A 288,358-nucleotide genomic window follows, 5' to 3' on the forward strand; every position below is an offset into this window, starting at 1 on the left:
AGTTGAGCACAAACTCTGAAGGGAGAAGCAAGACCAGAAAAATAGAAATGAGCACTTGGGTCAGAAGGCAGGAGGCTGCAGAGCTGGAAAAAATGTGGTGCATAAAATTCCAAAGTAAGGTTCTGAACAAATGCTGAGGTTCCTCTTTTATGTCATGCCCAGCACACCGCATGGGGAAAGTCAAGTGTAACACCTTTCCTTTAAGCTCTGTCCACTTACCCATCACTCCAACTGAGGTTGATGAAGGGCTGAGACGTTTCCAGGTTTGCTCGGCAAAAGGTTGTGATGCTTTGGGGGAGAGAGATTGTGAGACAGTACTGTGGTAGTAGTAGCCCAGGATATCTTGTACTTAAGCCTTCTCTCCCAACACTGGGGGATGAGAGAATATGAGAAGAGCCAGGCAGGGTCCAAGGGAGCTTGGCATAGTGAGGGATGGCAGGAGATAGGTGGTATGTATGGAAAGTGGGTAGGAAGAGCAGAAGGACAGGGCACTAGAGATAGAAGGCAGCAAGTTCAAGATTTTGGAAAGCCAGACTGAACACAGGGGCTAGTTTTTCAGTTTGTGTGAGAATCAGGAGATGATTGTGGCAAGAGGTGTGAGATCAGGTTCTTTGCTTGAACGACCACATCACGTAAGTGGTACATGGAGTGGAGCTTTGTAAGCAGCCCTTGGCCTACTGGGGGGAGCCATACAGATCTCTTGAAGGCAGCACAGAAATCATTTCATCTGTGTCCATTTGTATAGATTGTGGTGCTGAGAGGCATTGGGAGAGGAAGCCCTAATTGCTGTGGCAGGGGGTGATCTGCATAGAGGTAGGAGCAGCTTTATTACAAGAAAACTTTTGAACCCCTATCTCATATTACATACAAACATTAACTCAAGATGGATCAAGGACCTAAATATAAGACTAAAAGCATAAAACTCTTAGAAGAAAACATAGGGGAAAATCTCTGTGACCTTGGATTTGGTAATGATTTCTTAGCTATGACACCAAAAGCACGAGCAACAAAAGAAAAAATAGATGAATTAGACTTTATCAAAATGTAAGACTTTTCAGCATAAATGGACGTTATCAAGGAAGTAAAAAGACAACCTACAGAATAGGGGGAAATGGTTGCAAATCATGTATCTGATAAAGGTTTAATATCCAGAATATATAAAGAATTCCTATAACTCAACAACAAAAAGACAAAAAAAAAATGCAATTTAAAAATGAGCAAAGGAGAGGTCTGGGATGTATTATGTTATGATAATTGGTTAAAGTTGAGAGTGATGATGATTGTACAACTAAGTGAAGATAATGTAAGAAACTGACCGTTTATCTTGGGATAGAATACATATTAAGTAAAGTTAGCAACACACTACTTAATAAATCAAGCCCTCGACTTGAGGCTTGCTCTTGTGAAATTCAGGGCTGTAAATGGGAGGCTGAGCCTTCCTATAATATGACTAAGAGGCACCTCCAGGGAACCTCTTTCGTTGCTCAGATGTGGCGTTTCTCTCTCTAAGCCCAACTCAGCAAATAAATTCATTAACCAACCCCCCCCCCCCACACACACACACAAGGGACACAACTTCCAGGGGAATGAATCTCCCTGGTGACGTGGGACACTATTCCCAGGAATGAGGCTGGCCCTGGCAGTGAGGGATTGAAAATACCTACTTGACCAAAAGGGGGAAAAAAAAGAAAGGTAACAAGCCGAGGTCACAGTGGCTGAGAGATCCCAAATAGAGTTGAGAGGCTATCTGGCAGGTTTCTCTCATGCAAGCTCCAGCTAGACATCACAAATGGCCACAGTATGCCAGGCCCTTATCAAAAGTAGTCCACAAATAACTAGATCCCTACCTGAGATTCTGTAAAAGATACACTCATTACCTTTTATCTTTCAGAAACTTAAATCCACCAGAGTGTTCCTTTACCAGTTCTAACCCAGTGATAGTTGATCTCTTTAAGATCAGCTAACAGATACAGCCCCCTTCTCCAAACTGTTGACACTTCCTTTCAATATGAACAAGTTAGGGTGCTCACTGCCTAGAAAACCCCTGAAGATAGAGAAAGAGATTAAGTGAGAAAAAGGGGTAGCAACAAACAAGATAAGATTTGACAATGGCCTATGAATACTGAAACTTTATATAATTATATATATATATTTGGATGCTGGGGTGTTGGAATGGCTGGAAGGAGGAAAATGACATGGTGGAGCTATAGCTTATAGTATCCTTTGGGATTCGCTTTATAGCTGCTTCTTGAATTGTGCCTTGGAGGTCTTCACCTTTCTGTACATAGCTTGTATTGCATAATAAGGAAAGAACTGAAACTGTGGAACTGTAATCCATAACAATTTTCGTAATTACCCATATGACTGCTTGTTGAGCTGTACATTGAGAGATGATACATGTGTGTATGTATATTTTACAATAATGGAAATGGCTGAAGTTGTGGAACTGTGGCCCATGACTTTCTTTGAAATTTGCTCTCTAACTACTTGTGAAATCATACTTGGAAAGTTCTCACTGTTATGTATATATGTTAAAGTTCACAATTAAAAAAAAAACTAAAAAAAATTGAGCAAAGGACTTGAATAGACATTTCTTCAAAGAAAATATATAAATGACCCATAAACACACAAAAAGATGCTCAATATCATTAGACATTAGGGAACTGCAAATCAAGACCACAATTAAATAACACTTCACATACACTAGGATGGCCATTATTTTGAAAAACAGAAAATAACAAGCGTTGGTGAGGATGAAGAGAAATTGGAACCATTGTACATTGTTGGTGGAAATGTAAAATGGTAAAGTCACTGTGCAAACAATTTGGTGGTTCCTCAAAGAGTTAAACATAGAATTACCATATGACCTAGCAATTCTACTCCTAGGTATATACCCAAAAGAACAAAAAGCAGGGACTCAAACAGGTACTTGTAGCAGCATTATTCATAATACCCAAAGGGTGGAAACAACCCAAGTGTCCATCAACATTTGAATGGGTAAGCAAAATGTGGTATATACATGCAATGGAATATGATTCAGTCATAAAAAGGAATAACGTAAAATTAAAAAAAACCTCAGATGTGGGCTCTCTAAAAAAAAAAAAAGGAATGAAGTTCTGATACACACTATAACATGGATGAACCTTGAAAACATTATGCTGAAGGAAATAAGTCGGACACAAAAGGACAAATATTGTATGATTCCACTTATATAAGATATCTAGAATAAGCAAATTCATAGAGACAGAAAGTTACCAGGGGCTGGGGGGACAGAAGAATGGGGAGATATTTCTTAATGGGTATAGAGTTTCTGTTTGGCGTGATGAAAAAGTTCTGGTAATGGAGGTGATGCTTGCACAACATTGTGAATATAATTAATACCATTGATTTATATACTTAAGAATGGCTAAAATGGGAAATTTTGTCAAATATGTGTTATCATAATAAAAATAAAGGAAAAAAAAACAACCACCTTGGATGCCAGAGGCTATACCCTGAGACCTTGAGGACCTGTTTCAAATGCTTTATTTGGCCTTTGCTGGGTAGCACACAGTTAGATTTGTTCTTAGAGGGTCTTTGAAAAAGGTCTCAAAACTAAGGATGCCCATTGATGTGATGGAGTTGGATAGACTGTGGTGTTCAAATGATGGTGGCCAGCTAGAGCCAAGAGATTGAACACATCTCAAACAAAAGAACATCCATTCTAAATTGCAGGTATCTAAAGAACAGGGGCCAAGTCTTATCCATTTCAGTGTTCTTGGTATTTGGCACAGTTTCTCGTATACAGTAGATGCTTAATAAATGTTTGTTGAACTGGACTGAACATGAGCCAGGAAACTGCCATGACTTCCTGAAATAAACAACTTTTCATAGTCAGGAACTGTTTCTTAAGCCCAATTTAAATTATATGTACTGCAGGAAGAGTTAGTTTCTCCTTCTCCCCTCAAAAGAGCTGAAGACTTGATCACCATCTTTTGTCAAGCAATATATATAACAATAATGACATTAACTACCACTTATTAAGCACCAGTTATTTCCAGGCATTGCACCTGGTACTTTATGCACATTTAGTCCTTGCAACAATCCGCAGGTAAACATTATTATTTCCATTTTATAGTTGAGGACCCTGAAGCTCAGAGGTATTAAGTGTCTTGCTTAAAGTCACACATCAGTAGTGAAGGTAGAACATAAATCCACACAGGTCCCATATTTCTTCTCTGAGAGCCCTTTTATACCTGTTTCTACCTGGGAGCTATCATTCTCATCTTCTAGCATGCTCTTCTTCCAGGGAAAATGCATTTTCTTCATCCTCTCATCCTGGCCCTTATAAACAAACTATCAATAATCTTTTATCTGTCTCTGGCCTTTTCCCACGTTCTCCATGTTCCTTCAGTTTGGCATCAACCCAACATTTAAAATATTGTTCAGTGAAAACAGACACACACACTTTTTGACTTCAACAAAAGAACAGATATCTTTTTCCATTTAAGTTAATATAGAAACTCTTTTGTGCCTAATCACATATCACAAAAGCCAAATTTTTAAAAAGTGAACAAATAGAACAATAATCACCAGCACCCTGGAGAAAACACAGCCATTTGTAGGAAAAGGATAAGGGAAAGGTATCTGAGCACTTGGACTAGTCATCTTCTCAGTGCAAAGCCCAGGTTCTGGCCTTGTACACCCCAGATGAAAAGAGACAACAGAGTTCAGGGGGTGAAGCACAAGAAATACCACGCTGTCGATTTTTAGGCTGACCCCTGCCATCGAAAGCAGAGCAACTCAAAATGAGGCCTGCAGACAAGTACTGGTCTGTGAATTGAATCATTACGAATCTGTGATGAGGTAAGGACAGAAACTAAGTAATTTTATACTGTTGAATTTAATAACAAAATCTTGGACCTGTATTTTGATCACTTACTTCTGCTTGTTTATCCCTTCATTCCTCAAAGTGCCTAACGTGTCCCTGGTACACACTGACCAGCTGGGTGGGAGGAGGGAGAGGCTGCAGGGGAAGGCAGAGGCCAAGAAGCAAAAGGCAGGAACTGTAGTATATCTTTGTTTTTAATTTTATTTTCCAGGAATTACTTTTCACTGTGTTCTTACAAAAGCATTGGTCTTTGACAGGTTGGAAACAAAAAACAAAGCAAAAAGCTACAACTGATCCTTTATCTCAGGTAGTTTGGGAAGCACTGCTCCAGAGGCAGCTACTCATTTTGTGAGTCGATGTAGAAATGGTGGCAGGCAGAGCTGCTAGGCCTTTTGGCCCTGTACTTAGCAGTCTAGCAGTAAAGATTTAAGTGTGGTAGTGTTCCCAGAACAAGTCACTGGTTATAACTTTGGAAGTTCATTTTGTTTGCAGTTATCATATTCCAACCAAGTATATATATCAGTCCATACTGCAGATGTCATCCATCATGAAGGCAAATGCTCACAGACCCAGAAAACTCCCAGAGGGTACTATATAAATGCTGAAGAAGAACGACTAACAGCATATCTTTCTGGTTAGACTACTCTGCAAGTGACTAAAGTACAAAGTGGATTCCACACTGCCCCAGTCTCGGTATTTGGGGGTATGTTATACTCAGCAGTCATGGAAGGTTTTTGGTAATTGCCACTCCCGTTGCTTCTTTCCATGTGGAGAGATAGCAATTGGTATATTACTCCCGGCCTCGTCAGTCCTTCCCTCCTGATTCCTGGGGGAGGTGGAGTGTCTTATCCAGTTAGTGAATTTGGGAGATGAATTAGGCAAGTTTAACCCAGCCTTTCTTTGCTTTTTCTCTGGGAGTCAGGGGCTCTCTAATAGGCTTTACAGGCACAGGCCCCCATGAGTAGAGTCCTGTAGCTCTCCAGCTGTACGTGCTGACTCAGGAGTCCAGTATTAGGAAGCCAATTGTTTCCATGTACCCTAGCCCATTTTCTCCAGTATCAGCTTTATCAGTAATTAGGCTGACGTTTTGATCTCTTTCCTGTTAATACATTTGCACTTCTCAGTTGGTTTAAAAGTTGGGCAGGAAAAGTAGGGACGTTACTTATTGGGCTGCTCTCAAACCTCAACAGATGGTGGTGATACTGCATCATGATCCTGTCTAGTAGGCTATTCTGGCCTAGGTTCTTCACTTGCCCTCCTTCCTTGCAGAAGGTTAATATGTCCTGAATCACTTGGCGACTCCAGTACACTGACATCTAATCTGTTTGTTTCTGCAGACTAGGAGCCAGGCCTTCCTCCTTTGCACTGGGGAAAAAGGGCCATCTTCTGGCTTGGCTGGTGTCCCTTCCTTCTGCACCTCTCTGGGTGGGTATGTTTCTCCCAAAGCTGTGCCCCATCTTTCTAGGTTTATGAAGGATCATTAAACTCATGCATTTGATATGATACGGTAGAGAACAAACACAAAAATCCAAAGGCTCTGGAATCAAAAGGGAAGAATCAGATAAAGGTGAGCCTTTGCTCTTCTAAAAAGTGTCAAAGACAAAGTGTCTTACTAGCCATCTCTGTGGTATAACTATAATTCAGGTAAACAGAAGAAAACTCACGGCCTCTGCAGCCTTCTTATCCCCAAGTTGATTGCCATCTGAAGGCTCACTAGGGCACTTCCTTTGGTTCTGCCCTTGAGTTTAGGGAGGGGGCATTTAAGCTTACAGTCCAGTTCTCTGAGATTTTGTTACAAGTCACTTTTGCTACACTCTTTCCTGACCTGGCATGTACTAGAGAAGTATTTGGCTGATCTGCCTATGAACACTGCCTCCGATCTCCAAGGCTGGAGAGCTGCTTGCTTCTGCTGGTAGGCTTTCAGAATGGTGACTGTCTGTGCCAGCCCCAACTTCAGAGGATTCCTTGTCACCACATTGACATGTTATGCCGCCTCAGCTGAACCCTGTCTATGCCAATAGCTTTGCATTAGTTTCTACCCCCTGAACATGGTATTTTAGTTTCTGTGTTACTTTGTATTACAGATTAAAATTAAGTTACCAAGAAAGACAATGCCTACCCTAGACGTAGTTAAGATCTTTGATTTGTCAGTCAGTGTTTTCTGCTTTTATCATTTGACTTTCCTGGGCCCACCTTTTAATGTATAAAAGTGCATTAATTTATCTCAGACAGAATATATGCTATGTGAAATTAGGTATCCCCTACTTAATAAGCCAAACCCTTGATCTTGAGGCTTGCTCTCATGAAACTTATGGCTGTAAAGGGGAGGTTAAGCCTTCCTATAATTATGCCTAGGAATCACCTCCAGAGAACCTCCTTTTTTGCTCAGATGTGGCCTCTCTCTCTCTAAGCCCAACTCTGCAAATAAATTCATCACCCTCCCCACTATGTGGGACATGACACCCAGGAATGAGCCTGGCCCTGACAACGAAGGATTGAGAATGCCTTCTTGACCAAAAGGGGGAAAAGAAATGTAACAAGATCAAGTTTCAGTGGAGGTTACTCTTATGTAAGCTCCAGCTAGATATTCCAAATGACCACAGTATGCCAGGCCCTAATCAACAGTAGCCCTGAAAATACTAAAGAATACCTAGGCCCCTATATGAGATTCTATACAAGTTTCACTCACTAAGTTTATTTTTCAGAAACTTAAATCCTCTAGAGTGTTCCTATGCCAGTTAAGTACCAAAATCCGGAGACAACAGCCTCTTCAAGAACTTCAACCAGATGCATCCCCTTTTCCCATAATGTCAACATCCCTTTTCAATATAAACAAGTTAGGGTGGTCACTGCCCAGATATCCCAGAAGATTGAGAAAGTGATCAAATGAGGGAGACGGGTAGCAACAGACAAGAGAGGATTTAACAAACGATTGCAAATATAGAATCATATATATATATATATATATATATATATATATATATATATATATATATATATTTGGTTTCTAGGGTACTAGAATAGCTGGAAGAAAAAACTGACATGGTAGAACTGTAACCCATAACATTCTTTGAAATTTGCTCTATAGCTACTTGTTGAATCGTTACTTTGAGAGTTATCACTTTTCTGTATATGTTATATTTCACAATAAAAAATGTAAAAAAAAATGCATTAATTATAAAAGTACAGGCTCCTTAAGTGTCTCCTCCTGAATGCCTCTTTGTTGCTCAGATGTGGCCCTCTCTCTCTAGCTAAGCCAACTTGGCAGATGAAATCACTGCCCTCCTCCCTACATGGGATCTGACACCCAGGGGAGTGAATCTCCCTGTCAATGTGGAATATGACCCCTGGGGAGGAAGCTGGACCTGGCATCCTGGGATGGAGAACATCTTCTTGACCAACAGGGGGATGTGAAATGAAATGAAATAAGTTTCAGTGGCTGAGAGATTCCAAAGGAGCCAAGAGGTCACTCTGGTGGGCACTCTTATGCACAATATAGAGAACCCTTTTTAGATTCTAATGAATTGAAATAGCTAGCAGTAAATACCTGAAACTATCAAACTACAACCCAGAACCCTTGAATCTTGAAGACGATTGTATAAAAATGTAGCTTATGAGGAGTGACAATGTGATTGGGAAAGCCATGTGGATCACACTTCCCTTTGTCCAGTGTATGGATGGATGAGTAGAAAAATGGGCAAAAAGAAAGAAAGAAAGAAAGAAAAAGCACCCAGTGTTCCTTTTTACTTTAATTGTTCTTTTTCACTTTAATTTTTATTCTTATTACTTTTGTGTGTGTGGTAATGAAAGTGTTCAAACATTAATTTTGGTGATGGACACACAACTACATGGTGGTACTATGAACAACTGATTGTATGCTTTTCATGACTCCACGGTATGTGGACATATCTCAATAAAATTGAATTATTAAAAAAAAAAGTACAGTCTCCAGGTTTAGAAAGCCTGTCTCTTTGGAAAATTACTAATCTCATAACAAACTTTGAATCAATTCCCCAAATCAGGATGACCCAAGAGTAACTTTTATATATATAAATATAGTTTAGAAACAATTGCATGACTACAATAAAATTCAATGTAAATGTGCCAAAGAGAAGAAAGTACAAAGGATTTACAAAACTTATATGACATAAGAAAATATTCAACCAAGTAAGAACCAAAGTTTGAGTAGCTCAGCCCTCTTGGGGACCTAGAAAGTGAGGGGTAGCTTAAGACACATCCTTTGGTGTTATGGACAAAGGCAACTGGCAATGGAATTGGAGTCAGTGTAGCCCCGCAGGTGAAAAACAGCAAAGAGGTAATCATTTATTCTCAAAAGTTTCCCTGTGCACAAGACCAGCTTCTGTATGCACTTGAAATGTCTTTTTGAAAGTTAAAGCTAAATGACCATACATTGAAACTTGAGGAATGAGTGGCTGGAAAAAAATCTATGGAGAAAACATCGGCTTGCTTATCCAGAGAATGAGCAGAAGAACTTAATTCTCATTCCAGCATGGAACTGCTGGGCACCCAGCTCCTTTCACTGTGGGTAGAAAACAAATCCCCAAGTTGCTACTGAGCCAAACTTTAAAGGCCAGTCAGGAAATGAGCAGCACTCCAGAATGGGAAAGCCTGATCAGGGTTTTTTCTAAAGTAAACAAAAGATCTGCAAAAGTATTTCCTTGCACTATTTGGCAAGAGAAAGAAGCACCTGGTGAGTGAGTTGGGGAAAGAAAGCACATAAGAAACGGGAGTAAAACAAGGAGGGTTATAATGAAGCTTTGTCTCACTAATCTCTAGGGCCCCAGTATTCTATTAGGAAACAAAGCTGCAAATGAAGAGACACTCAGAAAGCCTGGTTGATTAAGGATACATTCATGGCGAGGATAAACAGAATAAATACTTTTCTGAATCCTGAATTTCACCTTTGATTTGGATTTTTAAAAAGCCTTGAAAAATATCTTTTAGAAAGTCAAAGAGGAATATATGCGTTAAAATAAACGAGGGCTGAGAAGGAAGAAGCATGGGCAATGAGAAAAGCAGTCATCCTTGGAGATAGAAATTTCTTCCTTGCTTCAATGCAGCAGGTGATGCTGGCAATTTCAGCCATTCTCTTTCAGGTGATTTTCAGTGTCAGTTCCAAATGCTGCTTAAGGGGATGCTGTCTCAGCTCACCTGAAGGAGCGGGCATAACTAAGGATGTATGGAGAGCTATCACATTCTTTACACCAAACACTCTGTTCAGCAGGACAGCCTCAGGAGAAAGAAAAGTTACTCTGGGGAGGCAGAAGGTGAGAGAAATGAGGCAGCAATTGCAGAGTGTTGCTTGTGCTAAGTACATAGCATTAAGACACACACACACACACAAACCCAACAATCCTAATGCAATTGACTCAACCACATCTCACAGTTAATTCTAGGGGAAGTCACAGAGTTTTAGCATATTCCCAATGAAAAAGCTTTAAAAACCAAAAGGTGATTGCCCTTCCCCATTGTTTTTGAAACAACCAATATGCAAACTCAAAAGATTAACTGAGAAAAAAAATTAGTTTCTGCCTTTTCTGCAGTGAACGAGGAAGTATCACATAAAGGAACATTGGTTGAAAACATAGCCAAAGAGTTTTTATAAGCATAATGAAATTCATAGTTTTCCTGGCCCAAACCCCATCAGCTCAAGTAGGAGAAATGATGCTTGGGCCATTGTAGGAGGCAATCAATGGCTCTCTTTATTTGGGAGGTAACATTCGATAGAAAAGCATAAATTTTCTGGGGTTCAGGCTCTACTTAGTGCTTACCTGTTGGAAAAAATCAAAGATAAAAGAGGCAGATCCCTGGGATACCAAGGACGGAGCTAACTGGACACTGTTTGAAGTCCATGTGCTCCTGAAGTATTGATTTTTCCTCCTTATGTAATGTTATCTTGTATTTATTCATTCGCCTGCCTCTAGCTATTCCTCACTAAAGGTTAAGTGGTTGTGAAACCACATGCACAGCAGAATCAAACTCAGCTGTTTTAAACTCTTGTCCAAGAATGGTGCTGTGTAGCTTGCCTCTCATGAGCTTCGGGGGTAGCTGAGGGTGGGCTGCCATGACCATTTGGAGGTTTCAATGTGCTCTGTCCCTCTCATGCCAACCCAGCTTGCCAGAGTCAGGGTCACTGCTCTGAGACACTTCTCGATGGGGCTCAAGGGAGCTCTGCAGCCTCCTGGGCCCCTCCTGCAGGTGCATTTGCTCTTTGAATTGGATGCTGTTTTTCTTACCCTCTATAGGGCACTCACACATGGAACTATTATTACTTGTTACTGCATGTTGCTGACTCATGCTCATAGGAAAAAGTAATTTTATCTTCAACACCTCTTCCCTGTCATTTAAGGCATATGTTAATGAAAGACAGTTAGATCTTGGCATCCCTCTCCTCTGTAGCGTTGAGGCCACAGTATAAAATTCATTATAAATGAAGAAGCAACTGTTATTTCACTTCTATTTATATTTATAACTGCACGAAAGCCATCTTGCAGATACCTTTGTGACTCTCAAATCCCAAACCATATTCCAGGAAATGCTCAACATTTCATGCCTGAAATGGCATTAATGTATATAGTGTTTTAAATAAAGATGTTTTCACTCATGTTTTATTATTGACATCTCCCAGATTCATGTATTTTAAATTGCATTAGAGCTGAATCCCTTTGAAGACATTTTTAAGAGCTCTTTCTCTTCCTTGAAGTACAGACTGATCTTTTTTTTCCCTTTAAGTGAGGAGTATGCAAGAGATGAGTGCTCTGCTCCGAGGGATGCCAAGTGGCAGGCTGAGCCTGGAGGGGGTGGGGCGAGAGCAGAACGAAACATATACAGAATGCTGAAAAGAACCGATTGAAAGCTTTTTGCTTTGTCATTCCTCTCTGTTCCTTTCCTTCTTTTCCTTCCCAGTTCTTGACTGTTGACAAGTGCAACTTAATTGTTTCATACAATCACTGGATCGAGAAAGAGCTGAAACCTTGAAAGTTGTCTGAGCCAAATTCCCACCCACTGCGTAATTCTCTGCTGGATTCAGGAGCTCTTTCTTCCCCAGCACCTTTCTGAGCAGCATTTGAGCCTATCAATTCAAAGTGTAGCGAAGAGTAGAGGATTTGGAATCAGACAGATTTGGATTTGAATTCTGGTTCTGGTACTTATTAGCTGTGAAATCCTGGGCGAGTTAACCAACATCTCAGCGCCCCAGTCTCATTTGTTTAAAGGTTATGATAAAAACCAATTTACAGGGCTTTGTGGATTACATGAAGTAATGTGTGTAGTATATAAAACACTTAGCACTCAGAGCTAAATTAAGAGTAGCTAAGTGACTTAAAAGGGACCAGGATCCTTGCTTCCTGTCTGACTCTGAGGTAGTACTTTTTCCACGGCATCTTACTGTGTTTCTCACAATGTCTCACAAGACCACTGAAAGTATCTGGTGCTGGAGTACTGTGTGCTGCCTTGTAGACTGTAAACGCTGTTATTAATAACCATACTTCACATATATTCAGTGCTTTAGAATTTACAATGTGCTTTCACAAGTGGGGGAAATTGCCCACATCAACTTGTAGTCTACTGATGATTCATAGAGGCGGGAAGCAGAAGGAGAAGAGGATTTGAAAGAAGTCTATTAGTGACGCAACTGTGAAGTTATTTGCACTTGTGAGGAGCATAATAAACATTAAAACCAATCAGAAGCAACAATGTGTGATATATTCAGATTTCCGAACTTGGCTTTGATGAGTTGGAAAACTATAGGAATATAACATAAGGATGTTTAGGGCAAGGATTTAATTTCTGTAAAGTTTCAGAATCCAAATAATTTGGATGGTTTTAAGTTTTGCCCCCAGAAGGGCAGAGATTTCCATATGGGTGAATTTTCACGTGGAGACTAGGGTATAGCAACAATGTAGATTACATAATGGTGGAAACCAGGATATGTTCACAATATAGAGACAAAGCATATGGAACCGAGATAAGCAAAGGAAATAAGTTCTCAGAAGTCAACATTAATTGGGTGTTTCAATACGATAAATGTGTCATATTGAATGTAAAACTTTAATAATCAACTGTTATCTTACCTTTCTCACAACCTTCTGAAACATTTCTTCCTGTGTGTGAAAATTTTGCATTTGGACAATGCTCAAAAGTGAACTTTCAGAAACAGAAAAATGGACGGTGCATTTTAAATAAGACATATTTCGTTGTTTTCTGTATAGCAAGATGAAGGAATATACCTTTTTCTCTTGGAAAGAAATTGGTCCTTCTGAAATTCAGCTCCCTCAAGATGAATTTTTAAATATCAAACTCTAACCAAGCTAACCAATTGACCCTAGCTTTATGGCTATGAGGGGGGAATTAGTTTCATGCAGATATGAAATATTTTAAACTAATACCCAAGCAGATATATTTGAAACTCTTTGTGATTTCTTAATATCTATAGGCAAAATTCTAAATCAGTTCTTTCTCTTTTCTATCTCTGCCAAAAGAGAGAAAGACTGACGGGCAAGAATCCACGGGTGGAAATGGCCTCACTGCGCAACCATGTGGAAGGAAATCTACACTGGACAGGGCCCAAAAGAGCCTAGTTTGTAGCTCACAGTCCAAATTTGGTTGATGTATTTTTGAAGTTTCTAAAGGTTAACTTACATGCTGTAATACATTATAGAAAGACACGAAGCTGAGTTTTACTGTGCCAGTCAAGAGGCTGGTTTGAGTCTGCTATTTGGGACTGAGAGAGACAGTACAATTTACATATGTGAGAATGTGAGAATAATTTTACCTTCTGTTGTTTTTCAAACCACCTTGGGCCATGAAGTTTTCAACTGAAGAAGATGTGGTGGGTTTCCATAGCAACATTAACTTATCTTAACTGCCCTTTTTGTATGGAATACGTTCATTACTAGTTTGGCTTTTATAAGTACACTTTAATTATGGAATACAACTGAGTGTCAGGCAAATGTTAACTTTTACATATACTGACTCATACATGTTTAAACAGAAACTTTGATATCGTACTTCTGAGGACTTGCCACCAACTTACTGCAAGTACTTCCTTGCCACTGATCTCTGACCTCACTCCATTTCATTCTATAGACTACTCCTAAATCAATCTTTCTAAATACATTTATAACATGCCATAACTAGGCTAAAACAGAAATAAACCTCAGATAGTTCCAGTCCACAGACTAGAGCCCAACACCTTGGCCTTTTATAAAGGCTGTCTACAAGCTGACCTCCTTCCCATCTTGTCTCCACTATTCCTCATCATGAATGTCCAACTCCATACAAACTTGTCTTCTCACCATCTTCTGAGAATGAAGTCTTCTGGTCAAGGCCCAGCCAGAGACCCACCTCCTCCCAGAAACCTGATTTTTCTCCATTCCCAATTCCTTTTCATAACTGATCTCTCTCGTTTTGAAACTACTATTAGTATTGCTAGCACTGATATATGATGAGTGTTGTTTGTGATGGGGCAGCATCTCTTCCCTCTTCTTTTTTTTTTTTATATATTTTATTTTGAAATAAATTCAGACTTACAGAAACAGTTGCAAAAACAATACAAACCCCATACACAGAACTCCAGCATACCCTGACCCCCCTCCCCAAACCCCGATCCATGAACTTCAACATCCTGTCACACCACCATTTCTTTCTTTCCCTCCCTCCCTATCATCCATCATCTATTGCTCTGTCGTCTAAACATATGACAGCTAGCTGCACACATCCTTGAACAAACAATATAATTCACATACACATTTCCCATGAACAAGAACATTCTTTTATGCCTTCCCATTAAGTGCAGCTAAGAAGTTCAAGAAATTCAACACTGATACAAAGCTTACATTCTATATTTCCCTTTTTTTTTCCTTATGTCCCAACTGTGTCCCTTTGAGCTTCCTCTCCTCCATCCTCAGATCCCATCCAGGATCATCCTTGGCATTTAATTGTCATTATCTATTTAGACTGTCTTTTTTTTTTTTTCCACTTGTGGAAACATAGATACAGCCTAAATCTTCCCATTCCAACCCCTCCCTAGCATTCCATTAGTGAGATTAATCACGTTTAGAATGTTGCAATGCTATCACCTTCCCACCATCCATTACTAGAAATTTCCCTTCACCCCAAACAGCAACCCTACACTCATTTCTTGACTCCCCATTGCCCCTTCCCCCACTTCTCATAACACATACTCCACTTTTCATTTCTATGGTCATATTCTCTGATACTTTCTTTGTGTTTACCGTGGGGCTTAAATTTAACCTCTTAAGTCTATAACAATGTTCTTTTTCTTTGATACCAATTTAACTTCAACAGACACATAAACTATGTTCCTTTACTCCTCCATTCCTCCACCTTAATGTAGTTCTTGTCAAAAATTACATATTTTACATTGAGTCCCAAACCACTGATTTATCATTACAGTTTATGTATTTTAGATCCTGTAGGAAGTAAGTAATGGAGCTACAAATAAAAAATACAGTAGTACTGGTATTTATATTTACCATATGATCTTTACTGGAAATCTTTATTTCTTCATGTAGTTTCAGTCAATTGTTTAGTGTCCTTTCCTTTCAGCCTGCTCAATTTTTAGCACTTCTTATAGGACTGATCTACTGGTGATGAAGTCCCTCAGCTTTTGATTATCCAGGAATGTTTTCATCTATACCCCTCATTTTTACCCTCCAGGTGTTTGTGAATTTTCTAAGTCTCTGATAGTTATTGACTTCTAATTGTATTCCATTGTGGTCAGAGAATGTGCTTTGAATAATTTCAATTTTTTAAAATTTACTGAGGCTTGTTTTATGTCCCAGCATATGGTCTATTCTGGAGAAAGATCCATGATCACTAGAGAAGAATGTGTGTCCTGGTGATTTGGGATGTAATGTTCTATATATGTCTGTTAAATTTCTCTTTCTCTCTCCCTCCTTTCTTTGTTTCTCTGTTGGTAGGGCTCCCTTTAGTATGTGAAGTAGGGCAGGTCTTTTATTAGCAAAATCTCTCAGCATTTGTTTGTCTGTGAAAAATTTAAGCTCTCCCTCAAATTTGAAAGAGAGTTTTGCTGGATAAAGTATTCTTGGTTGGAAATTTTTCTCTGTCAGAATTTTAAATATGTCATGCCACTGCCTTCTCACCTCCATGGTGGTCGCTGAGTAGTCACTACTTAGTCTTATGTTGTTTCCTTCATATGTGGTGAATTGTTTTTCTCTTGTTGCTTTTAGAACTTGCTCCTTCTCTTCAGTATTTGATAGTCTGATCAGAATATGTCTTGGAGTGGGTTTATTTGGATTTATTCTATTCTAAATGTTCGCTCGGCATTTATGCTTTGTGTATTTATATTGTGTAGAAGGTTTGGGAAGTTTTCCCCAACAATTTCTTTTAATACTCTTTCTAGACCTTTACCCTTCTCTTCCCCTTCTGGCAGTGAGTCTTAAATTTGGACGTTTTATTTACTTTATCTTATCCCTGAGATCCATTTCAATTTTTTTGATTTTTTTCCCCATTCTTTCCTTTGTTCTTTCATTTTCTGTTCTGTGGTCCTCGAGGATGCTGTCATTGTTCAACTTCCTCTAATCTTGTAATATGAGTATCTAGTGTCTTTTTAATTTGGTCAACAGTTTTTTTTATTTCCATAAGATCCTCTATTTTTTTTATTTACTCTTGCAATTTCTTCTTTATGCTCTTCTAGGGTCTTCTTTATGTCCTTTGTATCCTGTGCCATGTTCTTCTTCATGTCCTTTATATCCTGTGCCATGCTCTCGTTGTTTGTCTTTAGTTCTTTGATTAATTGCGCCAAGTACTCTGTCTCTTCCGAGCTTTTGATTTGGGTGTTTGGGTTTGTGTTCTCCATATCGTCTGGTTTTATCATATGCTTTAAGATTTTCTGTTGTTTTGGCCTCTTGGCATTTGCTTTACTTGATAGGGTTCTTTCAGGGTCTAAAAAATACCAATCTCTAATTTGTCAGATCTACAGCTTGGTGGTGTACACTTTCTCTAACTAACCAGCAGATGGCGTCTGTGAGTCACCTATTCCCCTCAAGTCAGTTGTCCCCAACTTTGTCTTTGTGGTGTGTGGGGATCTGATTCTTGTGGGGTTCAGTTGGTGCACTGAGTTTGGGTGTGTTGTTGGTGCTGTCCGCCCTGAATGTGGGGCGTGTGTCTGAGTGGTTAGGGAGTCAGGGCAGCTTTAATAATCAAAGCTCCTAGGTGTTCCCAGAGATTTAAGGCTGTTGCAAGAGTCGAAGCCTTCACCTCAGTCTTACCACAGACTGTCTCTGCCACTAACCCACAAGTCCCTGGCAGTAGAGTAGGGTCCCTGGGATTTCCGAGCAGGTCCCCCTTCTCAGCTGTGCTCTTCCAGGCCCCTGCCGAGGGAAGGCTGCACCACGTCACAAGTGTGCGCTGGCCCTCCAGAGAAGCCCTGGGCCGCTGGGCCTTGCAGGGGCATTCCCAGCCTGCTGTAAATATGGTTGAAGGAGGCATGTTAATATCTTCCTCTTTGCACAGCTCCACCTTCCCAGCTCCGGGACAATTAGCTGTGGGTGCACTAAAGGCCACTGTCCACGGCTGATATTGTGGCATGTGTGCGGTGCTGCGGGAAACACTCCTTGTCACACTGGGACACTTGGTGTGGCTCTGGGCTATGGCTCTGGCCCCAGGCAGGAGTGTCCCCAGCCTGCTGGGGAGATGGCTGCAAGGGGCATGGTTTCTTTCTCCTTTTGGCTCCCCTCTGCCCCTCTGGCCCCAAGATAATCAGCAGTGGGTATGGGAAGGGCTATCCTCCACGCCAGACACCAAGGCATTGGGACAGCCCGCTCCTGCTGTGCTTCACTGCACAGTTCTCACTGCTATATTCATAGTCAGTCCCAGGTTTTTTTTTAAAAAGAACTAGTCTGTCTCCAAATGCCAACCCACAGTTTCCTCACACCGCAGCACGGCTGCTGGACTTTCAGCCGGCTTACTCACTCATTTCAGAATGCAGACTCCCAGTTTCACCAAATGCACAGTCTCTGTGGATTTAGCAGACCTTGTTTGGCTGGTGCATCGCTGGAACTGGTGTTCTGGGTCACTTTCTGGCTTTTATCTAGTATTTTTCATGGAGGTGGTTTTTTGCCCTGTCTTACCTAGCTGCCATCTTGGGTTCTCCCTCTTCCCTCTTTTTTTGATAACAGTGTCTTGATTTTCCTTTGATGAACTTTCTTTCCTTCTTTACATTATGGGATGCCATCAATTAAGCTTCCCTGCCTATCAAGCAATAAACACATGACTCAAATGGGACCAACCACATTCTTCCAGGAAATTGAATCTTAAATAAATTAAAAAAGGAAAAACAGATGGAACTGAATTATTCCAATGGTGGTTCTTTTAAGAGATTGCTCATTTATTCCAGATTTCTGTGGGTCACAATCAAAGTTCTCTAGCTGATAAGCTTCCTATTTGAGTACTTGTTTGTATATTATCTTAGATCATGATTTAGAGTATTGGGGTGTGCACATTTTTGCTTTGCCAGCTAGATCTTAATTATGCTCCCTGAAGACAGGGACTGGGTCTTTGTTTATTGAATTATTCCATATAATTCAGCACCATGCCAAGTATTCAGTAAATATTTGTGTAATTAATGAAAAAGCATTAGAACCTCCATTTTTACAAAGTACAATTTGCAAACCAACTTGTATCCTTGAGGCAAGGTGGTAAGCATGTTTTTAATTGCTACAATTTAAGCATTTTCTTGGGTCTGGCAGTTGTATTAAGGAGAGCTTGCAACAACTTGTATATCTAAGAATAGCCTGAAAATAATGTTACCATTGGTCATACTTCCCCAATTTTATGACAGGAAAGAGAAACTAAAATTCTATTTCCGACATTAGTCTCTGAATTAAAATAATAAAAAAAATAGCTTTGGGGAAAAACAAACAACAAAGCAAAAAACAATATACCTTGGTTATGGACTTGTTATGACTTCCCCTGGCAACAAGGCGTGCTTCCTCTCTGGTAGCAGATGACAATGAAGGATAGTTGACTGTTTGTGAACCAATTTATTAAGCTAATGTATAAATAAAACAAGATTTTTTTCCACTTCTAAAAAATGGTGGGTGGTGATGGATCAAAATTATCTGACTTATATCAGTAATTTAATTGAATGCTTAAAAATTTCAGGAACAAAGTTGGTAGATGTAACGAACCCAAACAAGGTTGGGCATATCACATATTCTGAGTTTTGAAATATGGATTACAGTGCACTCTTCCAAATCACTTACACATACTTAAAATGAACAAAAAAGCTCACTCATGAAAAAACAGCAGGATATATAAATTTTCTTTTTTTTTTTTTTTGTCTTTTGAGAAATGAAAGCTTTGCAGAAATCTTTGAATAGTGCAGTCTCCAGTTTTGTACCTTAACATGGTACCTCGTTCAGTGATCAGAAATGAGTGAAAATATCAATTTAGAGCTGTTTTAAGTCAAGTGCAATGGTTTCTGGAATTTGCCTTGAACCCATACACGGTGCATTTTCACTTGTTTTTCTCTATTGACTTGCAAGCGCCGATCAACCAGATTTTGCTTCTCATGTAACCCAGCCTTGTAGAACATATTTTGGACTTCCCCTGTGAGACAAAAACAGCAATCAAAGGTATGACATGTGGCTGGCATGGGGGTGGGGGCAAGGGATTGTCAGAAATCATGGAACATTGATGGAATAATTGACCATCTAAATTTCATTTGTATCAAAAACACTGTGGTGAAAATTGGTGAAGAAAACCTCTAAAACCAAGTGGGTTTCTACTACTTTACATGAATATACCAAGTATACACAGGTTAACTCAGCAGGCAAAGAAGATATACAACACTATCAGTTGCAGCTTTTAACATCTTGAAAAGTACCCCTTTCTGAGTTTTATTGTTTTACAGGGAACTAAAATGGTGCATTACAAAAGTACTCACATAAGTTTGGGTAAAGTCCTCAAATGCAGGATCCCTTTGGTATTGTCAGAAAGCTTTTTAAAAATGGGGAACTAATAAGAGATAAGTAATTTCCTATGGGACTCATAAAGTCAAATGCTCTCCTTTGGCTGTGGCATGTCATCAATTTTTTCATATCTGGGTTAACAGTACCTTCAAAATGAAACCCTTCATTTGGGTTATGAGAGCAAAACAAGCAATTCTTTGAAACAGTTTCAATTGGAAAAAGATTAAAAGGCAAGAAGGCCACGTTCAAGTTTTTAGGTGGAACAGTTACAGGCACCAAAAACTGTGAAAACATCCGATACTTCTATTGAAGACTCATTTTTATAGCTTTTGAATTTCTCCCTGCAAGTAATAACCAAATAGAGTTTTTACAACTAATTTTTTCCTCTCCAGGTAAACATACCTTTTGTAAAGAAATAGGCTCTTGTACCATCTCCACGAACATAAAAATTTTCAGATAAACAATGCCCTAAAAAAATTGTGAAAAGAGAAACTTAGTATTTCTTCTGAAAAAACTTGATATTAAATATAAATAAGGCATTCTTTAAAACATATGAAAATAACTCAAAAACTGAATATAATATTACCCTTTTTAAAACGAAGCTGAGTCATATCATATCTTCCATAGTCTCGAAATAACAGTATTCCCCCTGGTTTCAGTAACTTGGATAGTCGGTTTATAACACCTTGCATCCTTTGAAAACAAAACAAGATACCCTGTTTGCTGAAATCTTGTTTTATATGCCAGATTTAATCTTCTTTAATAAAAAATAAGCTCAATAAGGGCAAAGAAATATAAACCACAAAGATGAGGACAACAAAACCAGAAATGTTTGTAAAGAAGGAAAAAAGGACACCAATTTGCTAAATGACCACATTCAAAAGGCCCAGAGTATCGAGAAATCACCCAAATGACCCAAATTGATCACCCAAATCACCCAAATTGATGTATGTCAAAAGTTGAACTGCAAAATTCCATAGATATTTCCTGATAATTACAGCAAATTACGGAGTTCCAAGGCAGACAAAAACTGAAGGTAGTTCATTTTCCTTGCAAGATTAAACCCATGCCAGAGCCATCCCAAATTGTGTCTAAATCTAAACATGGATCATCTTTCCTCCAAAACTAGCTCCTTCTCCTTTTGACTTCTTTATTTAGTTCAAAGATACTGTGCCGGTTTGAATGTATTATGTCCCCCAGAAAAAGCCATATTCTTTGATGCAATCTAGTGGGGCAGACATTTTAGTGCTGATTAGATTGGAATCCTTTGAGTGTTTCCATGGAGATGTGCCCCATCCAACTGTAGGTGATAACTCTGATGAGATAATTTCCATGGAGGCATGACCCCACCCATTCAGGGTGGGCCTTGATCACGGACGCCATATAAATGAGCTGACAAACAGAAGGAACTCAGTGCAGCTGTGAGTGACATTTTGAAGAGGAGCTACAGCCAAGAGGGACACTTTGAAGAAAGCACAGGAGCTGCAGATGAGAGACATTTTGAAGATGGCCATTGAAAGCAGACTCTTGCTCCAGAGAAGCTAAGAGAGGACAAATACCCCAAGTGCAACTAAGAGTGACATTTTTGAGGAACTGCAGCCTAGAGAGGAACGAACGTCCTGTGAGAAAGCCATTTTGAAACCAGAACTTTGGAGCAGACGCCAGCCACGTGCCTTCCCAGCTAACAGAGGTTTTCCGGACACCACTGGCCATCGTCCAGTGAAGGTACCCGATTGCTGATGTGTTACCTTGGACACTTTATGGCCTTAAGACTGTAACTGTGTAATCAAATAAATGCCTTTTATAAAAGCCAGTCCATTTCTGGTGTTTTGCATTCTGGCAGCATTAGCAAACTAGAACAGGTACCATGATTCACTAAAGGGCAACACCTCAGAGAAATTTTTTGACCCCTTATATTTTTTTCATTTTTACTCTTTTCTACAACCATTTGGTCATTCCATGTCTTCTTTTTATCACAGCATCTTTGTTATTTTCTCTTTATTTTGTTTCCCATTGGTACTTCCCTATTACAATCCCCTATCTCCTCAGGGGTGGAAATGGAATAGTTTCCTAACATGCTTCAATATTTTCCCCTGTCAATTCTTCCTGCATCTTAGTGACCAATTATTCTGCTTAAAATGGTGGTATTGTCAAGTCATTCCCTTGCTCAAAAACTTTCATGATTTTAATCCATGGAAAAAATCTTAACTCCTTAGCTGAGCCCTTAAGATTTCCTACTACTGACCCCAATTAATCTTCCCAGCATATTCCCTACCACTTCCAATTTTAAGCATCTCCTCTAGCTTGGCTCTGAGCAGCCCATACTTTTACTCATGTTTCCTCTCAAAGAATTCTCTACTCCGCACTCTGCCCAATTAAATTCTACTCATACTCCAAGGCCCAGCTTAACACTGGGAAGCCTTTATTTTCTTTCTCAGGATTCTCGTAACATTTACTATGTATTCTACTCATCTGGCTCTCAATCAAGTATGGCCCCTAGTGACTGCTCTTGATTTAGTGTTTATGGTTAAGTGTTCACGGCCTTATGTGTGATCATGGGCCAGGAATGGCAAAGATTTCAGATCGGTATCTGGCACTGGCTACCTACAGAGCCCTATAGAGAGGGACTCAAGGCTCAGCGAGGACAACAGAGTACAAAATCGATTATCAATGTCTGGGCAGAGAATGGTAAATGGCAGCTTGTATGCTAAGTACTTGCTTTCCTTGCTTTATCCAAATCATTTAAAGTCTCTGAGGTTTTTCATACTTTAATAATGAGGGGTTTGGATCAGATAATCTGTAAATTCCTTCCAATGAAAACACTGTTCAGTGGAATAGTGGGGCAAAAGCCAGATTATATCAGGTTTTGAAGGAAGTGGGTAGTGAGAAAATGAAAGCAACTATGAAAACAAGAGCAAAATGAAAGAAAGAGGTGGCATGATTAAGTGAGAAGCTCCTAAAAAACCTGGAACATAAGCACATAAAAGGGAAAAAGACGTGCTTTTTTCCTTGTTTATTTTATTATAGGTTATTTTCACACCGTGTTTATATCCTTAGGCTTTGGCAATTAAAGAAAACCATTAACTTAACCTTAAAATATCACTTTCAGGATGAATGTTTTATGTTTTATCTGCAAGTATTAGTAAAACAAGTATGAAACTAAAATGCAGAAAAACAAAGAGCCACATATTTTAAAATATTTCCACCTCCTTCAGCAAATCCTTTCCTCCCAAATATCCTTTAATGTCCATGGTTGTGGGTAAAGGCAGGGGATGGGGAGCTGCCTTTCTTGATGATCTCATCTTGGTCCATAATACAGTTCCAGAGTCAGTTCCTGAGAACTGCAGGTAGAGGCAGTGGGGGAGATGGATGAGACAAGATAAGAATGGGAAAAAGCCCCTTTTCTCTCTTTATACTACTTGGTCTGACTCCACTTTCCTCACCTATCTCTGGATGGAGGGAGAAGAGAAGGAAAAGAAGAGATAATAAAAGAGCATTTATTAACTGCCTAGTCCACGCTCGGATCTGTGGTAAACACATTACACCTTCTTTGATTACAATGACAAGAACAGTAAGCTCTTCTTTTGTCCCCTCCTATGGCTTCTTCTGTAGCCTTTTTAGGACATTTAAGCTGGAATTCCCAGACTCAAAGTCTAGCTGAGTTGATTGTTGTTCACTGTGCCTGATTTTCCAAGCTGCCAGGAAGACACTTTCCTAGAACTTATCCTAGGGCCGAACCTACTACCACAGTCCTAAATGACCCTAAAGACACCACCTTACCTTTTCACTTACTATTTCATACCTTCTACTCATTTGCCATATTTTTAGATCATTTCCATGAAGGTAAGAAAGTGGCTACTGACATGAGACATCTAAACTTATTTTATAATAGAGTGAACATAATGTACGCAAAAAGCAACCTTCCCAAGACATCTGCTTCCCCTTCTCTTTTACATTCAGTTCAAACCATCAGAAAATACATTATCTAAACTAATTTCTAACATTCTTTTTATCATCTTATTTAGAATTTAAACGTCTCCTATTATGGGTGTTAAATAAGAAACTCTGCTCTTTTCCCCTCTACTTAATCTTTTTAACTATTCATGCATGGAAACAAAATACATAACTGGTATCTTTTTACTATGCCAATAGTCTAAACAGATTAGCAGAAAGAAATAGGTATGGACACTGGGAGGAGAAAGCAGCTTCATGGAACCTGGTATATCTCACCAGGTGCAAATAAATCTTTTTTAGGATCAATAGATTCCAAATAAATTTGGAAATCTAATTTGTTCTTCCACATGTTATCAAAGTGCCCATCTATGAATGATAAGTAAAGTGACCCTGTAGTTGCAAAGAAAGAAGCACCTGGTAACTCACTTTCTTTGGGAAAGGTTCACAATCACCAAACAAAAACAGTTGATGTCAAAACTTTATCTATTACAAGGGGATCAAGAAAATCCAACTTTAGAGAGGCTAAGCCTACCTATAATTGTGCCTAAGAGTCTCCCCCAGAGAACGCCTTTGTTATTCAGATGTGGCCTCTCTCTCTAAGCCCACTCAGCAGGTAAACTCATTGCCCTCCCCTCTATGTGGGAGATGACTCCCAGGTCTGTAAACCTCCCTGGCAACACAGGTCATGACTCCTGGGGATAAACCTGGACCCAGCATTGTGGGATTGAGAAAGCTTTCTTGACCAAAAAGGGGAAGAAAAATGAAACAAAGTAAAGTTTCAGTGGCTGAGAGATTTCAAATGGGGTCGAGCAGTCATTCTGGAGGTTATTCTTATGCATCATAAAGATATTCTTTTTAGTTTTTGGTGTGTTGGAACAGTTAGAAGGAAATACCTGAGACTGTTGAACTGCAACCCATAGCCTTGATTCTTGAAGATGATTGTATAACTATGTAGCTTACATGGTGTGACTGTGTGATTGTGAAAACTATTGTGGTTTGCACTCCCCTTATCCAGTGTATGGACAGATAAGTAGAAAAATGAGAAAAAAAATTAAATGAATAATAGGGAGGGGATGGGGGATGTGATGTTTTGGGTGTTCTTCTTTACTTGTATTTTTATTCTTATTTTAATTAATTAATTTATTTTTTTGAGTAATGAAAGTGTTCAAAAATTGATTGTGGTGATGAATGTACAACTATATGATAGTACTGTGAACAACTGATTGTACACTGTGGATGATTGTAGGGTATGTGACTATATCTCAATAAAACTGAATTGAAAAAAAAGCAAATCCAACTTTAAGAAACCTTATGAAAGCACAAGCCTTGCATCATGTGTGCCTTAATACATATAATGTGGCAAGATTTTAAGAAAGGTGATCTTTTTTTTAAACACTTTTTTATTGTGGAATATAACATAAATGCACAAAAGTGGTAACTTTCAGAGTACAGTTTACCAAGTAATTACAGAACAAATTTCAAAGTATGTTATGGGTTACAGTTTCACAATTTCAGTTATTTCTTCTAGCTGTTCTAATACACTAGAGATTAAAAATATACAATGTTTCAGCAGTCACAATCATTTGCAAAATCCTATCTTCTCTGTTACTTCTCCTTCTCATTCGATAATCCTGTCAATATTTAGGGATATTTGGGCAGTGACCATTCTAACTTCTTCATGTTGAAAAGGGGTGTTGACATTATGGGTAGGGAGATGAAACTGGTTGATGTTCTTAGAGAGACAGATACCTCTGGGTTTCAGGGCTTATCTGGTATAGGAACAATCTGAAAGTTTTAAGTTACTGAAAAATAAACTCAGTGAGTGAAACTTTTATAGAATCTCAGATATAGCCCTGGGTATTCTTTAGAGTTTTCAGGAATACTGTATTGAGGTTTAGCATACTGTGGCAACCTGCAATACCTAGCTGAAGCTTGCATAAGAGTAACCTTCAGAACAGCTTCTCGACTCTATTTGAAATCTCTTGGTCACTGAAACCTTATTTTGTTACATCCCCCCCCCCCCTTTTGGTCAGGAGGGTGTTGCTGATCCCACAATGCCAGGGTCAGGCTCATCCCTGGAAGTCATGTCCTACATAGTGGGGAGGGTAATGAGTTTATTTGTAGAGTTGGACTTCAAAAGAGAGAGGCCACATCTGAGCAACAAAAGAGGTTCTCTGGAAGTGACTCTTAGACATAATTATAGGTAGGCTTAGCTTCCCATTAGAGAAATAAATTCCAAAAGGGCAAGCATCATGAGAAAGGTGATCATTTTAATCACTGGTAATATCTCTTTATGCTTCCTACCTGGAGAAAAGCTATGTTTATAGTTTTAAAACATTGTACAAACATAAAAATTTAAATAATAAATATTTAAATGATGGCACTGGGCCAACCTTAGATCATAAAGGTTCAAGGTTAATCTGGAAAAATCTCCATAACTCCTAATTCCCTAGTGGGCTTCTTTAAAACAAGATTTTTTCAAGCCCATCAAAAGACCTGGATGAAGCCAAACAGATCACACAGCCCATCTCTTCATGGACATTCAGTAAGAGGCTAAATAAAAAAATGTTTGTTTCTGATCACTAAGTAGAATTTCCCTCTTGGGAGTCTATTAGGCTGTTCTGAATTTGTAATTTCCTTGATGCACTGTCACTTTTAATAGGTATGTGTCTTGCCAGACTATGCTCACTTCATTCTGACAGTGACAGAAAGCTCACTAATGAAGTAGTTTGACCAGTTTCTTTCTACAAGTATGAAGAAAGGAAAAACTGCATTTAAAAGGGTGCATATTATACATAATGCAGTTCACTAAATAATAAATTCAAGAATTGTCACTTGCTTTGATAGTTCTGAAAACCACTACTGATGAAGGCACTTTACACATTTGCTTTGCCTTTTCGTCTTCATTTACCTGTCAGGATGAATAGAAGAGAGCACAAAGACAAGGAGAATGACATCCAGGATCCCATCTGGAAAAGGGTAGGGTAAACCATCATCACATACATCATGAACAAAGGCAGAACACTGCGCTGCTCTGTAGGATGCGTGTGACTGTCATGACAAAGGAATAAAAAGCAAAAAAAAAAACTTAGCAGAATTCCAGTATTATTTTTTTAAAAAAATAAAAAGATCAAATTTTTTTACTTCTCCAAAGTGCCTTTTCTCTGTAAATTTAGATATACGTTATTTCCAATGCAGTATTTTGTTAGATTGTTTTGAACAGCCAAAAATAAAGACTAGCATTTGGACTTGATAACAAATGTTCCTCAAAATCCCTCTTTAATTTTCAAAGTGGGGTTTAGGCAGAAAACTTGGAGGCCAGCCCTGTGTTTTTTCAGAGGCACTGAGTTGGGCTTCAACTCACTCTTCCACATCTTTGTCACTGCCTCCTTTGTTTGAAATACAAATACCCAATACTATATGATCAAAGTTAGAGGGCAGTCATGGTTGCACAACTCTGGGAATACACTACAAACCACTGAATTGTACATTTCGAAAGGGTGAAATTTTTGGTATGTGAACTATATCTCAATAAAACCATTATTTTAAAAATTCCATTAGTGAACACACTCAACTCACCTACAAAAATAACATTAGAAGGATACATATTAAAATATAACTGATTCACCCTAGGAATTGTGATTGTAGTTGATTTATCTTCCCCTTTAGGCTTTTATTTTGTATGTTAGAAAATGTCTACAATGAATAATTACAATTCTTATCAACATAAACTAAGTTCCATGTGTTTACCACACATTTTTTGTTTGTAGAATGTCCTTTCCTTCTGCTTTCCCTAAAATTACCTCTTCATTCTAAGAAATACTCACTAGCACTTAGGGATTGGTCAACCAAATATAGTTGCCCACTGTCTTCCTAATAGTCTAGGCTATTTTAGATTTGTATCAGATGCCTACTCAGATTTTAAATTTTTACTATTTATTTATTTATTGCAGTATTTATTAGGTATCTAAGATGCTTAAAACTGATTAGCAATATTTTGGTTTTGTTATATTTTTAGTGTGTTATGTACAAAACTAAACATGTTTTCTTTTAAACTTTATATTTTGAAATACTTTAAAACTTGCTGGATCTTACAAAAATAATATAAACACCATACAGAGAATTCCAGCTTAACCCTTATCCCCGCAGACATCCAGATGCACCAATTTTAACATTTTGCCACATTTGCCATATCATTCTTTCTACCTATCCATCAACCTATCTATCCATCTCTCTAACATCTATCCTATATCTATTTATCAATCCATTTCCTCAATACTTGAGCATAAGTTGTATCATGCTCCTTTAACACTTAATACTGCCATGTAAATTTCCTAAGAACAAGGGTATTCACTTATGTGACCAGCTTAAGTACAGTTATCAGTTCAAGAAACTAACATGGCTATAAAGCTTACAGTCTATATTACATTTTTTCCTATGTCCCAATAATGTGCCTTTAAGCCTTTCCTCCTTCCTTGCTAGATCCCATCTAGGATCATGTATTGCCTTTAATTGTCATTGTTTCTTTATTTGCTCATTCTTTCTTTTTTTTTTAAATTTATTTAATTTTGGGAACATATATTCAGCATAAACTTTCCCATCTCAACCACTCCTACACACACCATTCAGTGGGATAACTCATATTTACACTGTGTGGTACCCTCACCCCCTTCCATTACTGAAATTTACCCATCTCTCCAAACAGAAACCCTATACTCATTAAGCATTAACTCCCCATTCCCCCTGGTCCTTGGCCCTGGCAACCTGCATTCTAATTTCTGTCTCTATGAACTTGTATATTCTTCGATAAGTTACTTTGTAGTTACCATGGGGCTTAAATTTAACATCCTAAATCTATAACAATCTCATTTTCTTAGACACCAACTTAACTTCAATGGTAGACACCAACTCTCTGTCTCCCCATCTCTATGAGGTTCTTGTTACAAATCACATTGTTTATACATTTTGAGTCCAAAGTCACTGATTTATCATTACATTTTATGTATTTGCTTTTTAGATCCTGTAGGAAATAATAGTGTCATTACAAACCAAAAATACTATAGTACTGGCATTTATATTTCCTCTTGTCATTAACCTTACTGGAGATCACTACTTCTTCAATTAGTTCCAATCTATTGTCTATTGTCCTTTCCTTTCAACCTGCAGAATGCTCTTTAGCATCTCTTGTAGGACTGGCCTAGGAGTGATGAACTCCCTCAGCTTTTGTTTATCTGGGAATGTCTTAATCTCTCCCTCATTTTTGAAAGACAGTTTTGCTGGATATAGATTTCTTGGTTGGTAATTTTTGCTTTCAGCACTGTAAATATGTCATTCTACTGCCTTCTTGCCTCCATGGTTTCTGATGAGAAATTGGCACTTAGTCTTATTGAGGCTCCCTTGTATGTGACATGTTGCTTCTCTCTCACAGCTTTCAGAATTCTCTCTTTATCTTTGGCATTCGACAGTTTGATTATATGTCTCAGTTTGAGTCTATTTGGGTTTATCCTGTTTGAAGTTTGTTGAGTGTCTTGGATGTCTATATTTATGTTTTTCATTAAATTGGGGAATTTTCAGCCATTTTTTCTTTGAATATCCTCTCTGCCCCTTTCTTTCTTTATTCTCCCTCTGGGACTCCCACAATGCATACGGTGTGCACAGTGCTTCATGGTGTTCCATAGTTTCCTCAGGCTCCATTCACTTTTCTTCATGCTTTCTTCTTTCTGCTCCTCAGTCTAGATGATTCAATTATTGTATCTTCAAATTCACTGATTCCTTCTTCACCTGCTCCAAACTGCTGTTGAACTGCTCTAAGGAATTTTCAATTTCTGTTACGCTGCTCTTCAGTTCTGTTTAGTTCCTTTTCATAATTTCCAGCCCTCTATCTCTTTATGTTCATCTATCATTTTCCTGAGTTCCTTGTATATATTTCCCTTTAGCTCTTTGAGGACAATTAGGACCATTTTAAAAAAATCTTTGTCAACTATGTCCCAGGTCTGGTCCTTCTCACTGACAGTTTCTATTGCTTTAATTTTCTCCTTTGCCTGGGCCATCACTTCCTGTTTCTTTGTATATTTTGTAGTCTATGTTGAAACCTGGATATTTTGATGTTTTAATATGTTATCATTGGAATGTAGCCCCAGAACCCCAGAGGTGTCAGTTCCTTAAGCTTGTATGTAGCTAGTGTCATGATAGAGCTTTCTTTGAATGCTAGGAGTTAACAACAACAACAACAACAACAAAAAAAAAAAAAAAAAAAAGAAAAAAGAAAACACCTTTCCCAGTTTTGCATATTGACGTGTGCAAGTGGTCTCCTTCAGAGCTTATCCATTTAATGAGGTTAGAGAACAAACAGAGGCCAAAGTGTAGGGGACACACTGATCCTTTCTGTGCATGCATCTTGCCTTGGGCACACATATATAGCCCTAGGCATTACCCAATTTATATGGATATAAATTATCCCTCTTCCCTAGAAAACCATTTCCTCACAGTCTGGGCATTGCCCTATATGTCCTTCACCCAGAAATCCCTTGCCCCAGCATTGACTGCTCTCCCTTAGTGTTCTGCAGGAGTGCTCTTTGAACTGCCTTAAACATGCAGGGGAGATCTGGGATAGTGACTTTCTCAGGCAACAACCAGGCAGATTGAGCAAGTCTTTCAGGCCACCAGACTGCTCCCAGTACGTGCATGAGGGTTACTCTGCTCCCTCTGGAACCGGGACCAGGAATCTGCACTGGGAGAGCAGGCCAGTTCTGTGCTGAACCACTAAGGGGTGGGGAGGGATCAGCCAGGGTGCCAGAGATCCTACCTCTTTAAAGTAGCCTTTTGCTTGATTTGGCACTCGCCTGTTTCTGAAGTCCTTTAACTTTTTTTCTGGAGCCTTGAGAAAGATGTTTCTGCCAGTTTTTGTTGGTTGTTCCAAGTTCACATGGGAGGGGGTGGAGGGCAGAACCCTGAAGCAGATCACTAGGGCCTTGTGTTTTTTTTTAATGTGTACCCACTATGTACTACATTGTGCTTTAGGTTTTACAGATACAAATATGAATAAGATCACCTTATAGGAAATAACTGAAAAATCCAATTTTGAGGAGAAAGAGGATCTACCCATATGAAATTCTTGACTAATTTTAACTGTTCTCCTCTGAATTTAAACAAGTTCTGCTTGGCCTTTATCTGAAATTCAGCAATGATGGCTGAACCACGGTTATTCATGGGCCAGAGTATACTATGAATTTTGTGGGCCAGTACCCTTCTCGACCATTCCCCACATACTGTTGATCATTCTAGGTGTACCATTCCCTTAGATCTATTTTAACTTAAAAACAGTGTCTATTGTTTTACAGTAATATCTTAGGCATCGGTAGATGGTATGATTCCCAGAAATAGCAGAAGTTCAGTTAAAAATAGTCAGAGATAACATTTCACCCAGAAACATTTCAAAAGAATGGGCTCTCTTTAAAGAAAACACAAAACATACCTTTACTAGCTCCACAGCTAGAGAAGCAAAATCACAACAATAGAGGAAGGACTCTGGAGCATTTCTATAAAAATGGAAGAAATATTTAGGTCTACTAGAGTCCAGATGTATTCAAACTACAGAAGAAAGAAACTATAGGTATTACTTGTTAAGAGATACTTCTTTAACAGAATTTGGGTTGACACTGGATTGGCATTTCCTCTTTGTATATGGTTGTTTTTATGTTCCTTCTGAACCAGCACTGTCTTAAAGACATTAATTAGGGTATCTTTCAAACTCCTGTCTGGGTTTTAAGGCCCTCCATTACTTAGACTACCTGCCTTATATCCCTTCACACTCCCATAGGGGAAACCTCCAGGGCCATACATCAGCTCTGTTCCATCTTCCTCCCACCCACCACAGGTATTCTTTCCTCTCTGCTTTTAGCCAGCATATCCTGCAGCTCCTCTTAGCTTAGCCAAGTTCTATCCTTCTAAGAGAATTCTCAGACCCCTGTGTCCCTTGGTGATTCATTCCCCTTTCTGTCTGCATAAGTGTCCCAGTTTGTTTATATTATGTCCCCCAGAAAAAGCCATGCTCTTTAATGCAATTTTATGGGGGCAGATTAATTAATCTTTTTGATTAGAGGGAGACCTCTTGATTGGATGTTTCCATGGAGATTTGACCCTGCCTACTCAGGGTAGGTCTTGATTAGTTTACTGGAGTCCTTTAAAGGGAGCTCTTACAGAGAGCAGGGGGATGAAAATGTCCCAGGATATGCTAAGGCAAGACCCAAATGCTTAGCTAAGAAATGCTGGCCCAGAGTTTGCTAAGAGAGGACAAAACACCCCAAGAGGAGCTGAGAGAGACATTTTGGAGATGTCCATTGAAAGCACCTTGGAGACATTTGGAGTTGCTAAGCTCAGGACACACAGGAGTTGAGAGAGGAGCTGAAACACAACCTGGGACAGACGCCAGCCATGTGCCTTCCCAGCTAACAGAGGTTTTCTGGATGCCATCGGCCATTCTTCAGTGAAGGTATTCTATTGTTGATGCCTTAGTTTGGACACTTTTATGGCCTTAGGACTGTAACCTTGTAACCAAATAAACCCCCTTTATAAAAGCCAGTCCATTTCTGGCATTTGGCATAATGACAGCATTAGCAAACCAGAACAACAGCTCATTTGGCTCTTGGGCCCCTCACAGAGTCTCTGATGCCCTAATGGGACAGAAATGAAGGCACTATCCTCAAGGAAAGAAATGGACATCATGTGCATATATTTTTAACAGCAAGGAAATACAACTTCTAAAAATAATATATTAATTCTTAGTTATAAAATCATTGTTGAATATTTATTGAGCCTCATGCACATGCCAAATATTATAATACAAAGTAGTGAATGAAACTGTCTATTAAAATCATAAGAGTTTGGGTTTTGGAGCCCTAAAGAGATCTATTTGAATCCTGGATTTGCCACTTATTAGCTATGTGAATTTAACTTACTCTCTTTAAGGCTCAGTTGCCTTATTTACAAAATGTAGATAATCCTTGTGTTACATTGCTTAGTACCACATCTGAATCACAGAGAGAGGTCAGTATATTGTTAAACAGTAATGGTAAGTTTAGTACTGGCTCTGGTTGTTTTATAGTCTAGTTGGGGGCATGAATGGTTTTACACAGTTTCTATAGGAGAGAGGATAGGACGGGCACCCTGACTGTACTTCTTAAAACTTTTGGAGGAGGAGGATGACGTTGCCAAGTGGAGAGAAGGGGAGATGGAATAAGGGTTTAGAGGAGGGAGTCACATGCCAGGGATATGAAGCAGATTTGGTCCAGAGAGCCCAAACTGATCTGTGACAGGATATAAAGGCAGGCCATGAAGCACATGATTAGGACTTCTAATTCAATTTAAGAGGCATTTTAAGCATGGAGGACTTGTAAATAAATATTGTATACAAGCACAAATATGCATTTAGCAAAATCTACCCAGGCTCAGATTGCATTCTTAAAAGCTACTTATTGATGAATACTATGTTCACATATGTAACTCATTTATTCTGTGGCATAAGGGATATGCATTTAATTTAAGATCTGTCTAAATAACTTAAAGTATCATAAATAGGATTTAATTATGAAAAGTTGACCAGTATTGAGTCAAAGTTAAAACTTTACACTGGTTGGCTTTTTCTCATTTAACCCATGTAAAAACAGTGCTTTATTTCAGCATATACACTATTATTTCTATGAAATCCATATATCTGTGGCCCAAAATTTGCTGCATGGTCACACATGTTTGAAATGGTTTCAGTTAACACTTGGATGCATATAGCACCAAATGGTATAAAGGCTACAGGTGAGGGCTCTGGAGCCAGGGTGAATAAGATTTGAATCCTGGCTCTACCAGTTAGTATGTGACCTTGGGAGAGTTAGCCTCTCTGTAACTCTGTTTCCTCATCTTTAAAATTCAAATAAATATGGCATTGAAAGTTCTTGTGAAGAGTGAATGAATTGATATAGGTGAAGTTTCTAGCAAGGCACCTGGTTCAGAGTAAGCACCCAATATATGTTAGCTATTATTATTATCGCTGTTGTTATTCTCACTATTAAACAATAGGCAGTTCCTCTGCCTTCCAAGATCTTAAAAACTAACCTGGGAAAAATAAGGTGTTATCACTAAGCAGACAAGAAAGGGAAGGAGCTCCAAGCAGAATGAGCAACATACACAAAGGTCAGAGGTGAGAAAGAAAGTGGCAAGGGTAGAAATCTATTGGAAATGAAGTTGGCAAAGATGATAGAGGAAAGATTATCAAGGGCTAAACTTTGTAGAGAAATTTGGACTTTACCCAGGGGCAATAAGGACCATTTAAAGGATTCTTAGCAGGAACATACATTTGTACTCCAGAAAAGTAATTCCCTTTGTAGCACGAAAGATGAATTAGTGTGGGGGTGTTTGGATATGGCATTGGAAGTAGACTGGAGGCAAGGTGACCACTTGAAGACTGATATAGAAATCCAGGTGAGTAGCAGAGTGGCCTAAAGGAAGAAAATACCAATGGGAAGGGACCTATCAGTGATGCACTCAGATATTTTTACAAGTTGGATAGATAGAACTTAACATTGGAGGAATAGAGCCTAATTAAAATCCATCCCCAGTTCATTACTTTGAGGAAAAGATATTGTCATATTGTCATGAGTATTAAGCCTACAAATTCAGTTGAGGTAAGATCACTAACTTTACAGAAAAAAAAAAAAAAAAGGAGAAGCAGCAACAGGGTGGGGGGTGAGTGAGATAACCTGGTTCTATAAAACTTTCATATAACTCAAAATGCTTTTCTAGAGACTGTCATATCCAACTCATTATGAAAAATGAATGTAGTCTGCCTTTGGGCAGAAGTTGCTAAACACGCACAAGATACTAGAACAGTCTAGTAGCTAAAGGGAAGCATGTGCCATTTGCTATGTGTCTTACCAGCGTGGCAGCATGACTTCTGAGACTGAATTCCCACTTCAGTCAGCTCAAGCTGAAGTCTTGTGACCACTCAGTGACTTTCCAGAGCCTTTCTGTAAAATCAGCTGACTGCCTTGGCCCTTCTCCCAGCAAGCAGGTATAAATATCACTAGAATCTACCACCACACCATCAAGCACTCTCTTGGCAGGGGGTTTAAGAATCAAGCGATCCCTGGAGAATGACATGAACTCTCAATTCCAGAGGTCTAATTATGATAAAATATTCTGAAAATGTAAAACATTAATCCTAATACTCTCCAAAAGTAATAAAATATAATTTCTCAAGAAGAAAAAAAAAAAAGTCTAATTCTCCCTTTGGAAGGCTAATCACTGGGTGCCTTTTAAAGATGAATTAATTATCTCAGGTTATTGAGCTACAGTGATTTATAAAATATGGATATAAGTAAAAGAAAAAAAAAAGGCAGCCAAGAGGAAAGAGTCAGAGAGTAAGGAGACAAGAGCTTGCGATTTCGAGTTGGAGAGAGAAGTAGAGAGGGAAAAATATAACCAGGAAGGAATCAGAGGCATTAATCAGTGAATATATATTGAACTCTATCTATATTAGATTGTGCTAGGCATCTTGGAAAATCCGATTAGGTAAAATATGGTCTCTACCTCGATGAATATAAACAGTACTTGGAAAGACATGACATAAAGACATGACGTGCTAACTAATACTTCCAGGTGAGTCATAGAGCAACACACACTCAATTGCCAACGTAGCATATTTATGTGTACCATAAGTTCAGAGATCACTAGGGTGAAGGAACTCTGGTTATGTGGTGAAAGGGAAAAGGAAATTTTGGCCCAGAAACTAGAAAGGGGAAAGCTGAGAAGACAGACACAAAAAGAGAAAGGCTATTTGAAACCACAAATTTATCAGCATCACTTGTGCCTGGTCACTCTCTGTGGTTATTAGATGATATTAAAGAATTACTATTCATTATGTTGGCTTGTAATGGTTTTGGAGAATGCCCTCATCTTTTGGAGATATATCTTAAGTGTTTAGGGACAAAGTGTCAATGTGTTATTGGTATTATGTTAATACTGTTGAATTGAGATGATAGGTATAAGGGAATTTATTTTACTTTTCTTACCTTTCTGAATGCTTTTAAAAATAAAAAAAAATAGCATCATTGAATAAAAAATATGCATAGAGAAAAGACTGGAAGGAATTACAGCAAAAATTCTATCAGTGACTATGCTAGGATGACGGAGATTAGGTGATTCCCCAACCCTTTTCCTCTAATTTTCCAAGGCTTCTGCAATGTCCTTATGACATTTTATAATGGAAAAACAGTGTGAAAGCTCTTGTGTAAACTTAAAAAGAATAGGACTAGAACTTCACAGATGAGTCATAGATAAAAGCTGTCTGAAAAGTTTGGTAAGGTGTAAGTGGCTTCTTCATCATGGAAATACTAAAGAGTGTAGGTGAGGTGGTCAACAGGAAGGGCGGGCCAAGAGACCATCGCGATCTCTAGCATCTACTTCTGCTTTTTTGAGTCCTAGGGTTAGTTGCTGTTGCCTCCAAATAATTTCAAACCTAGAGATAATCATTTGACATGCCAAGCTTTTATACTGGTGTTGCTCCAGAAGTGATGACAAAATAAAATGAAGGTTAAGCTTTAAATTCCATTTTCTATGTGTAAAATGACACCTAAGTATCTTGGGGGGCAAACAAATCTCTAAAATTTAGCAATTCACAGCTTAGTGGAGGATCAGATCTCTTGCTCTTTTCTTATTCTCTCATCCACACAAACACAAGTTTAAAAGATTACTTCAACCTTCGGTGGACAACCCATGGCTGTGTAAAACTATTTTCAAAGTAATCCCGAGTTCACATGGAATTAGACACTGGAACTAAGATAACTTCAGCTGAAATTTGATTTAATCATTGTTTAAATGGGAAATAAGAACACTACTGGCATATACATGACAACATTATTCCAGAATTTCTCAACATCCTATATATATGAAAAATTCTGTAGGAGAAAACTCAAAAACTCACTGCAAGATGTTCAGAATTGGAAAAACACTATTTCCTGCACCACAGCCAACCTAAAATCAAAAGAATAATTAAAAATGAAAACAAGGTTACATTTTTTCTCACCAATGTCAGGTTTCCTAACAAACAAACAAACAAACAAAAACTAAAAGAAATTTACTGTATCTCTGAGTAGAAAAGGATTTTCTAAACTCTAAGGCAATGAAATAAATCACAAAGAACAATACTGAGAAATTTGACAATGGAAATATTTAAAATTTTTGCACACTGAACTCCAAAATAAACCAAATGAAAATGTGACCAATATGCCGTGAAGAAAACTTTTGCAACAAATATGATAAAGCGCAAAGCTCATAAAATAAAAAACAAAGCAAAACTGATAAATGAGCAAAGGAAATACACGGATGGAACGCAAAAGAAGTACAAATGGCTTCTAAACATTTGAAGAACTCTGGGATCTCTTTAATAGTCAAAGAAATGCAAATTGAAACAAGGTAAAATTTTTGTCTAACAAAGTGGAAAACACTAAAATAAGAATATTCAAGTCAATGGGGATGTGACACACACTGCTGTGGGACTGGAATTGGTATTAGTAAAACAGCAGTTTGTCAATATGTTTAAAGGTAACAAACTTTTTCATAAATTATGAACTAGTAAATCTGACTTAAGACAATAAAAGAAAATACAGCTAAAATCTATACCCAAATACATTTGCAGCAGAAAACCTGAAAACAATTTAAATGCCCAGTAGTGTGGAAATAAGTAAAATTAGAGTACTCTACACAGTAAAATAATATGCAGCCATGAAAAATATTTATAGAGAATTTGGGGAGATATTATATATGATATACCTATTTTTAATATATATTTACTACATACTATATATAAATAAATAATGTGATAAATAACATACTTTAATGTTAAATAAAAGCAAAACTCAAAAATACATGTATAGTATAGCTCAACTACATAAAACAATATATATAAAAGGAGGAAAAAACCCAGTAAAATGAAAGCAACAGTTAAATCTCTTGTTTGTAGGATAGTGGATAATTTCATTTCTCTTATCTACTTATTAACAAATTCTCTGTAATCAATATTTATGCTTTCAGAATCAGAAAGGTTTATTTTTAAAAATAGAATACTAAGTTCTACACCAGATTATAGCAAATAATGCATCTTATTTATATTTCACATAAAAAGGGATAATAACAGAAAGAGATAGAAATTAAGGTAAAAACTTTATTGGTATTTAAAACTGCCATCAAGTTAAAAATTAAACAAATTAAAAAAAATTAAAACGACAAACTTAAAACTTTACTGAGTAAGACCCTTAAATATTCTTTATGCACAAAAGTATACTGAAAACTTATTTAGTCTGATTTGATCATTCTGTCCCTAAAAAATGGAGACCATTAATAAAATACTATGGAATGTATATACTAAAATTATGTTCCTCTTCCTCTCTTTGCCCCTTGAGTACAGTACCTCTAGTATTCTGAAAGTGGCCATGCTACCAGGAAACATTTCGGTCTTCAGAGGTCCTTTTCTATGCTCTTCATAATCTAGGTTGGTAAAATCAGATCCTGCTTTGCCTTGCTTTTGTGACAAACCAGAAGTTTTCTTATTTTGATTTTTTTCTTCAGGCATAGTAGGGCAGTGTATTCTTGAGATACAATTTGCAGCATTAGTTTTCACATGATCCCAAGACACTTCTCTCGCCTTGTCTTCAGTTTTTTGATCAAGTGGAAGAATTTCAGGAAATTCCCTCAGCAGCCAATTACGATCTTTGAAAAACTTATTCTTATGAATCTTGTAAAATGTGTCCCAATATCTACTAGCTTCAGTCTCATACTTCACTAAAATAGAGAAAAAAAAGAGATTTACATTACTATGAATTATATTTACTATTAGTTACTATTTTAATATCTATATATATTTAATAATTATATATTGCTAAGCATATTATATACTTAATTTATCATTAATAACAATTACATTTACTATTGAATAACTAATATTACAATAACTTTTATTTATCTGATGATTTTAAAAAATTTTTATTTATCTGATTTTTTTTAACCTCTTAAAGGCTAAAACTACAGAGGTTTAATTCTCTCAAAATGTGTCAGTGTATGGGGTATCTAGTTCTACCCCCATAAATCTGCTTCAGTCTTAACAGTTTAGCTGATAAGATTTTGTGAGGAACATAATCATTGCAAACAACTTTCTATAGTCTAATCTTGGAATCTTAATAATCATGCTTCTACCAATAACCTGTGTGGTTCTTTATTGTCTTAGAGAAAGAACATCCCATTTTTTGTCTCTACAAGTGCAGTTTCAACACCACAAATGTCTGTGTAAATTACTAATCAGACAGCAAATTGTGGAATTATAAATGACATAATTTTAGAGCTGGAATGGTCTGCTGACACCATCTATTTCAATGCCCTTGTTTTGCATTTGAAGAAAGTTCAGTACAGACAGCTGAACCCACTTGTTCCAGGCCCCAGAGCTGTGGCACAGGAGAGCCAGGACTGAGAATCTAAGGGCCATCCCACAACGCCATTCTCCCCCCACCTCCAGAGACATCTCTTCCCTCCTGACATCTCCCAACATGAAGCCTTAAAGAGAACTTCTGATGCCTCTTAAAATAGATATGTGTTTTGTGATGCTATTACTTAGATTTCCCTGGATCCCCAAGTCAGGGTTAGGCCAACAGTTTCAGGGCTTCAGGAAATTTTGAGTTTTCTGTCTCTTCCTATCTGTACTTTAAATTAATAAAATAGTTAATTTACTCATTCATTCAACAAACATTTGTTGCATGCTATTGTGTACCAGGCCTAATCCCTAGGCCTAATTCCTGGGTCAGGAATACTTTTCACCCAGTGTAGACAGGTCATGTTTAAAGTACTGTCAAAGAATGAAAAAGCCTTTTATTGACATAGAATAATTTCCAAGATTTGATGTCAGGTGAAAAAGCAAGGTGTAGAACAGTGCATATATTATACAATCATTTGTGAAAAAGAAAAAGAACATGTGTTTGCATATACCCACATACATGTATGCATATACACGTTTGCTTGCATATGTACAGAATACTTCTGGAAGGATAATCACATAATGAGTAACAGAGGTTGCCTCTAAGAAGGGGAACTGAGGTGCTGGGAACCAGGGTTTGAGGGAGAATACTCATTTTAATTTTTTTTTTTAATGCTTTGCAGAGGGTGAGAGGTTGTTGCAATGGTCAGAGGTTGTGCTGATGGTGCCCTATCCTTGGCTCAGGGCCTCCCACTTCCCTTCCTCCCCGAGGTTGCTTGAAAGGGACCCTGCTCCTTTGAAGCCCTATCTCGCGCTGTCAAACGGCATCTTCGGTCTGCTCCTGCCTCCTCCTCCCCGCAGTTTCTCTGCCCAAGAGAAGGAGGAGCCAACGACCTGCCTAGACCAGTCATCATACTTGCTGCCAGGCGTGATGACCCCCTCCACGGGCTGCACCTTCTTGTTCTTGGACAGGACGGAGCACAACTTGTAGGAGACCTCGATGCCTTCCACTGGGACATAATCCCCTTTCACGTTCGAGATTTGCAGGAAGATGCAGGGGGCCACCGCCGGCCGGCGTAATGAAGCCATGGCCCTGGGATCGGCAAAGCATTTGCAGACGCCCCTGGAGACCTGGCCTTGCGAGGCCTGCACCGTTACCGACAAGGCCCTTGTGCAGAAAGTGGGCGGCTGGTTGGGGACCACGTTGCTCAGCACGGGGGATGGTGAGTGCTCGCGGGTCTGTGGGGCATCCAGCAGCCTAGTGGCTGCGTGGGTGGGGGGCTGTGGTGGTGGGAGAGGAGGCTCAGGTGACAGGGCTGACCTTGCCTGATCAGCTCAGCTGGGTCAGCTGCTTGGCTCCAACTGGGAGAGCAGAGCTGGAGAGCCTAACTTGAATTTTGACTGATGTGAATTCACTATCCAGTCAAAAAATAAATTAAACGAAAATAAAGGACTCTTTTTCCCTCATGATTTTAAAGAAGCCCTTAGCCTCAGAACCAGTAGTTGCCTGCATTTAGGTTTATCTTTGTTCATAAAGCCCTGTCTGAACCTCTTAATGTTTTCCTTTTCTTCTTTCCATTTTTATCTTTATGGCCTTGTACCATGGATCTCCACCCATCTGGCCACAAGACTTCCTTCCCATCAAGGCTGAATGGTATCTGGCAGCAGGACTGCTATAAAGACAGAAACTCCCAACTGTATTTCAGGGCTGAGAAAGTGGATCTCTGTAACAAAAGAATTACATTATGTTGAAGTCCAAAACACATGTTCACATCTGCACTAATAGAAGGAAGCCTATTTATGGTTCATCTAAAAGTGTTGTAAATTTATCTTTAATATAGTTCTATATCTACTATTAAAAACAGGAGTGTACCTGATACACTGTGTATGAAATAAAACAACATTCTGAAAATGTGATTAAGAGGAACTAGAAAACTGTTAAATTTTCCCAGGGCCTTCACATGCCTTTTGTCTTCTTCCTTTACCTTAAAACCTCTCTCTGTAGCTCTCTTTGAAACTCACTTCAGGCTGGTAAAATATTCTCAGCCTAATAAAAGGCAGCTGTCTAAGAAAATCTATAAATAGTCAGATCTCTAGTATTTGAGTTTCCAGTACTAAGTTTCTTATGAAGTGAGTTTGAACCGTAAGTATCAGTAACTAGAATGTATTACTACACCTTGATTAATTCATGGGAATATTCCCTAAGGAATTAACAAGGAAGGGACAGGTAAGGAGTAACTTGGAAAAAAAAGATGTTCACAGCAGTATTATTTATAATAGGAAAAAGTGGGAAAGAGCTCAAATGCCCAACATAGGGATGACTAAGTAAACTAAAGCATATCAAAACAGGGTAACCTTATCTAGCAATTAAAAATTAAAGGATAATAATGTTAAGAGAAAACAGTCATCATGTAGAATGGTATATAGGCTGGTTACAATTCTGTAAAATATATTTTATATTCATTCATAATAATCAGATGAAAAACTGGAACCATCAAATTTAATGGTAACAATTTAATGATTATTAGGTAGTTCTTTCTTTTGCAAAATTTTGCCTACATCTTACACAAAGATAAAGAATCTTAACTGAATTCTTCATTCAACTTGCCTAGTTTCTTCATCTGATAAGGGGTTTAACTAGAACATTTCTAAAGCCTTTTAAACTCTAAAAATTCTATGTACTTTCCTATTTTTTTAAAATTTTATTTTGAAATAAATTGAAACTTACAGGAACAGTTGCAAAAAAAATACAGACCCCATATATAGAACTCCAGCATACCCCAACCCCCTCCCCTGCTACCCCAATCCACCAATTTTAACATCTGTCACACCATCATTTCTTTCTTTCCCTCCCTCTCTCCCTCCATCCCTCCCTCCCTATCATCCATCATCTATTGCTCTGTCCCCTGAACATGAGAGCAAGCTGCACACATCTTTGAACAAACAATATAATTCACATATACCTTTCCCATGGACAAGAACATTCTTTTATGCAATCCCATTAAGCGCAGCTAAGAAGTTCAAGAAATTCAACATTGATACAAAGCTTACATTCTATATTTCCTTTTTGTTTTTTTTCTTATGTCCCACCTGCGTCCCTTTGAGCCTCCTCTCCTCCATCCTCAGATCCCAACCAGGATCATCCTTGGCATTTAATTGTCATCTATTTAGACATTATTTTCAATTGTGGAAACATATATACAGCCTAAATCTTCCCATTCCAACCCCTCCCTAGCATTCCATTAGTGGGATTAATCACATTTAGAATGTTGTAATGCTCTTTCCCACCATCCATTACTAGAAATTTCCCTTCACCCCTATCTCTATGGTCATATTCTCTGATACTTTCATTATGTTTACCGTGGGGCTTAAATTTAACATCTTAAATCTACAGCAATCTTGTTTTTCTTTGATACCAACTTAACTTCAACAGGACATATAAACTATGTTCCTATACTCCATCATTCTCCCACCTTTATGTAGTTCTTGTCAAAAATTACATATTTTACATTGAGTCCAAAACCACTGATTTATCATTACAGTTTAGGGATTTTAGATCCTGTAGGAAGTAAATAGGGGAGTTACAAATCAAAAATATGGTAGTATTGGTATTTATATTTACCATGTGATCTTTACTGGAAATCTTTATTTCTTCATGTAGTTTCAGTCAATTGTTTAGTGTCCCTTCCTTTCTGCCTGCTCAACTCCCTTTAGCATTTCTTATAGGACTGATCAACTGGTGATGAAGTCCCTCAGCTTTTGATTACCTGGGAATGTTTTCATCTCTCCCTCATTTTTATCCTCTGGGTGTTTGTGAATTCTCCAAGTCTCTGATGGTTATTGACTTCTATTTGTATTCCATTGTGGTCAGAGAATGTGCTTTAAACAAATTCATTTTTTTTTTTTTTTAAATTTATTGAGGCTTGTTTTATGTCCCAGCGTAAGGTCCATTCTGGAGAAAGGTCCATGATCACTAAAGAATAATGTGTGTCCCAGTGACCTGGGATGTAATGTTCTATATATATCTGTTAAAATTCTCTATATCTCTCTCTCCTTTCTTTGTTTCTCTGTTGGTAGGGCTCCCTTTAGTATGTGAAGTAGGGTAGGTCTTTTATTAGCAAAATTTCTCAGCATTTGTTTGTCTGTGAAAAATTTAAGCTCTGCCTCAAATTTGAAGGTGAGTTTTGCTGGATAAAGTATTCTTGGTTGGAAATTTTTCTCTCTCAGAATTTTAAATATGTCATGCCACTGCCTTCTCACCTCCATGGTGGCCACTGAGTAGTCACTACTTAGTCTTATGTTGTTTCCTTTGTATGTGGTGAATTTCTTTTCTCTTGCTGCTTTCAGAATTTGCTCCTTGTCTTCAGTATTTGACAGTCTGATCAGAATATGTCTTGGAGTGGGTTTATTTGGATTTATTCTATTTGGAGTTCGCTGGGCATTTATGCTTTGTGTATTTATATTATGTAGAAGGTTTGGGAAATTTTTCCCAACAATTTCTTTGAATACTCTTTCTAGACCTTTACCCTTCTCTTCCCCTTCTGGGACACCAATGATTCTTAAATTCAGACGTTTTATTTTATCTATCATATCCCTGAGATCTGTTTCGATTTTTTTGTTTTTTTTCCCCATTCTTTCTTTTATTCTTTCATTTTCCGTTCTGTGGTCTTTGAGGAGGCTGAGTTGTTGTTCAGCTTCCTCTAATCTTGTATTATAAGTGTCCAGAGTCTTTTTGATTTGGCTAACAGTTTCTTTTATTTCCATAAGATCTTCTATTTTTTTATTTACTCTTGCAATTTCTTCTTTATGCTCTTCTAGGGTCTTCTTTATGTCCTTTATATCCTGTGCCATGCTCTTCTTCATGTCCTTTATATCCTGTGCCATGCTCTCATTGTCTGTCTTTAGATCTTTGATTAATTGCGCCAAGTACTGTGTGTCTTCTGATCTTTTGATTTGGGTGTTTGGGTTTGGGTTCTCCATATTGTCTGTTTTTATCATATGCTTTAAGATTTTCTGTTGTTTTTGGCCTCTTGGCATTTGCTTTACTTGATCTCTAATTTGTCAGAATTACAGCTTGGTGGTGTACACTTTCTCTACCTAACCAGCAGATGGTGTCCGTGAGTCACCTATTCCCCTCAAGTCAGTTCTCCCCAACTTTGTCTTTGTGGTGTGTGGGGATCTGATTCTTGTGGGGTTCAATTGGTGCACTAAATTTGGGTGTGTTGTTGGTGCTGTCTGCCCTGAATGTGGGGCATGTGTCTGAGCAGTTAGGGAGTCAGGGCAGCTTTAATAATCAAATCTCCCAGGTGTTCCCGGAGATTTAATGCTGTTGCAAGAGACTAAGCCTTCATTTCAGTCTTGCCACAGATTGTCTCTGCTGCTGACCCACAAGTCCTTGGTATTGGCGTAGGGTCCCTGGGATTTCTGAGCGAGTCCCCCTTCCCAGACGTGCTCTTCCAGGACCTCTGCTGAAGGAAGGCCGTGCCATGTCACAAGTGTGTGCCAGCTGCCAGGGAAGCCCTGGGTCGCCGGGCCTTGCAGGGGCGTTCCCAGCCCGCTTCAAAGATGGTTGAATGGGACACATTAACTTCTCCTTTTTCGCACAGCTCTGCCCTCCCAGCTCTGGGACAATGAGCTGTGAGTGCACTAAAGGCCACTGTCCACGGCTGATATTGTGGCGTGTGCGTGGTGCTGTGGGAAAGACTCCTCGTCACACTTGGTGTCTTGACGCGGCTCTGGGCTGTGGGTCCGGCCCTGGGTAGAAGTGTCCCCAGCCTGTTGGGGAGATGGTTGCAAGGGGCACGTTTTTTTTTTTCCTTTGACTCCCCTCTGCTCCCCTGGTCCCGAGATTCAGCAGGTGTGGGAAGGTGTATCCTCCAGCCAGACCCTGAGGTGTTGGCCCAGCCCGCTCCTGCTGTGCTTCACTGTGCAGATCTCCCTGTTGTATCCGCAGCTGCTCCCAGGCTTTTTTTTTTTTTTAAAGAACTAGTCCATCTCCAAAGGAAAGCCCACTGTTTCCCCACACCTCAGGGCAGCCACTGGACTTTCAGCCAGCTCACTGACTCGTTTCAGAATGCAGACTCCCAGTTTCACCAAATGCACAGTCCCTGTGTATTTAGTAGACTTTGTCTGGCTGGTATATCACTGGAACTGGTGTTCTGGGTCACTTTCTGGTTTTAATCTAGTATTTTTTATGGAGGTGTTTTTTTGCCCTGTCTCACCTAGCCACCATCTTAGGTTCTCTCTGTACTTTCCTATTAAACCCCATGAATTTATGTAGAACATTAAATATTATCAGTTCTATAAACTACAAAATCTTAGATCAGACTGCTATTTTAAACATGGGCTTATGCTACTGTTTTAATTTCTACAGTTTATAAAGAAAATGAATCTAGTGAGGTGACTGCTATCTGATTCAAATGCCAAATATATGAAGCAACTTAATTCAACCCTAACCTACCTAATCTTTAAAAATGACCTGATTGCTATTAGAAGACAATGGTCAAAATCTGTTAATATAAACACTTTCAAGACCCCCCCTTTCAAGTGTCTCCTACTCAGGAATTAGGAGAAAAAAATTAAACAACTACATAAATCATTATACCAGTAACAACAACATTAAAAATAACAACATTTATTGTTTATTATGTGCCAGGCACTATGTCAAATACTTTACTTGGATTTTTTTTTTTTCACTTAATCCTAACAATATCTCTGAGATAGGCATATTGTTATTCTAATTTACAGATAAAGTAATTAAAGATCAGGGGGATAAAAAATTTTCCCAATTTTCCCTGGCTCTGCTTCTTACAGCTGGGCTGTAACAAGCAGAGCTCGGCCCTGAACCAAATCTGTTGGACTCTAAAGCCCTTGCCCTCAACCATTATACTATACTGCCTTCCTAACACAAGGTCAGTATTAACCCCCTCCAAGATATCTCTGAAAATAATCTGTTTTTCTGATTTTGTATTTTTATCTCAATTACAAAGCATCAAGTTGAAATTAGAACTCCAGTGTGATTTCTAATCAGTATAAGCAAATTGTAAATCTAATGCCTAATGGAGTTAACCTTCATTAAAACACATCAGAAATATAGAATTAATTAAACCTCATTCTTAGAATTATATAAAATATAAACTATACAAGGTTATATGATGAAATGATGATGAGTAATGGAAGCATAAACTGTTCCCAAGAATAGACAGGTTTGTAGGACTGAGACAGAACCAACAGAACCAAGAAGTAGCACCCAGGATGGACTGAGTAAAGGCTGAAGGGCTGGAATTTTTTTGCTACTTAAGGTTGTGCTTTCAGCACTATCTCCAATCAATGCTAGTAACTCCATAGGTTCAGCTTTTAAGACCCCAGAGGAGCTCAGTTAAACTCATCATAATTATGATTATGTGACAACAAACACTTTCAGTGTATGATTTAATTTCCTGAACTGCAAGAGCCTCTATGATAACAGAGGAATTGGAAGAGTTAATTCTCTGACCATGAGTGAAAAATTTGGTCCCAACTTACTGTTAACTCACCACAAGTTCAGATCAACAATGATGAAAGAATATAGTATGGAGAAACCTGTCCTTCATCTTGTCTAACTGACCTTCTAAAACAGATCTATTAATGATAAATTTTTCTTGGAGGAACATTTTTTTCCTTTTCCTTTACTAGGTTACAAAGTGTATATGCCAGTGGCAGGAAAAGAGATGCAGTGATCTGTTTAACCACAGCCCGATGAAACAACTTCTCAATTATTCACTTATTAAATTCAGAACTGCTGAGGGGAAGAAGGACTGTAACACACTAACCATATTTAAGTATTCAGAATTCACCCTGAGTCACACTGAATATCACAATTAAGAAATTGAATTAAACCATTTATGTATCTCTGACATATATGATATGATTAATATGAATTATGAAAATTTATTCTAAGTTGCTATGTAACCAAAAGCAATTTAAAGTTATTTTTGCACATCAATTACGCAAATACCTGAACTTTCAAAGTTGGAAATTTCCACGTGCCACTGATAAAGTTCCTTGTCTAATAAAGGAGGACTCTAAAAGTTTTGAAATTAAAAGTATATTTCTGAGAGCACTGCATGCAGTTTTGAGCAACCAAAGCAGACTTATAAGCAAGTACCCTAAATTTATCAGCATATACTTTAAGTTTCTCTTTTTCTCTTCAGGTGGTAAGGTATTAAGAAGGTAAGATATAGTTGAGATTCACTATTCTGCTTGACATAATGACATAACTCATCCTAGGTAGGTAGTTATTTACAAGGGTATTTTAAACTAAAAATAGCAGCTGCTTTTGTTATTAGGTTTTAAAAACCCATTACATTTGCTAAATAACCAGCTGAGATATAACACACTGGAGATGTTTTCAGGAAATTATAAAATATAATCATGTTAACTAAAAAACTGCCAAATGTATCTTTCTCATTTCTCTGAATTAACCTATTTTTAAAAGATATTTGGGCTATAATAAAATTTAAAAGAAATGACCAAAAGGAAATGTAGGATTAAAAATTGTTAATCTGGTTAACCTAATTGAAAGAAATATTGCTAATGAGCACCTGGAGGCTATACATTTTCATCAGAGAAATGAAATGTCAATCGTTCCTTGGCAAAAGACTATATTATCTGTGACAGATAAGTTCTTATTCTCAGAAACAGGAGTGTATTTCCCAACTTCAGTTCTCATCAACAGCTGAGACAATAGGTGGGAAATGGGAAATGGGAGTGACAGGAGAAATGATATAGAGACCGAAAGAAAGGTGGAGAATTGGCCAGTGCCAGAGAACAACCAGTATTTCCTCCCAGTGGCATTAAATTAAGTGAGATAAAAATCAATAGGCAGTGCTTTAGCTGTACAATAATCTGCATATGGAATACTTTGTGTAGGAGAAAGCTGGCTCTTTCAAAGTTAGGTCACTGATAAATAAGAAGAGATGGTGATTAATAGAGAACCATATCAAAGCTTCCTTGGTGGTCTTGTAGTTTGGGAGCAGAGCTTTTAAATGGATCTATTCACCTTGACCCATATTCATCAGAGGCATCAAGTACCAAATCATAAGCCTTGTCTATGGCTTCTGCAGCCTAGTAGGTCTATGATCCTTAGCAGAGATTGGATTGAGTAGCTGGGTAGGTCTTTACTCTCACTGTAATGTCCCATCACTCATCATAGTTTCTCAGAACAAAAGTTTTCTTTCTTTGCTACCCTCCCAGCAGCCTCAGCACTGCTGCTCTGTTCCACCGTGGTTAAATGTGATGAAACAATCACCCCCATCGTGCTTTCCTCTCCCTGTATTGGTTCCCTGACACATGTGAACTCCACCGAACTAAGTAATGTTAAGGGTGGGGTGCAGAGAGGACCCGGTAGAAACCTCTACCACTTTGAGTCATTTAAAAATGCAATCTTTTGTTCTGTGTCTCCACAGCAGCCAGAAAACCTGCTCAGAAAGAGACTGGGACATGCTAATAAGAACATCAAATGCTTCAAAGCAGTATCATCATTCCTGCTTTTCCTGCTTCTAAAGAAAGAGGCCAGTCACCACCTTGCTATTTCAGTCACACTGTGATTCTGTGGAAACTGTCATTTTCCTTTACTGTAGTTTCCAAGGCCTTAAAATAACCTTCTCATTAGCTACGCTCAAGTTCATTGTTAACATAAATAGGCCAAAACAGGCAGCCATGTACAGAGCACTGTAGGAACATTATCAGCACTGCTCATCTATTCATGTTCTAAACAGAAATATTCAAAAGAGGGTGAAAAAAATCTTTGGTTTCTCATATTATCAGGACATATATGATGGATAATTTTTAACCTCTGGAAATGAATTAAGATGACTGGTAACTTTTAAATTCAGTTTAGGCTTGACTCTGTTACATCCAGGTGGCCACTAGCGGAACCTTGAGTAATGTGGAAAATATGTCTGTGCAGCTGCTGGCAAAGAAGCAGTTATACTTCCTCAGAAACAGTGTGACAGAGTTCCTGCAAAGGAATGTGACATTGGCTGATTTGCGAGTAAGAGAACTGCCACTGGTATGCACCCTCAAATCCAACCCCAATGCTCCCTAGCCACATCTCATGCTAGGACTGCATGGCCGGAGCTCATAAAAATAGAATGGTTCCACTGTGGATCAGGTGCTCTTCTTTCCTGTCCATCCTTTGGGACACATCAATGCTTAAATGAAGGAGAACTAGCTCTAAAGAATAGCAACTGATGCCAGAGGATAAGACAGGTCATCATTGCCCTCTTCATGGCTAATGAGGGCTGGCTTATTATATCAGCTCAGTTTCCACAGCTACCTTTTCTGAAAACTTCAGCCTCAGACTAAAATCACTAGAATAGTAGTTACCTACCAGTGGGATTAATGATTTTCACAATGCTTGGCTTCCACAGAGGAATGCAAACCTCTCTCCCCGGGGAGTTTCAGGACAGCTGATCAATCTAGAATCAAGATTCTATCTCAGAGTTGGCAAACTTTTTCTGTAAAGGGCCAAATAGTAAATATTTTGGTCTTTGTGGGTCATATGGTATCTGTTGCAACTATTAAATTCTGTGGTCATAGCTTGAAAGCAGCCATAGACAATAAACAAATGAGTGTGTTTGTGCCCAATAAAACTTTATTTATAAAAACAAGCAGTGAGCAGGATTTGACCCATGGGCCATAGCTTGCCAACCCCTGATCTATCTAATGGTTGCATCAGTGTTTCTAAAAGACCGACAGAAATGATGATGATAACCAAGTTGTTCTGGCAAAATTAATCTATGGCATTAGAAGCCAGAAAGGTGATTGCTCGTTGCAGGGGCTGAAGGGGAAATTGTTGTAACTGGGAAGGAGCATGAGAGAGCTTCTGGTTACATGCTAGTATTGTGTTTCTGAATGTAGGTGCTAGTTACATAGGTGTATTAGCTTTGTGAAAATTCATTTATGATGCCTGCAAATATGTATGTGATACTTCAATAAACTTGAAAAACAAAAAAAGAACCAATCTATTCTAAAGGAGAAGTCATTTTAAGAAAAACAAGATGGAAAATCCTATCTAGAGAGAGTATAGGGATTAAGCAAGGTATCTATAGGTTCCTGGCTTTATGGTGAGAAGGACATAGGCAAATTTTTTTAAAAGCAATTTTTGAAGGTCAGCAAGGCCTTACTTCAGTTAAAGTCTAAAGATCAAAGGCCTCCAGGAAAAGGGCCTAAATCTTCAATGAAACTTTATGTTTATCCTAAAAGACCAGCAACATTTTGATATGAATTTACCTTCTTCACTCAGTTTTTTAATTTGTTGACATTTTCTAGCAAGTAAATGCACAATAGCATACTGAAAAAAAAGCATAGCAAGACGAGAACTTTAAAGTTATATTTTCATATTTTGTTTGAAATGCTGTGTGTGTGTGTGTATGTCTGTCTGTCTCCCAGACAAAGCAGTAATACAACTACCAAAAGACCAATTATCGGGTGAAGACATAATTTATTTCATTAACCTTGGTCCCACTACACTGAAGAACTGGGCATTCTCTCGAATGGAACACATGAATTGGTACAGGAGGAAGCTAAGAACTCTCAAAAGTAATGACAGAGTAAGAGGGAAATAAAGTGTGAACTGAATCAGTGGAAGGTGAAACAGAAAAGCGCGGCTCCAGGAGCTAACATGTAGTGGGCTACCTTGTTCTTCTGGGAGGACTCGCACAGCTGAGTTTTCCTCTACTTTTTTTCTGGCTGCTGCGTCTTCTTCTTTTGACCATTGCATGTGATCCCTACCAAAAAATAAAATATCATAAAACATGTTTTATAATTGAAAAAGGCAGAAAAAGGGAGACAAGAGGGCACATCTTTCACTCTCGATTAGTCAAAGACAAATGGCACCAACTAATTCCATGTCAAATGAATATTTTTTGTCAGATGTTCCTTCTGATAGTGCTGGAACAGCCCTGGAACTCCTACAGATCTTCTTTATAGATATGATGCATGATTATTTGGGTGCTGGTACAGTTTGCTGTTTTATACTGTAAGTCAAAATTTATTTACCTTTTTTGTTACTTTATGAATAGGACATTCTTTAATTTTTTTAATGATCCCTTTATAAATCCTTGTATTCTAAAACTCTGCTATCAAAGAGATTTGAGTTTTAAAATATTTTGTACATGCCTATATTTGTCCTTTTATTAAAAAGTAACTTTGGATTTATTTTTCATATTAGCTACTTTAATTTCTGTAAATGGATTCATTTTCATTTAAATAATAGACTACTTTATGTGGCATAAAAGAAGGGTCATCTCTCCAAGATTTGGCACTTACTATAGGTATTTTTAGTTTCAGAATTTATTCTCCTCATATGCACAGATATTATTTTCTGTTGCAAAATATCTTTCTTGGAATAGAATCAGCATCTTTACACAAAAAAGGGTGTTTTGTTTTTACAAAGTTTACATTTCTTTTGTTGTATTAGATAAAGTTATAAATGAATGAAGCAATTCCCTGGAATAAACCATTTTTTTCTAAACAATAAAAAAATCAAATACCCTAAATTCAAGTTCCATCTAGACTATTGACAACTATAAGGAAAAAACCTAGCACTATTATCATATAATATTTGAAGTCATCTCATTGATGAGAAAGGGATATGTTATAAAATCCTCAGCGGTGCATCATTATGGTGATTGACAAACCAAACATTTAGCACAATCATAATTACTATAAAAGTAATTACTACCATTCATTATTAACGTGCCAGGCACTGTGCTAAAGTATACTACATACGTATATGTCTTACTTAATCCTTTCAAAAACAATTTGAGGGGGAATAATCATGCTCATTTTATATACAAAGAAACAAATTTAGTAACTTGCTCAAGGTCTCATAGCTGATAAGTGGCAAAACCAGAATTCACACTCAGGTTTGTCTCACTTTAAAGGCCAGCCTCTCAACCAGAGTTGTTATTATTACTGTACTAAGGCAGTAAGGGACACCAAGAGATTTAAGATGTAATCCTTGCTCTCCATGGGTATATATTCTAGTAAAACAGGAAGACGAATAAAAAGTAAATGATAATATAGTATACATGGTTTGCACCTGGTAAGTGGTTGTACAGTTAATTAATAGCAGCTGGGGAAATTAAGAAGGCTTAATGGAGGAGGTAAGTTTGGCCTCCGGTGAAGGGGACAGAAGGTGGGACAATTACAGATGTCTTTATAAAGCTGGGACTATGCACACAGCTTGGTTCTCTTGGGTAACCACAAATGAAGCTGGGAGCTGGGTAATGGTCAGATTTCAGAGGATCTCAAATGTGGAGCTGCACAGTTTATTAATGTGCAGGACACAATAAAGTGCAGGGACTGGAGGAAGGGAGACCAACTAGAGGTCACTGCAGTGGTCTAGGAATAATGAGTCTCATGATGGAGGTGACTGCGGGGGAAGTGGCGGGAAGACATCCTGAAGGAATTGTGGTTATAACCTGGAGATTAACTAGATGTTGGGGAGAGCGATTAAGAGTCAGAAATGATCCTGGGGTTTTTAAAACTGAGTTCTTGAGAAAGTGGGGCTAACAATGACAGAATAAGGAGCTGGTTTGAGTGGAATGATGATAAATGTGGTACTATTTTAAATCATGTTTAGGCCATCAGATATGACAGGGTATACCCCCAAGTGATCTGGCTATAGAAACACCACCGAAAAGTGAGGAACTGTTTCCTTTTAAGAAGGATCAAAACTAATATACTGAAGTCCCCAGGAAAAGCAAATGATTATTTTTAACTCAGAGTTTCACAGACATAAATTTAACCACCAATATTTCAGATAAAGCCTAATCATTTACAACCCAAATAATTATTACACAGCTTTGCCACTTGCTTTAAAAGTGACTGAGATTAAAATAGATTTTTGTTTTTACTTTATTTTAACATATGTACGCAATCCCGTATAATTTGGGGCTGGCAATTATACTTTATATGCCATCTATATAAATATAGAGAGAATACTATTACATGACAGCTTTGACATTAAAGGCAACAAGACATTTACTAAAAAAAACCAGTATTATTAAAGCTGGGCACAAGTTTCTCATTTACAATCTTCTACAACATACAGGAAAGAAAACAAAAGAATTCATTTCCCTGTAAAGAATCAAGCTGTGAGACAATGAGAGTATAAGTGCTCTTCAGCTTTAAGCATTTGTTTTAAACTGTTAGTTTAACTTGCTTCTTCCTGAGTATTTAATAGAGTTTAGTTTTTTCTTAAATTGCTCTAACTTCCTTACACTGTTCTTTATGTTGCTTCATTTTCTTAATGGCAAAGTGAAGGGAATATTATACCCTAAGCTCCTGCAGAACAGAGTTTTCCACTGTATGGCTACAGAATCCCCACAGAAACCTATAAAATGCTCCCATTGTATTTATGGAGACTTCCTCCAGGTCTGTGGCTTTACAGCAGTTTTTTATATTAGAAGAGTCTGATTCATATATACCCAAACCCAATAGCCAGCAATAAGGATCATTTATATTTTTGTAAGCAATAAATACAACTACAATAACTTTGAAGCATGAAGAAAAATAAATAAACTGAAAAATAATCAGGCACTTCACAACAACAACAAAAACCCAAGGAAAAAAAAATTGCTCATATTGTGTGACCCATGAATTGTACTTTTGTGGATTTCTCATAATGAAGTACTCAAAAGAACAGAGAAGTTAAATGTACAAAGATATTTGCTGAAACACTAGCCAAAATACTGGAAACAACTTCAGTGATGGGGAGTAAAAAAATTATATTAACTCAAAGGAATATTATGTAGATATTTACAATGATATATATAAAAGCTATGAAACATGGAAAGGTATATGAGATAACATGAAGTTAAAAAAATCACAAAATTGTTTATTGTAATTATGCATATAATTATATATAAAATTATATATATTTGGGTGAAGATTCTAAACAGTGAAATGAAAACTATTATGCTAGAATGGTGGAATAAGAGAGAATTGTTTTAAAATCCCCTTAACTGTTAGTAAAGCTGTTTCAACTACAGATCATTTTTTAAAAACCTATATTTACACACAAACTATATTGTATGCTTAAGACATATGATGGTCATTAAAACTTTAGTCCTCATCATTGAGGACTAAAACCTAGCAATAAAAAGGAAGATATGTTTTCTTTTAAAAAATTAAAAAAAGAGAATTGAGCAGAAGATACAAAATATACTTAATATTTTTCCTGAAAATTTGAATTTGAGAAAAAGAAATCTCAAACATAAAAGATAGGATTTTTGAGTAAGACAAATCTTCACAATCGTTTGTGATACTAGTCTCATAAGTTTTTGGTAGTCATCTGTCCTGTGACCTCAGTTCATATACACATATTTTTAAAATTTCCTATTCTATCTCTATGGTACAACTAAATGATAATTCCTTGCTTTGGCTTTAAGTTGATAGAACCAACAGTCTAAATAACTGTGCATTTGGTTGGGTTTGGAAAAGTTAAAACACACATCAAGTGCTCCATCTTGGGTATTTACATTTTTGAGGGTCCTACGTATAGAAAATTCTGCTAAATGTGGTGCTGCTTCCTGATATAATTTTTAATAATCCAAAACACCCAGAAAAAACTATGTGGATAGAATGTTTTCCAGTCTTTGTCATTAAAGTGTATGTAAAGGTCTCACTACACAACACAATTTAAAGACAAATTTGACAAAGGTATTAGGTGCAAGTGAATCAAAAATAAAATATTCTTAGATAAAAGGAAGAAATAGAGTTTATTAGTTTTCACCTAAAACTATTTACTCAATAATTCTTAATTCTATAACAAATTCATATTTATTACATAGTTCCATTAAGATAAAAAAAGGCAAAAAGTCTCTCCCAGAGAGCCTCTTTGTTGCTCAGATGTGGCTCTCTCTTTAAGCCCACTAGGCAGGTGAACTCACTGCCCTCCCCACTATGTGGGACATGACTCCCAGGGGTGTGAATCCTTCTGGCAATGCAGGATATGACTCCTGGGGATGAGCCTGGACCCAGCACTGTGGGATTGAGAAAATCTTCTTGACCAAAAGGGGGAAGAGAGATGAAACAAAATGAGGTTTCAGTGGCTGAGAGATTTCAAATGGAGTCAAGAAGTCACTCTGGAGGGTATTCTTATGTGCTATATAGATATCACTTTTAGTTTTGAGTGTATTGGAATGGCTAGAGGGAAATACCTGAAGCTGTCGAACTGCAATCCAGTGACCCTGACTCTTGAAGATGATTGTATAACTATGCAGCTTGCAGTGTGACTGTGTGATTGTGAAAACCTTGGGGTTCACACTCCCTTTATCCAGTGTATGGACAGATGAGTGGAAAAATGGGAGAAAAATTAGATGAAGAATAGGGTGGGATGGAGGGGATGGAAGGTTTTGGGTGTTCTTTTTGCTTTTATTTTTATTTTGGAGTAAGGAAAAGTTTCAAAAATTGATTCTGGTGATGAATGCTGTGAATAATTGATTACACACTGTGGATGACTATAGGGTGTGTGAATATATCGCCATAAAACTATATTAAAAAAAAGTAAATGAACAATGGGGGGGAGGGGAATGGGATTTTTGAATGTTCTTTTTTATTTTAATTTTTATTTTATTTTTTAGAGTAATGAAAATGTTCAGAGATTGTGGTGATGAATGCGTAACTATATGATGATACTGTGAACAACTGATTGTACACTTTGGATGATTGTATGTTATGTGAATATTCTCAATAAAATTGCATTAAAAAAGATAAAGGAAAAATTTTAAAAGAATTTTACTTATTTAAATATCTTAATACATTAACAGTTTTTATGTTTTGAATTTCCCTTCCTGTATTGTGCACACACACAAATATCTGTATATTTAGCTACAAAGCCTTAATTATGATTTTTTTAAATTCAGTTTTATTGAGATATATTCACATACCATACAATCATCCATGGTGTGCAATCAACTGTTCACAGTACCATCTTATAGTTGTACATTCATCACCCCAATCTATTTTTGAACATTTTCCTTACACCAGAAAGAATCAGAATAAGAGTGAAAAATAAAAAAAGAACACCCAAATCACCACCACCCCCATCCCACCCTATTTTTCTTTTAGGTTTTGTCCCCATTTTTCTACTCATCCATCCATACACTGGATAAAGGGAGTGTGATCCACAAGGTTTTCCCAATCGTAGTGTCACCCCTTGTAAGCTACATTGTTATACAATCGTCTTCAAGAGTCAAGGCAGAAGAAGCTAAGATGGCGGGTAGGCGAGACAGGGCAAAAAAACACCTCCGTGAAAAATACTAGGTAAAAACCAGAAGGTGACCCGGAATACCAGTTTCAACGATGCACCAGCTGGACAAGGTCTGCTAGAACCACAGGGGCCGTACACGTGATGAAACCAGGAGTCTGCATTCCAAAATGAGTGAGTAAGCCGGCTGAAAGACCCGTGGCCACACTGCGGTGTGGGGAAGCTGGGGGTTGGCGTTTGGAGATGGACTGGTTAAAAAAAAAAAAAAAAAAAAAAGGAAAAACCCAGGAGCGGCTGCAGTTGTGACAGTGGGAACCGCGCAGTGAAGCACGGCAGGAGCGGGCTGAGCCGGCCTCTCAGTGTCTGGCGTGGAGGATAGCCTGCTGCAGATTCCCTCACGCGGAGGGGAGAGCCAAAAGGAGAAAGAAACCCCGCTGCTTGCAGCTGGCTCCCTGGCAGGCCGGAGACACTCTTGCCCAGGGCTGTGCCGACAGCACAGAGCCGCGCCAGTTGTCCCAGAGCTGGGAAGGAGGAACTGTGTGTGTGGGGGGGGGTTGAGACGCCCCGTTCAGCCATCTTTGCATCAGGCTGAGAGCACCCCTGCACAGCCCGGCAGCCCAGGGCTTCCCTGGAGGGATGGCACGCACTTGTGACATAGCAGAGCCTTCCCTCAGCAGAGGTCCTGGAAGATCACAGCTGAGAAGGGGGCCCTCTCGGAAAACCCAGGGATGCTATGTCAATGCTGGTGGTTTGTGGGTCAGTGACAGAGAGGGTCTGAGGCAGAACTGAAATGAAGGCTTAGACTCTTGCAACAGCCTTGAATCTCTGGGAACACCTGGGAGGTTTGAATATTAAAGCTGCCCTGCCTCCCTAGCCACCCGGACACATGCCCCACATTTAGGGCGGACGGCTCCAGCAACACACCCAAACTGAGAGTTCACCAACTGAACCCCGTAAGAATCATTTCCCCTCATGCCACAAGGACAAAGTTGAAAAGAACTGACTTGAGGGGTATAGGTGACTCACAGACGCCATCTGCTGGTTAGTTAGAGAAAGGGTACGCCACCAACTTGTATTTCTGAAAAATTAGATGGGTATTTTTTTTACAACTTGAAAGAACCCTATCAAGCAAAACAAATGCCAAGAGGCCAAAAACAACAGAAAATCTTAATGCATATGATAAAACCAGACAATATAGAGAACCCCATCCCAAACACCCAAATCAAAATATCAGAAGAGACACAGTACTTGGCACAATTAATCAAAGAACTACAATCAAGGAACGAAAACATGGCAAAGGATATAAAGGACATGAGGAAGAACATGGCACAGGATATAAGGGACATAAAGAAGACCCTAGAAAAGCATAAAGAAGACATTGCAAGACTAAATAAAAAAATAGAAGATCTTATGGAAATAAAAGAAACTGTTGGCCAAATTAAAAAGACTCTGGATACTCAATATAAGATTAGAGGAAGTTGAACAATGACTCAGTGTCCTAGAAGTCCACAGAACAGAAAATGAAAGAACAAAAGAAAGAATGGAGAAAAAAATTGAAAAAATCGAAATGGATCTCAGGGATATGATAGATAAAATAAAACGTTCAAACTTAAGACTCAATGGTGTCCCAGAAGGGGAAGAGAAGGGTAAAGGTCTAGAAAGAGTACTCAAAGAAATTGTTGGGGAAAACTTCCCAAACCTTCTACACAATATAAATACACAAAGCATAAATGCCCAGCGAACTCCAAATAGAATAAATCCAAATAAACCCACTCCGAGACATATTCTGATCAGACTCTCAAATACTGAAGAGAAGCAAGTTCTGAAAGCAGCAAGAGAAAAGCAATTCACCACATACAAAGGAAACAACATAAGACTAAGTTGTGACTACTCAGCGGCCACCATGGAGGTGAGAAGACAGTGAGTGGCATGACATATTTAAAATTCTAAGAGAGAAAAACTTCCAACCAAGAATACTGTATCCAGTAAAACTCACCTTCAAATTTGAGGCAGAGCTTAAATTTTTCACAGACAAACAAATGCTGAGAGAGTTTGCCAATAAAAGACCTGCCCTACTTCAGATACTAAAGGGAGGCCTACCTAGAGAAACAAAGAAAGGAGAAAAAGATACAGAGAATTTTAGCAGACATATATAGAACCTTACATCCCACATCACCAGGATACTCATTTTTCTCTAGTGATCACGGATCTTTCTTCAGAATGGACCATATGCTGGGACATAAAACAAGCCTCAATAAATTAAAAAAAAAATTTGAATATATTCAAAGCACATTCTCTGACCACAATGGACTACAAACAGGAGTCAATAATTTTTCAATTGTAACTCCACTATTTACTTCCTACATGATATAAAATACACAAACTCTAATGACAAAGCAGTGGTTTTGAACTCAATGTAAAATATGTAATTTTTGACAAGAACTATATGAAGGTGGGGGAATGGAGGAGTATAGGAACATAGTTTATGTGTCCTATTGAAGTTAAGTTGGTATCAAAAGAAAAACAAGATTGTTGTGGATTTAAGAGGTTAATTTTAAGCCCCGCAATAAACCCAAAGAAATTATCAGCGAATATGACCACAGAGATGAAAAGTAGAGTATGGGTTAAGAGAAATGGGGGAAGGGGCAATGGGGAGTTAAGAAATGAGTATAGGGTTGCTGTTTGAGGTGAAGGTAAATTTCTAGTAATGGATGGTGGGAAAGAGATAGCATTACAACATTCTAAATGTGATTAATCCTCCTGATGGAATGCTAGGGAGGGGGTGGAATGGGAAGATTTAGGCTGTATATATGTTTCCACAATTGAGTAAAAAAAAAAAAAAAAAAGACAGTCTAAATAGATGACAATTGAATGCCAAAGATGACCCTGGATGGGATCTGAGGATGGAGGAGAGGAGGCTCAAAGGAACACAGTTGAGACATAAGGAAAAAAAAAAAAAAGGAACTATAGAATGTAAGCTTTGTATCAATGTTGAATCTCTTTTACTTCTTAGCTGTGCTTAATGGGATTGCATAAAAGAATGTTCTTGTTTGTGGGAATTGTATATGTGAATTATAGTGCTTGTTCAAGGATGTGTGCAGCTAGCTCTCATATGTTCAGAAGACAGAGCAATAGATGATGGATGATAGGGAGGGAAAGAAATAGCGGAGTGACTGCATGTTAAAGTTGGTGGATTAGGGTATCAGGGGAAGGGGGTCAAGGTATGCTGGAGTTCTGTGTATGGGGTTTGTATTGTTTTTGCAACTGTTCCTATAACTTTGAATTTATTTCCAAATTTAAAAAAATTTTTTTAAAAATTTAAAAAAAATTAAAAAAAAAAAAAGAGTCAAGGCAACTGGGTTGGAGTTTGGTAGTTTCAGGCACTTACTTCTAGCTATTCCAATACATAAATCCTAAAAAATGTTATCTGTATAGTGCATAAGAATGTCCACTGGAGTGACCTCTTGACTCCATTTGAAATCTCTCAGCCACTGAAGCTTTATTTTGTTTCATTTCGCATCCCCCTTTTGGTCACGAAGATGTTCTCAATCCCACGATGCCAGGTCCAGATTCATCCCCAGGAGTCATATCCTGTGTTGCCAGGGAGATTTACACCCCTGGGAGTCAGGTCCCATGTAGGCGGGAGGGCAGCGAGATCACCCGCAAAGGTGGCTTAGTTAGAGAGAGAGGGCCACATCTGAGCAACAAAGAGGCACTCAGGGGGAGACTCCTAGGCACAATTATAAGCAGGATTAGCTCTCCTTGCAGCAACAAGGTTCATAGGGGCCAGCCCCAAGACAGAGGGCTCAGCACATCAAGCCATCAGTCCCCAATGTTTGTGAGAACATCAGCAACAATCCAGGTGAGGAAGTCCAACACCTCTGCATCCTCCCCCAGCTCTTCAGGGGGGCCCCAAATATATACATAATTATGATTTTAAACTGCTATATAGGACTTGTGATTCTGGCCATGTGGTAGATTGAATTGTGTACCCCAGTTTGCACATGTTCTTTGGTCCACATTCTGCTGGGTCTGAACCTATTGTAAATAAGATTTCATCAAGATTTTATTTCAGTTAAGGTATGGCCCAACTGAATCAAGTTTGGCTTTGACTGGATTACTAAAATCCTTTATAAGCAGAATGAAATTCAGACACACAGAGAGAAAGCCACTGGGAGAAGCCAGAAGCTGGAAGGCAACAGAACCTGGAAGAGAAAGGAGAAGATGCCACCATGTGCATTGCCATATGACAGAGAAGCCAAGGACCATGGACTGCTGCAGCCAGTCCAAAATGCCAGTCTTTGGGGAGAAAGCATTGCCTTGCTAATGCCTTAATTTGGACTTCTCCTAGGCTCAAAACTATGAGACAATAAATTCCCATTGTTTAAGTCAACCCATTGTATGGTATTTGTTTTGGCAGCTAGGAAACTAAAACAGACCATGACTGAAGAATTGGTAATGGGCTTACCCTCCTGCTATAAACAATTACAAAACTGAATAAAATAAATGGAGCAATTGCTTTCAGACATTGAACTATACTCCAGGTAGTGCAGGACTGTGGCCCTTGAGAGAAGAGAAATGCAAAAGGTTGAGTCACCACATTCACCCTGGCTTTCTGTATGGCGACAGTTCTAGACTGTGGTGCAGAAAGGTGGACCCCAATCAGACAATGGCTGAGTTGAGGAGGCAGAGATCAGAGTTCAGAGTTGCTGTGGTGGTGAGAGTTTGCAGCAGAATACTGAAGGAGCTGGACAGAGGAGATGACCCCTGAAGTCTGCAGAAGAGTTCCCCTAGGGTTTTTACAGCTGAGCACTGTTGTTCATCCACATGGCAAGATTCCACATAGCCTAGCAGAGAGATTGGATTCTGGGATTGGGGTGGGGGTGGGGCAGAGTGCTAACTGGAGATAGGCAGTGTAGTGCTGGGAGACATTGGAATTCTAAGCCAGAGTGGAAAGACCTCTCTGAATGCCTTGGAGTATTCAGTTAAGACCCTGGAAATGCCAGATCACAGGAATAAGGACTACACTAGACTCAGGATAATATTAAAAAAAAAAAAAAAAGCCTAAAATCTAACCTGACAGGACCCAGAAGATCTGGCAGTAATTTGATTTAATTTAATTAATTTTAAATTACTTAAAAATCTTAATACCTTTAAAGGAAGACAATATAACCTCAAACTAGATATAAGATTTCATCCATAACGTCCACCATAGAATAAAAAACTATTAGATATGTGAAAAAGTAGGGAATAAGTAACCCCTAATCAATAACAAAAATGTGATCAATAAATAAAGACTTTGAGGAGGCCCAAATGTTGGAAATAGTATACAAGGACTTTAAAACAGCTTTTGGAACTATGTTTGAGGATTTAAAGGAAAAGATGGAAAGAATGAATGGACAGGGGATATCTCAGCAAAGAAATAAAAATATATTTTTTTAAAAAAAGGAAATTCTAGAGCTAACACATATATAATACTTGAAACAAAAAAAATCATTGAGTAGGCTTAACAGCTTATGAACACTGCAGAAGATAGGTCAGCAAACTCAGGGGCAGGTAAGTAGAAATTAATGTAAACTGAAGGACAATGAAAAAAACATGGAAAAAAAAGGTACGATCCTCAGTAACCCGTAGGATAATACTTATTGGTCTAACAAACATACAATTGAAGCCTCAGAAATAGAGAGAGAGAATGGGTAAGAAAAAAAAACCTGAAGAAATATGATTAAAAGTTTTACAAATTTGATTAAAAAAAAAAAAAAAAAAAAGCAACCCACAGGACCAGGAAGCACAGCAATCTAGGCTCGATAAATACAGAGAAAGATGCTAAGAACCAAAGATAAAGAAAAATCTTAAAAAGTAGATAATCTTAAAAGCAATGCAAACAATAGCTAACTTCTCATCAAAATAATGGAGGATGGAAGAAAAAATAATGACATTTTTAAGGTGCTGAAAAAAAAAATCTGTCAACCTAGAATTTCCATACATTGAAAAAAATTTAGCAGTTAATAAAAATGAGAGAGATCCATGTATACTAATATTAAGTTGCAGAAAAGTATCTACAGCCTCATCTCCTTTTTGTTAAGGAATTCTTATACATGTGCTATGTGTGTGAGTGTGTGTGTGTGTGTGTGTGTGCGTGCTTATCTTTGTTTTTGTATACATACAGAAAAGTCTGGAAAGGTCAACATCATACTGACAGCAGTGGTTATCTCCAGGGATGGGAATGCAGTTGAGAGAGAAGGTAGTAATGCAATTTTATATTATATATACATTGGTATTATTCAAATTTTAATGATTAAAAAATGTTCCCCTTACACACCAACACCCACCTTGGCACCTATCTGATAAATTATTTATTCTTTAATGCTGATTATAATTGGTCATCTTTTCAATAGTGCTTTGAGTTCTATCAAATTGTCTCCATCTTTGTGTCCCCAAATCACAGCCCTGCGCCTGATATATATAGATTCTCAATAAATGTTTAATGAAGGAAGTGGGTATTGGTTTGTAAAATAAAAAAAATCCAATTTCACTTAAGAATGTTATCAATGCAGTAAAAATTATTAATTTTATAGAATCTTAACCTTGAATAATAAATATTTTTAATATTCTGTGTGACAAAATGGAAGCATGCATAAAGCACTTCTGCGTAATGAAATATTATGATGGATGGAGGAAATGCACTTGTGTGATTGTTTGGATTGTGAACTGAACTAGCTGCTTTTTTGATGGAATTATATTTTTACTCAAAAAAGCAATTGCAGACAAACTATAGCTATTCAGTCTTGAGTATTTGGCATATATTTTCTCAAAAGTAACTGAAATGAGCATATCACTTTAAGGAAAACAAATGGCAGTACTTGTTGTCAAAGATAACTTTTGTGCTTTCAAGCATATATGAGAATTTTGGAAAACTTGTGTCCACGACCATGAGTTTGACAACTTCCCAATACTTAAAAACCTTTCTGATGAGATTAGTGGTGATATTAATGAATGTGACTTTCAAATATTGTATAACAAAATAAATCATGAAACCAGTCTTTTCCAAATTATCCATCCAAGGTGCTAACCAAAAAGATTGTATTCATTGACAGTGCTATCAGGACTGGATGTTATCTTAAATTTCTTTTCCTAATTTAATAGGAAAGGAAAGGTCCTTTGATTTTTAAAATTTAAAAAGGTCCCTTGATTTTTAAAATTTGTATATCTTTTACTGTGATACAGGTTGAATATTTTCTCACATGTACTTCCTCCTAGATCAAGTTTCCATCTACATCTGTTGCTTGCTTATCCACATATCAAAAGATTTTAATGCTTTTCTAACAATATAACTAATATTCTAAATGTTAACCTTGATGTATAACAATGGAAAATCATTTAACTTTCCTTTCTCTGTTTTTGTATTAGTAAAATAAGAGTAATAGTTCTCAACACCATGTGCAATTAAGATTAAGCACTCTGAAATTATAATTATCCTGTTTCATCAAATCTCAGATGCCATTACTTTCTGTACCAGTAAGAAAGAAAAATCACTTCCAATTATAATTGTAAGATGCCATCAATTATAAGAAGTGTCATGATTTCAGAGATGTTAATTGGTTAAAAAAAAAAAGAGTCTCAGAAATGGATGAAATATAGTTGTTATAGGTATACCAGCTAAGAAATAACTAACGTCAATTAAATCTTTTTTTTTTTCCTACTATTGATGCTAATTTATACTTCTGACTCCTGGCTATCCACATCTCATTTTGGCTATAATTAATATTTCAGCTGATTGTTTTTATTAGTAAATCAGTTTCTTACTTAGGACTGAATGACCTAGAAAAGACAAGCATAGAAAGAGCCAATGCCTTCCCATTTCTGTATACAATGGAATGGAGGTCACAGCTGCTGCAGAAACCAATACCCACTTCCATCATTAAACATTTATTGAGAATCTATATATATCAGGTACAGGGCTGTGATTTGGAGACACAAAGATGGATATGATTTGGTAGAACTCAAAGCACTATTGAGAAGATGAGCAGTTGTAATCAGCATTGAAGAATAAATAATTTATCAGATGGATGGCAAGGTGGGTGTTGGTGTGTAAGGGGAACATTTTTTAATCATTAAAATTCGAACAATACCAATGTATATAAAATATAAAGTTTCATTTCTACCTTATCTCTCATCCACATTCCCATCCCTGGAGATAACCACTGTTGTCAGCATGATGTTGACCTTTTCAGACTTTTCTCTATCTATACAAAAACAAAGATATCTATCAATCTACACACACACACACACATACACACACACACATAGCACATGTGTAAGAATTCCTTAACAAAGAGGAGATGATACTATAGGTACTTTTCTGCAACTTGCTCTCTTGAATTAATGACCTATTTTGGCTATCATGTGATATTAGTATACATAGATTTCTCTCATTTTTATTAACTGCTACATTATTTTCCAATGTACGGAAAATATTTTTAACAGTTTTACTGAGGTACAATTGACATATAGTAAACATCACATATTTAAAGTATACAATTTGAGAAGTTTTAACTCATGAAACCATCACCACAATCAAGATAATGAACATATCCATCACCCCCAAGTTTCCTTGTGCTCCCTAGTTATCCCTCCCTCCCACTCCTCTCTTTTCTCCTACCTCACTAGCAACCACTGATGCTTTCTATCTTTATAGATTGGTTTACATTTTCTAGTACAGTACAGTAGAGTACAGCTTCACTCAACATAATTTATTTTGAAATATACCCATGTTATAATGGGTACCAATAGTTCATTTTTATTATTGTTGAGTAGTATTCCATATTATAGATATACCATGATTTGCTTATGTATTCACCTGTTGATGGACATTTGAGTGGTTTCCAGTTTTTGGCTAATACATTAAAGGTGCAATTATCAAGTATAAATATTTTATGAACATATACTTTCTTTTCTCTTGGGCAAACACCTAGGAATCAAATGGCTAATCAAATAATAGATAAATGTTAAATTTTTAAGAAATTGTCAAACTAATTTCCAAAGTGGTTGAACCATTTTATATTCCCACCAGCAGTGTATGATCCAGTTTTTTCTACATCCTTGCCAACACTTGGTATGGTCAGTATTTTGAATTCTAGTTATTCTGATAGGTGTGTAGTGGTATCTCGTTGTGATTTTAATTTGCCAGTTTCCCTAATGACTAAGGATGTTGAGCATCTTTTCATGTGCTTATTTATCATCTGTGTATCTTCCATGGTGAAATGTCTTTTCAAATCTTCTACTCAGAGTTATTGGGTTGTTTATTCCCTTATTATTGAATTTTGAGAGCTTTTTATATAGTCTGATTAGAGTCCTTTATCAGCATTAAAAAAGAACCATTCATACATGCAACAAAAGGGACAGATCTCAAAATAATTATGCTGAGGGAAAGAGACCAGACAAAGAGAGTACATACTTGTATGAATCCATTTATATAAAATACTAGAAAATGCAAACTAACCCATAGTGTATGCTATATCATATCTCCCTCTTTCCTTCTTTCTGTTGTTTTGCAGGTAAATTCTCCTTGACATTTCACCTTACTCTAAAACATATTTCTTTCCTCTAAGCTCCAGCTTGAAGGCTAGGTGTTACATATTTTCTCCATTTTTCTGTAGCCTGAGGATATCAGAGGGGGACAACTCCACTGGGAGGGAGGCAATGTTTTTCAAACTAAAATTCATGACCCTTTAGTGAGTCATGAAATCAATTCAGTTAATCCAACCAACATTTTAAAAGAAAAGAAAAACAGAATAGAATAGAACAAATGGAAAATATCAGTGTACATCTAACATGGTAAAAATGGTGCAGGAAAGTTTTGTTCCTGTTTTATATATGTGTATATATTATGTATAAACTGTATTTCTCACTGTGGATCATGACAAAAAGATTGAAAGTCACCGGCCTCACTGATTTAGTCACATGTTAATATAAGTGCTCACTATTTCCTTATAAATTTCAGGGATTCCCAGAAAAGTTCCTACACACTTAAACTAGGAACAGCCATGGAAGGAAGAATGACTATTCTATGTAACTGTGTAAGTAGCTTAATATAGTCAGATCTTGAGGCCATGTCTCAAAAGCATTCCAAGTATGGTTTCCTGTCAGTACCCAGAAAATTGATAAATGTATTAAGTATAACTAAAAACCTATAGGTAGATATAAGAGAAATACTCAGAATCTGGAAGGCAAATCTTCCTCAGGATGTTAAAAACTGAACAAAAAGCATTATTTTTTTCTCAAAAAAAATAAAAAAAAAAGGTCACATATAGAGTAAATTGTCCTTACTCACTAGAGGTTAAAGGGCAAAATGAATTTCTGACCAACAACTCTCAGAGAAAACTAACATGTACTTTTCTAGAAATATCTTAAGAAAATCAGAATAAGCAGGAGAGGAAACATTATGCTTAAATATAAAGGAGAAAAAAAGGAAGGGAGACTTTGGAACAGTACTTTGGACTTGAAGGAAGGGGACAGCAAACCAGTCTTCCGTTAATGTACAAACTTTCTCTCTAGAGAAAGGGAGGGGGAGGTGAAGTGAAGCAATTACCTTCTTCTTCCCTTGGAGGACATTATTGTACTGTTGTTATTACAGTATGGAAGAGGCTGTTATTACAGCCTTGGGAGAAAGCTCACCAGAGGTGTCTTGAGATAGTGCGGAAAACCCTTGGGGGGTACGCTATGGAGGAGAATGGCTATTCTGGACTAGATCAAGTTTTTTCAAACTAAGATCAACAGAACCCTAAAGATCTTCTAGGTTGCTAGACTGAGGGAGGAACAGTGAGAAGGAAGAGGGAGCTTGAGCTGTTGATGCCATAGGCCTCTATGCCCACTTCATTCAGAGCAGATTTGTTTTTAGCTTTTAAATATTGCAATTCCAAGTAAGACTTCACTTGGAAAAAAGTTCTGCTGCTAAAGAAAAGTTTGAAAACCACTAAACTAGATCAAGGGTTCCTAATCCTGGATGCTCAGCAGAATAATTAAAAGAGGTTTTTCAAATGACAAATTCTTGGGCCATACCTCAAGACCTAGTGAAACATAACTTCCTAATGGATTCTTGTACAGCCAGCCCAAAGTTAGTCCACAGCTTCCCTGAGAGTCTGTGACAAACCAGAACTTAAATCCACAGGCAGGAATCTTGGGCAAAAAAAGCAGATAGTAGCAGATGGAAAAGGAAACACAGAAAGCTAAATCACTAATATCTACTGAAGAAGAAAAAAATGTAAAACAGGAGCTTTTCTAGGACTGGAAGCTTCTCTGGAAATTTAATTGCCTGGCAAAAGGGCCCATTTTAATCTTAAAGTCTGCAGTAAGTGTCCATGTTGATGATGGTAGTCGAAATGGTTTAATTAAAAAATCATGTGAGCCACACACGTAATTTAAAATTGTCTAGTAGCCAGATTTTAAAAAGTGAAAAGACAGAGGTGAAATTAATTTTAATATTCTATTTAACCCAATGCCCAAAATATTATCATGTCAATAGGTAACAGTATAAGAATCATTAATGAGATATTTCACATTATTTCTTGTACTAAGTGTTCAAAATCTCAGTTCAGACTAAGCACATTCTAAGTGCTCAGTAGCCACATGTAGTTAGTGGCCACCATATTGTACAGTGCAAGTATAATTAATAAAAGATAAATGTATTTCCTTTAAACATTAATATTTTGTTGCAATAAAAACATAAAAAAAAACCTGAATCACTTCCCCAGCCCTAGAGACTCTGCTCCAGGGTCAGATAACAATTTTGTCTGCAAATATCATAACCAAGCTCACATCTTCAGCCCTGATCCCTCTCTTCCTACAGCCATGCCTGTGTTCTGAACATTTTTCCCTGAATGTGCTACTCTCAAGGCCTACCTAAAATGTCTACAACTAAATTTTCCATCTTTCTTCCAAAATCAATTCACCTTGATTTTCCTAATTCTGTCTTTTACCTAGGATCAAAACCTCAGAATCAAATTCTTCCTTCTCCTTTATTCTGCATAAACACCAAGTTCTATCTATTCTTCACTGGCCTTTCCTGTCTCTGGTTTTCCCTACCCATCTGTCCAGCATACTGTTAATAAATACATATACTTTATATACTATGTATAATGTCATTTCTCTTCAGTGCCTCTGTAATGCCTAATACTTTAGCTTTAAATTCAGGACAGTGTACAATCTTGACTCCCTCATCCCTAGCCTATAACATGCCAATGTAATCTTTCACCAATCTTCTAGAAGATCTTTATTTAGTCATGCTATCTTCTTTACTGTCCCCTGAAAATACCTACTCCCTTATCTCTTTACGTTTTGTTATGACCCCCCACCCCCCACCCAGTTTTACTTATGCAATCATTATTCAACACTTATGTGCCAGGCACTGTGCTAGTACTAGAAACAGAATAAATAAGATAGAAAGAGTCCCTGATCTCATTTTTTGCCGCCTTAAGAAATCTTCCTGGCTATGCCCAAACAGAGGTGGTTTTCATCTCTAAGTTGTTCTTACAGCGCATATAGTCTATAACACTCACGGGGCCCTTAAAATTTGCTGCCTTGTATTTCTAATTATCATCCTTTTCTATAAATATCTATCTGTATTCTCAAATACAGTGTAAGTTCCCTGAAAGCATGGACTAGGGTTATAACAATGTTTTTTCCCTATACTGAGTATACATTTGCTGAGTATACATTTACATACATTTTCTCTATACTGAGTATACATTTACAAGTGATAAGTACTTGTAAAAGAAGGAAAGACCTGTGGGCAGGAGGCAGGCCCCTCCTAGATAAGAGGTCACTCTAGTGATGTGTGGGCAAATCAGGATCAGAAGTGAGTGGGATCTACAGACGAAAGGATAAATAAAATGTGACATATCCACATAATGGAATAGAATTCAGCCATAAAAAGTAATGAAGCCGCAGCAATCCCACTACTAGGTATATACCCAAAAGAACTGAAAGCAGGGACTCAAACAGATATTTGCACACCAATGTTCATAGCAGCATTATTCATAATTGCCAAAAGATGGGAGTGTGTCCATCAACCAATGAAGGAATAAATAAAATGTGGTATATGCAAACAATGGAATATTATCTAGCTGTAAAAAGGAATGAAGTCCTGATACCTGCGACAATATGGATGAACCTTGAAGACATCATGTTGAGTGAAATAAGCCAGACACAAAAGGACAAATATTGTATGATTTCACTGTTTTGAAACAATAAGAGTAAGCTAACTCACAGAGTCAGAATCTAGAATATAGGTTATCAGGGGATGGGATGGGGATAGGGAATGGGAAGTTAAGGCTTAAAATGTACAGGGTTCCTCTTTGGAATGATGGAAATATTTGGTAATGGATAGTGATAACAGTAGCATAATAGGTTAACAGAATTAACACCACTGAAATATATATCTGAATATGATTAAAAGGGGACGTGTTAGATTGTATACATAGTAACAATAAAATTTTTTTAAAAAATCCATGGAACTACACTACACAAACAGGGAACCCTAAGTTAAACCATGGACTCAATTGTTACAGATGTTCCGCACCAATGCAAGGTATTGGTGTTGGGGTAGTGTATGGGAATCCTGTATTTTATGCATGATTGTTCTATAAACCCAAAACTTTTCTAAAAAAAAAAAAAGGGCTGAAGTACTGATGCATGCTACAACATGGATGAACCTTGAAAACATTATGTTAAGTGAAAGAATTCAGACACAAAAGGACAAATATTGAATGATTCCACTTATAATGCTAAATTAAAGGTTATCCCTTGGGGAATAGAGGGACCAGGAGTTATTGTTTAAAGGGTGTGCCAGTTTGGATATATTATGTCCCCCCCAAAGCCATATTCTTTAATGCAGTCTTTGTGGGGACAGATGTATTAGTGTTGATTAGGTTGTAATCTTTTGATTGTCTCTGTGGAGATGTGATTCAATCAACTGTGGGTGAAATGTTTGATTAAATTATTTCCATGGAGATATGGACCCCACCCATTCAGGGTGGGTCTTGATTTAATCACTGGAGTCCTATAAAAGAGCTCACAAACAGAAGGATCTCAGAGCAGCTGAGAGGGGACATTTTGGAGAGAAGCTAAGAGCTGACAGATGCTGATGCTTGAAGATGGTTGGAGATGCAGACAGAAGGATGTTTGGAGATGCTAAGCTAAGAGATGAAGCCCAGAGATTGCCCCGGAGAAGCTAAGAGAGGACCCCCAGATGCTTAGAAAGGAATGTCCTGGTAGAAAGAAGCAAGGATGCAAAGTTGCTGAGAGAGAGGAACCAAGACAGATGCCCAGAGACATTTTGGAGAAAGCCAATTTGAAACACAACCCGGCAACAAAGGACGAGCAGACGCCAGCCATGTGTCTTCCCAGCTGAAAGAGGTGTTCGGACCCTATAGGCCATTCTTCAGTGAAGGTATCCTCTTGCTGATACCTTAGTTTGGACACTTTTATGGCCATAGGACTGTAAATTTGTAATCGAATAAACCCCCTTTATAAAAGCCAATCCATTTCTGGTATTCTGCATAATGGCAGCATTAGCAAACTGGAACAAAGGGTAAGAAGTTTCTGTTTTGAATGATGAAAAAGTTTTAATAATGGAAGGTGATGGTAGCACAACATTGTAAAAGTGATACCACTGACCTGTACACTTGAAAATGGCAAATATTCTGTTATATATGTTACCACAATAAAAAACATCTCAAAAAAAAAAAAAAAAAAATAGAAGTGAGCAGGAGGGCCTGCAAGAAACCAACACTGCTAAAACACATTGGGAAATTTCACTTTTCCAATTCCATTTGCAAAGAAATTTGGAGTCGGCAAAAACTTAAGTCAGGATCATTTGCCCTGGATTTTGAACTTCTTCAAGGTAAGTTAGTTAATCAGCTTTAAAAATCCTTTCCTGGCACTAAACGAAAATAATACCACTGGTAATGTTTAATATACATATATAACATAGAACCTAAAAAGGTAACTCACCACATATTGTGTTCAAAAACTTTGGCTGGGTCAGTTAAAATCCTTGATCCCAGAGGAGCTATTGGGTGATAACCACTCTGGTATCTGTGTGGCACTTTTCCTATCCTTAGGCAGGAAACGGAATTTCTCCAAATCACATTCATCCTAATCAGTACCTGGGAAGTTACAAATATTAATTAGTTGACATAGATTAAACAGTGATTGTTTATATAATGGCCAAAAACTGGTCCAAAACCTGAGAGAAGACATAAAAACTGAAATTTTAAAAATCAGAGATGGGCATCATGGCTTCATTTCCCAAAAGCATTTTCAGGTCAAGAAAGGGAAAGGCATATTTAGAGGGTGTAACATTGGCTGACATTCTTTATAAGCCACAGCCTTGACCAATTTTGCTGTGTTGGGTATTAGTTTAGTTAATTTTTAGCACAAGGCCAAAGCATGTAAGCCCAGTATCTGGATTCTGTGTATTAAAAACAGTAAAAAAAAATTATTATTTTGTTTTGTAATTCTAGGCAAACATATTTCTAGGGAATATTTTCTGACCACTAGACCAAAAATACAAGTATAGTAGCAGAATAAGAAACAAACCTATTAAATCTCACTCCCCAGGCTGAGCCGACTAATATGAAAATTAATCAAATACCCTATTAAGATATGATCCCAACAATCCTGTATACATATATTCTTAAGAATAGTAATATCGTTGCAGAATAGATTTCCTGCATGCTTAAATCCTAGCTCAATAGGAGAATCACTAGTTGATTAGCACAAATCCATCTCCATTGGTAGAAGAACAACTTAAACATTTAAAGAGTATGTCATCTTAACGATGTACTGGTAAATGTTGTTTAAAATCTTTATAGAAATGTACCAGAAAGTTCTAAAAAGCTTACATTTTTCCCCCAATAAAAATTCATTGTAATAGTGCTTGGCATTTTACCCACATTCAGTTGTTCATCACAGCATTCAGCCAAATGCAATAAGCAGTTCTGTAGAAACAGATGCTAAAAGGTGTACACAGTATGCGTTAGAAACTATCGGCATAAAAAGGACATGGATTTTACACCCTTTACTACCTTACTGAAAGTCAGTGGGATATAAGATTCCAAAACAAACTAAAGAATGTCAAAAGCATTTCATTGTGCTTTTAAACATAAAATTCAAGACTTTCTTTTTTGGGGAAAAAAAGATTTTTAGTTATACACATCAAAAAGACTGTAAATATGGCTAACAGTGTTGAGAAATGAAGCACTCAATAGCTAATGCAGATGATCCTTTTTCCTGTTTTTCATTCTCCACTTAATCCAAACCCTGGTGGAGGCAAAAGAAATGAAATGCTCTGCCTCCCCATACCTTTCGCCTGACGTGCCTTTGTTCTTTTCTCCTGCCAGTGTTCCACATAAGACTAACAAAACCCTACCTGCACAATTATTCTTAGAGCTCTCTTTCTGCATTGAGAAAATTTTGATTCAAAAATTTTCTGTATGCTGAAGTGTAGAAACTGATTACACCTAGAGAGGTAATTCATATGTGCAAATGTGTACAATGATGTAAATGTTTTCAACCCAGAGAAGCCAGATCAAATGAGATTTCAATCCTTCAAATAACCACGTGACATATATCTATAACTACCCATATACACACAAGGAAGAGAGGGGAAAAAAGGCAAGAGTTTCTCCTATAATAAATGATTGAGAACCTCTCAGCAGTTGGAGACAAAAAGTCATAACCACACTGAGTATTAAGCAATTCAGGAGAACGTCAGAAAAGCGTGCTGTGCAAGCTGCAAGCTCCAAGAGAGAGCAAGGTATGGCCAGGGCTTGCATATTTGGCAATTTCCAGTTCAGGCAGAGGTTCCTCTATTAACCATACACATAACTTTCTCTACTTCATTTATTTATTATCTGTAAGTAACACATAGACTTGCATTACTATTTATCTTTTTATTATATAAATATATAATAAATTTGTATAATAAATAAATGTAATATAAATAAGTAAACTATAAAATTACAAAAATCCCTTCTCAACTAAATTGCCAGCTTCTAGGGGCAGCACCGAGCTGCTCATGAAATAATTAGCTTATTGACTGTAAACAACAATGATACTTGTTTGACATAAATTTAATTAGAAGGAAGTTACTTCATACTTTCCAGGGTGGCTTTTTGTTTCCTTGCAGTATGGAAGAAGTAAGTGACAGAAGAGTGTGACCTTAAACAGGTAACTATCCTGTAACTGCCTACAAGGATTAACATATATGTGCTTTATGTTATGACTACCATTTAGCTTAATGTTTACTACATCGTGGTTCCATTTTGTGATGGAAAAAGGAGACAAGGGCAGGGCCAGCCCTAAAGTCCCTTTGTGTCCCTTTCTTAACTCTCTTTCAGCAGACTCTAATTTGAATACAAGTGTCACTGAGATGTTATTTGCATAATGAAACTGGGTGGATAAGTAGTATTTTTGTGTGAAAATAATGTAAAGAGGTATAGCTAAAAATACTCAATTCACCCAAAAGAAGGCAGGGATGGAAGAACAGAGGTGTGAAAAACAGACATGCAAATAGAAAACAAATACCAAGATGGTATATTTAAACCCAACCAAATCAATATGTAAAGGGACTCTAATTAAAAGGCATAGATTACCAGTTTGTATTTAAAAAGCACCATCAAACAATCTACTGTCTATAAGAGAAGCACTGTAAATATAAACACACATGTTAAAATTTTAAAACTTTTATAACTTTTTTGTATGTATAAAAAAGCTGACAGAGCAATCTTAATAGTAGACAAAGTAGACTTCAAGAAAAAGATGATTAGTGAGATAAAGGTCATTTAATAATGGTTAAAAGTCAATTCATCAAGAAGTTATAACAATCCTAAATGTGCATGTACCTAATAACAGAACTTCAAAATACATGAAGCAAAAATGGACAGAACTAAAAGGAGCAATAAACAAATTCACAGTAATACTTGCAGATTTTAACGTGTCTTTCTCAGTAATAAGTAGAACAACAATCAACAATGAATTATAAAAAAATCAATAAGGATATAGAATACCATCAACAACTTGACCTAACTAACATTTAAAGGACACTATACTTAACAGCAGAATACACATCCTTTTCACTTGAATGGAACATTCACCAAGACAGACCATATTCTGGGCTATGAAACAAATCTCAATAAATTGCAAATGATTGAAATCATACCGAGTATTGCTTTCTGACGGTAACAATGTTAAATGTTAGTATTTTTTGAGAAACTGGTTCATCATCATTAAATGTCCCTCTTTATCTCTGTAATAGTCTTTTTCTTGAAGTCGACTTTGTCTACTATAAACATAGTCCCACCCATACTGTCTTACACAGTATGGTGTATAGTATATCTTTTTTTACTTTAATCTATTTGTGTCTTTATATTTACAATGTTTCCCTTGTAGACAGCATATTGTTAGTTCTTGCTTTTTTTATCCAAACTGACAATAACAATAATTATCTAGGAAAAAAAACAAATATTTAGAAATCAAGTAACACACTTATAAATAACCTATAAGTCAAAGATTAAATCTTTTTTTTTTTTTTTTTTTATAAAGGGGGTTTATTTGGTTACACAGTTAACAGTCTTAAGGCCATAAAGTGTCCAAGGTAACACACTCTCAGCTTCTCCGGAGCAAGAGTCTGCTTTCAATGGCCGTCTTCAAACTGTCTCTCTTCTGTAGCTCCTGTGCTTTCTTCAAAGTGTCTCTCTTGGCTGCACCTCCTCTTCAAAATGTCACTCACTGCTGCAGCTGCACTGAGTTCCCTCTGTCCGTCAGCTCATTTATATGGCTCCACTGATCAAGGCCCACCCTAAATGGGTGGGGCCATGCCTCCATGGAAATATCTCATCAGAGGTGTCACCTACAGTTGGGTGGGGTGCATTTCCATGCAAATCTAATCAGCGCCAAAACATCTGCCCCACAAGACTGCATCAAAGAATATGACTTCTTCTGGGGGACATAATACATTCAAATCGACACACTCCCCATTATTCCCTTTCCCCACCCCCTGGTAACCACAATTTTGCTTTCAACATCTAAGAATTTATTTATTCTAAGTATTTCATATGAGGGAAATCATATAATATTTGTCCTTTGTGTCTGGCTTATTTCACTCAACATGATATCTTCAAGGTTGATCCATGTTATAGCATGTACAAACACTTCACTTCTTTTTATGGCTGAATAATAAATTTTCCATTATATACGGATATACTACATTTTGTTTATTCATTCATGTGTTGATGGACACAGGCTTGCTTCCACCTTTTGGCTATCATGAATAATGTTGTGATGAACATTGGTGTACAATTATCTGTCTGGGTCCCTGCTTTCAGTTGTTTTGGAATTGGAATCGCCAGATCATACAGTAATTCTGTGTTTAACTTTCTGAAGAACTGCCAAAATGTTTTCCAAGTGGCTGCACCATTTTACATCCCCACCAACAATGTACAGAGGGTTCCTATTTCTCTGCCTCCTTGCTAACACTTTTATTTTCGTTTTTTTTCTTAATAGCCATCCTAATGAGTGTTAAGTGGTATCTCATTATAGTACTAATTTTCATTTATTTAATGGCTAATAATGTAGACATGTTTTTGTAACCTATTGACCCTTTGAATATCTTCTTTGCAGAAATGTCTATTCAAATCCTTGGTCCATTTTTTAATTGGGTTCATTTGCTTTTTGTTGTTGAGTTGTAGGAGTTCTTTTTTATATTCTGGATATTAATCCCTTATCAGATATTTGGTTTCCAAATATTTTCTCCCATTTTGTAAGATATCTTTTCACTTTCTTGAAATGTCCTTTGATGTACAAACATTTTTAACTTTGATGGAGTCAATTTTATCTATTTTTTTCTTTGGTTGCTCATGCTTTTGGTGTAAAATTTAAAATCCATTGCCTACTATAAGGTCCTGAAGATATTTCCCTATGTTTTCTTGTAAGAGTTTGATAGTATTAGCCCTCATATTAAGGTCATTGGTCCATTTTGAATTAAATTTTTGTATATGGTTAAAGGTAGGGATCCACATTCATTCTTTTGCATGTGGATTTCCAATTGTCCCAGAACCATTTGTTGAAAAGACTATTCTTTCTCCATTGAATGGAGTTGGCACTCTTGTCAAAAATCAACTGGCCATAGAGGTATGGATTTATCTCTGGACTCTGAACTTCATTCCGTTGGTCTATATGTCTATGATTATTCCAGTACCACAGTATTTGTTTTTTTTTTTTTTTAATCTTCATTTTATTGAGATATATTCACATACCATGCAGTCACACAAAACAAATCGTACATTTGATTGTTCACAGTACCATTACGTAGTTGTACATTCATCACCCAAATCAATCCCTGACACCTTCATTAGCACACACACAAAAATAACAAGAATAATAATTAAAGTGAAAAAGAGCAACTGAAGTAAAAAAGAACACTGGGTACCTTTGTCTGTTTGTTTGTTTGTTTCCTTCCCCTATTTTTCTACTCATCCATCCATAAACTAGACAAAGGGGAGTGTGGTCCTTACGGTTTTCCCAATCCCATTGTCACCCCTCATAAGCTACATTTTTATACAATTGTCTTCAAGATTCATGGGTTCTGGGTTGTAGTTTGATAGTTTCAGGTATCTACCACCAGCTACCCCAATTCTTTAGAACCTAAAAAGGGTTGTCTAAATTGTGCGTAAGAGTGCCCACCAGAGTGACCTCTCGGCTCCTTTTGGAATCTCTCTGCTACTGAAGCTTATTTCATTTCCAAAGATTAAATCTTAAAGAAAATTAAAAAATAGAATTGAAGTTGAAGTGAATGATAATGAAATCTCAAAAGACCAAAATTTGTGGAATGCAGATAAAGCAGTGTTTAGAGGTAAATTTATATCTTTAAATTCCTGTAGTAGAATGGAAGAAAGAGCTCAAATCAGTGATCTCAGCTGCTATTTTAAGAAGCTAGAAAAGAGCTAATTAAATCTGAGGTAAGAAGGAAATATTAAAAATAAAACCAGAAATCAATGAAATAGAAAACGGACAAAACAGGGAAAATCAGTCAAAAGCCGTATCTTTGAAAGATTAATAAAACTGATAAAACCCCTAGCAAGACTGATCTCAAACATTTGCACTACAGAAATTTCCAGGAACGAGAACAAAGAAGGATATCACCACATACCCTACCGGCATTGAAAACCTAGTAAAGGGATATTATTACCAATTTTATTGCCCATAAATTCAACAACTTCAATGAATAGGCACATTCCTTGAAAAACACAGCATACCAAAGCAACACAAGAAGAAAAAAAAATCGAAATAGCCCTGAATCTATTAAATAAGTTCAATGTGTAATTAAAAACAAAACACATTTTAAAAACCTTCCCACAAAGAAAACTTCAGGCCCAGATGGCTTCATAATGAAAACCAAATATTTAAGGAAAAAATAACACCAATCTTAGAGGAACACTTTCAGAAAACATAGAAGAAAAGAATATTTCTTTCCTTCTTTTTTCCCAATTATACCATTTATTGATAGAAGTATACTGGAAAATAATCACAACAAGAGAACAATCTTTTGAATATGATGGTTTAGTTTACTAAGCGAAACATTTCTTTGAAACATAACATACAAAAGATTGTCAAATATTTCATTATAGAAGCCCTGGAATTTGCATAGATACATCTCTGCGACGATTTTCCCAAGTTTCCCTCCATGTCACATTAAACAATTGTGTGTGTCTGTGCATTTAATACCTGTATTTTGGAATGATGAGCCATATTTTAGCTGGGCTTCTTGGAATAGGTTTGCTCATGATAAAATATATGAAAGAAAAGGATTATTTTTGGTCAATGGGTGAGCATTTATCCTTTGCTATAAATGAAGATGATAATTCAAATTCTGAATATAGAATGGTCTGTTCAATATCACATTTTTTCTGTAAAGTTTCTTTTTGGTCCTTGGTGGCTTAATTTCTTCCCTCTGATTTTCAGGAAAAGACAAAGGTACAGGGTGAAATTGGTATTGGAAACCTTGGTGGCAGACATCATGCTGAGATCATTTTTACCAACTGTGTTTTTTGGGCAGCAATAGGCTTGGTTGAGAGTTCTTGGCATGGATTTAAAATGGAGCTCTTGGGATTTTTAAAGTTTTTATAAGGTGCAAGAAATTGTTTTGTGATGGATGAACTTTTTAGAGATAGTGGTCTAGTATTCCATTTGTACTTTCCAGCATGGTTCAAATTCCATTTTGAAGCATTTTGTTCAATCTTGCAAGAACCAGAATTGCTTTTTCTTTTTTCTTGACTTTTAGCTACATAAGATGTCTGAAGACTGAAAGAATGAGAAAGTTTTGACTTCACTTTGGGTATAGCTTTGAAGGATAAGAGTCGTTCATTAACTGCTAGAGAGAAGAAGCTGGTTTGTAGTCTTGGCCTCTCTTTTTGTATAGTCGCATGTTGTATTCTTTCCATTTCCAGTAAACGAGTTACCAAGTGTCCAATAGAGCTTTCTGGGGGCTCCACTGTTGCTTTCCAATTTTCAGATTTTGAGAGGGCTAATTTGTGCAAGTCCAGAGTATTAAAGGGTGGTGGGAGAAAATCAGGATATGGAAATACTTCACTTGGCTCCTCTGTGAAAGATTCTTCAACATTTTCTATTGTTTCTGGCTTTAAGTTCAGGTCCATCTTTTTAAAATAGCTGAGTAAAATATCATTTGTTTTTTCATTTTCTGAAAAATCACTTTCATCTGTTAAATTTTCTTCCACACTGCTGTTTCCATATTTCAAATTCCAATTTGGAGCAGAAAAAGTTTCATCACTGTTGTTTTCTATAGCTGAAACTGAATTAATATGAGGATCATTTCTGCCTTTAAAAAAGTCTCCATCAGCATAGGGCCAGCAGAGACCTAATGGCATCTCTTGTTGTAGTTCAGGGTAGGTACAGACTTGCTTCTCAACTGAAGTGTCTATTAGTAAGCGGTTCTGAGTGAAGAGCTTTATGGGCTTATTGGTTACATTAAAGTCAGTTTCCACTGAAGATTTTTTGAAATCTCTGTTCTCCATGGTGCTTTCTTCATTAAAAGGATAAGTCCATAACTGAAATATCCCTTGTTTATTATTCTGGGTTCTTTTGTAAGCCAGCTCTGACAAATTAAGTTCTATCAGTTGCTCTAGTGGAATTTCCAAATGGTTCTATAAAGCAGCAGAAGTCTTGTTAATTTTCCCACCTGCTTGCTGCACTATCCCTTCCAGGCAGGAGGTTTTCATTTCCAGGAACAGGTACTTCTGAATCCAAATTCCAGTGCGGTAAGTTATCATGGGAGTGTCTGACATAGGTAGGGTGGTACCGCAGTTCCCACTATTTCTTCTTCCCATTTTGTTGTAGCTGTTCCTCTGTCTCCTTAAAATCCTGCTGTATACCAAGCCCAGAGATGGAAGAAGTTGGGAGGAGGTTGCTGAGCAGGTGGTGCTGCCCTAGGTGTGTGTCACTGAAGGTGTGTGTCATGGAAGGGGCCCCCGCGTCCTGCCCGACGTCGTCTGCGAGGGCGCTAGTGCGCCGAGGCCCGGGCGCCTCCGCGCCCTGGACCGCTGGCTTGAGAGGCGCCGCTTCAGACCCGGCCTTCCCAGAACGGGAGGAGGGCAGCGGGCGCCGGCCGGCGGGGAGCGCGGGGCGCGCAGGGCGCGGGTGGGCCCAGGAACGTCAACCTGGGCTGGGCTGCAGCTCCGCGGGCGTCCCCAGCGGCTCGGTCGCCTGGCAACTACAATCGGGCAGGGGTGCGCTTGGTGGCCTCGCGTTCCACCAGGGCCGGGGGTAGGCGGGGGCCGAGGACCGTCGCTAACGGCCCAGGTCCGCAGCTGCTCTGCGCTCGCCGCGCTGCGGGGCCCGCGGGCCCGCCAACGCCGCCCTGGGCCAGTGTCGGGCCTCGCGTCGCGTCCCTGCGCCTCGCCGGACCCTACTCGGCCATTGGGGTGGAAGCCATCCCAGGGCTCAGGATGGCCGACGTCTCCGCGGACCGAGAGTACACTTCTTAATTTGTTTTATGAGGTCAGCATAACCCTGATAAATAGTATATTTGTGTGAAATAAAAGTTTGAATTTTGGCCACATGTAACATTGCAGCTTTACCATAGACTTAGTGTCTCCAGTTATAGTTTCAAATTATCAAGTGTTTGTCAGGAGTGTAACTTGAGGAAAGGGGAAGAGTTTTCCACGTGTAGCTTGGTGGGCTCCAATTGCTATGAATGATAGTTTGGGTTACTCCAGTTCAGAGCACAGAAGTATGAAAAAGGCAACAATAATCTCCACAAATCTTGGCTGGGTACTTGACAGAGTTTTTATTTATAGGTGTGAGAACCTGAAAGTGTTGGTGGTCCTGACCACTCAATTTAACTCAAACTAATTACGCCATATCAAATTCTTGTCCATATACTCAAGTGGCATTTCTTGTACTTTGCCTGCAGGTTTTCACTTTCAGCTCACCTAGTTATCATGGTGGTTCTTCCTCAAGTCCTGTTAAGGTCACAGTGAAATAGAATGAGCATGACTTTAGTACCATGGCTCTGAGATCTCATCATCAAGATCCAGTCATGAATAGTCAACCAGCAAAAGCACTCACTGAGGAACAGAAGGAACTGAAGCTCATACAAATATCCGACTGACATTGCCATTATCAGTAGCATTTATTATGCTACCATGCACAGAGAGGTATGCCATGACATGCTGACAGACTTCTTGCCAGCTCTAGGTATAGGGAGGCATGGGCCTATTTTAGAATGCAAGGATAAGAACAAATGAATAAAATGACTTGGGTTCAGCACATGACGAGTCTAGGAAAAGATGACCTTAATATCAATTTTCTGGGCCTACCAACATTATATTATGCTTAGTAGCAAAACAAGAGGCCTCAGTACAGAAGGAAGACCTGTGGGAGAGAGATTTCTGCTCCATCTCCATATTTTGGCTAGATGCTTTGCTTTCCACTAAAATGGAGCCCTTTCCACAATGATTCACATATCTGCTTTCCTATACCAAGAAACTATAACACTCTACCAGAATAAGTAACTGTATACATGCGAATATTTCATCTTACACACAAGAAAAACACATTCCTTAAATAACCAAATTTTATTTTGGTAGAGCATTAGTTTTAAGTAGATTATACAAAGGGGGATTTTAGTTAAAGGAAACACTCCATACAATATTTTGCAAAATGTAATAAATATTTTGCAAAATGTAATAAATATTTTAGGAAGTAAAGCACCAACTGCAATTTATCTTTCCAGTAAATCTCAATTTTAAAAAAAGTTACATATTTATCAAGTGGGAAGCCTTGTTCTAAGCACTTTACATGTATTGTATTATTTAACCTCCAATTCCCAATGAAGAGATTTTCATTCCCATTTTACAGAGGAACAATCCATACAGGGACATCTAACTAATAACTGAGGGGGCTGCATTTTGAACTCAGTCTAACTTGAGAGCCTGTGCTCTACTTTTTTTTTTTTTTTTTAATTTATTTAAACAACTTTAAACCATACAATTCACCCATCTGTGCTCTACTTTTGTACACTACATATACAGGAAGGATCACAATCCTCATTCTCCATTCTTTACCCTTCATCTCTCTCAACAATATCTCTTCTCTTGGGCCTTAATCAAATAGCAAGCAATGCCCTTGGAAGGCACAGTCCCCAGATTTAGAAGAGTATAGTCATTCCCTTCCCAGTATTCAAATCTCAAAACACAAAGGGTTCTCGCATTACTGAAACAACATAACATTTAATACTCAATTCTTCTACTTTCACACAGCTATGGAGGAGTAGAGGCAAAGGACTTATTTCCCTTGCTTTTTAAGCTTGATACTTAGATTGCTTTTCTCACATCTTAATACTACTAGAGTAGCATCAAAGAATCGGAGCAAATAGTACTGAAGTTTGTGTGAATCTTAGCTGGCTCACAGCAAAAAATCTTTGTAAGGCTCCCCACGAATGATTCCCAGTTGTCTTAGCTCACTGAAAGCCCAGGGAAAGAATCTACTGTTAATCATACACTAAATGCATACCCACCATTTAAAAGTTAACTCCTTTTCACTGTTTCTGGGTTTCTGAGCATCCTTTAAATAAATAAATTAGTGAGGCACTCATTCTTTTCTCCTTGTAACTGTTTAGCTTTTCTTCTCAGCTGGGAGGCTGGCACAAAGGTTTTATTCAGAGGAGAAAACATGATCCAGATAAAACTGCACTAAATATTACCTAAGAGGCTAGCATTAATGAGAGCAAATTAAAGTGCTATTGTTGTTACTGTTTTGGATAGTGAAAGCCTACAGGTAAGAAACACTTAAGTATCAACTACACTGCAGTGAAAACTGAAGCTTCAATTAACCCTGGCAATTTCAGAGAACTCCAGAGGGTGACCATCTAAGAGGCAAACAGTTCAGGCAGCTCACATCTTGTTTTAATCTTTCTTTGGATGATTATAATTTCAGGGTATAAATAAGGTTATTAGCAAGAACAGAACAACAACAATAATTACAGTAAGTATTTGCAGAGCATTTTGATCACACTATGACGTCAAGTCTCTCTGCAGCTTCAAAATGGGAATCTCATGCTTAGTATTTGCTCTCCATGATCACCCTCAAACGTGGGGTACACGATGTACTTACTGACAAGAAAAGAGGCCACTGGGACTCAGAGGTTATTTCTTCAAGGGATTCCACATTAGGCTGTCTCAAAGCTACCTTAATCCAAAATACATGAAAGGTATATACTATTCTAATTACTATGGAAGTTGTCTTCAAAAACATTATGCTGGACCCAAATGAAATCTGTTTTAACCCACTACCTGATATTTCACATTTGTCTGTGTAATTTTGGAAGTGTTAATAGATCTTAAAACCAAATTTGATGAGTTACTAAGTATATTAAGTTACACTCAAACTTTGTCTTATCAGTCCTTACAAGTTCTTCTAGTACAATTCTCACCCTGGATGAGATTAATGGAGTTCTGCTCTTAATGATACTTCTGTTTTCCTATTTAGTACAGAGGTTTCTAGGTACACTAGATGGCAGGAGATCCCTGTACCTATATGAAAGGTTTTACTCAATCATGTTTGGACTAATGTAGCAGTAAGGCTGCTGTGACAGAAGTGGAATATTATTGAAAAATTCAAGTCATAAATGGATGTTATATATGAAAATATCAGGAAATAAAAGTATACAAATGAATGTATTTTCATGAAATACATGGGATTCCATGAATGAACATGGTATTCAGATAAGCTGAGGTATTAGTAATATGTCAGTTCTATTTTCAGAAACTACAATTAGTTATAACTTGCAAAAAGGCAAGGCAAACTGTACCATGGACTATCAAGTAATATATTGATTACCACACCATAGGAGATACAACACAATGAGAAAATGGTCCAGAGAATGAAAAGTAAAATTAATGGGAATGGTATAATTTTCATATGAGAACAATTAATTCAAAGTTTCAAGAGAGCAATAAAGAATTATTTAGGATTATGAACAGGGTGGCAAGAGTATGTTAATTCCTCATAAAGTATATCTGTGCTTTCTAACTGTAACAGTCAGACGCTGCTCCCACTGGGGTCATTTCACTTTTCTACTTGTTTTGAAGAGGCTTCTTGGCTTGATCTTCTGTACTTTCAGACTTGATCCAACTGGAAACAGATCCTGATTTCCTAGTGGCTTTTTAGATAGTGCAGTAATTTGGTGATTATTTAGAGTTCCAGTGTCTTGTTTTTATTCAACAGATTAATCTCCCTAAAAATTCACTTTCCCACCTTCCCTGGCAGCTGGAGGAGCCATGCGACCATGGTTCAGGCTGATAGAACACAAGCAGAAACCTGCTAAAGTCTTTGCTTCCTTACAGAAGTAAAGGTGCCAAAGGATAGAGTGCTGGCACCAACTCATGCTCATGTAGAGGAGGAAAAGAAATGGATTATTGATGCCATCATTGAATGACAGTTATCATCTACCTCTGACTTTTTGATAGATGAGAAAAAGAAATCTTACATATTTTAGGTTTTTTGTTATTTTCATTCAAGAGGATTCTAACATATAATATCCATTATTGTTAAATTGCTGGGAATCCAGAGACAAATCCATTTGGTTCCTGCTCTCAAGAACTTTACCATCTACTGAAGGAGAATGAGAGGTAAACAAAGAGTCCTGATTCAATATGTAGTAAAGTATAAGGTGCTATTAGAGCACAGCGGAATGAATGATTAATTCTGTTGATGGCTAGGAAAAGCTTTATGGTTGAAGTGATATCTGTGCTGGGCCCAGAAGAAAGACTGGGAATATTCCGGGGAGATAAGAGTGAAAGCCAGGGCATCTCAGAGGGATTAGCACAAATCAAGGCACAGATGTGGAAAACAATATGCGAATACAAAGAATAAAAAATAATTTGGAAAAAAAGGTGCTGACCTAATTAATTTTGGAAATGAGTGGAGTCTCAAATACTAAAGGCAATAGGAACTGTAACAAGCACTGTGCTCTAGTTGATAAGAGTTGTTTCCCATAGGGTTATGGGTTAACAATTCTGAAACCACAATATAAATATACTGGAATTAAACAATTAATAAATGGAATAGTGGATGGTGGGAGCCAGGTGTCTTATTCTTGGAGTGGGAGGTTATAGAAAGGTGAGGCGAGAAGACTAAAATGATCCACATGGTAATGGGTTAAAAATGGAGACACCAGTATGAACTCATGTTTACTTAATATAAACACACACGATTACAGATAGAAATATTTATACATACGTGTATATACAAGGGTTAGTGTAAACACATATATTTCCTTGCTCTGGCAGAGAGAGCCTAGAAGCAACGACACCCTAATAGCAACACGCACACCTAACACTCAGATCTTGGTTTCTAATACTATTCTCTAATAAATAAATCTGGGCTCTTTACAGAAATGGATGATTCCAGGACTGGGGTCAGGAAATATACAAGATGAACTTAGAGCATCTCATAGTGCTAGAAAGTAAGGAAATGCTAAAAACAAACAAGCACAATGATGGGGGTATATCAAAGGGACATAAGAGCCCAGTAATAGGGTTTCCAGTGACCAACACTGGAACAATTTGAGCAAAGAAAATAAAGTAGTATTGGATTATAACCCAAAGTATAAAATAATTATACATGAGCCCATACTGATTAAGTGACTGAATAAATTAATAAATGGATGAGAAGAGAGAAATCTACCATTACAAGAATTAAGTAATTTATGTAGATACTTCCCACTCCTTAAAGTGACTTCCATTCAAAAAGTGCAGCATGGAAACGGGAAAAAGCGTTAACTCTAGAGTGGAGAAATCTGACAATACTACCTCAGCCAGATGATCAAGGTTAAAATCAACAGTGATAAATCATGTTGATAGTATGTATCCTGATAGCACGTGATGAGAATGGCACTTCACCTCTGTAGTCTTTCTCCCAAAACCCAAGTTTAATCATAAGAAAAACATCAGACAAACCTCAACTGAGGGACATTCTATGAATACCTGACCAATACTCCTCCAAACTGTCAAGGTCATCAAAAATAAGGGAAGTCAGAGAAACTGCCACAGCCACGAGAAGCCTTAAAGAGTCATGAGGACTAAACACAATGTGGTATACTGGATGGGATACAGGAATAGAAAAAGGTCATTAGGTACAAACTAAGGAAATCTGAATAAAGTATGAACTTTTACTAATAATATATCAATGTTGGTTCATTAATTGTGAAAAATGTACCATACTAATGTAAAATGTTAATAATAGGGGAACTCTGTATAGGGTATATGGGAACTCTCTATACTATCTTTGCAATTTTTCTGTAAATCCAAAACTATATTTATTAAAAAAGGTAATTTTGTATGCCTAGAGCCTATAATGTGAGGGGTCTCGGGGGGTGGTGGTGTTGGTGATTATAAGGCTGGAAAGGTAGGCTGGGGTCAGATGGTGAGGAATCCTTATTTATATACCAAATTAAGGAGTATGAATATTTTCTTATGGGTAATGCCAACACCTGAAGAGTTTTAAACAGGTGAGCACCTTGGCAGATTTGTATTTTGAAAAATCATTGGACCTTATAGCAGACCAGTGAAAACCAAAGCTCTGGGATCAATGTATCTGTAGCTTTTTAAATCTTGACATATGATCCCGCTATAAAAAATGGATTAGAAGAGGAAGAGGTCCAAGGCTACCACAATAAAAGTTTAAGTCAGAAATGGTGAAAGCCAAAGAAGACAGTGGCCAGGAGAATAAAGGAGGAGACAAATTCAAGACACACTTCAGAGGCAGAATCAATGAATTTTTTTTCTTTTTTTTTTTTTTTGTAATGACTAGATAAATGTGAAAGTAGAATGAAGCCAAATACAAGCTAAGGTTTCTGGCTAGAGTAGCAGGGTAAACGATGAGAGTTTTCAAGATAGAGTTCAGAAAGAAGGTGAATAATGGTGGGACAGAGGAGGAAGGGAAGATACTGGGTGGTTTGCACAAGACAGATTTTAAGAAATACATTCCTTAATGTGATGCATTAAGAAATACATTCAAATGGATATCGATGGATATCACCAATAAGTAGTCGGAAACAGTGTTCAAGTGAGTGCCTGGTGTTAGAGATAGAGATTTGGGAATCAACTCTCTGGTTTAAAGATGGTAGTTAGAAGTCATGAGAAATTGACCAAGAAAAAAATAAATGGAACAGATGGAACCTGTGGTACTACTGACATTTAGGAGGCAACTAGAGGAAGAGGAACTGGTTTATGGAATTAAATCCTAAAGAATATAAAAAGATGAGAGGCTAAAATAAATAATTCGTTTTGGAAATCCAGGAAAGCAACCATGGCCCTAATCAGAGTGATTTGAATCCTGGTTCTGCCAGCAGAGTGCGGAGAGTTGAGGAATAAATAGGGCAGTGGGGAAACTGAGGTAGTGAGCATAGACAATTCTGACAGGGAGTGGAGAAGAAAAGAGAGAAGTTGGGCTGTATCATCAGGAATCAGCTGGGTCAAAGAAAGGTAGTTGTCAAGCTGCAAAGAATCTGAGTATCTTTGTAAAATGAGAGACAACACAGTGTTGTAAAAAAACAAAAACAAAAACCCTGAAGATTCTGTAAAGAAGAGGGAATTACTGATAAAGCCAATTTCTAGAAGTGGGAGGAAGAGAGGGAGATAAGTACATGAGAATATTTTAGCCATGTCAAGTGTTAAGAACAATCTCATTCTCTGAAACACGTCAGGATGGATAAGAATAGGTGAGTTATAGTGGAGGGGAGGATGGTCAAGAGTCCTTTCCCATGTGCACTTCTTTATGAAGTAAGAGGCTGCAAGGGAGGGAACTTGAGGACAAGGGAAAGGGAAATTATGGGAAGGGAAACTAACAATATTTGAGTAAAGGAATGTCAAATAAACAGCCCATCAGAAGTGGCAGCTGAAATTAGTGATCATTTATTGGTTTCTTCCCCAGCACTCACTCCCCACTTCCAATGGCTCATGGACTTGGGATCTATGAGTTCCCAGAGAAGCCAGGGGGACCCACATAACCCGCACCATCCCAATCAGCACATTCCAAACCTCTGGGCACAATGACTGATTTGGAGGGGAGCATGTGACTAAATCTATCCAACAGAGTACATCTTAGGTCTATCACTAGAGATGTGGGGACAAAGGTGATTTAATGTACTTGTTATACATGAAAGTGGAAGCAAATAGCCCTTCAAGCTACTGAAAGCCATCCTGAAGTCATGAGTGGGCCTGGCCTTATGATGGCACAGTACAACTTTAAGATGAAGCTGACTCTGAGGAAGGAAAATTGGGATAAAAGATAAAAGATATAAGAAAGATAACAAGAAGCTAGACTCCATAGTTAGAAGATAAAAAGAAACTAGGTCCCATCATCAAGCAGTTGGATTAAGTTTCATTTGAAGCCTGTCTCATCCTGGATTTTTCAGTTATTAATTCAATATACTCTCTTTACTGTGTGTGGATACAGTATGTCCCCACAAAAGCCAAATTTTAATCCAATCTTGTGGGATATTTGGATTAGGTTGTTTCCATGGAGATGTGACTCACCCAACTGTAGGTGATACTTTAGATTAGATTATTTCCATCAAGGTGTGGCCCCACCCATTCAGCGTGGGTCTTGATTAGTTTACTATAGTCCATTAAAAAGAGCCAGACCAGACCCAGACACTTGCTGATGCTCTGAGATGCATGCCCAGGGTTTGCTCCACAGAAAGCTGAGAGGACAAAACACATTGAGAGCAGCTGAGACATTTTGGAGAGAAACTAAGAGCTGACACTGATGCTGACCCTTGGAGATGTTTGGAGATGTTTGGAGATGCTAGCCCAGAGTTTGCTCCAGAGAAGCTAAGAGAGACAAGCCATTTTTTTTTAGAGAAAGCCATTTTGAAACCAGAACCCCAGAACAAAGGATTAGCAGATAACAGCCACATGCCTTCCCAGTTAACAGGTTTTCTGGATGCCATCAGCCATTCTTCAGGGGAGGTATCCTCTTTTGATGCCTTAATTTGGACACTTTTATGGCTTTAGAACCTTAAATTTTTACCCAAATAAATCCCTTTATAAAAGCCAATCCATTTGTGGTATTTTGCATGACAGCTCTACCAAACCAGAATGCTGTGTAAGACAATCTGAGTTGAATTTTCTGTTATCTTTAACCAAAAGTAACCTAATAGTTATGTATGAGTTCTGTTACCACCTGCAGTCTGAGGGCAAAATATTTGGTTTGACCTAAATTGGACCTGTCCAGACTGGCAGAAGAGAAAATAGTGGTGATTTCAGGTGGTGGAATTCAGGGAGAATAAAACTGACAACCATGAGATTGATTGGTTAATAAAATACACACAAAGAGGTGGAGAGTGGAAAGAGTAGGAGGGGTGGAGGTGGCTGAGATACTTGATGTGGATGAAGTCTGGGTTAATTGAAACAACGGCAGGGGAAGAGAGACAGTAGGACTGGTTAGTAATTAGGTCTTCCAAGTTTGTTAACCCATGTCACCTAGTAACAAAAACACTAATACTGTAACAATGAGAAGGATATGTGGCTTTAAATAAGGCTCTTACAGGATGGCTAGAACCACAAGACCACAAATACCTATGAAAGAGAAACACTTTAGCTTTGACAAAGAGCTAAAACATGGACTCCCAACTACCACCTCATTTTAATCTTCGGAAGGTCATACAATGGATCCCAATCCCTTGCACTTCAGGGTTTTAAAACAGGGTTTTTCCAAGTAACGTCCTTGGCAATTTTTTTTTTTACTGTGCTTTTATGATGATGACAATCTAAAAGTAAAATAAATAGGAGCACACTTGTAACTGCTCCCTGATTTCAGTGCCTGTGTTTGCTTTTACGATCATGTTGGCAACAAGCAGCACAGATATAACATATAAATGATGCCTCTGGAGTACACAACATATTGTAAAAAGATTCTGCAGTAGTCTGCATAGAGAAAAGTGGCAAAGGATCGAGAGGATACATAGCATACAATGGCACAGATGGGTTAAACTCAAAAAGAACCTGTGAGTGGTGGTCAGCACCTTGTTCATAATGAGAGCTGCAATTTAGTGTCAGTTAAACATCAGCTGTCACATTCTAATACTGTTATTTTGAATTTTATTGGCTTTGGGGTTGTATATGCACTTATTTTGATTTTGTAGTTCAATAAGAGCTCTGTGCACAGGAGATTATACCTTGGTTTGTGTTTGAAACAATTCAGTGAAATTATTTTTGGTCATCCCAGAGGTCTGTATGTTTTTTTCCCTTTAAACAGAATTTTAACATTTAGCATTTAAAATACTTTTCAAGATTGGGAAATACAGTATTAGAAGATTCTGTTCTAGAGAGTTCTACCCTTACTCCTCCCTCATAGTAGAAATACCCCAAGAAGGGCAGAATCATCTCAATACTCCTTGGTAGGCAATTCAGGGTAGAGGCAAAGGATTTGGACTCAATTGAATCCAGTCTTTGCCACGTATCTCTGGCTGATGTTTAACCTTGGTAATCTTAATTTCCTCAATAAAATGTTAATAAAAATATTTCAAATTATAGGTCTCTTAAAGGAGATGATTATGTAATAAATATGTAACAGTGCTGGCCACATGGTATGTACTTAGTAAATGTTAGCTGACAATACTATTATCATTAATCCAGTCTCTTCTTACAAATTCCAGAGGGCTTCATGAATGCCACAGGATCAAGCCTTCTACTGAGATGCTTCTTAGTGTAAATAGCATGCTATTTAAATAATCCCAGGTTCCCAAGAAAGTGAAAGACTAATTTACCAATGAAGTGGATTGTATAGTAGAAAGAACACTGAACAAAGAACAGAACAAATCTCAAGTTCAAGTCCTGGTTCAGCCACTTAATTACATGGATTTTTTGGGAAAGTCACTTTGCCTAAGTGTATAGGTTCATTTGTAAAATGGAGACAATTCCCAAGTTACAAGCTCTTACAAAGAACATTATAAACTACACAGTGCTTCACAAATGTAAAGCAAATTATTATTTAGTAAATTCCAGAAACACTTCTAAAGGGTACCCCTTAAAGCTTGAGAAGGATAAAAAAAAAAGTCACACAATGAAATTAATAAATAATTAGAACACCATCTCATCCCTCACCAAAGAAAAAAGAAGGGTACAATCATTCCTAATCAGACACATAATAAACAGTATACCAAGAAACTATATAAACTAAAAAATCAATACATTTAAGAGTGATTTAGAAAACTCCATGAATGATGATGCCACAGCAAGTTGCTTAAGAAGAACTGAGAATATTAATTATTAGTCATAATCTCCAAGGACCGTATCCTGTAGAGAAATCTTAATAATCTTCAATTTATAAATAGTCTTCCTTCTAGGATCATTTGTCAATTTTTAAGAGCTCAGAACCACATTTTCTATAGGAACAACATTTGAAATGGTGATTAAGATACCAGACTAGTCTACACATGCTTTTTAAATCCATAATGTGGATGAAAAGAAATGTGTTTGTTTATTTTAAATGGTCTTAGAAAACTGGCAAATTCCATTTTCCCAAACAGCTCAAACACTGCCAATCCACACTGCCTGGGGCAACTTGAATCTTATTTAATACAAAAATGATCTGATTAAATAATGATTCTTTTAAAACAACAAAACACATGACAAAACCTGTCACCCATCTCTTTGCCACAAGACAGCCTAAGGTTTGTCTATAAAGAAATGTTGTTCAGCTATAAAATGGAACTTGTGCACTAAAGTAAGTGTTGGCCCTTCAAGTAAGTCACTTTAAGAGACTACTGTTTACTCCAATAATAGCAAAGCATTTTTGAAATTCCATTTTCAGATAATGTCCTCAGAGCAAGCTACAGATTCTTTTTATAAACTCAATGGTGACAACCCCTTTATTTTAGGATTATATCCTTTGTTTCTAGAGTAAGTTGTTCTTGTTGCCATAAATGAATAGACTCCCAACATCACCAGCTTGGAAGGACAGTCATTCAGATGTAGCTTCTGGTATGTTCTGTTGTCCTTAGAACAGTCTTAAACAGTCATACCTCATAAATCAAGTTAACACAGTACACACTGTAATACCATAAATGATAGTATCCTTAGTGATATCCTTTATTTAAAATCCAAAATTATCTGGAAATATGAATTAAATGTTTTTAAAAAATGTTTTGTCTTGCCATTAAAATATCTATAGCAAAAAGAAAATATCCCAGGGAGAGGGATCCCTCTCATGATCACAACAAAAAACAGTATGAACTATCTAGGAACAAACTTAGCCAGAAATGTGCAGGACCACTACAAAGAACACTATACAACTCTACAGAAGGACATGGAAGACAATTTTAATAAAGAAGAAGACATAACATGGGCTCCTGGACCTGGAGATGCAATAATGTAAACTTACAAATTCTCACCAAAATCATCTATAAATGTAAAGAAATTCCAGTCAAAATTCCAAAAATATTTTGGGGAACCTGAACAAATAATTTTAAAGATGATGTGGAAGAATGAACATGCAGGAAATACTAGGAAATTATTGGGAGGAAAATGAGTGCTGTTGGTTGTGGTGGGGTAGGGACAGGGACTGGGTTTGTGTTTGTCTTTCCACATATTACAACACACTACAAACCAAGAGTAATTAAAATGCCATGGCTTAGGTGTCAGAATATACAGTCAAAACAATGAAACAGAATAGGAAGTCCACAAAGTAGCCAAAAAAACACACAAAAAAACCAAAAAAAAACTATATATCTATATATCTATATCTATATATCTATATGAATTCTGTTTGCAATAAAGTTAGATTTCACTCAATGGGTTAAGGTTTGCCTGTTCAATGGATGGTATTAAGAAAATGGACTACCATTTGGAAAAAATAAAAAGTTACATCCTTATACATCATTTTACACCAAAATGAATTCCAGATGAATTAAACTTTTAAATGTAAAAAATTATACCACAATAGGTCTAGAAAACATGTGGGTAAATGTTTAGTAAAAAGTGGGGTAGAAAGGACTCCTTTAAACATAATACTAAAGTGATAAACTGAAAAAAATGAGTAACAGATTGCTTATATAAAAATATATGGGAAATATGCTATTAAAGACTTGTGGAAATATCTACAAAATATTACAATGCATTAATATTAATATATAAGGAATGCCTAGAAAATAATTAGAAATGATTTCAATAGAAAATGGGCTAATGTCATGAATAAGCATTCACAAAGCAAATGCAAATGATCACTAAATATCTGAAAATGTTCACCACACTAATAATAAGAGAAATGTCTTTTGGGAATGCTTTTGACTGCAAATAATGGAACCTGGCTTAAAAAATAAGGAAATTTATTCTTCTCATAACTGGAAGTCAGAGGTTGGGAAAGTTCCAGGCCTGGTCTCATCTGCAATTCTATAATGTCATCAGGGACCCAGGTTCCCACCATTTCTACATCCTGCTTTTCGCAGCATCACCTTCATCCTAAGGCTGGTTCCCTGTGTCAGTCACAAAATGGCTGCAGCAGTTCCTGGCATTGCACTGCCATGGCAACATCCAGAGGAAGAACAGGACTATCTCTTTCCTATGTCTCTTTTTAGCAATGAAGAAACATTCTCAGAAGCTCCCAGCAGACTTGCTCTCATACTTCACTGGGCAGAATTGGGTAACAAACTACTCCCAAACCTATCTTTGGTGAGGGGATGGGACACTATAATTACCTTAGAAAAGAGGTTCTCAGAGTATGATGCATGGATTCCTGGGAACCTTTTAGATCCTTTCAAAGGCCTGATAGAGGTAAGAATTATTTTAATAATAATACTAACATGCTATTTGCCTTTTTCACTGTTGATATTTGCACTGATGGTTGACAAGCAACAGTGGGTACAATTGCTGGCACATTAGTCTGAATCAAGGTGGTCATTGTCTTCTTCACCACCATGCACTCACAGGGGAAAATAAAAGGAAAAAGAAAAAGCCAGATTCACTTAAGCATAATCTTGATGAAGCAGTAAAAATTGTTTTCATGGTACACCATTTTTACTTTGGCATTTTCTCAAAAATAAACAAAATAAGACTATCAGGAAAACAACTGACATTATTTGTAGCCACTGATAAAATTCAAGCTTTTAAGCAAAAATTAGAAGTTTGGGAAACCTGTACCCACTACTGTGAACTTAACAGCTTCTCCCTGTTGCCTTTCTAATCGCCGGTGTATCTGTGTGAGATCAGATTTTCTTCATATACATAAACCAGAACAACATATCACAGCAGACTTAGTGCAGAAACAGATACGAGAATCCGGCACCTTCTTTGAAGCTACACATTGGAAATTTGCAAAACTGTAGAACAATGCCACTCTACTCACTATTTTCTTTTGGAAATACTTTAATAAAAATTTGGTAATTTATGGTAATATGCATGGATCTATTATTTTTTTAAGTTGTTTTGTAAATATTTAAAATTTTTGTTAGGTTTAATTCCTAATATGGTAAAGATCAATAGATATGAACTACATAAACAAAAGCTCTTTGGCGAGTCTCTTTAATTTTTAAAGAGTGTCAAAGGGTCCTGAAACTAAAAGGTAGGAGAACTAATGCCTTAGATTAATTATCTGGGGTGACATGGATCTTGGAAAGTCCACCAATTTTAAAACAACAGTGAGATAATTTTCTCACTACCATTTTGGCAAAGGTGTGCAGAAATAGGCATGCTCACAAACTGTGAGGCTAGATTGAGCTGAGACCGTTCCTGAGGGAGGTTTGGCAACACATTAAAATTTTTAAAGAAAAAATGTGATGGAAAATTCTATTACTAGGAATATATCCTAAGAATATGATCAAAAGAATAATGATTTGTCACAGTCTTGTTTATACATTATTCTGAAAAACTACAGACCATCTAAAGAGTCATCTTTAGAGGACTAAGTAAATTACTGTACACATCCATATAAAGGAAAATTATGTAGCCACTTACAGGTGTTGATAAACAAGGCCTAAATTTATTGATATGGAAAGATGTCCATGATTTATTGAGTGGGAAAAAAGTACAAAATAGTACCTAAAAAAGAAATAGCGATGTGACAGCATGTTAAAGTTGGTGGACTGAGCTATCAGGGGAGGGGGGTCAGGGTATGATGGAATTCTGTGTATGGGGCTAGTATTGTTTTTGCAACTGTTCATATAACTTTGAATTTATTTCAAAATAAAAAAAAAAAAACACCCAAAATAGTACCTAAAGTATGATCTCAATTTTTAAAATATTTATATATACCAACAAATATACATCTGCATAGAAAAAGTCCAGAGGAATTTACAGAAGTTATTTCTGATTGAAAGGATCACAGGAGAACCTATATTTTCTTCCTAATATGTCTCACAATGTTCTTTTCTCTTTTTTTTCTTTTTAAGTAAACTCGAATTAGTAAGAAACAGAAAAGATAAAAATAGTTTTAAAATCACTAAGTATATTTAGACAACCCTTTTTAGGTTCTAAAGAATTGGGGTAGCTGGTGGTGGATACCTGAAACTATCAAACTACAACCCAGAACCCATGAATCTCGAAGACAGTTGTATAAAAATGTAGCTTATGAGGGGTGACAATGGGATTGGGAAAGCCATAAGGACCACACTCCACTTTGTCTAGTTTATGGATGGATGAGTAGAAAAATAGGGGAAGGAAACAGACAAAGGTACCCAGTGTTCTTTTTTACTTCACTTGCTCTTTTTCACTCTAATTATTATTCTTGTTATTTTTGTGTGTGTGCTAATGAAGGTGTCAGGGATTGATTTAGGTGATGAATGTACAACTATGTAATGGTACTGTAAACAATCGAAAGTACGATTTGTTTTGTATGACTGCGTGGTATGTGAATCTATCTCAATAAAATGAAGACAAAAAAAATAAAAAAAAATAAAATCACTAAGTATACAAATTCCATATAATATGCTAGGGTAGGAAGGAAAAAAAAAAACAGTCTGGGCAGTAAATGACAGTAATACTAGAAAGATTTCAAAATTTTTCTTGTTGCCATTCATTTACACGGAGGAAAGTATGCTGTTGAATATGCAAAAGTCTACTAACCAGACCCAGACAGGACATTGTAGTTGGCTGGAGTCCGGACCCAAACACCACAAGACCAAAGAAGTCTTTTTTAGTCTACTTAAAAGACCCAATTTTTTAGACCAGATTAAGAAGACTGTGGATGCTAAGGAAGGTGAGACAAAGAACCCTGAAAGAAAAAGAAATTATTAGAAAAGGAAGAGTCACAGGAGGAAGTAGGAAATAAACCCACAATAGGCTGCCAAATTCCAGTTATCCAGAAACTTCCAATTCACTAATTATGGCAAGTACATATATGTTGCTGTTTGCCATTATGGCCGCTCTCCTTTTCCATTTGGTAACTGTTTCTGATGTGCCAGAATCTTTTCATTTATGATACTTGTTAATCATCAGCCACAAACACAGATGGCACCAATCAGATCTGCCCAGCTTTGCATCCGCAGCTAGTTTCTGGGAAAGCTCGTGCACCCTCTGCTGGTCAGCACCACATCAGGACAAGAGCAACTGCCATCAAAGGAGAACTTCCCAAATCAGAGGGACACAGTTTATGTTATCTACATAGCTAATTTCAGTGAAGAATTTGGGAACCATTTCTTCAAACTGCCATGTGAAAGGGACAATTCCAGAAACAATGCTTTCCTTTGTTGCTTCTAAGAAAAATAATATAAAACTTAAATGTGGGCAGAATATATTCGATCAAAAGCATTTTAAATTCAAATGGTTCCATTTTATTACTTAAAAATAATTAAGTAAAGGTGTTCAGATGACTGCACACTTACATGACTATAAAGCTCCATTAGAATTTTACTACTGTTGAAAACTTGAAAATCACTGTAACAACTAAGATTGGTAAGGTTTTACAACTTACTAAGGGCTTTCACAATCATTTTCACACCTGATGCCTCAGAACAATACTATAATAGAGGAAGTCAGGACAAGCATTTTTTGTTATCACTATTTTACAGATGCGGGAGCCAAATGAAGCTCAAAGAGGTTACAGGAGTCACCTTGATGACACACCTAGAGCTCAGACTCCAAAGAGGCCTCCTGACTCCAAATTCTATGTTTTATTCAGTTCACTGGTCTACCTCAGTTGTTGATCTTATATGGAGTTTTTTTAGAGTTGGTATGCATTTTAGGCACAGATAAAATACCTTTAAAAATGTTTCTACATTTTAGCTGTTAAACCCTAAATCTCAGAGGCTTGCACAATGTGGCAGTCCTAAAATAACATGTCCAAAATAACATCAGTTTAACAGAGGGAAGTGGAAATCGTAAAGAGGCTACTGAAGACCAAATGCAGTTAACTTTAAAATTTCATTGTACATTATTTGGTACATTCATCACATTAATGAACCAACAGTATTACATTTATTATCAACTGAAGCCTACACCTTCTTCAGATTTCCTTAGTTTTAACCTAATGTCCTTTCTCTGTTCCTGTAGTCCATCTAGGGTACCATATTACATTTAGTCCTCATGTTTCCCTAAGGCTCCCCATGGTTCTGACAGTTTCTCAGACTTCCCTTGTTTTTGATGACCTTGACAGTTTTGAGGAGTACTGGTCAGGTATCCATAGAATGCTCCTCATCTGGGGTTCGTCTGATGTTTTCTCATGATTAGACTGGGGTTATGAGTTTTGGGGAGGAAGACCACAGAGGTCAAATGCCATTCTCATCACATGAAATCAAAGGTACATACTATCAACATGACTTATCATTTGCTGATGTTGACCTAGATCACCTAGCTGAGGGAGTGGTTTGTCAGGTTTCTTCACTGTAGTTATTTTGTTTTCCCCCTTTCCATACAGCACTTTTGGAAGGAAGTCACTGTGCACAGTTCAAACCTGAGTAGAGAATTTTGTCTATGAGGGCATAGTATCTATACAAATTATTTGGAATTCTCCTGCATTTATTTTCTTATTCAATCATTTATATCACTATGGACTCCCAGGTATTTATTCTATACTTTAGGGTAATTATTTTTTAGGGCAGTGAAACTATTCTATATGATACACAACACTTTGTAATTTTCCTTGTGTGAGAATGGCATGAGAATTTTACCTTTTGACCCCTACTATGATGCATTTTCACTGTACAACTCAGTTTCCTTGTTTCCTGCAAGATGTGTGTGCAGCTGTGAGTAGAGACAAGAGGCAGTACAGAAGACAGCAATGGTGGTGAGTGATCATTTAAACCATATGCCTTCATAATTTGGAAGTTCATAATCCAATACTACTTTATTTTCTTGCTCAAATTATTCTAGATTTGGTCATCAGGAGCTCTTTCAGTTGGCTCTTATATCCCTCTGATATATCCCAATCATTGTGTGTGTGGTTTTTTGTTGTTGTTATTGTTGTTTTTTGAGCACTTCCTCACTTTCTAGCATTACAAGAAACTCCCGGCTCATCTTGTATATTTCTCACCCCAGCCCTAGAATCAGCCATTTCTCCAAAGAGTGGAGAATGGCCTGGGTGTTGGATGTGCTCCTTACTACTGGGATGTCCTTGCTTCTAGGCCCTCTCATCTGGAAGAGCAAAGAAATTTATGCATGTATTCTAACTCAAGTACATATCTATAAAATGTTTCTATGTGTATCAATCTGTATTTTTATTAAGCTAAAGAAGTTCACACTGATGTCTCAAACTCTAATCCAGTAGCATATGGATCATTCTAGCCTTCCACTCTTGCTTGTCTATAACCTCCCACTATAACAGTAAGAAATCTGGGTCCCATTATCTGCCATCCATTTATTAATTGTTCAATTCTAGTATACATGTATAGTGGTTTCAGAATTGTTAACCCATATTCCCATGGGAACAACTCAACCAACTAGAGTACAATGCTTATGTGCAGTTCCTTTGGCCTTTACTCAGACTCCACTCATTTCCAAAGTTGTTTCATGCAATGGTAATCATTAGATTTTTTTTTTTTTTTTTTTGGTCACAGTTTGCATTCCATCCTAGGATCCCCTCACATCCTAAATATTTTATTTCCACTGGCATACTTTAAGGTTCACCCTTTGTGCTATACATTTGTATGGGCTTTGAAAATTACAAAGTGTCATGTATCATATAGAATAGTTTCACTGCCCTAAAAAATCCTGTGCTTCACCTAATCAACATTCTCCCTCAACCTCCTGATGCATTTTCCTAACAGGGAATGTACTTTATTTTCATTGCTTCTAATCCTTTCCCCTTACAATTTGCAAAACGTGTTCACATTCATAAACTCATGTGATTCTCACTTCAATCCTAAGTTTCCACTTAGCCAATGACTGAACCAAATTCAGAGAGAATAAGTGATTTGGTCAGGATCTCACTAAGTGGTGATGCTAGCATGAGAATTTTACCTTTTGATCCCTACTATGATGCATTTTCACTGTACAAGTCAGTTTCCTTGTTTCCTGCAAAGGGGTATGTGTGCAGCTGTGAGTAGAGACAAGAGGAAGTACAGAAGACAGCAATGGTGGTGAGTGATCATTTAAACCATATGCCTTCATAAATCTAACAGAAGCTTTTATACCAAAAATACTAGAAAGTGGTATTCCAATTCTGATAATTTGGTGAAACTAACATTCAAAAAATCTTTTTGCTATAAAATGCCCCATAAGGCAAAAGAAATTCATTTTTTAAATATCTTGTTAAAACCATTGCTGGGCCAACAAGAAAGAGAGAAAAACTCTCAAGAGACCAAAAATTAGCAAAAGTCCAGAAAGCTGAGTGAGCACTGAAACCAACAGCTGCCCCAAACCTACAATGTATAAAAGACAAAACACTTCACAAGGGCTTATCTAAATAAACTCAAGTTTGGTTTGACACTAGAAATTACAGGTATGTAATTCACCACTTTCTCAGATTGAAGGGGGAAAAATCATATGATTACTTCAGCAGATACAGAGAGAAGATTTGATAAAATTCAATACCCATTCATGATTAAAAACCAAATAAACAAAACTTTTAGCAAATGTGGAATGAATGAAGAGAATTTCGTTAATCTAATAAAGAGTAGTTGTCAAAAACCTACAATGTCATCCTTAACGGTGAAACATTAGGCATACTCCCTTTACAGATACGAATAAGACAAGGGTGTCCACTATCACTGGTTCTATTCAATTTTGCACTGGAGGTCCTAGCCAGCACAGTAAGAAAAGAAAGGGAAACAAAAGAGAAAAAGGTTGAGAAGGAGGTACCAAAACTGCCACAGTTTGCCGAGGATATGATTATCTACATAGGAAAACCCCAAAACGTACAAATGATAGTGGTTACCATTAAAAAGAAAGTTTGGCAAGGTTTCTGAATAATGTACAAAAAGAGTCAATTGCAGTTTTATATACTAGAAGAAAACAGAAAATCTAATTTAAAAATATGTCATTTATAACACCGACCAAAAATATATTTAGGAAGTAGCAAAATATGCAAATCCTTTAAGGAGAACATTATAAACTTCCTGGAAAGATATTAAAGGATCCAAATAAATGGAGAGATGTCATCTTCATAGATAGGATAATTTGGTATGGCAAAGAGATCAGTTCTGTTCAAATTGATCTAAAGATTTAATGTTATCCCAATCAGAATCTGAATAAGGTTTTTTTGTGTGGAAATTAAAGTGATTTTTAAACATACATGGAAGTGCAAATGGCCAAAAAGAAGCAAGACACTCCTGAAGAAAAGGAGTAAGGTGGAGGACTTGACTTCCTAGCTATCAAGCCTTAGAATAAAACTGTAGTGGTCTGGTATTCACCTGGGGATGGAAAAATGGAAGAATGAAAAAGAAAACAGAGCCTAGAAATGGATCCAAACATGTATCACAATGACATCACAATGAGATACAATTTTATACTCACTAGACTGGCAAAATTAAAAAGTCTGACAACTGACAGACATTTGTCAGACAACAAATACAGGCAAGGATATGACTGGGAGGGAAGACTTACATGCTGGTGGTGAGAGTATAAATTGATGCAATTACATAATAAGTCAATATGGTATTACCTAAAAAAGTTGAAGATAAATATATTCTAACCCAGTAATTCAACTCCTAGGTATAAAACTTGGGGTAACTCTTTGTGAACTTGATGAAGTCCAATTTATCTATTTTTTTCTTTTGCTGCTCATGCTTTTTGTATGTGTTTGTTTGAATGAATAAAATACTTTAATAAGAAAGAGAAATAGTTTGCAAACTACAATCAATCCCTTTAATTTAAATCTTTTGGAACTTTGTACATGCATGAATATACTACATGTTCAGACAGATATCACTGTAATATACACAGAAAAAAGGAAACATTTTTAGTTAAAAGCCTCAATAATTTCAAAATAAATTTCCAAAAGTGACTCTCACCTGGACTACTACAACTGCCTGCTAATCAGTCTCTTATTTCACTCTTGTTCCTAATGCTATACCCAACTATCACTCTAATGATTTTTCCGTCATATTACCATCACCCCCAGACTCTGGCCCCTGCCTACGTCTAGCACCTGGTTTTGCTCCTCTTTTCCCAGATGCTCCACTCAAAGAACTCTATCGTAATGTTCTGTAACACTCATGTTTATAATGCTAACGTGTACATTTAATCAAACCCAGGCATCATTTCTTTGGCATCACATCATGAGTATTTCCCTATTTCTAATTTGTTAGGGGGAATTTGGGGATGTCTATTTGTTGCTCTGTTTCACTATGATTTTACTTGATTCTCCTCTTTTCCTCATCCTTAATATCTACTCCATCAGAAGTCCTGTCAACTCTACTTCCAAAATATATTCTGAATCTGTTCACTTTTCTCCATCTTTCCTGCTACCACCTTAGTCCAAAACACTATCATCTCTCACCCAGACCAATACAATAGCCACCTCTCCTTGCTTCCATTCTTGCTCCTCTACAGTACGTTCTCCCCCCTATAGCCCTGATGATCTTATTATAACACAAATTAGATCATGATACCCCTCTTCTTCAAAGTCTCCTGTGGCTTTCCATCACAACAGAATAAAATCCAAAATTCTTTACCATGGCCTGTAAGCTGGACATGATTTGGACCTAGCCTATCTCTCCAACTTCATCTCTCTCATGCTCATTTAAGAGTCACATTGACCTTTTGGCAGTTTCAGAATACGCTAAGCAGGTTACTGCCTTGGAGACTTTGCACTCCCAACTCAGATCTTTGCAGATAGGCTCCTTTTCAACATTCAGGGTTCAGCTCAAAAGTCCACACCTGGAGAGGGATGGCCTGGCCACCCTGGCTAAATAAAGCAGGGCTCTCAACCACTCCCCAGCACATCACACTGTTTTATGTTCTTCAGAACACTTATCACTATGTGAAAGTCTTTTTTAAAAATGTATTTTATTGCCTGTCTCCCTCCACACATATTGGTCTGTCCTGTTCACTGCTATATACCCTATGCCAAAATAGTTTCCAGCACACTGTAGGTGAACAATGATTACATATTGGATGAATGATCGATCCCCTGTGGCCTTGGTTCAAATTTCTTTAATATCACTGAACAAATGTTTGAGTATTTTATATATTTAACAGCTATTCTATGTTTCTTTAAACAAAGTATATGAAAAAAATATGTTTTATTAACTTCTGAACTCATATTTCCTCTTCCTTTTCTTTAAAAATATCATGGCTAGGCTGGTTAAATATGCTGCAAACATTCACAGACACAGAAATCAATAATAATACTTAAAAGAACCAATATTTGCTCTATGCCCAACTAAGAGAATTAATTTTCAAATCCTAAGCTGGCACTGGAGATATCTATTTATGCCACTTCACTTCAACAAATGGTAATTATCTACTTTATACATAGAATTGTTGGGGATTTAAAATTTTAAAGTTATTTCTTCATATTAATATTGTGGTTTCCTACTGAATTAAAGAATAAGGGGGACTAAATCTGCATCTGTGCTAAAAGTACTTAGCTGCTGGTAATAAATCCTATACAAATAAACTGTTTATTCACTCAACACACATGTTGGGTTTCTGCCAGACTAGTTGGGGGGACAAATGACAGTTCTAATACAGTGCCACAACCAATGTAGGCAGAGTCACATGGAAGAAAAGAGAAGGTGACTGTTCTGGTTTGCTAATGCTGCCGGAACGCAAAACACCAGAAATGGATTGGCTTTTATAAAAGGGGGTTTATTTGGTTACACAGTTACAGTCTTAAGGCCATAAGATGTCCAAGGCAATGCACCAACAATCGGGTACCTTCACTGGAAGATGGCCAATGGCATCCAGAAAACCTCTGCCAGCTGGGAAGGCACGAGGCCAGCAACTGCTCCAAGTTCTGGTTTCAAAATGGCTTTCTCCCAGGATGTTCCTCTCTAGGCTTCAGCTCCTCAAAAATGTCACTCTTAGTTGCTTCTGGGGTGTTTGTCCTCTCTTAGCTTCTCTGGAGCAAAAGTCTGCTTTCAAAGGCCATCTCCAAAATGTCTCTGTTAGCTGAAGCTTCTCTCTCAGTTCCAGAGCATTCTTCAAGCTGCACTGAGTTCCTTCTGTTTGTCAGCTCATTTATTTGGCTCCAGTAATTTAATTCAGACTCACTCTGAATGGGCGGGCCAACACCTCCATGGAAATTATCCAATCAGAGTCATCACCCACAGCTGGGTGGGGCGCATCTCCTTGGAAACACTCAAAGAATTACAATCTAATTAACACTGATAGGTCTGCCCACACAAGATTACATCAAAGATAATGGCATTTAGGGGGACATAATACAATCAAACTGGCACATTCCACCCCCTGGACCCCAACATGACGTTATCTTTCCATACACAAAATACATTCATCCCATCACAATATCACAAAAACTTAAATCATTTCAGTAACAATAGTTAAATATAAGATCTCATTAAATCAGTTAGAGGTGTGGTCTGTCCAAAAGCAAAATTCCCCTGTAACTGTGGACCTGTAAACTTAGAACAAGTTATGTGCTTCCAATATACAAAGGAGGGACATTCATAGGATAAAGATTCCCGTTGCCATAAGGAGAAACTGAAAGGAAAACAGGGTTCACAGGACCAAGACAGTTCCTAAAACCTGCAGGACAAACTCCATTAGATTTCAAAGTCTGAGAGTCATTTACAGAATGACGTTACATCTTCAGGGCTTGAGACAGCAGGAGTCTAACCCTTCCTAAGGGCCTTTTTGGCAGCCCTTTCCTCTCCAAACACTGGGGTGAGTTCTCCAACATATCCACACATTGGGGAGACCACCTTCTTGGCCCTACTCTCCTCAAACATCGGGGCAGCACCTGGATTCCCTTCCATCTCCAGGGAACAAACTCAATCCCTTCAGAACAGTGGGGTGGCAGCCAGGCTCTCCCCAATTTCCTGGGAATGTGTTCCCTTTTTGGGATCTGGGGTGGCAAAACTCTTCCAGAGCATCGAGGCAGAATGCCCAACCTCAACCTCCAGGGCAAACTCACCCTTTCCATACATGTGGGCCACTCTGCTCTCCCAGCCCAAGGCCTCTTGATTCCAGACCTCAACCTCCATGGCTCTGCCTTTGAAGAAATTTTTCCTTCAGTTTGTTCCTTGTCTGTCTCCTCCAGTCCAGACCGGCAGCAGCTCTGTCTATAAAGATCTCGCAAAAATTCTGTTGGCTTCACATGAAGCACACAGGGGTCAAAGCCGTCAGACAATAGGACTTTCCACAAATCCTTTCTGCTTAACTCCTTTTCCAATCTTGGCTTGTACTGAAATGGTGGCTGGGTTCCATGTTTGGTTACATCCTCATGTTGAGCTGTAGCTTCTGGGATTCCACCCCATGGAAGCCCATAATTTTCTAAGCCATCAGCTTCTGGTTTCTTTGAACCCAAGAGTTCAGTTCTAAGTTTATCTCTCTCTGCTCGCATTTTACTATAAGCTGCAAGGAGAAGCCAGGGTACACCCTCCATACATAGTCTGGAGATCTCCTCAGCTAAGTATTCCAGATTGTCGCTTTCAAATTCTTCCTTCCTTCTGACACCAGGACTCAATTTTGCCAAATTCTCTGCCACTTTAAAACAAGGATCACCTTTCTTCCAGTTTGCAACAACACATTCATCATTTCTGTTCAAGGCCTCGTCAGAAGTATCTTTAGAGTCCATATTTCCACAAACAGTCTCTTCAGAGCAGTTTAGGCCTTTTCTATCAAGCTCCTCACAGTTCTTCCAGAATCTTCCCCTTATCCATTTAAAAAGCCGTTCCAACATGTTTGGTATTTGCAAACTCAGCAGCACCAGCACCCCACTCCTGGTACCAAAATCTGTTCTAGTTTGCTAATGCTGCCGGAATGGAAAACACCAGAAATGGATTGGCTTTTATGAAGGGGGTATATTTGGTTACACAGTTACAGTCTTAAGGCCATAAAGTGTCCAAGGTAACACATCAACAACTGGGTACCTTCACTGGCGGATGGCCCATGGCATCTGGAAACCCTCTGTTAGCTGGGAAGGCACGTGGCTGGCATCTGCTCCAAGTCCTGGTTTCAAAATGGCTTTCTCCCAGGACATTCCTCTCCAGGCTGCAGTTCCTCAAAAATGTCACTCTTAGTTGCACTTGGGATATTTGTCCTCTCTCAGCTTCTCCAGAGCAAGAGTCTGCTTTCAATAGTCATCTTCAAACTGTTTCTCATCTGCGGCTCCTGAGAAAATTCTTTGAATTTTATTGCTTATATAGCTTTTTTTTCCTGAATATTTGGATGTTATAGCTATGTAAATATACAACAAAAGTGGTTTTCCCCCCGTTTTATATTTGATCATATTCAACATAATGAAAATATTTTAAGTTAACAAAGGAGGATCCTGAGTACCTATTCAGTTTTGAGAAATAATATTCAATATTACTATGGATGACTGGGAGCCACTGAAAGATATTAATAGAAAAATGACAAATATGTGTTCAAAAAAACAAAAAAAAACCACTCTGGCAGCAGTGGAGGGAGAGGGTGAGGACTCAGAATTCAAAGGACCCAAGTAAGGAAGAAAGAGCAGTTAGGAAGATACTAATATAATAATCTGATAAAATGGTGAGGCTTTAAACCACTCAAGTGAAATAAAGATGCCACCTATAAGAAAACCCAAAAGACTTGGTTGTGGGTGAGGGAAAGGAGGGCATCTAGGAAGACTCTCCCTTGGGTTACCAGGTTGTGAGATAAAGACTACAGGAACACAAGCAAGTGGGGGTGAGGGGAAGAAGAAAAGTGAGGTATGATGATTTCAATTCAGTACTGATTTGAATTTCATTTCAACCAAAGAAAATCCAGTTAGTTTTTCTGGGTACCAGTTTTTTCAGTGCAGCTGCATTCATAAATTACCAAATCAACTATTCTAGCATTCTCTAAAAATATATAAATCACTCCACAGTATGTTGTAAATAAGTCATGAAAATTCAGCAAAAAAGCAGACCCAGAAGGAAATTCAGCAAAGTTAAAAAGTGAGATGACAATTTTTTTCCTAAACACTTAAACTGTGACTCAAAGCACTCACCCAGTACTGTACTTTTTGTTCTGCTAGTCGGATGCCATCACTCAAACTTTCATTGAGCACCATGACAAGAGGTAGCATGCCAAGTCCACGTGGGAGACGCAAAGACACTACCCTCAAGGGTCTTACAGCAAAACAATAGCCACATCTGGGGCGAGACCACTGCAAATTTAGCGTACTGGGAATTTTGAACCCACGGGCTGGACTGGTTAACAAAGTGTAAGTTATCTTTTACTTAGGCAGTATAATAATTTAAACATTTAGTATTTTAATTCCCTATATGCAAAAAACGGAGGCGAAAGAAAGGAAAATGCAGTGATTATCGCAAAACCAGCCTATGTCTCAGCAGGCCACTAAAGGGAGAGGAAGTGGGGAGAATGGTGGTGGAGGAGCTCTGGGAAGGAGTAATTCAATCCTAGAGTGGTAGGAAAGGCTGACTTTCCCACCACTAACTCAATATAAAAGCAATGTTTATAGACTCAAAACGTATAACCGTCAACTTTATCCACATCGTCCAAGGTGCGGCTCAAGGGAGGGCCGCAGAGCGTACCTTTAGCACCGAGAACAATCTGGGGGTCGCACTCGACACAGCGCCCCTCCTGTCACCGGGCCACGACCTCCTTGAGTGAGTATCGGGGGATGAGGTCGTGAGGAGGGCCCTGGGCGTTGAGGGGCAGACCGCTGAGAGCACAGAGCGCACAGGAAATAGGAACAGGAGACCATAGCACTGTGCCCCTAAACCCCAGCCCAGCGCCCCGCATGCAGACCCGGAAAGACACCCAGAGGAGTGCAACAGCGCAGCCTCAGTTCAGCCGGAGGAGGTGGGGCTAAGAGGCCTAGAGGGGTGTAGGAGGCGGGGCCGGAGCGACACCTCGCTCCTCGCCGCTTGGTGGGAATTGTAGTTTGGCGAAAACGCTAGGCTTCTTCAGCGGCACTGGGAACTACATTTCCCGGTGAAGGTGCGGCTCTCGCAGACCGAGGAATACGGAGGGCGTCGCATTGTCCGCAACGGGGTCTGGAGCTGGCGAGGGTTTGAAGCCGCAGGAGGGGGAGGCCAGGAAGGGGGTGCCTTTTCCATCTCTCTTTGCTCTCGGGCCGCCGCCGTGCTGCAGACGCGGGGTCGGCACCGGCTGTTTTTTTTCCTCGCCCCGCCGCCGTGCATTCCCCGTCCGCTCCCGGTGTCAGCTTTTCCTGGGCCTGGCGAGAAACTGGGGGTTCGAGGTTCTGAGTAGCGGCCACTGCCCCGCGTGGGAGTAAGAGGCGCGGCCCCCTCCAGCCCCGCCCGCGCCTCCATGGGCCGGACCCGGAAGCCCAATGTGTGCCGCCAGCTGAGCCGCCGGGCGCTGGGTTTCTTCTCGCGCGACGCGGGCGTGGTGCAGAGGACGAACCTGGGCATCCTGCGGGTGCTTGTGTGCCAGGTGACTGCAGACCCGCAGCGGGAAGAGGGGCAGCGGAGCGCCTGGCTATCCCTACTTCTTTGGAGTGCAGTTTTTAGGCACTGAAGCTTTCTTTAATAGGGTCACATGTGGTGGGGAGAGGGATACTCGCGTTGAACCTGGGGATTAGTAAATAGCTATTTATAGGGCTGGCACATGCTTTTACTTTTAAGCTTATATCTTTCTTCAAACAATTTTTAAAAGTTATCGCCCCGCTAAAAGCAAAATGTGAGGGCAGGGTGAGGAAGAATTGAAAATACTGCACGTGAAATTACTTTGTAAACTGCAAATTTATTCAACTTAAAATTGAGTCCTTTCCTAAATCGTAAATCATTGTGTTTTTCAGGCAAGTACTAAGTTTAAGAATGTTTGGACAACTCATTCCAAGTCACCTATTGCTTATGAGAGAGGAAGGATATATTTTGACAATTATCGGTGCTGTGTCAGCAGGTAACTTTTTAGTGAAAATTTTTACTATGATTTACTTCACTGTTAATCTTAACTCTGATTTTTATAGAACCGCTTGCCTGCATTAGTGTTTAGTGAAATAGAAGGGAATGGAAAAATGGGTCCAAAATAAGACTAAGGAATAAAATGAACGTAATTTAAAAATCTTGTTAAATTTAAAGATCTGAGCTGTATCATTGTAAATTCTGGTTTAAAGCAGCATTACTTATAGTGTAACCAAAACGATAGATGGCCCAGAATGCAATTTTTTTTTGTTCTGCTTAAAAGATACCAGAGCAGGAGAGCCAGGTAACAAATAATTAGATGCTGCCTTGGAGAAGAATTTCTGTATTTGTTTTGGAAAAATCTGCTTTAAGAGAAACTTTTCAAACCTGCTAAAAAATAGAGTACAGTGAACCCCCATATTTCCATCATTTAGATTAGAAAACTGTCAAGATTTTGCCACACTTGTTTTATCTATCATTTCTGCATCCCTCCCCACCTTTTCTTTTACCTCTTTGCTAAGTATTTAAAGCAAGTTCTAAGAATCCTGCCATACTTCAGTTTGCACCCCCAAAAAGTATGGACAATTTTTTTTAGCAGTTTCATTGAGATATAATTCACATACCATACAATTCACCCATTTAAAGTGAACAATTCAGTGTTTTTTAGTATATTAACAGATATATACAGTCGTCACTATAGTTGCTTTTAGAACATTTTCATCTCCTCAAAAAGAAACCCCATACCCTTGAGGTATCATTTTAATACACTGTTGGAGATTGAATCATGTCCCTCTCAAAAGGCATGCTAAAGTTGTAACCCCTGGCCTTGTAGATCTGAACCTATTTGTAAATAGGACTTGTGAAGATGCTATTGGCTAAGGTGTGCCCAAACTGAATAGAAAGGAAATTGGACACATAAAAAGAATCCATAGGGAGCAGCCAGAAGCTGGAAGTCAGTGGAACCCAGAAGAGAAAGGAGAAGATGCTTCTATATGCGTTGTCATGTGACGGAGAAGCCAAGGGATCCCAAAAATTGTCTTATACCCTCTGAAACTGTGAGCCAATAAATTCTTGTTGCTAAGCAAACATTGTATATGTTATTTGTTTTAGCAGCTGGGAATTAATACATATCTACAGCAATCCCAGCTCTAAGCAACCACTAGTCTGTTTTCTGTCTCTTTATATTTGCCTTTTTTGGACATTTCATATGAATGGAATCATATAAAATGTGGTCTTTTTGACTGGCTTCTCTCACTTAGCATACCTTGTAATTTTTTTTTGTTGGAAACCAAACATTTCAGATAATATATTGTAGCAATTCTGGCACTGTCTACTCCCCCACCCCCACGCCCACCCTCGGGGCTTGTTGTTATTTGCTTATATTTTTGTTGGTAGCTGAGAGAGGGGATGGAGGGAGGAGGCCCTGGTTCAAACACCACGGATTCTTGCTGTTATTACTGAGTTCTTATAGATTTTCTTGAATAAGTGTTTCTTCATTTGCTGTAAGTCCCCAGAACAATTTTCACAGATGTTAAATGTTTTTCCTTTCATAAATTTTGCCAGTTTCATTGGGGAGTGTGTCCGCACAGCTTCTCATGCTGTCATGCAAGAAGCAGAAACCTGGACATTGTCTTTATATGACCATAATGTCACTATCACACCTAGCAAAATTAGCAGTAATTCTTTGGTATTGTTTAATGACCAGTTCATAACTTTTGTAATTTGGAGTTACCTCCTTTAATTTTAAAAACTTTTAAATCAGAGTAAGTGGTATTGATTGGTGATCTAATGGTAATAGTCTGGGAGTTCTTTAACATGCCATCCACAGTATTTTACCTTCAGATTAGAATCACATATGAGGTTGCATTTGTTTTATGAAAGTTTTTAATCAGCAAAAGAGTATCAAATGTGAATGAAATTGTCACTCCGAATTTGTGTCTTTCAACAGTAGTTTTATTTCCAAAGCTTATCAGTTTAAAAAATTTAGACAGCTATGGTTGCATGTCAGTGTTAATCAGAGGAGTATATATTAAAAAGATATTCTTTTTAATCTGAAATAGATTAAAAATGTAGTGGTCAGTACTGGCAGAAGTATGAATGTGTCCAATCTTTCTGAAAGGTAATTTGGGTGTAAAAAAAAACTTGAAAGGATATTTTAATTTTTTATCCACTAATTTTCATTCTAAAATGTTGGAAGGAGAAAAGTTTATGAACTCCGTGGAATTCAATAGAGATTCATACTAAATGTTCAGGCATAAAGGAAGAATTCAATATGATCTAGCTTTGAAAAAAGTATAGGTGTGTGTACATAAAGAAAAACTAGAAGGAAATGCACCAAAGTGTTAATAATGGTTATTTTTGGTAGTTTTATACTATTATAGATTATTTTAATTGTATCATACTTATCAGGTGGGTTTTTTCCCCTATGAATGTATATTATGAATTATATGATCAAAAAATGTTAACATTTAGTTAAGAAATATAGAAAATTATATTTTGGTATTTCATTTCTCTGAATAGAAAAAAATCAGTCAAGGGACTCAAATGAATACCTCTATACCAATGTTCATAGCAGCATTATTCACAATAGCCAAAAGATGAAAACAACCCAAATGTCCATTGACAGATTAATGGATAAACAAAATGTGGTATGGCCATACAATGGTGTCGTGTTCAGCCATAAAAAGGAATGAAGTTCTGATACATGCTACAACATGGGTGAACCTTGAAGATGTGCTGAGAGAAATAAGCCAGACACAAAAGGACAAATATTGTATGATTCCTTTTATGTGAAATATCTAGAATAAGAAAATTCATAGAGACAGAAAGAAGACTAGAGATTATAAAGGGCTAGAAGAAGGGGAATGGGCAGTAATTGCTTAAAGGGTAAAAAGTTTCGTTATGGGTGATAGAAAGTATTGGTAATAGGTGATGGTAGCACAACATTGTAAAAATAGTGCCACTGAGTTGTACACTTAAAAAATGGTTAAAATGGCAAAATTTTTGTTACAACAGTTTTAAAAAGGTAAAAAAAAATTACCCAAACCTGGGTAAACACAGGCTCACTTATCCAATAATCATTGATTTTCCTTTTTTATTCCTAGCATTGCATCAGAGCCAAGAAAACTTTATGAAATGCCAAAATGTTCAAAATCAGAAAAAATAGAAGATGCTTTATTATGGGAATGCCCCATGGTAAGTTTTATTTCTAGAGCATTTGTTTCTAAGCATTTTTAGCCTAGAAGAACTAGTTATTGTTAACCCTGTATAAAGGAATAAAACCTAAATATCACAGTGATTCTCGAATCTTTAAAGAAATTAAGAATAGAGTGTATCTTTTGATTATCATATTTCCTCATGAAATAATCTCTATCTTAAAGAATTACATTTTAATGTTATGAATGTATTTTGAACTTTAGATACTATTGTTGAATCTTGAAAACTAGAAAAAGTTATAAACTGATTAAAGATTTTGTAAGCATTATAAACTAGTTTATAATTATTCTTAGTGTTTAAGAGACCATTCTACTTAATATAGTAAAACAATAATAAAGAATTTATTTAGGGCAACAATTATGTTACATGGCTCTTTGAAAGTGGATTCTTATGAGTTTCCTCCATGAATCTTATTAGGAAAAATAGGGTAAATTCATTCCAGACCAGCATTGCCCCAGTGTATAATTTTCAGAACACTTTTTTATAGGATATTAACAGATACATAGTTGTCAGAGTAGGGAGGACTCAAGGGACTGTGAAAATTAAGTTTGTGACATGCTGAGTTTAAAAGATCAAATAAGTTTATTTATAGAATTACTTTTCTGAGCTTTTAATGCACTAATATGCATATTGATTGTCAAACCATCTTTCCTAAACTAATTTTTTGATCATAGAAATTCCCTTTTTTGAGGAGTATTTCTCAATATTTATTTTCCATGGGATCAGTTTTCTAACAGATGCACTCAGGAAATGCTGTCACAAATTGATCAGGACCTTGATTCTGGCTGGCTGTTCTTTAGAAAAAACAGAACTCATAATATGTGACCAAAAAAATGGTTAAGGGATAAGAGGCTATACTCTGAAATTACTTTTAAGATTGTTTTTTTTTTAAAAGCTGTTGTTTTTACATGCAGTTATAGTTGTCTGGAGCTGCTGCTTTCTTTTTCTTTGGATGCTTATTCTCATTTCATAGAAGGCTCCTTTGAAAAATTAGAAAGCTTGAAATCTTTGTTTTCTTAAGTAATCCCTTACTGAGAGCTACAAGTAGTTGTTGGAACTCCAGCAATTTAAACCTTTTAATTTATTTTCATTGGGGGAAAAATGACAGATTTCTTAATTGAGAAAAGTTTTGAAAACATCATTACAAAGCACAAGAAATTTAGAGCAATTTTGCAAAAATAGGATTTCTAGTCATCTTATTCCTATTCTTAACCTCTCTTTAAACATTTTGTTCTCATTTACAGTGCAGTAAGATTTTCCTAAGAAAAACTAAGATGCATATTGTATTGTTAACATACTGATGTGAAACTGCTTTTAAATCAGCACCCTTCTTTTCCATAATAATGCATGAAATACAGCTGTTGCTTTAAGAAAATACTTGAAGTGTCTTATATATGCAGCTTTAAATTCTTCTTTTTCTTGTTAATAAGGAAAGCTATAACATACATTTTTTAAAAACTTTAAATGTCTATGAAAATATTCATAAGTCATCATAGAATAAAAGTATGTGTATCGTTGCTTGTGAATTCAGTGTAAGCCCTCTAGTAGTTATTAAAAAAAAAAAAAAAAGCACCTTGTTTTTTGCCCTGACTTTTGAAAGGAAAGATGAATCTTCAGGAGCATTTATAAAATTACTACACCTTCATTCTTTTCTATTCCCTTTCAGCCTAAGCAAATACTAGATTAACTTCAACTTCTCTATTTTCAGCTTTCCTCTTAGAACTACCCTTTTATTCTACAAATCAGAGTACTCTCTGCTTCTCCTTGTCCTCCTGCATTCAACTTCTGCCTCGTATTATAGCTTCTCAGTGACAGCTTATCCAATCAGCTATCATCCTCTTCCTTTTCTGGGGTAATTATTTGGCGACATAGATCATCTGTAAAATAAGTTCCATCTTCTGTTCTTCTTTGGCTGCCTTGATTCTGGATTCTACCTTTTCATTTGAGGTCAGAGTTGAATCACAGTAAATAATTGGGTAATTTGCAGTGTTGCCATTTTGGCTTCCATCAGAAGAAAAATGAGTCCTGATGTAAAGAGAAAAGGGAACATGAAACTTCATTCTAGCAGTTGACTTTTTTTTCCTCCCAAACAACAGAAATTTATTGTCTCACAGTTCTAGAGCCTGGAAGCCTGAAACCAAGGTGTTGCAGGCCCATGCTGCAGTCCTTGGCATTCCTTGGCTTGTAGATATGTCACTGTTACCAGTCTTCATGTTCACGTGGCCTTCTCCCCAGTGTCTGTCTGTGTCTCTTCTTGCCTTCTCATAAGGACAGTAGTCCTGTTGGATTAAAGACTTACCCTGCTCTAGTATGACCTCATTTTAACTTGACTATTTCCATCTAGCAGGTGACTCTTCGTTGCCATGCTTTTATTCATGGTGTAAAGAGTTGATTTGTTAGCAGCAGCAGCATTATTAATGCTTCTGCAACTACTGTTATTATTATGCCTGGCTAACGTTTGTTAAGTGTTTCATATTAAATTAATACTGATAAAAACTAAAAAGATAGTAAATTAGTTCAGGCACTGTTTCAGTATTTTATAGGAATAAAGTCATTTAATAAATTAATGATCAAAATAATTGCCAACAATTTTATCTTTCCTTGTCTTAATTCTCTATTTGTACATTGACTATTTCCTCTTTTGTTTACTTATATGGCTATTTAAGTATTTAGGTGTTTTCTTTGGACATTGATTTACTGTGAATTGTTCATGGTCAAGCAGTTTCATTTTTATACCTCATTTATTTTTTTTTTTTAGGGAGAAATACTTCCCAATCCGTCTGATTATAAGTCTTCACTCATAGCACTGACTGCTCATAATTGGTTACTTCGTATATCTGCAACTACTGGAAAAATTCTTGAGAAAATATATCTTGCTTCCTATTGCAAATTCAGGTACTAATTGTGATTTTACTATTCAAGATTTTATTATACAATTTTGAGACTTGTAAATTTTGTTTTGTTTTCCTGTACATACCAGGATCTCAATCTATAAACTTACTCTTTTTCCACCCTCATAACTACATTTGAAAATATGAGGCTAGAGGCCCTATATCACTTATCTTTGCATTCCCCATGAGTACTTAACCTGTAGCAATTGCCAGATAAACTTTTTTTTTTTAATTGCCTGTGGTATCCTTCTACAAATAGTTTTATCAGTTTTGTAAATTAGATATAAATTTTTGGAGTGAATATGTGCTTGCAGAGTATAAAAGTAACATTCTTAATGCTTTTCTTAAATTCCATTTAAAAGTAAAAATGGTTATTTTGTTTTCTAAGTTTTAAATACTCTTAGACCATTCATATTCATTGACTCTAGTAGGATTAAAGAGATGTACATAGCTTCTAGCTATTAATCCAATGTAGGGATCTGAGGGAATTCTTTCAGCTATTTATTTGTTGTTGTTGTTTTTAAATAAGTTACTTTGCTTTTATAATCTAAGTAACTAAAAACTACTAACTTACAACTACTGTATTTTGTTTTGAAGTGTAGGGAAACTACCCAAATGAATAAACTTTTCTTTGTTCTTTTAAAAGATACTTGAGCTGGGACACCCCTCAAGAAGTCATTGCAGTCAAGTCAGCCCAGTACAAAGGCTCTGCAGTAGCTCGCCAGGTAGACATCTTTAAACATTTAAGAAAACGAAGAATTTGTTTTCATAGGAATTTGTCTGCACATTTATTATCAATGAACTAATGATCTTTGATTTCTGAAGCATGCTCTAAAAATTGGTAGTTAGATATTTTATTTACTTTTATGAAGTAAAAAGTTCCATTATTTAACCATAACTATCAGGTAACTTTTTGTTGTTGTTGTTGCTAACTTGGGGGAAATAGTATATAAAAGCATTTATTGGGCACTTTTTTCATCGATACAGACTCTACCCTTAGAAGTTTTCTGTTTCTTCATATCCCAGAACATCTAGTAAAACAAATACTTTCTGTCTCTTATTGGCAGAATCTTTGTTCTAGGTCTTTATCATTTTTAAGTTGTACTACCTCAACTCTTTTATCTTCAGCATCCCTGATTACTCACTGTAGTGAGTGCTTTACCTGTATTAACTCGTTTAATCCTCACGTGGTCCTTACAGTGTATAGTGTTATTATCCCATTTTACGGATGAAGAGACTGCGACTCAGACTGGTTGAGTAACCTATCCAAAATTACTACTGCTTGGATTCAAACTCAGGCAGTCTATCCCCAGAGTCCCTTTTCTTAAGCATTACACTATGCTGCTCCTGAAAATTCCTGTAAAACTATTTGGCAGGTAAAGTTTGTACAAAATTCTAGGAAGTCTTTTTAATGTGTCTAGGATCACATTAATAACATAACTGCATGCCTTCTATTGAGATCTTCTCACCCTTTTCCTGATTTATTGAATATTACAATTTATGAGAAAAACAGATGCTCTTGTGTCTTTCTCCTTACTAATACTTCTCTTCTAATAGTCTCATTATATTGCCTTCTCTTTAGTAAAAGTAAATTCATAGAAAGTTAAATAGTATAACAAAGTAGCAAAACATTGTCTGAGAATTCTAAGAGTGCCTTGTCTAATTTGCCTTTTTTTTTTTTAAGAATGTAAATTCCCAAAAAGTAGGACTCCAGTCTAATTCTATGTAGTATTATCTATTGAGATAATGTTAATGACGTTAGTAAAAGTCTTGTTGGTGTTTCTGCATTCTAGACTCTGTTTTCCAACAATCTCCAGCTACAACTAGTCATTCTTGGTTGGTGTATATAAATTATACCTTTCCTTTGGGGTTTAGGAGCATGGTGGAAATCTGATTTATACCTTGAAGGTCTTGGTTTAGTCAAAAGTTACCCCTTTTAAAGGGAGAGTCTTTTGGGCTTCAGCTATTATATTCCGATTTTTTTGTTTGTTGTTTGTTTGTTTTCTAACTTTTAGTAGTGGCGGTTTCTATGGCTGATCTTGTTACCCCCATTTTTAGGGTTCTTTTAAAGCAGATGAGACAGACGGTCTTTGCCTACCACAAATTTAAGAAATTCGCTTCAAAACACCCTAGAAAGTACGACAGAGTATTTTACATTTCATAGTGGAAGATACTGTCTGGATCCTTTTCTTCAAAATAAGGGAGTATTCATCTCCAAGTTGAGAAAGCATTCAAGCTTTAGTTGTCAGTATTTTTTTTTCTCATTTCATACAGAAATGTGCTACTCTTGTTAGTGCAATGCTACTTTCAAATGATATGACTTGATAAATGGTGACTTTCAATTAGATTCTTTATTGTTTGAACTTCAGTTTATAATATAAGTACATGGCATTTTGTTGCTAGGAAATGTTTACCATTATGTTTACTTTTTTTTTTTTTTAAAGTATCTGTTGACTGGACAAATCAACAGATATATACTTGTCCTCTTGGAACACTCCTGGAGTAGGAGAATTCTACCCCACAGTAGATTCTGTGTACATGTGTGTACCTAAGTGGTTGAAGGTTTAGTGGACATATTTTGAACATGTATGCCTTTTTGTTTAAGTAATTTTGCAATCTAAATAGATGAAAATATTTTTAATTCATGAAAACATCTACATAATTGCATGCTGGGACAGATGGATGTTTTCAACTCATGTAAATGGAGTGTTTCTGAAGTACTTTTGAGAACTGCCTGTAATTTTAGTCTTTCCTTCTAGGCAGGCATTCAACAGACTGTTTTGCTGTACCTTGCGGTATTCCGCGTTCTACCTTTTTCACTCGTAGGAATTCTGGAGATCAATAAAAAGGTAAAACTCATTTCTATTTAAGTGAAATATTTATTTTATTGACAAGAAGATGTAATATCATCATTTAATTATTAGATGGTTTAATTGGGAGTGAAACCTTGACTGTAAAAAGTTTGCTGGCCTGGTTTATTTTATAGCAAAATGCACAAGAACATTTGACTTGAGAAGAAAGCCTAATCATCTCTTTGTCTTTTTGCATGTTTCTCTGCCTCTCAAATGGATAGTGTTGAATGCCCATGGCCATTAACAAGCCACTAAATGAGTAAGGTTTTCTTTACAGAGAAGATTCCAAAGCTTGTTAAAATGATCATTAAAGAAAGGTGAAAAGCTGTAATAAAATGTCTCATTTTAATTGCAAGGTATAGGTCTAAAGCTTGTTTTATGATATATAAACAAGACTTATAATTAAATATGTAAAATTTCTACTCATTTAGTTTGGGTTTTAATGTTGTTGATGATGGGGAAAGGGGTGGGAGGGGCCAGTAAGGGAAGAAAAAAGGGACAAATTTCCTTTGGATAAAAGAATCAGTAGTCTTCTACTTCCCTTTCATGAATTGTTACTCTTGGTGAATAGTAATTTATTGAGCTATTCTAATAGTTTTTAATTAAACACTTGAAGAGAACAAAGTTTTGAGAGTCCACTAATATTCATTAGCAAACAAGATGAATGTATTAAATTGTTTATATCATCTAAGCATAATATACTAAACTGCAAAAAGGCTAAATAGTAATAATAACTATCATTTATTAATTGTTTTGTGTCAGGCACTTTAAGTATTTTACAACATTGTAGCAGATAAGTCATTTCAATTAGGAAGCTAGGCAGCTACCTAGCTCCTAAAATTAGTAAGTGGAAGAGCTGGAATATAAATCTAGCTTTGACTTTGGAGTGTAAACCAAATTTTAAAGTAGGATGGCTTTCTTTATTATATCACTCATTATTGGAAAACATGTTTGAAGTATGTAAGTCCTTCTTTTCAAAGTGGGGAACCAGGATCAGTGAATAAAAAGTCAGGGGCTAGTCAAGATCAAAGAAAATCATAATTACCCTTTGAAGAGATAATAAAAAAAGCACAGCTCATGAATTTAATTGCTGTCTTTGTGTCTGTCATTACATAATTGTGTATGCTTATTACAGTCTACAACAGGAATGAACTCATAGCAAAGTCATGAATTGTTTATATTTTTTCCTACGTGTCTAAGGTAATCATTTGAAGGATTTGGTCTTAATTTTGGTTACTTGGGACTGAAGTATATCTTTTACTTGTCATGTCTAATAAGACTACTCAGTGGCCAGGTTCTGAATGTCTTTTAGGCTATTTTTTGAGACAGTGAATCTTCACTAAGTAAGTAATTTCTCTTGAGTAGAAATGGAAATAGATTTTCACCTCATTTCTAGTTCTTTCATTGCTATGAATATTTGTCTATGTTGAAATAGGCACAGAATCAAGTTCTTTATCAGAGCTTTGTGTAGACTCTTGACAGGGCCCAGTGCATAGAACTGCAAAGAAGGGAACAAACAATGAGCCAAAAAGGGGAAAGGAAAAAAGAAAGGTAACAAACAATGAGCCAAGACTTACTCAAGGTCAATTAGGCAGAGTATCTCAGAAGGTGATTGGTTTTTTTATTTTATTGAGATATATTCACATACCATACAGTTATCCAAAGTGTATAATCAGTTGTTCACAGTATAATGATACAGTTGTGCATTCATCACCACAATTTTTGAACATTTTCATTACTCTAAAGAAATAAGAATAAAAATTAAAGTAAAAAAGAATGCCCAAAACATCTCATAGCCCTCCTCCCCCCCATTGTTCATTTACTTTTTTTTTTAATACAGGTTTATGGCGATATAGTCACATACCCTACAGTCATCCACAGTATACAATCAGTTATTCACAGCACCATCATATAGTTGTGCATTTATCACCAGAATCAATTTTTGAACCTTTTCCTTACTGCAAAAAAAAAAAAAAAGTAGAAAGGAACATCCAAAACTTTCCATCCCCTCTATCACACCCTATTCTTCATCTAATTTTTGTCCCCACTTTTCCACTCATCTGTCCATACACTGGATAAAGGGAGTGTGAGCCACAAGGTTTTCACAGTCACACAGTCACACTGCGTAAGCTACATAACTTTACAATCGACTTCAAGAATCAAGGTTACTGGGTTGCAGTTCGACAGCTTCAGGTATTTCCCTCTAGCCTTTCCAACACACTAAAAACTAAAAAGGAATATCTATATAGTGCATAAGAATACCCCCCAGAGTGACCTCTCTACTCCATTTGAAATCTCTCAACCACTGAAACCTTATTTTGTTTCATCTCTCTTCCCCCTTTTGATCAAGAAGATTTTCTCAACCCTGTGATGCGGGGTCCAGGCTCATCCCCAGGAGTCATTCCCGCATTGCGAGGGGGATTTACACCCCTGGGAGTCATGTCCCACATAGGGGGAAGGGCAGTGAGTTCACCTGCCACATGGGCTTAGAGAGAGAGGCCACATCTGAGCAACAAAGAGTTCCTCTGAGGGGGACTCCTAGGCACAATTATAAGTAAGCTCAGCCTCTCCTTTGCAGTAACAAGCCTCACAAGGGCTTGGCCCACCAAGTTGGCAGTTCTCAGTGTTTGCAAGAATATCAGCAGTAACCCAGGTGGAGAAGTCTGATTTGTTTTTAAAATGTTTGGTTTTGATGTGACTAAAAATATCAAACAGTATTAGTGATTTAAAGAACAAGGTGATGATAAAATTCTAGAGTTGGCTGATTTTTCATTAGAATAACTTTTCTAGATCCAGACGTTTCACTTGTAATTAGCCAAAAATAAGTTCCTGCATAAAGAACATTTTAGCATAAAGAGTGTGATCCTGGCAAGATATGCATGGTAGAGGAAATACTCATTTAGAATCAGATGGACTCAGTGTAAGGAATCAGATCTGTTATTAATGGACATTGACAAAGCTCTGAAGCAAATGAATGAAGCAAATGAATGCTTCTGCATCATTTTGAGAGTATGTGCTACACTCCCATTAGTAAGTCTGAGACTCCAGTGGCTCCATTCACCTATAATAACACCTTATCTTCAAGTTGCTAAACTACATTTAAATTGTAATGCTAGGCAGTGGAGTTGTAGTGGTGACCTGAGTATGAAGCAAGAACTCAAAGCACTGTGAACACTCAGAGGATTGGCCTTCTGGTCTTTTCTCAGGAGATATCTGCCTTTCCCCCCAGATTTTCGGGAACATTACAGATGCTACCTTGTCTCATGGAATACTGATTGTGATGTACAGCTCGGGACTGGTCAGACTTTATAATTTCCAAGCCATCGCTGAACAGGTAGAGAAAACTGAAATTTGCCATACTATAATTACTGTGAGGACTGAGGTTTGATTTCTAACAAGATGCTTGTAGAGCAAAGCACTTGTGTGGATTTCAGCTCTACAAAACTGTACACATGAGAAAGACAAAGTAATCTCTAAAAGATGGGTGGGGAAGGTGAACAGAAAGGCCTTTGAATAAATAAAGATGTTTTCTCTGTCATAAACATGTGAATTTGATTTTTTTTCTTTCCAGACAGCAAATAAGTAGGTGCTAAAGCCACCATTTTTGTTTTGTTTTGTTTTGTTTTTAGTTCATGCAACAGAAACTTGACTTAGGGTGTGCATGCAGATGGGGTGGGACTACTGGAACTGTAGGAGAGGCTCCTTTTGGCATTCCTTGTAATATTAAAATCACAGGTATGGTTGCTATATAGTATTTTTTCACCTTAAAAAAATAAGTGGTAATATAAATAGTTATTGTAATCATCCAAATGTTTTTCTCATAATTTAATTATAATCTCAATTCATTTTACTTCTGTACAGCATATTCCTTGCTATCAAATAGGTGTCAACAAATCTATCAATTATTCATTGAACTGAAGGCTTGGGAGTGCTAGGCCTAGCTTGGCCAGATACAGGTGACCTGGGGCAAGTCGCTTTCCCTTCCTGATTTCCTTGTCGATAAAAAATGAGGTTAGAGCAAAGGATACCATCTTAGCTCCTTATAACTAAATATTTTACAATTCTGTGAAATTTACCCACCTCTAAGAAGGATGTTTTTCAAGGAAAATAAAACTGTGTGCCATCTGAACATAGAGCTTAGACAGAGAGATAGCTTGCCATTATGCTTAAAGATTGGCAAAGCACAAAAGAGAAAATTATGCCTGAAGACAAATATCAGTAAAAACGTTCTATATGTAGCTAGTTTATCAAATTCATCTGTTTATTAAAAAAAGGAACTACTACTCATAATAGCATTATGTTTTTAAAAAATAAACTATGACCAGAGTTCATCTCAGGAATTCAAGGATGGTTTAAAATTTGCAAATAGATATAAAAAATCATGCAAGTAAAATTAAAGAGAAAATACATTTTATTATCTTAATATTTATTTGTCTTTTTTCTTAATTCATTGAGAGTCATTCCTTGTCATGTAAAGGACATTTCTTTCTATTTCCAACCAACAAACCTCATTTTTAGGTGGAACTCCAAAGGTTTCTTATATAAACAGAATAAGACGAATTTTTCTGTCATTATCATTTAATGTTATATCATCAACAGTTCAAAAAACAAAAATAAGAGATATAATTGTTAGGAGAAGATGAAGTTCTTTTTAATTGTAAATGACAAACTGAAAACTTATGAGAGATTTCAGAACAGCCATTAGGTTATCCGGGGAGTTCAAAATGATTTTTTTTAATTATCCAAGTTTTTAGATGCCTTGGATTGGTTGAATTAGGCAGCCTTGTGAAAATTCAGTCCCAGCGGTACTTCCTATTATTCTATACAGGTACACTAGCAGGAATCTATTAAGAATTTTAAAACTACAGGCTCCAGTGGTAACTAAAATGGGTAATTTTGAAAAGAGTTTCTCAGAATGGTAGCATTGTTCTCATTGAAATACAGAGAAAAGTGAGTAAAACAAAGAACAAGGTGACAGACAAAGCACATGGAAGCCTGAAGGATTGTTGTGGGTTTTGTTCTGTTTGTGGAAAGAAGACTGGATTTGGGATAAGAATCTTGGTCTCCTACTAGTAAGAGTGAAACTTTGCTACTAACTTGTGGTGCAATAGGGGGCAAATTGCTTAACCTTTCTGGACTTCACTTTTTTCGACTCTAAAATAATGTTTGAAAACACGAGCTTTGAAATCACTTGTCATTGTAAAACACTATAATTCAATGATTTTTGGACATTTGGCTCAAAAAAGTAGCATGTTGCATTCAGTACAGACTGAAATTGTATTCATTTCTTCACATTTGTTTTTCAGAGTCATTAAAATCTCTACAAAATATTATTTATTTTAATTTTAAATAACTTTCTCTTAATGCAAAAGCAGTTCATTTTCATTACAGAAAAAGTAGGGAATACAGATAAGCATGAGAGAAAATGTAACTCCTCTTATATGAAGTTAACTGTTATCTGCTTAGTACATTTTTTTCCTAATCTTATAATATGTATATTTTTATTCTTTTTAGCCAAAAAAGAGTCATCCTGTAAATTCTCTTTCATAATTCTCTTTTTAAAAAATCAGCTATCTTGAGGTATAATTTATGTGCAATTAAATGTGCCCTTTTTTTAACAGTACAGTTTAAGTTTTGTCAAATATATATACTCATGAAACCACCATTACAATCAAGATTTAGAATATTTCCATTACCCCTCAAAATTCCCTTGTGCCCCTTCCCTAATCAATTCCCTCCCCATCCCTAATGATGGATTACATTTATATTTTCTAGCGTTTCATATAAATGGAATCATACTGTATGTGCTCCTCTTGTATCTGGCTTCCATCAGCATACTATTTTTGAGATCATTCATGTTGTTGCATGTATCTGTAACCTAAGCCACTTCTAAACATTAATACACTGTGAATATTAATTTCCATGTAGATTATTTAATATATGGTCTTGTAAAAACAATAAAGTTTGATTCCTATCTCACCCTTTATACTAAGATAAATAAGAGATGGATCAAAGATTTTTAAATTCTAGAAGAAAACTTGGGAGCATCTTTTTATGTCAGAGTGAGGAAGACCTTTCTGGGTATAAAACAAAATCCAATAAAAGACATTGATAAATTTGACTACATAAAAATGAAGTTCTTTGTGACAAAAAACGAACACACACTTTAAATCAAGTCAAAAATCAAACAACAAATAGGCCATATTTATTTATTTATTTATTTATTTTTTAATTCAGTTTTATTGAAATATATTCACAAACCATACAGTCATCCATGGTATACAATCAACTGTTCACAGTATGATCATATAGTTATGCGTTCATCACCACAATCTATTTCTGAACATTTTCCTTACATCAGAAAGAATCAGAATAAGAATAACAAATAAAAGTGAAAAGAGAATACCCAAACCATCCCCCCATCCCACCCTATTTGTCATTTAGTTTTTACTCCCATTTTTCTACTGATTTTTTTTTCAATTTTTTGACTTTGTTTATCAAAAAATTAAAAACAAACAGGCAAACAAGAACCAAAAAAACCCCACAACATTTCAAACAAAGTAATGGATTAAGGAAAACAAATAACCTAAAATAACTACTTTGCTTCCAATATGTTCCTACCATACCCCAAGAAAATTAATAAACCATGTCCAAACAGAGGAGTAAGAAAAACAAATAATCTAAAATAACTACATTGCTTCCAACATGTTCCTACCATACCCCAAGAAAATTAACAACCCCTAAGAAAACAAAGGAATAAGAGAAAAAAAAAAACCTAAAATAACTCTATTGCTTCCAACATGATCTTACTATATCCAAGAAAGTTTACAAACCATAATCATTCCTGAGCATTCCCATAACCTTGAGATTACCCTCCATAGTTTATCTGTTCTTATTAGATTATCATTCCCCCTCCACTAATTGGTATCTCTAGGTCCCCTACATTCTACAGTATAAAACACTGTACATTTTTCACAGAATTCACATTAGTGGTAACATACAATATCTCTCTTTTTGTGCCTGGCTTATTTTGCTCAGCATTATGACGTTTTTTTTTTTTTTTTTTTTTAATCTTCATTTTACTGAGATATATTCATATACCACGCAGTCATACAAAACAAATCGTACTTTCGATTGTTCACAGTACCATTACATAGTTGTACATTCATCACCCAAATCAATCCCTGACACCTTCATTAGCACACACACAAGAATAACAAGAATAATAATTAGAGTGAAAAAGAGCAATTGAAGTAAAAAAGAACACTGGGTACCTTTGTCTGTTTGTTTTCTTCCCCTATTTTTCTACTCATCCATCCATAAACTAGACAAAGTGGAGTGTGGTCCTTATGGCTTTCCCAATCCCCTTGTCACCCCTGATAAGCTACATTTTTATACAACTGTCTTCGAGATTCATGGGTTCTGGGTTGTAGTTTGATAGTTTCAGGTATCCACCACCAGCTACCCCAATTCTTTAGAACCTAAAAAGGGTTGTCTAAAGTGTGCGTAAGAGTGCCCATCAGAGTGACCTCTCGGCTCCTTTTGGATTCTCTCTGCCACTGAAGCTTATTTCATTTCCTTTCACATCCCCCTTTTGGTCAAGAAGATGTTCTCTGTCCCACGATGCCAGGTCTACATTCCTCCCCGGGAGTCATATTCCACGTTGCCAGGGAGATTCACTCCCCTGGGTGTCTGATCCCACGTAGGGGGGAGGGCAGTGATTTCACCTTTCAAGTTGGCTTAGCTAGAGAGACAGGGCCACATCTGAGCAACAAAGGCATTCGGGAGGAGGCTCGTAGGCACAACCATAGGGAGGCCTAGCCTCTCCTTTGCAGCAACCGTCTTCCCAAGGGTAAAACCTGTGGTAGAGGGCTCAACCCATCAAACCACCAGTCCCCTATGTCTGTGGTCATGTTAGCAACCATGGAGGTGGGGTAGGCGAATACCCCTGCATTCTCCACAGGCTCCTCAAGGGGGCACTGCATCTTTTTTTTTTTCCCTTGTTTTTTTTTTAACTTTCCCTTCTTTTTTAAATCAACTGTATGAAAAAAAAGTTAAAAAGAAAACAAACATACACTAAAAGAACATTTCAAAGAGACCATAACAAGGGAGTAAGAAAAAGACAACTAACCTAAGATAACTGCTTAACTTCCAACATGTTCCTACTTTACCCCAAGAAAGTTACCTAATATAGCAACATTTCTGTGAACTTGCTCCTACTATATCCATCAGAAATTAACAGACCATAGTCATTCCTGGGCATCCCCAGAACGTTAAATAGCTTATCTGTTCTTCTTGGATTATTGTTCCCTCTTCCTTAATTGCTCTCTATTGCTAGTTCCCCTACATTCTACATTATAAGCCATTTGTTTTACATTTTTCAAAGATCACATTAGTGGTAGCATATAGTATTTCTCTTTTTGTGCCTGGCTTATTTCGCTCAGCATTATGTCTTCAAGGTTCATCCATGTTGTCATATGTTTCACGAGATCGTTCCTTCTTACTGCTGCGTAGTATTCCATCGTGTGTATATACCACATTTTATTTATCCACTCATCTGTTGAAGGACATTTGGGTTGTTTCCATCTCTTGGCAATTGTGAATAATGCTGCTATGAACATTGGCGTGCAGATATCTGTTCGTGTCACTGCTTTCCGATCTTCCGGGTATATACCGAGAAGTGCAATCGCTGGATCGAATGGTAACTCTATATCTAGTTTTCTAAGGAACTGCCAGACTGACTTCCAGAGTGGCTGAACCATTATACAGTCCCACCAACAGTGAATAAGAGTTCCAATTTCTCCACATCCCCTCCAGCATTTGTAGTTTCCTGTTTGTTTAATGGCAGCCATTCTAACCGGTGTTAGATGGTATCTCATTGTGGTCTTAATTTGCATCTCTCTAATAGCTAGTGAAGCTGAACATTTTTTCATGTGTTTCTTGGCCATTTGTATTTCCTCTTCAGAGAACTGTCTTTTCATATCTTTTGCCCATTTTATAATTGGGCCGACTGTACTATTGTCATTGAGTTGTAGGATTTCTTTATATATGCAAGATATCAGTCTTTTGTCAGATACATGGTTTCCAAAAATTTTTTCCCATTGAGTTGGCTGCCTCTTTACCTTTTTGAGAAATTCCTTTGAGGTGCAGAAACTTCTAAGCTTGAGGAGTTCCCATTTATCTATTTTCTCTTTTGTTGCTTGTGCTTTGGGTGTAAAGTCTAGGAAGTGGCCACCTAATACAAGGTCTTGAAGATGTTTTCCTACATTATCTTCTAGGAGTTTTATGGTGCTTTCTTTTATATTGAGATCTTTGGTCCATTTTGAGTTAATTTTTGTGTAGGGGGTGAGGTAGGGGTCCTCTTTCATTCTTTTGGATATGGATAGCCAACTCTCCCAGCCCCATTTGTTGAAAAGACCATTATGACTCAGTTCAGTGACTTTGGGGGCCTTATCAAAGATCAGTCGGCCATAGATCTGAGGGTCTATCTCCGAATTCTCAATTCGATTCCATTGATCTATATGTCTATCTTTGTGCCAGTACCATGCTGTTTTGGCAACTGTGGCTTTATAATAAGCTTCGAAGTCAGGGAGTGTAAGTCCTCCCACTTCGTTTTTCTATTTTAGAGTGTCTTTAGCAATTCGAGGCATCTTCCCTTTCCAAATAAGTTTGATAACTAGCTTTTCCAAGTCTGCAAAGTAGGTTGTTGGAATTTTGATTGGAATTGCATTGAATCTGTAGATGAGTTTGGGTAGAATTGACATCTTAATGACATTTAGTCTTCCTATCCATGAACATGGAATATTTTTCCATCTTTTAAGGTCCCCTTCTATTTCTTTTAGTAGAGTTATGTAGTTTTCTTTGTATAGGTCTTTTACATCTTTGGTTAAGTTTATTCCTAGGTACTTGATTTTTTTAGTTGCTATTGAAAATGGTATCTTTTTCTTGAGTGTCTCTTCGGTTTGTTCATTTCTAGCATATAGAAACATTACTGACTTATGTGCATTAACCTTGTATCCCGCTACTTTGCTAAATTTGTTTATTAGCTCTAGTAGCTGTATCGTCGATTTCTCAGGGTTTTCTAGATATAAGATCATATCATCTGCAAACAATGACAGTTTTACTTCTTCTTTTCCAATTTGGATGCCTTTTATTTCTTTGTCTTGCCGGATTGCCCTGGCTAGCACTTCCAGCACAATGTTGAATAACAGTGGTGACAGCGGGCATTCTTGTCTTGTTCCTGATCTTAGAGGGAAGGCTTTCAGTCTCTCACCATTGAGTACTATGCTGGCTGTGGGTTTTTCATATATGCTCTTTATCATGTTGAGGAAGTTTCCTTCAATTCCTACCTTTTGAAGTGTTTTTATCAAAAACGGATGTTGGATTTTGTCAAATGCTTTTTCAGCATCTATTGAGATGATCAATTGATTTTTCCCTTTTGACTTGTTAATGTGTTGTAATACATTGATTGATTTTCTTATGTTGAACCATCCTTGCATGCCTGGAATAAACCCCACTTGGTCATGGTGTATGATTTTTTTAATGTGTCTTTGGATTCGATTTGCAAGTATTTTGTTGAGGATTTTTGCATCTATATTCATTAGGGAGATTGGCCGGTAGTTTTCCTTTTTTGTAACATCTTTGCCTGGTTTTGGTATTAGATTGATGTTAGCTTCATAAAATGAGTTAGGTAGTGTTCCATTTTCTTCAATGTTTTGAAAGAGTTTGAGTAAGATTGGTGTCAGTTCTTTCTGGAAAGTTTGGTAGAATTCCCCTGTGAAGCCATCTGGCCCTGGGCATTTATTTGTGGGAAGATTTTTGATGGCTGATTGGATCTCTTTGCTTGTGATGGGTTGGTTGAGGTCTTCTATTTCTTCTCTGGTCAGTCTAGGTTGTTCATATGTTTCCAGGAAATTGTCCGTTTCCTCTACATTATCCAGTTTGTTGCCATACAGTTGTTCATAGTATCCTCTTATAATTTTTTTAATTTCTTCAGGATCTGCAGTTATGTCACCTTTTTCATTCATTATTTTGTTTATATGGGTCTTCTCTCTTTTTGATTTTGTCAGTCTAGCTAGGGGCTTGTCAATCTTGTTGATCTTCTCGAAGAACCAACTTTTGGTGATATTTATCCTCTCTATTGTTTTTTTTTTTTCTATGTCATTTATTTCTGCTTTAATCCTTGTGATTTCTTTTCTTCTACTTGGTTTAGGATTGGTTTGCTGTTCATTTTCTAGCTTCTTCAGTTGATCCATTAGTTCTTTGATTTTGGCTCTTTCTTCCTTTTTAATATATGCGTTTAGTGCTATAAATTTCCCCCTTAGCACTGCTTTTGCTGCATCCCATAGGTTTTGGTATGTTGTGTTCTCATTTTCATTTGTCTCTATATATTTAGCAATTTCTCTTGCTATTTCTTTTTTAACCCACTGATTGTTTAGGAGTGTGTTGTTTAACCTCCAGGTATTTGTGAATTTTCTAAGTCTCTGATGGTTATTGACTTCTAATTGTATTCCATTGTGGTCAGAGAATGTGCTTTGAATAATTTCAATCTTTTTAAATTTATTGAGGCTTGTTTTATGTCCCAGCATATGATCTATTCTGGAGAAAGATCCGTGAGCACTAGAAAAGTATGTGTATCCTGGTGATTTGGGATGTAATGTCCTGTATATGTCTGTTAAATCTAATTCATTTATCAGATTGTTTAGGTTTTCAATTTCCTTATTGGTCTTCTGTCTGGTTGATCTATCTATAGGAGAGAGTGATGTGTTGAAGTCTCCCACAATTATTGTGGAAACATCAATTGCTTCCTTTAGTTTTGCCAGTGTTTCTCTCATGTATTTTGTGGCACCTTGGTTGGGTGCATAGACATTTACGATTGTTATTTCTTCTTGCTGAATTGCCCCTTTTATTAGTACGTAGTGGCCTTCTTTGTCTCTCAAAACATCCCTGCATTTGAAGTCTGTTTTATCTGAGATTAATATTGCTACACCTGCTTTCTTTTGGCTGTAGCTTGCATGAAATATTTTTTTCCATCCTTTCACTTTCAGTTTCTTTGTGTCCCTGTGTCTAAGATGGGTCTCTTGTATGCAACATATTGATGGTTCATTTTTTTTTGATCCATTCTGCGAATCTATATCTTTTAATTGGGGAGTTTAATCCATTTGCATTCAACGTTATAACCATGAAGGCATTTCTTGAATCAGCCATCTTATCCTTTGGTTTATGTTTGTCATATTTTTCCCCTCTGTCTATTAATATCCTTTATTGTACCCATACCGAATCTCTTTAGTACTGAACCTTTCTCCAAGTCTCTCTGTCCTGTCTTTGTTTCTCTGTCTGTAGGGCTCCCTTTAGTATCTCCAGTAGGGCAGGTCTCTTGTTAGCAAATTCTCTCAGCATTTGTTTGTCTGTGAAAAATTTAAGCTCTCCCTCAAATTTGAAGGAGAGCTTTGCTGGATAAAGTATTCTTGGCTGGAAATTTTTCTCACTCAGAATTTTAAATATATTGTGCCACTGCTTTCTTGCCTCCATGGTGGCTGCTGAGTAGTCACTACTTAGTCTTATGCTGTTTCCTTTGTATGTGGTGAATTGCTTTTCTCTTGCTGCTTTCAGAACTTGCTCCTTCTCTTCTGTGTTTGATAGTGTGATCAGTATATGTCTTGGAGTGGGTTTATTTGGATTTATTCTATTTGGAGTTCGCTGAGCATTTATGATTTGTGTATTTATGTTGTTTAGAAGATTTGGGAAGTTTTCCTCAACAATTTCTTTGAATACTCTTCCTAGACCTTTACCCTTTTCTTCCCCTTCTGGGACACCAATGAGTCTTATATTTGGACGTTTCATATTATCTATCATATCCCTGAGGTCCATTTCGATTTTTTCAATTTTTTTCCCCATTCTTTCTTTTATGCTTTCATTTTCCATTCTGTCATCTTCGAGGTCACTGATTCGTTGTTCAACTTCCTCTAGTCTTGTGCTATGAGTGTCCAGAATCTTTTTAATTTGGTCAACAGTTTCTTTAATTTCCATAAGATCATCCATTTTTTTATTTAGTCTTGCAATGTCTTCTTTATGCTCTTCTAGGGTCTTCTTGATTTCCTTTATCTCCCGTACTATGGTCTCATTGTTCATCTTTAGTTCTTTGAGTAGCTGCTCTAGGTGCTGTGTCTCTTCTGGTCTTTTGATTTGGGTGCTTGGGCTTGGGTTATCCATATCGTCTGGTTTTTTCATATGCTTTATAATTTTCTGTTGTTTTTGGCCTCGTGGCATTTGCTGAACTTGATAGGGTTCTTTTAGGATTTGTAGACCAATTGAAGTCCTTATCTCTAATTTATCAGATCTACAGCTTCGTGGAGTACACTTTCTCTAACTAACCAGCAGGTGGCGTCCACGAGCCACCTGTTCTCCACAAGCCAGTTCTCCCCTGCTTAGCCTTTTTGGTGAGTGGGGGAGTGAGTCTTGTGGTGTCCAATTGGTGTACCAAGCTTGCGTGTGTAGTTGGTGTTGCCTGCCCTGTATATGGGGCGTGTTTCTGGGCAGTCAGGGAGGGGGGGGTGGCTCTAACAATCAAATCTCCCTGATGATCCTAGAGTTTTAAAGCTGCTGCAATAGTCTAATCCTTCAGTTCAGTCCTGCCACAGTTTGTCTCTGCCACTGACCCACAAGTCCTTGGTATTGGCGTATGGCTCCTGAGACTTGCAAGTGGACCCCTCTTCCAGGCCGTGCACCCCGGGTCCTCTGTTGAGGGATGACTGTGCTATGTCACAGGTGAGTGCCGTCCCCCCAGGGCAGTTCTGGGCTGCTGGGCTGTGTTGGGAGGCTCCCAGTCTGCTGAAATGATGGCTGAATAGGGGTTTGTTGATTCACACTGCTCTACCTTCCCAACTCTGGGACAATCAGCTGAGGTTGCAGGGAAGGCTACTGTCCACGCCCAGTTTTGTGGTGTGTGCCTGTTATTTGAAGCACTTCCGTCACACTGGGTTGTCTGGGGCAGTTCTGGGCTATGGGGCTGGCGATGGGCAGGAGTGTTTCCTGTCCACCAGGATGATGGCTGTGAGCGGACACCCCCCTTTTCTTGGGAAGTTGTGGTGTTTAGTGAATTTTCTCAGCCACTGGATTATTGCGTTTTGTCTCAGAGCTCTCCTAGTTCTGCTCTTGACTTGACCTGCCCAAATAGTAAGTCTTTGAAGCTTTCTGTATTGGGCTTCTTAGAGTAATTGTTTTAGAAAAAGAAAAAAGGATTAAAAAAAAAAAAAAAAAACGGGCCCTCCTCAGAGATCTAATGGGTTATTGAAATGCTAAGAGATAAAGCAACCAGGGCCATTAAGGAAAAGTCCACAGGGCAGAGAGATCAGCTTTTCTTCGGGATTTGCATATGCGCCTCAGGGCCCTTCCCCTTTCTATGTTCACCAGAACTCCAAAAATCCTCCGCTTTTATTTTGGAGTTTTTCGTGTTGTTTTTTTTCTATGCCTGTCTCCTCTCTGCTGGGCTGGCTGCTCTCAGATTCTCTGGTGTCTGGTCTCCGTCTATCTATGGTTGGATTTTGGATCAGTAGAATGAGTTTCCAATAAGGGCTGCCACTTCAGTTCTCCCTTCTCCTTCCCGGAGCTGACAGCCCCTCCTCCCCTGGGACTGAGCCTGGCAGGGAGGGGCGCGGGTCCCCTGGCCGCAAAAACTTACAGATTTCGCTGATCTCAGCAGTTCCACGTTTTCATGAGTGTTCTATGAAGTATGCCCAAAGTCAGATTGCTCTGTGGTGTCCAGTCCATGCAGTTCCTGGCTTTCTACCTACTTTCCTGGAGGAGTAACTAAAACATACAGCTCACCAGTCTGCCATCTTGCCCCGCCTCTAGGCCATATTTAGAAAACATACTATAAAGGGCAGTCTCCTAAGTATATAAAGAGTTCTGCAGATCAATAACAAAGAATGAGAACAGTGTAAAAAATGGGCAAAGGATATTGTTCAAAATAAAGAAAATATAAATGGCTTTTCATTTAGAGGGGACAACAAAACCCAGCCTCACTGATAAGAGAAACACAATTTAAAATTATCAGGCATCTTTTCAAATTCTCAAATATAAAAAAGTTAAATAACACAGTTGGTAAAAGTGTAGGGAAACAGGCACTTTCATTTATTTTTGGGACCCTTTATGGAGGACAACTTGCCAATATACATAAAAATGTTAAATGCATATACTCCTTCAGCCCAGCCGTCCCACTTCTACGAATTTATTACATATATAGTCATGTGTACAAAATGACAAGCGTACAATCACAGCATTGTTTCTAATAGCAAAAGGTTGGAAGCAGTCTGTACATTCATAGTTGACACTAGTACTTCATTGTATGGCTGCATCATAGTTTAATTGTTACAAAGAAAGAGGAATTTTTTTGCACGGATATAGAATGATTTCCAAGATATATTATTAAGTGGAAAAGTGAGTACAAAACTGTGTGTATAAAAAGCCCCATTTGTGTAAAGCTTTCATATTCCTATATTAAATATATTTATCTAAGCATATGCTTTTATATTTGCCTAGAATATCTGGAAGAACACACAAAAACCTGATAAATAATAGTTAACTGAGAGGACAGAGCTGAAAGAAAGATTTAGTTTCCACTGTATATCTTCTGATACCTTTTCAACATAGTGCTTATATTACCTATGTGAAAACGTGTGTACGAGTATGTATCCTCCGTGTGTGTGTGTGTGTGTGTGTATGTGTGTATTCTCCAAGTTTTAAGAACTTGTCTTTCCTGCCATTTAACGAATCAACTGTAACTTATTTAACCAATTCCCTACTTTGGATATTTGGATTTTTTTTTAATTTTCTGTTATTATACAGAAATATATACAGGAATATTCCTGTAACCATTAATGATCCTTGTCTGAATCAGTTATTTCATTGTGAGGTGTGGAATGCAGTTCTGAAAAATTCTGTCATTCCTTCTACTTTTAATAGCTGGCATTTTTCTGTAAGTAAGTCCTTTCATTCATCAACTAGGGCTGAAATACAGTTCCTCCAAAAAGGTACAGTAAATACTTATTCCTTCCCTTTAATTACCAATAGTTATTTCCAATGGTAGCAAAATGTTTGATACATAAACAGTTATAGAAACACAATAGATTTATGGATTTTTACTTATAAAATATTATATATAGTCATTATTCTTAGTGATGTTAAAATTGTCCCAAATTTGGCCAATGGTGATTTCATCAAGTGGGTCTTTTTGACATACCCCAGTAGTCTTTGAGTATTTCTTGCTTTCTGGAACAATAATGTCTCAAATTTACCTTTTGCTTTCCTTGTCCCAGATCTGACAAGGAGCCATTTTAGTAGGGAAGCTTATTAGAAACCAAGAATTGTGTGTCTTCTCAGCCCTTCAGTGAACAGAGCTGGGAAATATATTGAAACAAAAGTTCATTTTCTTATTTCCAGTTCAAATTTAACCATTCTAATTTGATTTTATACTTGAAATCTTTTTGCTTATACTGAAAATTTTGGCTCCTAATTTATTCTACAATATACATAAGATAATCTTAAAATTGTAGTCGCAATATTACTACTAAAAACAAAGTTGTAGTGTGAAGGTTAAGATTTCTCTGCAGTTCCTTTTGTCCTGTGTCTAACCCAGGAAGTGTACTAGGAGAGTAATCCAAAAGTTATTTGAAATCATTCTACATGATTAGTTTAATTTGATATAATTTGTTTCTGTTTGTTTTCTATTTTGTTTTTTTTTTTCCTTTTTAAATTTTATTTTTGAAGTTATGAAATGTATATATAGTTCAGGAGTCTAAACTATATAAAAAGGTATACTTAGAAATTTTGCTTCCACTCCTAGCCTTTCCATCCTGTTATTCCCTCCCCTGTCCACCTTGCCCCCATAAGTAACCATTGATTTTAGTTTCTGTTATATCCTATTGTTTCTTTTCACAAAAACAAGCAAATGTGTGTATATACCCTTTAAATTTTGCCTTCTTTCTTACACAAAATGTAGTATATTATATACTTTGGTTGCTACCTTCTATTTTTCATTTAGCACGCATCTAAAATTTTTAAGCAAACATTTACTTAATAGAAGAAATATAAAAAGTTAACTATCCCTTACATTTTAAGATTTAAGAAAATGTGTATCCTGTATATCATCCTTTTATAAATAATACAGCAATAATTTTGTATACTTTATATTAAAAATTCTCCTTTGAACTATCATTTGAGCTTTCAGACTCACAGTACTCTAATATTAATTATTATTTCCTTTTTAAGGCTTCTCTTTCACAGTCTAGCTGTTGGAATCCTTTTTTTTGCTGACTCTCCTATTCTTTTAGCAGATACCCTGACATCTTTGTAAACATCCTCGCTTTCTAGCAACAACTGACCCATCCTAAAATTTCTTCGAGCAAGACATGGAATCAGCTATTCTCTGAGAACTCCTAGGTCTTGTTAATTGAAAGTAATATTAGAGATCAAAATTTAAACTTTTGGGAAGGTAGGGGGTGCCCATCAGAGTTGTGGTGGGCAGAGTCCTGCTGTTTGGAGCTAGTTTAACTGCTGGGAAAAGTATTTATTTTTGAATACATCTGTTTACATTATATTTTTTTCTCTGTATTTTTTCCTTATATGCCTATTATGTCCTTTGCCCATTTTTCTATTGGGTTATTCGTATTTTTCTTATTACTTAAAAAGACCTCTTTATCTATTAAGGATATTAATCTTTCCTTAAAAGGTTAAAAAAGAAGCACTTTAAATAAATCTGATGTACCTTTCTCTTTTTCCTCAAGATTGTCAGTTTGTAAACCTGTTTTTGATTATTTGCTTTATCCTATGTATATCTCTAAATAGTAAATGAAAGGAGGGGGAAAATGTCCTTACGAAGAGGTGTAATAAAGCACACACTTCTGTATACAACATGATTCTCTTCTGACTGGTCTCCCTAAGACAAGTCCCTTTCCTAGCAGTGGTGGTCTTCTACTCCAAAGATTAAACTCTCCAGTTAGCGAGGGGTGAACGAAGGAGTCAAAAATTAGCCACCTGCCCAAACAGACTATGTGGTGTTTCCCAAGGGCTTTCCAAAAGGAATTCTTGTCTTCTAAATCTACAGTACCTTCCACCTATTCATTCCTCTATTGTGCTCTACCTTAAATTGATTCTTATCAAAGAAGATTACTAAGAAGCAACAACAGAAATTTCTTTTTTTTGGTGTCAGTCTCCAAATTACGATGACTGACTGGATCTATCTGAACTGCCTTAAAGATAACCTATCAGATGATAATACTAATAGTTGTGGCTGCTCTTTTGATAAAGCTTCACTGGGACAGGCCCTATCCTAAGTGGTCACATTCATTATGATTAATTTCACTTCTACTCTGCAAATCTTAAGCAAGATTGCTTTTGTAAAGTTTGCTGGGTATAACTTGTTAGTCTGGTATACTGACGATCTCTTCCTCACATTTGAAGGAATTATCAGATCTTCAAATTGTAGGATTGTCATGAGAGCTGGAAAGTGTATCTAACCCGAAGTCAAGCACAGCAGATGCTCAGTGACTGGCAGCTGTTTTTATTAGGCGTACTTTGTCGCTTTTTGCCATCACACACACCTTCAGCCCACTTTTTATTTCTACTCAGCTATAGCTCACACATACTTATCCTGAAAACAGATGTCTAGAAAGTTGACTCATAGCCTAACATGTTTCCTACTAGCTCTCTTCTTGGCAATAAGCCTCTTGATTGCATTTTATTTCCTTGAACATAGTAATTTTGCATTAATAGAAATTCATAGGTGATGCATGCAAAGAAAGGTTGATTACAGTTAAAGAATGGCCCAAGGCCATCAGAACAGAGAAGCTAATAAATTCCTTTGCCTTCTCTACAGACACACCACCACTGCTCTTTGAAGTGTCTTCCCTGGAGAATGCTTTTCAGATTGGAGGCCATCCTTGGCACTACATCATCACACCTAATAAGAAGAAACAGAAAGGAGTTTTCCATATCTGTGCCCTAAAAGACAATTCTTTGGTAAATCATGAGTTATCAGATTTTTTAGTAGTAAATTTGTATCAGTAAGTTTTTATTCTTTACCTCTCTAATAGGTCAACATTTCTAAGAATTACTTTTTTATTTGTTTGTTTTAACGATTTGTAAGCAATTTAAAGTGCAGAAAAGTATAGAGACTATAGCAAACACCAATATATACTATCTAGAATTTTAAACATTAAAATTTGTAAGTTCTCAGGGCACCAAAGATTTTTTTTTTTTCCTTTTTTTCTTACCAGTCTCCCAGAAAGGGATCTGACACAAAACATCTCTAAAGCTGCATAATGGAAATCATTGGTAGAGTATATTCAGGCTGCCTTGGAAATTGCTGGTGAAATGTGTTAGTTGTGCCTCTTCATGGTTTGTTGCTATTTGCCTCCCAGAGCAGAACCAGAGAGAACTCTAATGGGCACAGTGTAGGCAATGAGACACTTTGAATTTTCAAGGATATTCTTTTTCTTAAGTTATTTACTTAAGTTATTTATAGAGGAGACATATATGGTAAGACAACTGAAATTTCCACCCCTTGAATTCATTTTTGTTCATTTTCTTTCAAAGGATGGTTTAGGCATCAATTAATCATTTAACAAGCATTTATTGAGGGCCTACCATGTACAAGACATGGCTGGGGACACATTCCCTTCCCTTGAGTTGCTTACACTCATAAAAGAAAGACAAACATATTGATAAATAGGATGCAGTCTATTAAATACAGTGAAATAAGTACCCAAAAAAGTGAATCCACAGGGAAGAAGATGGGTTTCATTTTTGTATTGTGTTGGCTGATTTAGTTTAGTTTATTTCTGGAAACTCTTGATATATCACATGAACTTGCTTTTTCTGAGGCAGGCTTAGCTAATTCCACACCCGTCTCTTCCAGGACATTGTTTAATCAGACCATTGGCTCCAGTGGCTGTTAGAGTCACCACAGCTTTGGGTCCATTTATCAACTTCCTTTGATAAAGGAACACCAGGAGACACTGCATATAGTGTCTTGCACTTTTCTTTTGTAGGGTTATTCTCTTCCATTTTCTCATTTACCTTCACATGTGCCAACCCCTGTTTGGCCCAGCTCATGACATCCTCTTTTAATTTGTATTTCTAAGGGTTATTTCCCACCATGGTAAGTCTGTGGTTTGATTGTTCACCTCCCAGCCAGTAGACATCCTTCAGCCACCAGGATCTGTCACGTCTTTTTCATTTGCCTTTTCCACCCAGTTTGCACAGTTCACATTCTAGGCATTTAGCACAAATTCTACTTATATAGGAACCGATAATAAATATATGTAATGGCCTTCAATATCATATTATGCATGCCTAACTATCATGTACTATCCTTCTATAATAACTGATTATAACAGTGAAATCTGCATTTCAACGTACTCATAAATAATTGCCAAATGCAGGAGAAGTTTTCAGTCTTTTGCTGGACAGCTTGGTTGGCATTATGCCTTCATAATGCATCCATCCATGCTGGTATTAGTTCCCAGTGCTCTTGTGTATAATGTAAGACATTTTTTACACATATTATCACATATCATAGAGGTTTCTTTTTTTATATTTTAATGTCTAGGTATACCACAGTGAAATAAGTTTCTCTTCTTGCCTTAAATACTAACTAGTTTTAGACCCTGTCTTCAGACATTAGAGTTTAATATTTGACTTTTCTAAGGACGTTATATGACCTGAGTCTGACATTTTCAGTTTGGTTGCATGTTTATTTTTGTGCTACCCACTCTTCTGATTGATAGGTTGTTGGGGTGGGCAGGGGAGTAAGAGGGATTGGGGGACTACATATGCACTATTATGGCAGTTATGTAACAGAAAGACCACAGACTTTGAAGTCATATCTACTGACTAGTAGGTGCAAAACCTTTGGCAAATGATTTATCCTCTTATGTGTATCAATTTGCTTACCCAAAAGTGGGTATAGCAATACCCATTTTGAGTGTTATGAGGATCAAATGAAATAGTGACAATAAAGCATCCAGCATGGTGTCTGACACAGAGTGGGTGCTTGAGACATAGCAACTGTTATATTATTGTTATCAGTAAGGTATGATGTATGGTAAACAGTAAAGCTATGAAATTTCTGAGTTTAATTGTTCTGAATTTCTCAAGTTGGAGTATCCTAATTCAGTCTTCACACACATCCTATTTCAACTGGTTAATATTTTTCTTCTCTGTAACTTTGACTTACTGATCTATCCCTAGGGTTAGATTTGAAAAATTATTTTATTTTCCCTTAATGTTTCTCTTCAATATATATTTTTTTCAACTTCAGGCAAAAAATGGGATCCAAGAAATGGAGTGTTGTTCTCTAGAATCTGATTGGATCTATTTCCATCCTGATGCTTCCGGTAGAATAATACATGTTGGCCCAAATCAGGTCAAGTGAGTATTGTCATTAATTACTTTAAAGTTAAAAGTAGTTTCTGGTAGCGTTTATTGGCTTCCTTAGTTTTGCCAGCTAACCATTGAGCCAGTTATGGAAATAATTAGCTTGTTGTAGGGCACTATCTCACTGACTGGCATCTAGAAAACTTTATTCTCTTGGCTTGATTTTTTTGTTTTGTTTTGTTTTGTTTTAAATTCATTTTTATTGAGATATATTCACATACCATGCAGTCATACAAAAAAAAAGCGTACATTCAGTTGTTTACGGTACCATTATATACTTGTGCATTCATCACCAAAATTAATTTTGACATTTTCATTACCATACACCAAAAATAATAAGAATAAAAATTAAAGTGAAAAAGAGCAACCAAAGTAAAAAAGAACACTGGGTGCCTTTGTTTTGTTTTGTTTTGTTTTTCTTCCCCCGTTTTTCTACTCATCCATCCATAAACTAGACAAAGGGGAGTGTGATCCATATGGCTTTCCCAATCACATTGTCACCACTCATAAGCTACATTTTTATACAATCATCTTGGGTTCTGGGTTGTAGTTTGATAGTTTCAGGTATTTACTGCCAGCTACCCCAATTCATTAGAACCTAAAAAGGGTTGTCTATATTGTACGTAAGAGTGCCCACCAGAGTGACCTCTTGGCTCTTTTTGGAATCTCTCTGCCACTGAAGTTTATTTCATTTCCTTTCACATTCCCCTTTAGGTCAAGAAGATGTTCTCCATCCCACGATGCAGGGTCTAGATTCCTCCCTGGGAGTCATATTCCATGTTGCCAGGGAGATTCACTCCCCTGGGTGTTAGATCCCTTGTAGCCGGGAGGTCGGCCTCATTTTTACTGTTTGTAAATTCTACATTTGAATAAGTTCTTTGAAGATGACACACTAGTGAAAATAATACAGATTGGCTCTTCTTCATCAGGTCTAAATTAATTCTCCAGGAATAATGAAAGAGAAGATGGTTTGCCTTATTTGGAAAGGCAGTCTTGCCAAAGAAGTAGCAGATTGTTTGAAGTGCACCTTGTTTTTCTTTGCTCTCAGGGCACGCCCGTCCTTGTCAACAGCATTCAACCCAGTTCATCTCTCCTTCCTTGAAACACTCTTCATTTGGCTTTCCTGACACCATAGCTCTCCTGCATATTTTCCTCCCTCTCTGTTCTTTCTCAGTAACCTTTCAGGCCCTTCCTCATCTACCCTGCTTTAATTTTTGTATTTTCTTAGGACTTAGGCCCTCTTCCCCTCTCACTCTTATGTCACCTTTCTGCATGATTCTGTTTATTCCCTTGGCTTCCAAGATCATGTATACACCAAAACTCCAGATTTTATATCTCTAGCCCAGACATCTCATCTAAGCTCATGCCAGAAATCTAGGATCATTGTCAACATCTTCTTACCTTCCCGTCTTTTGTCAATACACATACACTTAAACACTCATACGTACTCTGTCTTTTACACACACACACACCATATATCCTGTCAACCCAGTTTATTTTGCTACTAAATATTTTTAATCTGCTTATTTCTGTACTTGGCCATGAGACCATCTTGATCGTACCATTGTCATTTCTAGCGTGAAATACCCTGGTGGGCTACTTACTGGGCTTCTGGAATTCACTCTTGGCCTCTCTAAGTCTGTTTTCTTCTCAGCAGTCAGAGTGATTTTTAAAAACATGTACAAATACGAAATCCTAATCAAGTGAATTCTGCTTTAACCTTGCATATGAAATTCCAAGTTTCTTATTTGAAATACTTTCAGACTTACAGGACAGTTAGAAAAGTAATGGAAACCCCATAAAGAGAATTCCAGCATACCCATCCTCCCATATACCCAGATCCACCAATTGTAACATTTTGCCACACTGCTGTATCATTCTTTCTAAGTAGCAGTCTACCCATCCATCCATCCATCCATCCATCCGACTATGTGTCACTCCATTGTCTGACACTTGAGTGTAAATTGTGCACATCATACTCCTTAAAAACTTAATACTGCCATGTACATTTCTTAAGAACAAAGACACTCATACATGTAAAAACCTTTTAACACTGATATAAAGCTTACAGTCTATATCCCGTTTTTTTCATATATCCCAAAAAATGTCCCTTTGAGTCTTCTTTACACCCTTGTTAGACCCCATCCAGGATAACATATTGCCTTTAATTATCAGTGTGTCTTTAGGTACTCTTTTTTTTTTTTTTTTTTTAATTATGGAAACACATGTACAGCATCAGTTTTCCCTTCTCAACCACTCCCAGTCACACCATTTAGTGGAATTACTCATCTTTATACTGTGTGGTACCTTTAACCCCTGCCATTACTAAAACTTTCCCATTTGCCATAACAGAAATCCTACACACATTATGCATTAATTCCACATTCCCCTTGCCCTTTTCCCCTGGCACCTTGTACTCTCATTTCTGTCTCTATAGCTTAATATTCTCTGATATTTTCTTTGTAGTTACCATAGGGCTTAAATTTGACATCCTAAATTTATTAAAATCTCATTTACTTTGATAACTTAACTTCAATAGCATAAACAAACTATGTTCCCATAGCCCTCTGTCCCCACCCACCTTTATGTAGTACTTGTCACAAATTACATGTTTATACATTATGAATCCACTAATATATCATTATATTTTGTGCATTTGCCTTTTAGATCCTGTAGGAAGTAAAAAATGGAGTTACAAACCAAAAATAGAGTAGTACTGGCATTTATATTTATCCATGTCATTATCTTTACAGGCAATCTTTATTTCTTCATGTGGCTTCAATCTATTGTCTATTGTCCTTTCCTTTCAAACTGCAGTATTCTCTTTGGCATCTCTTGTAGGGTCAGTCTAGTGGTGATAAACTTCCTCAGCTTTTGTTTATCTTGGAATGTCTTAATTTTGCCCTTAACTTTGAAAGACAGTTTTGCCAGATATAGGATTCTTAGTTGGCAGTTTTTTGTTTTCAGCAATTTAAATATGTCTCTCCACTGCCTTCTTGACTCCATGGTTACTGATGAGATATCAGCACTTAATCTTATCGAGGCTCCCTTGTATGTGACATGTTGTTCCCTTTTGTGACTTTCAGAATTCTGTCTATATTTTGGGCCTTTGATAGTTTGATTATAATATATGCTGTAGCATGGGTCTTTTGGGTTTATCCTGTCTGGAGTTTGTTGAGCGTCTTGGATGTGTACATTCATGCCTTTCATTAAATATGGCAAGTTTTCAGCCATTATTTCTTTGAATAATCTCTCTGCCCCTTTCTCTGTTTCTTCTCTTTCTGGGACTCCCACTGTGTGTATTTGGTATAAAATGATGGTGTCCCACAGGTTCCTCAGGTTCTGTTAACTTTTCTTCATTCTTCCTTCTGCTTCTCAGACTGGATGGTTTCAGTTGTCTTATCTTCAAGTTCATTGATTATTTCTTCTGCAGCTCCAATCTGCTGTTGAACCCGTTAGGGAATTTTTAATTTCTGTTACTGTGGTCTTAGCTCTGTTTGGTTCCTTTGCAAGATTTCCATTTCTCTATTGATATTCTCTGTGTTTATCTGTTGTTTTCCTGATTTCCTTTAGTTCTTTGTCTGTGCTTCCCATTAGCTCTTTGAGCATATTTAGGACCATTTTTTTAAAGTCTTGGGTATGTCTCAGGTCTGGTCCTCCTCATTCCTTACTGATGATTTCTAATGCTTTGATTTCCTCCTTTGCCTGGGCCAGCTTTCTAGTTTGCTAGTGCTGCTGGAATGCAAAACACCAGAAATGGATTGGCTTTTATAAAAGGGGGTTTATTTGGTTACAATTTTAAGTCCATAAAGTGTCCAGGGTAACACATCAGCAATCGGGTACCTTCACTGGAGGATGGCCAGTGGTGTCCGGAAAACCTCTGTTAGCTGGGAAGGCACGTGGCTGGCATCTGCTCCAAAGTTCTGGTTTCAAAATGGCTTTCTCCCAGGACATTCCTCTCTAGGCTGCAGTTCCTCAAAAATGTCACTCTTAGTTGCACTTGGGGTATTTGTCCTCTCTCAGCTTCTCCGGAGCAAGAGTCTGCTTTCAGCAGCCATCTTCAAACTTACTCTCGTCTGCAGTTCCTGTGCTTTCTTCAAAGCATCCCTCTTGGCTTTAGCTCTTCAAAATGTCACTCACAGCTGCACTGAGTTCCCTCTGCCTGTCAGCTCATTTATATGGCTCCACTGATCAAGGCCTGAATGGGTGGGGCCTACATGGAAATATCTCATCAGAGTTATCACCTACAGTTGAGTGGGGCGCATTTCCATGCAAACAACCTAATCCAAACGTTCCAACTTAATCCCCACTAATAAGTCTGCCCCACAAGATTGCATCAAAGAATATGGCTTTTTCTGGGGTACATAATACATTAAAACCAGCACAGCCAGCAATTCCAGTTTCTTTATATGCTTTGTAGACTTTTGTTGAAACTTGGACATTTTGATGTTTTAACATGTAATTGCTGGAATTTAGATTCTGAGGTGTCTCAAGCTTGTATCTTCGATAGTGTTGTTACAGAGCTTTCCTTGAAGCCAGGAGCTCAAAAAAAAAGAAAAAAGAAAAGAAAGAAGGGAAAAACACAAAACACCTCTCCTAGTCCCTGCAGATTGACCTGTGTGAGTGTTCTCCTTCAGAGCTTAACCATACATTATAAAGAACAGCTAGCTGCAAAAGTGTACAGCCTGCCCTGATCCTTTCTGTGCATCTTGTCTTAAACATGTGCTGTGGCCCTGGGAATTCCCCTCTTTACACAGATATGAATGTTCCCTCTTCCCCAGGAAACAGGTTCCTCGTGGTCCCATGCACTGCATTGTATGTCCTATAGACAGCTATCCCTTGCCCCAGGCAGCAACTTGACTTCTGTCCCTCAGCATTCTGTAGGAGAGTTCTGTAAACTGCCTTCCACATGCAGGGCAAGTTCTAGAGAGGCCACCACCAGACAGATTGGACCAGACATACATGCTCCTACTGTGTGCACAAAGGTTACTCTGCTTCCTCTAGAACCAGAACCAGGGATCTGTGCTGGAAGCACAGGCTAGCTCTGCACTGAGCCAGTGAGGTGGGGGGGAGGAGCCAACCAGGGCAACATGATATCCTACTGCTTTTTTTTTTAATTCATTTTTATTGAGATATATTCATATGCCATACAGTCATCCATGGTGTACAGTCAACTGTTCACAGTACCATCATATAGTTGTGCATTCATCACCCCAATCTATTTTTGAACATTTTCCTTATATCAGAAAGAATCAGAATCAGAATAAAAAATAAACCTACTGTTTTCAAGTAGCCTTTTTCTTGATTTGGTGCTTTCCCTTTTACTGCAGTGGTTTAACTGTTTTCTAGAGCTTGGAGAAATAAGTTTCTGCCAGTTCTTTCTGGTTGCTCAAAGCTTTCATGGCAGGACAGAGCCCTGAAGAATCTCAGTCTCCCACCTTGGTTGGGGTGGGGCCTCTGCTTTTACTCGTTCATGGGTTCTTGTTGCTCTTAGGTTAAAGACCAATATACTTAGCACCATCTGAAAGACACCCACCTCCTATTCAGTTTACTTTAGCCATGCTGTCTTTTCAGAAGGCTGAAGACCCCTCCCTATTCTTCTGCCTAATTTCTATTCCTATTTTATTCCTCAGCTTAAATGTCACTTTTTCATGGAGATCTTCCCTGATAACTCTTGTTAGATTAGCTACCGCTCTTATTTTCATTGTACCCCCTGTATATTCTTCCTTTGCAGCACTTAACAGCAATTTTAAATTAATTGCTTGTGTGGTTTTTTGTTTAAATATTTAGTTTCTGCATCATAAGGTCTATAATGGCAGAGAGAGAATCTGTTTTGCTGACATGTATAACCCCAGCACTGAGCATAGTGCTTGACACAGAGTACATTCTCAGTATTCGTTGAGTAAGGTCAGTGTCTGCCTTTTCCTTCCTTATTCTTCAGGATAGTCTCTCCCTCTGCAGTTATTAAAAGGAATATGAAAGGATTTAATGAAATAAGTTTATGACCTTTTACAAAAAAAACTTAAATTGTATTTCAGCTTTAATAGACCTTACTTTTAATGTTTGTCACCACCCGTCTTTTAGTATTAGTTTGAGTTTAAGAAAATTAGTTCCAGAAAGAGTATGTGTATCCTTTTGCCAGGTTTAAAAGTCATTTAAAAAAAAAAATTAGTACTAATTAAGAAAACTGAGTTGTTTAAATATAATCTGATTTCTTTGTGTTTGGCAACTCTGAGGCTGTAGTTCTCCCTGGCCATAGTAGCTTTTTCTCCCCTGCTGTTCTCTTTGCCTGCATTTGAGACTTTGAGCTTTGAGAACATTGTACTTTTGAAACTTGTTAATGATGTGAACAGATTTGTGTGGGTGGTGAGCAAATTATTTTATTTTCTCTTTCTTCATAAGCTTGATCCATGAGGCTATTTGTACTCAGAAAACCCAAATGTTTAAATATGACTCATCTTGAGAAAAAAGAAAAGTATTAAGTCAGTTGCGGTTTAAATATTACTCTATAATGAAAACTCTTAGTTTAGGTTTAGCTGCCGATTTCATCTGTCTTATAGTTAAGTTTTAGAGTTATTCATAAGATGTCCCCTTCTATCTTCAGAAATAAAAATGCAAATATCTATTACAATGCCATTTTTAAAGCTGAAACATTAAAGACCTGTTGCAAAATGTTGAAGATGAGGTTCTTCAGAGTAACTTTCATTAAGCCAGTTTGGAAGATGGCTTAGGCCTGAGCGGGCTGCTTCATTACCTATCAGTAGCACTTATTGTCATAGTTCCTATGTTCCTCTGTTTTAAAAACTCTGAATTTGAAGGAGTTTTTGGACCCCTAAGTGATCAGACAGATTAATATTAGAGTAATCCAGAGGAAGAGAACTCAGTGTTGTTACTATAATTTTTTAAAATGCAGTTTTATTGAGGTGTATTCATATACCATAGAAACCATCCAAAGTATACAATCACTGGCTCACAGTGATTCATTGTTGAGTTTCATTCAGTAGTTCAACTCTGGCACTTTAATGGTATATTGTGATCTTATGTTCTTACAACCCATTTTTCCCTTTTCAGAGTTTTAAAGCTAAATGAAATAGAAAGTAATACTTCCGAGCATCAGATCACTGAAGATTTTGTGATTTTGGCCAACAGGGAGAAGAACAAAGTAAGTCAAGAGTACTTTAAAATCCTTTGTGTATTGTTTTTTTATGGAAGAATGTAATATATAACTGTTTGCCTTTGAGTATGGCTGAAAACAACAGCAGAACACCATAAAAGTGTTTATTTTGTCTACATAGGTAGCCAGTCTTAGCAGCATGTACTTATGAGATTTGAAGAGAGTTGGTTATATTGACTTGGTCTTTTGCTTATTTCTATTTCCTTTCTGAGTTTCTCTTTAAGTTTTATTGCTGATTTATCAAACATATACATGAATTATACAAATTTAGGGTTAGTTGGGCTATATACAAATCTTGAAAAGACACCTACCATGCTGTGATACCAGACTATATTTTTCTTTTGTGCGTAAATTAAGAACATGAAGAAAATGTGGGGAGGGAAGTTTCTAGAAGCAGATCCACTTTTGCTTTGCTATGGTAGGGCAAAAGTCAGAAGTATGAGTGAAGCAGCAAATCTTTAACCTTTTTTTAAATTTTTGGCCTATTCTGTTTTTTCATCCATTCACACTTTACTATAATAAAATAGTTTTACCAATCAAAGATCAGAAATCTGATTCAGAACTTTTTTCATTTGAGGAAAGAGTTGTGGATCTTGGAAAATGGCTGGTTAATTTTAACAAATTTGTTAATACAATTTTGCCATTGACTGCATATAATTAGAACATATATTGTTTTATCTTTTTTCTATATGATAGAATGAAAACTCACTCACTGTTACTGCTTCTGGACGGGTGGTGAAAAAAACTTTTAGCCTTCTGGATGATGATCCAGAACAAGAGGTATTACTTTAGCAAATGCTAACAAATCGAACAGTGTGTACTTGTACTGGGGTTATCAAATTATGCTTCCCAGACCCTGGGGTGGGATTTGGGGGTAGGTAGTTCCGTGCAGGCTGAGTGGGTAAGGTTCTTGGTGCTATTTCAACCAGTTTTCCCCCACCACTGTCTTTGTAGTGAGATTATTAATAAAGTTTTGCTTGCGGAAAGGTTTATAGGACTGAAATAATTTGAAAACATTATTAGCTTATTGATATGCATTGTTGATGTGCACACTTTTTGGGGAAATCTCTTAATAGAAAATTATTGGATTATATCCTGATGAGTTTATGGCTTTTCCCTTATTTTTTACTTACTAGACATGGCTGTGTTTATTAATGTTCATGGGCCGGGCGGGGTAGGAGGCTGTGGCAGCGTGTGGTAAGTCAGTTTATTAAGACTCTGACCTCAACTTGGCATTTCTAGTTTCTTAGCCAATGCCTTTTGTCCCTTCCTTTTAAAGAGACATTAGAAACTTATTGAAGTCAACTGGCAGTGATCATGCTTCATATCAGTAACTATGGCATAAATACTAAATCAGTTTAGACCATATAACTGTATTATTTGAGTTTACGTGATCATTCCTAGGTAGATACATTAGAGTAGTCTTCTAAGAATAGTTGATTGTGTGGTATCATTTTTTCTAAAAACTTTTAAGATCGGTCAGAGGTGGCCCAGTTTGTGGCTGCTGTCAAAAAGAAAACAAAAAGTTCTTCTTTTGGACCATAGAAATCTATTGAGAACAAAGCAGAAAACTCCCTAACTTTTATATAAAATTAGATTCAAGAAAGATATACTAAAAGTACCAAAAAGTAGCAAGAATAATTAAGAGGCGGAAGTGGTAGCAAACAGAGGGAGAGATGCTCTACATCAAGAGATTAAAAATAAAAACTTTTTGCCTGTGAAAGAAGAGTTAAAAGGGTTGTGACTAACATCTATAGACTCACTGATACCAGGCAGGGAGTCATCCTTTGAAGTTTGCCAAAGTGAGATAACGGCAAAAAAGTAAATAAAAAGGAACCGCAGGTAATGAATCTATGTAAATTTTTATGTCATAAGAAACTTGCTGAGCATGCTTTAAGGTTGTTGCCAAACAGTCAACCAAGACATGCCTGCCTGTGGCCCATCTGTGACACTGATTTGCTTCCTCTTTCAGGCTGTTGGTGGTTCAGGTTTTCCTCCTTGAGACAAAGTTCTGGGATTACGTTTTTTCTCTTTAAGTCTTTACCATTATGAACCACTTCTAACTAACCTCTCTTGTCCCTGTCCTGTTCTGAGGGTTGGATTTCAGTTCCTGATATTTTCCCTCAGGTATAATTAGGCAGCCATTTTGTTTTCTTTAGCGTACCAAGAAAGGGCTAAAAAACACAAGAACAAATGATAGCAAACAGAATGATAAAAAGTATATAGGGGGCTGTCAGTCCTTCTTGAAATGACTGTTTTCCTGAGTAAGAACTGTCAGAGCTCAGTGGGTAGTCTTCAGGTCTCAGAACTGAGCTTCATAGATTTAGTCCTATGCAGGAATCATTGAACACACGTCAAAGGCAGCAATTGTGTACCTCTTTTGAATTTGGAGAAGCTCAGGTTTCCTGTCAGTTAGAGAATATCAGTTATACCTTATCTGAGATATATGTAGACTTGGTTCCGTTTGTCAGAATCTGTAGGATACTGCTTAACTCTTGAAAATCTTGGGGCTAATGTTTTACCATGCATGTAAGTAGAGACTCATTATTTCTACGTTTTCTCCCACCCATTCATTCTTCCTTCTTTTATATTTTGTAAGTAATAAAATAATGAAACTACAAATTTAGAAATAATCCTGACTGGATTTTGCCCCTCTTTTTCCCCCCCATATCCATCTGTCTCCTGAGACTTTCAAAATTGTGGACTATGAAGATGAGTTGGATTTGCTTTCTGTGGTAGCTGTTACTCAACTAGATGCCGAAGGAAAAGCTCACCTGGATTTCCACTGTAACGAATATGGGACTTTACTGAAAAGCATTCCACTGGTCGAGTCATGGGATGTGGTGAGTAGAATCCACTGAATACAAAGTTGTAAGCGTTTTCTTTATAGGTGACATTTGTTGTAACAGATGTTGCTATGTTCATGCCAACCCAGACATACCAGTACCAAAGACCACATAAAAGAGGTTATCATCCTGTAGGCCAGACAAAAGGAATACATCCTAAGCACTCCCTCCTTAGACAGTATCTCTGTAAATAGGCCTAAGGAAAGATAAAACTTTGTTTTTTCCTAAGACATAGCTATCTATTTCCTTAAAATAGCCTCTGATTTTTTTTCCATTTTGTAAGTTTGATAGCATTTTAAAATATAAAAGAGCACAATGTAGTATATCCACAATTATTTAATAGATACTATATCTAATATGTAGGGTTTCCAGGCACTCTTCAAAGCATTATCTGCTCTTCCAAATATTGCAGAATATTAAAATAGGTATAGTAAACATCATTTTATCAATCCTTGGTTTATTAATCGAGAACCTGAGAGGTTTAGCATCATGCCCACGGTCACAAGTGAGGTAGTGGCAGCATTGGCAATAGAATCTGGATGTTCAGACTCCTGAATCCAGTGCTCTTTTCATTCTCTACATTTTGGACAATGCTTTTATTGTAAGTAATCTGCATATCCACAAATAATGAAAAGGAAACCTTCTTCTGGCAACTGTTCTGACTCCAAGTGTATATTTGCATTCCACTGAAGATTCCCTGGCATAGGTGCTGTGACATTTTAGTGATACATTAGTGAATATAGTTGTGTGAAGAGGAGAGTCCATTTGCTTGTTTTTTCCTTGCAGACATATAGCCATGAAGTCTACTTTGACAGAGATTTGGTGCTACACATAGAACAGAAACCCAACAGGGTCTTCAGCTGCTATGTTTACCAGATGGTGTGTGACACTGGGGAAGAAGAAGAAACCATAAGCAGGAGTTGTTAAAAGACTGAGATAATTTAAAATTTTGAGATTTAACTTATGATACGATTAGCCCAACATCCTTCTTTTTATTATCTGCATGGCAAGTTTTCCAGTATTTTCCAGATAAGGTCTTCTTGTTTTAAGTTCACTTGCCTGACTTCCTATTTAAGCTCTTCCCATAGAAGGTGATGAGGACTCATTTTATATAAAGGTTTTTTAGAATGATGTCCCATGAGTTTAGAATTTTGGGGCTTTTAGCTGTGTAGCAATACAAATAACAAAATGCTAGGTAACAAGAAGAACAAGTTAATTTTAATTTGGGGGGAGAGGGTCATTGCTGGGGACAGATTAAAAATGGTTCTTAATGGATGGTATGGAACTTCGATGGGAAAGACTGGGAGAGAGAAATAAAAAGATATAGTAGTTACAAAAAAAGAAATCTTGTATTCTCTATACCAAACTTTGCTTAAGGATGAGAAATGAGATCTGTAATATGAAAACATATTTTTGAGCCAAAAATGTGTCATCACAATTTTTTAAAGAATCTTGTATATGTTTATATGTTTTATATTTATATATAGTATTTAGAATTGGCTCTAGTTCCCAAATGATCTTTTTTTCCCCACAGTTTTATTCTTTTCTTGGCTTGATGTTCCCACTGAATATTTGTGTTTCTGTTATAGACTAAGGTAAAAGATTTCAAGCAAACCTTAAGTGAAACTTTTTCTGATATGTAACCTGTCTAGCTCTTCATACATATAAGGATGTTGTTCTCATTTTACCATTCTGTTTGCTAGGTGTGTCTTACAGTTTTGTGTAGGCATTATTTTCATACCTATGCAATAAGATAAAGGTACTGTGATCTGCTTCTGGTCCCTGTAGAAGAGTGTAGAAGAGTAGGTGAAATCACAGAGAAGTTCATACTAGCTTGGGGCTTAATTGCCCAATTAATTAGAAAAAGCTGATATTGGTTGTGAATCTTGAATGTTTTTTCTTTGTTAGAACAGATCTAAATCTGATTCTTGAACTCAGATAATCATTCTTCAGAATATTAAATAAAAGCAACCTAAGTAAAGGGAGAAAATGTTTCTTCGTGCTTCCTGTTTGAGAAATCCAGTTGCTTCAAATCCACATGTTCAGCACATTTCTCTGATTTAGCCTCAAAAGAATAACTGGTAAAAATAGAAGGAAAGGAAACAGCAGTAAAAATTGCTGATTCAAGTTTAAGGAGATTAAAATGTGGAATGTTAGGTTGGATAATTGACACTCAGATCCTTCAGTTTTTCCTTTTCATTCTGCTTGATCCTATAATAAGAATAATGTGAACTCTGCCCAGTTCTTCCCTTGAAAATTTGCAGATAAATTTCAAGCTTAGTATGATCAACAGGGCAGGAGAGAGCAGTTTTTGCTTTTCCAAAAGTCAAGGAATTAATAACACTGTTCATACACTTAAAAGAAATAAAGGGAACAAATCTGAAACTGTCTTGTGTGTGTACAATAGAAAAGAAGATGACTTAGAACATGGAAAATATTTCAATGTGGGCTAAAAATCTTTCTGAATCTGATTCTGAGTATTAGAACCATCTGGGAAAGTAGAAGTGATAATCTTATGAGCAAAATGATAAAACTATGTTCATATATTAAATCATAATATTTTTTATGTACCAGTTGAAAAATCCATTCACATTTTATGCATATTTGATAGTACTTTATAATATCTGAAGATTTCAGAACATTTTAGAGACACTATTATGATTAACAAGCAGTTGAATAATTATGATGTACTAAATATTGCCCCAAACTTCTAATTAAATACTAGTTATATCTAAACAGTTCTGCCTGATGAATTTATGTCTTGAAAAACAAGTCCAGTAAAAGGGAACACAGTGAAAATACCAGAGAAAAGAAAGCAGGCAGTGTTGTGTGTGTTTTAAAGTAGATGTGGTGCTAAGGAAACAAAATTCTTACCCTCCATTTCCAAGTACTCTCAGAAAATAAAGTCTTTAGATTCAATCCTGTCAGTTTTTTTTTTTTTTTTAAGTACTTACTGAGTTTCTCTTTCTCCTTTAAGTCTTTGCCGTCTTTTAACAAGATGTTCGAAAGAAATCCATCTAGTCAAAAAGACATTTAAAAAATATCTGAGATTCCTGGTTGCTTTTTTGGTGGGAGACAGGGGTAGTACTGAACTGACCACTAAGACACTCCCAGTGTGTCACCACTGCCCAAGTCTGATTAGACCAGGATCCAAATGCCATATGGGCCAGGCAGAAATGTATCTAGTATGAAAGATAGTAGGGAGTTGGGAGCAGTGTAGAAAACAGGAGAAGCTATGCCCCAACTAAAGGACAAACTGCTACTACTCAGTTCAGCCAATTTTAACATGTGGGAATGTGGGCTGCATGATTGTTAAACAGGATGGTTGACAAAAAGATGCCAAAAGACACTGAAGATAGCAAAGAATGTGGGAAATGTACAGAAAGTACACAAGGCAGGAGACAATATAGCATGCTCCCCCAAAAGATAAGGGCTTCCCAGCTCCCCACAGTCACGTGCAGCTGCTCATTCTTCCACTGTGAGGCACTTACTTTGCCATTCTCTTAGGGGTAGGGCTGGAGTTAATATCCTTCTGCCCCACCTTGACCCTCTTCTCTACCTGACTGTTTTAGAGACTCTAGCTATAACAGGTGCTAGTGGAAACATTATGGGTAAATTTCTGAGTATTTAATGCAAGACCGGGTGACATAGTGGCTTCTCTTAGCAGGTCCAGACATTAAGCCAATAAGAGGTGCATTTTTGCATCTAAGATTCTTTATTCACACAGTATCAGTACAGCAAGCTTGTTTTTCTTTGACTTTATAAAACATTTCTCACAACTCTGGGAGGAAATAAAAATTCTATCATGATTACTATTCAAACTACCTACTGAGGCAATGATATTGTTCTGTTTAAACAAATTAAGGCACTCCACAGTCTTCCACCAATTGAGTGTTTTGGGTCTCATACCTTTTTTTAAAAAAGATAGTTTATATTTATTATGTACAGTAGGACCTGTTTTTACACGAACTCAACATGCATAAATTTAGGTATATGTGTTTGGCCATAGAAAAAAATAAAGGCAGGGAGAGAGAAAGAAAGAATTAAAATTTTAAAAATTATTTCTATGATTAATTTTGTTTACTTATTGTTATGAGAGTGTTTATTTGCCTTATTTATTTTAAAAATGTGTGATAGGTATGTTCATGTAAAAAATACTTATTAAATTAAATAATGAGGTTCACTATTATGTGTGATTTTCAGCTTAACCAAAGGTCTTGGAACGTATCAGTCATGTAAAACAAGATCCTATACTTTCTATTTACCAGTCACTGTGATACATATACAATTGATTATCTTGCTTAATATTCAAAATAACCATATGAGGTATGAACTAACCATTGTCTATCCCCATTTTACAAATGAGGAAGATGAATTTTACAGAAGTTAATTTTCCCAAGGCCCCAAAATGCAAATGGGAAAAACATCCAGATTTGTTTGACACAAACTTATCCCATATTTCCTTCAAAGACAATGGATGTTACTTTATCTCATATGTAACATACTGGCAATTACAGTATTGGGTACATAAGAAAGTGCTTACTAAGTGCTTTTTTAATGCTGAATGAATATCCAAATTTTAGACAAAAGTAAAAGTTCACACATACAACTTGCCATAAAAGATGATTCTTAACTCAGTGGTTAGAAGCAGTTAAAAAAAATGGTACCAAAAATGGCACCCTCATCCTGTTTGTGGTGATAATAAACACCAATACTAGTAATTGCTCTTAATATAGCTAGTCTGTCTTTACAAGAATAATTTTTATATATTTCTTCTCATTCTTAACCATATTTACACATATCATCTGCCCTTTAGAATCCCAGGAAAAATTCAGGGGCCAATTTCTGGTCCCTGTGTTGCCTGAGAATCTCTATTTTATAAAAAGACTCATTTATTTCAGGCAAAGGATTCAGGATAGAAAACTAAGAACAACTGAAGGTTTTTTTTCCTCCATCATTTTATTATGAAAATTTTCAAACACACACCAGAGGTATAAAAATTTTACAATGAATACTCAAATACCAACCACATGGATTCTACATTTTACTCTACTTATTTTCTCACTTCTCTATCCACTTTACTTTTCTGATACATTTTAAAATAAATTGCAGACATCAGTATACTTCCCCCTAATACTTCAGCATATATATCATTAACTAGAATTTAATTCTTGTTCAGTTTTTTAAAATTTTCGATGTAACATTTACCTGTAATGAAATGCACAAATCTTAAGTATAAATATGCTGAGTTTTCACAAAAGCATACACCTGTTTAATCCCAAACCCTTTTCAAGAATTAGAACATTGCAATTATCCCAGAAAGTCCCCTCATGCCCCTTCCCAGTCAGTCCCCACCCCATCTCTCAGGTGTAACTATTTTTCTGATTCTTTTGCATCACAGATTAAATTTGCTAATTCTGAAACTTCATAAAAATGAAATCATACAGAACAAAATGCTTATTTCACTCAGCATAATGTTTTTGATATTTGTTTATGTTTTTGTGTGTATCGATGGTTCATTCCTTTTTATTGCTGAGTATTCTGTTACATGAATATGTCACAGTTTTTATTTTCCATTCACCTGTTGATGGATGCCTGGGCTGTTTCTACTCTTTTACTATTATGAATAAAGTTGCTATGAGCATTCTTGTAGAATTTTTTTATCAACATATGTCTTTATGTCTCTTGGGTAAATAGCCACAGATGGAATTGTTGTTGAGGTCTATCTAGGATAGAATACTGTCAGCCCTTTTCTCTAGAGGATTGTGCTATTTTATTTTATGTTCCTGTCAGCAATGTATGAGAGAGTTCCAGTAGCTCCACATCCTCGCCAATATTTGTGATTGTCAGCATTCCTGGTGGATATGTAATCAATTCTGGTTGATACTCAGGTTGTTTCTACTTGCACCTGGCAGTTGTGTCATTGAGTTGACCTTTTTTAAGTTTTTAATACCAGTTTGCAGGAACTGCTGAAAGCGTTCTTTCTTGGTGATAATAGTTAGATAACCCAAAATCAGCTTGAGTTATTCTGTCTCAAACACGGGATATATTGCTCACCAAAAGACCCCTGTTTTGTTTAATGGAAACTGAGATTAGAGAAAAAACCTGGGTTGTTAAGGGTACACATTAGACATCCACATGACTACTGGAGCTGACCAGGATGGCACCAGAGAATAGGCTACTTAAAGCATGGTAATGAAATCTGTTTTAGTTTTGTAAGCTGCATAAAGCAGATACCATGTCATGGGTTGGCTTAAACAATGGGAATTTATTAGCTTACAGTTTGAGGCTGAGAAAGTTGTCCAAATCAAGGCATCATGAAGGTGATGCTTTCTTCCCAAAGACCGACTGGTAGCGATCCTTGACCCTTTTGCCACATGGCAAGGCACACGTTGGCGTCTGCTGTTCTCTCGCTTATCTTCCAGGTTTTGTTGCTTTCAGCTTCTTGCTTCTGTGGCTTTCTTTCTTTATCTGAATTTTAATTTTCTTATAAAAGACTCCAGTAAGAGATTAAGACTCATTCAGATTGAGATGGGTCACACCTTAACTGAAGCAGCCTCATCAAAAGGTCCTACTTAAAATGGGTTCACACCCACAGGAATGGATTAACTTGAAGACCATGTTTTTCTGGGGTACATACAGTTCCAGACCACCACAAAAGCTTTTTTCTTCTTTTCTTTTTCTTTAAATGTTATGAGTTAATTTTATTTCTGAATCAGGTGAATTTTTGCTCTAATATGAAAGCATATTAAATAGCCCTTTTCCTTTCCCAATAACTATAATATTCTGGGCTTACGTATGTTGTGATAACAAATAATGTGTTAAAATTTTAGAGCTGCCCCAAATTTTAGATGCCCTTATTTTTCTTTTCCTTTTTTTGTTTCTCAATTCAAGTACCCTAGAATTTGTTCCAGAGGGTACAGGTCCATCCCTTTCCTCATCATCACTTGAGCTCAATTGGGAGTGGGGAGAAGCCTCATCCCCCTGTGTAGGCACACTAAAGAACCAAGCACAGGACACTAGGATCTCACATACAATCCCTGGTACAGGCACACTAAAGAACCATGCACAGTATACTAGGATCTCACATATAATCCCTGGTATAGTGTTCTAGTTTGCTAATGCTGCCAGAATGCAAAACACCAGAGAAGGATTGGCTTTTATAAAAAAGGGGTTTATTTGGCTACACAGTTACAGTCTTAAGGCCATAAAGTGTCCAAGGTAACACATCAGTAATTGGGTACCTTCACTGGAGGATGGTCAGTGGTGTCCGGAAAACCTCTGTTACCTGGAAAGGCACGTGGCTGGCGTCTGCTCCAAAGTAATGGTTTCAAAATGGCTTTCTCCCAGGACGTTCCTCTCTAGGCTGCAGTTCCTCAAAAATGTCACTCTTAGTTGCACTTGGGATATTTGTCCTCTCTCAACTTCTCTGGAGCAAGAGTCTGCTTTCAACGGCCATCTGCAAAATGTCTCTCATCTGCAGCTCCTGTGCTTTCTTCAAGTATCTCTCTTGGCTATAGCTCCTCTTCAAAACATCACTCACAGCTGCACTGAGTTCCTGCTGTTATGTCAGCTCATTTATATGGCTCCACTGATCAAGTCCCACCCTGAATGGGTGGGGCCATGCCTCCATGGGAATATCTCATCAGAGTCATCACCCACAGCTGTGTGGGGCACATTCCAAGCAAATCTAATCAGCACCAAAACGTCTGCCCCACAAGACTACATCAAAGATAATGGTGTTTGGGGGACACAATACATTCAGACTGGCACATATAGGCACACTAAAGAACCAAGCACAGGACACTAGGATCTCACATATAATCCCTGGTATAGGCACACAAAAGAACCATGCACAGGACACTAGGATCTCACATACAATCCCTGGCAATTAATAGACAATAGCAATGCAAGAGATATTCAGATTAGCAAAAGCTTTTAAAAATTGTCTGGTATTCTTTAACACTGTGTTTTCATTCTTTATTAAAGGTAATATTGAACTCGTGTTTTGTAAAGAATAAATACAAATTTATTTTCTCAGAATTGCAACAGCTACCTTGGCAAAAACCAGTAAATCCTATAAAAGATTTTGGGAAATTAAATCAAAGTATTATTTAGAATCATCAGATATTTTTAAAGTTTTCTTAACAGATTTATTGAGGTATACACATGCAATGAACTGCACATATTTAAAGTGTACAGTTTGATCTGTTTTGACATGTATACACCTGTGAAACCACCATCACAATGAAAATAATGACTATATCCATCTACCTATCTCTCCAAAAAGTTTCCCCTTATGCCCCTTCCTCCTCCATCCTATAGCCCCACTGGTCTATTTCTCTCACTATAGATTAGTTTGCTTTTCCAGAATTTTATGTAAATAGAGTCATATAATAAGTACTTTTTTTTTTTTCTGGCTTCTTTCACTCAGTATAATTATGTTTTGAGGTTCAAATGGTTGTTACATGTATAAATAGCTCATTCCTAAATGTTGCTGAGTAGTACTCCATTGTGTAGATACAATCACAATTTGTTTATACATTCATTCACCTGTTGATGGATGTTTTGGTTGTTTCGAGTTTTGGGCTGTTATGAATAAAGCTACTGTGAACATTTGTGTACAGTTCTTTATATGGACATATGCTTTATTTCACTTGGTTAAATACCAAGGAGGAAATGGCTGGGTCATATGGTAGACGTATGTTTAACTTTTTAAGTTACTGACAAACTGTTTTCCAAAATGACTGTACCATTTTACATTTCTATCATAAGTACACGAGAGTTCCAGTTGCTCCTTATTCTTGTCAATACCTGATATGGTCAGTCTTTTAAAATTTTAATTCAAATTAAATTCTAATAGCTGTGTAATAAATGTCTTAATTTGCCAGGGCTACTATGACAAATACCACCCACTGGTTAGATTAAACAACAGGAATTTATTGTCTCACAGTTTGGGAGGCTAGGAGTTCAACATCAAGGTATTAAGAAATCAAAGTTTTGGGAAGTTACTTGCATTCTGCTGGTTTCTCTGAGTCTCTGCCTCCATCAAGGCAATCAGTCTCTTTCTGTCTCTTCCTCTGGTTTCTACTTATGTGTCTAATTTCCTTTGCTTATAAAGTACTTCAGCCATATTGGATTTAAGCTTACCCTCATTCAGTTTGGCCACTCTTTAACTAGTAACATTGTCACAGGTCCTACCTATTTGCAAATGAGTTCACAACCACACACTGACTCAACTTAATTAATAACATATCCAAGGATCCTATTTAAAAATGTGTTCACACCCCCGGTGTTCCAGTTGGCTAATGCTGCCAGAATGCAGAACACCAGAAATGGATTGGCTTTTATAAAAGGGGGTTTATTTGGTTACACAGTTACAGTCTTAAAGCCATAAAGCGTCCAAGGTAAGGCATCAACAATCAGGTACCTTCACTGGAGGATGGCCAATGGTGTCCAGAAAACCTCTGTTAGCTGGGAAGGCACGTGGCTGGCATCTGCTCCGGAATTCTGGTTTTAAATTGACTTTCTCCCAGGATATTCCTCTCTAGGCTTCAGCTTCTCTCCAAACTGTCACTCTCAGTTGCTCTTGGGGCATTTGTCCTCACTTAGCTTCTCTGGAGCAAAAGTCTGCTTTCAGAGGCCAGCTCCAAAATGTCTCTGTAAACTGCAGTTCCTCTCTCAGCTCCTGTGCATCCTTCAAAGTGTCTCTCTTGGCTGTAGCAAACTCATTCCTTCTGTCTGAGCTTATATAGTGCCCCAGTAAACTAATCAAGGCCCATGCTGAAGGGGCGGGGCCACACCTCCATGGAAATTATCCAATGAAAGATCTCTCCCACAGTTCAGTGATCAAATCTCCATGGAAACATCCAATCAAAAGTCTCAAACCCAATCAACACCAATACTTTCCTGCCCACATGAGACTACATCAAAGATAATGGCATTTTGGGGGACATAATACATCCAAACCAGCACACCCGGGATGGAGGGTGGTTAGGACTTAAACATGTCTTTTGTGGGGGGCATGAGTCAATCCCCAACAAGTGGTATCTCAATGTTATTTAATTGGTATTTATTAACTAATGATAGTAAACATTTTCTTGTGCTTATTTGCTATCCATGCATCATCTTTGGTTACATAACAAATACTTTGCCTTTTAAATAAAAAGTAGTTTTGTTTGCTTATTATTGCATTATAACAGTTCATTATATATTCTGGATATAAGTCCATTACCAGATTTGTGATTTGTGGGAATTTTCTCCCATTCTGTGTCTTTCATTCTCTTAATGAAGAGCAGACTTCTGGAAGAGCAGAAGTCCTTAATTTTGATGAAATTCAATTTATCCTTTTTTTTTTAATGGATCCACTTTTGGTATTGTATCTAAGAAATCTTTGCCTAATGCAGTAGTTCTCAACTGGGGGTGATTTTGCACTTGAGACATTTGACATTGTTTGGGGACTTACTTGTATATCATAACTGGGCTGCGGTGGGTAGAGACCAAAGATGATGCTTAACATTCTACAATGCCCAGGACAGACCCCCACCACAAAGAATAGTTCACCCCCAAATTCCAGTAGTGCCAAAGTTGAGAAACTCTGGTCTGATGCAAGATCACAAAGACTTTCTCCTGTGTTTTCTTCTAGAAGTTTTATAGTTTTAAGTTTTACTATGATCCAATTTTTGTTAATTTTTGTCTGTGGTGCAAGGTACAGATTGAAGTTCATTTTGCAGATGGAAATCCTGTGCATAAAGGAAAGCATTCACTCTTTCACCTTTAAGTATGATATTACCTATAGGTTTTTCATAGAGACCATTTATCAGGTTGAGGAGATTCCCTTTTTGTTGTTGTTGTTGTTGTTGTTTGTTTTTTTTTTTTTTTTTTTGAGAGTTTCCATCAGGAATAGTTTTTGAGAGTTTGTCAGATGCTTTTTCTGCATGTATTGAGACAATTGTATGGTTTTTCTTTTTCAATTAGCTTGATTGATTTTTGAATGTTAAACCAACCTTGAATTCTTGGGATAAACCCACCTAAGACCTCTAAATTTCTAACCGTATTTTGAGTGAGACAATTTCTACAGTTCCGTTTTTTAAATTTTGTGTCAGTTCCACAATAATTCATAAAATTTACCAACACGTTTGAAACTACTTTAGTAGTTTCAAGTTCATTATGTTTAGATAACTTTCTACCTTTACAAACAACTTCCAGACATTTTTGGCCCTTTGCCAGAGGTTTCATTCTCTCATAAACAGCATTCAGCAAGTTAGGTATAAAAGTTTTTGTGCAAACATCTACATTTTTTGCAGGAATTGAAACATATACCCCCAAGTTTGCTTTATACTATGAACTACATAATTACTACAAAAAGAAATGGTTGCTTTACAGACATAACTCAGAGAAATTGCTGGTTTGGTTTCAGACCACTTCAATAAAGCAAATATCATAATAAAGCAATTCACACAAATGTTTTGGATTCCCACTGCATATAAAAGGTATGTTTACACCATACTGTAGTCTATTAAGTGTGCAATAGCATTATGTCTAAAAAAGCAATGTACATACATTAATTCAAAACCTGTATTACTAAAAATGCTAACTATCATCTGAACCTTCAGTGATTGTAATCTTCTGGCTCATGGAGGGTCTTGCCTTGATATTTATGGCTGCTGACTGATCAGGGCGGTGGTGGTTGAAAGTTGGGGTGACTGGCAATTTCTTAAAATAAGACAACACTTCAGATGGTTTTATGGTGTGTGAATATATCTCAATAAAATTGCATTAAAAATAATAAGACAACAATGAAGTTTGCTGCGATTCTCTTCCTTTCACCAAAGATTTCTCTGTAGCGTACCCTCTGTTTCATAGCATTTTACCCACTGTAGAACTTCTTTCAAAATTATAGTCAATCTCAAATCCTGCCACTGCTATATCAACTAAGTTTGTGTAATATTCCAAGTCCTTTGTTGTCATTTCAACAGTGTTCTACAGCATCTTCACCAGGAGTGGATTCCATCTCATAAACCATTCTCTTTGCTCAGTCATAAGAAGTGACTCTTCATCTATTAAAACTTGATCATGAGATTGCAGCCATTCAGTCACAGTCACATGTTCAGTCTCTTGCTATTTCCACCACATCTGCAGTTATTTCCTCCACTGAAGTAAGTCTTTACCCCCTCAAAGTCATCCATCAGAGTTGGAATCAACTTCTTCCAAACTCCTGTTAATGTTGATATTTTGACTTCCTCCCATGAATCAAGTGTTCATAATGGCATCTATAATGGTGACTCTTTTCCTGAAGGTTTTTAATTTACTTTGCCCAGATCTAACAGAGGAATCACTGTCTATGGCAGCTGTAGCCTTACAAAATGTATTTCTTAATAAGGCATGAAAGTCAAGATTACTCCTTGATCCGTGGGCTGCAGAATGGATGTTGTATCAGGCATGAAAACCACATTCATCCTGGTGTACATCTCCATTAGAGCTCCTGGGTGACCGAGTGCATTGTCAACGAGCAGTAGTATTCCGAAAGGCATCTTTTTCTGAGCAGTAGGTCTCAGTGGACTTAAAATATTCAGTAAATTGTGTTATAAACAGATGTGCTGTCATCAAAGATTTGTTTTTCCATTTATAGAGCACAGGCAGAGTAGATTAAGCATAATTCTTAAGGACCCTAGGATTTTTGGAATGGTAAATGGCTTCAAGTTAAAGTAACCATCTACATTAGCTCCTAACAAGAGAGTCAGCCTGTCCTTTGAAACTTTTCTCCTCTCAGCTATGAAATACCTAGATAGCATCTTCTCCCAATATAAGGCTGTTTCATCTACATTGAAAAATCTGTCTTTAGTGTTTCCACTTTTATCAATTATCTTAGCTAGATCTTTTGGATAACTTGCTGCAGCTTCTACATCAGCATTTGCTGCTTCACCTTGCACTTTTAAGTTACGGAGGTGGCTTCTTTCCTTAAACCTCATGAAACAACCTCTGCTAGCTTCAAACTTTTCTGCTGCAGCTTCCTCACCTCTCTCAGCTTTCATAGAATTGAAGAGAGTTAGGCCCTTCTTCTGAATTAGGTTTTGGCTTAAGGGAATGTTGTGGCTGGTTTGATCTTCTATGCAAACCTCTAAAACTTTCTCCATATCACCCTTAAGGCTGTTTTGCTTTGTTATCATTTGCATGTTCACTGGAGTAGCACTTTTAATTTCCTTCAAGAACTTTCCTTTGCCTCTACAACTTAGCCAACTGTTTTGCGCAAGAGACCTGGCTTTCAGCCTGCCTCAGCTTTTAATGTGCCTTCTTCACCAAGCTTAATTATTTCTAGCTTTTCATTTAAAATGAGAGACGTGCAACCCTTCCTATCACTTGAACACTTAGAGGCCATTATAGGGTTAGAAATTAACCTAATCTCAATATTGCTGTGACTCAGGAAATAGGGAGGCCTGAGAATAAAGAGAGAAACTGGGGAGTAGCTAGTTGGTGGAACAGTCAGAACACACGCAATATTTATTAAGTTCACCGTCTTCTATGAGTGTGGTTCCTGATGCCCCAAAACAATTACAATGGTAACATCAATGATTACAGACCACTGGAACAGATATATATGTAATAATGGAAACGTTTGAAATATTGCAAGGATTACCAAAACGAAACAGGCACAAAGTGAGCACATGTTGCTGGAAAAATGGCTCCAATAGACTTGCTTGATGCAGGGTTGTCACAAACCTTTAATTTGTAAAAAAAAAAAAAAAAAAAATGCAGTATCAGCGAAGCACAATAAAGCAAAGCACAATGAAATGAGGTATTCTCGTATTTAGAGACGCCAGGTGGATGGAGGCAACGAAATCACCAAGAGTGGCATTTTGCTTTGCTACTATCCAGTCAAGCTAACCAGGACTGGGGTTCCTGGTGGGACCTGGGTCCACAGATTATTCTTAGATCCTGTGATAGATTGCCACAGACCTGATATATTCAGGAAATTTAACTGCTTTGGATTCACTCTTTGGAATTGGTATTACCAGAAGGTTCTGGTTTGCATGTGCAATTGACACCTGCATCTGGGCAGCCCAACTTCTGTTTCTCCATAGGTCCCAGACTTCTTCCCTGTCTCTAATTTCCTTGTCTGGATTGGCTAGGTCTGGGGACTGCATGTGTCTGCCCATCAGCTCCCAGGGTGAAGCCTCAGACTAACTATTCCTTTCCCTAGTGCTTGAACTCCTGAGAGTTTGCTACCCAACTTAACATAACTTTTTTCTAGTATAATGTATTTTTCTTCCGTTCAATATTGGTCTTGTTATATCTCCACCACATTTCCCAAAATTGTTTTTATCTTTTTATAGGAAGCAGGTAAAACCGCATAGGCCATAGCCAGAAGGCAAGACTCAGAACAAACTCAAATTACTTTCTTGTGAGGACTTATAATCTTGGAGAGGCTCTGGGCATGTTGCCAGCCTCTCCCCATCTTATCTCACTCCAGAAAGTTCATATGCTAAACAAAATGATATCTCAAGTAAACAAGTTAATATTTTAATCATATTGCCTTGAACCCATTTAGTTCAATATTGTTTGAAACCTCAGATCACTGCAGAAGTGAAACTTAACAGTTAACTCATAAACATATTACCAGTGAAAATATGCATGTTTGGGATACTCTGTCTGCCCAGGTAATATGCCAATAAATTTACCTTTCAAATAAAATTTTCTAAAGAAATGGCTCATTATACTCTTACCAATAATTTATGGCTCAGTTAAGTATTCTTTATTTTCTCTTAGAAGAGTTTCTGTTCAAGTAGAAAAACTTCTCTGAATCCTTCTATTCTGGCCATTTTTTTTTTCTTTGAAAACTACAAGCTTCAAGGGCACAGATTTTCGAGCTTTATCTGTAAGAGCCACGAGACTGGTTAAGGTATATTAAAAGAGAATTATTCACAGTTTAAAAGCCATTCTAACATTTAATATTTCTATGATTTGTCTCCCTCTTTACTATAGAGAACAAAGCTAGTGAGAGTTAAACCATTTCCCAGTTCCAACCCCTTCCACATGTAAAACCCCAGCTATTACACAATATCTTCTTGAAAATGTGCTGACAGTCTAGTTGAACTTAAAGAGGCCCTTGGGCCCACTGCCACACTCCATTTAACATCCTAAGTGTCTCTTTTCCAGACATTAGGATCCACAGTTTGTCTTAATCTCCCCTTCCAGCTGGATTCCTGATCCATTGGTTTCCTGTTTCAGTTTCTGCTGGAAAGCCTCAGGGGCCTCTGCCACTTTGACTATGGTAAGGGTGATCATATAATTTATTTGTCCAAACCCAGACACTTTTGAGAGCAAAAGGAGACATTATTAATCATTATGTTTGTACAATAGGCATAAGCCAAGCCTGTTCTAAGCAAAGGGGGATATATGGTCACCCCACTTAGAGCCAATAGAAGTAAGCAGGAAATTGTAAGTCTGCCCATTTTTTATTATAATTTCTTTTCGTTTCCAGTACGCCAAACTTCCCATTATCAAGGAGGTAATGGACACATTCCAGTGAAACAATTTCTTTCCTATTTTTATCCACAAAACATTTACAGCCCTCTGTGCCAAGAGTGGGTTTGTTGCTCTCTTGGTGTGCCTTCCTCAAATCCACCTAGCCATTAAGTTCTGGATCTTTGTGTCAGACTTGTATCACCAAACAGGAAAGTAATATGCATGATGGACACGGTTAGAGAAGGGGAAATTTTTTTTAATAGAAAAGTATATGTAAAATTACAGTGGGGACAATACAGCATGCTGGACCTACAGGCTTTACCAATTCTCACAAGAATGCAAGGATGTACCATTGATAATGATTCCACTTGTGCAGGGTGAGTTTCTTACTCCAGGCAGGGATTGTCAGTTTTGCCTTGTCATGAGAGATTTTATACTTTCCTGGTTCTAAAGATTCTGCCTATGCCTCCTGTTCACCAGATACAGCTAATGCAAAACAATCCCAGCACATTCCTCAGTTTTTACTGTGGTTTAGGTAAAATGAAGGTAGACTCTTGGGTTTCACATCCTTTAGCAAGCTCAGGCTTCTCCACACCTGTCTGGGTCAGTTTCAGCATGAGTCTAATGCACAATTTTTTTTTAAGGTAGAAACCTTGATCTATGTTAAATTTATCCCAATTTAAAAATGATGACCCTTAATTCTGATTTTAAAACACTGCATAAGCCAAGCAAAATCAATCTGCAGTTTCATGACTTCTCTATAGTATACTCATGGATTGTATACCTACCAAGGGCCAATTGTTTTTTTTTTTTTTTTTTTTTTTTTTTTTTTTTTTTTTTTTTTAATCATCATTTTATTGAGATATATTCACATACCACGCAGTCATACAAAACAAATTGTACTTTCGATTGTTTACAGTACCATTACATAGTTGTACATTCATCACCTAAATCAATCCCTGACACCTTCATTAGCACACACACAAAAATAACAAGAATAATAATTAGAGTGAAAAAGAGCAATTGAAGTAAAAAAGAACACTGGGTACCTTTGTCTGTTTGTTTGCTTCCCCTACTTTTCTACACATCCATCCATAAACTAGACAAAGTGGAGTTTGGTCCTTATGGCATTCCCAATCCCACTGTCACCCCTCATAAGCTACATTTTTATACAACTGTCTTCGAGATTCATGGGTTCTGGGTTGTAGTTTAATAGTTTCAGGTATCCACCACCAGCTACCCCAATTCTTTAGAACCTAAAAAAGGTTGTCTAAAGTGTGCGTAAGAGTGCCCACCAGAGTGATCTCTCGGCTCGTTTTGGAATCTCTCTGCCACTGAAGCTTATTTCATTTCCTTTCACATCGCCCTTTTGGTCAAGAAGATGTTCTCCATCCCACGATGCCGGGTCTACATTCCTCCCCGGGAGTCATATTCCACGTTGCCAGGGAGATTCACTTCCCTGGGTGTCTGATGCCACGTAGGGGGGAGGGCAGTGATTTCACCTTTCAAGTTGGCTTAGCCAGAGAGAGAGGGCCACATCTGAGCAACAAAGAGGCATTCAGGAGGAGACTCTTAGGTGTGTTTGTTTTTTAACCTCATGTCAGCTATGTGTGTTATTGTAATTCTATAATATAATTATTTATTTCATTAACCCATGAAATATATTAATTTTATTTATTTTTCTGTTGAAAAGATTGAATGCTTTGGAAAGACTTGATGAAATCACGTCGGTAAGAACTCCTTTGTTAAGAACAAAATCTCAGAATAGGAATAAGGGACAATAAGGATGAAGCAGATACAGCGGGAAACCCAATGTGAGAATGTACTATCAAGCTGACCACCACTAAGTGCAACTAAATGCTTAATCTCCTGGATCAATCTGTGAGAAGTTACCTAAACTCTGTCTTGTCTTGAGGCAGATGTTGGAGAGGGGTTAAAGAGAAAGGGGGAAGAATTTATCCTCCAGCTCTTATCTGCCATTCATCACGGGTTCACCCCTAGTATATAACTCCATTTTTATTTTTATATTTTTATTTGATTTTGAATTCAGTTTTATTGAGATATATTCACATACCATACAGTCATCCACAGTGTACAATCAACTGTTCACAGTACTAACATATAGTTGTACATTCATCACCACAATCAATTTTTGAACATTTTCCTTACTACAAAAAGAATAAAAATAGGAATAAAAATAAAAGTAAAAAAAAAAAAAAAACCCAAAGTATTCCATCCCCTCCATCCCACCCTATTTTTCATTTAGTTTTTGTCCCTGTTTTTCTACGCGTCTGTCCACACACTGGATAAAGGGAGTGTGAGCCACAAGGTTTTCACAATCACAAGTCATACCATGTAAGCTACATAGTTATACAGTCATCTTCAAGAATCAAGGCTACTGGATTGCAGTTCAATGGTTTCAGGTATTTCCTCCTAGCTATTCCAATACACTAAAAACTAAAAAGGGGTATCTATATAGCACATAAGAATGCCCTCCAGAGCGACTTCTCGACTCCGCTTGAAATCTCTCAGCCACTGAAACTTTATCTTGTTTCATTTCGCTTCTCTTTTCTGGTCAAGAAGGTTTTCTCAATCCCATGATGCCGGATCCAGGCTCATCCCCAGGAGTCATGCCCTGTGTTGCCAGGGAGATTTACGCCCCTGGGAGTCAGGGCCCATGTAGGGGGGAGGGCAGTGAGTTTACCTGCCTAGTTGGCTTAGAGAGAGATGCCACATCTGAGCAACAAAGAGGTTCTCTGGGAGAGAATCTTAGGCACAATTCTAAATAGGCTTAGCTTCTCTGTTGCAGTAACAAGCTTCTTAAGGGCAAGCCCCAAGATCGAGGGCTTGACCTTATAATAAATTGATAGTCCCAGGTGGGGAAGTCCAACATATCTGCATTTTCCCCCAGTTCTGGGGGAGAGGGGCTGAAGGGGGCTACTTTGCCCATTTTTAAATGGGGTTATTTGTCTTTTTATTGTTGAGCTGTAAGAGTTCTTTATATATTTTGGATACAAGTTCCTTATCAGATATATCATTTGCAAATATTTTCTCTCATTGTATGAGTTTTCTTTTCTCTTTCTTGATAATGCCCTTTGATGCAGAAGTTTTTAATTTTGACAAAGTCCAGTTTATCTATTTTTCTTTTGCTGTTCTTGCTTTTGGTATGAAGTTGAAAAAAACATGGCCCAATCCAAGGTCACAAAGATTTACCCCTATGTTTTCTTCTATGAGTTTTAGATTAGCACTTACATTTAGGTTGCTTTTGTTCTTTAAATCTATAATCTTGGACTGAATGGAATTTAATATTAGCATGATTTACTTTTTTTACTTTCTCCTTCTATTACCCAGGAAAACAAGTGGGAGTTTGATTCTAAGTTTATGTATTAACAAGAGACTGGTGACAGCACCTGAGGGGATGAGCATTAGTGTTTGAGGGATGTTGCTGGGAGCCCTCTTCTCAGTAGGAGCTGGCGAGAGCAGCCGGCTCCAGACACTGGCCTCGCTTAGAGCTGGAGGAACAAGATTTCAGCCAGTACTAAGAGGCAGTGTGGGAGAAACACAGAGGCACTGCCAACACATCTGCCCAGGTCCACTGAGAGGGGTTATCTGTTCCACCCTGATGTTTAGGTGGATGTGGTTTTCACATGCTCCTTCAGTGAGCGAACACATGTTCCATGATCCTGGGAAAATAATACTTATTATTTTATAAATGTTGACACTAATATGTGACAGCAAAATAGTGACTGTGTTATAAGCTTGTATGATTTCTGAACAATTAACTTTCAGACTTAGTATCCATCTTAGAATTTTGACGATGTGCTATGACAAATACCCATTACCCATTTTGAACTTAGCAGATTACATAGAAATGCCCAAGAATGATTCTGAGTCATCACAGCAATGGGCCACCATTACCAAAACACGTACTGAAACACAACCTCTGTGGTTGTCTCATGAGTTTAGTCATTGAACTCATTAGGTGCTCTATCTGCAGAGTACAGCATTGCTAATTGTGCTTTTAATGATTTAGCAATAGAACAAAATGCACCTTAATAACTATTAATATCTCCTAGAAGAATATGTTAGGCAAGGTGGTGCAGCTAGCAAGTAAAATATGCACGTCAATGAATACTATAATTACATACAGATGTATGAAACAAGACTATATTCATGTGTGCTGTTGTTAGTCTAAAATTCTGTTGAGGGAGAAATCCTATATATAGGTAGTTTCAGATATGTATAGTCACTAAAGTTATTCTAGTAAACCAAAGTTATTTGGGGTGTGTATATCTTTCTGATCATAATTCTATCCCTCCCCCAAGACTATTATCCTGACTTCTATTATTGTAATTTCCTTGCTTTTTAAAAAAAATAATTTTACTCCCTGTGCATGCATCCCTATATAAAAGAGTTTATAGTTTCCTCTTTTTGAACTTTATGTACATTGTGTCTATTGTTTTGGTTCCTGCTTATTTGCTCAACATTAGGTGTATAAGATTCATTTATGTTGTTCTATGTATCTCCAGTTTGTTCCTTTTTGTTGCATTTTAGCCTATTTTTATTATTGTATAGTTTTCAATTGTATCAGTAGACAAAAATTTATTTATCCATTCTTCTATTGGTGGACATTTTTATTGTTTCCAATTTGGTCCAATTTTTAATACTACTACCATGAATATTCTTGTACATATAGCCAGTTGCATATGTGCATGTGTTTCTCCAGGATTTATATCTTGGAATTAAATTGTTGGGTCAGACGGTATGTATATGTTCAGCTTTGTTGGATAATGCCATGCTATTTTTCAAAAAGTCTGTACCAATTTGAAATCCCATCAGTAGTGTTTGAGAGTTCCAGTTTCTTCATTTCCTCCCCAACACTTAATATTATAAGGCTTATAATTTTTTTTTACCATTTTATTAGATCGTATCCCATTGTGGTTTTCATTTGTACTTACCTAATTACTTAAGGTAGAGCTCCTCTTTTTCTATTTATTGATCATTTGGATATCACTTTTTGTAAAGTACCTGTTGAAGTCTCTTGCCTATGTTTCTACTGGGCTTTCTGTTTGTCCCCATTAAATTGTAATAGCAATGCTTACCAGGCTTTATTGATTATATGTATGGAAAATACTTTCTCTCCTATTTCACTTTTCTAAAATCTAAAATATCTAATACCTAATAGTAAAGCAGTCTTTTGAGGAACAGAAGTTCTTCATTTTAATGTGGTTGAATTTACCACTCTTTTAAATTCCTTACTGTCCTAAGGCCAGGAATGTACCTTCCAACCTTCTCTTCTAAGAGTTTTAAAGTTTTGCTTTTTTTTTTTTTATCTAGGTCTTTAATCAGCTTGGTACTGATTTCTGTGTTTCTTTATTTCTTAAATATTTTATTCACAGCTTTTCTATATTTTGTTTATTTATGCAGATTCTCACTAATGGTGGCTTGCCATGCCTTCTCATGAGCTTGGTGATCTTTGATTGTGAATTCATTGCTTGATCTTAATCTGTAAGAGTCCTATGGTCCTAACCTTGGAAAATGCTCCTCCAGGGAGGGCATGTTTCTGCTTCTGCCTGTAGCCAGGGATGCTACCATCCCATGACCACTTCAGGGTCTTGGCTCAGTTTATCCTTCCCAAACTAGTGTTGGCCAAAGCCCCAGCATCCTGATAGAAGTACTACTATCAGCATTTCCTTTAGAACAACTCTTGCTTGGTTTTGTTTTTTGGACCCATTGGAGACCTCCCCTACCTCTTAAGAGACCAACAGTGCCTCAAAAAAATGGTAGAAGGGTGACTCAGCACACCAAGTCAGCCATAATGCCAGATTTGAAAGTTCCTAACTATATATCCTTCACACTGCTCCAGGTCAGTACATCTAGAGCTTCTTCATTCTTTTATAAGGCTGTAATAATAATCTAGTGTATGGAGTTTATTTAACCAGTTCCCCAATGATAGACTTTTAGTCTATCCAATTGTTTACTTATTCAAACAATGCTGCAGTGTCATTTCATACTTATGTAAGTATATCTATATTATAAATTCTTGTACATAGAATTGCCGGATCAGATTTCCCCTATAGGTTGTATAATTTATACTCCCACCAGAAAGATATGAGCATGCCTATATTCCAACATTTTCATCAAGCGCATTAAAAATTGTTTGGTATTTATCAATTTAATAGGTGAAAAATATTTCATAATTTTACATTTTTTACTATAGGTGAGTTTGAGTATCTTTTCATATATCCAGGAGAAATTTATATTTCCTTTTCTATAAACTGTTGTGTTCCTGTCCTTTTCCTATTTTTCTATTCAGTTTTCCAGGTAATTCCTGAGCATTCTAAAGTTTGCAAGGTCTTTTGCTTTACCACCATATTTCTATTTGCAAAAGAATATTGTTTATAAATACCGAAGTGTGCATGGACTACTTGCTTTTTGCAATTTAAAGAAATATGCTATAACTTTGGACAAATTATAGGTGCAATGTGATAATTTGACTATTTCACTGAGCTTATTAAAAGAAGATTTTTATGGGATTTAGAAGGGAAAAATATAACTTTGCAAGTATACATGGAATATTAAACAAAACTGAGCAAAGGCTGGACCATAAAGCAAGTCGTAGAAGCTCGTAGCACCCTTGCTGGCCCTTCCTGCATCCCCTCCCCAGTGCAGTGTGGAGCCAGCCTGCATTTCCATTGTGGGTCCCTGGCCCTAATCCACAGGGAGCAGAGTAAATCTGAAGTCCTGTAGATTAGGTGTCATGGAATTAAAAGCACACAGCTAAAATGAGCAACAGACCCTATTTTCTTATATCCTTTGAACTGTAAAGTTAATAGCACTTGTCAGTGGTATTTTTATACCTCTTAAGCATGTGTTCCGATTTGCTAATGCTGCCATTTGCAAAACACTAGAAATAGACTGGCTTTTATAAAGAGGGATTATTTGGTTACAAAGTTACAGTGTTAAGGCGATTAAATGTCCAAAGTAAGGCACCAACAATAGGGTACCTTCACTGAAGGATGGGCCGATGGCATCTGAAAACCTCTGTTAGCTGGGAAGGCACGTTGCTGGCGTCCGCTTGCTCCCAGATTGCGTTTCAAAATGGCAGTCTTCAAAATGTCAGTGTCAGCTTCCAAAGGCTGTCTTCAAAATATGTCTCTCAGCTGCAGCTCTAAGCGTGTCTAAGCATCAATGTCAGCCAGCAAGCGTCTGGGCCTGTGTGGCTCTTTTTAAAGCACTCTGGTAAACTAATCAAGACCCAGGCTGAATGGGCAGGGCCACACTTCCATGGAAACATTCAATCAAGAGGTCACACCCTAATCAAAGGTGTCACTCACAGTTGGGTGGGTCACATCTCCATGGAAACAACCTAATTCCAATATCCCACAAGATTGGATTAACAGATCATGGCTTTTCTTGGGGGACATAATATATCCAAATTGGCATAGCATTCATAAACTTAAATGTAATTTTAAGAATATAAACCCATAATAATCTTTAACTTAGTACATTAATTGAACTAAACTTCCTTTCTTCTTTTAAAATTATAGTAGTAAAGTCCTTTGGAATCAAACAAGGGAAAAGAGTTTTCATGTCATCCAGCTTTTCTGATTTGGAGTTATCTAATACTGAGTATCTTCAGGGTAAAACAAGTTCTCGTTCACATTACTCTCATGTCCTCGGGGACCTGATAACTCACATATATTTGACCAGTGGCACGTATTTTTATACTTCCTATGCTTGAACCACTGATTAAATTATATTTTGTTAAACTGCACAAAGAATTGGCAGTTCTCATTTACAGTGTATCCAAGCTAAGTACACAGCCTTAAACAGCATGGTTAGAAAATCTGACAGTTTTACTCCCAATTTATTAATTTTGCAATAGTTGTACTCTTTAGCACTGCTGTTAGAGGACTCTTAACATATATTTTAAACATTTGGACCACAAGTAAATGCCATTTTTTAAAGAGTAAATTATTTTAGAACTGAAGGAATTACAAAGAATACCTAGATTTTTTCCCTACTTCATCCTAGGTAAAAAGTGAGGCACTGAGAAATTGTGGTTTGCCCGATGGATAAAAGAAACTCAAATATACAAGACCGTCTTTGTGGATATATGCTTACAGCATATTAATGGAGTTATCATTTTGTTCTAAGGTTCACTTTTAATGCACAAAGGATGACAGTGATGGGGAGATTATTCAAAGGAAACAACCGTTCATTCTTTGGAGCTGGATTTTAGTAACAAAGGGATATTCTGAATGATTAAAGTATTCATTGTAGTGCTTATGGAGAACCATAATTTACAAAGGCTCCTACTAAAAACTTAAGGATAATGGCAAATATCTTTGCCTGAAATATCATACCACTCTAGCATCAATGTAAAGTATTCTATGTTAATCTTGGAATACTGCTTAAGGTCAGAGTATGTGGATGTATTCTTCAGACCTAGGCAAGATCTGAATCAGAGAAAACATACAAAACAAGAGAAAGAAATACCATAACTCATCTGAGAGTTGGCAGGTGCTATCTTTGCCAGAAAGTGTTGTTACAGTGGAAAGTCCTAACCAAATCAGGGTTCTCAAACCCGTGGCTGTTACGATGCTGTGCATAAACAAACAAAAGCTTTATGATTTCACATAAGGGGAGCCAGAAGGTTACTAGAACCTTGTTTTTAGTGCTTTAGACTTAAGTAATCATCTTGCACACTTCAAATGCAAATTTATTACCTAAGAGATGGAAAGGAGGTCTTGGACAATTTTCCTGAAGCTAGATTTGTTAGCTTGGAACACAGCTGGACTTGTACTTGGCCTGGTTAATTACAATGGTCTGGGATGCACTGATACCTACAGTTGCTGATTCAAGGAGTTAATCTGCCAACCAGACTGGGGAAGACCCTGAGATGATAGATCTAGCTGATGATGGCCCTGGATAGATGTCCCGCCCAGAAGACAGAACAAGATACCCAAAAGCAGTGGCCACAAGCAATAGGTATAAAGAACAAGTCAGCAATGGGAAGATCCAACTGGGGTAACGTAACTTCCAGCTACCACATATAGTTGTTTAGATCATGCACTACACAAACCTAGATGATGCCATTTACAAAGATGGTATATACCAACAAGTAGACCAAACATAGACATGGAGAACTCAGGAATAATAAATAAATGGTTGTCCAGATAGATATATGGAGACAATTTGAATGGAGAAAATCTGTTAACAGTCAGGGTTCAGAGGCAGGTAGACATTGAAGGAAGTATTTATGTCTTTAAGAGAAAATAGAATCTTGTTTTGTCATGTTGGGAAGACATCAAGGGATAATACAGCAAGTGGGTCTGACTGCGTCCCCTTGAATTTTACCTCCTCTAGATTCTTACTACTACGGGCTCCATGGTCCAGTGGTGCACTGTTCTGCCATTATGGTTCTGGCACAAGCATGGATAAAAATATCTTATTTTGATTCTTCTTAGTAAATAGAAAAAGCTGGAATTTTTCAAAAATGATTTCACTAATTACCAAATTTGAACAAAAAAGAAATATTAAGAAAGCACAAAAATGAATTATCTCTACCCAACTTTTGCACTTCCACAAATTTATCAAAGTAAATAATTATGAATGTGTCCATTATAGATTGATTAGAGAAGCAGAACCAATATGAGTGATGTAAAGGGATTTGTGTATAGGGATTAAACCTTACACACTTGTGGTAGCTGGTTGTGCTATCTATGTAAGATGGTGGCCCTTTGTCTGGTGCTGGGACCGAAGTTAACAGGGCCAGTAGTAAGAAGGGAAGATGAATGTGAAGTGAGGGAGAGCAAGGACAAACTGGAACCCACAAGAATGAGCTAAAACCAATGAGGTTGAATTGGAACTTGGATCTGCCTCTCACTGCTTCCAAACATTCAGCTTCAAAGGCATGAGAGACTTCCATGACATGCACGTCACCACAGAACTGCACATGCATGTGGACCAAGATTTGAAGAAGCTGAAAGAGGAGATTTGGTGGGAGCTCAGTCAGGGTAGAGGGAGAGCCGGGTGCTACATGGAGATCTAACTGGACAGGTCTGGCTGCTGCCTCCTCTAAAAGGTACAATCTGTACTAGCAAATTTACAATAATGTGTGTGAGCTGCAGCAGTGCCTGAACTTACACCAATGTTCCAAGCATAAGCATGACTGCTGTTTCACTTCCACCACCCAAATCTCTTGCAAAATTTTCTTACCATGATCACTAACTCAGAACCATGCATGGAAGGGGATTCTGGAAAAAGTAAGTCCAGCTTACTTAAATTGACCCAATACAAACTCACCATAGAATGAGTGCCAAAAATTAACTACAGAGATTTCCATGGCATTGTTATTTATAATAATAAAGAATTAGATACAACTTAACTGTCCAACAATATATAATAGTTAAAAAAGCTTATGGTTTACCCAAACATTAGAATATAACAATATATTACAAAGGCTGTAAATGAATGTTTATGTCTGTGGATCTATGATCACAATACATTATTATTGTAGTTGGGCTCTTTTGGTTGTGTAAGTTGGAAGTTTTGATTGAGGCATTCTGGTGTATAATTAATGGCCCCTCCAAAGATGCCACATCCTAATTCCTAGAACCTGTGAATATGATAAGTTACATGACCAAGGGGATGTAAGGTTGCAGATGGAGTTAAGGTTGATAATCAGCTGACCTTAAAATTGAAAGATTATCCTGGATTATCCAGGTGAGACATTTAAGAGTCCTTAAAAGAGGAAGAGCAAGGCAGAAGAAAAGTATCAAAGAAAGAGACGTGATGAAAGAAAAAAGAGAAGTGAGGCATTGCTTTCTTGAAAGTTGGAGTAAGAGGGCCGTGAGCCAAGGAATGTGGACCACCTGTAGAAGCTGCTAAAGGTGAGGAAGTGAATTCTTCCCTAGAACCTTCAGTAAGGATTATAGCCCTGCCAACCCCTTTGTTTTAGCCCAGTATGACCAATGTCGGACTTCTATCCTACATAGCTTCTATCCTACAGATAATAAATTTGTGTTGGTTAAGCTGCTAAGTGTGTGGTAATTTGTCACAGCAGCTATAGCAAACTAATACAGGTACCATGATATAATAAATGTGAAAACTCAAAATGTGGTGCCAGCCAACAAGTAGAGATTTTACAGTAAGAACATAAATGATATGTAACTTTACATCCCACAGATAAAAGATAAAAAGATTGTGAAAATGGAGATAGACTATTGTGTGAGGCGGTTTTCTTTGAGCAAAGTTGTGCAGTGAGTTTGCTCTTTCCCTTCCCAGGGGAAAGGGGTAGAGGGGTAACTGCCCCTTCACTTCAAGTCTTGTTAGGGGAGCTTGAAGAGTTGACTTGTGTCCCCTTGTGTTTGGGGGCACAAAGGACTGGCATCTAACTCCTACTCAGGAAATCTAAAGGACAAGAGAGATGACCTGGTGATCTATTTTGGTGACAGAGGATGGAGAGCTGCTTCTGCATTAGGATCAGTCTGTCTTTTCAGAGCTATTTAGGACAAAGAGTAAATCCTGTGAAATTGGTGTTTTGGCTCCTGCAGAAGAGGAGGCAGGTGATGGAGCTTCAAAATGAAGAGTCTGTATGGAAACCCCTAGCAGAGTGGGTAACAGCAGCTAAGGAATAGAATGCTTCACAACATGGGAATTACAGTCAAAGAGGTCCAACAGGGGTGCCCCCAAAGAACCCAGGAAAACCCACAGGGAAGAATAAGCTTTAAACGTCAGGAAGCCCAGAGACTACAGAGCCAGTTTATGACAGTACTTGTCAAGTAAGAATTTTCCTCTCCTCCCTGTGTTGACCATTTGCCTTCTCTGAAGACAGGCATCAGCCAATTTCAGGTCCTCACTGTGAAGAATAAAGTATTATCTCCGTGTGAAGATTGAAGTGATTCATATATTAGATTAAGTGTTTCCAAATACCAAATTGAGGCTAAAAGTTTGAAATTTAAAATGATCACAAGGACACTGTATTACCTGAAAGGGACCAGAAAAGTCATGGGGCTTATTGAAAATGTCATCCAGCGGCAAGGAAAATATTCTCCCATTGAATAACTTGGGAAATGGGATACAAAATAAAGTTGCATTTTGATTATATGTATTAGTTGTGCTTATTCAATGTATTGGGTACATTTGCAATGAATGGGAACTTAGGTTAACTCAAGCAATGTAGAATTTAATTGAGGAAATGTTTGTATTATATATATATATGCATGCATATACACACACAAAATGTTTGGAATAATATATGTCAAAATGATATATATTATCTATGGAGGGTGAGATTAAAGGTCAGTGTTTCATTTATTTATCTATATTTCCAATGTTTTTTTCAAAATAAACATTACACGTGTAATTTTTTTTTTCAATTAAAACTACAATAAGCAAGCAAAAAAAAAGATCACCCAGATTCATACGCTACTGATCCTACCTATCTTCTCATCTGGTTCATGGGCCTTGCTCCATACCTCCTGTCAGAAAGTGTGAGCCCAAAAGGCTGGTGTAACTCACTTAGGATCTGACCCAGGTGCCTCACGCTAGCCTCTAGCTTGCCTCCACGTGGAGGGTGCCATTTCATGACTGTCTCACGGGCGCTGGCTTCCAATAGCTTATCTTTAAATATGGTATTGGCTGCCTGGAAGTGTCCTGCAACTCCAACCCTGGTGTCCGTTCTAAGAGACTTACCTCCTGTCTAGGTATTTGGTAGGATTATGGAGATTAACATAACACATTCTTTCACCCTCCAGGTGAGGCCTGCATTCCCTCAATTCCCATTCATTAGGATGTAAGCTTTACGAGGACACTTGTCTTTTGTTTTGTTCATCGCTGTGTCCCAAAGGCCTAGAAGAATGCCTAACCCTCAATAAATTTCGGTTGTTGAACTAAGTCCTTTGTAGGAAGTGGCTTGGTCTCTCATAGGCCTAATGATATAACTATACCTTATTTTAAAATTCTAGGGCAAGGACATCTCCAATGCTTTCTCCTTCAATTTCCACCCTTATCCCCTAGGGGAGGAATGCTGATTGGTTGGTCAGATACCTGGACAAGGATTGGGCGGCAGGTTCTAGGGATGGAGCGTTCAAAGAATTATATATATATATATTTAATGCAATTTTATTGTGATATATTCACATACCGTACAATCATCCAAAGTGTACAATCAATTGTTCACAGTTCCATCATGCTGTTGTGAATTCATCACCATAATCAGTTTTTTGAACATTTCCATTACTCCAGAAAATAAAAATACAAGTAAGAATAAAAATTTTTTAAAAAAAGTAAAAAAGAACACCCAAAACCCCTCATACTCCTTTTTCCTCCCTATTATTCATTTACTTTTTGTCCCTCTTTTTTCTACTTATTTGTCCATACACTGGATAAAGGGAGTGTGAGCCACAAGGTTTTCACACTCACACAGTCATACCATATTAGCTATATAGTTATACGATCATCTACAAGAATCAAGGATACTGGATTGCAGTTCAGTGGTTTCAGGTAATTCCTTCTAGCTATTCCAATACAGTAAAAACTGAAAAGGGATCTATATAATGTATAAGAATAACCTCCAGAAAGACATCTCGACTCCATTTGAAATCTCTCAGCCACTGAAACTTTATTTTGTTTCATTTCGCTTCCCCCTTTTGGTCAGGAAGGCTTTCTCAATCCCACAATGCTGGGTCCAGGCTTCTCCCTGGGAGTCATGGTCCATGTTGCCAGGGAGATTGACACCCCTGGGAGTCATGTCCCAAGTAGGGCAGAGGGCAGTGAGTTTACCTGCTCTATGGGCTGAGAGAGAGACAGGCCACATCTGAGCAACAAAAGAGATTGTCTGGGGGTGACTGTTGGGCACTATTGTAAGTGCAGTAACAAGCTTCATAAGGGCAAGCCCCAAGATCGAGGACTTGGTCTACTACAATGGTAGTCCCCAATGCTTAAGAGAATATCAGGAATTCCCCAGGTCCTCAAGGGGGCTTTGCAAATACTTTTTATTCTCTGCCCAAATTACTCTGAGATGTGACGGGGTTTAATGCTAACCTGTACAAACCTACCAGATCTCACTCCCTATTCAGGTTCCATGTAATTATGATGTTTGAATAAACTGAGCACACAAGTTAAATTATATAGCATGCTACAGAAAGTATAGATTTTGCACCAAATAAACATCTTTTCCCTTGGTCTCACATAGAAGTTGAGGTTTTAAAACACAGTCAATATCATCCTTTTCCCTTTAATCTGGTTCACCTTAGTTCTAATCAAGTCCATTTCATTCATATCTCTAATTGAAGTCTGATCTCTTTATCAGTTTTTTAAATACTTGCTGTATGGGGTAATGCTGACATTCACAGCTGCTGAACTCTGGCTCTGAGTCTCAGGTGTCACACAGATACCCAAAGTTCCAGGGACCAACCAGGTTATACACAAGCAGTTCAACTTTTCAGAATTTAGGGATAACCATTACAACTCATGAATAGATATGACAGCTATAAGAGCTTACAATCTAGGAACCTTTACCATAAGCCTTCCCCTGATAACCTATGCTCTCAGCTACAAGTCTCAGAGTTTGCACATTACCGTTAGTCCATATTAGTGAGGCATTATAATGTTTGTCTTTTCAATTCTGGCTTATTTCACTCAAGAAACCATCCTCAAGGCCCATTCACCTAGTTGCATACCTCACAGCTTTATTTCTTCTTGCCTCCGCTCAGTATTTCATTGTATGTATACATCCCAGTTCACCAATTCCTTTTATCAGTCGTTGTACCCTTAGGCCATCTCCATCCATTGTGAATCATGAATACTGCTGATGGAGGTGGCCTAATGGTACATGGACTGATGAATAGAATGTTGAACTGTGGTGTATGCATGCATACAATAGAATATTGAGCAGTTGCAAGAAGGAATGAAGCTGTGAGATACGCAACTAGGTGAATGGATCTTGAAGACAGCATTTTGAGTGAAGTACCCCAGAAAAGAAAAGACAAACATTATAATGCCTTACTAATATGGACTAACTATAATGTGTAAACTGATATTTGAATCCTAGAGCACAGCTTATCAGGAGAATGCATATTGTAATGGTCTTACAGCAGTCACATCTATTCCTGAGTTGTAATGGTTATCTCCAAATTCTGAGATGCTGAGCATTTTGTGTACAACCTGGTCAATCTCTGGAACTTTGGGTATCTGTGTGACATCTGAAACTAAGAGCTAGAGCTTGGTAGCTATGAATGTTAGTATTACCCCATACAGCAACTATTTTAAAAAGCTGAAAAAGAGTTTAGACTTCAATTAGAGATACGAATGAAAAGGATCTGGTTAGGACCAAGACAAATCAGGCCAAAGGGTAAAGGACGATATTGACTGTGTTTTAAAACTTCAACTTCTATGTGAGACCAAGGGAAGAGATGTTTATTTGGTGCAGGATCTATGTTTTCTGCAGCACACTAAATAATTTAACTTGTATTATCAGTTTATTCAAACACCATAATAACATGGAACTTTGAGTAGGAAGTGAGTTCTGGTAGGTTTGTACAGGTTAGTGTGAAATCCTGATATATCTCAAAGTAATTTGGGCAGAGAATAAAAATATATTTTCAGGGCCCCCCTGAGGAACTGGGGGAAAATGCAAAAATGTGGGATTTCCCTACCTGGGTTATTACTGATATTCTCACAAACATTGAAGACTAACAATCTAGTAGGAGGAGCCCTTGATCTTGGGGCTTGCCCTTATAAAGCTTGTTACTGAAAAAGAGAGGCTCAGCCTACTTATAATTGTGCCTAAGAGTGTCCCCAAGAGATCCTCTTTGTTGCTCAGGTGTGGCCCTTTCTCTCTCTCTCTAAGCCCACTTGGCAGGTGAACTCACTTCCCTCCCTGCTACATGGGACATGACACCCAAGGGTGTAAATCTCCCTGGCAATGTGGGACATGACTCCCAGGGATGAGCCTGTTCCGGCATCGTGGGATTGAGAAAATCTTCTTGGCCAAAAGAAAGAAGTGAAATGAAACAAAATGAAGTTTCAGTGACTAAGAGATTTCAAATGGAGTCAAGAGGTCACTCTGGAGGGCATTCTTTTGTACTATATAGATATCCAGTTTTAGTTTTTAGTGTATTGGAATGGTTAGAAGGAAATACTACAACCCAATAGCCCTGATTCTTGAAGACGATTGCATAACTATGTGGCTTACATTGTGTGACTATGTGATTGTGAAAACCTTGTGGTTCACACTCCCTTTATCCAGTGTATAGACAAATGAGTAGAAAAATTGGGACAAAAACTAAATGAAAAATAGGATTGGATGAGGGGATGGAATGCTTTTTTACTTTTATTTTTATTCTTATTTTTATTCTTTTTGTAGTAAGGAAAATGTTCAAAAATTGATTGAGGTGATGAATGCACAACTATATGATGGTACTGTGAACAGTTGATTGTACACTGTGGATGATTGTAAGGTATGTGAATATGTTGCAATAAAATTGAATTAAAAAAAAAGAAAAAAAAAAGAGAAAACCACAATGAGATATCATTCATACCTACTAGAATGGCCACTATTAAAACAAACAAACAAGAAAACAGAACACAAAAGTGCTGGAGAGGATGTGAAGGATTAGCAACACTCATTCATTGCTGGTGGGAATGCAAAATGGTGCAGCTGCTGTGAAAGATACTTTGGCTATTCCTCAGGAAACTAAGTATATAGAGTTGCCTTATGACCTGGCAATTCTGCTACTTGATATGAACCCAGAATAATTGAAAGTGGGGACTCAAACAGATAATTGCATGCTGATGTTCAAAGCAGCATTATTCACAATTTGCAAAAGAGGAATGCAACCCAAGTGTTCATTAACTGGTGATGGGATAAAAAATGTGGTATATATATATATATATATGATGGAATATTATTCAGCTGTAAGAAGGAATGAAGTCCTGATGCATGCAACAACATGGATGAACCAGAGGACATTGTGTTGAGTGAAATAATCCAGACACAAATGGAGAAATACTGTATGAGCTCACTGATATGAACTAATTATAATAAGCAAACTCACAGAGTTAGAATCTAGCATATAGGTTACCAGGGGATAGAATGAGGGTAGAGAATGGGTAGCCAAAGCTTAATTTGTGCAGAATTTCTATTTAGGTTGATTGTAAATGTTTGAAAATGGATAGTGGTGATGGTAGCACATTATTGTGAGTGTAATTAACAGTGCTGAATTATATGTGTTAATGTGGTTGAAAGGGGAAGTTTTGGGTCATGTTTGTTACTAGGAGGAAAGTTGGAAGATAAAACATGGGACATATAACACAGTGAACCCTGTTGCAGACAATGGACTGGTTAATAGTACAAATATAAAAATGTTCTTTCATGAATTATAACAAATGTATGACACTATTACAAGGTGTTAATAATAGGGTGATATGTGGGGAAAATACACCTTATGTAATCTATGGACTATGGTTAAAGTAATATTTTAATATTCTTTCATCAATTGTAGCAAAGGTACTGATAGCAGAGCTCCCTTTTGTGGAGAAAGATGTTACGGGAGCTCCATTCCAGGCTCACCATCTCTTCACAAGAAAGAATTCAAAGATGAGACAAGTAGGTATAATCAAGTGAGAAAAGTTTATTAAGGAAAGTGAAAGTACACACTCTAAGGGGTGAGCCCGGGGCTTGCTCAAGAGAGAGACACGCTGCACATGGCTTACACAAGGGCTTTTTATCGAATCAAACAAAGGGAGGTGGGGTTTGAGACATTGGTACACTTGGCACATTGTGATTGGTGAGTAATCACTCAAATTAAGTAGCGTAAGTAGGCTATTGTGATTGGTTGTCTATATATTCTTGTGCTTGGTTAACAAACATGCAACTCAAGGTTTGTAAGTAAACTTTTGCAATAGACTGAATACATATTCAAGTCAAGGATTGTGAGTGGGCCGTTGTGATTGGTCCATGCCCTGTGGTTGAACAATGTGTCTTACTTTGTTCAACCCCCTCAGGCTTCAGGAGCTTGACCTCACCAGATGCCCCACCCCATCCTCCCACCCCCCACCTCCCAGCACTGAGTCCAAAGGCACCTCAGAGTCTGCAAGACATTTTCCCCATGTCTAATCTGCCTCCAGTACCACGTTTATGCAAAGTGTCAACGTCTGGGAGATATATAGGAACTCTGTATTTTTTACACGTCTTTTCTGTTAACCTACAATTTCTTTAATTAAGTAATAATAATAATAAAGTGTGAGTCTTAGATCCATGAATTACAGACCTAGTTCTAGCCTTCACGTGGCTTATTTCCAGCAACAGCCCAAACAGAAACCCCTTTTTTAAAACCCATGGTGGGACTGGAAATATTCTCTATCAAGACTTTGACTATTTTGGTTCAGTATCTCTGTATTTTTTTGAGCCTTGCTCTTCCTTTTCCTGAAGTTTAGTGACTAGAATGGGACTATTTTTATATTGGGTCTGGTTTGTGGCATGCTGATCTACTCAAGGCCATGACTAGGCTTCTTGCTTCTTTCCCGATCATCTTCAGTGTGTCGTTGGACATTCTAGTGAGGCAGACCAGTGGGTATGTCTTTAGACAATGACATTATTTCCAGAAATAATAAAAACTCAGTTAAAATGGTCAAAGAATATCTTATACATGTTACATATATTTCCTTTTGTAAGAATTAAAATTTTATAATTTAATTTTTCTAAAATAAGCCAAAATAGTTTTATCAGGGCAATTCCAAAAGAGCCCTTTGACAGCAATGTGTCAAAAGCTTATATAGACTCTGTAGTACAGACTGCTGATGTCCTACTGGACTGATATCCATTCTCCCCTTTTTGATTTTGAATACATCCCCCAAACTGCATTTCTGCTCCCTTGCAGCTAGAGATATTCTGTAAACAAAAATGTTTGGTGGGTCTTCTTGTAAAGCCCTTTTAAAGGAGAGGCAGATTCACCTGGACACACATTTTGCCATTCTCCCCTCCGCCCTCAGATGGGACACTGGAAAGAGGGGTGTCACCTTGAGAGAGTGGAAGGCAGAAAGAAACCTGGGCCTGAGTTGTCACGAAGCCCTGTCATACCATTCATGGACTACCTACTTCTGAACTTCTCATTTGTTGAGGAAAACAAAACCCCTATCTTGCTTTAAGACTATTTGGTGGTGCATTTCTGATACTTCAGCTAAATCAATTATAGGCTGACAGACATCCTTTCATATAATAAGGAAAATATAGGCTCCAGTGCTTCAGAAGCAGGATCATGAAAAGGGATTGGGGCACGAGGATCTGGGGGAAGGTGCAGATGTGTTGGACATCCTCACTTGGACTGGTATTGATGTTGTCACAAACATTGGGACTGGTGGTTTGATGTGCTGAGCCCTCGATCATGGGACTTGCCCATATGAAGCTCGTTACTGCAAAGGAGAGGCTAAACTTGCATATAGTTGTGCCTAAGAGTCTCCCCCTGAATACCTCTTTGTTGCTCAGATGTGGCCCTCTCTCTCTCTCTTAACTGAGCCATCTTGACAGGTGAACTCACTGCCCTCCCCACTACGTGGGACCCAACTTCCAGGGTTGTAAATCTCCCTGGCAATGCAGAATATGACTCCCAGGGATGAATGTGGACCCAGCATCGTGGGACTGAGAGTATCTTCTTGAGCAAAAGGGGGATGCAAAATGAGACGAAATAGTTTTAGTGGCTGAGAGATTTCAAATGGAGTCGAGAGGTCACTCTGGTGGACATTCTTATGCACTATATAGATAACACGTCTTAGGTTTTAATGTATTGGAATAGCTAGAAGTAAATACCTGAAACTACCAAACTCCAACCCAGCAGTCTGGACTCCTGTAGACAATTATATAATAATGTACATTACAAGGGGTGACAGTGTGATTGTGAAGACCTTGTGGATCACACCCCCTTTATCTAGTGTATGGATGAGTAGAAAAATGGGGATAAAAACTAAAGGACAAATGGGGTGGGATGGGGGGATGATTTGGGTGTTATTTTTTCACTTTTATTTTTTACTCTTGTTCTGGTTCTTTCTGATGTAAGGAAAATGTTCAGAGAGAGATTGTGGTGATGAACACATAACTATATTATCATACTGTGGACAGAAGATTGTATACCATGGATGATTGTAAATAAAACTGAATTTAATTAAAAAAAAAAGGGGGATTGGGGCAAACACAGGCAAGGTTAGGGAAAGGCATGAGGAGAGCAGGATGCCCAGGGCTTATACTAGGTTTACTGAAATCAAACTAATTCCAGACTTGATCTGCTGGTGGGTGGAGTGGTCAAGATCTGCTCAGAAACTGAATGGAGTTTTGCCAACATGTCAAAGTTATAAAATCCTGCAGGTGAGTGTGATAGCTGGATAAGTAGAAAAAATAGTCAATATAATTCTTTAGCTGGAAAATGCTTAGTATAGTCTTCAGTGATCAAAAAAATAAAAAACCATTTATTATGATCATTTCACTCAAGAAGCCTTGAGTTATTCTAAGCATAAAAGGCCCTTGTTAAAATAACTTGCTGTTGCTCTAATCTCAACAACAACAACAAGCTTCTTCTCTGTTCCCAAAAACTTTCCCAGCATTGCCTGCAGGAGGATAGGAGGGATATCATCATGTGGTCTGATAAGCAGTACCTTCCTGAACTACAAGCCTGAATGAGGGAAGGACTTCAAGATAACAGGAGATGCTAACCAAACAGCTTTCTCTCTTCTATTTTTTTTCCCCTTCTATTTTCTTCTGGATTCTGGCCATTTCTTTGTCTGCTTGGGGTTATAAAAGCCCAAACCACTCTTCTCAGTCTGAACTGGTCTTGGAAAGATTTTTTCCCCTCCAATCCCCTGTTGATACATCTTCAGTAAATTCACTTTCTCACCAAAGCAAAGAGACTTGTTTCTCTGTTTGATGTGGGATTAGGTGGGCCTATTTAGGACCGTGTTTTCTGATGGTAACAATTTGGTGACTGCAGCAGGACCCCCACTGCCTTTAGTGCAGCCCTGATCCATGTCTCATCAGCTGCGGGACTCCCCTGGACTCCTTGGCTCTGTGCCTTGCAGCTGCCTGGGAATTTTTCCTGGAGGACCAGGACTGAAGGGTCCAGGTGGAGGCACCTGCTCTGGACAGATACCAGGTGCATCTGGGTGAAGGTGACTTTGCAGTCGAGACTTTCCCTGTGCTAGGTAAGTGTGTGATGTTTTGTTTGTTATGTTCACTTTGCTTCCTTTTGTTTAAATTGGCCTATTGTGTGAAAAGGCTAATTGAGTTGATCCAGGGATCGTGCATGCGAACTTGGTAGGTTTGAGCCCTGTTATCTGTAACCCTGGATTTGTGGTTCTCCTTTTGAATTTGTGCAGTTTGCACAGTTTGCATTTGTCTGGGGAACCAGTTGTATTTAAGGAGCTCCTACTCTGATGTTCTGTCTTTGTGATTTTTGTTGGTATTTCCCAGCCATGGAAAACTCTCAAAGTGTTCCAGCTACATTTCCCTTGGGAACTCTTCTTAATAATTAGTCTAAATTTGGAAAGCATCATTTAAAAAAGAAATTGTTAGTACATTATTGCAACTCTGTGTAGCCACAATACAAATTAAGTAAAGGGGCAGGATGGACAGAAGATGGGACTCCTAACCTTCATGTAATTATCCAATTAAAAATGTTTTACAGGAACAAAAGATTATGAAATTTAGTAATAGTAACAGATGAGCTACAGCTGCAGTCAGCTGGCCATTATGTATGGTACAGCTAGCTATAGCAGATTGTCACAAGAAAGACAGAAAAATCTGCAAGTAAAAGGAAAAGTTACAATTAAAAAAATATGCAGACTTCCACTTCTGCTTTGGTGGCAGGCCTTCCAGAGCAATTAAATAAGAGAAATAATGATATAGAAGTGCTGACCTGTCAGTTTTTAAAATTAAGGAGTCAGAAAAAAAGGGCCTGGCCAAAGCGGTACTTCCAAAAACCTGAAATCCCTGGGAGGACATCAAGAAGTAATTGATACAATTTAAAAATTAACAAAAGTGCAAATTGTCAAACCAGTGTTGCAGAATAATATCTCTACCGAGAAGTCTGATAATGAGAACGCTAACTCCTTTTCTCTACAGGGATCAGATAGCTGAAGAGCCTTGCTGCTGTCATACGCCACTTGATGCTTTCTGTTCTGATGGTGAAGAACTAGATATTCCTTCTGATATAGAAGTATATTTAACAGAATTTTACCCCAAAACATTCAAGTACAATTTCCAAATGATAGAAAAAGAAAAGTCTTGCTATGATAACTGGGTCAGAGAATTCATATCCTTCAAGTACTACGTTAGAAGATCATACTACAGGAAAAGCTAAACAGATAAAAGCTAAGAATATTTTCAGGAGAGCAAAAAGCCCTTCTCAACCTTTTTAGATATAGATAACATGTAACCATCTTGTCCTTTGTGTAAAAAAAGAAAACAGAATAGGGCTGAAGCTTTTACTTCAATCATAAATAAATCATAAGTAATGTAACAAGGCTGAATACAGTATTTTTTTAAATTTGATTGTTCACATACAATACAATTATCCAAAGATCCAAAGTGTACAATCAATTGTCCCTGGTACCATCATACAGCTGTGCATCCATCACCACAATTAATTTTTGTTCAATTTTTAGAACATTTTCATCACTCCAGAAAAGAAGTAAAGACGAAGAAGAAGGAAAAAAAAAAAAAAAAAAGAAAAGGAAACTCAAATCCTTCCATATCCCCAACCACCCCCCTCCATTGTTGACTTGTAGTATTGCTATAGTACATTTGTTGCTGTTTATGAAAGAACGTTGAAATACTACTAATTGTAGTATATAGTTTGCAATAGGTATACATTTTTTCCCTATATGCCCCTCTATTATCAACTTCCAGTTGTAGTGTCATACACTTGTTCTGGTTCATGAAAGCGATTTCCAATATTTGTACAGTTAATCCGGACATTGCCCACCATGAGGTTTACTGTTTCACACATTCCCGTCTTTTAACTTCCAACCTTCCCTCTGGTGACATACATGACTCCAAGCTTCCCCTTTCCACCACATTTACGCACCATTCAGCACTTTTACTCTCACAAGGTGCTACCATCACCTCTGTTCATTTCCAAACATTTAAATTCATCTAGTTGAACATTCTGCTCATACTAAGCTACCACTCTCCATTTTTTAGTCTCATTCTATATCTTGGTAACTTATATTCCATGTCTGTGAGTTTACATATTATAATCAGTTCCTATCAGTGAGACCCTGCAATATTTGTCCTTATGTGTCTGGCTTATTTCATTCAGTATATTGCCCTCAAGTTTTCATCATCAACCCATTTTTTTTTTTAAGATAGTTTTGTTCACATGCCATACATTCCACCCTGAGTAAACAATCAATGGTTCCCTGTATAGTCACATATTTATATGTTCAGCACCCCCACCATTATCTATATAAGGACATCTACATTTCTTTCACAAAGCAGGAGGAAGAGTCAAAGAAGGTAGAAAGGCAAAAGAAAAAGAAAAAAGAAAGAGAAGAAAAAAAACATGATAGCTAGGAAGCAGCAAAAGGGAAGACAACCTTAGATTAAAGTAGGATAAAGAGTCAGACAACACCACCAATGCCAAGAGTCTCACACCCCTTCCCTATGCCCCCTTCTTATCTGAATTTACCTTGGTATATTACCTTTGTTACATTAAAGGAAGCATAATACAATGATTCTGTTAATTAATTATAGTCATCTTCATTGATTGTATTTTTCCCCCAGTACCTCCCTATTTTTAACACCTTGTAAGGTTGACAGTTGTTTGTTCTCCCTCAGGGAAAAATGTATTTGTACATTTTATCACAATTTTTGAACACTCTAGGTTTCACTGAGTTACACAGTCCCAGTCTTTATCTTTACTCTTTTCTTCTGGTGTTCAACATGCTCCTAACCTTCCTCTTTCAACCATATTCATAGTTACCTTTGTTCAGTGTATTTACATTGCTGTGCTACCGTCACCCCAAATTGTCTTCCAAACATCTCATTCCTGTCTTTTCCTATCAGTCTGTAGTGCTCCCTTTAGTATTTCCTGTAGGGCAGGTATCTTGTTCACAAACTCTCTCATTGTCTGTTAGTCAGAGAATATTTTAAACTCTCCCTCATATTTGAAGAAGAGTTTTGCCAGATATAGGATTCTTGGTTGGTGGTTTTTCTCTTTCAATATCTTAAATATATCACACCACTTCCTTCTTGCCTCCATGGTTTCTTCTGAGAAATCTGCACATAGTCTTATTAAGCTTCCTTTGTATGTGATGGACCACTTTTCTCTTGTTGCCTTCAGGATTCTCTCTTTGTCTTTGATGTTTGATAATCTGATTATTAAGTGTCTTGGCGTAGGTCTATTCAGATCTGCTCTGTTTGGAGTATGCTGTGCTTCTTGGATCTGTAATTTTATGTCTTTCATAAGAGATGGAAATTTTCATTGATTATTTCCTCTATTATTGCTTCTGCCCCTTTTCCCTTCTATTCTCCTTCTGGGATACCAATGATATGTACATTCTTGTATTTCATTTTGTCCTTAAGTTCCCAGAGATGTTGCTCATATTTTTCCATTCTTTTCTCTATCTGTTCTTTTGTGTGTAGGCTTTCAGGTGTCTTGTTTTCCAGTTCCTGAGTGTTTTCTTCTGCCTCTTGAGATCTGCTGTTGTATGTTTCCATTGTGTCTTTCATCTCTTGTATTGTGCCTTTCATTTCCATAGATTCTGCCAGTTGTTTTTTTGAACTTTCGATTTCTGCCTTATGTACACCCAGTGTTCTCTTTATAGCCTTTATCTCTTTCACCATATCTTCTCTAAACTTCTTGAATTGATTTAGCATTAGTTGTTTAAATTCCTGTATCTCAGTTGAAGTGTAAGTTTGTTCTTTTGGCTGGGCCATAACTTCATTTTTCTTAGTGTAGGTTGTAGTTTTCTATTGTCTAGGCATCTGACCTCCTTGGCCACCCCAGTCAGGTTTTCCCAGATGAGAATAGGCTCAGGTCCCAGAAGGAGGAAATATTCAGTATCCGGTTTCCCTTATGGTGTGTCTTAGAGGACTGACACACCTTGTGCTTTTCTGCCCAGCAGGTGCGCCTGTCAGCATGTCACTCCAGACCGGTGTAAGGAGGTGTGGCCAATGGCTGTTTTCCCCCAAGCTCTGGAGTCTGGTTCTGAATGGAAGGCGGGTAGTAGAGCTGGGCCTCACCTCTTTCCTCTTGGGAAGATATGCCCCCTAGCAAGAAGTCATTTGCATATAAATAGATTCTTCGTTTCTCTGATTCTGCTATATCCATCCTTGTCTGGGTCAGAGTGCTGCAAGTTTAAAATGGCTGAGGCTTTCTCTACTGCAGAGCACTGTGAGCTGAAAACAGTTGAGGCTTTCTCCACTGAGCCACCCAAATTGAGAGAGAGAGAAAGGGACAGACAGCCCCCAGATTCACCCGGCAGCCAGAGATAGCACCCAATCCTTTGGGCTCCCCATCCTGAGACACATATGTCCCCTGACTCTCCAAGGTCAGTCATCACCAAAAGCCTCTGTCTGCTTGTTGGGGATTTGCAGTCTGTATTGACTGGTTAACATTAAAACCCAGTTGGAGCTGGGCTGAGGTATATTCACTTGTTCAGAGAGTGCTGCTCTCTAGCACAGCAAGGCTTTGCAGTTCAGGCTTCCATGAGGGAGGGGCTCTCGACGTGGGTCCACAGTTTTTACTTACAGATTTTATGCTGTAATCTCGGGCATTCCTCCCAATTCAGGTTGGTCTATGATGAGTGGACAGTCACGTTTGTCTCCCTGCAGTTACTCCAGGTTATTTACTAGTTGTTCCTGTTGTTTGTTAGTTCTTCCAGGGAGACTAACTAGCTTCCACTCCTCTCTATGCCACCATTTTAGCTCCTCTCTCTCTGAATACACTTTTAATCAAATGTATACTTATCAAAATGATGCACTGGTTAAACTAATTATAAAATGAAATAAAAAAGCTATACTAATAAGTTAAATATAAGTAATAGTAACCTCTTTTAAATTTTAGTTTTTATATAAGTAGTTTTATGTAAATGGTATATTGCTTTTTTATATAAGTGGTATATTGCTCTTACAGAAGTCATTGCTTAATTAGTAGAAAATATGTTCAGTAAAGTTTTGCAGACATTCAAGGTTAAGGTTGAATTTCTCATAACACTGTGACTACTTTCCTTTATTTTTTTTATTTTTATTTTTTAATATTCATTTTATTGAGATATATTCACACCACACAGTCATACAAAACAAATCGTACATTCGATTGTTCACAGTACCATTACATAGTTGTACATTCATCACCAGAATCATTCCCTGACACCTTCATTACCACACACACAAAAATAACAAGAATAATAATTAAAGTGAAAAAGAGCAATTAAAGTAAAAAAGAACACTGGGTACCTTTGTCTGTTTGTTTGTTTGTTTCCTTCCCCTATTTTTCTACTCATCCATCCAGAAACTAGACAAAGTGGAGTGTGGTCCTTATGGCTTTCCCAGTCCCATTGTCACCCCTCATAAGCTACATTTTTATACAATTGTCTTTGAGATTCTTGGGTTCTGGGTTATAGTTTGATAGTTTCAGGTATCCACCACCAGCTACCTCAATTCATTAGAACCTAAAAAGGGTTGTCTATATTGTGCATAAGAGTGCCCACCAGAGTGACCTCTCGGCTCCTTTTGGAATCTCTCTGCCACTGAAGCTTATTTCATTTCCTTTCACATCCCCCTTTTGGTCAAGAAGATGTTCTCCATCCCATGATGCCAGGTCTACATTCCTCCCCGGGAGTCATATTCCACGTTGCCAGGGAGATTCACTCCCCTGGGTGTCTGATCCCACGTAGCAGGGAGGGCAGTGATTTCACCTTTCCAGTTAGCTTAGCTAGAGAGACAGGGCCACATCTGAGCAACAAAGAGGCATTCGGGAGGAGGCTCTTGGGCACAATTATAGGGAGGCCTAGCCTCTCCTTTGCAGCAACAGTCTTCCCAAGGGCAAATCCTGTGGTAGAGGGCTCAATCCATCAAACCACCAGTCCCCTATGTTTGTGGGCATGTTAGCAACCATCGAGGTAGGGCAGGCCAATACCCCTGCATTCTCCACCAGCTCCTCAAGGGGGCTCTGTATATTTTTTTCCTTGTTTTTTTTTTTTTTTTTTAAACTTTTTTTTCCTAAATCAACTGTATGAAAAATAAAAAAAAATAAAAAAATAATTAAAAAAAACATACACTAAAAGAACATTTCAAAGAGACCATAACAAGGGAGTAAGAAAAAGACAACTAACCTAAGATAACTACTTTACATCCAACATGTTCCTACTCTACCCCAAGAAAGTGACCTTTATTTTTTATTCACCTGTGGTTCAAACATAAAAATAGAATATGACTTAATTGAATGTACCCTAAATCAAGGCTCAATAAATCTCTATAACATAAACAGGAGAGGTTTTCTGATCTCATATCCAACTACATCTGGAAGGGACAGAAGTCCCCAGGCTTTGTAATGTATTTATTTTTGCATTGTAAACTTGTTTCTTTTACTTTAAGTACTCCTTCAGTAATATGTGTTGAATTTAAATTCTTATCTTGAGTGCTCTTTACTTTTAAACTATTATCTGTCCCTATACTCTCATTTGAGTGGGAGGTCACTTGATAAAGCCCAAACTGGCTGAACCACAACCTGATAAGGCTCAGGCCTTTTCTAACATGAGATCATAGGTTCAAGGTATAAAGAGACAAACCCATAACACTGGCACAGAGTCCTTTTAACAGCCCTGTTTGGCCAGTAAATAAAACTAGGTTATGAGAGAATACTCTGCCATGTAATTAATTAAATTGAGAAAACTTCTCTTTTTATAACCAAGAAGCAGATGCTTTAACCCATACCCCCCCAATATGTCCCCCACCTGCTGAGGAGGCTGCCTTATAATACATAAAAAAGGAGGGCATAGAGGAGCAGCCATGGGGTGGCAAATGGCAAGAACAATAGGAGTCCCCTTCAAATACCCTAATTTAATAACTGTTATACAAGATTGCGAAGCTTATTCCTGGCTTCACCCTCGTTCAGTATCCTATAGTAGTGGACATATAAATGAAGCCAATATGCCTCTAAAATGTTTTAACAAAACTGTAAAGACAAAATGCTTTCATGAATTTCCAAATTCATGCAAAATTAAGTCATTGTGGTTTTGGGGGCGGGCAATGTTATATCTATATGTTATTACTGTTTCAAAATGCATTGACTAAAGTGTTTTAAATATTTAACATTATTCTGACAGGTTTGAGTCTAATGGTAACTGTATGCTGTAAGATGTTTACTTCACAAAAAAATTTCCAAAATCATTTTGATAACTTTTATGAAACATTAAGAAATGTGTTTTTATTAAAAGAAAAAATGAAAGTAATTTTGTCCAGGAAAGATTTGATGAGTATATCTTAAAAATTTTTTAAGTTTCAGTCAAACAAAATTTAATTTTCTCTCTTTAAAAGCAAAAAAGTTTCCTTGGATTATTAATCTGTTTTCAGTAAGATGTTATAAGTTTTTTTTCTGAATAATCAATGTAAAAGGCAGAAAATCTGTGTTTTATAAAAATAACTTCTTGTACTTTATGTTAACTTTATCATGTCCTTGGTTTTTTTAAGAATAGTAAGTCTTCTCACTTTTAAAAGAGCTAAGTCTTTTCTTTAACTTTAGTCAAATGAGAAAAAACAAATATTGTTTCAAACTTGACAACTTTTGGCATTTTGCTTTCTCAAGTTCAAGCCCTAAAGAATATCTTTTTATTCCCAACAGTTTCAAAGAATTTGTTCTTTTACTTTGAAAAAATGAAATGCTAAAAATAGTTAAGTTCATTTGATATGTTATAAGTTGCATAAGAAATGTTTAAACAATGTTATAAAAATTTTAAAATTTTCTAAACTTTTGGTACTGATGTGCATATTAAACAACAATATAGTGCTGCTAGTTCTGGCTTTAGTTATTTTAAAAATGTTATATGTCACAAAAACAGCCAAATTTCCTTGTCAGTTACATTGTTTTACTCTGATACTTCTCCGAAAGTGCTTGCAGGTAGCTTCAAGTCAGAGCTTCATCTTCAACAACAAAAAAAAGACTTTTTAAAAAAAGCAAAGCAAGTATATAAATCATGTGCTACCCATTAACAAACATAACCCTAGTAAAAATGTAAGAAAAAAAAAATTAGACCTCTCTTTTAGCTGAAGGGCTTACATGTTTAAACCAAGCTCCTAGTATAGTGCACTGTGTCTCCCCATCTGAGTTATTGGCTAGACCCGTTTCTGTGTTCCCTAGAACTATAAGGAGGTCAACCACATCACATGGACATGCTCCAGAAGTAAATGGGAACATGCTGTTACTAAAAACACTTTTTAATATGGACACTTTTGGCTCTGCCTGCCAGAAAAGACTCAGTCGCTTTGGCTCTTCAGTGGACACTGCCTCCAGACTGGCTCTATTGCATGGTGCTGGAGGGCATTGTGAGACAGTCCAAAGGAACCCTAAAGCCCACTGTCCTGTTTTCCAGAGGACCAAAATGCTTCACTATAACAACTGCACAAAGAAAATACCTCCCAAAGCTATAATTACCAGAGTGATGTGGTTAAAACCTAAAAACCTACTCCTATGGGGGGATTGCATGTATAGTATTGCAAGCTTAACACTCAGTGCAGCTCAGGAAAAAACTTGTGCATTCATTAGCATTAAGTGCTGCACAGATATACCAGATGAATATAACAATATCTGTTCAATATTGTATCATATGCAGGATGATACTGATCATGTTAAAGATTATAGTGAACTAGACCCATTTTCTGAGTGGTTGGTGAATTTACCTATGAAATGGAAAATGGCCCTTATTAGCATGGTTTTTATTCTGCATGCCATGTTTGTCTTGTGTTGCCTGTTTTGTTTCTGTGGATTTATGTCCAGAGCATCTTCCAGATTAATATAAGAACCTCTTTGCCCTTGCCCAGCAATAAGCAGTTACAGAAGGGAGACCTCCTTCCATTTTCCCTTTTATAAGAAATGCTTGTAAGATATCACTTCTTAAGAATAAGAAAATATCACATAAAAAGGGGGAGGATTGATAGCTGGATAAGTAGAAAAAATAGTCAATATAATTCTTTAGCTGGAAAATGCTTAATATAGTCTTCAGTAGCCAAAAAATAAATAAATAAAAAACATTTATTATGATCAATTCACTCAAGCAGACTTGAGTTATTCTAAGCATTATACAAGGCCCTTGTTAAAATAACTTGCTGTTGCTCTAATCTCAACAATAACAACAAACTTATTCTCTGTTCCCAAAAACTTTCACAGCATTGCTTGCAGGAGGACACGAGGGATAACACCATATGGTCTGATAATCAATACCTTCCTGAAATACAAGCCTGAATGAGGGGAGGACTTCAAGATAACAGGAGATGCTAACCAAACAGCTTTCTCTCTTCTATTTTTTTTTCCTTCTACTTTGTTCTGGATTCTGGTCATTTCTTTGTCTATTTGGGGTTATAAAAGCCCAAGCCACTTTTCTCACTCTGAACTGGCCTTAGAAAGTTTTTTTTTTTGCCTCTAGTTCCTTGTTGATGCATCTTCAATAAACTCACCTTCTCACCAAAACAAAGAGACTTGTTTCTCTGTTTGATGTGGGATCAGGTGGGCCTGACTATTTAAGACTGTGTTTTCTGACAGTAACAAGTGAAGCTGGGGAAAATAGGGACTAAGAAGGGGAGAAAGCCCCAAAATGTGTATCCCCTTCCCCCTGGTGATTTCTGGAAGACATGGAAAATAAACCCTCAAGACATGCACATTTGAGGTGCTGTGAAGAAGAATAATTTCAGGTAGGATGGGCAATAGTAATCAGTATGTGTGCTGGAAAGCAACAACATCGAAGCTTAAGAGGAGAAATATGCTTAGGGAATTATATTTTCTGCTTTCTGATTGTGTCCTAGTTTGCTAATGCTGCAGAATGCAAAACACCAGAGATGGATACGCTTTTATATAACGGGGGTTTATTTCACTACACAGTTACAGTCTTAAGGCCACAAAGCATCCAAGGTAACACCTCAGCAATCGGGTACCTTCACCGGAGGATGGCCAATGGCGTCCAGTAAACCTCTGTTAGGTGGGAAGGCAGCTGGCGTCTGCTCCAAAGCTCCGGCCTCAAAACGGCTTTCTCCCAGGACATTCCTCTCTAGCAAGCTTGCTCCTCTTCAAAACATCACTCCCAGGAGGAGGGCGGGGCAAGATGGCGGACTGGTGAGCTGTATGTTTTAGTTACTCCTCCAGGAAAGTAGGTAGAAAGCCAGGAACTGCGTGGACTGGACACCACAGAGCAATATGACTTTGGGCATACTTCATACAACACTCATGAAAACGTCGAACTGCTGAGATCAGCGAAATCTGTAAGTTTTTGTGGTCAGGGGACCCGTGCCCCTCCCTGCCAGGCTCAGTCCCGTGGGAGGAGGGGCTGTCAGCTCCGGGAAGGAGAAGGGAGAACTGCAGTGGCAGCCCTTATCGGAAACTCATTCTACTGATCCAAACTCCAATCATAGATAGACTGAGACCAGACACCAGAGAATCTGAGAGCAGCCAGCCCAGCAGAGAGGAGACAGATATAGAAAAAAACAGCACGAAAAACTCCAAAATAAAAGCGGAGGATTTTTGGAGTTCTGGTGAACATAGAAAGGGGAAGGGCAGAGCTCAGGCCCTCAGGCTCATATGCAAATCCCGAAGAAAAGCTGATCTCTCTGCCCTGTGGACCTTTCCTTAATGGCCCTAATTGCTTTGTCTCTTAGCATTTCAATAACCCATTAGATCTCTGAGGAGGGCCCTTTTTTTTTTTTTTTTAATCCTTTTTTCTTTTTGTAAAACAATTACTCTAAGAAGCCCAATACAGGAAGCTTCAAAGACTTGCAATTTGGGCAGGTCAAGACAAGAGCAGAACTAAGAGAGCTCTGAGACAAAAGGCAATAATCCAATGGCTGAGAAATTTCACTAAACACCACAACTTCCCAAGAAAAGGGGGGTGTCCACTCACAGCCATCATCCTGGTGGACAGGAAACACTCCTGCCCATCGCCAGCCCCATAGCCCAGAGCTGCCCCACACAACCCAGTGTGACGGAAGTGCTTCAAATAACAGGCACACTCCACAAAACGGGGTGTGGACATTAGCCTTCCCTGCAACCTCAGCTGATTTACCCAGAGTTGGGAAGGTGGAGCAGTGTGAATTAACAAAGCCCCAGTCAGCCATCGTTTTAGCAGACTGGGAGCCTCCCTACACAGCCCAACAGCCCAGAACCGCCCTGGGGGACGGCACTCACCTGTGACATAGCACACTCATCCGTCAACAGAGGACCAGGGGGTGCACGGCCTGGAAGAGGGACAAACTTACAAGTCTCAGGAGCCATACACCAATACCAAGGACTTGTGGGTCAGTGGCAGAGACAAACTGTGGCAGGACTGAACTGAAGGATTAGACTACTGCAGCAGCTTTAAAACTCCAGGATCACCAGGGAGATTTGATTGTTAGAGCCACCCCCCCTCCCTGACTGCCCAGAAACACGCCCCATATACAGGGCGGGCAACACCAACTACACACGCAAGCTTGGTACACCAATTGGACCCCACAAGACTCACTCCCCCACTCACCAAAAAGGCAAAGCAGGGGAGAACTGGCTTGTGGAGAACAGGTGGCTTGGGGACGCCACCTGCTGGTTAGTTAGAGAAAGTATACTCCACAAAGCTGTAGATCTGATAAATTAGAGATAAGGACTTCAATTGGTCTACACATCCTAAAAGAACCCTATCAAGTTCAGCAAATGCCAAGAGGCCAAAAACAACAGAAAATTCTAAAGCATATGAAAAAACCAGACGATATGGATAACCCAAGCCCAAGCACCCAAATCAAAAGATCAGAAGAGACACAGCACCTGGAGCAGCTACTCAAAGAACTAAAGATGAACAATGAGACCATAGTACAGAATACAAAGGATATCAAGAAGATCTTAGAAGAGCATAAAGAAGACATTGCAAGACTAAATAAAAAAATAGATGATCTTATGGAAATTAAAGAAACTGTTGACCAAATTAAAAAGATTCTGGACACTCATAGTACAAGACTAGAGGAAGTTGAACAATGAATCAGCGACCCGGAAGATGACAAAATGGAAAATGAAAGCATAAAAGAAAGAATGGGGAAAAAAATTGAAAAAATCGAAACAGACCTCAGGGATATGATAGATGATATAAAACGTCTGAATATAAGACTCATTGGTGTTCCAGAAGGGGAAGAAAAGGGTAAAGGTCTAGGAAGAGTATTCAAAGAAATTGTTGGGGAAAACTTCCCAAATCTTCTAAACAACATAAATACACAAATCATAAATGCTCAGCGAACTCCAAATAGAATAAATCCAAATAAACCCACTCCGAGACATATTCTGATCACACTGTCAAACACGGAAGAGAAGGAGCAAGTTCTGAAAGCAGCAAGAGAAAAGCAATTCACCACATACAAAGGAAACAGCATAAGACTAAGTAGTGACTAGTCAGCAGCCACCATGGAGGCAAGAAGGCAGTGGCATGATACATTTAAAATTCTGAGTGAGAAAAATTTCCAACCAAGAATACTTCATCCAGCAAAGCTCTCCTTCAAATTTGAGGGAGAGCTTAAATTTTTCACAGACAAACAAATGCTGAGAGAATTTGCTAACAAGAGACCTGCCCTACTGGAGATACTAAAGGGAGCCCTACAGACAGAGAAACAAAGAAAGGACAGAGAGACTTGGAGAAAGGTTCAGTACTAAAGAGATTCAGTATGGGTACAATAAAGGATATTAATAGAGAGAGGGGAAAAATATATATGACAAACATAAACCAAAGGATAAGATGGCTGATTCAAGAAATGCCTTCATGGTTATAACATTGAATGTAAATGGATTAAACTCCCCAATTAAAAAATATAGAGTCGCAGAATGGATCAAAAAAAATGAACCATCAATATGTTGCATACAAGAGACTCATCTTAGACACAGGGACACAAAGAAATTGAAAGTGAAAGGATGGAAAAAATATATATCATGCAAGCTACAGCCAAAAGAAAGCAGGTGTAGCAATATTAATCTCAGGTAAAATAGACTTTAAATGCAGGGATGTTTTGAGAGACAAAGAAGGCCACTACATACTAATAAAAGGGACAATTCAACAAGAAGAAATAACAATCGTAAATGTCTATGCACCCAATCAAGGTGCCACAAAAACATGAGAGAAACACTGGCAAAACTAAAGAAAGCAATTGATGTTTCCACAATAATTGTGGGAGACTTCAACACATCACTCTCTCCTATAGATAGATCAACCAGACAGAGGACCAATAAGGAAATTGAAAACCTAAACAATCTGATAAATGAATTAGATTTAACAGACATATACAGAACATTACATCCCAAATCACCAGGATACACATACTTTTCTAGTGCTCATGGAACTTTCTCCAGAATAGATCATATGCTGGGACATAAAACAAGCCTCAGTAAATTTAAAAAGATTGAAATTATTCAAAGCACATTCTCTGACCACAATGGAATACAATTAGAAGTCAATAACCATCAGAGACTTAGAAAATTCACAAATACCTGGAGGTTAAACAACACACTCCTAAACAATCAGTGGGTTAAAGAAGAAATAGCAAGAGAAATTGCTAAATATATAGAGACAAATGAAAATGAGAACACAACATACCAAAACCTATGGGATGCAGCAAAAGCAGTGCTGAGGGGGAAATTTATAGCACTAAACGCATATATTAAAAAGGAAGAAAGAGCCAAAATCAAAGAATTAATGGATCAACTGAAGAAGCTAGAAAATGAACAGCAAACCAATCCTAAACCAAGTACAAGAAAAGAAATAACAAGGATTAAAGCAGAAATAAATGACATAGAGAACAAAAAAAACAACAGAGAGGATAAATATCACCAAAAGTTGGTTCTTTGAGAAGATCAACAAGATTGACAAGCCCCTAGCTAGACTGACAAAATCAAAAAGAGAGAAGACCCATATAAACAAAATAATGAATGAAAAAGGTGACATAACTGCAGATCCTGAAGAAATTAAAAAAATTATAAGAGGATACTATGAACAACTGTATGGCAACAAACTGGATAATGTAGAGGAAATGGACAATTTCCTGGAAACATATGAACAACCTAGACTGACCAGAGAGGAAATAGAAGACCTCAACCAACCCATCACAAGCAAAGAGATCCAATCAGTCATCAAAAATCTTCCCACAAATAAATGCCCAGGGCCAGATGGCTTCACAGGGGAATTCTACCAAACTTTCCAGAAAGAACTGACACCAGTCTTACTCAAACTCTTTCAAAACATTGAAGAAAATGGAACACTACCTAACTCATTTTATGAAGCTAACATCAATCTAATACCAAAACCAGGCAAAGATGCTACAAAAAAGGAAAACTACCGGCCAATCTCCCTAATGAATATAGATGCAAAAATCCTCAACAAAATACTTGCAAATCAAATCCAAAGACACATTAAAAAAATCATACACCATGACCAATTGGGGTTCATTCCAGGCATGCAACGATGGTTCAACATAAGAAAATCAATCAACGTATTATAGCACATTAAAAATTCAAAAGGGAAAAATCAAATGATCATCTCAATAGATGCTGAAAAAGCATTTGACAAAATCCAACATCCGTTTTTGATAAAAACACTTCAAAAGGTAGGAATTGAAGGAAACTTCCTCAATGTGATAAACAGCATATATGAAAAATCCACAGCCAGCATAGTACTCAATGGTGAGAGACTGAAAGCCTTCCCTCTAAGATCAGGAACAAGACAAGGATGCCTGCTGTCACCACTGTTATTCAACATTGTGCTGGAAGTGCTAGCCAGGGCAATCCGGCAAGACAAAGAAATAAAAGGCATCCAAATTGGAAAAGAATGATCTTATATCTGGAAAACCCTGAGAAATCGACGATACAGCTACTAGAGCTAATAAACAAATTTAGCAAAGTAGCGGGATACAAGATTAATGCACATAAGTCAGTAATGTTTCTATATGCTAGAAATGAACAAACTGAAGAGACACTCAAGAAAAAGATACCATTTTCAATAGCAACTAAAAAAATCAAGTACCTAGGAATAAACTTAACCAAAGATGTAAAAGACCTATACAAGGAAAACTACGTAACTCTACTAAAAGAAATAGAAGGGGACCTTAAAAGATGGAAAAATATTCCATGTTCATGGTTAGGAAGGCTAAATGTCATTAACATGTCAATTCTACCCAAACTCATCTACAGATTCAATGCAATCCCAATCAAAATTCCAACAACCTACTTTGCAGACTTGGAAAAGCTAGTTATCAAATTTATTTGGAAAGGGAAGATGCCTCAAATTGCTAAAGACACTCTAAAAAAGAAAAACGAAGTGGGCGGACTTACACTCCCTGACTTTGAAGCTTATTATAAAGCCACAGTTGCCAAAACAGCATGGTACTGGCACAAAGATAGACATATAGATCAGTGGAATCGAATTGAGAATTCAGAGATAGACCCTCAGATCTATGGCCGACTGATCTTTGATAAGGCCCCCAAAGTCACTGAACTGAGTCATAATGGTCTTTTCAACAAATGGGGCTGGGAGAGTTGGCTATCCATATCCAAAAGAATGAAAGAGGACCCCTACCTCACCCCCTACACAAAAATTAACTCAAAATGGACGAAAGATCTCAATATAAAAGAAAGTACCATAAAACTCCTAGAAGATAATGTAGGAAAACATCTTCAAGACCTTGTATTAGGTGGCCACTTCCTAGACTTCACACCCAAAGCACAAGCAACAAAAGAAAAAATAGATAAATGGGAACTCCTCAAGCTTAGAAGTTTCTGCACCTCAAAGGAATTTCTCAAAAAGGTAAAGAGGCAGCCAACTCAATGGGAAAAAATTTTTGGAAACCATGTATCTGACAAAAGACTGATATCTTGCATATATAAAGAAATCCTACAACTCAATGACAATAGTACAGACAGCCCAATTATAAAATGGGCAAAAGATATGAAAAGACAGTTCTCTGAAGAGGAAATACAAATGGCCAAGAAACACATGAAAAAATGTTCAGCTTCACTAGCTGTTAGAGAGATGCAAATTAAGACCACAATGAGATACCATCTCACACCGATTAGAATGGCTGCCATTAAACAAACAGGAAACTACAAATGCTGGAGGGGATGTGGAGAAAATGGAACTCTTATTCATTGTTGGTGGGACTGTATAATGGTTCAGCCACTCTGGAAGTCATAGAGTTACCATTCGATCCAGCGATTGCACTTCTCGGTATATACCCGGAAGATCGGAAAGCAGTGACACGAACAGATATCTGCACGCCAATGTTCATAGCAGCATTATTCACAATTGCCAAGAGATGGAAACAACCCAAATGTCCTTCAACAGATGAGTGGATAAATAAAATGTGGTATATACACACGATGGAATACTACACGGCAGTAAGAAGGAACGACCTCGTGAAACATATGACAACATGGATGAACCTTGAAGACATAATGCTGAGCGAAATAAACCAGGCACAAAAAGAGAAATATTATATGCTACCACTAATGTGAACTTTGAAAAATGTAAAACAAATGGTTTATAATGTAGAATGTAGGGGAACTAGCAATGGAGAGCAATTAAGGCAGGGGGAACAATAATCCAAGAAGAACAGATAAGCTATTTAACGTTCTGGGGATGCCCAGGAATGACTATGGTCTGTTAATTTCTGATGGATATAGTAGGAACAAGTTCACAGAAATGTTGCTGTATTAGGTAACTTTCTTGGGGTAAAGTAGGAACATGTTGGAAGTTAAGCAGTTATCTTAGGTTAGTTGTCTTTTTCTTACTCCTTTGTTATGGTCTCTTTGAAATGTTCTTTTATTGTATGTTTGTTTTCTTTTAACTTGTTTTTCATACAGTTGATTTAAAAAAGAAGGGAAAGTTAAAAAAAAAAAAAAAAAAAACAAGGAAAAATAGATGTAGTGCCCCCTTGAGGAGCCTGTGGAGACTGCAGGGGTATTCACCTACCCCACCTGGATGGTTGCTAACATGACCACAGACATAGGGGACTGGTGGTTTGATGGGTTGGGCCCTCTACCATAGGTTTTACCTTTGGGAAGACGGTTGCGGCAAAGGAGAGGCTAGGCCTCCCTATGGTTGTGCCTAAGAGCCTCCTTCCGAATGCCTCTTTGTTGCTCAGATGTGGCCCTCTCTCTCTGGCTAAGCCAGCTTGAAAGGTGAAATCACTGCCCTCCCCCCTATGTGGAATCAGACACCCAGGGGAGTGAATCTCCCTGGCAATGTGGAATATGACTCCCGGGGAAGAATGTAGACCTGGCATCGTGGGACAGAGAACATCTTCTTGACCAAAAGGGGGATGTGAAAGGAAATGAAATAAGCTTCAGTGGCAGAGAGATTCCAAAAGGAGCCGAGAGGTCACTCTGGTGGGCAGTCTTACGCACACTTTAGACAACCCTTTTTAGGTTCTAAAGAATTGGGGTAGCTGGTGGTGGATACCTGAAACTATCAAACTACAACCCAGAACCCACGAATCTCGAAGACAGTTGTATAAAAATGTAGCTTATGAGGGGTGACAATGGGATTGGGAAAGCCATAAGGACCACACTCCACTTTGTCTAGTTTATGGGTGGATGAGTAGAAAAATAGGGGAAGGAAACAAACAGACAAGGGTACCCAGTGTTCTTTTTTACTTCAATTGCTCTTTTTCACTCTAATTATTATTCTTGTTATTTTTGTGTGTGTGCTAATGAAGGTGTCAGGGATTGATTTAGGTGATGAATGTACAAGTATGTAATGGTACTGTGAACAATCGAAAGTACGATTTGTTTTGTATGACTGCGTGGTATGTGAATATATCTCAATAAAACGAAGATTAAAAAAAATAAAATAAAATAACCCAAGTGAATTCCTGACCCTCATGACACTAAGACATTATGAAACATTGTGGAATCTCAGTCTTCTCATAAACAGTACAGAACTAACTTTTTTTTTTTCTGCTATATTTTTCCAACATTGTATTAAGAATTTATTAGGAAAGAAATATTACGCAAAAATAATGAACAAGCAATCACAAAAGAAGAAATACATATGACCAATTAATACATGAAAAATGTCTATCTTCAAATAAATGCAAATTATGAGATACTATGTTATGTCCATCAAATTGGCAAACATTTTAAAAATATAGAATAACACCCTTTGTTGGTAGTAGTGTGAATGGACATGGTCATACACCTCTAGTCAAATTGCCACAACCTTTTGTGGAACAATTTAGTAATTTGTTTCAACAGTTTTAACCCAGTAGTTTTATCTTTACAAATTCACCCTAAAGAAACAGCCAGAAATGTGAAAATTATTTATGTATAAAAACATTCATGAAGGCAATTTTATAGCAGTGAAAAACTGAAATTAGCCTAAAAATCAATATCAACAATAGGGAATTTGGTTAAAGAAATTATGGTATAACAGAGTGGTCATGAGTGAGGGTTCTGGAGCCAAACTATTTGAGTTTGAATCCTAATCCCACTACGTCCTTGCTGTGGAACTGTGGGCAAATTGCCTAACTTCTGTGTGACTTATTTCCTCGTGTATGAAATGGGATTGTTGTAAGAATTAAATTAATGAATATATGGACACCATAGGACTGCGCCTGGCACACAACAAGCATTAGCGATTGTCATTTATTGTTAGTCTTATTATTGAGTATCAGCACGTAGCAGAAGAAAGACCTGCAATTACTTTGCTTTGCTAGAGGGAAAGGTTAAGTCCCATCTGGAACCTTGCCAGTGGGAAGCAGGCCAGGGCATTGAGGGTAGAATGGGGAATAGTGATGGTGGTGGTGGTTCTCATACATAAAACGGGTACTTAGAAGAGGTAGAGCCAAGGCAGGGAAGAAAGGTGTAGAAAGAAGAGTGACAGAATACTCAGGACACACAGGGCCTGTTTGACATTCTTGCCAGCTCTGCCTGTGGTTATGGACACAGAACATATCTTCCAAACCATAAGTAAGTAAAGATTAAGTAATCTAGAGTCTGACTTTTTATTCCTGAGGAAGTGGCTGGCATTCAGGACAATTTAGCATTTAACAATAGCTCTGGATTAAGAAGATAATCCGGTTTTTCTAGGTTGGTTCTCCAGGAGACATACCAAGTTCCTCAAATGTTGTTTTTTCACATTACTATCATGTGAGGATGGTGATTGTACTCTATAGTTTGGTTAACAGACTGTCCCTGGATTTCTGGGTATAACTGTTCAAGGTGTAGATTCAAAGGCAGGAATAAACCTTAGAGGTCTTTTGCTGAGGGGTTCTCAACCTATTGTGTGTCAAGGACAAATAAAGCCTTTGGATTACAAAAGAAACCACTTACAATGGAAAGGAGCCATCAAAAAAATTTTGTGATATAATAATATATGTGCTTTGTTATTAACCTATTAATATGATCTAGCTGCACAGATTAAGATCTAATAAGATTAATAAAATCTACTTTGAAGTAGTGCTGAGCATAAATAATAAATTGAGATATCTGCAAGAAGTGTAACACAGCATGAAATGTCAATGATTCCTTTTGGTGACAGTCCATAGTTAAAGGAATTGTTAAATTTCGGTCAGAAGTTAGTGAAAGTAAAGACGATTTTCCCCCCTCAGGTTCTATCCACAGATGCCAGATTAAGAACCCCTGATCTAGTCCAAAGCTGCCCTGTCATAGATTAGGAAACTGCAGCCCAGTTTCTGGTCCCCATGATGGGTCTGGTCACATAGGGAGCTAATAGTATTTTGAAGTCCTAAAACAGTATAAATTCCTTTATTCCAAACTGCTTCTTGTTGACTGGACTCTCAAGGTTCTGGGCTTGGAGGCAACATATAAAGGATAGAAGGCAATCTAAATTATTTTCAAGCAAAAGTAAAATCTAGATTTTTACCATTTGATTCTCTATTTAAAAAGAGCTCTACTTGTTTATAGAAATTATAATCAAGGCTTCTTGAGATCCTTTGAGGTCTGTCTAAGCTGTTTGCAGGTAAAATTTATATAGCCAAATATTGACCAATGAAGAGAGCCTCTCTGGACTACTTTTAGTACCAAATCCAGGGTTCTTTTTTGGGCATGCATGATTCCTTCACACTTAAGGCCCTGAGATCTGTAAGCTAAAATTCTGGGAGTATATTTTTGAGACACTGCTTGTGAATACCCTTAAAATGCATCAGTGACAGAGAGGATCATAATTACAGCACTCATTCCTGTTATTACAAAGCCAAACAATGAAGCATCCAGTAAAAGTTCTCCAAAGGTAAAACAATGTTTTTGGCTCCTCGTTAATAATAGTATAACCCAGTTCTTCACAAACTATAATGTCTCATCCAAACAGTGCAAAGTACTTATAAAATTTGGTTTATGTGGAAGAAAGCTTAGTTATGAGGAAAATGTTCAAGAGTTTTCTTTTCCTTGCTAATTTTCTAACTTTGTCCTACGCTCTCTAATTTAACCTCCTAGTCAGTCAGCCAGTTCACAAATGTTTTTTTTAAAATGTCGTTTCTCTGTCAAGAACTGTTCTAGGCCCTGGAAAAACAGCAGCAATAAGACAGAATCCTCACTTTCAAGCAGTTTATATGTTAGCCTAGGATTTATGTGTTTGCATTGGAAGGGTGCAGTTCTAATATAAATAAAACGTAGGTATAACCAAGCTCCGTTCTTTTCTTCCTCACCCAGGGATTTCCTGCTAACCTAAGAGGTACACGTGGTAGGTGAGAATGCAGGAATCAAGGAATTTAATCCTATTTCTCTTCTGCCTGGATAAAGGCTAGACCCTGCCTGGAGTAGATTCCACCTATGAATGCTTGGGCTGGAAATAGGGGCAGGATGGGATCACTCTAATTTCATCTTGCCTGATGATTAGGGAGATGCAAAAGGGTTAGAAAGAGTTACCAGTCTTGCTCCCACGTGCCTCCTGCCTCGCCAGTCATCCTTAAACCAAACCTGCACGAGAATGATGGAAGCATTTAAATAATTTAAATGGTCGTATGGAGCTTCAAAGCAGAATGCCCTAGAAGGAACAGCAGTAACGCCTTAGTTTAACTTACTTCTTTCCACATAGCACAGCGAGGAGGTTCTCTTCACTGAGGTCTTTTATTTGAGCACTTCTGCAGGTGCTCTCCTCACTCATTCTCCCCAGGCACCGTCCTCGTATCCTCATATCTGCTTCCAGTCTGATGTCCTGGCCTGCTCCCTTACAAGAGAGTGACGTCCACTTCTTTCCAAACTGAGGTTCCTCAGACTGCGGCCAGATGCCAGTGAAATCTCTCCTGTGTTCATGTCCTGCCAACTTGGGGTGGGTGGACTCTGAGAGCCTCTGAGTAAGGGACACTGTGGAGGATGGATCCTCAGCCATTCTCCCCAGAACAGTGAGAGCAAGGGCTAGTCTCCTCAGTAGATCCCTCAGAGGAAAAGCACCTCAGCAAAGCCAGTGTTATTTTTTTTCCCTGACACCACAGTCTAGTCTCAAATGACTGAAGCATATTCCTGTGATTAACGTGGGTTTGACTGTGTTCTTTTCAAAACATTATCCCTAGCTTTACTTTGCTAAGGAGCATCTAACCACCACCTGGGTTTTGCTTATATCGAGTCATGGTGTCAGTAGTGAATTGCTCTATCTTAGTCACCTGGGACAGCTTTTTGCTCCCCAAATCTCTTGTCTGGTACAGGGGAGGAAAAGAAGTTGTCAAATCCGCCTGCTTTTTTTTTTTTTTTTTTTTTTTTGATGCCAATTTTAAATAGCTTTATTTAAGACATTGCATTTCCACTTACAATACAGTGCTAATATAAAGTGCAATGTTATGTCCTTTCCCTGTGCACATATTCCATAGTCAAGTATTGAGAATGCCCAGGAATTTTGAATAGCAGCTGAACTGCCACAGAATGTGCTACAAATTTAGGGTCCTTCAATTTTTTACCGTGGAACAATGCTAAGGTATGTATGCTGATGGATTTAATCAACCTCTTCAATAGTGGGTCCAGAAGAGGCACCGCCAGAAGGAGGTGCTCCACCACCAGGGAAGCCCCCAGGCATTCCTCCTGGCATCCCTCCCGGCATGCCTCCTGCACTCTGGTACAGCTTAGTAATGATGGGGTTGCAGACTTTCTCTAGCTCCTTCTGCTGATGCTCAAATTCTTCCTTTTCTGCAGTCTGATTCTTATCCAGCCAGTTGATGATTTCATTGCATTTGTCAAGAATCTTCTGCTTGTCCTCATCATTGATCTTGCCTTGAAGTTTCTCATCTTCAACTGTTGCTTTCATGTTAAATGCATAGGATTCAAGTGAATTCTTGGAGGATACCTTGTCCCTCTGCTTCTCATCTTCAGCTTTGTACTTCTCAGCTTCCTGGACCATGCGCTCAATGTCTTCTTTGCTCAAACGACCCTTGTCATTAGTGATGGTGATCTTGTTCTCTTTTCCTGTGCTCTTATCCACAGCAGAAACGTTGAGGATGCCATTGGCATCAATGTCAAAAGTGACTTCGATCTGAGGAACACCACGGGGGGCAGGAGGTATCCCAGTGAGTTCAAACTTGCCAAGCAGGTTGTTATCCTTGGTCATAGCACGCTCACCTTCATAAACCTGAATGAGCACACCCGGCTGGTTGTCAGAGTAGGTAGTGAAGGTCTGTGTCTGCTTGGTGGGAATTGTGGTATTGCGCTTAATGAGGACAGTCATGACTCCACCAGCAGTTTCAATACCAAGGGAAAGAGGAGTGACATCTAAGAGCAGCAAATCTTGAACATTTTCAGATTTGTCTCCAGACAGGATGGCTGCCTGGACAGCTGCACCATAAGCAACAGCCTCATCAGGGTTGATGCTTTTGTTCAGTTCTTTTCCATTGAAGAAGTCCTGGAGGAGTTTTTGAATCTTGGGGATACGAGTAGAACCACCCACCAGGACAATATCATGGATCTGTGACTTGTCCAGCTTGGCATCCCTGAGGGCTTTCTCCACAGGGTCCAAAGTGCCACGGAACAGGTCAGCATTCAGTTCTTCAAACCGGGCACGGGTAATGGAGGTATAGAAGTCGATTCCTTCATAGAGAGAATCAATCTCAATACTGGCCTGGGTGCTGGAAGAGAGAGTGCGCTTAGCTCGTTCACAAGCAGTACGGAGACGGCGGACAGCTCTCTTGTTCTCACTGATGTCCTTCTTATGCTTGCGCTTGAACTCAGCAATAAAATGGTTCACCATTCGGTTGTCAAAGTCTTCTCCACCTAAGTGGGTGTCTCCAGCTGTCGATTTGACCTCAAAGATTCCATCTTCAATAGTGAGGATTGACACATCGAAAGTGCCACCTCCTAAGTCAAAGATCAGCACATTTCTTTCAGCACCAACCTTTTTATCTAAGCCATAAGCAATAGCAGCAGCAGTTGGCTCATTGATGATTCTGAGTACGTTGAGGCCAGCAATGGTACCAGCATCTTTGGTGGCCTGACGTTGAGAGTCATTGAAATAAGCTGGTACTGTGACAACAGCATTGGTAACAGTCTTCCCAAGGTAGGCTTCTGCAATTTCCTTCATTTTCGTCAGAACCATAGAGGATACCTCCTCTGGATAAAAACTCTTGGTCTCTCCCTTGTATTCTACTTGGACCTTGGGCCTCCCCGCATCATTCACCACCACGAAGGGCCAATGCTTCATATCAGACTGAACAACGGCATCATCAAATCTACGTCCAATCAGACGCTTGGCATCAAAAACCGTGTTGGTGGGATTCATTGCAACTTGGTTCTTCGCGGCATCACCGATCAAACGTTCGGTATCAGTAAAGGCGACATAGCTTGGAGTTGTTCGGTTCCCCTGATCGTTGGCAATTATCTCCACTTTTCCGTGCTGGAAAACGCCCACACACGAGTAGGTGGTGCCAAGATCAATGCCAACCGCAGGTCCCTTAGACATGGTTGCTTATCGTTGGCCTGCCTCGTAAAATAAAACACAGTACCCGAAAGCTAGCGCCGCGTTCAATGAGCCCGCCTGCTTTTAATTTTCTCTCACTTCACAGATTTTTCCACTCATAGTATGTTGTAAGAAGACACAACTGGGTGGGGCTACAGAAAGAGAGAATGTAAGAGTGTTTTCCCTCTCAGGGTCCTGCTGAAAACAGCTAGTTCACACAGTATTTAATTGAGAAAGTTCAATAAAGGAGATCTTTACAAAGATGCAACCAGAAAAGAATGGTAAAAACAGGGACAAACAACAGCAGGAAGCCAGGACTAAGCCTAGGCCTGTAGAAGCAAGAGTGGTGCTACTGGACCCCCACGAGAGCTGTAGCCATGGAAAAGGACCACTTGAAAATAATTGTGGGAAAGAGGAATGAAAGCACTACAGAAACCATGACCTGGCAAGGGCATAAGCAGAGTAAATAGCTCTAACTCTCTCTCCCTCTGTCCTCTAATCTGCCTGTGCTGCCCACCAGCCAAATCCAACTGGAAGCCAGAGGGCAAGGAAACCCAGGTGATGCCCTCTGCAGACATCAGCCTCGCAGGACACGAGTCAAGGCAGAGGATGGAGAACGAAGGGGCAAAGAAAGAGTAACCAACACACAGACAACATTTGAAAGTTTAAAAAATGGTCCACTTATCTCACAAAGCAAACCACTAAGTATAACTTATTACTACTTTACATTGGAATACTGAAATTTTATATGCATCTAAAGAAAATACAGCACTGTCTTATGGAATTTCAATACATAGATGTCATACCGGGCATCTGGTTCCCTGTTTCACAATGGATCAGGTTTGGATTTTCTTTTCTGCACTCTTTCACACCCTATCTCCTTACTCTACATTCTATGTGTGGTTCACAAACAGTAAAAATCTGTATCAACATGTACATGTTTCTAGAATCACAAGTTTTTATGAAGACTATCTTATGCAATACCTCTCCATCCCAACCCCTACTCACATAAACACATGAGGAATCCATTAGATAGCTTTGCTGATAGGTCATCCAGTCAAGTTAAATGCTTGGTGACAAATTGCTTGCCATCTTTTGAGGGAAACTCCTATTATTGAGCAACTCGGTTAAAAAAATTCTTAACACTAAGCCAAATCTACTTCCCTATAATCTGCAACCATTATTTCTAACTCTGTCCTCTAGAATAAAGTAGAACAAGCCTGCTTCTTCTACCTGACATCCCTTCAACTATGGAAGACAGAGACTCTTCTGTTTTCCTTAGATTGAACATCCCTGCCTCCTCCCATCTTTCCTTGTCTCAGGAAGACAGGGCACTAAGAGAAAGGGAAGTTGAAAGCAATGACAGGAAGGTATCTCAGCCATTCACTTACAATAAGGGAAAAAAAGCAAACATCAAAGCCAAGTCCAATCAAAAGCAAGACATCCAAGCAAAAGATTCTTGAGAAGGTTATGAAACTCCTCTTACATCTAGCAAAAAATCTGAACCCAGGATTTTGATGTGTTTTCCAGACTCTCCACTAACTTGCCAATGCCTCATCTAAAATGGAGCCTGCTCCACCCGTGGTCTGCCCAGCAGAGGACAATACATAGTTTTGGTTATTTCCCTTGATCTGAACACTGCACTTCTATGAATGCAATCCAGGAGTGTTTTCACTTATCTAGAAAGAATTGCACAGTTGTTAGGCCCTTAAAGAACAACTTGAAAGTTTAAATTTCCTCAATTTAGCTTATAACTTCGAGCCATTTCAGCCCTATCGATATCTTTTGGCCATGTTTTCATTCTCCTGAGATGTTTTGTCAAATGGGGTCTGGAATCCTGGAGATTCTCATTTGCTGCTGCTGCTGAGGAAAATCGGCTCAAGCCTGAATGGGGTGAGGAAGTTAACTGGGGACAAGGACTAGATACTTTTAGGGGGACAAATTGGGATACAATGATGTTTTTGATATAGAATTACCAGCCAGAGGAAGAAAACAGCATAAAATTAAACAGGAATGTTTGCTGCACTCAGAAACTTATAAATATCTGAAAAACAAACAAACAAAAAACCCAGTAGATTCAGTGATATTTTTTATTATTCCTCTGAATTTACTGTCACCCTCTCCACTTTGCTCTGTGCCCTGGGAGGCTGACATGTACTGACCACATCAACTGTCCTCTGGCTTCTGACTGAGTTCAGCCATCTGGGGACCCTGGGCAGGAGAGTGAGGATGGAATCTTGATCTCCCCTCTCTTGCTTCCTCCTTGGAGGCTGGCTGCTTCCCTCCACTTAAGGCCATCAACTCTGTCAGACTGCCCCCTTCATCCGATCTTCTTTCTTTCTCTCTGGGTTCCAGCAGCCCTCCCCACTTCAGGCCAGGGCACTGCACTGGCCCTGATAGTTTCCTCATACCTTGCCTACACCTTTGACCAGAGTCTTGTTCACTATTAAATTACCCAGTTGGAATGGGCCATCTGTTTCTTGCCAGCACTCTGACTGACACACTCAGTATCCCATTAATCTCCCAACAAACATATGCCAAGGAGGGATAAAATGAAAAAATTGGACAGTTCGTGCCCTTGAATGAGCAGTCTGGGGAGTGGAGATGGCCGCAGAAACAGATCATTGTATTACATCTTGGTAAGCAATGCAGAGAGGTGCTGGATGGGGAGGCCATAAAGAAATCAGGGGTATGGGCTAACTCAGGGAAGTTCTCTTAGTGTAGGTGAGTTTTAAAGTCAGGCAAATTTAGAAGCAAGAATGTGGGTAGGAGATGGTTAGGAGCTGGGAGAGAAGCATATATCAAAGGACAGCCAGAGCCAGTCAGGTTGCAGCAAAGGATCGGGGTTCAGAGCTAGGTTGGGCCAGATCGTAGAATGCCTTATACAGGGAGCAAGGAGCCTTCTCTCCCATTTGCTTATTCTCCTCTTCTTTCTCTCTCACCAAAGGAAAAATCAAGACACAGGTGAAGTCCACAGCTCTTCTCTTAACTCTTAATCCTGCCCCACCACCAGGACTTGAAACTTCCTTGGCCTAAAACATGTCCTTTCCATTGAAAATCACCCTCACACACCTCCTATATATTCTGAAGTCTTTCAAAATGGCAACAAGACAATCCGGTAAACTAGTTCTTGCAGAAGAGTTCCAGAAGAGGGCTAAAATTGAATGTCCCCAAATGGGTTCTGGAAGCCAGAAAAAAAAAAAAAAAAAAAAAAAAAGAGTCCTTTTTCTTTAGTATTACATGATTGACACTGTTCACATCCAATCTAGAAGAGTGAGGATAATATTGTAAAGAGGGTAGGGAGTGGGCTTTTGCCCATCAAGGTGAAGCTTTAGTGCAATAGGTTCAGGCAAATGGGCAGTTTTAAGATCCATGTTACATAGGCAAGCCCAAGGTCTAGGGGGGTGCCTCTCTTTCCTCTCTAAACAGAAAACTGGAAGTAGTTTTGTTGCTAGGTAAGTCCAAGCCCACTGCTGCCCCCTATCATCCTACAGATTTCCTCCTTGGTGCATCCCTGACATTTAAGACAGCCAAACCTTTAGCACTGGGATTTAGGAGGCTTTATTAATCAAAATTACACAATCCCAACCAACGTACTCCCGTCTTCTGTTAAACGAGAGTGTGCACCACAGCCCTACTCAGCCTCCCACAAAATAAGGAAGAGACACGGGAAAAGTTAAAGCAAAGCAGTGAATATGAAATCCTCAGAGCTCTCACTCTGAATAACTAGCTGGATCGGTTACTCAAGCCCTCTGCGAGCTAGGACGCCGCGGAGAGGGGTTGGCGCGGCAGTGGGAGCCCTCCGCACCCGAGGGCGTAGGTCCTGTTTCTGAGCCCGGGCCACAGCTCCCACCCCCAGGAGGCCCCGCGTCCAGGGGCAGGCTGGCGAGAACGGGGCCCCGCCCCCAGGCGGAGACGGCTCCGAGGAGTCGACGCCCCTGTCCCGCGGCCAGGCCAGTACCCAGAGGCCGCCGCCGCCTCGCCGAGTTCCTGTGGCTGCGGCGGAGCGGAGTATGGGGCGCTGATAGCCATGGACGGCTACAGAGGCTTCTTGGGGCTGCTGGTGTCGGCGCTGCTCGTCGGCTTCCTGTCCGTGCTCTTCACCCTCATCTGGGTCCTCCACTACCGGGAAGGGCTCGGCTGGGACGGGACCGCGCTCGAGTTTAACTGGCACCCGGCGCTCGCGGTTACTGGCTTCGTCTTCATCCAGGGCATCGGTACTGGGCACCTCCTGGGAGGCGGCGGGGAGAGCAGAAGGACTGGGGGGCGGGGCGGGGGTCCCCGACATGGTCCGATTGAGTAGGGGAGACGTGGACAAGCGAGGGAGTGGAGTGGGGGTGCGCGCGGGCCGGGAGCGCGACGGAGAGGGGAGTGGGCAGAGCGCGGCGGCGAGAGAAGGGAGGCGGGCTGCGGAGGGTGTCGGGGGGTCCTGGCTGAGTCGGGATTCGGGCCAACTTGGGCCAGCAGTGGAGGCGCGGCCTGGGGCGGGGCGCGCGGCGCTGGGACCCGCTGCGGGGGTCGGCTGAGAGCAGAGGCGGCCAGGGCCGGCGGGAGCGGAGCTGGCCGGGGGGTCGCCGGCCCTCTTGGTTAACTCTTTGCAGCAAGTGGCTGCCGCGCATTTGAGAACCTTTAGCGACACCAGAAACTTAAGCGGAGGAGAGGGACATCGGTGCGCCGCGGTCTCCCGCCCCTTTGGGCCCACTCGCCCGGGAAGATAACCCCCTGTGGAGCGATCTTGCGCCATGAAGAGCGCGGATACAGTCTTGAGGCGGGGCCTTTCGCCGAAGTTGTTTTCAGAGGTTGAAGGTTAGGAAACGAAGGCAAAGGGGAGAAAATGGAGGGGCGAGAGAGCTTTGCTTCGTCCTGCGACATCCTCAGATACGCCCTCCGTGAAAGGGTTTGATCAGCCGGTAGTCGGGGTGAAAGAGGCATCGGCTTTGGTTTTTATTTCTTCTAGAGCGCTATACTTAAGTCGAGCCCGGGAAGCAGCCAGGACTCAAAAGGGTGTCTCACTGTCCTGCCCGGTCGTTGGAGAGTTCTGAGCCCAACTTCTGTGGCTGTCGACCGGCGAAACTCCCCTGCGGGGCTTCCTGTTGGGCGCCGGCCGCGAGCTCAGCGGAGGGGCCGGAGCTGCAGCGATTTCCCGGGAGAGGGCCCGCGGCTGCGCGGCACGGAGAGATGCCTCTGCTCGGAATTTCCTGGGGCTTGCAGTGTGCGCGTTTGACACGCGATGAGCCAGCTCAGGGACTGACTCCTCTGGGATTATTAGGCTGGCGCGGAGGGAGGGCTCAGTCGATGCCAGTTATTATTGTCGTTATGTAGTGCCTCTCGGAATGTCCTAATAGTTTCCTTCGGCTGCTGGTTGGCAGAGGAACCTCTAGCTAGAGCCATTTATCTTTAACCACTTTCCAAAAAGTGAAGTCAAGGTCTTGGCAGAGAAAGTATTTAGAAAAAAGTAGAGAAGGGTGGAGTGGGTTTGTATCGCAGAAAATAATGAAGAGGAGTAGAAAGTGTTCCGAAAGAGGTGTTTGCCAGCTGGAACGTCTTGCCTCATCTCTGAGCAGGCTGCCTTTTCTCCAGCATTTAACTCACCATGGACAGGCAAACAAAGACAAACCTATGCCTAAAGAAACGACTGTTTGTTTGTGTTTAGACCTAGTGCCGCCGCCTTCTGCAAGTGTGGCGGGTTCGCCAACTCTAGGTTGTGGTGGAAAACGTCTCGCGCTCAGCGCTGTACCCAGGCTTCCCGAGTATGGGGTTCACGTTGTGAGTAACTGGTCTTCCAAGTTATTTGCTTGCGTAATCCCCAACTATTTCACCAACAAAATGAGAAAACACTCTCAAGTTCCAAAGTTGCTGTAACCAAAAGCAGACTTTCCTTCATGGTGGACTTGGCCTGAGCTATCAGTACCTTGTTTGCTCCAAGTAGCAGGAACTTGCTCATCTGTTCCATTAACTCTTCAGAGCAGCTCCTAATACCAAGAAACTTTCCAAAGGTTTTGGAATATTTTCTCTTCATAATTGAGGGTAAGGAAAGTATAGGTGATATTATGTGTTGCCTGACTTACCAAAGAGGGGATAATGTCACAAAATAATGGCTGGCATTTATTGAGTGCTTTCTGTGTGCACACTATACGCGTTATCTCACAGGTATATAAGAGTAAACTGAGGCATGGGTCAGTTAAGTAACTGACCCAAGGAAATAGTGTTGTATAAGTCTGTACAGGGGCCTTATTTTCAAGGTTTTCCTCTGCTTTTGTGGCAGTATACTTATTTTCTACAGATTCTTTTTAGAGAAGCAAAAAGCTTCTTCTAAAATACACTTTGAAACTTTTCATTCATGTTAGAGTTCATTACACAGTTTTCCCAGAAGATTTTCTAACTTTTCCCAACTTTGGACTTTTCTTATTCTGTTTTTACTCACTTCGTGGCAAAAATATATAAATGGCTATTTTGGAAATTTTTATCTGCTGCTTTTATGCAAAACTTACTCTCTTTCATTTTAATTCCTGTATTTGTACTAATGTTTGAATGTCCTATCAATATCACTCATCCTGTTTACTGTTTGCATTCTGGATTTGCAAAAATAAAACAAAACAAAAAAACCCTTAGTCACATAATACCTTGAATTGACATGAACATAACTTTCATACATACAAACACATGCACAGTTCTCCCCATGTCTTCCAAATTCTTGCTCTATCTGCATTTCCTTATCCCAAGCAGTAGGAAGGCTCCAGTTGATGGACTAGGAGTAAATAATTTACCTTATGGGTTAGGAGATAAACGCATGTGTTACAGACTAGTCATGTCTGTAATAATGATCTCTAATAGTGAACATGATGTAATAGAGTTGTTCTCTACCATGATACACAAACTATTTGGAGGTTAGGAAGGGAAGGCTAAAGTATAGTCATTACTTTGAAGCCTAAAATGCTTTACAAATACAATATGCAAACAGTAAACAATATTTGAAAATATGTGAGGACAAGTATGGGTCCTTTGAAGCACCTATAAGAAGTAAACTGAGGAAAGCAGGGCTAACATAAAACTTAACGGAATGAAAATCTCTCTCTCTGCACACACTTCAAGTATATTTTGGAAATATATGTATAACAGACCATGGGAAATCTAAAGCTAAAATAAAATGTAAAATCTAGTGGGAAATCTAGGTAATAGACTCTGAGATGAATGAGGAAGGGTTTCAAAGAGAATTTTAAAGAGGCTTTGTGCTTCTCTAAAAGGAGTGTTTCACATGAAATGAGTATATGGATGGCCAGGAAATCAGAGAAACAAACCTTGAAAAGACAGCCACAGAAAAGACTGAAACAAATGCTCTCAAAGTGACAGCTGACCTTTTAAAAGTTTCAGCAAGGTAGAATGTGCTCTTTAGTAAAAGGTAGAAAATTCAGGTGTCTAAATTCAGCAAAAGAAGTCTTGGCAATTCTGTACTCTTTACTTTCCCCCACATGTACACCTCATTCTATTATGTAAATGAAGAGAAATTGAATAGTATAATGACCTCAAGTTGATTTGTGAAAGAACGTAACTACATTTACCTAGCATTTAAATGAATAACAGAAATTAAGAATTTATAAAAGTCAGTTGTGATCAACTGCTAATATATCCAAAAATAATCAAATTCCCAAAACCTCTTAGATATATTTGAAAAGCTCTTGGTTTAAAACCTGGCAAAGATTTAGAGACACTCATTTCAGTATGTGCCCCAAAATGCTACTCCAAAACTAATCTTAGGGAGACCATTGATAATATACCCATCAATGTTAGGGAAATGAGGGTTTTACAGAGCATAAAGAGACAGTCCAAGGTAACCAAAACTCATTTTTTGTTATCAATAAATGAATGCAGGTCTCCTCATAAAAATGTAACTAATAAAAATGTTTTAGGTGTGATTATTTTGCTCACACCAGATCTCCAGCACCTACAATAGCACCTAGAACTGGCAGATGGTAGGCTTCAATAAATGGTTGCTGAATGAATGAGGGATAATTTCTATACTGCCATTAAATCAGTAACAAAATGCAATTTTATAGCCACGTATTTGTGAAGATAATAGCAACATCTAAAGTAAAAGCCTTCCCACCCTTCATCCTCCCATTTCCCTCCCCTTGATCAGCCAGTATTCCAAACTGCTGGCTTAGTCAGGCTCAGGGAAGAATGGAGATCATATTTCCCTGGAAAGGCATCTTTGTTCTAAAGCCTTAAGCTCGCTAGAAGGTTACTATATAAGTACTCTCTGTGCTCCCCCTTCCTTACCTAAGGCCATCACTTAAGCAATTCTCTCTTCTTTATTTGGCATCATTAAGTTTCTCTTCCTATTGGATTATTTCCAACATGTTATCATTTCTGTCATAAAAAAAAGTCCATTCTTGACCCAGTATCCCCCCTGAGCTACTGCCCACCCTAACACAAAAACTGTTTGAAAGTTTTGTCTACACCTGCTGTCTCCAGTTCCTCTCCTCTTCCTCTGTTGAACCCAGGCAGGCTTTCACCCCACTGCTCCACCCCAGCTGCTCTTAATGTTAGTAACCAATGGTCTCCACATTGCTAATGCCAGTGGTCAATTCTCAGTCCTCTTCGTGTTTGACCAGAAGGAAGATTCATCATAACTGAGCCTTCACTCCTCCTTCAGACACTTTCTTCACTTGGTTTTCAGAACATCTGGCTCTCATGGGTCTTCTGTCTTCACTGGCTGCTCCTTCTCAGTCTCCTTTGCTGGTTCCTCTTTATCTTCCTAATCTCTTAACGTTAGAGTGCCCCAAGGCTCAGTCTCCTGACCACTTCTCCTTTCCTTCCACACTCACTTCCTTGGTGATCTCAGCCAGGTTCTTGGCTTTAAATACCATTTATAAACCATCCTATATTTATATTTTCAGCTCAGACCTCTCCCCTGAACTCCAGACCTGAATATCCATCTGCCTACTCAAACTCTCCATTTAGACATCAAGTAGACTTGTCTAAAACTCAACTCTCAATCTTGCTCCCACCCCAAAAGCCACTCCTACAGGCTTTCCCATCTCAGTAAACGGCAACTTCACCCTTCTAATGGAGAAACTACCAGTCATCCCCGATGATTCTCCTTTCATTCTTCTCATTCAATCCTTTAGAAAATCTTATAGACTCCAAATTCAAAATACAGTATTATACAAATTCTGACCACTGAGTGTTTTAATTATTTGTTAATTTATTGTTTGACCCCTCCTCCTGGAATGTAAACTTCCTGATTTAGTCTGGATTCTTCACCACTGTATCTATAGTATGTAAAGCAGTACCTAACACATAATAGACACTTGATAACCATGTATTAACTAAATGAAGGTTGGCCAATCCTTTAAACCAGGGGTCACACTTACAAGGGTTGGGCATATAAAGTAAATAGGTGAAGGAGATTGGGTATGTAGCACCTACCAGGGGTCTTTCTGGGTTCAACTATTCAGACTCACAAGACTAGCTAGACCACACTGAGCACCAGTCTACGCTGAAGGATGTAGGGCAGGAACCAAGTTTGCCAGTAGGACAATGTCAGACCCTCATCAGGCAGTGGGCTTCCCTGTAGCAACAGTTCGTGTTAGCAGTCACAAAGCTCTCCAGAAGCTACCATCTCCCCCAGGTGATAGCTCAGGCACTAGATGAGATCCACGTTGGCAGGATCAGGACTAAAAATTTCCATGCCCCGCAGGAGCCAATGTCTCTTGTAATACTCTCTAGGCCTAGTTTCTAGGGTCCCTGCAAGAGAAATAGGTACGAGTGTTACTGCACTCTGGGAAGTCCAAAGTATGGCATTCATATCAGGTAACTATAGATTTTCCATTGTTCTTCCAAGTCCAGACACATTTATCAATTGAGTCATTTGTATCATAAGCAACAGTATCTGATAACATTGCTGACAGACCATTTATCAGTTTGCCCGGGTGTCAGAGCTGGATAGTTCACCAAAGGTCAGATTGCCATGCAGCCGGGCGTATGAGTTGACCTTGTTTGAAAGGTCTGTGGGAAATTGGAGTGCTTATTCCTGGCAAAATAGGAAACCTCTACTTAGGTCCAGTGGATTATGGCTCTTTGGGGATGCCACTCAAGGTTTCTGGATTTTCCATTTTCCAAGAGAATCCAGATTTTAAAAAACTGATTCAACTTAAAAGTAAACAAGCCACAAAATCCCAAACATTGTGCTGATCAAACAAAGCACATCTATGGGCCAAATCCAATCCATGGCCTTCTAATTTACAAATGACTACTGCTAAGGCTTTCTGTCATGACTTTGTGTGGTTTTAAAATTTTCTCTTAAATAGTAGAGCAGTCTTCCCTTTTAAGAAAGATAGACCTGAAATCTTTGTTTTAACTTTTTTCTCCCTGTAGAAACTCTTAAAAGGACAAAACAGACTTTGAAATGACTCTACAGACTTTGGTTGCCCTTTTCTAAATTCGTTAGTTCATTCATTCAATGACATCATTTATTATCCTATTCATTTAGTTAACATACATTCATTAAGCACTTACTGTAAGCCAGACATTATATAAAACAAATGAGTAAGATGCAGCTCAGTCTAAAAGCTGTTCCCACTTGAGCTGGTTAGAGCTGAATCAGATTGTCTTTTAGAAATGTAGGTTACTGTGCGTCCTAAATATTTGGAACTGGTTGGAACCTTAAGTTCAGCTCCTCATTTTAGAGACCAAATGCCTGGCAAGGGCTAGATAATCAGGTGGTAACAGAGCCAATACTGTTTCTAATCTGTCATATCTATGTGAGGCACAAGAAAATATAGTTGATTTTTCTGATAACACAAATTTCAGGACATTTGTAAATGTCTAGACAGTTGAGTTTTTCATTTTCATACACATATTTGGTACTTTTTTGTATGTGAGGATTTGTCACTTCAAAGCTGAAACAAATCTTACCAAAAATCACTTCCTCCGTTACAATTCTCCAAAGGTTTTCAGTTTCATGATATTCATGTTGTGAGACAGTTTGAATGCACAGGCATGTTTCAAAGCTCAGAGTCTCTTTGATAGCCACTGCAGGAATCTTTTCAAGGAGTTTATTTAAAGATGGCTCTCTCATATTTCATTTCAAGTTGAGTTCTTTTGGATAGAGTCTGGTAAACTCTTGAGTGCACCAGGAAATGAGTTTTAAAGATTGATAATCCTGTTCTGAACATTCTACTAAGGAGGGCAAAATAATATTTTACTCAGAGGGTAAAGGAAAGTGTATTGGGTACCCATCTCTAAGTAGAATTTACAAGTGTTTCAAAATTCCAGTGTGCTTCAAACTCAATAACTTACTCTTATTTTATTTTTGGATTCACTTAAAGATTACCTAAAGCTGTTAAGTAGATCCAAATGTAGAATACTTTCACTTATTTGAAAAGACCATTTAATCTTATATTTAATGCTAACATTTGGATCAGTGGTACAAGTTGTCTTGAGTTTCTGTGCATTTTAAAAGAGGATCTGCTAATTTCTTGGGGAATACTGAATTAACTGTGCTCTATTAAGATTTATTTATTCAACACATACTTACAGAATTCCTACTTTGTGCCAGGTTTTGTGCTAAATGCTTGGAAAGTGATGGTGAACAAGATAGACATGCTTCTTCCCTCATGAATCACAAGATTTACTATATAAGAACCAAAGTCAAAATGTTTTCTATGTTTGGGGAAATTTCTCTCCTACCCCTGGTTCCACCCCACTCCCTTCCACTTTGACAAACTCTAAAGTTGCATTGCTTGCTATGCGACAAATTTGTGTATATAGATATTTTTGTAATGGATGGAAAGCTGGCGCCAAACCTGAGATTACATTTAGAGAATAAATATTTTTACATATTCCTGAGTTTTGACCATGCCCCTGGGAGTTGAGAATTTCCTAATAGCTAAATTCAGCTTCAAGTTATTATATTTTCCTGTTCATTGTTCAAAGAATAATTATACACAGGTATTCATTTATTTTTCTTTCTTTTTTTATTTTTAGTTTATCACACTTGTATACTCTATTACCAATGACTTTTCCTTTAAAAAGATTCTAAGTATATTTCTCACATATATGCGTCCATATTTTCTGGGGAAAAATGGGTTTTTCCCACTAGAGGTTCTAACAGAAAACCCTTGTTTCAGTACCAAGTTTCTGTTTTATATCATTTCCCCTCCTCGTAGGCTTGGCTTATGATACCTCTTTCTTCCTTCTCACTGAACCTCAGGAATGGTGTCTAGGTACGTGCCAAACCAAAGAAGCGAGAAATATTTAAATTCTGCTCTCCAGGCAGTTTTCGTAACTGTTGAGAGTAGCTTCTTGTTTAAGAAATGTGGTTTGACTTGTTAAAGTTGCCCATCTCTCCTGAAGTCCACCATTATTGGGTTCTTTATCCATTTTTTAAAGCATGTAAACAGTTTATGCAAATGCTGTCATTCTGCAGTCATCCTTCATTTTTCCAGAGAGCATTTTGATGCATATTCCACTCATCAGCAGAGCTTCTGTATAGTCAGAGAAGATGTTGGAAACACCATGCAGTAAAGATCACCTCCCACACTCATGGGAGAACCTTTGGATCTTTACAAGTGTCTGTTTTATAGTTGAGACTAATTGGCTATCATGATTGCAAGCTTACAACAAAGTTGTTTTAACTTTAAAACTGTTAGGAACTCTTTCAACCATACAGAAAATAATATAATAGATCACCACATACTCACCACTCACATTTAACAGATGTTAAGATTTTTGCCAACATAAAAAGTTGTAAGCTAGAAACTAGAGGCTGGTGGGAATAAAGCATAGGAGAGAAGGATTGAGTGGAGAAGTTGAAGGTAGGCACCCTAAAATGAGCAAGGAACTGAAAGAAGAGAAAGTACAATTCTAAATTAGACCCAGGGACTCAAAACTAGAATTGTCTGATTCCATTTGGATAGGAGGCAAGCACTTCTCATGCCTCAGAAACCCCTGAGCACTTCCCTCTTATTGTAATAGGACAAAAATTGCTGTCTTATTGATCACCCCAAATCATCAGTAAAAGATTAGGTTGTATTCCATTCATGCTACTGCTGGAGAAGGAAAGCTAGTGTGCAATGAACTTAAAAAAAAAACATTTAATAAACATAAAAGTTTTACAAGTCAAGTTTTGATACTCAAAGGGGCTAGATTTCAGTTTTGTGGGAAATTCAGTGGAGTCTTCTGTGATACCTGTAGTTTTGGAAGAGTAAAAATTCTCCATTGGGGACAGAGTTGCCTTTGAAATTTTGGCAACATTTTTCTAAGTAAACTTTTTACTGAGGAAGCACATGCATGCAGAAATTCCTGAATCTAGACATGACCAGCGTTTTCGTAAAGTGAACACACCTGTGTAACCAGCACCCACTCAAGAAACAACACTCCTGGAGTCCCAGAATCCCATAACCTCCTGTAACCCCTTTGAGTCTGATAACTACTCCTTACTTCTAACATCAGAGGTTAGTTTTGATTTTTGGAAATTTTTGATATAATATGATCCAGATTGGAGAGAAAAAAACTGTTATGTTTATCATTCATAATTTGCTTTCCAAGCAAACACATCCTGAGTATCTCCTTTTCGTATGTGGATGTTCAAGTTCACTTATCTAAGATTCCTTCTTCCTGGTAATCCCACCCCCCACCCCAGGCAGTGCTTGGAGGAGGAGAGGGAGGAAAAGGAGGAGGATACCAATAACACAATAGTGTTAATTTTAAAACACTCACTGAGGTTGAACAAGTTACTTAACCTCTCTGTGCCTCAGCCTCCCATTCTGAACAATGGCACCTTCTTCACAGAGTTGAGATGAGAATTAAGTAAACATGTAAAGCACTTAGCATGATGTCTGCTACTTAGCAAGTCCTTAATTGTGTCTGTATTTATTTACCCATATATTTATATATATTTATATTTATATATATAATTAGGCTAAACAAGGAGAGATGTGTTATTATTGGGTCTTCAAATATTACACATTTTTCTTGACCACTGCCAGATTGCACAGACTGCAAATGGCTCCACTTCATGGCTGAAAAATCACCAAGTCATTGGGTAAAAGAGCATTTGCTATCCATGAAAACTCCTATGGAGTCATAAGCATGTGCCACTGAATCATCAGAGAAGAAAAAGCAAGAGGGGAAACAGTAGTACTCTTACTTCCTTGAAAGCTATTTTTATATTTATTTGCTTTTTTGTGTTGTACCTTATTGAGTATCTTCTTATTTCTGTCTGGATATATTTTTCATACACCTTCCTTTTGGTTACCATGGAGTTAATATTTAACATACTAAATATACAAAAATCATATTTGGTTTAATACCAACTTAACTTCAATAGCATCCACATATACTTTTCCTCTACCCTCTGTCCTCCCACCTTTTTTTTGTACTTGTTACCACTTATATCTTTGTACATTGTATGTCTGAACACATAGATTTATTGTTACTTTTTATGCATTTGCTTGTAGCACCTGTAGGAAGTAAGAAGTAGACTTATATACCAAGCAATACGATACATAATACTGGCACTCGTAATTACCCAAATGGTTATCTTTACCACAGGTCTTTATTTCTTTATGCGCTTTGAACCATTGTCTAGTGACTTTTCCTTTCAGTCTGAAGATTCCCTTTCAGCATTGCTTGTAGGGCAGGTTGAGTTGTGATGAACTCCCTCAGCTTTTGTTTATCTGAGATTGTTTTAATCTCTCCCTTATTTTTGAAAGAGAATCTCACCAGCTATAAAATTCTTTGCTGGAAGTGTTTTCCTTAAGCACTTTAAGTTTTTCAACCCACTGCCTTCTTGCCTCCATGGTTTCTGATGAGAAATCAGAACACAATCTAATTGGAATACTCTTGTACATAGCACACTGCTTTTCTCTTGCAGCTTTTAGAACTCTCTCCTTGTCCTTTGCATTTGATAGTATAATCAATATATGACAGGGTATGTTTTTCTTCATGTTTATTCTGTTTGGTGTTCTCTGAGCTTCTTAGATGTGCATATTCACATCTTTTGCTAAGTTGAGAAGTGCTCTGTCATTATTTCTTTGAATATTCCTTCCACACATTTCTCTCTTTCTTTTCTTTCTGGAACTACCATGCTGTGTGTATTAGTCCACTTGATGGTGTCCCATAGCTGTCTTAGTCTATTTTTGCTTTTAATATTTCTTTTTTCTTTCTGCTCCTCAGCCTGACTCATTTCAAGTGTCTTGTCTTCAAATTCACTGATTCTTTCTTCTGCTAGCTCCAATCCACTCTTGAAACTTCCCTGGGCATTTTTCATTTTGGTAATTGTGGCCTTCAATTCCAGTAGTTTTGTTTACTTCCTTTTAAAAATCTCCACCTCTTTATTAAGATTATTATATTGCTTGTTCATTGTTTTCCTGATATCCTTTAGTTCTTTCTCTTTACTTTCCTTCATCAACTTGAGCACAAGTTGCCTGTTTTTGTTCCTTATATAAATTGAATCATACAGTATATACTTGCTTATGTCTGGTTACTTGGGATTGACATTATTAGTGGATCCATATCATCACATGTAATTATATATCATTCATTCTCATTGCTGTTTATTATTCCATGTTGTAAATATATCACAATTTATTGATTCATTCCATAGATGGTGGGTATTTGGGGAGTTTCCAGTTTGAGGATACTACAAACAGTGCTACTAAAAATGTTCTGATAGAGGTCTTTTGATACATACTTCTTTGGGGCATATACCCAGGAGAGGAATTGCTGGATCATAAGGTATGCATAAGTTTTGCTTAAGTGGATTCTGCCAGTTTTCCAAAGCAGTTGTTCTCCTTTACACTATCATCAGCAGAACCTGAGAGTTCTGATTGCTTTACATCTTCACCTATACTAGGTATTTTACCTTTTTAGCCATCCAAGAGGTTTTAAATTGCATTTTGTAATTACATATGAAGTTGTATACCTTTCTTATATTTATTACGCACTTGGATATACTCCTTTGTGAAATGTCTATTTTAATATTTTGCAAAATTTTTCTTTCCATTAGTTTGTCTTTTTCTTTTCAAACTAAGCCACTTAAGAAGAAAGGAGACAACAAGCATAAATTAGATCATAAGATCAAGAATTTAGTTTTTTTTAAATTAAATTCAGTTTTACTAAAATATATTCACATACCATGCAATCATCCATGGTATACAATTGCTTACAATACCATCACATGGCTATGCATTCATCACCCCATCCATTCTTGAACATCTTCCTTACATCAGAAAGAATCAGAACAAGAATAAAAAATAAAAGCAAAAAAGAACACCCAAATCATCCCCCCCATCCCACCCTATTTTTCTTTTAGGTTTTGTCCCCATTTTTCTGCTCATCCATCCATACACTAGATAAAGGGGGTGCAAGCCACAAGGTTTTCATAATCACACTGTCACCCCTTGTAAGCTACATTGTTATACAGTCGTCTTCAAGGGTCAAGACTACTGGGTTGCAGCTTGATAGTGTCAGGTATTTACTTTTAGCTATTCCAATACATTAAAACCTAAAAAGTGTTATCTATATAGTGCGTAAGAATGTCCACCAGAGTGACCTCTCGACTCCATTTGGAATCTCTCAGCCACTGCGACTTTATTTCATTTCATTTCACATCCCCCTTTTGGTCAAGAAGATGTTCTCAATCCCACAATGCCGGGTCCAGATTCATCCCCAGGAGTCATATCCTGCATTACCAGGAGATACACATCCCTGGGAGTCAGGTCCCACGTAGCGGGGAAGGCAGTGAGTTCACCTGCCGAGGTGGCTTAGCTAGAGAGAGATGGTCACATCTGAGCAACAAAGAGGTACTCAGGGGGAGACTCTTAGGCACAATTATATGCAGGTTTAGCCTCTCCTTTGCAGTGATGAGCTTCATCAGGGCAAGTTCCATGATAGAGGGCTCAGCACATCAAACCACCAGTCCTCAGTATTTGTGAAGACATCAGCATCAGTGCAGGTGAGGAAGTCCAACACTTCTGCATTTTCCACCAGCTCCTTAGGGGGGCCCCTGCATATATATTTTTATTCTCTGCCCAAATTACTTTGGGATGTGTCACTATTTCACTCTAACCTATACAAATCTACCATATCTCACTTCCTATTCAAAATTCCATGGAATTGTGGTGTTTGAACAAACTGAAGGAATTTAGTTTTGAACATGTTAAGGTTGAGATATTTGGAGGAGATCTATATGATGATTAAGGAGATCTATATGATTAAGAAGGCAGTTGGATATGTGGGTCCGGTGTTTAGAAGAAAGTTCTGGGCTGGAGATACAGATTTTGGAATCCCTGCCATGTAGGTGGCATTTCAGCAAGAGAGTGAATGAGGTCACCCACAGACAGAGTGCAGAAGGAGAAAAAGCCTTAGGACCAAGCTTGAGGGGGCCAAAGTTCTTACAAGTTGTGAGTAAAGAAAATGCCAGTCAGAGAGCTCTTGAAGGAGCCACTCCTGAGATAGGAGTAACAGAGGGACATGGGGGAGAAGCAGAAGCCAAGAGAAACAGGTTGCTCCTGTGTGAGCTTCAGCTGGATGTCCCAGGTGGCCACAGTGTGATGGGCCCAGGTCAGCAGTGGTCCTGGAAACCCTAGAGAGTGCCTGGGTCCCTATCTGAGACTCCAGAAGTTTCACTCATTTGGTTTGTTCTTCGGCAACTTGGGTCTTCCGGAGAGCTCCTGTGCCGGCTGGGTCCCAGGGCCTGGAGGCAACAGCCAGTTGCGTCCCCTTTTCCCATGGTGTCAACACCACTTTTCAGCATGAACAGGTTGGGGTGGTGGCTACCTGGACATCCCTGAGGATCATAAAATTGATTGAACTGGAGGGAGGGGTAGCAACAGACAGGATAGAGTTTGGCAGGGGATTGTGAATACTGAATCTCTATATAGTTTTCTTTTTCTTGGTTGCTAGGGTATTGGAGTGGCTAGGGGGAGGGAACTGAAATTGTGGAACTGTGGCCATGGCATTCTTTGGAATTTGCCGTGTGGTTACTTGTTGAATTGTGGTTTGAGGGTTGTCACCTTTTAGTGTATATGTTATATTTCACAGTGGGGAGATGTCTGGGTTTTTAGTGCTGTCGCTCATGGCTGTCTTAGAGGTTTCCTGTGTGGCTGCTGTTGGATCGTGCTTTGAGAGTTGTTATCTTTTTGCATGTATGTTGTGTTTCACAATAAGGAAGTAACAGAGAGAGAGGGAGAGAGGGAGAGGGGGCAGAGAGAGAGAGAGAGAGAGAGAGAGAGAGAGAGAGAGAGAGACTTTATTTTGTGTTGATTAAAAAAACAAACGAACGAACACATTCTGTCTGCCCCCTTCTGATATTCCCTAGCCATCATCGTGTACAGACTGCCATGGACCTGGAAATGCAGCAAGCTCCTGATGAAATCCATCCATGCAGGGTTAAACACTGTTGCCGCTATTCTTGCAGTTATTTCTCTGGTGGCCGTTTTTGATTTCCACAATGCCAAGACTATCCCCAATATGTACAGTCTTCACAGCTGGATTGGACTGACAGCTGTCATACTCTACATCTTACAGGTCAGTTTCTCAGTGTGTTTATAAATAAGGGATAAATACTAAAGCAATTCAGATACTGTAGATGTTTTATAGACATTCACAGTTTCTTGGAAATCATCTTCCCCTTCCCACTAGTCCTTGGTACATTTGTTTCCATTATAAGTATTTTCACCTGAGGGGCCACCACACTGTGAGGTGGAATGCGAGATTTAAATTTTGACACACACACACACACACACACACATGGAAATTGCCATCTCAGAACATCTAGACTGACATTGCTCAGACTTTAAGTTCCATGCTCCACATAAACTAACATAGGCAAGATATATAGAGTTCTTTCCCACATTCTCTATCATTCCTGTTGTCTAGGTTTAATTTTATGAATCAAGAGAAGAATTTATATCTCTTGGTTAGATTTGGAAGAACCAGTGACAGAATTCAGCTTTCTATTTTATTTTCCCTCTGTCTTCCCTTCCCTTTTTAAAAACACATACTCTTGAGAGCACTATATTTAAACCTAAATTAGTGGAGTACCATACCATACCATTTGACTGTTCTGTATCACTCAAATAAAGGTTAATTTAAAAATTATTTTTGGTGTTAACCATTTTTCTGGAAAAATTTTTGTAAAATACATTGATTCCATTTCCTTCTTTAGTTACCACAGTATATATCCAACTACTTGTTTGGGATATCATTATGAACTTGACTTTTCTGTGACTGTAGGAGGAATAAGAAACTGCAGTGAATCCACAAAACCTCAAGGAATATCTTAAAATGTATGACCTCTTTAAAAAAGGTCCTCTTGCCAGAAATTTATGTCTTGTTTTCCTTAAAGAGTTAAGTTGTGGAGAGAAATATTGTTATTCATTATTTCTGATTCCTAATTATTTAAGTTTGCATTACCAGGCCTGGGGCTGGGGGCATGGGAATGGAAAGGTACCAGAGGAAAACCCTGCATCAGACATGATCTTCTGGATCAAGAGGAAAAAAGGAAATTATTTCCGAGTGGATGGCTGAGTCTAGCTCAGACCTCAGGCATGCAGGGCACCCTCCTCTCCTCAAAGTTATTTTTCTCTCTGTGTGCTTAGTCATTGCCGCACATCTGGGAGCAGCTTCCTTCACCACTGCCAGCTGGTGGACGTCTGCCCTGAGAGAACAGAATGGTCAGGGGCAGGGGTCATTGAGATGCTGCCAGCTGCTTTGGGGACCTGCTTGGCTTCCTGGCATTGCCTTAGGATTTTCCTCAGTTCTTCATTCTGCTTTCAGTTCCTTTCTACTACAGCCTAATGCAGATTACTGTAGCACGTGCACAGCATGACTCTGCATATCTCGCTTAATCCTTTACAGTCACTTCATGAGGTGGTTTACAGGTGCTGAAGATGCACAGAGAGGTAAATAACTTTTCTAAAATCATACAGCTAGGAGAGCTGATACCCACGCTGGGGTGTGTCCATGGCCTGAGCTCTCTCCTTAAGCATGCAGCTCTGCTAATTCCATGATTTCCTCACAACCACTCAGGTGTTTGAGTATCCTTAATGGAGAGCCATGTATCTGAGAAACAGAATGGAAACCTCCCAAACACACATGCAGCTTCCCTGTGAGAGTGTTTCTGTGATTCTGGATGCAGTTGTTAAAATGGACTGAAATGTGTTTAGGAAGTTAAGTATTTGCCAAGGCATTCTCTGAACTCCTAGAAGGATATGCACCAGAATGTTAACAGCGATTGTCTCTAGATGGTTGGATTCCAGTTGATCGTTTTTCTTTTTACTTTCTGTATCTTCTAATAATTCTACAAACACATGTATTTCTTATAAAATAATAATTTTAAAAGCCTTTTAAAGTTTAAAAGAAGACTTTCTATTCTAGATATACCTTTTAATCTGGATTCTCTAATAACCAATTTACATTGTGCTATATATCTTAATATGTACGTTTAAGAAATAGCTAAGATTTAAGAAAAAAGAAAATACTTATTCTAAAATCTATAAGTCTTAACTAAAATGCTTCTCAAGGAATATAGACTGTGTTAGTTTGCTAAAGTTGCTATCACAAACAACACACAATGGGTTGGCTTAAGCAAACGGAGTTTATTGGTGCATAGATTCAGAGGCCAGAAGTCCAATCAAGATATTGGCAAAGCTTGCTTTCTCTGAAGACTGCAGTGTTCTGGTTCCGGCTGCTGGTGATCCTTGGGTTCCTTGGCCATGTCCTCTCCTCTCTCCTCTGGGTTCCCGCTGACTTCCTGCTTCTGGCTCCTCTCTGTGGCTTTCTCTTTATAAATCCTCCTGTAATCTGGATTAAGGCCCACCCTCATTCAGTTGGATCACACCTTAACTAGGCAAAAAAAAGTAAATAAAATTGATAAACCCATAGCAAGCCTGATGGAGAGAACTAAAAATATATTGCATTCAGAATGAGAAAGAAATATAATCATAGATTTTATTATATTTTAAATTAAGAAAGATTATTAAATTTTAATATATTGTAATATAATTTAAAATCCAGGAAAAAAATGGATTATTTTCATGCCAAATATAAGCCACCAAATTTGATCCAGGAGGAATTAGAAAACCTAAACAGACCAATAACAATAGAAGAAATTAGAATGGTCATTTAGAATCTATCACTAAAAAAGGCGTCAGGTCCAGATTGTTTTATACCTTTTACTTTTGTGGAACAGGTAATTTAAACTACTCCTTTCTCCTGGGGAAAATAGACTTCTTGGTTTATTTTTAAAAGCCAACAAAAACCTTAATGCCAGTATCTGATAACCTTTGTATTCAATCCTAAAATAGATCATTCATATGTTACACAAACTATTCTAGAACAATGTAAAAAATGAAAGGCCTCAAGTTTTTTTAAGAATCTACTGTAACCTCAATACCAAAATTTGATAAAGATAATACCACAAAGGAAACTAGAGACCATGTTCGGGTATGAATGTAATATAAAAATTACTAATATGTTTTTTTAAATCAAATCCAGCATTGTATTTCAGGAATAATACACCATGGCCAAGACAGATTTATTCTAAGAATGTGAGGATGAATCAAATTAAAGGAGAAACACTGATCATTGTATAAATAAGTGTCCCCCTAAAAAGCATTTTGTATCATTCTGGGACCCTTTCTTTAAAAAGTCTATGGCTCACATACCTATATGACAAAAAAACAGCAACCTTTCCTCAAGATAGTTTATTACTCTGCGTGGGAAAATTGCCATATTAAATCTGTGCTGAGTATGCAATGGTTGGCCCTTCTTAGAGGTGCCCCCATCCTGCCCTACACACCTGCACACCCACAGGCTCTGATGATAAAGGTCTTTACCAACACCCAAGAGCAAACATCAGGTTTAACTGTGAAACCTTGAAGACATTTCCACTAAAATCAGACATAAGCCATGGATGCTTGCTACCATTATCATCAACTTTGTTTTAGGGATTTTAGCTAATGTATTAAGACAAGATGATAAAAAAAAAATTATCTAAATAATAGAGAAAACTTGACGTGTTGTTTTTTTTTTTTCTGTTTGCAGTTTATGTAATGTATGTTTGGAAACTCAAGAGCTACTACAAGTAATAAGAGAATTTGGAAAGGTGGCTGGATATAAGATAGGCATGCATAATTCAGTAACGTTTGCCTACACTAGAAACAACCACTTAGAAAAAGAAATATAATCCATTTATAAAATGGATAAAAACAAATAAAAAATGAACATGTAAGATCTGTATGCAAAATAGGTAAAATGTTATAAAATCTATACTGAAAGAAAAACTAATGTCATAGAAATATCTTTTTCTCTTCAACTAATAGTTACGTTTAATACAATTCTAATCTTAATCCCAGCGGGACTCTTAAACTTTATGCAGAAGAACAAATATTTAAGAATAACCAGGAAATTTTGAAAAATAAGTGACAGGAGATTTGCCTTACGTGATAGTAAAACTTAATATGAAGCTACTTTAATCACATGAAGTTATTAAAACAGGAATAAACAAATGCATTCATGGAAAGAATAGAAAGTACAGAGATAGATCCCAGTGTGTATGAGAACTTTTTCTATGACCCATCACTTTTCAGTTTGTTGGGGTAAGAATGCCTATTTAATAAATGGCACCATCATAATTGGCTATCCATTTGGGAGAAAACAAACTCTGCACCTCACACAATAAGGAAAAAATTCCAGATAGATTAAAGGTCTAAATGTAAAAAAAAAAAAATTGTCAATGAAATAAAGAAATTAAGAAACATATAATCTATATAATTTCATTTAGGGGAGAGCATAAGCATGACAAGAAATCCAGAAGCCATAGAAGGAATGAATGACATATTTGAATACATAAATTTTTTTTAAAAATTTTAAGTGACAAAAATACCAAAGTTAAAAGAAACTGCACAAAGAGATATAGGGAATAATATTTGCAACAGATATGATATATGTTAAGGGTTAATGTGTTACAATATACAAACTTCTAAAAAGTGATAATAAAAAGACAGCCTAATAGGAAAATGAACAAAAGATTTGAACAGGCAGTTCAAAGAAGAAAAAAATTAAATCGCTACTATGCATATGACAAGATATCCAACCTCACTAAGAAGTCAGGAAATATAAGTTACAACAGTAATAAGGTACTATTTTCTCCCATGAAATTGACAAAACAACAGCAACAACAAACAATGATATTCGTGGTTGACATGGCTGTGTGGTAAAGGATACTCTCTTACATTGCTGGAGAATGAATTTCCACCACATTTTTAGGGAGCAATTTGTTGATATCTATTGATTTAAAAAAATATGTTTACCCTTTGAGCTAGCAATCCCGCAACTGGGGAGAGTGGATATAAGTACTATCACGTAAGGAACTCTGACAAGGGGTTTTTGAGCATTGTAACAATAGGGGAATGGTTAAATAATTTGTGGTAAATCCATGTTGTTGCAGATTGTACAGCTATTAAAAGGAATGTAGCTGTACCTACTAACTGAGAGTGAAATCCATGATACTACATTCCTCAGTTTAATAGTAGGGAGTAACGTGTATAGTAAAATGTCATTTTGGGAGAAGAAAAAGGAAAGAAACAAGGAAATAAAGTAAAAAACACCATGTATGTGTAGATGTGTAAAGAAAGGCATGGGAGAATATACCAAACTGCTACCATTTTGGGGTGGGACTGTTGGGGGAACTATTAATTTTTATCATTCGTCTAGTTTGACTTGCTTGACATGTGTGTGGCTCTTTTGTTTTAAATATAAATAAATCACATATGAAAACCTTGTGTTATATAAAAATTATATATACATATATGTATGTATGCAAATATGTATGCAAAACATTTAAAACAGGTGTGAATGCTCATGCTTGATGCCTCTTGGTTGTTCAGTCAGAAACCAGGTGAACATAGTTTCCTATTCCTTTTCTAGAAAAGTTGACTATGTTCCAGCTCTATTGCTTTGTTATTTGAAGCTGTTTTTAAGTGATTTATGTCGCTTCTCTATAGAAGTGACAAAACAGATCTCCCAGGCACACTAAGGAGAAATGAAATGAAAGAACAATTCCTTTCCCAATGGAAAGAAACCATTGCTAAGCTTGTTTTCTTCACTTTTGATAGGAGCTAAACGCCTTCGTTAGAATTTATGAGTCCTGCGTCCGTATTATTAGTTGCAAAAAACATAAGCCACAGAAATATGCCTTGATTGAGATGTTTTCCTGTCAGATTTCTTAGGTTAAAAGTAAAAAGGGGGAAGCTGTTTCATGTTTTGAGTCAAGAAGCATTCTGAGTGGCAGTTCTTGGGGGTGCTGCTTGTGGGTGGAGAACAGGAAGTACCCACTCTTGGCACAGCGGCTGCACCCTGACTTGCTGTTGGCTTTTCAAACACCAGCCACAGGGGATTTCTCGGCCAAATGGCCTTGCATTTCAGTCACAAAGTACAATTGCAGGCAGATTTATCTGATTTTTTAGGTCAGTTTGCACTCCCCTCTCAGTCCATCTCAAGAAATAGACCTATTGCAGAGGATATTTTCAGATTAGATCCTCTCACATTAGCACCCTAGCAGTTTGGTTGAGCATAAAATGTGTGCAAAATCAGGATTTACCTGCCAAATGAAGCTATTGTCTGGATTGATTCAATAAATAAAAGAAGGAAGAAAGGAAGGAAGTAAACCACAAAACAATACAACCGTAAAGAACTGAAAGTTCTCCTTTGCTAGTGTTATGAAGATAATAAAGCACTTCTAGCTTAGAGTTCTTTTCTATTTGTGAGACTTACTCTGTGGGGCATTTTTTTAAAAAAAAAACAAACCATTGAATGTATCTAGAAGTTATGTATTATAATAATATAATGAACTCCCATATTCCACCATCCAACCGAGTTTAGAAAACAGAAGCCTCACCTTTCTTTTCTCTCCTTGATCCCACATCTCTCTACCTACCACAACCCCTAGAGGCAAACATTGTCCTTGAGTTTTTCCTTATTTCCTGTTTCGTTATAATTTAATCACATATTATGACTACCTGAACAATATATTGTTTAGTTTGGCTTTTTTAATGGAACTTTTTAAAAATACGGTCTCACGCTATATTGATTCCATTGTGACTTTTTACTCTACTGTTTCAACTATATTGATTCCTCTACTTCATTCATTTTTACTTTTTATTCCATTTATGAAGATTTTACAATTTTACTTATCCATTCTTCCGCTACCAGACATTTGGGCTACATTCAATTGTTTTCTGATACAAACAATGCTGCATTGAGCATCCATATACATTTCTCCTAGTACTCATATGCAGGAATTTCTCTGGGCATATATTTAGGAGTGGAATTGTATGTTCAGTCCAGCAAGATTATGCCAAATTGTTTTCCAAAATTCTTGGCCCCAGTTATATTCCTGCCAGCAGTGTATAAGAGTTCCCATATGCCACATGCTTGCCAACACACATCCTCTCCAAATTTTTAAATTATTGCCAAGCTAGTGGATATAAAATGATGTCTTCTAGTGGTTTTAATGTTCATTTCACTGGTTTCTTGTGTTTTCTCTTCTAAGAAATACTTATTCATGTCTTTTATCCATTTATAAAATGAGTTTATTTTTTCTTTTTCTTAAAGATTTGTTTGAACTCTACTTCAGCTTCCTTTTCATTTTTATGTATTGTGAAAATCTTCCAGTTTGAAGCTGCATTTTTTCTCCTTAGTTTCTGATAAATAGGAATACTCTATTTAATATAGTCAACTTAATTTTCTTTTCCTTTAAGGTTATCATATTTTGTTCCTGTTTTTTTTGTTTTGTTTTGTCTTGTTTCATTTTGTTTTGGTGGCTTGTTTATGAAATCCTTTCCTACCCTGAAGTCAAAACATTCTCTTTTTTTTGTTTTTTTTAAATGCATTTTTTAATTGTGAACTTTAACATATATATATAACAGTGATAACTCTCAAAATACGATTTAACAAGTAGTTAGCAAATTTCAAAGAATGTTATGGGTTACAGTTCCACAATTTCAGTTATTTCCATTATTGTAAAATATAACATATATACAGAAAGGTGTTAACTTTTGATGTACAGCTCAACAGGCAGTTATATAGGTAATTTCAAAAGTTGTTATGGGTTACACTTCTACAATTTCAGTTCTTTCCTTATTGTGAAATATAGGGTATATACAGAAAGGTGAAAACTTTCAAAGCACAATTCAACGAATAGCTATAGAGCAAGTTTCAAAGAATGTTATAGGTAACAGTTCCACCATTTCAGCTATTTCCTTCCAGCTGTTCTAATACCCTAGCATCTAAAAATATATATATATATTTATAAAAAGTATTCCTAATCCTTTGTTAATTCCTATCTTGTTTGTTGCTACCTCTTTCTCTTGTTTAATCTCTTTCTCCATCTTCAGGAGTATCTAGGCAGTGACCACCTAACTTGTTCATATTGAAAAGGGGGTGTTGACAGTATAGGGAAGGGGGCTGCATCTGACTGTTGTCCTTAGAGAGGCTATTGCCTCTGGGCAAAACATTGTCTTATGTTTTCTATTAAGAGTATTAAAATTCTGACTTGGGAATTTGAGTACCTAGTTTACCTGGAATTAACTTTAGGGTGTGATGTGATGTGATCCAACTGCATTTTTTTCCATGTGGATAAACCATTGTCCCCATACCATTTAATACTCTTTAATAGTCCTGGCTCTTGCCACTTTCTGCAGTACCAGTTTTGTCATATATTTTTTCCTCTGTATCTTAGCCTGGGCAGTATAGAAATGAATAGAAGTATAGAAGTGGAGATAAGAATTCTTGACTTGCTCTTATTTTAAAGAGAATGCCTTTAATATTTTGCTATTCAGTACAGATGTTTCAAGTTTCCTCTTATTCCAGATTGTGAAAAGATTTTGTTTTTCTTTTTAAAGTCATGCATGGATATGAAATTTTTATTGCTTTTTCTTTGTCCATTGAGATGAATATGGTTTTTCTCCTTTAGTCTGTTAATATGGACAATTGCTTCATTAGATTTTCTAACATTAAACTTGGATGCATTAAAAACATTATTGTCTCAAGATTCTCTTTTGCTCTCTGAAATATCCAGATTCTTGTTTCCTGTTGTTTTATTTGTGCTGAGTTTTTCAGAAATTTCATTTCACAATTCACAGCTTTTGTTTAGCTTCTTCCTTGCTCAGATCCAGAGGTCAGGAAATATTTAAAATAAATCTTAGGACTTGCAGTCAGGGAGCTTCGTTTGAATCAGGCCCACCCTTTTGGTAGCTAATGACTTGTGACCTTGGACAAGTTAGTTAACTTCTGGCCATAGTTTGTTCACCTGTAAATTAAGGTTTTTGATACATCTTTCACAAAGTCATGAGAATTAAAGCCAAATAGTGAATGTAAAGGCTCCATTTAGTGCTTAGCATGTTGGAATGACACCAGTTAGTTGGTAATATTAGAAGTGTAAATCTCCTTTATCATCTAAAGATGACGTTTTTCATTTCTATGATAGTTCCTAGGTACTTTCAAGTTTGAGAGCATGTATTTTAAGTCAATGAAATTTTATTCACGGATCCACCCATTTATTCAACAGGAAGTTAAATGCCTATTATGTGCTGGACACCTGTAGGGGACACATTGTTCCAGAAGACTAACTTGAGCCCAAAGAGACATGGTTTCTGCTCCCATGAAGCTTGTAGGGGATGACAGTTAACTGAGTATTTGTGGATAGGGTGGGTGTAACGTGATCTAAGAGAAATCTCATTTAGGGGAGAAAGGAAATCAGTCCAAGACCAAAGTAATGAGCCTGGTGGTCAAAGGGAAGAGAGTGTTTTAGTGGTGGAAACAGCATGTGAGGTGGCCGAGAGTTGAGAGTTTGCTTCATCTGAGGAACAGGGAGGAGGCCAGGCTGTCTGGAGTGGGGTGGGAAAGGGGAGTAGCATGAGATGAGTTTAGAGAGATGGGGAGGGGGCCAGATAACAGTGGGCTGGTGAGGCATGTTTAGGAATCTAGGCTTTAGTAGTCTAGAGCGGTGGGAAGCCACTAGAAGATTTTAAGTAGATGAATGCTATGAGATGATTTACATTTAAAAAATATTATTCTGGCTCCTGTGTGGAAGATGGCTTGGAGGCTGGACAGGAGTATATGTATGTAGACTTAATATATATATAAAGACTAACTTGAGGGTGTTTATTGAAATTCAAGTGGGAAATGATGGTGCCTGGAGGAGTAGCAGTAGCAATTCAGCAAAGTGGCAGATTTTAAAGATATTTAGGAGGTAGGATTAATGAGATTTGAAAAGTAAATGATATCTGGGATGAGAGGGAATGACTTGCAAGTTTGAGCAAGCCGGTAGATGAGAGATATAGTGACACAGTCTCCTTGACTGTGTGACTTACTCCAACAGTGTCTAGTGGGCTGGGGATAGTCATGAAGATGGCTGAGCCAGGTGGGTGTTATGAAAAGACACTGCAGTAAGGGGGTGTAGGAGGTTGGCAGGAAACTCAATGTCCGATTTGAGTGTCTGTTATCCCCCTTTATAAAAAGCTATGGATATATTCTGATCGGTGCTGGTTAGATTATTTAACCCCATAAGAATAATGCTGTTACATTTGAAGAACACAACTTGGAAATGATCTAAGACAGTGCTTCTCGAAAGGTGTTCCCTAGACCAGCGGTGTTAGCAACATCAGGGAAATTAGAAATGCAGTTCTCAGGCTCCACCCCAGACCTACTGAATCATTCTAAGGATGGGCCCCAAGAAGCCCTCCAGGTGATGCAGATGCACCCTAAAGTTTGAGAACAATTGACCTAAATTGGACATAACAGCAATATTACTGAAAATAAATGTGACTTCCTTGAGCATGGGAGCTTGACTATCTTGTATATCATCCCTAGTACCCAGAACAACACCTGGCTCATTAGAGGGGTTTAATAAATGTGTGTTGAATGAAGGAATGAGTGTATATATAAAATAGCAAGCAGATGAAGGAGAGCTGGAAGGAGTCATCATATAATAATCTGTAAAACATATAAACACACACATATATATATACATATATACACACTTGTGTAGGCATAGATATTTTCTCAAAAAATACATGAAAAATGATAAGGGTTCTCTTTGGGTAGCGGAACTGAAGTAGGGAAACTTACTTTTCATTTTTTGCCTTGGGTTCTGTATGAAACGTTATGAAAGATTTTCTCATTTTGCACATATTTTCATAATAATAATTTTAAGGTTAGTTAAAATGTGAAAGTAAATGATTACCTTTTACACTTTTTTTGTGTTTAGCTTGTCCTAGGTTTTTTCATTTTTCTGCTTCCTTTGGCTCCACTTTCTCTCCGAGCGATTGTCATGCCTATACATGTGTATTCTGGTCTTCTCATCTTTGGAACAGTGATTGCAACAGCACTTATGGGAGTGACTGAGAAATTGATTTTTGCCCTGTAAGTTACATAGTTTTTCTGGTTGTAATACTTGAGCTATAATATGTTAAATCTTTATTCTTTGGAAAACATGATCTAAATGTAATAAAAACTTTTACAATATCAAAAATTAAAAGTTAAAAAAATATTGGTTTAAAACTTTTTTGTTATATTAAGATATAATGTAATATTATTAAAAGCTTGGAAGAAGGGCCAAAAAGTACAGCAAATTCTACTACCCTTACAGAATATGTTTTGAAGTTATGCAATCTCTATCAGTTTTTTCAATGTGCATGTTTTTATATTAATTGTAATGTAGTATGCATACATTATTGTTCCTTTTTTCAACCACTATTCCAGGTGGTATATTATTTTACTTACAATTTTTAACAATTTCATAATATTCCACTGTGTGAATTACAGCACAACTTAAATTTCTTCTTAATATCAATATTGAAGGGAATTTACATTGCAGCTCTGCCAGAAACTGTTTTGCATGTTGCTACATGGACACAATCTCTCTTTTTTCATAGGAAAACTCCCGCATATAGCACATCCCCACCAGAAGGTATTTTCGTAAATACCCTTGGACTTCTGATTCTGGTGTTCGGAGCCCTCATTTTTTGGATAGTCACCAGACCACAATGGAAACGTCCTAAAGAACCAAACTCTACCCTTTATCAGCCGGATGGAGGCACTCCAGGGGGAGGAGAAGGCTCCATGGCAATAAATTTTGGCAACTACATGGACAAATCTGATTCAGAGTTAAACAGTGAAGTAGCAGCAAGGAAAAGAAACTTCTCCCTTGATGAGGCTGGGCAGAGATCTACCCTGTAAAATGCTAGTGACTTGGCTGTGTAACTTCACTTGTAAAAATTAGCTCTTCAGTTTAGTGCCTCCTATTCAGCGATAAGATGATTGAGCTACATGGTGTCAGTATTCATTTTAATCATAAAGTAATATTTCTTGAAAGAGTCTGTGTTGATTGAGGCCTATTAACATACCTGAATTGTAAAGGACGTGATGGATATAAATAAAAGCAGTTACAAATTGCAGCTAAGGAGGTACTTCTTTACCTTCTGGCTTTCTTTACCGAGGCAGACTCCCCAAATAACAGAGGAGGGGGGGCACCTGGAAATAGGTCTTGAGCACCCAGCCACTGCCAGCAAGCCGTGGCTTAACTTGATGCTCTTTGGTCTTAAAACTGGGTCTTGGTTACAGAGAAAGGTTCGGGCAAGAACATCTATAGCTTTCCGGCTGCACCAGATGCAGTTTTTGTTCTTCAGGACCTTAGCTGTTAAATATCTTTCAGTGTGGGGACAGGACAGACCTACCCCACTCTAAGCAATGACTAAGATCCTTCCTGATTTGGGTGGACTTTGAGGGGATATTTTGAGCTTCAAGTTCTCAGAGCTTCAAGTTCTCTGTCTAGGCTCTGAGCTGACTTAAATGAGGGCCTAGAGTTGTGCCGATGCTGAAATGGTGCTTTTCAGTTTTTGGTTGATTTTTGGCTTCCCTGCAATTCTAGTCTGGGAGCATTTTAACATGGATGAAAACCTATGGTTCGCACCAAATATACTGAACATTTTTGGTGATTAGTGGCTATCCTTTTAGGCAGCTGGTAATTACTTCCATAGACTGAGTACGAGCTACACTCTTTCACCTCCCATCAGCTTCACCAATAACCATTCAAGATCCCCTCACTGCAACACTGTTTTCTTTTTATTTAATTAATTCTATTCCCAAAATTGATAATAGTGTTGGAAAAATCCCCAGTGTCCAGCCCAATGCCTGGAACATAGTAAATTCAATATGGGTAGAACATGCTACAAATTACATCTTGGTATTAAGTAGAAGGACAAGTATATTTTGATGTGTCGATGTTTTATTACATGAATGTGCATAAAATTACCGAGTATTTTACAGGGAGGAACAGTGATTGAGCTACAAGAATCCAGGCTCCCATTCCATTTTACACAGGCCAAGAAAGAGGTTATTAGTGAAAAGTTAATTATGGATTTGGCACTAGAATAGCTCCATTGCAAAGTATTAGCACCCCTCACGTCAGCCCTTTATTTTATCTCTCATGTGGGCTAATATGAGGGTAATCTTACAGGTATTATAGGACCTCCTTTTCTTTCTTCTCAGCCCCTGTGAAAACAATGCATAGTAAAATATATCTAGAAAACTTTTATATTTGAAACTCTTCTTTTAACAGGCTTTTTATTCTAATGATAATTGCACCTTTATCTTTGAAAAGATGATATTTCCTATCTAAATCACCTCCCCCACCCCCACCCCTAATACCTCATTAAAAACCCTCAGAAAGAATAGAGGAGAAAAAAGCCTTGGGTATCAATTACAAAACAGTGATTGAAACCTCCCAAGATAATTATAGCTTATATCATCTGCAGAGATGGTCTGGCTTGGCTTACCCCATAATCTAATTTCAGAAAAGAAAGCTCTATTTTAACACTCATCTAAATCAACACTAAAGCCTTTTCTCTTGGAGGGTTTATTGAGAAACTAGAGTGAATGTACTTTTTGAATTAATGTTGTCAGAAGTGTACAGTATCCTGTGTTCCTTATATCAAACTGAACTCTCCCTCCAAAGCACTTTCTTTCCTTTACTTGTATGGTTTTATTTAAGCTGTACTGTTTAGAAACAGAATTTCTGTCCTTATAATCAAATGACAAGGACAGCAATTGCACTTTTTTTAGAAATAGTGACAATTGGTTTCTGTTTTCTAAAGGACAAAAATAAAGAGTAGGTCTCATTTTTAATTAGACTTTTTTCCTTGCTGGAGTTGGAAATTCCAATGCAGCACTGGTTGACCACAATGACACAATCTAAAAGCACAGAGGAAGAAGTGTTTTGCAATATAACAAAATTTTTTTCTTGTGGTGTCTTTTTTTTAAAAATGCAGTTTTATTAAGATATATTCACATGCCACACAATCATCCAAAGTATACAGTTATTCATAGTATCATTATATAGTTGTGCATTCACTGCCATAATCAATTTTTGAACATCTTCATTACTCCAAAAAATAAAAAAATAAAAACAAAAGTAAAAAAGAACACCCAAGACATCCCATCCCCCCTTCCCCTCCTATTATTCATTTACTTTTTGTCCTCATTTTTCTACTTATCTGTCCATACACTGAATAAAGGGAGAGTGAGCAACAAGGTTTTCACAATCACATGGTCATACCATATAAGCTATATAGCTAGCTATACACTCTTCTTCAAGAATCAAGTCTATTGGATTGCAGTTCAACAGTTTCAGGTATTTCCTTCTAGCTATCCCAACACATCAAAAACTAAAGAAGAATATCTATATAATGCATAAGAATAACCTCCAGAATGACCTCCCAACTCTATTTGAAATCTTTCAGCCACTGAAACTTTATTTTGTTTCATTTCTCTTCCCTCTTTTGTTCAAGAAGTCTTTCTCAGTCCCACGATGCCAGGGCAAGGCTCAGGCTCATCCCCAGGAGTCTTGTCCAACATTTCCAGGGAGATTTAACACTCTTGGGAGTCGTGTTCCATGTAGGGGGGAGGGCAGTGAGTTTACCTGCAGAGTTGGCCTAGAGAGGGAGGCCATATCTGAGCAACAAAAGAGGTTCTCTGGGGGTGACTCTTAAGCACCATTATAAGTAGGCTTAGCCTCTCCTTTGCATTAACAAGCTTCATAAGGGCAAGTCCCAAGATCAAGGGCTCAACCTTCTAATATGGTAGTCTTGGGGTGTCCTTTTTTAAATAACTTCAATAGAAAACTGTAACTGCTATGCCTTATAGGTACACTTAGGGAAGTATAAAAGAAAGAGAATTGTTATTTGATATCTCCTACAACATACCTGAAAACTTTAAGTGTAAAAGAAAAGATTTCTACCTTTAAATTTGTTCTGTTCCCTCAGCACATTTATGAAAAGTGTTAAATAATTTTAATATGTAATAATTTGTAGGAAATTATATGCATCTATTTTTTCTTGACTTTTTATGTAGTAATAAAAGTTATTTTGGAAGCTCTTTGTATATGTTATCAATTTGTTTGGGCTGGGAGGTGTAGGCAACTGTTCTGAAGTTCTCTTTCCTTTGGTTTTTTGTTTGTTTGTTTTTGTTGCTGTTGTTTCACAATGGGGGTAATTTTTTTTTAAAAGAACTCCTTATTGATGGTGCTGTCAGATTTTTCTATAAAGAGTGCTGTTAGTACCATACTTTTTAAAAATTTTATTTTGGTAACACATATTGTGCTGGTTTGAATCTGTTATTTACCCCATAAAAAGCCATGTTCTTTAATGCAGTCTTGTGGGGGCAGACTTTTTATGGGTGGGACCTTTTTTTTTTTTAATTCAATTTTATTGAGAAATATTCACATACCATACAATTATCCAAAGTGTACAATCAGTTTTCACAGTACCATCATATAGTTGTGCATTCATCACCCCAATCTATTTTTTGAACATTTTCCTTGTACCAGAAAAAGTGAAAATAAGATAAAAAATAAAAGTAAAAAAGAATACCCAAATCATCCCCCCCATTTTTCATTTAGTTTTTTGTCCCCATTTTTCTACTCTTCCATCCATACACTGGATAAAGGGAGTGTGATCTACAAGGCTTTCACAATCACACTGTCATCCCTTGTAAGCTATATTGCTATACAATTGTCTTCAAGAGTCAAGGCTACTGGGTTGTAATTTGATAGTTTCAGGTATTTACTTCTAGCTATTCCAATGCATTAAAACCTAAAAACAGTTATCTGTATAGTTCATAAGAATGCCCACCAGAGTTACCTCTCAATTCCATTTGGAATCTCTCAGCCACTGAAACTTTATTTCATTTCATTTCACATCTCCCTTTTGGTCAAGAAGATGTTTTCAATCCCTCGATGTCAGGTCCAGATTCATCCCCAGGAGTCGTATCCCACATTGCCAGGGAGGTTTACACCTCTGGGAGTCAGATCCCACATAGAGGGGAGGGCAGTGAGTTCACCTACTGAGTTGGCTTAGCTAGAGAGAGAGGGCCACATCTGAAATACATACATCCCTCTCTCCATGTTTTCTCCAGCACTTCTATCCCTGTTTATATTTTTCCATACAATTTTATAGAGCTATATTCACATACCATATAATTATCCACAGTGTACAATCAGTTGTTCATGGTATAATCTTACAGTTGTGCATTTATAATATGGGTGGGATATTCTGATTAGATTATTTCCATGGAGGTGTGACCCCACCCATTTAAGGTGGATCTTGATTAGTTTACTGGAGTCCTTAAGAGAATTCAGATACCAACACAGACCCAGACACTTGGAGATGCAGACAGAAAGATGTTTGGAGATGCTAAGCTAAGAGATGAAGCCCAGAGTTTGCCCTGGAAAGGCTAAGAGAGGACTCCCAGACACTTAGAGAGAAATGCCTTGGGAGAACAAGCTAGGATGCACAGGAGATGAAAGAGCAAAGCTAATAAAGACAGAAGCCCAGAGACATTTTTGGGAAAGCCATTTTGAAACCAGAACCCGGGAGCAAAGGACCAGCAGACACCAGCCATGTGCCTTCCCAGCTGACAGAGGTGTTCTGAACGCCATCAGCCTTTGTTCAGTGAAGGTATCCTCTTGTCGATGCCTTAGTTTGGACACTGTTATGGCCTTAGAACTGTAAATTTGTAACCTAACAAATCCCCTTTATAAAAGCCAATCCATTTCTGGTATTTTGTCTAATGGCAGCTTTAGCAAACCAGAACACATATCTATAACATAAAATTTGCCACTTTAATCATTTGTAAGTGTACAATTCAATGGTGTTAATTACTTTTACAGTGTGATGCTATCATCAACACCATCCATTACCAAAACTTTTTCATCACCCTTGTGCCGGTTTGAATGTATTATGTTCCCCAAAACACCATTATCTTTGATGCATTCTTGTGTGGGCAGATGTGTTAGTGTTGATTAGGTTGTAATTCTTTGATCGTTTCCATGGAGATGTGACTCAATCAACTGTGAGTGAAATTTTTGATGGGCTAATTTCCATGGAGGTGTTACCTCACCCATGGGTGTTAATTGGATCACTGGGGTCACATAAAGGAATTCATAGACAGAAGAGTCAGAGCAACTGAGAGTGACATTTTGAAGTGGACCTGCAACTGAGAGACACATTTTGAAGACAACCGTTGGAAGCTGATGCAGACATTTTGGAGAATGCCATTTTGAAATGAAACCTGGGAGCAAGCAGATGCCAGTCACATGCCTTCCCAGCCAAACAGAGGTTTTCTGGATGCCAATGGCCTTTTTCCAGTGAAGTTACCCAATTGTTGATGCCTTACTTTGGACACTTTATGGCCTTAAGACTGTAACTTTGTAACCAAATAAACCCCTTTATAAAAGCTAATGCGTTTCTGATATTTTGCATCCTGGCAGCATTAGCAAACCAGAACAACCCCAAACAGAAACTTGATACCCATTAAGCAATAACTCTCCATTTCCCCTGTCTCAGCTCCTGGTAACCTCTAAAATCTGCTTTCTGTCTCTATGACTGTGCTTGTTCTAGATATTATTCTAGATATCATACAATATTTGTCCCTTTGTGTCTGGCTTTAGTCATATATACTAAGTTATTTAATTTAATAAATTATTTTAATTTATTTTCACTCAGCATAATGTTTTCAAGGTCCTTCCATATGGTATCATGCATCAGCTCTTCATTCCTTTTTGTGGCTCAATAATATTCCATCGTATGGATATACCTCATTTGTCTATCCATTCATCTGCTGAAAGACGCTTAGAGCACCACACCTTTTACATTGCTAGAAGTATCAGAGGAATGTTTCAAACTTCATGGTGTCCCCTCCATACAGGATCTGAATTGGAGCCATGCTCTGTAGTGTAGAAGGTTGCATTAATGTAGGCAACTGAAGATGCAGTTTAAGTTGGAAAATCGCAGAAGAGCTGATTATAAAGTACTGGTTACTATACAACTCTCTGTTTATAGTAACTTGTCATTGAGAAAGTACATAACTCATAATTGGCGAATTGGGAATTTTTTTTCAAATAAGAAAGAGGAATCATTAGCATCTGAGTAGTGCCAATACTCATACAATTAATATGAAAGCTTTTTCAGCCTTTTTCCACCTACTCTTTGCCTCCTGGGAAATGTTAATGATATTTTATGTCATGAAGCTATAATAATGTCATAATGCTATATGTCCCACTATGCAGTAGAGCTGTAATATTGGTTGTACTGGTTTGAATCTGTTGTGTACCCCATAAAAAGACCATGTACTTTTAATCCAATCTTGTGGGGGCAAACCTATTGTGAGTGGGACCTTTTGATTAGATTATTTCCATGGAGATGTGACCCCACTGATTCAAGGTGGGTATTAATTAGTTTACTGGTGCCCTCTATGAAAGGATAAAAGGCAGAGACATTTTAAAGAGAGGTCAGAGATGCATGGAGATGCAGACTGAGAGATGTTTGCAGATGCTAAGAGCTGAAGCCCAGAGTTTGCCCCAAAGAAGCTAAGAGAGGACCCCCAGATGCTTAGAGAGAAATGCCCTGGGAGAAAGAAGCAAGAATGCACAGAAGCTGAGAGAGACACTTTGGAGAAAGCCATTTTGGAATCAGAACCCAGGAGAAGGGCCAGCAGACATCGCCATGTACCTTCCCATGTGATAGAGAAACCCCAGACACCATCGGCCTTTCATCAGTGAAGGTATCCTCTTGTTAATGCCTTAGTTTGTACACTTTTATGGCTTTAGCACTGTAATTTGTAACCTAATAAATCCCCTTTATAATAGCCAATCCATTTCTGGCATTTTGCATTCTGGAAGCTTTAGCAAACTGGAATACTGGTATAACTGAATTTTTGTTACATCATAATTAGTCATTGATTTATATTAATTTCAGAAGTACCATATTTCATTTCAGATTGCTCTTAACTAGCAAGATCTCTTAACACTTTATACATATATGGCTAAAGCACATTAACATACATACACTTTTACACTTAATAATACATTTAATTTATTTTTCAATTATACTGGACACGTCAATCATGATTGCCTTTCCTAGGCAGCTTTGTTTTTCTGACTATAATACCGACATCTCAGCTACAGCTAATTGGACAAGGGTGAGAGAGAACATGTCACCCATTGCAGCCTCTTCATAGCTGGCCAACAAACTCACGGAGAAGCCTGGCATGAAAAGAAGGTTGCCATTTAGGAACTTGAACTGGGGAATACTTCAAGAATAAATCAGTAATAACTGAAGCTAAGGGAGTGCATAGAGACACAAGTCATGTGGGAAGAGCCTAAAGGGATTAGGAAACTGTCTGGCAAGGGACAAATAGATTTTGTGGACCACATGGCTTCTGTCACAACTGCTCAGCTCTGCCATTGTAGCCCATAGTAGCCAAGACAATAGGCAAATGAATGAGTATAGCTGTGTTCCAATAAAATGTTATTTACAAAAGCAGGTGGCAGGCCACATTTGGCCCAGAGGCCAAAATTGGGCTATCCCTGGTTTAGACTATGATAAATCAGGCACACTGAAATGACAAGAAATCACAAGCTATGTGGTAAAGAGAAAATACTGAGGGTAGAGAGGAAGAATGGGTAGTTGATGGCCAGAAACCAAAGTGGACAATCACAGTGGCGCCGTCTCTGGGAGGGTGGCCAACTCGATTAATAGCAGGTGCTAGGTCTTCATGGAAGATTCATGAAATTCTGCAGTTTCCATACACCCCAGTTTCCTTGGGGACTGCACTTTTGGGAATCATGGGAGATCTCTGTCATTTTGACTCTAAATAAAATTCAGTGAATTTTATAATTAGCTCATGCTACAATTGAGGGAAGTTAGGTTTAGAGTTGTAAAATGTTTGCCAAAACCACATGGTAAGTTACAGTCAGAATAGGAACCTGGGTCTGCTAACTCGTAAGTTCAGAATGCCTCCATTCACCCCCATCCAACGCTCCAGTGCCCTTGATAAGCTGCTACTTAATAAACAAAGCTCTGTGATCTAGAAAACAAAGATTGCTTTTATAAGATAAATTATAAACATTTTAAATAAGGCACACAGATCTGTGCTTAAAGTGGACATTCTGGTAACAAATTTCTGTGGTAGATAATTTCAAAAGATGGCCACCATCAATTCGTCTTCTCCCTGTAAGCACATGCTGCTCCTCACATCAGGAGGGGAAGTCTGTTTCCCCTTTCCTTGAATCTGGGCTGGCCTTTTGACTTCCTTTAACCAAGAATATGTAGCAGAAGACATTATAGGAATTCCAAGTCCAGGCCTTAAAAGGACTTGCAGCTTCTGCTCCCTCTTCTTGGTGTCCAGAAACTATACGGTTTAGGAAGTCTGCATCAGCCCTAATTGAGGTCAGGTGCATGACCAGGTGAGGCCCGCACAAACACTACCCACCTGAGTAAGGAGCATGGAAGATGGTGGGGTAGGAAGCCAGGATGGAGTCTCTCCACCAGAACAACTATTCAACAGGCAGGACTGTCTGAAACAACTATTTCAAACCTCCGGGTCCAGTGGAACACAGTACAGCACCAGGGAAGAAAGAGAGGAAGAGGCCAGTAAATTACGGTAAAGAACAGTAAATTGCTTTCTCCACACGGTGGTTACCGGTGCCCATCCCCCACTCTCAGGGCAGCCCTGCGTGGGCTCCAGCCCCTAGCTAGCTCGCTGGTGACAGAGAGGGGCGTTAAAATCCTCTTCCCCAAGAACAGGGATGGGCACGGCCTAGTGCTGATCACAACTCTTTTTTTTAAGCGGTTTTATTGAGCTATATCCACATACCACACAATCCATCCAAGGTGTACAATCAATGGCTTTTAATATAATCACAGAGTTGTGCATTCACCACCACAATCAAGTTTAAAACATTTTCATTACTCCAAAAAGAAAAACCCCATAACCTTAGCAGTCACCTCTCAATCCCTCTATCCTACAGCCCTACATAACCACTAATCTAATTCTGTCTGTGTAGATTTATTTATATTTAAAGAATACTAAAATATTAATAACTATAGCCCATAGTTTGCATTAAGTGTATTTTCCCATATATCACCCTATTATTAACACCTTGTAAAGGTGATGTACATTTGTTATGATTCATGAAAGAACATTCTTTTATTTGTACTATTTACACAGACATCATCCACCACAGGGTTCACTATGTTATACAGTCCCATGTTTTATATTCTAGCTTTCCTTCTAGTAGCATATGTGATGTAAAACAACCCCTTTTGTCCACATTCACAAACATAATTCGGTACTGTTAATTATACTCACAGTACTGTGCTACCGTCACCTCTATCAATTTCCAAACACTTACAATCAACCTAAATAGAAAGTTTGCACAAATGAAGCATTGATTCCCCATTCTCCTCCCCCTGCCCCCATTCTATCTTCTGGTAACTCATATTCCAGATTCTAACTTTAAGAGTTTGCTTATTTTACTTAGTTTATATCAGCGAGATTATACAATATTTGTCTTTTTTGTGTCTGGCTTATTTCAATCAATATCATGTCCTCCAGGTTCACCCATGTTGTCATATGCATCAGGACTTCATTCCTTCTTACTGCTGAATGATATTCCATCGTATGTGTTTATCACATTTTGCTTATCCATTCATTGGTTGGATTGCCTGCATCTTTTTTTTTAAAGAAGTTTCGTGGAAATGAATTTTATTTGTCATAGTCAATGCTGACTAAGATAAGACTTTTTTTTAGAGGTTTCAAATCAAACAGTATATTCATATAAAACTAGAATTTTTTCTCTGTTAAAATGAAGAAATTTTCTTGGACTATTAGTCTGCTCTTAGGAAGGGGTAATAAAAGGTTTTTCTTAACCATCTGAGTAATCTGCCTAGAAGGTAAAGATTCTATGTCATATCAGAATAGTATCCTCACTGATATATATATATATACATATGTATATACACATACACACACACACAGTTTTATTTACACACCATACAATCCATCCAAAGTTTACAATGGCTCTTGGTATAATCACAAAGTTATGCATTTACCACCACAGTCAACTTGAGAACATTCTCATTTCTCCGGGAAAAAAATTCCATACCCCATATACTTCCCTATTACTGACACTTAGCTTTGGTATAGTACCTTTGTTACAATTGATGAAAAAATATTACAATGTGGCTGTTAACTGTAGTTCTTAGTTTACATTAATTATATTTTTCCCATATACCACCCTATTATTAACACCTATTATTAGTGATGTACATTTGTTCTAGTTCATGTAAGAACTTTCTTATATTCGTACAATTAACAACAGTCATCATTCACAATAAGTTTTGCTGTATTATACAGTCTCACGTAAACTCTAGCTTTCCTTCCAGTGATATGTACAACACTAGACTTCCCCTTTCAACCATACTCATACTCAGCATTGTTAATTACATTTGCAGTATTGTGCTACCATCACCCCTATCCATTTCCAAACATTTACCGTCAACCTTATTAAAAATTCTGTACACCTTAAGCATCATCTGCCCATTCTCTACCCTCTAAATATCTACTGGTAACCTATACTCTAGATTTTAACTCCCAGAGTTTGATTACTACAATTATTTCATATTTGTGAGACCATACAGTATTTGTCCTTTTGTGTCTGGCTTATTTCAGTCAACATAATGTTCTCAAGGTTCATCCATGTTGTCACATGCCTCAGGACTTCATTCCTTTTAATAGCTGAATAATATTCCACCCTATGAAATACTTGTTTATCTACTCATCAGTTGATGGACACTTGGGTTGCTCCATCTTTCGACAACTGTGAATAATGCTGTTATGTATATCAGTGTACAAATGTCTGTTCATGTCTCCGCTTTCAGTTCTTCTGGGTATATACCTAGTAGCGAAATTGCCAGGTCATGTGTCAATCTATTCTTAGCTTCCTGAGGAACCACCAAACTGTCTTCCACAGTGACTGCACCATGTCTCACCAGCAGTGAATGAGTGTTCCTCTTTCTCCATTTCCTCTCCAACACTTGTAGCTTTCTGTTTTCTTTAATAGTAGCCATTCTAGTAGGTGTGAAATGATATCTCATTGTGGTTTTGATTTGCATTTCCCTAAAAGCTAGTGATGTTGAGCATCTTTTCATGTGATCACAACTTTTGATTAGCAACTTCAGATCACTGGGGGCCCAAGTCTGAGGACAGCCATCGTTCCAACCGCTGATAAAGGCAGCTGAGGATACTTAAAATTACTATGCAGAGCTGCAGGGGGACAGTTCAAGGCCTGCATTTGCTGGGCAGGTCAAGAAAGTGTAGCTTTAGAGCCTGTCTGTGCCTCCCCACAGGCAGTTTGGAGCCTGTCTGTGCCTCCTTCTTGGATCTCTGGCCTATTTCCAGCTGGGGGAGGCTCACTTAGAAAACATCTCTCTGGTGTGCAATGCTCCTCTAACCCCCAGAATATGCCCTTCAGGTGAAAGCAGTTTGAAACTACAACAAAAGCAGTGTAAGAAAGTACTGAGGCAGATGGCCTAGGGCAAGGAAAGTAATCCCCCTTAAAACACTGGGAGGAAGAAGGTCTGTCTCCTGGGAAATTGAGGGGGCATCCACACTTCTGCCAACAGGGGACTCCAAAGCAACTGACAAGCACAAGCTCAGGGCAGGACACAGGCCCAGAAAAGACAGGGAGGACACTGCACTTTGCATTTGCCTTGGGCAGTGTTTTAGTTTGGTAAAGCTGATGAAATGCAATGTACTAGAAATGGGTTGGCTTTTACAATAGGGACTTATTAACTTACAAGTTTACAGTTCTGAGGCCATGAAAAATGTCCACTTCAGGGCATCATCAGATGGTATCTGGACCCCTCTGTCATATAGCAAGGCACATAGCCAGCATCTGCTGGTCTTTCTCTCTAGGTTTTGTTGCTTCAGCTTCTGGCTTCAGTGGCTTCCTTTCTGAGTTTACATGTGTGTTCTTGTCTCTCTTAGCTCTCTTAGCTTCCCTGGGGCTTTTTTGTCTTTTTTTCTGTGTGTCTTTATCCTCTTATGAAGGACTCCAGTAAGAGTATTAAGACCCACCTTGCATCAGGTAGGCCACATTGCAACTGATATAACCTAATCAAAGGGCCCCACCCACAATAGAGCTACACCACAGGGATGGATTAAAATAACATGATTTTTCTGGGGTGCATAACTGCTTCAAACCATCACAGGCATACTTTCCTGATAGGATGGCTGACCCTCAAGGAAATCTGTCATATCCCCAGCTGGTTATAAAAATCAAGAAACAGACATCTCAGGGAATATATCTGAGAGTTAACATCTTAAAACATTAAAATGTACAGTGTGCAACGAGTCCAAGACAAACAAGAAATAGGAATGATAGCCAATCAAAAGGACGAAGATAAAAATCCAGAAAATAGCAATGAAGAAGACAAGAATGTGGACATATTGAACAAAGACTTTTTAAAAATGACCTTAAACGTGCTCAAGGAGATGAAGGAAATGCAAAGAAAGAACTAAAAGGATATCAGGAAAAGAATGAGTGAGCAATATGAGAATCTTAGTAAAAAGGTATAAATTTTAGCAAGGAGCCAGACAGAACTACTGGAGGGGAAGACCACAATAACTGAAATGAAAAAATCCCAGGAGGGTTTCAATAGTAGATTGGAACTGGCAGAAGAAAGGATCAGCAAACTTGAAGACAGGATAATTGAAATGAGTCAGTCTGAAGGGCAGAAAGAAAAAAGAATTATAAAAAGTAAAAATAGTCTAAGAGACCTTGGGACACCATCAAGCATAGCAAGAAATTCATTATGGAAGTCCCAGGAGGAGAAGAAAGTGGGAAGGGGGCAAAGAAATATTCAAAAAAATAATGACAGAGAGCTTCCCAAACTTATCAAAAAGATGTGAATATGCAATTCTAATATGTTCAGAGAACACCAAACAGGATAAACATGAAGAAAAATATACCCTGTTATATATTGATCAAACTATCAAATTCAAAGGGCAAGAAGAAAGTTCTGAAAACTGCAAGAGAGAAAACAACATGCTTTCCATAGGGGTCCCAATAAGATTTAGTGCTGAATTCTCATCAGAAATCATGAATGCAAGATGGCAGTGGGTTGAAATACTTAAAGTACTGAGAGAAAATAATTTCCAGCCAAGAATTTTATATCTGGCAAGACTTTCTATCAAAAATGAGGGAGTGATTAAGACACTCCCAGATAAACAAAAGCTGAAGGAGTTCATCACCAGTAAACCTGCCCTACAAGTGATGCTAAAGGAAGTTCTTTAGACTGAAAGTAAAGGACACTACACAGTGGTTCAAAGTGGCACAAAGAAATAAAGTTCTCCAGTAAAGATAACCATCTGGATAATTATAAATGCCAGTACTATTGTGGTGTATTTTTTTGGTATGTAACTTCACATCTTACTTCCTACAGGTGCTAAAATGCAAATGTATAAAAGGTGATGATAAATCCATGGTTTTGAACATAAAATATACAAAGATATAAATGGTAACAAGTACAAAAAAATGGTGAGGGGCTGGAGGTGGAAGGGAAAATTGTATGTGTTTGCTATTGAAGTCAAGCTGGTATCAAACAAAATATGATTGTTATACATTTGATATGTTAAATTTTAATCCCATGGTAACCACAAAGAAAATGGATGAAAAATAAATCCAGAGAGAAATGAGAGGCCACTCAATATGGTACAACACAAAATATCAAATAGATATAAAAGTAGTACAAAAGAAAAATGGAGAGACAAAAAATGTATAAGATTTACAAAGACCAAATAGAAAAATGGCAGAAGAAAATCAGGCATTATCAATAGTGACTTTAAATGTAAATGGATTAAATTTCCCAGTCAAAAGGCAGAGGCTGGCAGAACGGATTAAAAAATTACACATTGTCTGTGAGAGACTCACCTTAAATTCAAAGTACAGTAGTTTGAAAGTCATAGGATGGAAAAAATATATACCATGCAAGTAGTAACCAAAAGAGAGAAGGGGTAGCTATACTAATAGCAGATAAAATAGATTTTAAACCAAAAAACAATTGCAAGGGACAAAGATAGCCATTATGTACTAATAAAGGGGTCAATTCAACAAGAATATGTAACAATTAAAAATATATATGCACCTCACAGCAGAGCCCCAAAATATATGAAGCAAATCTGAAAGATTTGAAAGGAGAAATTGATGGTTCTACATTAATAGTAGCAGATTTTAGTACACCACTCTCATCAATGGATAGAACATCTAGTCAGAAGATTAATAAGGAAATACAAGACTTGAATGACGCTCCAAACCAACTAGACCTAACAGACATATATACAACACTTCACCTAACAGCAACAGCATACAAATTCTTCTTGAGTGCACACGGATCATTCCCCAGGATAGACCACTTGTTAGGTCACAAGACAAGTCTCAATAAACTAAGAAATATTGAAATCATGCATTGTATCTTCTCTGACCACTACAGAATAAAGCCAGAAATCAATAAAAGAGGGAAAGATGGAAAATTCATAAATATGTGGAAATAAAACAACATGCTCTTAAACAACCAATGGGTTAAAGAAGAAATCACAAAGGAAATTAGGAAATATCTTGAGGTAAATGAAAATACAACATACCAAAACTTATGGAATGCAGTGAAGGCAGTACTGAGAGGGGAATCTATAGCTCTAAATGCTTACCTTAAAAGGAAGAAAGATTTTGAATCAGAGACCTAGCCTCAAAAATGGAAGAACTAGAAAAAGAAGAGCAAACTAAACCCAAAGCAAGCAGAAGGAAAGAAATAACTAAGATTATGGTGGAGATAAATGAAATAGATAACAAAAAAGAAAAAAAAAAGTTGAGAATCAACAAACCAAAAGTAGGTTCTTTGCTTTGAATAGGAAGTGAGATACAGCAGGTTAGTATAGGCTGGAGTGAGATAGTGACACATCCCAGAGTAATTTGAGCAGATAATAAAAAATATATTTACAACCTCTCCCTCCCCAGCCCTGAGGATCTGGGGGAAGGTGCGGATGTGTTGGACATCTTCACCTGGACTGGTGTTGATGTTGTCACAAACATTGGGACTGGTGGTTTGATGTGCTGAGCCCTCGATCATGGGACTTGCCCTTATGAAGCTCATTACCACAAAGGAGAGTCTAAACTTGCATGTAATTGTGCCTAAGAGTCTCCCCCTGAGTACCTCTTTGTTGCTCAGATGTGGCCCTCTCTCTCTCAAACTGAGCCATCTCGACAGGTGAACTCGCTGCCCTCCCCGCTACGTGGGACCCGACTCCCAGGGTTGTAAATCTCCCTGGCAATGCAGAATATGACTCCCGGGGATGAATGTGGACCTGGCATCATGGGACTGAGAGTATCTTCTTGACCAAAAGGGGGATGCAAAATGAGACAAAATAGTTTCAGTGGCTGAGAGATTTCAAATGGAGTTGAAAGGTCACTCTGGTGGACACTCTTATGCACTATATAGATAACACCTCTTAGGTTTTAATGTATTGGAATAGCTAAAAGTAAAAACCTGAAACTACCAAACTCCAACCCAACAGTCTGGACTCCTGAAGACAATTATATAATAATGTAGATTACAAGGGGTGACAGTGTGATTGTGAAGACCTTGTGGATCACACCCCCTTTATCTAGTGTATGGATGAGTGGAGAAATGGGGATAAAAACTAAAGGACAGGTGAGGTGGGATGGGGGGATGATTTGGGTGTTCTTTTTTTTGCTTTTGTTTTTTATTCTTGTTCTGGTTCTTTCTGATGTAAGGAAAACGTTCAGAGATAGATTGTGGTGATGAACGCATAACTATGTTATCATACTGTGGACAGTGGATTGTATACCATGGATGATTGTATGGTGTGCGAAAGTATTTCAATAAAACTGAATTTAATTAAAAACAAACAAACAAACAAACAAACAAAAAGTAGGTTCTTTGAAAAGATCAATAAAGTTGGCAAATGATTAGCTAGACTGGTAAAGAAAAAAAGAAGAAAACAGAAAACTAAAATCAGAAATGAAAATGGGGACGTTACTACCAACCCCACTGAGACAAAAAGTACTATAAAGAAGATACTATTAACAACTCTAAGCCAATAAAGTAGATAACCTAGATGAAATGGACAAATTCTTAGAAACATACAAACAACCTACACTGACTCAAAAAGAAGTAGAAGATCTCAACAAACCAACTACTTGTAAAGAGACTGAATCAGTAAACAAAAACCTCCCAACAAAGAAAAGTGCAGGACCAGATGACTTCACAGAGCAATTTTACCAACAATTCCAAGAAGACTTAACACCAATCCTGCTGAAATTCTTCCAAAAAAATTGAAGATGAGGGAACACACCTTAATTCATTTTACAAGGCCAACATCACCCTCAAATGAAAGCCACATGAAGATACTACAGGAAAAGAAAATTACAGATCACTATCTCTTATGAATACAGATGCAAAAATCCTCAACAAAATATGCACAAATGAATCCAACAGCATATTAAAAGAATTATACACCATGATCAAGTGGGATTTATCCCAGGTATGCAAGATTGTTTCAACATAAGAAAATCAAGTCATGTAATACATCACATTAACAGAATGAAGAGAAGAAAAACGCATGATAACCTCAATTGATGCAGAAAAGGCATTTGACAAAATCCAGCGCTGCTTCTTGATAAAAACACTTAGGAAACTAGTAGAAGGAAACTTCACCAACATGATAAAGGGCACTGTGGGCTTTAAAAGCTGGAGTACCCTAGTAAAACACATTCTTAAATCTAATCTATTTTTCTTCTCCATCCAGACTCATTATAAGTAGGACTTTTGGATGAGGTTACTTCAGCTAAGGTGTGGCCCAGACCAATCAGGATGGGTTTTAATCCTATTACTGGTGTCCTTTATAAGCAGCATGAAATTCAGACAGAAAGAGGAAAAGACACAGGGGGCAGCCAAAAGCTGAACATCAAAGGACCCTGGAAGAGAAGGGAGAGGCAAGGAGATGCCACATGTGCCTTGCTGTGTGACAAGCTAAAGACCAACAATCACTGGCAACCAGCCCCAGAATGCCACAGTCTTCAGGAAGAAAACATTGCCTTACTAATGACTTCATTTGGACATTTTCCCAACCTCAAACTGTGAGTAATAAATTCCCATTGTTTAACCTGACCCATTTCATGGTATTTGCTTGAGCAGCCTAGGAAGCTGAAACAGGCTGTGCCAGTTTGGATGTATTATGTCCCCCCAAAAGCCATGTTCTTTGATGCAATCTTGTGGGGGCAGATGTATTAGTGTTGATTAGGTTGGAATCCTTTAAGTGTTTCCATGGAGATATGACTCAATCAACTGTGGGAGAGAAATTTGATTGGATAATTTCTATGGAGGTGTTGCCCCATCCATTCAGGGTGGGTCTTAATTGAATCACTGGAGTCCTATAAAAGAGTTCACAGACAGAAGGAGGTGCTGAAGCCAAGAGAGACTCTTTGAAGAATGCACAGGAGCTGAGAGTGGAGCTAGAACATAACCTGGGATCAGCAGACGCCAGCCACATGCCTTCCTGGTTAACAGAGGTTTTCTGGACACCATTGGCCTTCCTTTGGTGAAGGTATACCTGTGTTGATGACTTCATTTGGACATTTTCATGGCCTTCAGACTAACTTTGTAGCCAAGTAAACCCCCTTTATAAAAGCCAATCAATTTCTGGTATTTTCCATAATGACAGCATTAGCAAACCAGAACACAGGCATATATGAAAAATTCACAGCTTACATCATACTTAATGGTGAAAGACTGAAAACTTTCCCTCTAAGATCAGGGACAAGACAAGGATGTTCACTGTCACCACTGTTATTCAACATTGTGCTGGAAGTTCTTTCCAGGGCAATTAAGCAAGAAAGAGAAATAAAAGGCATCCAAATTGGAAAGAAAGAAATTAAACTTTCCTTATTGCAGATGACATGATCCTATACACAGAAAATCCTTAAAAATCCACAACAAAGCTCCTAGAGCTAATAAATGAATTCAGCAAATTGGTGGGGTACAAGATCAACCTGCAAAAATCAGTAGTGTTTCTATACACAAGCAATGAAGAATTGGAAGAAATTTTTAAAATTCCATTTACAATAGCAGCTAAAAGAACAAAATATCTAGAAATAAATCTAACAAGGATGCAAAGGATGTTTACACAGAAAACTATAGAACACTGCCAAAAGAAATCAAAGACCTAAGAAAGGGAAGGACATTCTGTATTCATGGACTGGAAGATTAAATATCAGTAAGAAGTCAATCCTATCCAAAGCAATTTACAGATTCAATGCAATCCCAATCAGAATTCCAGCAACCTTTTTACAAAAACAGAAAAGCCAATCATTAAATTTATATGGAAGGGTAAGTGGTCCTGAATAGTCAAAGCCATCTTGAAAGAGAAGAATGAAGTTGAAGGGCTTTCATTTCCTGATCTTAACACAATAGAAGGCCACAGTAATCAAAACAGCACAGTACTGGCACAAGTACAGGCATATAGGCCAATGGAATCTAATTGAAAGCTCAGAAATCAACCCTTACATTTATAGCCAACTGATTTTTGGTAAGTGGGTAAACGCCACTCAATTGAGAAAGAATAGTCTCTTCAACAAACGGTGCTGGGAAAACTGGATCTCCATTTGCAAAAAAAAAAAAAAAAAAAAAAAAAAGAAGGACCCTCTACCTCATACTATTTACAAAAATCAACTCAAAATGGATACAGAGGAAAATATAAGAGCTAGACCTATAAAACTCCTGGAAGAAAACATAGGGAAGCATCTTCAGGACCTTTTGTTAGGCAATAGTTTCTTAGACTTTACACCCAAAGCACAAGCAATAAAAGAAAAAAAAAAAAACAGATAAATGGGACCTGATCATAATTAAACTTTTTTTCCTCAAAGGACTTTATCCTGAATGTAAAACAACCACCTACATAATGAGAGAAAATATTTGGAAACCACGTATCCGTTAAAGGATTAACATCCAGAATATATAAGAAATCCTTTAAAGACAAACAACCCAAGTTAAAATTGGGCGAAAGACTTGAATAGACATCTCCCCAGAGAAGATATACAAATGGCCATAAAGCCCATGAAAAGATGCTCAACTTCATTAGCCATCAGGAAATATAAATCAAAATCATATAAGATAACATTTCACACCCATTAGAATGTCTATTTAGAAAAAAAAAAAACAGAAGATAACAAGTGTTGGAGAAGATGCGGAGAGAGGAACACCCCTTCATTGCTGGTGACAATGTAAAATGGTGCAGCCACTCTGGAATACAGTCTTGCAATTCCTCAAAAACCTAAGTACAGAACTACCATATGACCTGACAATCCCATTACTAGGTATATACCCAAAAGAATTGAAAGCAGGGACTTGAACAGATGTTTCTACACCAATGTTCATAGTGCATTCCTCACAACTGCCAAAAGATGGAAGCAACCCTAGTGTCCATCAACCGATGAATGGATAACAAAATGTGCTATATACATATAATAAAATATTATTCAGCAGTAACAAGGAAGGAATTCCTGATACATGCAACAACATGGATGAATCTTGAAGACATCTTGTTGAATGAAATAAGCCAGACACAAAAGGACAAATACTGCATTATCTCACTGATTTGAAATCATTAGAATAAGCAAACTCATAGAGTCAGATTCTAGAATATAGGTTACCAGACGGGTGGAATAGGGAATCGGAAGTTAAGGCTTAAAATGTACAGGGTTCCTATGCAGAATGATGGGAATGTTTTGGTAATGGCTGGTGATCAGGGTAGCACAACATCATGAATACAATTCAGAGCACTGAAACAAATCTGAATGTAATTAAAAGGGGAAATGTTAGGTTGTGTATATGGGAACAGAATAAAAATTAAAAAAAGAAACCCATGGATCTGTACAACAGTGAACCCTAAGTTAAACTATGGACTATAGTTAATAGTACAATTATAAAAATGTGCTTTCATCAATTGTAACAAATGCACCACACCAATGCAAGGTGTTAATAATAGGTGGTATATGGGAATCCTGTTTTTTATGGATGATTTTCTGTAAACCACAACTTCTCTAATTAAAAATAAATAAATAATAAAAAATTAAACTACCCACCTGAGCTCCAGCCAACTGATAGAATGAGAAATAATAAGTTGTTATTTTAAGCTACTGTTTTGAGTGATTTGTTATGCAGCAATGGATAAGTAGTACAATATTTTTATGATAAAAGTCTAAATTGGTATAGAATAAATCTAAATAAAATGTTTTCTAGAATATGTTCTACAACGTTTATTGAATTTTCTTAGTGTTTTGTTTTTTTTGTTTTTGTTGAATAAACATGTTTGGGAAACACAGGGTTAAATAAAATTAGACAGGTTTCTCTAATGTAAAACTTTGCAGCACCTTTCCCCCAACATCTTATTATGTAGTTTCAAGCATACAAAAAAATTTGAAAAAATTATTGAGTGAAAATGCTCAAACCTACCACCTAGAGTCCACAATTAACAATTTATCATATTTGCTCTATCACATTTCTATTTATCCCTTTATTCTTCAAACAGTCCATATTAAATTTTTGATACATTTGAAAATGTTGCGAACACCAGTAAATTAGTGTGGGTGGGACATTCTTGTCTTGCTGACTATCATATAAGGAAATCATTCAATATTTTATCATTTAATATGAAGCTAGGTATAGGTTTTTCATATATGCCATTTATCAGGTTGAGGAAGTCTAAGTTGCTGAGGTTTTTTTTAATCATTAATGGTTGATAAATTGTGTCAAATGATTTTTATGCATCTACTGAAATAATCATATTGTTTTTCTCCTTTATTATGTTAATATGGTGAGTTACATCAATTGATTAATGAATGTGTTGTACCAGCCTTGCACTCCTGGTATTAAACCTCCCTCAATCCTGATGTATTATCCTTTTTATATGTTGCTGCATTTGATTTGCTAATATTTTGTTAAGGATTTTTGTTTCTATGTTCATGAGATTGATCTGTAGTTTTCCTTTTCTCTAATATCTTTGTCAGGTTTTACTATCAGGGTAAAGGTGGTCTCACAAAAGTAATTGGGAAGTGTTCCATCCTCTATTTTCTGAAAGAATTTGTGTAAGATTGGTGTTACACAAATGTAATACCTTAAATGTTTGACAGAATTTCTTAGTGAAACCATCTGGAACTGAGGTTTTCTTTGTGGGAAGGTTTTGATAATGAATTTGATTTCTTTAATAAATATAGGACTATTTAGATTTTCTGTTTCATCTTGCATAATTTTGGTAAGTTGTATTTTTCAAAGAATTTGTCTGTTTCAACTAAGTATTCAAATTTGGGGATTAAATTATTCCTTTTTTTTTTTTAATCTGAGGGATCTGTAGTAATGTTCCCTCTTTCATTCCTATAATGGGTGGTTTGTTTCTTCTCTCTTTTTTTTATGATTAGTCTAGCTAATGATTTATTTAAATTTGTTGTTTTATTTCAGAGAACAAACTTTTGGCTGTGCTAATTCTCTATTGTTTTCTTGTTCCAATTTCATTGATTTTTTTCTTTATCCTTATTCTTTCCTTCCTTCTACTAAATTTTTATTTACTTTGTTCTTTTTCTAACTTCTTAAGATGGAAAATTAGGTCATTTTGATATATTTTAATTTCTTATTTCCTTGACTTAGAAGTGTGTGGTTTATTTTCCAAAAATTGGATTTTTTTCTTGATAGTTTATTGATTTTTAATTGTATTCCATTGCAGTCAGAGAACATATTCTATATTATTTGATCTTTATAAATTTATTGAGATTTGTTTTATAGCCCAGCAGGTGGTCTATCATGGTGAACATGACATGTGCACTTAAAAAGAATGTGTATTCTGTGGTCTTTGTGTGTAGTGTTCTATAAATGTCAGTTAGGTCAAGGCAGCTGATAATGTTCAGATTTTCTATGTCTTTGTTGATATTTTTGTCCATTGATCTATCAATTGCTGAGAGAAAAGAACTAAAACAATATAATTTATCCTTTTACCATTAAGAAATGCTCTCCTTTGTCTCTAGTAATAGTGTTTGTCTTGGAGTCTACTTTAATCAATATTAATAAAGCTACTCCAGCATTCTTATGTTTATTGTTTGCATGTTATATCTTTTCCTATGCAGTAATTTCAGTTATGTATGTCTTTATGTTTCTTATAGCCAGAATATAGTAGTGTCTTGTTTTTTGGTCTATTCCTATAAACCCTGTCTTTTAATTAGGGTTTAACTATTTTTAATATAACTATTAATGTGAGTTGACTTAAATCTATTATTTTACTGTTTGTTTTCTCTTTGTCCCATCTATTTATTATTCTTCTCTTCCATCTTTTCTGCCTTTTTGGGGGGAGGGAATTGAATATTTTTTAGAATTCTATTTCAATTAATCTATTAGCTTTTTGCCTGTGCCTCTTTTCATTAAATTTTTAGTGGTTGCCTGTGAGATTACAATATACATCCTTATCTTTTCAGTATCTACTTAAAAGTCAATTGTGTACCAAAATTTTAGAATAGGCTCTTTTATGCACTGTGTCCTTTATGTTAGTATTGACATATGCATTACAACTATATTATGTTACAAATCCACAGAACAATGGTATAAGTTTTGCTTCATCTATTCATACGTATTTTAAAGAAATTAAGAAGTAAAAAAAATGACCTTTTATATTTACCCACATGTTTACTATTTTCAATGTTCTTCATTCCTTCCTGAAGTCTGAGTTTCCATCTGGTATCATTTACCCTGATCCTGAGGAACTTCCCTTAGTATTTTTTGTGGTGCAGGCCTGCTGCTGATGAATTCTTCTTTTCCTTTTTACTGAAAACAGTTTCACTTTTTAAGGATATATTCATTGGATGTAAAATTTTGGGTTCAAGGATTTTTTTCTTTTAGCCATCTAAATACATCATTCCACTGTTTTTGTGGGGTTTTTTTTGGCTGTATATATTTTTTTACTATGTGTTCTGGTTTGCTAATGCTGCCAGAATGCAAAATACCAGAAATGGATTGGCTTTTTTAAAAAGGGGTTTATTTGGTTGCACAGTTACAGTCTTATGGCCATAACGGTCCAAGGTAACATATCAACGCTAGAGGATGGCCAATGGTGTCTGGAAAACCTCTGTTAGCTGGAAAGGCATGTGGCTGGCATCTGCTCTGGAGTTCGGGTTTCAAAATGGCTTTCTCCCAGGATGTTCCTCTCTAGGCTGCAGCTCCTCTTAAAAACGTCACTCTCAGTTGCTCTTGGGGCATTTGTCCTCTCTTAGCTTCTCAGGAGCAAAAGACTGCTTTCAAAGGCTGTCTCCAAAATGTCTCTGTAAGCTGCAGCTCCTCTCAGCTCCTGTGCATTCTTCAAAGTGTCCCTCTTGGCTGTAGCAAGCTCACTCCTTCTGTTTGAGCTTATATAGTGCTCCAGTAAACTAATCAAGGCCCATGTTGAATGGGCAGGGCCACACCTCCATGGAAATTATCCAATCAGAGTTATTGTCTTCAGTTGGGTGGGGGCATCTCCATGGAAACACTCAAAGAATTACAATCTAATCAACACTAATACATCTGCTCCCCACAAGATTGCACCAAAGAACATGGAGTTTTGGGGGACATAAAACATCGAAACCGGCACACTATGTCAGTGATAATTCATATACATGTTCCCTTTTTGTAATGTATAATTTTTTTCCTGGCTGCTTTCAAGATTTTCTCTTATCTTTAATTTTCAGCAGTTTTATTATGATGTACCTGGTTGTGGGTTGTTTTTTATTTTTTTTTAAATTTATCATGCTTTGGGTTCACTGAGCTTCTTGAATGTGTATATTTGTCTTGCACAAAGTTTAGGAAATGTTTAGCCCTTATGTCTTCAAATACTTTTCTGCATCAATCTCTCTTTTCACTCTAAATCTGCATTTAAGTATGTTTGACCTTTTGGTATTGTCCCACAGATCTCTGAGTCTCTGTTTATTTTTTTTTTTATAAATTATATTTATGTTCTAATAAATGAGAGTTTGAGTCATTTTACATTTCTGTACATATTTTACATTCCCTCTCCTTCCATTTCCTTAAAACATTTTGAAAATGTTAAATTTTGAAATAATTGTAGATTCTCAAGAAATTGTGAAGTTAGTACAGAGAGGTTCTGTGTACTCTTCACCCAGTTTGCCCCAATTATTGTATTACACATAAGAATAGTACAGTATCAAAATCAGGAAACTGATGTTGGTACAATGTGTGTATATGCCATTTTATTACATTTAGTTTGTGAAACCACCACCACAATTAAGATACAAAACTATTCCATCACCACAGAGATATCCCTCATGCCACTCCTTTATATTTAAACCCTCTTCTTCCCTCAACACCATTTATGTCCTTTATCCTCCCCCATTTATAATATAGTTAGTTGCCTTGAATATTTCCTCTGTGTACATTGAGAATCACATCAGACAGTATTACAATTTTTGCTTCAGCTGTCAAAAACAAATTTAGAAAAAACAGAGGAAAAAGAAATCTGTTGTATTTACCCATATTTTTACTCTCTCCATCGTTTTCTCCTCCTTTCTGATATTCCAAGATTCCTTCTTTTATCATTTCCTTTCTGCTTAGAGAACTTCTTTTTGCCATTCTTTTAGGGTAGGTTTTTTGGTTTTTGTTTTGTTTTGTTTTGTTTTTTGGCTTTTATAAAGGGGGTTTATTTAGTTAAAAATTTACAGTCTGAAGGCCACGAAAATGTACAAATTAAGGCATCAACATGAGTATACCTTCACTGAAGGAAGGCCAATGGCATCCAGAAAACCTCTGTTAGCTGGGAAGGCACATGGCTGCATCTCCTGATCCCAGGTTGTGTTCCAGCTCCTCTCTCAGCTCCTGTGCGTTCTTCAAAGTGTTGCTCTTGGGGCGGTTTTTTAAAATTTAGTTTTATTGAGATATAGTCACATATCATACACATCATGATGTGTATGTGACTGTATGAACAATTAACTGTTCAAGTACCATCATATAGTCATGCATTCATCACCCCAATCTATTTTTTGAACATTTTCTTTATACCAGAAAAAGTAAAAATAAGAATAAAAAACAAAAGTAAAAAAGAACACCTAAATTATCCCCCCACCCTATTTTTCATTTGTTTTTTGTCCCCATTTTTCTACTCATCCATCCATAACCTGGATAAAGGGAGTGTGATCCACAAGGCTTTCACAATCACAGTCATAGGGTAGGTTTTTCTGGTAAAAATGCTCTTAGTTTTCCTTCATCTAAGAGTCTAGATTTCCCCTTCATTCCTGAAGGATATTTTCACTGGATATTAAATTATTCATTGACAGTTCTTTTTCTTTCAGCACTTGAAAAATGTCATGCCACTTCTTTCTGGCCTCCACCATTTCTGATGAGGAATCTGCGTTCATTTGAATTGTCTTTTCCTTTAAAAGTAAGGTGTCTTTTGTCTCTTCTTGCTTTAAAGACTTTTTTCTTTGTCTTTTGTTTTCAGAAGTTTGATTATGATGTGTCTTGGCATGGATTTCTTTGGGTTTATACTGTTTTGGGTTTACTCAGATTCTTGAATCTGTAGGTTTAGGTCTTTTGCCAAATTCAGGAAATTTTCAACTACTGTTTCTTCAATTACATTTTCAGCCCCTTCCTCTTTATACCTTCCTTCTGGGATTCCAATAACATAAACATAAATTTTGTTACAGTCTCACCAATCCCTAAGTCTCTGTGTTTTTTTTGTTTTGTTTTGTTTTGTTTTTTTCAGTCTATTAGTCCATTGTCCTTTTGTTGTTAAGATTAGGTAATTTCTATTTTTCTGTCTTTAAGTTTTTTGATTCTTTCTTTTGTCTCTCCATTCTGCTGTTGAAAACATTCATTGCATTTTTTATTTTGGTTATCTTCAGTTCTAAAGTTTCTATCTGGTTCTTCTGTATAGCTTCCATTTCTTTGCTGAGAATTTCTATTTTTTCATTTGTTTCAAGCATATTTGTAAGTGCTAGTTGAAGCATTTTCATAATCAATGCTTTAAAATTGTTGTCAGATAATTCTAACAACTGTATTATATCGGGGTTGGCATCTGTTGATTGTCTTTTCTCATTCAAATTGAAATTCTCCTGATTTTTGGTATGATGAATGATTTTAGATTTAAGTCTGAACATTTTGGGTATTATGTTATGAGGTTCTTGATCTTATTTAAGTACTGTTTTAACAAACCTTCTCTGACACAGCACCAGGGAAGGGAAGGGGGGTGCCATCTTGTTACTGTCAGATGAGGGTGGAAATCCAGCCTCCATTTGTACCATGGGCAAGGGGAGGCACCTCATGACTCCTGGATGGGGTTGGGAGTCCAGACTCCCACCGAAGCCTCCACAGATACCATCATGGCTGGGAGGGGCAGGGATGTCTCATTCTGATCCCCATGTGGCCTCCACTGACACCATGGAGTGAGTGGTCTTAATACTGCCGGGAGATAGTGAAAGTTTTGATTTTCCACTAGTCTTCCCCTAAAACCACCTCAGTGGGGAGGGGAAGGGACCCCTCACTGCCACTGAGTGGGGTTGGAAGTCCAGTCTTCCTATGTGGTGGTCTCCACTGAATCCACAGGGTGGGGAAGTTCTTTCTGCCCAGCAGGGATGGAAGTCCTGGCTCCCCGTTTGGCCTTCTTTGACACTGCCCCAGCCAAGGGGTACAGGGATGCCTCATTGCAGCTGGGTCATGATGGAAGTCTATGCTCCCCACTTACCCTTAACTGGTGGAAGGGAATGGATAGGGCTAAGTTTTTTGTGTGGTGTTTGCCTAGAGTAGAGTAGTAATTGCTTTAAAGTTTTCCATCTTGCTATCTTGCCCCTTTCTGATTCTTTGACTAGAGATACCGGGCTTTTCTTGAAGCTCTTTTTGTCTGCATGCATGTGTTTCTGGGTTGCCAGCATTTTCAGAACCTAGTCCAGAATACATGAGGCAAAAAGAAAACTCTGGGGTCTCCTTCTGTGTTGTTCCTTGTGTTTCTGTGTTCCTAGCTGGTCTGCCTTCTTTCCACCTTTCAGAGTATTAAATTTGTTTTATGTATGCTGTCCAGAGTTTTTAGCTGTACCTAGCAGGATGAATACAGAAAAGTACATCTACTCCATCTTCGCAGGAGTGGAAATTGTCTCATAGTTCATTGAGAGTTTGTTTATTTTTTTTCAATCTTTTTTCTCTGTGTTCTGCAAATCAGGTAACTTTCTATTAATCTACCTTCAAGTTCTCTGGCTCTTTCTTTTGTCATATTCAATTTGTTGTTAATCCCTTCCAATGAAATTTTTATTTCAGATGTTGAATTTTTCAATTCTCAAGTCTTCATTTGGTTATTTAAAAACATTTTTATTTTTCTGCTGAACATGCCTATTTGTCCATTCATTGCAAGCATATTTTCATTTATATCCTATTGCATAGTTACAACTATTCCATAATCCTTGTCTACTAATTCTAACATATGGACTACTTGGGGATGGGTTCCCATTGATTGCCTTTTCCCTTGAATATAGGCTGCATTGGCCTGCTTCTCTTTATGTCTTCCACTTTTTATTGTATCCTGGAATTGTGAATAGAATATGGAAAAGATTCTGGGTTCTCTTATGTTTCTCTAAATATTATTGATTTTGTTTTTTTTTTTTGTTTGTTTGTTTTGTTTTGTTTTAATAGGCAGTTAACTTTGCCAGACTCAAACTGCAAAACTATTTACCCTGTAGCAAGCAGCAGCTGAAATCTCTGTTGTTGGTTGGTTGCTTGGAATCTGCCCTATACATGTGTAGTTCAAGGGTCAGTCAAAGATTTGAACAGAGTTTATGCATGGAATTTAGGTTTCTCTTTTCATGGCTCTCTTCTTTCTGGGATTCCCTTCCCCACTCACTTTCCAGCTGTTGTAGTCTCAGTGAATTCTGTCTTCCAGTTCTTCAGATCAGTAAAACCAGCAGTTCTCTATTAGTTTTAGCTTTCATACTTGACAGAGACCAAGGCTTTCCCTCAGCCAAAAACAAAACAAAACAAAAACAAAAGCCAAATTTACCCAGTGTCATTCCCTTCTTCAAAATATGGGATCCTCTCCAATTTTTACTTGCTTTTCACTGCTGTGTGTGGCTTCAGTAGTCTTAAAAAATATTTTGCCCAGAATTTTTAGTTATTACCTGCAGAAGAGTTGGACTAATAGAAGCTACTCTTGTATTTGTGGAAGCCAGAACTTTACAATACTATTAATTGCTAGAATGCTATGTGAATCCCCAGATATGGAATATAATATACAGCATTTACTAACTTATGTGACCACAGATCTTCTTTTTCAATGGAACAGCTGCAGAATTACTGTTTTACTTTGGGGAAAGCTTATCAAAGGATAGCCTTACTCAATAACTAAATTTATTTGGAAGGGTAAGGTGCCCCGAATAGCCAAAAATGTCTTGAGGAAGAGGAGTGAAGTGGGAGGTCTCACACTACCTGACTTTGAAGCATATTACAAAGCTGCAGTGCTCAAAACAGCATGGTACTGGCATAAGGACAGATATACTGATCAATGGAATCGAATTGAGTGTTCAGAAGTAGACCCTCACATCTATGGACAACTGATCTTTGATAAGGCAGTGAAGCCGAAGCAACTGGGAAAGAGCAGCCTGTTCAATAAATGGTGTTTGGAGAACTGGATATCCATTTCCAAAAGAATGAAAGAGGATGTCCATCTCACACCTTATACCAAAATTAACTCAAAGTGGATCAAAGACCTAAACATTAGCACCAAGACCATAAAACTCTTAGAAGAAAATGTAGGGCAATATCTTAAAGATCTTGTGAAAGGAGGTAGTTTCTTAGACCTCACACCCAAGGCACGAGCAACCAAAGAACAAATAGACAAATGGGATCTCCTCAAAATTAAACACTTTTGTACATCAAAGGACTTTGTCAGAAAAGTAAAAAGGCAACCCACACAATGGGAGATGATATTTGGAAACCACATATTAGATAAGGGTTTAATATCCCGAATATATAAAGGAATCCTGCATCTCAATAACAGAAAGACAAACAATCCAATTAAAAAATGGGCAAAAGACATGAACAGACATTTTTCTGAAGAGGAAATACAAATGGCTCAAAAGCATATGAAAAAATGCTCAGCTTCACTGGCTATTAGGGAAATGCAAATCAAAACCACAATGAGATATCATCTCACACCTACCAGAATGGCCATTATCCAAAAAACAGAAAATGACAAGTGCTGGAGAGGATGTGGAGAAAGAGGCACACTTATTCATTGTTGGTGGGAATGTAGAATGGTGCAACCACTCTGGAAGACAGTATGGAGGTGCCTCAGGAAGCTAAATATAGATTTGCCATATGACCCAGCTATTCCATTGCTGGGTATATACTCAGAGGAACTGAAACTTAAGACACAAACAGACATTTGTAAACCAATGTTTATTGCAGCATTATTCACAATTGCCAAGAGATGGAAACAGCCCAAATGTCCATCAAAGGACGAGTGGATAAACAAACTGTGGTATATACACATGATGGAATATTATGCAGCTGTAAGACAGAACAAAGACATGGATCATGTAATAATGTGGATGAACCTTGAGGTCATTATGTTGAGTGAAGTTAGCCAGAAACAAAAGGACAGATTCTGTATGGTCTCACTAATATGAACAGACATTAATGAACAAACTTTGGGAGTTAAAAGCTGACAACACAGGCGACCAGGAGATAGAAAGAGGGCAGAGATCAGCCATTTGATGCTGAAGGACTACAGAATGTTTAGGATTGATTGCAGAGATCCAGAAATAGATAGCATAATACTGTGTGATGGTAGCACGGTATTGTAAGTACACTGAACAAAGATGTCTGTGAGTAAAGCTGAAAGAGGTGGGATAGGAGAATGTATGACACCAGAGGTAAAGATAGATGATAAAGACTGGGACTGTATAACGTGGCAAAAACTGAAGTGGCCAATGACTGTTACTAAATATACAAATATAAAAATGTTTTTGCATGTGGGAAAGCAAATGAATGTCAACCATGTAGAAATTTGAAAAAGGGATGGTATTCAGGAAAAAACATAATCAAAGCAAACTGGAGTCTATGGTCAACAGTAACATTGTAATATACCTCCATTAAATGTAACAAAGGCAATACACCAATGCTAAATGTATATGAGAAGGGGATATAGGGGAGTAATATGGGATTCTTGGTAGTGGTGTTATTTGCTGTCCTTAGTAGTATATTGTATTGTATGACATGTTATTTTTCTTTTTATCATTTTTTCTTATTGCTAAAAAAAAAAAAAAAAAAAAACAATTTTTCTTGTAGTAATCAGTATGTTCAAGTGCTGATTGTGGTGATAAATGTACAACTTTATGATGATACCATGAACAACTGATTGTACACTGGATAAATGTATGGTATGTGAATATAACTCTATAAAATTGTAGGAAAATATATATATAGGAGTAAAAGTGTTGGAGAAAACATGGTGAGAGGGATGATGCCTCACCAGTATGGACTAACTATAATGTGTAAACTCAGAGTTGAATCTTAGAACATAGCCTAATGTGGACACAATAATTGAAATAGTCCCTAGATTGTAAGCTCTTACAGCAGTTAACTCTATCCCTGAATTGTAAGGCCTATCTCTAAACTTTGAGATGCTGATCCCCTAGCGTATGTTGTCACAAACATTGGGACTGGCGGTTTGATGTGCTGAGCCCTCAAGCATGGGACTTGCCCTTATGAAGCTCGTTACCACAAAGGAGAGTCTAAACTTGTATGTAATGGTGCCTAAGAGTCTCCCCCTGAGTACCTCTTTGTTGCTCAGATGTAGCCCTCTCTCTCTCTAACTGAGCCATCTTGACAGGTGAACTCACTGCCCTCCCCCCTACGTGGGACCCGACTCCCAGGGGTGTAAATCTCCCTGGTAACGCAGAGTATGACTCCCGGGGATGAATGTGGACCCGGCATCGTGGGACTGAGAGTATCTTCTTGACCAAAAGGGGGATGCAAAATGAGACGAAATAGTTTCAGTGGCTGAGAGATTCCAAATGGAGTCGAGAGGTCACTCTGGTGGACATTCTTACACACTATATAGATAACACCTCTTAGGCTTTAATGTATTGGAATAGCTAGAAGTAAATACCTGAAACTACCAAACTCCAACCCAGCAGTCTGGACTTCTGAAGACAATTATATAATAATGTAGATTACAAGGGGTGACAGTGTGATTGTGAAGACCTTGTGGATCACACCCCCTTTATCTAGTGTATGGATGAGTGGAGGAATGGGGATAAAAACTAAAGGACAAATGGGGTGGGATGGGGGGATGATTTGGGTGTTTTTTTTCACTGTTATTTTTTATTCTTGTTCTGGTTCTTTCTGATGCAAGGAAAATGTTCAGAGATAGATTGTGGTGATGAACGCATAACTATGTTATCATACTGTGGACAGTGGATTGTATATCATGGATGATTATATGGTGTGTGAATGTATTTCAATAAAACTGAATTTAATAAAAAAAAAAGATATAATGCTATACACAAAAGAGTGCACACTAAAAAAAAAAAAAAGGATAGCCTTACTCAAGGTGACCTTACAACTTCTTGCCAAGTACAGACCTTGCTTATTATTCACTTAGATTTAATGCTCACCTAATTAAATGCTGTAGAAAACGTGCCTACTTTAAATATCTTGCAATTAAAGGTGAAAGCTTGTCCTTCACTATAAGGCAAGGAGGGGAGGGAATAGTAAGTGATTTTGACCTCCACTGGACAAGGAAAATTTTCTGAATGAGAGGTTGTATTCTGTCAGTTTGGCACTCCAAGATGACAACAAAGACAGAACAAATATGTACAAAGACAGGTACATGAGGCAATATGCATCACACAAAGGCAATATTTTACATTTACTTCTATTGACAGTACTTTTTTTCTAAGTGAGCAATCATTTGTATCGTCCCAATTTTTTATTTTGAAATTTAAACTGCAGAACAATTGAAAGAATGATAAAATGAACACCTATACCCTCCAACAGATTCAACAAATATTTATATTTACGTTTTCCATTTACCACATTTGATTGATATCTTTCTGCCTACCCACACACACATACAGGCACAGATTTTTAAAAGTAATTTGCAGAGGTGATGAGACTAACCCACAGACAGTTCAGCATGCATCTACTAAGAATAAATTAATTGAATACTAGTATCCACTATCCTTTGACAGAAGCATGTAGTTCTTGTCCCAGATGATGTCTCTGGGATATTAGTTTTCCTCCTTAGTACATAAATCATATCCCTTCTTAGAAAAGAAAATGGTGATATGGAAGAGGGAAGCAGGGAGAAGGAGGTCTTTTGAATTAAATATTGGTAACTATTCCACAGAGTACATACAGTGCACTATTGTATAGTGTACTAGTCTAGCAAATCAATTACTGTAAGCAGTGTTTCCCTTCTAGGCTTGAGAATAGTCACTACCCTGAAATAACTTACGAGCTCGTCAGGCTCTGATAAAACATACCTGAATGTTCCACCTTCTCTGCCTTGCTAAACTCATCATGTCCTCTGAAACTCAGATTAGGCGTCACCTAGGAAAAACCCTCTCTTGCTCCTACTTTTCTCCTTTGCTCCTCCTCCCACCACCCCTGGTCTGGGTGAAGTATTTCTCTTCAGAGTATTCAAAGAACCTCATTCCTGCCTCTAGTTCTTCTTACCAGACTGTATTTATTGCTTATTGTCTCACCTGCATTGATTTGTCCCCCAGGCTTATGGTAGAGAGGGATAAATGTTTGTTGAATGATTATGAGAGGTTAATCAGCAATATAAGAAGTCGATGATAGCCTGAGAGACTGTCAGTGGGTGGGAAAGAGAAACCAGCATGGGAACGGCAGACCAGGTGAGGGTTACTGCCCTCTGTGGCTGGAAAGTAGGGATTGGCTCTCGGCAGAATTAAATGCTCACTGGCCTTTTTGTTTCATCTCTTCTCCACGTAGGTTCTCGGTGCCCTAATTCTCCTATTTTTTGCTCCTTGAAAGCCATTCACGTAAAGGTGCGTGGCAAGATGGAAAGTGCAGAGGGTGCCTCTTGCACAAGGAAGCCTCTTGGGACCATTTGGAGAACTTGATATGCACCCCCTGGAACTTGGGGGACACAGTGGACTAGTGTCTGCCTTCACCCGGAAAGTGTAAAGGGTGGAGAGACAGGCCAGCTAGCTGCTCAAATGGTGGGAGCAGAGGAGAGGGCTGCTGCACTGGGCTAGGCCTGCAGCTCCAGAGACCATTGGGCAAAAATCGCATCTCCAATCAGCTGGTCAGTTACCCAGTCTTTAGCCAACACCTAGACATCTGACAATGCCTCCAGCTTTCTCCTTGAAGAGGCTCTGCTTGCCCTTTTAGGCAGCCCTCTTAGACAAGATCTAAGATGACTCCCTACTATTTCTCTCCCCTGGAGATGATTTTCATGATAAACAGCTATATGAAGAACAAAATCTTGGAGTCTTTGAGCCTTTGATCCAAGAGAATAAATCTTTAATTATAGAATGTTAGGCTTTAAGGAGCTTGAAAAGAGGAGGACGGGAGGGCAAGCTGAAAAGAGTCATCACCTCTAAGGTCACCCGTTATAAGGACAGACACATTTGGGTGGAGAAGATGCTGGATAAGTGAGATGTACTAGAGCCCACCATATGCCAATCCCTGTCCATGAAATATTGTTAAGTAAAATAAATAGTACATAAAACAGTTAATAAGTGTTGTAAATATAACAGGAAGCATAATTACCAAATAGTTAATTAGCTAATAGTGGCTATCTTTGAGGCAAGCTAGGATAATGGGCATTTTTAATTTCCCTCTTTTGGTTTATCTGTATTTTTGATAATTAACATGTATTCCTTTCTAATAAGAAAAACATTGCAAGTACTTTAAAATATGTATTATCAGAAACACATTGCCTGGTTGACATTATCGAAATCTTTGTTTAGTCCAGTTTGACAAAAAATCAGAGACACTTTTTAAATAAAAATAAATGTCTTCATAAATGCTTTCTTAACATCAGGGAAGAGGAACCAAAGCATTTGCCAAGAGCCCAAGTTGGTCAGATGCCAGACTGATGTGAGGAACCATTTACTTTGCAGCTTTGTTAATCCCTGGAGGCATGAATATTAAAAAGTCTTCCAAAGGTAATATCAAATTACTGGAAGCTAGGCAGTACAGAATTAGAAGAACTGGACAGCATGGGAAGATCTGGGTTCTTATAAGAACTCTATCATGGTCCAGGAGTATAATCTTGGGCTAGTCACCTAATCTCTGCATCCTCTGCAAATACAGACCCTTCCTTCCTTAATCATTCAGTAATCATTTATTGAGTCCTACTGGGTGCATAGGCACTGTTCAAAGGCCCTGTCCTAGGCTCATGCTGGAATGCTATAATTCTGTATTATTTTATAGAATATTGTACCCAATTTAATTTATACCATTGTTTCCCTAACTTTAGTACAGAATTATCCAGAATTCTCATGATTTAAGAGTGGAGTGAACCATTTGTTATCTAATTATTAAGCTCTCAAGAAATGAGAGAAGGTTGGTGAGCTTTCTAAACGTGACAAAAGAAGAAATCCTGGGGTAAATGAAAAACTGAGTAAAAACTTAGAGATGGACCAAAATAGAATCTATTTGGCCTAGAATAGCTAGGTGAGAGGTGGCAGAGGGGGCACCCAGAGCAAAAGCAGTGGGGGAAATTACAGATCATGATGATAAATCCCCAAACAGGATAGACTAAATATGTTATTTTACTCAATGTAGAATCCATTATTCTTTTCAGGCAACAACAGTCTGAACCCAGCAACATTTATGTGTGTTGCTGTTACTGCAAGAAAGGGAGAAATTAAGCTAAAAACATATTTGTCCTTGGAAATCTAATGCTGAATAAAATGGAAAAGGTCATAGGTTTTGACAAATATGGGAGATAGGAGCCAAAATCAATAAAGGCTAGTGTTAACATTCCATGGGAAAAGGTGCATGTACTAAACATGACCATAAAGGACACAAAAGTGCCGGGAAGTTACATTATCGTTTTTCCTGGTTACACAATAATTTTCAAAGTATTTACCAATAAAATTCACGAGACTATTAGTAATAAGCCATTGGAGCACAAATTCATTGGAAATATCCTCATATAAGGACCTGCACTCTTGTAAGAACATGTACACAGAAGACTTAATATTGTTAAGATATCAGCACCACCCAAAGTGATCTACAGATTCAATACAATCCTGATCAGAATCCCAGCACCTTCTTTTCTTTTTTTTTTTCTTTTGCAGAAATGGAAACACCAATCTTCAAATTCATATGGAATTGCAAAGGGCCCTAATTAATCAAAACAATCTTGAATACACCTAACATAAACTATGGACTGTAGTCAATAGCACAGTTTTAACATTCTTACATCAATTGTAATAAAGGTACCATGCTAATGAAAAGTGTCAACAATAGAGGAGGTATTTGGGAACACTGTATTTTTTACATGATTTTTCTATAAACCTACAACTTCTTTAATTAAAAAAATTTTTTTAACAAAATACTACTGGAGAAATCTAGTCTGTGCAATTAGGCAAGAAAAAGAAATGAAAGATATATAGATTGGAAGGAAAAAACCCAACAACCTTGAAAAAGAAGAACAAAGTTGGAGGACTCCTATTTCTCAATTTCAAAACTTATGGCAAAGCCACGGTAATCAAAATAGTATGGTACTGTATAAGGATAGACACATAGACCAAGGAATAAAATTGAAAGTCCAGAGATAAACCCTCACAGCTACAGCCAATCAATTTTTGACAAGGATGTCAAGACCACTCAATGGAAAAGACTGTCTATTCAACAAAGGGTGTTTGGAAAAGTGGATATCACATGAAAAAAGAATGAAATTTAACCCCTGCCTCAAACTATATACAAACCTTCACTCAAAATGGATTAAGGACCTAAATATAAGAGTTAAAACCATAAGACACTAAGAAGAACACATAGGGGAAAATCTTCAGGACCTTGTATTAGGCAGTGAAGTCTTAGATATGACACCGAAAGCACAAGCAACAAAAGGAAAGTAGATAAATTGAACTCCATCAAAATTTAAAATTTCTGTGAATCAAAGCAAACAAGAAAGTGAAGACCACCAACAGAATGGGAGAAAATATTTGCAAATTATATATCTGATATAGAGATATATATCTCTATATATCCAGAACATATAAAGAAATCTTTCAACTTAACAAAAACACAGTTAAAAAGTGCACAAAGGACTTGAATAGATATTTCTCCAAAGCAGATACACAAACGGCCAAAAAGCACAATAAAAGATGTTCAACTTCATTAGTCATTAGGGAAATGTAAATCAAAACCACAATAAGATACCACTTCACACCCAGTAGGATGACTATTGCTTAAAAAAGAAGAGAAAAGAAAAAAAAAAAAAAAAAACAACAGGAAATAAGTGATAGCGAGGATGTAGAGAAATTGGAAACTTCATGCATTGCTTGTGGGAATGTAATATTGTGCAAACATTGTGGAAACAGTTTAGTGGATTCTCAAAAAGTTAAACATTGAATTACCATGTGACTCAGCAATTCCACTCCTATGTATAAACTGAAGAGAACTGAAAGCAAGGACTCAAACAAATATTGGTATGCCAGTGTTCAAAACAGCATTATTCACAATAGCCAAAATGTGGAAGCAACCCAAGTGTCCATCAAAAGATGAATAGATACGAAGAATGTGGTATAGACATACTGTGGGGACCCAGGGCCCAGGCTTCCCCTCCCTAATGGGGAATTAGGCCCCACAGCATGTAGCAGCCTGTGTGACAGGGACAGAAGTTGAAGGTCATCAGACCTCTTCAGGGAAGAAAGTATGTAGAGATGGTATCATAAACAAAGCATTGAAACTCCTCTCCCCTGATTACTGTTGATAACAAATCTCCAGCACCCTGTGTCATGAGACCCTGCTAAAACTGTTCTCATACCCTATAGAACGTCTTTGTCTTAAGCCCTTGTAAGCTGTCCCTTTGCTCCCCCACCCTTGTGGAGCACTAATTCCATTTTCCTCAGACGGCCGCCAGCGGGGACCCTCCTGTTCATAAGTTCTAATGAACCCATGTCTCACTGTACCTGGTGTGTTCTGTAGTCTTAGGGCTGCGCCGACCCAAGCCTTCTAAGAGCTGGGTTGGAACACATTCAGTGGATTATTATTAAGCCGTAAAAAGGAGTGAAGTAAAATTTTAAAAGAAAATTTAATGGAAAGAAGTTCTAATACATGCAACAACATGGATGAAGCTTGAAAACTGTAATAAATGAAATAAACCAGACTCAAGAGGACAAATATTGTATAATTTTACTTATATGAAATATCTAGTATCAGCAAATTCATTGAGACAGAAGGTGGATTAAAGTTTACCAAGGACAGAGAGGAGGGGGAATGGAGAGTTACTGCTTAGTGGAAATAGAGTTTCTCTTTGGAGTGATGAAAAAGTTTTGATAATGGATGATGTTGATGGTAGCACAGCACTGTAAATGCAATTAATGCCACTGAACTTTGTATTTAAAATTGGCTAAAATGGCAACTTTCATCTTATATATATGTTAAGACAAATTAAAAATATTTCATGCAGATATGTAAAAAAAAAAAAAAAACCACAGGCACAGATAAAGAATATTTTATGAAAGGAAATATGAAGTATTCTACAGGAAACATCAGAGATTTAACTATGAGGCCAAAATAACTTTGTCCAAAATTTGGTGAGCACATTCCTTATTTGTGAGAAAGCAGGGAGTACAATACAATGTTATTTCAAAGAGCCCCTCTGAGCCCAGATGTCTTGGTTAAATATGTGGCAAATGAGGTAAAAGTGTCAAACTTGACGGGGGTTGATAGGAATAGAGAACCTAATTAGATGCTCTGAAGTTAGAACTGAAGATGTTTCTGGCCATCATGACAGGTTGATTCTTTAAATGAATACTTACAGCAAAATCAATTCATGTTTTGCTATACAAAACTAAATAACTAAAGTTTCATATGACTGATGGGTTCTCTTCCTTATCTTAAGAAGACAGGAAAACTCAACTGAAATCATTTAATTATTACTCTTTGGAAAACAGAGATGAACCATTTGGGGATTTTGCATATTTTACACTCACGGACAAAAAGTGATCTGAAAATATTCTAACATTATTGGAGTGTTTTGTGTTTACAAAAGCATATTTAAAAACTATTGCACTTGCCTCTCTGTCCTTCACACTTCTACATCTTTGCTTTCCTAAATAAAATGTTTTAGCGTTACGATGCTTTGTGGATTGTACATTACATGTTATGTAATTAAATATGTAGGGTGTAATCACTTTATGGTCCCAAGCTTTATCACTTACTAATTGTGAGATCTTTAGCAAGTCAGTCTCTGAATCACAGCTTTTGAGCTAAGAATACCTATTATTGATGGTTTTAAAAGACATACTCAAATTCTTTGACACTCCTCTGATAAAAAGGTGGAGTCTAATTCCCTTCCCTTTAAATATGGGCCCACCTTAGTGACTCACTTCTAAAGAATGGAAAGGAGCATAAATAGCACGGTGTGACTTCTGAGACTCTTTTCCCCTCGCTGTGTCTCTTGGGGTCCTTTCCATGAACCCAATCACTGTTTGGTGAGGAAGTCAAGCAGCCACATGGAAAAGTGACATTAGGTATTCCAGTGACAGTCCACCACGAGACGTGAGTAAGTGAGTTTTCAGGTTACTCCAGCCCACCGCCTTCCATCCACCCCAGGCAACACTGGGTAGAGCCGAGGCAAACCGTTCCCTCCAAGTTCTTCCACAATTGCAGATTCATGAGCGTATAGATGGTTGTACAATTGTTAAGCCACTAAGTTTTGGGGGTGGTTTGTTATGCAGGAACAGATGTTGGTGCTATAACAAAATCCCAAAATGTGGCAATGGCTTCAGGACTGGGTGGCAGGCAGAATTTGGAAGGGTCTTGAAGAGACTGTTAGTAGAAGCCTGATGGTTCTTGAAGAAGTTGTCAGAGCTTAAAGGAAAGTGAGAAAAGTGTTATTTGAAGTTGTTATGTAGTGGTAGAAAGCTTAGCAATACTGTTGCCTATAGTGACATGGAAAATAGAAAATGCCTCAGGTTGGCTGGATAACATATCTAAGGAGATTTTCAGGAAGGGCGTTGAAGGTGCTGCCTGGTTTTCCTCACTGACTACAGTAAAATGCAAAAGGAGAGAGAGAAGCTAAAGAAAGAACTGTTAAATATATAGAAGCCAGGAATTGTTGGGTTTGAAAATAAGAATTTCTTATTCCTAGCCTCTCCATATGGCCAACAAAATGGCCTGCAGGTGAAGAGCAAATCCAGTGTGCTGTCAGGAAAACATGGTCCAAAGGTAAAGCCATGGGTGTGACTACAAAACCCTTTGTTAAGACCTCAGAAAATCTTAATGTGTTCCTCATAGACCTTTTTAAGCAGAAAGAAGGCATTCTAAAAATCTTGAGGCCATTATCATTCAGCAGCTTTATAGGCATCTAAGGTATAGGGCTAAAAGAGATTTGTGTGTGTGGCTGTTGCCTATAAACTGATACATAAGAAACCCACAAAACATTTTAGAGAATTATAATCAGCTAGGAGTGAAAGAGACATTCAAGCCTTTGGATCTCCAAACCTCTAAGAGCAGGAAACAGGCTAAGAAAACTGCAGACAAGGCTGTTATGAGACAATATAGGGGAAAGAAGTACCTTGTCATATACTATGCAAATATAAAGTATTGTTGGTGTTAAAAAGCCTAATTCAAGTCCTATTATTATTCTAAATCAGAATATTGATTCAGTATGTGTAAAGAGAATAAATGTAATATTTATAGCAGAAATTCACAAAGAATAGTAAATCTAAATTTTATTTTAATTCACGAGTCACTGCATTATCTTGGAAATAAATTTCTCTGGGGAAAAGGGACCATTTAAGCTGAGTTTACTGTCTGTTTTAAATGTGGAGGATAATCTTGTGCTGATGTTAGATTTGTGAAAGGTAAGATGTGAACAGTTAATGGTGACTGCAACTCTGAAAAACACTGCTCTAAAAGAGGACAGGACATGGAAAAACGTCAACCACTGTTAGAGGTGAGTTAAAGGTTTGGCACCCCACAAAAAGATGGCCTTATAAGGAGTCTAGGACAGGGCTGGGCCAATGAATCAGTCTGCAGTCTGGAATACATAGCTTGTGCAGGCAACAGGGTGAGTAACCGGATTTCAAAAAGAGATGTCAGCCAGAGCCTTCTATGAGGAAGGTAAGAAACTGAAGATGAAAAGCAAATTCCAGAAGCCAAATCTGGAAGTCAAAGTCTGTGATTAGACATTAGGCTCTGATTCCACCAGGTTTTTGGTCTGACAAGTCCACAAAGAAGCCCTCACTGCTGAAGAGTGTAGAGTCAAACACTGTTTGTGGCACTGGTTTTTATTTTTTTTTCTTAAAAAATTTCCTTTGATACTATCATGGTGTTATTTTAGCAATAAATATAAATGTTGGTGAGTGAGAGATGATTGACATTTAAGTGATTCTTTTTTTCCCCAATTTTTATTTATTATTAAAATCTGCATACTCTACAAGTATGCACTCCTTGGGATATTGTAGAGAAACTCTTGACCATGTGCACTAAGAAATATATATATAAGAATATTTATGGCAACATAATATGTAATAAGGTAATCACAAAAAAACTGGAATGTTCAACAACCTAAATATCCAAGAGAAAAATGGATAAATAAAGTAGGCCAATGCATACAGTGACTTGCTCTACACAGAAGTGAAAATGAATAAACTGGTTATACATCCCAGATGGACATGGTGGGTTGAAAGGTAGCTCCCAAAAAATAAGCCCACGCCCTAACTCTGGAGCCTGTGGATGCGACCTGATTTGGAAAAGAGCCTTTGCAGGATTACCTGATAGTCCCCAAATCCAATGACAAGTGTCCTTACAGGAGACAGATGAGGAGAAGATGAAGACAGAGAGGAGAGGGCACGTGAAGACCGAGGCAGTAACTGGAGAGAGGCAGCCACAAGCCAAGGAATCCCTGAAGCTACCAGGAGCTGGAAAGGCAAAGAACGGACTCTTCGCAGAGTCCCGGGGGAGTGCAGCCCTGCCGACACTTCGAATTTGGACTTCTGGCCTCCACAACTGTGAGAAAATAAAGTTCTGTTGTTTTAAGGCACCAGGTTTGTGTTAATTTGTTACGGCAGCCCTAAGAAACAAATACAATCAATGAGTCTCACAATATCGACATTGAATGAAAAAAGTCCAAATTACAGGGGGGAAAAATGATACCATTTAAACAAGGTTTTAACAACATGAAAACCGATGCTGACTATTATGAATGGATACATATGCATCAATAAAAGCATAAAGAAACAAATGGAATGATAAACTCCAAATTCAGAGGAGCAGAAACCTCAGAGTGGTGGCGAGGAAGGGAACACCAGAGGGCTTCACCTGTATTGATGACATTATATTTCTTAAGCTGAGTGGTAGAGTCAACCATGATCAATATATTTTTATACCATTGTTCAGGACATAAATAGTTTGTAATAGTTTAATTTAAAATAAATTTTAAAAGGAAAAAGGACAAGAAGGAAGAGTTTTTAGCACCTTGAAGGTGGGGTGACCTTTCAAATGTCAGCCAGAATGACATATATTTGATTTGGTGTATATGTATCTTCTGATACTTAACAAGCCAATGAAAATCAGTTTGTTAATATTCAATGTTCTGATATCATTTATAAATAATTCCAACTGTAACCTTTTTCTCTGGAAAAACACCTGTACTGTACCAACTCTGATTACTCTCCATGCTTAGCTAAATATTAATGTATCATACTTTCCAGAATGACAGACTATGGGCTGGAATAAGAGAAAACAGTAATTTATAAGATGGCGTAATTACTGGAGGATTCAGGTACTATTTACTGACTTTCTTCTTTGTTCTCAAGCCAACAAAATTATCGAGTCCACATTCCCAGAGTCTTTTATTAGCTTTAATCTTAGGCTGTCTATCAAAAACAATACCGTTGCGGATTAATAAACACCACAAACCCATAATAAACTGCACAGGCTCTTCGTCTTCCTAGGTAATAAGTGAGCTCAGCTGGAGCATTACCCAAGCGTGACCGATTAGACGGAGCTGCTGCTCTGGATCAGGCTCCGCCTTGGTGGGGCCGGGGTTACCACGCTGGCTGCGCTACCTGCAAGATCCACCAGGTGGCAGCAACTGCACGGCTGCCAAAGGAGTGCCAGCCAAGTGTTGACCTAGGCCGCCATGGCTTCCTCGTCCCCAATCGGGAGGTTCTGGTTCAAAATCAGATTTGTTTGTTTTAGTTCTGGGATTTAGAAAAACATGGAGACCATTTTCAATTAAAAGTGATTCGCGTTTAATCACAACTAAGGTACAACAAGAATTTGATATCTACTATGAGCAGCTTCATTTTCTTCCCTTTTTCTTCTTATATTAATAATAATAATATGTACAGTTGGTGAAACAGTTATTATTTTAAAACATGCCCAATGTGACCATTTTTAAATAATAGGGCATACATTTTTATTGTGACAGTACAGTAGAGGTCAGATATTTACAATATTCAGAGAGAAACATTAGTCTTCTAAACAATTATCATTTTATAAAGGGCAGAATCATTTGACAGTAGGTAAGTTACAACTGGTTCCAGCGGTCTCTTCTTGCAGAATGGTATTGCTAAATGCAGAGTCAGCTGAGAACCGTCACATCAAGGCTCTGGCTTGCTTACTCTCTCATAGCACCCAGATTCGGAAACTCTGAACCCTTGAGCACCTAAGCTCCCCCAAAGGATGATTAGACAGTGGTCCTCAGATGCAAACCTTCTAACCATGCCTGAGATAGATAAAGAAAAAGAACCATGAAGTAGAAACCTGTCTTCTCTAAATTGAACAAAAATGAGGAAAACTAGAGACTAGAAAGAGCACTGGCTTTGCAGTCTGGGAACATATTGGAGTCCTTCCCTAAAGAATTGTGGGTCTGGGGTGTCTCTTCTGTATAATGGACTTAATAATATCTCTCCTACTGACCTCCCCAGGTTATTTTGAGACTCAGATGGAATAATCAAGGAGCTCAATAAATGTTTGTTGGATGTTGTTTAGTGATGGTGAGAGAGAGGACTTTAAACATTGTACTTTATAGACAACCCAAAACACACAACCACAGAGTTTTATCTTCCATCCATTCTGAGCAGTGGTACTAAATCCTAGGGAGCTTTATAAAAATCCCAGTGCCCAGGGTTTTGGGGCATGGAACCCATCCATCTTTTTTTTGTTGTTCTTTGGTTGGTGGGTTGATTGGTTTAAGTTCCCCTAGGAAATATTCATGTGTAGCCATGATTGAGAACCATTGCTATAGTGCAAAAGTAAACTGGTGTTATTGAATATTGGCTATCATTGAATCAGAATGAAGAGAACTGAGTTTCTAGTTGAAAAAATTTTTCTCTTTTGTATGGCCAAAATATACAGGGCTGTGTCTTGATTATTCCCACCCCCCACCCCCACCCCACATTTATTTGTTGTTGTTGTTTCTTCTGGGTACAAAAGAAATACATGCTTAATGCAGAAAATGTGAAAAGCACAATGAAAACAAATCAAAACAAAAACACAACAAATCTGTAACCACTGAACCTACTGGTGAATGTCCTTGGCATTTCTATTTTTGTGCGTGTATTTAAAGTCAAAATGGGATCAGACCATGTTTGTTTTTTTTTTTTATCATCATTTTATTGAGATATATTCACATACCACGCAGTCATACAAAACAAATTGTACTTTCGATTGTTTACAGTACCATTACATAGTTGTACATTCATCACCTAAATCAATCCCTGACACCTTCATTAGCACACACACAAAAATAACAAGAATAATAATTAGAGTGAAAAAGAGCAATTGAAGTAAAAAAGAACACTGGGTACCTTTGTCTGTTTGTTTGCTTCCCCTACTTTTCTACACATCCATCCATAAACTAGACAAAGTGGAGTTTGGTCCTTATGGCTTTCCCAATCCCATTGTCACCCCTCATAAGCTACATTTTTATACAACTGTCTTCGAGATTCATGGGTTCTGGGTTGTAGTTTGATAGTTTCAGGTATCCACCACCAGCTACCCCAATTCTTTAGAACCTAAAAAGGGTTGTCTAAAGTGTGCGTAAGAGTGCCCACCAGAGTGATCTCTCGGCTCGTTTTGGAATCTCTCTGCCACTGAAGCTTATTTCATTTCCTTTCACATCCCCCTTTTGGTCAAGAAGATGTTCTCCGTCCCACGATGCCGGGTCTACATTCCTCCCAGGGAGTCATATTCCACGTTGCCAGGGAGATTCACTCCCCTGGGTGTCTGATCCCACGTAGGGGGGAGGGCAGTGATTTCACCTTTCAAGTTGGCTTAGCCAGAGAGAGAGGGCCACATCTGAGCAACAAAGAGGCATTCAGGAGGAGACTCTTAGGCACAAATATAGGGAGGCCAAGCCTCTCCTTTGCAGCAACCGTCTTCCCAAGGGTAAAACTTATGGTAGAGGGCTCAACCCATCAAACCACCAGTCCCCTATGTCTGTGGTCATGTTAGCAACCATCGAAGTGGGGTAGGCGAATACCCCTGCATTCTCCACAGGCTCCTCAAGGGGGCACTACATCTTTTTTTTTCCCTTGTTTTTCTTTTTTTTTTTTTAACTTCTTTTTTTTTTTTTTTTTTTAATTCAGTTTTATTGAAATATATTCACAAACCATACAGTCATCCATGGTATACAATCAACTGTTCACAGTATGATCATATAGTTATGCGTTCATCACCACAATCTATTTCTGAACATTTTCCTTACATCAGAATGAGAATAAAAAATAAAAGTGAAAAGAGAATACCCAAACCATCCCCCCATCCCACCCTATTTGTCATTTAGTTTTTACTCCCATTTTTCTACTGATTTTTTTTCAATTTTTTAACTTTGTTTATCAAAAAATTAAAAACAAACAGGCAAACAACAACCAAAAAAACCCCACAACATTTCAAACAAAGCAATGGATTAAGGAAAACAAATAACCTAAAATAATTACTTTGTTTCCAATATGTTCCTACCATACCCCAAGAAAATTAATAAACCATGTCCAAACAGAGGAGTAAGAAAAACAAATAATCTAAAATAACTACATTGCTTCCAACATGTTCCTACCATACCCCAAGAAAATTAACAACCCCTAAGAAAACAAAGGAATAAGAGAAAAAAAAACCTAAAATAACTCTATTGCTTCCAACATGATCTTACTATATCCAAGAAAGTTTACAAACCATAATCATTCCTGAGCATTCCCATAACATTGAGATTACCCTCCATAGTTTATCTGTTCTTATTAGATTATCATTCCCCCTCCACTAATTGGTATCTCTAGGTCCCCTAAATTCTACAGTATAAAACATTGTACATTTTTCACAGAATTCACATTAGTGGTAACATACAATATCTCTCTTTTTGTGCCTGGCTTATTTTGCTCAGCATTATGTCTTTTTTTTTTTTTTTTTTAATCTTCATTTTATTGAGATATATTCATATACCACGCAGTCATACAAAACAAATCGTACTTTCGATTGTTCACAGTACCATTACATAGTTGTACATTCATCACCCAAATCAATCCCTGACACCTTCATTAGCACACACACAAGAATAACAAGAATAATAATTAGAGTGAAAAAGAGCAATTGAAGTAAAAAAGAACACTGGGTACCTTTGTCTGTTTGTTTCCTTCCCCTATTTTTATACTCATCCATCCATAAACTAGACAAAGTGGAGTGTGGTCCTTATGGCTTTCCCAATCCCCTTGTCACCCCTCATAAGCTACATTTTTTTTTTTTTTTTTTTTTTTAAATCATCATTTTATTGAGATATATTCACATACCACGCAGTCATACAAAACAAATTGTACTTTCGATTGTTTACAGTACCATTACATAGTTGTACATTCATCACCTAAATCAATCCCTGACACCTTCATTAGCACACACACAAAAATAACAAGAATAATAATTAGAGTGAAAAAGAGCAATTGAAGTAAAAAAGAACACTGGGTACCTTTGTCTGTTTGTTTCCTTCCCCTACTTTTCTACACATCCATCCATAAACTAGACAAAGTGGTGTTTGGTCCTTATGGCTTTCCCAATCCCATTGTCACCCCTCATAAGCTACATTTTTATACAACTGTCTTCGAGATTCATGGGTTCTGGGTTGTAGTTTGATAGTTTCAGGTATCCACCACCAGCTACCCCAATTCTTTAGAACCTAAAAAGGGTTGTCTAAAGTGTGCGTAAGAGTGCCCACCGAGTGACCTCTCGGCTCCTTTTGGATTCTCTCTGCCACTGAAGCTTATTTAATTTCCTTTCACATCCCCCTTTTGGTCAAGAAGATGTTCTCCGTCCCACGATGCCGGGTCTACATTCCTCTCCGGGAGTCATATTCCACGTTGCCAGGGAGATTCACTCCCCTGGGTGTCTGATCCCACGTAGGGGGGAGGGCAGTGATTTCACCTTTCAAGTTGGCTTAGCTAGAGAGACAGGGCCACATCTGAGCAACAAAGAGGCATTCGGGAGGAGGCTCTTAGGCACAACCATAGGGAGGCCTAGCCTCTCCTTTGCAGCAACCGTCTTCCCAAGGGTAAAACCTGTGGTAGAGGGCTCAACCCATCAAACCACCAGTCCCCTATGTCTGTGGTCATGTTAGCAACCATGGAGGTGGGGTAGGCGAATACCCCTGCCTTCTCCACAGGCTCCTCAAGGGGGCACTGCATCTTTTTTTTTTTTCCCTTGTTTTTTTTTTTTTTTTAACTTTCCCTTCTTTTTTAAATCAACTGTATGAAAAAAAAGTTAAAAAGAAAACAAACATACAATAAAAGAACATTTTAAAGAGACCATAACAAGGGAGTAAGAAAAAGACAACTAACCTAAGATAACTGCTTAACTTCCAACATGTTCCTACTTTACCCCAAGAAAGTTACCTAATATAGCAACATTTCTGTGAACTTGTTCCTACTATATCCATCAGAAATTAACAGACCATAGTCATTTCTGGGCATCCCCAGAACGTTAAATAGCTTATCTGTTCTTCTTGGATTATTGTTCCCCCTTCCTTAATTGCTCTCTATTGCTAGTTCCCCTACATTCTACATTATAAACCATTTGTTTTACATTTTTCAAAGTTCACATTAGTGGTAGCATATAATATTTCTCTTTTTGTGCCTGGCTTATTTCGCTCAGCATTATGTCTTCAAGGTTCATCCATGTTGTCATATGTTTCACCAGATCGTTCCTTCTTACTGCCGCGTAGTATTCCATCGTGTGTATATACCACATTTTATTTATCCACTCATCTGTTGAAGGACATTTGGGTTGTTTCCATCTCTTGGCAATTGTGAATAATGCTGCTATGAACATTGGCGTGCAGATATCTGTTCGTGTCACTGCTTTCCGATCTTCCGGATATATACCGAGAAGTGCAATCGCTGGATCGAATGGTAGCTCTATATCTAGTTTTCTAAGGAACTGCCAGACTGACTTCCAGAGTGGCTGAACCATTATACAGTCCCACCAACAGTGAATAAGAGTTCCAATTTCTCCACATCCCCTCCAGCATTTGTAGTTTCCTGTTTGTTTAATGGCAGCCATTCTAACTGGTGTTAGATGGTATCTCATTGTGGTCTTAATTTGCATCTCTCTAATAGCTAGTGAAGCTGAACATTTTTTCATGTGTTTCTTGGCCATTTGTATTTCCTCTTCAGAGAACTGTCTTTTCATATCTTTTGCCCATTTTATAATTGGGCTGCCTGTACTATTGTCATTGAGTTGTAGGATTTCTTTGTATATGCAAGATATCAGTCTTTTGTCAGATACATGGTTTCCAAAAATTTTTTCCCATTGAGTTGGCTGCCTCTTTACCTTTTTGAGAAATTCCTTTGAGGTGCAGAAACTTCTAAGCTTGAGGAGTTCCCATTTATCTATTTTCTCTTTTGTTGTTTGTGCTTTGGGTGTAAAGTCTAGGAAGTGGCCGCCTAATACAAGGTCTTGAAGATGTTTTCCTACATTATCTTCTAGGAGTTTTATGGTACTTTCTTTTATATTGAGATCTTTGGTCCATTTTGAGTTAATTTTTGTGTAGGGGGTGAGGTAGGGGTCCTCTTTCATTCTTTTGGATATGGATATCCAACTCTCCCAGCCCCATTTGTTGAAAAGACCATTATGGCTCAGTTCAGTGACTTTGGGGGCCTTATCAAAGATCAGTCGGCCATAGATCTGAGGGTCTATC

The 288,358-nt window shown here is 37.8% G+C and overlaps 4 protein-coding genes and 2 pseudogenes across 8 annotated transcripts; 2 read left to right on the plus strand and 4 right to left on the minus strand.

Moving 5' to 3' along the window:
- Positions 1–19,185: 19,185 nt before the first annotated feature.
- Positions 19,186–107,451, minus strand: METTL8 (methyltransferase like 8). Its single transcript, XM_037849949.1, has 10 exons — positions 107,212–107,451; positions 71,583–71,737; positions 50,990–51,081; positions 38,258–38,628; positions 36,773–36,822; positions 31,277–31,340; positions 26,714–26,853; positions 20,435–20,541; positions 20,251–20,316; positions 19,186–19,486 (listed from the first exon to the last, which is right to left on the minus strand). Exons 2-10 carry the CDS (start codon positions 71,723–71,725, stop codon positions 19,338–19,340), a joined length of 1,182 nt encoding a protein of 393 aa, XP_037705877.1. The 5' UTR covers positions 71,726–71,737; positions 107,212–107,451; the 3' UTR covers positions 19,186–19,337.
- On the minus strand, positions 39,801–48,605 carry LOC119544488 (annotated as a pseudogene).
- LOC119544449 lies at positions 78,108–80,791 on the minus strand (annotated as a pseudogene).
- Positions 107,452–107,515: 64 nt separating the features above from the next.
- On the plus strand, positions 107,516–195,056 carry DCAF17 (DDB1 and CUL4 associated factor 17). Of its 5 annotated transcripts, XR_005218831.1 has the most exons (15): positions 107,517–108,079; positions 108,444–108,547; positions 111,654–111,744; positions 114,524–114,660; positions 115,303–115,381; positions 117,416–117,505; positions 120,738–120,842; positions 121,138–121,243; positions 136,383–136,525; positions 138,828–138,937; positions 146,015–146,105; positions 146,814–146,897; positions 148,805–148,960; positions 181,942–182,045; positions 194,812–195,056. XR_005218831.1 is itself a non-coding variant. In XM_037849889.1 (14 exons), exons 3-14 carry the CDS (start codon positions 111,685–111,687, stop codon positions 149,888–149,890), a joined length of 1,302 nt encoding a protein of 433 aa, XP_037705817.1. In that variant the 5' UTR covers positions 107,516–107,620; positions 108,444–108,547; positions 111,654–111,684; the 3' UTR covers positions 149,891–155,457. The 5 variants fall into 5 exon arrangements, 4 of the variants coding, with proteins under 4 accessions (XP_037705817.1, XP_037705815.1, XP_037705814.1 ...); XM_037849889.1 differs by lacking the exons at positions 181,942–182,045; positions 194,812–195,056 and adding an exon at positions 149,750–155,457 and having other exon boundaries at positions 107,516–107,620; XM_037849887.1 differs by lacking the exon at positions 181,942–182,045.
- Positions 195,057–207,369: 12,313 nt separating this feature from the next.
- On the minus strand, positions 207,370–209,539 carry LOC119544698 (heat shock cognate 71 kDa protein). Its single transcript, XM_037850195.1, has one exon. It carries the CDS (start codon positions 209,522–209,524, stop codon positions 207,572–207,574), a length of 1,953 nt encoding a protein of 650 aa, XP_037706123.1. The 5' UTR covers positions 209,525–209,539; the 3' UTR covers positions 207,370–207,571.
- A 2,586-nt stretch (positions 209,540–212,125) lies between these two features.
- On the plus strand, positions 212,126–241,257 carry LOC119543745 (cytochrome b reductase 1). Its single transcript, XM_037848644.1, has 5 exons — positions 212,126–212,160; positions 213,368–213,738; positions 227,847–228,055; positions 238,800–238,954; positions 239,467–241,257. Exons 1-5 carry the CDS (start codon positions 212,126–212,128, stop codon positions 239,768–239,770), a joined length of 1,074 nt encoding a protein of 357 aa, XP_037704572.1. The 3' UTR covers positions 239,771–241,257.
- Positions 241,258–288,358: the final 47,101 nt, after the last annotated feature.

This window comes from Choloepus didactylus, chromosome 9 (assembly GCF_015220235.1).
Source record: "Choloepus didactylus isolate mChoDid1 chromosome 9, mChoDid1.pri, whole genome shotgun sequence".
NCBI lineage: Eukaryota > Metazoa > Chordata > Mammalia > Pilosa > Megalonychidae > Choloepus > Choloepus didactylus.

Excerpts from the sequence above, each read along its gene's own strand:
- DCAF17 (XM_037849886.1), top strand. The coding sequence starts at position 107,954 with ATGGGCCGGACCCGGAAGCCCAATGTGTGCCGCCAGCTGAGCCGCCGG. Across the intron at positions 115,382-117,415 it reads GCTCTGCAGTAGCTCGCCAG|GCAGGCATTCAACAGACTGT; the intron begins GTAGACATCTTT and ends CTTTCCTTCTAG. Across the intron at positions 146,898-148,804 it reads ATGATGATCCAGAACAAGAG|ACTTTCAAAATTGTGGACTA; the intron begins GTATTACTTTAG and ends CTGTCTCCTGAG.
- METTL8 (XM_037849949.1), bottom strand. The coding sequence starts at position 71,725 with ATGAATGTGATTTGGAGAAATTCCGTTTCCTGCCTAAGGATAGGAAAA. Across the intron at positions 38,629-50,989 it reads AGTCCTCCCAGAAGAACAAG|TGAAGTATGAGACTGAAGCT; the intron begins GTAGCCCACTAC and ends TCTCTATTTTAG. Across the intron at positions 20,317-20,434 it reads TCAGCTTCGTTTTAAAAAGG|GGCATTGTTTATCTGAAAAT; the intron begins GTAATATTATAT and ends CAATTTTTTTAG.
- LOC119543745 (XM_037848644.1), top strand. The coding sequence starts at position 212,126 with ATGGCCGCAGAAACAGATCATTGTATTACATCTTG. Across the intron at positions 212,161-213,367 it reads GATCATTGTATTACATCTTG|CTCCCACCCCCAGGAGGCCC; the intron begins GTAAGCAATGCA and ends CCCGGGCCACAG. Across the intron at positions 228,056-238,799 it reads TCATACTCTACATCTTACAG|CTTGTCCTAGGTTTTTTCAT; the intron begins GTCAGTTTCTCA and ends TTTTGTGTTTAG.
- LOC119544698 (XM_037850195.1), bottom strand. The coding sequence starts at position 209,524 with ATGTCTAAGGGACCTGCGGTTGGCATTGATCTTGGCACCACCTACTCG.